The sequence below is a fragment of the Dermacentor variabilis genome, unplaced genomic scaffold (assembly GCF_050947875.1).
Source record: "Dermacentor variabilis isolate Ectoservices unplaced genomic scaffold, ASM5094787v1 scaffold_12, whole genome shotgun sequence".
Lineage (NCBI taxonomy): Eukaryota > Metazoa > Arthropoda > Arachnida > Ixodida > Ixodidae > Dermacentor > Dermacentor variabilis.
The window spans coordinates 60,772,916-61,023,673 of record NW_027460280.1 but is presented as its reverse complement, the minus strand read 5'-3'; the positions used below and the strand labels follow the sequence as shown (position 1 = coordinate 61,023,673).

Below are 250,758 nucleotides of genomic sequence, written 5' to 3'. Positions count from 1 at the left end.
GACGTTGTTAATGTGGACGCAACGCAAGTCGTCACGTGACTTATCTTTAAAAAAAAATACATATTGCGTGTTGCATGTTACCCACACGATTTGAAGCCGAGTTCCAGCCAACTCGGCTTCAAATGTTACCAACACCATTGTGTCTGCACAACCACGTGCGGTCTACTGATGCATCCGATTTCCCACCGAAAGCACCGCCGCAAGAGGACAACTGCGCGGGGCTGCTCAAACTGGACATCTCGTTCTGCGCACGACCCAGACGAATTACGTCATCAGATGGGCATAAAAAGATGGATCGACCGGCTTCACCTTTCAGTGGACTCGGCGGCACCGTACGGCACACGATGCTGAATTTCGTGTTCTGCTTTGTACAGGTTGGTGAGAAACAATTTTGTAGTAGTCCTTTTAGAAGTAACTCTATTGGATTACTGGTGCTGCCGAGTCCCCACTGCTTGTTCCAGTGTTGTGTTGACCTATCTCGTGTTATTTTCGTGTTACTAAAGCTTAGTGGTGACATTGAAGAGAACCCAGGGCCCGACCAAGACAAACTGGATGCGATCTTAAGTACTGTTACCGCAATTAAGACATCACAACATCAGTTGGAGTCAGGTCTACTGAGTGTCCAAGTCAGGCTTACGGAAATAGAGACAAATCTTGCTTCTCTCCAGCTTTATAATGAAAAGGTTCTAAAATGCGAGGAAGCTATTAACACTATGAATCGGGAGATGGCTCGGTTAAGCAATAAATTAGAAGACCTGGAAAACAGAAGTCGCCGGAACAATTTAATCGTATACGGTCTCAAAGAGGGAGACAACGAAAGCCCGGCAATTTTGGAAAAACGCGTGATGCATGACATTTTCAAAGACATTCTTGCAGTTGAAGTTAAATCTATTGAACGGATTCATCGTATCGGCAAGAAACGTACTGCACGTGAACGCCCAGTAATCCTTCGTTTTTTCGATTTCACTGAGAAAATGTCTGTTCTTCGAAACTGTTCCAAGTTGCAAGGTGAACAGATATCAATCTCGGAAGACTTCTCACCAGCAGTACGGGAAATGCGCCGGAAACTATGGCATTCATCCCAAGAAAATCGTACCAGAGGAGACACGGTCAAGCTTATATTTGATAAACTGAGGATAAACAGCGATCTGTATGCCTGGGATAGCACTGAAAATAAGAGGACACTCGTGAAGCGCGAAAGCCGTATGACTTATGAAAACAGTCACTCGAGCTCGTGACAAAATTCACCTCAACTATCGCTATTATGTTTGAATGCAAGAAGCGTTGTCAACAAAACCGAAAAATTAGAAGAAATAGTGCTGGTATACAGCCCCGATATAATTGTCATCACTGAAACCTGGTTACATCCCCACATTGACGATCCAGAGGTGCTTCCCAATTCCTATTCCATCGTTCGTTTCGACCGCGATGGCTATTAAAGAAGGCTTATCATTTAAGAAAGACGAAGGAATACCCAATCACGAGAGTGTGTGGTGCAGTATCACTATCAATGGAATGTCTGTGTTTGTTGGCGGCATATACCGACGACCAAATGCGCCAACTGACTATCTTGCTGAATTGCACGACTTTCTGAGCCGTAAAATTAACGAGCGTACTAAGCTAATCTTAGTCGGAGACTTCAACTTAACTGGGATTGACTGGGGAAATCTGACAATTGGTGGAAACGAGCACAATAGTTGTGAAATGCTTCTGAATATTATGTTTAGTTTTTCTTTAACTCAGCTTGTTAGGGAGCCAACGCGTATACAAGGGCAAGCAAGCTCCATTCTTGATCTTGCTTTCGTTTCCAAGACGCTAAACCCTGATATCAGTATCGAAAATGGAATCTCGGACCACAAAATGCTTTTACTTACTTTTGATAACCTAAGTTTCAGTCCCAACCAAATCACCAGTATATCTCGTATATCTGTCAAGGATTACAGCAGGGCAGACGATGTCAGTGTTATTGATTACATTGAAATAATGCTAGATAATCTTTTACAGTCGGGATTTCAAAACTCGAATGACTTATGGTTAAAGCTGAAACGAATAGTAGCGTACTGTGAAGAAAAATTTATCCCATCAATAAAAAAACGAGTAAACAGGAAGACACCTTGGATTACACGCAGTATTATCCACCTCAAAAGAAAGTTACAAAGAATGCGTAAAAAGAAAACCAACGTCGATGCTATAAATGCTCTTTCGCAAATGCTCAGAGCAGAAATTTCTTCAGCAAGAAGCAATTTCTTCACAAATACGCTGACCAATTTTATGACACACGAGCCAAGAAAGTTCTGGCGTTACCTGGCAAAACCGGGGGCGTCTATCGACCAAATGGAAATAGACGGAGCCATTACGGATAACGCAAACTGTATTGCGAACGCCTTTAATCACTATTTCCAGTCTGTGTTCACCCGTGCTTCTACATCAGAGTAAGCGGAATACCACTCCCGCATGCCTGACCTTGTCATAACAGAATGCGGCATTCTTAACTTACTGCTACAGCTTGATGAAAAGAAATCGCCTGGGCCCGACGGATTGCCCAATGCTTTTCTAAAACGATACGCGCAACAGCTGTCTCCCCTTCTTCAAAAAATTTTTTCCGCATCCATGGCAACAGCAACCGTGCCCACCGACTGGCTTTGTGCGAAAGTGGTCCCAGTGTTCAAAAAAAAATGGGAATAGGCTCTTGGTAAGCACGTACAGGCCTATATCACTAACTAGCTCTTGCTGCAAATTAATGGAGCATGTAATTAACAAAGCAGTCATAACTTACCTGGAAAGCAACAAGCTTTTATATGTAAACCAGCACGGCTTTAGGAAGGGGCTATCAACAGTCACGCAATTACTTGAAATTACACATGACTTCGCGGCTGCTATTAACTCTGGTTTGCAAGTGGATGCAGTGTTCGTAGACTTTGCAAAGGCTTTTGATTCTGTCCCACATTGTAAATTAATAGAGAAGCTTAAAATGATTGGTATTAATTCAAACATAGTTTCCTGGATTGAAGCTTACCTCTCGGGCCGTACTCAATACGTAGAAATAAAAAATGCCAAATCAATTAGCCTAGACGTTTGCTCTGGTGTTCCACAGGGATCAGTATTAGGACCTACACTTTTTTTAATCTATATAAATGACATTTTTTCCTGTGTCACTCCAGATGTTGTACTGAGATTATTTGCAGACGACTGCGTTGTGTACACTACCGTTCGTTCACAAGATGACCAAAATAATCTGCACTTAACACTAACTAACATTTAGCACAATTTTATTTTCTGGCGACTTCTTTCTGCCAGGCAAGGATGATGATTATGATCGGCCTACCCCATGGAATTTGGAGGCAGCACCCCCAATAGGTGTCGCTACAATAAGAACTCAGTAATATTTCAAGGTTTGGTTGACTAAACTTATAATACGAGCACTAGCTGGAGAACACGTCGCGTGATATTTTCGGAAAAGCTGGGACCGACATCACGTTTGTGCACTTGTAATTTCAGGCGTAGTCGAGTTGCTGTATCATATAAAAACTCTTTGCTTGTTCGTGGAATACAAAACATGCGACTTCTCCAACGCCTTCTTGGCTAATGCACATGCTCATTTATGAAGCACCCAGCAATAGCGTACAGTACACATATGCCGTACCTGTTACAGACAGGAAATAACATGTAGCGATCACACCACACTTGCAGTGTCAATGAATTTTCTACGGAAAAGCGTAGGTATTGCGCTCGGCGACTTCTACAATAGGAAGATGCGCCATGAACAGCTTTCGAGATGCTCTAGGACTGGACTACTTGGCCTAGTTGGTTTGACATTATATCTTGCAAAGGGGAGCGTGTTTCCTGTCTAGGTCTCCTTTTTTTCCGCAATACTTCTCCGCTACTTTTTCCAAGATATAATTTCGAGATGCACTTCTGGTCAGTGAACATAGGACTATTGTTTTATGTTGAAGAGAGTTCAGAAACAAGCGCTACGACGTAGCAAAGAGGCAAAAGGCATGAGACGACGATTGGCTGTGAAGGACAGACGGTCGCTTTTACTCCATAAAAGAAACGGCGTTCGTGTAACCCCTGTGGGACTGCTGCCGTGGCTTCTCGGAGTCACGCTGCGGCAGTATGCCACTTTCGGCCCTGGCAGCGGAGCCATGCCTGACTTCAGTCTCGTGCTGCGCCAGCGGCGAGTAGACGACGCTCGGGAACGGGTCACTGGAGCTGCGCTCGTGCACCGGGTGTCGGCCCATGACCCAGGTGGCCACGAGAGCCGTGGCGCAGAGCAGCAGCACGGCCGGCAGGATGAGCACCGAGCCCACGAGCCAGCTGGTGGCGGCCGACACGGCAACGCCCGACGCCATCATGAACACTGTCAGGAACAGCATGAACGTCATGAGCACGTTCAGGTACGATAAGCGGACGGTGCCGCCGTCGTGCCGAAGCTCCAAATGGCTCGTGGAGAACCTGGACATGGCATTGCATCTCGTACGGACATCGCATCGCAGATATAACGCTCACTGCACGCAGCGACGCACAGTGAAGAGCGCATGCATGCCGGTTTCGGACAGTCTTCGTCCGCTTCCGCTGATTTGCCCTCTAAGCGCAGAGACGGCAATCGGTGCGTTAACTAACACGACGCTGGGGTTACATTCTTTGAATGTATTTGCGTGGTTACGACCACTCAGACGGTTCCAACAAAATCCGGCAAAATTAAAAAAAGAAACAATCTAAGTACTATCGGTCTGCTGGTTCGAAGCAGTTACGACTGGCACTGCAGTGCAGATACGGGGACTCGGCAAAGTTCCGCTGTAGCGTAGACAGCCTGTAGCCGCTTACAGTCAATAGGTATTTAGTTCAGACATGCTGTAAACAAGTTGCGCATCGACGAAATTCCAGCCGTTACAGTGTGTTCTTCCAAAACAAACCCAAGTCGTTATCCTCCCCTAGCGTGGATTACGTATACCTGTCTTCCAGTTCCGCATGAGCAGACGCTTGTTGCCTGTTTGCTTTGACCATGTGGAAGGAGCTCGGCGTTTGGACGGGATATCATCAAACACTTGAGTTGACGTCATGCTTTTATTATTCTGCAAGAAAAAAACACCTTTTTGAGACCTCTTGTCTCCAATTAACAATAAAGGAAATATTACTGTCGCTCCATCGTCTGTATAGAGAAGCGAGCTGCGAGCAAAAATTTAGAAGACATCACTTTTGTAGATGATCTCACGCAACGCAATTTCTGCTGTGGGATGAGAAATAATAGAACATGTCTTCGATACGCTACATATTCTCGAGCAGTTAACGTACAGGTCGCCAATGAAGAGAGCAGTAAAACAGTGCAGTGAAAGCCTGCATCAAACATCTGGTATGGTGTGGCCCTCTTCCGGTTGCTGCTGCGTCAATGGGCGGCTAACTGGCTCCATATCTCACCTTTGTGTGAAAATTATGTACCGCAAACAGTGCGAGAGAACCTCTTGCTTACAACGACATTGAGTCCCAGTCAACGCAGATGATTCAGCAGCGCCGGTGAATGCAGGTAGTAGGGAACCATTTTTATCGGGAGCATCTATGTTGATGACGATGGTGGCATCCTTTTTCAAAGAGCGCGCATTCACTGAGGCAAATAAAGAAGCTTTGTGTTGGGGAAAATAAATGAACAAGGCATCTCTAAAATGTAAGTCAGCATACGCGTAAATATTCGCTTAGTTATTTTTTTCTCCTTTTCTTTCTTACGTGTAGTATATAGCCGTAACTAGAGAATAGGGGATGATAACTGCTGACTGTGCCAGAAGAAGATGAGGAGCAAATATGCAGCAGTTTTGCGAGGTGTACTAGTTGGTCGATGTTGTGACCGCTTGTGGTGAGCTGAACGATGAACGCTTCTTTGTGTGCGTGTTAGCGCATACTGCGAGACTCTTTTCTTCTAATCTTTCAGTATCCTTTCCTTCCACTGTGCAGGGTAGCCAACGGGATTCAGCCTGGTTAACCTCCCTAACCTTCCCCTTTCTCTGAAATATTTAGAACGAGCAACAGGTGACATACAGAAAAAAAAGGGAGAGACAGCGAATTCCCTTTTGTAGGAGTCAGTTGTTGCAATATATAAGTTCTTCGAAATAGGATGCGCTTCAAAAACCACAAAGTGTTCTGTCTCTTTTTTTAAAATCTAAGTGATTACTTGTTCTGTGAAAAGGCACCCGTCATCAAAAATGATTTTAACGGCTTGAATGCTGGTATATCGTGCTGGTAAGTCTGTGCATCGAAAAGTTTGCGTGAGCGCCGAAAGATGTAACCCTTTCGCGTCCTATAGTGGATCAAAGTGCTGTGAGAAAATCACCATTGGGTGCTCATGAAAAAAAAACACAAATTCAACACTTTACAGGGAGACATGGGTTGGACGTAATTCCAAGTGTGGGAGGCTCAGTGCCAAATCTGCTTTGTAAAACGACCGAGGAATATGAACGGAAACCGATGGCTGGCTAGGTGATTTAGGTACGTGTACAGAAAAAAAAAATTATAGTGACGTTTCACTTCGCGAACGCGGGTTCCGCGGAAGCGTGTGGGGGCTGTTCCCTTTTTGTGCATTTACCCGGATTGTCGCAAGCCGCCTAGCACGTTCTTCGGGAGTCTCCTGGCCATGCCGAGCCCGCGCCTTTTGCCGGCCTTGTTGAGCTCGTGCCTGACGCTCGCCGACAACTTCGGGGTCCGTCGACTTGCGCTAGGTCTGCCACCGCTTGCGTTGCTACTCCGTCCTTCTCGCTCGGCGCTAGGCCTCTCGATGGCCAAACGAACCCGGTACATCCATAGCGCACACAGAGCCCGTAGCAGCTGCCAGGGGAGGTGAACGGGGTGAACCCAACGCGCCTCCGACTACTCCAATCTTCTACCGGACGACATATACTTTCTAAACTTCAGGTTAACATTCCTGCTAATCATAACTCCCTAAAAACCCTTCCCATGGCAATTCGTCAAACGCTACGCATTCGACCGCTTCCCCGTAACATGCGCCCCGACCAAAACCGTGAGCGACGAAAAGCCAGAGCAGCAGCCCTTCATAAACGATACGGCGATGAACAGAATGCAATATGGGTAGATGCTGCATGTGATCAGCACGGAGCCACAGCGGTTGCTTACACACCGAACACCCCTCCCTTAATACAGGAACTACCCCCGGGAACAGACTCAGAGGAGGCGGAAGAGATCGCTATAGCGCTAGCGCTCGGCAGCTCCAATGCTACCTACATCTTGAGTGATTCTAAAACTGCACTGCTAAATTATGCTAGGGGCAGAGTTCACCCTGCCACCCTCCACATACTGACCCAGAACCCTCCCTTCTCCCGCAGCGCTGAGCTCATCTGGGTGCCCACGCACTCGGGAAACCCTGGCAATGAGGCCGCCGATTCTTTAGCCCGAGGGTCGAGAAACCGGGCACAGGCGGACCTCATGGGGGGTTTCTCGAGGGTGCGTGCGTGCACCTTCGCTGACTTCATCGCGAATGCTCGTGCCGAGAGGCAAATATACCTCCCCCCCCCCCCCCCCACTCTTCCCTCACTACCAGGGAGCAACACCTATGGCGCCGCCTGCAAACGCGCACGCTACCTACTCCATCCCTCCTATCCCATTACCGACCCATCCCCCCTTCTTGCCCTCTGTGCAATGCGCCGAAAGCAAACCTCACCCATATACTCCTGGCCTGCCCGGCTTCTCCTCCCCCCGGCGGGCCGGTACCACACCAAACCTGGGAGGACTAGGAGACCTCACTACGCTCCACAGACCCGGCAAGGCAGAAGATCGCCGCCAACCGGGCTGCCAGCGTCATGGACATGTTAAACATGAACGTTTGAGTGCAGTGGGGTCGTGCGGGGACCCAGGGGGCCTGGGAGGTCCCAAATTCCTTTGCAAAATAAAGTTTTCTCCTCCTCCTCCACTCCTCCGCGACGCCCCGTCTCCGCCGCGCGCTCATCCGTACCTTCCAAGGCGTGTTCCTCGTCCTCCCCACCCCCCGGCGCTCTCTTCCTCCGGTGCTCGCTTCCCTCTCCAAGCTCGGCGGCTTCCGATTTATTCTCGCCGATTTCACACACGGGGCATGTACGTTTGCGCGTAAAAAAGAAAAGCGGTGACTCTGAGTAGTATCGCACCAATCTGGTAGAAAGCGTCAGAGAAAAGGAGAAACCGCTCAATGTACAGGCGACATGTAGAGGAAGCCAGCCATTCAAACATATCGAAGAACGCAGAATGATATTATATGGGAAAAATTTTATGGCAGTTCAAAGGGCAGTGTCGTACTGTTCGAAGCCAGATCAGGGTGTATGAGAACGCCGAAGCTATAAGAGAAAATTTCCAGATCCAGTCCCTTCGTGAATAGCATGCGGAAATAGCCATTGAGCGTGCTCAGTTAGAATCATCACAGCATCTGTCCAGCATTAAATGCGAAGAATCGAAGTATGAAACGAAAGCAAACTTTCTATTTAGAATAATTTTTAGCCTAGTGTATCAAGGTATTTAAATGTGAAGGTATGCCACAAAGGTAAAAGTTGTCAACCACTTTAGCACACGCTAAAGAGGACGAAGGCGAAAGCCTGCGCGCTCACGAGAGATTCATTACATTACTTGACATTTTCATTCGAATGCGTTGTCACTTCCTATTCCTTGTTTTCTCCCACCAAAGATCGTGGGTTCGAGTGTCTTAATCAACTCTACCTTAATTACCGCTGTCTAATATCGCCACTATTAACACAAAAGGTCGTGGGTTCGAGTGTTTTAACTCTATGTTGAAAAACTGTGCCTTAATTACCTTCGCCTAATTAATACCGAAGGTAGTGAGTTCGACTCTCGACCTTCATGATGCCAATTGGAATACGACTTCGAGATGTGGCCGGTTCGCCCATATATCCAAGCATGTACGACTCCTACTAAAAGTCGTGGGTTTGAGTGTCTTAATTAACTATATTTTAATTAACTGTCACTTAATTCACTCCGCCTTAGTGAACAGCAAATGTAATGGGCTCGAATCTCGAACTTCACGATGACAATTCGAATCAAACTTGGACAGGCCGCTTCGCCCATATCTCCATGTTCGTTCATGGCTTCGAGTTCCTTAACTTCGCCTTAATTAACACCAAAAGTCGTGGTTTCGACTCCTACCGATGGTCGAGAGCTCGACTCCCGCCAAAGGCCATGGTTTCAAGTAACTTAATTACCTCTATCTTAATTAACTTTGCCTTAACACCAAAGGTCGTGGGTTCGACTTCTACCAAAGGTCGAGGGTTCGACTCCTAGCAAAGGTATGGGTTCGAGCGCCTCAATTGACTATACCTTAATTGTCTGCGTCTAATTAACGTCGCCTTAAAGGGACACTAAAGGTTACCAGAAAGTCAAGTTAAAGTGGTAGAGCAATGTTCTAGAACGTCTAAGGCGTCAATATAATCGCGAACAGAGCTTTAGTAACCGAGAAATTGAGGTAAATGCATGACACGATTTGAGACCCCCCAGCGACATTCCGGTACTAGCCCGATGACGAAAGCACTCCTCATAATTTGTGTTACTAATACCCAACTACTCGTATTGAAAATATCATTTCATTTGATTATAAGACGGAAGAAAATGCTACTTGTCTACGTCTATTCGATTCTAAGAAAAAAATAACATTTTGACGTTACCCTTCTGTAGTATGGGTGGTCGAAAGGTTCCGTTTCCGCTCGACACTGCGCGCTCGACTCTGCGCCGCGCACGCTTTGGAGTTTCAGTAGTTTCGTTATCGCGTCGTGCTGTGCGGGTTCTGCTGGCTCGCGAAACTTTCATTGCGAACAAGCAGTGAGAATGCCACGTCCTTGTGATGTCGTGGGAAGCCCTCGTTGCTTTACCGCTCCGGAGAGCCGGTGTCGAGGCCGCCGTCGTAGTACGCAACGACGCCGGCAGCGCGAGCCCTCAGCAGCAGGTCGCGCTCGTCAGTGCTCAAATCGCTGAAGTTGAGCCCAGCATCGCGAGCCAATCTGTCGTTGTCAGGGTCCATTGCGACGAGCGTCGAAGTTTGCGTCATAGAATAAAGTACCGGCTTATGGTCGCGTGTTGCTCCATCCGCTAGCCACCATACTCCCGCTTTCGCTCTGCTGTCGGCTCTGTCTTGGCTCTGTTTCTGGCCTCGCGTTTGCGTTTTGCGCAGAAAAGCCGTAGCGCCGTCTGCGGACGCCGTTCTACTCACCGATGGCGCAACGTCACTATGAGACCATGATGTCAGTACTCCTCGATCGGAGGGCGGGCGATTTGAACTGCGCTAGAGGTACGCGGACGCTTCAGAACGAATTTTCTATTAAAACAACTGTCTCCTTGGCACGAAACATGCGATTCGAGGTTTCTGGGATGGTATTTCAACAGTCCACGTTCACTTAATAGTAACCTTTAGTGTCCCTTTAACACCAAAGGCGGCGGGTCGATTCCTCCCGAAGGTCGAGGGTTCCACTCCCATCAAAATGTTGTGGGTTCTAATTAACCTCATCTTAATTAACACCACGAGCCGTGGGTTCGACTCCCACTTAAGGTCGAGGGGTCGGCTCCCTGTGAATTTTGGTGCCATCGGATTTTTCGACCAATGAGTCATCAAGGCTTTCGCCCTAAAAAAGAACGAGCTCGGTGGAATATGTGCTACGAGTCTGTTGCAAAAAGGATGCTCATGATCATCACGGGTAGCACCAAAGCCTACACTTCATGAACTGGCATTTAAACGTACTTTGCATAAGCACCAAGCGTCATTTAGCTGCGTTCGATATCGGTTACCAATAAAGAAGACGAGATGTGTGCTGGCCTGGCACTCTATCCAAATGAGTGCACATACCATCCGTCAAAGGTGCAGCAGCAGCCACAACAACAACGACAATGAACGACGAACATCTGCGCTGCGTCTTTTCTCGTCCCCATTAATTAATTTGTGCCCATATTTTTAGAGCGCAGCTCTTAGGCATCAGTTCCTGCGGCGAGCGTCGGCGGCGTCGGTGGCGTAACCGAGCGAACGATTACAGGGAAAGATGAAAGAGTGAACGCAGAACGGTATATGAAAGACGCGAACCGCGAAGGGCGGAGACCAATAAGAGCGGTCCCTTCAGTGACTTGCGAGCGGGAAATTGGTGTCATGCAGACTCGCCCAATTCGATGCATACTCGTAACTGGTCTCAGCCGGACCGTTAGCTTCGTGCTATCGTCTGCTCGTGTCAGCTTTCGCTCGCGCTTGTTTCGCTTTTAACGCGACAGTGTTAAGGGCCCCATGTCACAGAAAATCCGGTGTCGGCGTAGGCGTCCAGCATCGGACGTCATTCCGGAAAAAATATTTTCTTTAGCACAGGCGCTCCATGTGGCGCAAGAAAGTTGCTGAACTAATTGTATTTCTGAAGCTAAAATACGTAGAAAAATCGTAAAGTACGACTTTCACACAACCTACAGTCATGATAGCTCTCGGATTGTAATTTGAATATATACCAGAAAACATAATTCTGTTACGCGAGAACTCAAAGTGCTTTTCCAGCGTTTCTACCATCCATAGACCGGCGACGGCGTCCGCCATTTGCGCCCGCCCGCTTCCTTGAAACACTTCCAGATGGCGCTTGCCTCCGCCGCATCCGGGCCCATGCAACAGGCCGCGTTTCTACCAGAAAGCACGCCTTCGTGCATAGAGTTCGCCGCGAGCGTTTCCCGGTAAATATTATAGTCACATACACTGCAGTTGCCGGAAAGCGTAAGGAGCACTCAGGGATCTTTGACTGCTATCGCGTTCCACTTTTAAAGACGAAGCTTAAGCGTCCTCCAAATTTTTTGGTTTGGTTTCGTTCGCGCTTGTTTCGATTGTCATGGTTTGAGATTGTTTTGTAATATGTGTGCGCGACGCGAATTGTGTAGTAATTTCCAAAAACCACGCGGCACCAGCAATTACTCTGAAACCTTCGAGGAGTGAAGTATAAAAGCCGACGCGCTTAACTCGCAGATCAGATTATCGACGATCGCCGACTCTGCTACACGTCTCTCTCAAATTCTTTTGCCTCAGTATATCGCGAAATGAAAGCACGTATACAGCTGCGCTTACATTTCGCATTAGGGAGTATCGTAATCGTCGGTGAATTTCTTAGCGTCCAAATATGTGCCAGATCGTCTACAAGGTCACTGCTGCCTTTGAAAAGGCAACAAATGAACTGGCCGGCCACATTTAATTGACAGGAGCGCCGGCAGCAGCCAAGTGTCCAGGACAGCGGCTTCATGCAGGATTTTCAGACTCAGTAGTCACAGTTGTACAGGTAAAATAATATGGAGTTCACACAGTACACTAATTCCCTGGCTTCAGCCATTCGCAGCCAGTGAGTTCTTCGCGTGTTTGGCGCGACCGCAGGGCGCAAGGGTATCACGTTTTGCTCGTACTCTTCACTCGCTGAAGCGTGGCGCCATCGTGTGGCTCTGTCGACACTCATGCTGTTATCAGCGATGAAATCAAGGTTGAGATAACGGTCGCATAGCTAGAGTGGAGTCGTGGGAACTCCGCTGATATCACGTATTTCATTGTAGAGTATTGATTGGTCATTGTAGAGCTATACAGCGTCCGAACAAACCAGTTAAATTTAAATTTTGTCCAACAATGTTGACTTATTGTCATTTGAGAGAAGATTTCAATTGATTGAATAATTTAACGTACCAAAGTGACGCTTGGGCTTGAGAGACTCTATTGTGTGTGTGTGGGGGGGGGGGGGTGCTTCGGAATAATTCTAACCTCCTGGGGTTCTTTAACGTGCATCCAAAGCATCATCGTACAGGAGCATTTTTGCATGCCGCCCCCAGGAGAATGCGAGCGCCGAGGCTGAGAATCGAACCCTCGACTTCGCGCTTCAGCAGTAAATCGGTAAGCTTTAGGTTGGAGCGGGTGTGCTGTAATCGAACGTAACTCACGAAGCGCTACCTTGTCCAAGTACTCAACTAATTCGTCTTGAAATAGCGCCTGAAAGTTGAGCATTATATGGTTGAAAAGCTGTGCAAAAAAAAAAAAAACGGCACGGGAAAGAACAGACAGCACTATATATGTATACCGACAGTTTATTGCGCAACCAGGATATACAGGGTGTTTCAGCTATCCCTCGCCAAGTTTAGAAAGAAAGACAGAAAACTTGGTGTGCGTTACGCAAATTCAACCAATAAAGGACTGCTATGTCACCTGCATGGTATAACACCAGGTGAACGGAATTGCGTCACGAGCACCAACTTCTCCCCGGGTGCTCGGTAGGCCAAGCCCCGGAGAAAAAATACAAACAAAAAATCGAGTAGCTGCAGTGGCAACGGTTTTGTTGATGCGCGAGGGGGGAAACGCCATTCCACTTGTCTGTTATGCGCGACGAACACACGACTTTTTCCGCAGGCGCCAAGGGAAACCAACATCACTTGCATTTTTTTTTTTCAAATTGTTTTCCTCTTTAATATCTTGTTTTCAACACCCTTCGGCTTTCAAATGACTAGTTGTACTCACAACGTGTGTGCAACGCACGTGTTGCCAGCACACTATGGCGCGCGGCTATTTTGTTTCGGCAAAACATAAGTAGGCAGAAAAATTGGATTATTTATTAAGCTTTTATTAGCAATCTATCGCACAGCAAGGCATTCAATACCCAACACAATATTGAGCTGAGTATATCATTATTCAGTACAAATGGGCGCATTCTGTACGCGATCATACATGTATAAGACAGCTTCCTACAATTTCTCATAGACAGAAAATTGCCACAGAGGACATGTTTGTTTGCTGTGCACAACACAACTCTACTGAAGTAATTTTTGTTGCAGCAGTTACTTGTGAATAATAAACGGATTATCAAGAGCAGCTGATCCACATCTCCCGCATACCAGTAAAAACAACTTCCTTTCTTTTTATTCCGTACAACGAGCATACTTGCTAGTCGAAAAAACATGCTATACCTAGTAAATTTTCTGCATAGCTCTCCTTGCGCTAATGCGCCGATAAACATTTAGCAAATTATATTGAAAATGTCTGTAGTTTTTTTTATATTTGGCTTTGTTTCGCGATACAGCAGGTCAGAGCGCTAGAGCCTCATTCAAATCCGTAACACTGCGAACAAGCTAGGTACTATTATGAAATGCCTCACGAGCATATTGCTGATGTTTCTTAAAATTTGTAATGCACTTCGTTTGTTCTATCATCATCTAGACATAACCGGCACATTTCCTAGACAATAACAACAAATAGCACCGTGTTTTCTTTATTTTTCTTTTTGTTGTCGAGAAACAGCGAGTCCAGAAGAAGCATGTGTCGATCAGCGGTTGATCTTCAGTTGAGGTAGGGCAAGTACAGAGTGATGCACAAAGGCATTATTCATTATTGAAAGCGTAACTTCGGGAGATCGAGAAATATTTTTAAAAGTAACTCAAATCGGCTGCGTTCAATGCATCAGGGCAAACTTCTCAGAACAATTCTCTTTTGTATGGTTTTCAAGACCTTCCTCTAATACGCTGAACGTACACCCGGCGACGAAATATTGCGGGGCACGAGATCTGAGAAAAAGCTGAATATATCCGCAACCTCGCAACGCAGTCTGATATTTGCATTTCGGGCCTCGACTAGAATATGCGAACAACATTGTCGTGTACGGTTTTACTGGCTAGTGCTACGGGCCGCTCGAGAATTGAATGTTTTCGGAGATCCCGTAGTCCGTAAAATTTTGTCGCCGGGTGTACATTATGCACGTTCTTTAAGAGAGCGCATAGGGTCAGTTTCGTGCGACCTGTTTGAAGTACAGGTCAAATCTCAGAGGTATGTTACGAGTTTAATCATAGGCTGGAGGTCATCCGTCATGAGAATTTCGATGTCGACACAATAAGGAGGCGAAAGCACTTGAGCTTTTCTAGAACACTCGTTTCTGGCACAGCATGCTTTCTTTATTAAGATTATAGAAACTGACCTTGTAACGTTCAACACCCGAACTCTCTCGAGTGAAGCTTGCCTAGCAAGATTCTTTGAGGAACTATCAGGCATTGTTTGGGATATCATTGACCTTAGTGAGGTTAGGACTGCTGAGGCTTATACAGTGCTGACAAATGGCCCCGTCCTCTGCTATAGAGGTCTCCCAGATAAGGAGCAGTACGGGGTAGAATTCCTAATCCATAAGGACATAGAGGGCAACATTGACGAACTATACAACATTAATGAGAGGGTAGCAGTGGTCGTAATAAAACTGAATAAAATGTATAGATTAAAAGTAGTACAAACCTATGCTCCAACCTCCGGTCACGACGATGAAGAAACAGAACAGTTTTATGAAGATGTTGAATTAGCGACGAGAAAAGTGCGAACTCAGTATACTGTAGTAATGGGCGACTTCAATGCAAATGTGGGGAAAAAGCAGGCTGGTGAACAAGCAATTGGCAACTACGGCGTTGATTCCAGGAACACTCGAGTAGAGATGCTGGTAGAATTCGCGGAAAGGAATAAGCTGCGAACAATGAACACCTTCTTCAGCAAGTGTTGGAACAAAAAGTGGACCTGAAAAAGCCCCTAATGGTGAAACATGAAATTGATTTCATAGTTTCTGCCAATCCCAGCATAGTGCAGAATGTATAAGTGTTAGGTTAGGTAAAGTGCAGTGATCATAGGTTATTGAAAGCTATATGATTCACCTCAATTTGAAAGAGAGAAAGAGTAAAATTGGTCAAGAAGAAACAGGCCAACCTAGACGAAGTAAGGGCAAAAGCAGGCCAATTCAGATCGGCACTTGCAAACAAATATGCAGCTACAGAACAGATAGATGAAGATGAGATAGAGGCAATGAACGAAACCAAACTAGGCTGGCTTAGAAGCAGCAATTGAAGTGTGAAGTGAGGCACCAAGGCAACCAGTAGGTAAGCTCTCTCAAGTAACAAAGGACCTAATATAGAAACGACACAAAATAACAGTGTCCAACTCAAGAGACCAGATAGAATTCGCGGAACAGTCAAACCTTATAAACAAGGAGAAAGTAAGGGATATTCGACATTATAATGTGATAAAGACTGAGGAAGCAGTAAAATATGGGCGCAGCCTGAAATAAGTGAGAAGAAAACTTGGCATCGGACAAACCAAGATGTATGCACTGAAAGATAAGCAGGGTAATATCATCAGCAATCTCGAAGATATAGTAAAAACAACGGAATAATTACATACTGACCTGTACAGTACCTAAACCAGCCACGATACCTATGTTCGAAGTATTAATGAACAGGTTGCAGATGCTCCTTCTTTAACTAGCGATGAAGTTAGAAGGGCCTTGCTAGACATGAAACGGGGAAAAGCGGCAGGAGAATATGGAATACCAGTCGATTTAATCAAAGATGGAGGAGACATAATACTTGGAAAACTGGCGGCCCTTTATACCAACTGCCAACGACTTCAAGGGTCCCAGAGAACTGGAAGAATTCCAACATTATACTAATCCAGAAGAAGCGAGACGTTAAAGAATTGAAAAATTCTAGGCTCATTTGCTTACTTCCAGTATTACATAAAATATTCAGCAAGATAATCTCCAACAGACTAAGGGCAACACTGGACTTTAGTCAACAAAGGGAACAGGCTGGCTTCAGGAAAGGATACTCTACAATGGATCAAATCCATGTCATTAATCAGGTTATCGAGAAATCCGCAGAGCACAATAAGCCTCTCTATGTGGCTTTCATAGATTACGAAAAAAGTATTTGATTCAGTAGAGATACCAGCAGTCATAGAGGCATTGCGTAATCAAGGAGTCAAGGACCGGTTACGTAAATACCCTGGAAAATATCTACAGAGATTCCACAGCCTCCTTAATTCTACACAATAAAAGTAGGAAGTTACCTATAAAGAAGGGGGTCAGACAAGGAGACACAATCTCTCCAATGCTATTCACTGCGTGCTTGGAAGAAGTATTCAAGCTATTAAACTGAGAAGGTTTAGGAGTGGGTATCGACGGCGAATACCTCAGCAACCTTCGGTTTGCCGATGTCATTGTTCTATTCAGCAACACTGCAGACAAGTTACAACAAATGATTGAGGACCTTAACAGGGAGCGTGTAAGAGTGGGATTGAAGATTAACATGCAGAAGACAAAAATAATGATCAATAGCAGGCCAAGGGAACAAGAGTTCAGGATCGCCAGTCAGCCTGTACAGTCTGTGAAGGAGTTCGTTTACCTAGGTCAATTACTCACAGGGGACCCTGATCACGAGAAGGAAATTTACAGAAGAATAAAATTGGGTAGGAGTGCATACGGCAGAGATACTCAGTTACTTAATGGAAGCTTACCATTATCACTAAAAAGAAAGATGTACAATCAATGCATTCTACCGGTGCTGACGTATGGGGCAGAAACTTGGAAATTAACAAAGAAGCTCGAAAACAAGTTAAGGATCGCCGAAAGAGCGATAGAACGAAGAATGTTAGGTGTAACGTTAAGAGACAGGAAGAGAGCGGTGAGGATCAGAGAGCAAACAGAGATAACCGATATTCTAATTGACATTAAGAGAAAGAAATGGAGCTGTGCAGGTAATGTAATGCGCAGGGTAGGTAACCGGTGGACCATCAGATTTACAGAATGGGTGCCAAGAGAAGGGCAGCGCAGTCGAGGATGGTAGAAGAGCAGGTGGGGTGATGACATTAAGAAATTCGCAGGCGCTAGTTGGGATCGGTTGGCGCAGGACAAGAATAATTGGAGTTCGCAGAGAGAGGCCTTCGTCCTGGAGGGGGCAGTGGACATAAAATAGGCTGATGATGATGACGAAGATTATTCGTGGCTTTGCCGAAAGAAGCCCCCCCTCCCCACCTTTTTTCATATTAATGAAACCACTGAAGTCAAAAGAGTCGAGCACGTACTTGTATAACTTTATTGAAGTAAGCTCAAGAAGATTCTAGCATCCCACGATCTGTGTATGGTATAGCCATGTAATAATTTTTAAAGAGGAGGGTGCAAGTGTGGGAGTAATGATTGTCTGCACAAAGAATATGTTGCACAACGTTTATGCAAATCTTAAAATATGCCGAAATATTTTTTTTAAAGAGAGGATAATCAGGAGACCGCCCTAAGAACTATCGGCATTATAAACAGGATGAAATATTAGTAAGAGAAATATTTCCTAATTTTAAAGCTTCAGGAGCTTCCTTTTTGCAGCCGACATTCTTTCACGCTGTTTTTTGAAATCGAGATTGACGTCATTTATGTGCAGCATAAGCCACGCATAGCAGAATAGCTGCAGTAGGTGTACGCGACGCTTATTAGATGAAAAGATTTCTTATAGTACAGTGCTGTTCAGCTTATCTTTCAGTACAGTGGAAACACCGTCCAACTGCGCGACCCCACCAACGTACTCCTGAAAACATTTCTTTATGTCCTTCCCTTCCTCTTGCGATAATGGAGTGCCACCTGGCTCTGCGAGAGTTGGTAGAACTCTGGTCTCACATGATACATCAACCTCTCCAGTGCTTCTCCCGTGGTAATCTTTCGGCAGCTCTAACTTCGCTGACTTGCGGTACCTTTGTGTATCATTTCACACTCGGTTGATGACGTCTGCGGTCTCTGGTGTGCATATTTTCCGCTTTTGGCCTCGTTGCGGTGCATGTGTAGAACCTGTAGAACACCTGCATCATTAGAACATCTTGTTGGCCTAGTTGGCAAACTTTCGCCAAAGTTGCACGTTGTGTGAAGGAACACTACATAAAGACACACATGGCAAGCGCGGCGTCCTGTCTATGTTTGAAGGTCATGTTCCATTGTAAAGCTAATCCCATTGGCGACAAGTACGTACCATAGCACATCGCTTCACATTTATGGAAACACGACATGAAAAGCCCGTTAATTATCAAATTTCTAGTGCAGATGACAAAAAGCAGAACTGTTTTCGTAAAATAGTACTTTCAATTGATGCAGGTCAGTTATGATTAAATTCGGTTGTAGGATTTGAAGTAGAAATATGTCTCCAAAATTTAATAAGTTCCAAGTTTTAGTGAACGTTGCTGTACATGTAACATGTTGAGCATTGCTGGTTTCTCAATAGCTGGCTGAAAATACTATACTCGGGGACAACTTTCCGTGGCTATGAAGCGTAAGCTACGGAGGCAAAGCGCGCACAAGTGAGTGCGCTTTTGAAAAGAGTCCCGCGTATTCATCCACGTTAGTTTAAGCTGGGGAAGCGAAAACATAAACACCTTATTAGCAACAGCCAAATAAGACAAAACACACCACTGAATGTAAAAGTTTACCTATTTTGCGGCTTTTCCCTTCCGCGTCTGGGCAAACGCGAAACCGTCCGACGTGGAAGCTGCGTCGATTGAGCGTCTCTTCCGAACAACCAAAGGCACTGTCAAACGCTCGAGGACTACTTGGCGCGGTAACACACTTGCAGAAGCTGCGCCCGCGTAACTCTTCTCCCTTTTTAGCCACAGTAAATTGTCCGTGAGTATCGGCATCAGTTTTGTAAGGCTAGTTTTTTTGATCAATTATATTTTTGATTTTCCTTTTAAGGATTAGGGGATTGAGCGTTTCATTTACTTTTTTAATTTTTCTGCAAAATACCCATAAGAGGAAAACTAACTTCCATTAGTTTAAAGCTGCTGGACAACGACTACTCTGCTGGCACGAATTTCTACTCTAAAGCGGCAAACCATGCAAACTTGGGGAGAAGACGGCAGCGCGGGGCAAGAACTGGCTTCGCCGTATCGTATGCTGTAGAGCCAAGCGCGGCGCGACCTTTTACGCACTTTAATTCGCTCCTTGTGAGCGAAAACTGTTCGGATTTTTAGTTTAGCCTATAATCGGGAACATCGCGCACGGCAGACGAGCAAGCGATAATAAAGAGAAACTGACAAGCACGCGGTTTCTTGGCACACGCGGAGCAAATTACGCTGCGCAACGTCACGTGGCAACCGGGTGCCGTTGCAAACGAAGTGGACAAAAAGAGCGCTCGCCGTGCTCATAGCACTTGCGCTGTGCCCTGTCGATTGGTTTTTGTACTAAAATACTGAACTACAAAAGCAGAGATTCGAAACCACTATAACTTCGCTTCCTAACCTTCATCGATCAGGGACTGTTCTTACATTCCAACAGTCGGCACAGCCAATTACAAGTCTTGTTTTCGCCGGGTCAGCGTATATAGTCCCTTTATGTACAGGGATCCGAGCAGAGCTAGGTGGTAGCCGTTGCAGTACGTAGTACATCTGCTCCATGTCAGTCGATCCCGCCAGCACTCTAAATTTAGCGTAATTTCGCCATATGTCGCATCTGAAAAATGAGCAAAATACCGCATGGTCATGATTAAAGAACACTTAAAGCGAAACCAAAGTTGAGAGTACAAAGAAGCAACGAAAAAATCCTGTCCTTCTAGGCACAGGTTGAAAAATTAAGTGCACCTCGGCCGTCGTGAAGGTAACTCGAACCTCTTCTTGTAATTCAAAGCACAAACGATGACTGCTTGATGATTAATTTTGTTTGCTTGTTTTTGCGTCTGCAGCGTTCATGAACGTTCAAAGGTGGTCATGTCACAACAATAAACTGGTCACTGTAATGCTCTCCAGTGGAACCAATCTGTGCAGCAAGCATTGAATACCTTCGGTAACTATAAATTACAAGTTTTTTACTCGTCGAAAGAATGAGGAGCAACCACTAACATATCATCATCATCATCATCATCATCATCATCATCAGCCTAGTTACGCCCACTGCAGGGCAAAGGCCTCTCCCATACTTCTCCAACTACCCCGGTCATGTACTAATTGTGGCCATGTTGTCCCTGCAAGCGTCTTAATGTCATCCGCCCACCTAACTTTCTGCCGCCCTCTGCTACGCATCCCTTACCTTGGAATCCAGTCCGTAACCCTTAGTGACCATCGGTTATCTTCCCTCCTCATTACGTGTCCTGTCCATGCCCATTTCCTTTTCTTGATTTCAACTAAGATGTCATTAACTCGCGTTTGTTGCCTCACCCAATCTGCTCTTTTCTTATCCCTTAGCGTCACACCCATCATTCTTCTTTCCATAGCTCGTTGCGTCGTCCTCAATTTCAGCAGAACCCTTTTCGTAAGCCTCCAGGTTTCTGCCCCATATGTGAGTACTGGTAACACACAGCTGTTATACACTTTCCTTTTGAGGGATAGTGGCAACCTGCTGTTCATGATTTGAGAATGCCTGCCAAACGCACCCCAGCCCATTCTTATTCTTCTGGTTATTTTCTGGTTATGTATAACTTGCACTGCTTATGTCGTTTTCTTACTTTTTGTATAATCTATACTTTGATTTCCTTGCATTGTACAGCTGAAATATTGTACTGCCCAACTGCCACGCTCTCAAAGGAGAGCAGCAGTATTGAAAATAAATAAAATAAAAATAAAATTTCAGTCTCATGATCCGGATCCGTGGTCACTACCTGCCCTAAGTAGATGTATTCCCTTACCCCTTCCAGTGCTTCGCTACCTATCGTAAACTGCTGTTCTCTTCCGAGCCTGTTAAACAATACTTTAGTTTTCTGCAGATTAATTTTCAGACCCACCCTTCTGCTTTGCCTCTCCAGGTCAGTGAGCATGCATTGCAATTGGTCTCCTGAGTTACTAAGCAAGGCAATATCATCAGCGAATCGCAAGTTGATAAGGTATTCTCCATCAACTTTTATCCCTAATTCTTCCCACTCCAGGCCTCTGAATACCTCCTGTAAACATGCTGTGAATAGCATTGGAGATATCGTATCTCCCTGTCTGACGCCTTTCTTTATAGGGATTTTGTTGCTTTCTTTGTGGAGGACTACGGTGGCTGTGGAGCCGCTATAGATATCTCCCAGTATCTTTACATATGGCTCATCTACACCCTGATTCCGTAATGCCTCCATGACTGCTGAGGTTTCGACTGAATCAAACGCTTTCTCGTAATCAATGAAAGCTATATATAAGGGTTGGTTATATTCTGCACATTTCTCTATCACTTGATTGATAGTGTGAATATGGTCTATTGTTGAGTAGCCTTTACGGAATCCTGCCTAGTCCTTTGGTTGACAGAAGTCTAAGGTGTTCCTGATTCTATTTGCGATTACCTTGGTAAATACTTTGTAGGCAACGGACAGTAAGCTGATCGGTCTATAATTTATCAAGTCTTTGGCGTCCCCTTTCTTATGGATTAGGATTATGTTAGCGTTCTTCCAAGATTCCGGTACGCTCGAGGTTATGAGGCATTGCGTATACAGGGTGGCCAGTTTCTCTAGAACAATCTGACCACCGTCCTTCAACAAATCTGCTGTTACCTGATCCTCCCCAGCTGCCTTCCCCCTTTGCATAGCTCATAAGGCTTTCTTTACTTCTTCTGGCGTTACCTGTGGGATTTCGAATTGCTCTAGGCTATTCTCTCTTCCACTATCGTCGTGGGTGCCACTGGTACTGTATAAATCTCTATAGAACTCCTCAGCCACTTGAACTATCTCATCCATATTCGTAACGATATTGCCGGCTTTGTCTCTTAACGCACACATCTGATTCTTGCCTATTCCTAGTTTCTTCTTCACTGTTTTTAGGCTTCCTCCGTTCCTGAGAGCCTGTTCAATTCTATCCATATTATAGTTCCTGATGTCCGCTGTCTTACGCTTGTTGATTAACTTAGAAAGTTCTGCCAGTTCTATTCTAGCTGTAGGGTTAGAGGCTTTCATACATTGGCGTTTCTTGATCAGATCTTTCGTCTCCTGCGATAGCTGACTGGTTTCCTGTCTAACGGAGTTACCACCGACTTCTATTGCGCACTCCTTAATGGTGCCCATGAGATAGTCGTTCATTGCTTCAACACTAAGGTCCTCTTCCTGAGTTAAAGCCGAATACCTGTTCTGTAGCTTGATCCGGAATTCCTCTAGTTTCCCTCTTACCGCTAACTCATTGATTGGCTTCTTGTGTACCAGTTTCTTCCGTTCCCTCCTCAAGTCTAGGCTAATTCGAGTTCTTACCATCCTATGGTCACTGCAGCGTACCTTGCCGAGCACGTCTACATCTTGTATGATGCCAGGGTTCGCGCAGAGTATGAAGTCGATTTCATTTCTAGTCTCACCATTCGGGCTCCTCCACGTCCACTTTCGACTAACCCGCTTGCGGAAAAAGGTGTTCATTATCCGCATATTATTCTGTTCTGCAAACTCTACTAATAATTCTCCTCTGCTATTCCTAGAGCCTATGCCATATTCCCCCACTGACTTGTCTCCAGCCTGCTTCTTGCCTACCCTGGCATTGAAGTCGCCCATCAGTATAGTGTATTTTGTTTTGACTTTACCCATCGCCGATTCCACGTCTTCATAAAAGCTTTCGACTTCCTGGTCATCATGACTGCATGTAGGGGCATAGACTTGTACCACCTTCAATTTGTACCTCTTATTAAGTTTCACAACAAGACCTGGCACCCTCTCGTTAATGCTATAGAATTCCTGTATGTTACCAGCTATTTCCTTATTAATCAGGAATCCGACTCCTAGTTCTCGTCTCTCCGCTAAGCCCCGGTAACACAGTACATGCCCGCTTTTTAGCACTGTATATGCTTCTTTTGTCCTCCTAACCTCACTGAGCCCTATTATATCCCATTTACTACCCTCTAATTCCTCCAATAACACTGCTAGACTCGCCTCACTAGATAGCGTTCTAACGTTAAACGTTGCCAGGTTCAGATTCCAATGGCGGCCTGTCCGGAGCCAGGTATTCTTAGCACCCTCTGCAGCGTCACAGATCTGACCGCCGCCGTGGTCAGTTGCTTCGCGGCTGCTGGGGACTGAGGGCCGGGGTTTGATTGTTGTATTCATATAGGAGGTTGTGGCCAAGTACTGCACCAGGGTGGCCAATCCTGCTCTGGTGAGAGAGTGCGTTACCGGTTCTGGTCACTGGGATCAGGCCGCACTCCAGGCCTGTTTGTGCAATTTTCTCAACACACGGTTTTTTTTTGTATTTTCCGGTGGAGAATTGCGCGGCACCGGGATTTGAATCACGGTCCTCTTGCACTGGAGACGGATACTCTACCGTCCCCGCAGGAGTTAAATTAAAAATTGAATTATGGTGTTTTGCGTGACAAAAACCACTTTCTGATTATGCACGCCGTAGTGGAGGACTCCGAAAATTTCGACCACCTGGGGTTCTTTAACGTGCACCTAATTATAAGTACACGGGTGTTTTCGCATTTCGCCCCCATCGAAATGCGGCCGCCGTGGCCGGGGTCCGATCCCGCGACCTCGTGCTCAGCAGTATAACACCATAAGCACTGAGCAACCACGGCGGGTCCCGCAGGAGTTGTACGCCTCATTTAACCTACAGTGGTGCCCTATTTGATCAGTCAAGGTGGACCAATCTGAGCTCGGTTATACCGCATGGATGGCACTCGGCTAGAGAACCTGGTATTTATGACCTGCACATGTGTGGCCACACATAATTGAGGATATATAATTTTTTTTTCTTTAGGAGGGTTTCCGTACAGTGATAAAAGGAAGGAAAATACATTAAAAGAAAGAAAAAAAAGGGGAAAAAAAGGAACATAACATGTGATTTGAACTCACGATCCTTCAATGTTGCCCGGAAAGGTAGCTCAGTCGGTTGGTTCGTCAAGCCAACGGTTACTTTCAAGCGCCAAAGCTCCTGCTCCGAGCCTCATACTTATGTGGAAAGGGACTGATGATGTTCGCGGCAGTCGATTTTTGAGTGGTTGGAAGGCATAATTTCTTTGAAAAATGGCCGCCAGAGGAGCAGCGTGAACTCGAGCGGCTTTATAGACTAGGAAAACTGCCTTAAAAGATTTAGACTTGAGGGGAAGCTTCGTTAACAAACTATAACACGGTGATCAGCACTCGTATACGACGAGAGAAATTACTGAGACGTGGAAAATTCCCTTGAAATAAATCTGGTTTGCGAGACAAATGCTTGTATGTATTGAATCTCTTAAAAGATGAGGGGGGAAATATGCGCTCACCGAGAGGGCATCGTCAGCACGAGACCACCACCAGGCACCTTACTGAGATGTAGAGAGCTTCGCGGCCGGAACGAAGTCTCCCCTCTCCGCCGGCCCAGGGTGGAAAACGCGCTTTCCGATCGCTCAAGGTTGCGCGGACATTGTATAGCTCTAGCTTCTAGGAAAAAGCTTAAACAGGTGCGGGGGCGGCACGCATAGCGTGGGAAGCTAGCCGCCGGAATAGCTATCTCTAGTACTGCTGCTGGCGAGGGCGAAATACCTTCGTGTAATTATAATAACCCTAATAGGACTTCTTTCAAAGAAAAAAAAAGAGAAGAAAAAGAAAAGGGAAACGGCTCAGAAGGCTATACTACGAGAGCTATGATTGATACTTTTCTATATATATGTATTCATCTCATCTATGGGATCGCATGCGCGCGCTGCTGGTTTTAAAGCGCAACCGTGGTAGGGAAACGGAAGGCGATATAAGCATGCGTGTCCATGATACGCACACGACAAACTGCCTTACAGTATTTAGAATTGATATATATATACACACACAAAAGCCAATATAGGCTGCTCGACACTATCTCGCGCGTTTTTATAGCGACGTACATCAGAACTGACTCGTCGTTCCACAACAACCATTTCCTGAGTGATCGCCAGATATATGCCGAATAACTTCCTGTCATTCAATAAGAATGTCTCTCTTTCATGCAGCCTACCAATTCGCGCTGTTTCGGTTTAGACAAAACAATTTATCATTCGAGGCGCACTTGCCAAGTTTGCCTCCAATTAAAACTGCCTGCGATGCCTATAGTGCAGCTCTTATCTCACTCAACATACACAGCTCTATATACGTGCATCCGGTGCAATGCTTTCCGTTGTATCAGCAATTTCAATGTCATGGCCGATCATGTAAGCAAAAGTAGCTGTTTACTATTTACAATATCCAGAATTGATCAAACGTGAAGTTGTCGCCGGCATTCTGAGTGGTTGGAAGGCATAATTTCTTTGAAAAATGGCCGCCAGAGGAGCAGCGTGAACTCGAGCGGCTTTATAGACTAGGAAAACTGCCTTAAAATATTTAGACTTGAGGGGAAGCTTCGTTAACAAACTATAACACGGCGATCAGCACTCGTATACGACGAGAGAAATTATTGAGACGTGGAAAATTCCCTTGAAATAAATCTGGTTTGCGAGACAAATGCTTGTATGTATTGAATCTCTTAAAAGATGAGGGGGGAAATATGCGCTCACCGAGAGGGCATCGTCAGCACGAGACCACCACCAGGCACCTTACTGAGATGTAGAGAGCTTCGCGGCCGGAACGAAGTCTCCCCTCTCCGCTGGCCCAGGGTGGAAAACGCGCTTTCCGATCGCTCAAGGTTGCGCGGACATTGTATAGCTCTAGCGTCTAGGAAAAAGCTTAAACAGGTGCGGGGGCGGCACGCATAGCGTGGGAAGCTAGCCGCCGGAATAGCTATCTCAAGTACTGCTGCTGGCGAGGGCGAAATACCTTCGTGTAATTATAATAACCCTAATAGGACTTCTTTCAAAGAAACAAAAAAAGAGAAGAAAAAGAAAAGGGAAACGGCTCAGAAGGCTATACTACGAGAGCTATGACTGATACTTTTCTATATATATGTATTCATCTCATCTATGGGATCGCATGCATTTCCGTCTGCGCGTCAGCTAGCATCAATCGGCCCATGTACAACTATCAACAAGTAGCTTCAGTTTCTTACAACACCGCAAAACAATGCACCGCGCCAAACCAAAAAAGATATTCACTTGAAAACAACCGCGGAAGATCTTTCGTCTCGTCCTATAGCTGTTTTGATAATGACAGCGCTTGTTTCTTCGTAACGACTGCAGAAAAAGTGTAATTACTTCCTCTCGTCCATTGCGAAAGAGAAAAATTTCGCCCTGCTGTTCCTCCCCGAGTCGCCACACCATACAGCCCCGCAGCAAGCCTTGTGCCCTTTCCTCAGAGTTTTCGAAATTGCCAGAACGTTCTCGGGCATAGAAAGAAAATGTATAACTGCAGAGAATACGAAAAAAAAAGCGTGCACGTGCGTAGAAAGCGGCAGGAGCAGACGAAAAGAATGGCAGCCGAAGCGATAAGAGTGAAAGCGCCGCCCATGGGCGCAACAAATGAAGCGAACAAATAAAGATATAAGAAGTCGAAAAAGAAAATAGCCAAAATCACGTTTTATTTCTACACATAGTCCCATCACTTTATTGCCATGTAGGTTGATAAGATAGAGCCACATATGTAAAAGTGACCGAATTTTCCTTTGGCTACCAGTGGCATGGCGACGCTTCATTGCTAATACCGAAACTAGCCCCACTGTCCACCGACTGCTTAAAGCATATTTTTATTATCCGTAGAAGTAATTAATTAACACAAGTTAATTAACGAGCTTTCAAAGTACTGAGAGAGAATAAACATTTTTATTGGGTGAATGCAGCTTTGGAGAGGCGTCCTCATTCCAGAATGCCTTGAGCTCGGGCCGCGTCCTGGGCCCTAGGAATCAGCCGTTGCTGATTCTCGAGGTCGGAGCTGGCCAAGGCTCTCTCCGAAAGCTCGTTGGTGTGCTAAGGGTTCGGAGGATTTCGTGGAGTCGCTCTGCAACCCCCTACTACGTGTCTGAGGGACCCAGGCTCTGCGCAGAAGCGGCATTACGGAGAGAATCGGGTAGGGGCTATGAGGTGATTCTGGTTGGGTGAGGGAATGTATTAACCTCTAGAGCTCGGAGGGATCGCTCCTGCTCTCTAGGTAGTGACTTGTGTGGGGGTGCTTATGTTCTGCGGTTTAGCTTGTAGTGTTGTGTGATGTCTTGGTACGAGACTAGAGGGTGCATGCGCTCGGGTTCAGATTCCTCGGCGTCGGCTCGGTGGGTCAAATCTCGAGCCACGTGGTTGGCGACCTCGTTGCCAAGATTGCCGTGATGAGCTGGCGCCCAGATGATCCTGACTAATCTCGTTGGCGGCTTTTGATTGATGATCTGGAGCGTAGTGGTATGAATTCTGCCGGTAGCAAAGTTGCGGCACGCCTGTTGGGAGTCGGTCACTATCAGTCTCTGTTTGGGAGAGAGTGAGGGCTATGGACGCTTCCTCGGCTTGGAGGGGATTGTTTCGGGTGAGCGAAATGCTGCTCCGATGTTCTTTGTTGACGACTACGGTGGCTGTTGTGGCTGCGCGTCTGGGGTAAGACCCCGCATCCGTGTAGGCTGCAGAGGGTAAAGCCCCGTATTGCTTGCGTATAGCCAGGACCCGGGCCTCCCTTCGCTGTGCGTGGTGCACTGGGTGCATGTTGCTAGGTAGAGGACGTACAGTGATGTTGCTCCGGATGGCATGGGGTAAGAAAATAGACTTGTACACCGCCTCAGACTTGGTACAAGTCTGAGGCGGCGGATGGCTGAGAGGGGCAGAGAGCCCCAGGCGTAAGAGGATGGACCTCCCCGCTTCCGTAACCGCCAGCCTTGCCCGCTGACTGGATAAATGTGCCTCGATCAGCTCCTCGGCCGTGTTGTGCACACAGTCGTAGTAGGCGTTCTGTGGACGTACTGATCGGCAGGTCGATCTCCTGCTTATAAGCCTTTTTGATCATTGTGTTTATTTTCTTGAGTTGCGTCGCGTTGAGTAGTGCGTACGGAATAGCGTAAGTTATTCTAGATACGACGAAGGCTTGGACTAGCCGAAGCGTGTCCACCTCCCCCATGCCTCTTGTCTTGATTGATATTCGCCGGATCATGTGGGTAACTTGGGCTGTTGTATTCTTAAGCTTGTGAATTAATATTGTGTTGGTGCGATCCGACTGGGAAACCATTCCCAATATTTTTACGCTCTGAGACGGAACGATGGTGTGTCCCTCCAGTTGTATGTTGATAGTGAGCGAGTCGGATAGGTGCTTCTTTTGCGGTAAGACCAGGAGTAGCTCCGACTTTTGGGGGGCGCAGCTGAGGCCGCATGACTTAGCATAGTCGCTTACCACGTCTGCCGCTTCCTGCAAGCAGCTCTACATTGCCCTGATGGACCCTGTGGACGACCAGATAGTAATGTCGTCGGCATATAGGCCATGCCGGGTCCTCAGGATGTTATGGAGGAGCGGCAGAAGGCCTATTAGGGCGATATTGAAAAGGAGAGGGGATAACACTGAGCCCTGTGGTGTGCTGAGCCCGCCCAGTAGAAAGGGGTTTGTGGCTTGGTCCCCGACCTTTAGGATGGCTTTTCTATCTGAAAGGAAATCTCTGATATAGGAATATGTCCTGGCCCCACAGCCTAGCTTGTTTAGCCACTGTAAGATAGCTGTATGCTTGGCGTTATCGAACGCCCCTTTAAGATCTAAGGCGAGGATAGCCGTGGGGGAGTTGCGTGTCGCTGGTACAATCACCTCCTCTTTTAGCTGAAGTAGGATGTCTTGAGTTGAGAGGTGTGGACGGAATCTCATCATCGTTGTTGGAAGTTTCCCCGAGTCCTCTAGGAATGGTTGTAGCCGGTCGAGGACGATGTGCTCTAGGAGCTTTCCTACACACGAAGTGAGGGAGATCGGTCGTAGGTTCTCAATGGCTGGTGGCTTGCCTGGCTTCAGTATCAGACGAACCTCGACCATTTTCCAGTCCTCGGGAAGGTTTCCTTCCCTCCATACTTCGTTAAGATGAGCAGTAAGCTCTAGTAGCGAGGGGCTGTCAAGATTGACAAGTGCCTGATTGGTAATTTGGTCCGTTCCCGGGGCTGTGTGGCGTCTCAAGCCCATTATTGCCGCTGTTACTTCATGTAAATGAATGTCCTCATCTAGGAGCTCGTTTGGGTACCGGTGTAGCGGCAGAGGCTCCGATGGCTGTGGGAGGAAGTATTGGGCTTTGAGAGTCAAAAGGAGGTCCGCCTCGTTTCCTGGAAATTGGTGGATTACTCAGGCCATATTTATTTATTTTTTATTTATTCAGAATATCCCTAAAGGCTCTCTCGCAGGAAGGTATTACATAGGGGGGGGGGGTGCAGTAACGCATACAGATGTAATAAGTTAGTAATAAGTTGAAAAAAAACGGGAACTGATAAACAATAATCACAAAAAATAATAATAATACAAGGCCAATAAGATTATCGTAGTAGCAATAATAATCAGAAGTGTACAAAAAGAGAATACGAATCACAAGCACACAAAAATGGAGGGTAATCTGGGTCATAGAAAGCACTCAGACCATTAATGTATAACAAATCAGAAAACAGTACAACACGTGAATTTAAAAGGAAAAGGCAAAACACCGCAATAAAAATAGGAACAATAACCATAAAAATATGCATGTTACATAGAGGACAAGAACATCTTTTAACATCACTCTTAGCGGACAAAAAAATGGGGGGGGGGGGAGATGACACAAGAAAGGTTTACGCACTTTCATTAATGATTAGAATTTTCTGGAATTCATTTATGTCGATGACGGTTGCGATGTGTGATGGCAAGCTATTCCACTCGGTTGCGCGATATGGCATAAGTTAGTGTGCGACACGTGACGCGTTCGATTTTAAAAGGGTGATCACGGCGGGGAAAGATGGCAGGGGGTGGCCTAAAGAAGTCCTCGCGAAGTGATGCATGATGGTAGAGCTTATGAAGAAGTGATAAGCGAGCGATTTTACGGCGACATAACACATGCAGTTTAGCACGATTTTTCAATTAAGTGACGCTGGTGTGGTGTGAGTAATCCGAAAAAAATAAAACGCACAGCACGGTTCTGCAGGACTTCGATGTTTTTAATAGTGTAGTCTTGATCGGGATCCCAAATGGCTGAGGCATATTCTATTTTAGGACGGATTAAAGCGATATAAGCCAGTTTACGTAAGTGCGATGGGGTGTGTTTCAAGTTACGTTTAAGAAACCCAAGTGAGCGGTTTTCTGAAGCAAGGGTGACGTTAATATGGTTATGCCAGGACAGGTCAGACTGAAAGTTAACTCCAAGATATTTGTACGTGGTCATAAGTTCCACTGAAGTATTATTTAGCAAGTAAGACGTTGGAATGCGATTGTGGTGGGATTCCGTGTTGCTGCTGGCCGGGTTGATTAAGTACCTCAATAACTTCCACGTCTCAGAAGTACTCAGTCTTCCTCTCAAGCTGTCGCAGAGGGATAGCCAATTTCCTCGGCATAGCGTGGTAGCGTATTCCTCAGCCTCTTGTGAGAGTAGTGCGATTCGCCTCTTGAGCTTGCGATTTAATCTTTGCCTTTTCCAACGCTTCAACAGGCTACGCTGGGCTTCCCACATGTAGAGCAAGCGAGCGTCGATGCTCGGAGTGGTGGTGGATGTTTCAAGCACTTTGGTGTGCCACGTCCCTCCGGATCCGCTTTTTATGCCCTTTTCTTCCCTCTTTCCCTCGTTGAGGGAATTCACTGGCCAATCACAAACGCCGAATCCTCCACCACTTCTATCGCCCCTCACTGGTCTCCAACGTGGTGCTTCTGTCTTCTGCGTGCTGCTCGGGTCTCCAACGTGGCACAATAGGAGGCAACCACCTGCTGTCGACGCTCTTCCCTGGGAGTTCTTGACGATGACCCTGTCATCGATCTTTGTGACGAAGCCTTCATCGTAGCCTCTTCGTGACGGTCAGGAGAGGCGACGTTGCTGTCTTCAAGCGAGCTGCCTTGAAGTGAATGATGAGGCGTGAACGTCAACCGTGACAACTGCATGTCGCTGGTGGGGCAGCCCCCGCTCTGAGGGACCGCCAGGCACAACAGCCGCGGGTGTAGCGCACGGCAGAAGAGGCTGCCGTACGCGAACGTAAGCGCGAGTGCTATCGTGCACGTAAGGCCGATCCCCTGTATCGGCAACGGCATGCAGAAGCCATGCGTATCCGTCGACAATCCTATCCGGGCAGGCGCATCAACGGGAGGGAAGCCAGACGTCGTCGCCGCGCTGATCCCGAGGTTCGCAACCGGGAGAACGCGGCCAAACGCCAGCGACTCGACGCGGAACCTCCTGAAGAGACGCAACTCTTCAGGTGGTTCCGCGTCGAGTCGCTCGACAATCAAATCACATATGCATAGCATCGGGTCGCTCAGCATTTCTGGGGTTGGTTGGTTGGTCGTTGGAGTTTGATTCAGTTTGCATTGAGGGAAAGCTTCGTGTTCAAGCATCTTTCTTTAAGAAAGAGGCCTTGATTCTTTAGTCTTGCCACAAGTTAACTGAAACACCTTGCATATTGTTAGATACGGGACCTTTTCCTGAGCCTCCTTCGAGTTCATCAGATCACAGCGAATCGCGCCACAGCTAATTAAGGATCGCAGAAGCACGTATACCACATTCCCGAGGCGCGGCACGTGCTAGCAAGTTGGCGGCCCCCACCTCGTACGCCGCATTTGGAGCTATTCACTGCTTGACTCTTCCCGAAAGTGAAGCGAGAGCCTGGCACTGTTCCAGATAACGTGGGTCCAAGAGGCAAGACGGGTGTAATGCGCCGTGAAGCCCTGACAGCAATCCCCCCCCCCCCCGTCCGCCTTTGTCACGGTAGTTGCAGACCGGGAAGGCAAGACTGCAGAGAGAAGGAAGCACTCGGACAATTGGGGACGAAGGAGCGACCCTCTCCGCCGGGTGTGACACAATCGCACGGGCGCCTACCATTGGCCGAACGTGCCGTGACTTCGAGACACCGAAGGGCTTAAAAGACACAGAGCGGGAGCAGCAAGAGAGCATTCCTTGATTCATCTCTTTCGAGATTCTTGCCACGGGCCGCAGCGTCCGAGTTGCTGCCGGCCCGTAATGATTCTATGATTGTTAATTTCTTGTACTCCCACTGTACATAATGTAAATAAACCTCCAGTTTTCATCCCAAAGTCCTCCTCAACTCTGACAACTGGTTGCAAGCGGTGGGATCGCCTCCAAATGCAACAATATACACCCAGGAAACGGTAAAAAGAAGAGAACAAAGAAAAAATTAACACACCAGCTTTGTTTTTACTTGGGTGGATTGCCAAAAAGCAAGATTTAATTCGAAGTATAATAAAATCACATGGTCAGGAGCACAGAAAAGTTAACAAAAATAATAAAACGTCATTGTTCAGCATCAGGTGCAATTACTACTCCAGAGAGGAATAAGCAAATGAAGTGCAATTGTTCGCTTAATATGCATGACTATGAACATAACTAAGATGTTGAACTGTTTTGTTGTCGAATTCTCAGCATGTAGGAGTTGTTTTATCAGTGGTGTATAATAAACCGGTTTCAATAATGAATAAGGCCAAGCAAACCAGTTGAACATCTGCACTCAGATTTCTTTTAAAGCACCACGCGGCGAAGGCGAAAAACGTATAAGGCATAAAATAGTCCGTGCCATCCCCATGCGACTTTGTGATAGCAAAACAAAAGCAACTCGCGACTCAATAATTCGCACAGAGACGACTTTTACTGTATAAAAGGCGTACAGTACGTGCGGCCTTGTCATGGCTCCAGTCTACCAAATCGTCGACGCTCTGAGACGCTAACGAACCATAACACAGCTCCGCGATTGCTTCTACCAGGGTGGCTTGAACATAATTTCGCTTGCAACGCAGATGATGACAGAACGTCACGCTTTATCCCCGATCGCAATACCTTCTTCTGTTTGTTCCATCGCGGCCAAACAGTTTCTATACGTTGCACTGTGTCTACATATTGGTTCCTTGCTTCTGCCCATTTATGCTATATTCCGCAAGCATACAATATCACGGAACCGCCCTACGTTGTTATTGCTATGCCTGCAGCGCGAGACATTGCAGCGCAGCCGCACCACTATACGGAACCGCCGAAGCTCCTCGCTATCTTCGAGCGTCTGCGCCGCGAGCTATCTTTGTCGTTGCCTATAGCAACCGCGATAAGGCACTGAATCATTTCTGTCAGTTCCGCCGCACCGAGCAACGCCTGCGAACAGACCACAGCTGCAGCAAGCATCCGTTCGACGGTGAGTGGATTCTTCTAGAAATATTTTTCCAACTTGAGTTTGTAGTAGAACGTTTCGCTAGGCAGTTTTTTTTTTGTCGTTCTTAAGCCACCGTTCTGGGCCGTATAGGCAGTATGACGCTTTCTCACCATGAAAGGCGGCATAGTTCCAGAATGCACATGTACTGGATTCAACGATCAGGCACAGGTTGTGTACACTGCTCGTTGGTTGTGTACACTGCTCCTTCTTGTGCCTCAGCGTTGAATCTGCTCTCTTTGTATCTTATACTTCAGCGCTGAATTCACTATGCATTATTAAATAGAGCGCTTACGAGCAATATTTGTTAATCTTGGCATAGTTCCGTTTTACATGCAGTCTCATATTGTGCCGATGTCTAACTGAGCCGAAAGACAAGAGTAGTATGCGTAATATTACCTGTTTAACAGCAACGCATTGCGAAAGGCAACGTGGCAGTATGACGCCCTAAGAAATGCGGAAACGCGCACAAGGCAAAGATAATTGCGAACAGATGCATATTTAAGCAATTAGGAAGCTGAAGCTGCACGTTTGATTCAGACTTGTTGACAGACGGCTCAAGGCAAAGAAAAAAAGAACCTGAGAAATAAGTGCCGCGTAGTATGTGCATTCTTTTTTTTTTCGTTTTGACGTATGCGACATAGCAAGTGACCGCTTTTGCACACGACTCGAATGGAGTGATAGCTGCTGTAGATAAAGAGGCCATGCGCCCTTTGCTTCTTGCAAGCAATAAGGAAAAACAGTGCAATCACTGCTGTACTTTTAATGGCGAGTTTGTTGTAGGCCTTCTTGTGTTTAGCATTTCTTTAAACGCGCAGACAGCTGAACACGATTTTACTTTCAAAGACGTCACATTTCCGCTTTCCCGGCACTTTAGAGGTCTCAAGGGCAAGGCGATGCATTCGGGTAGCAGTTTACACTGAAATTATAGGTAAGGTCCCTCGTTATTTCTTGCTAATGCTTTGAACAAGTTCAGTTGTATTTCCATTTCCCAAGGAAGTAGTTCAGCCCCAATTTTGACATGTCAAACAAGTTGTTGGAGGATTGGTATTAAAATATATATATATCTAAAACTTCTGCGATGTTTCCCATTTTGTTATAACCACGGTTACAGATGCTGCTCTTTATTTCCATACGTGGTAAAGCAATACGATATTGTAGCAAAGATATTTCCCGAAACGGACACGTCACGTGTTTTCGCGGTATCTCTCTCCGGTGAATATTGCGGTGAAGGGTTCACATAGCATGCGCCGGTAGTTCAAATGCTTGTGAATAAGCTCCTAATGGTCCCTGCTCGTGCGACATGTATACAGTGCTTGAGAATACATCTTAACTGTTACATATACATATAACTGAACACATCTTAACAGACGATAAATTCGGTCGCTGAAGTGACATTCACGAGCTCTGCTTGCCAAGTTCTTCTGCAACCTTGCTTTTGTGTTCGGTATAATTGCTTGTTGCACCTGCTTTTGAATACTTACAACAGGTATAATTAAGGGAACTGAGTAATACTTGTTGGGGGGCTAGTTGGTGCATGTTTCCAGAAGAGGGTTGTAGCGCCGAAAAACAGAACACACAGCAAGCGCCTGTCCTGTCTCGCTTGCTGTGTGTTGTTTTTCGGAGCTACAACCCTCTTGAGGAATAATTAAGGGAACTAATACAACTCTTGGCTCTAGTGCAGTTCTTAGTCTTTAACTTTTTTTTTTATTTGCGCGTGTGCTTATGCTTCACAAAATAATGAAACCACGAAATTAAAGAAAATTGAAGGGCAGCGAAATAAGTGTTTTATAGCGCGTTCGTTGACTTTTTTTTTTTTATTAGAGAAGCCACCATGGCGGATTGTCAGAAGCCGGGCTGCCAAGGCAAGCTGCAACCGAAAGGCGTGATGGCATTTTGTCCAAGCTGCCGCTCAGTCAACTGCTTGCAATGCAACGCCATCCACGAGGGAATGGGGTGCAAGGCGTACATGAGGAGCATCTCTGCCGACGTCTCACCAGTTCAAACGTCGGCCAGTCGAGGGGCCCAGAAATTGGTTGGTTGGTTTAGCTGGCGTGATATCTTACGCGGAACTTTACGACATGCACTGTACAACGGCGGAATGCGAACGTTGATCGCAATATGGCGAGGTACTCGGCGTTCGCATCGTCATTAGCTGCTGCGGTGCAAAGCTGGAGGCTTCCATCTTTGCTCTCGCAACTCAGTTCCTTAACAAACAGCGCGCGTGCCCGCTTCGAAAACCGGTCGGTGGCTCCACTCATATTGAGTTGTTGCCAGTTCTATAGTAATTCTGGTAAAAAAAAAATACGCATGTTGCCCAAACGACAGCTAAAAATTGCTACTATCCTCAGCTGCACCTGTGCTCCGTAGTTTTTCGGTGATAACTCGATGGACAGTTCAATTGGGCGTTAAGTTATCAATAAGCTTTCATAGACACACTTGCGCGCGGGAACGAAATCATGCCGTCGTATTGCAACTAACGATTTCAAGAAATTCTGCCGCAGTACAAAATCTTTAAAAATGGCGTTGTGCTCAGAGGCGTAACGATGGAAAAAAGAAGGAACAAATATTTGACGAACGTGTTTTTTATTAATCTAAGTTAAGCTTGTGAATTCGAGGAACAAAATCAAACTCCTGGTTTCCCCCGCAACTCATTCTTAAAGAAGAGTTCGACCTTTGGCTTGGCTTCGTTGAGAGTTAAGGCAAGAGGCTCGTATCTTAGAACGCGAGGTCATTTACCACGAAGAGCAACGCAACCTCTTTTCCGAGAATTCACCTTAAATTGTTTGTAAGGTGAAAAGCACAAATTAGAGCGGTTTGATCGCTGCTTCGAAAATCTAGTCACTCTTGTTCGCTTGGGTAAGTCGGTCTAGGAGCGGCCCGAGGCTATACTGCGTGCGGTGTGACCATGCATGACGCGCGCTGCAAGAAGTTCTAGATAGGCAGGGCACCTGTCTTTCTTTCGGGGAGAGTTGATTCCTCTTTCCGAGTCATGCCGCTGTCGCGCGTTAACAGCGTGAACTATCCAGTTTCTTTCAAACGATGCAGTTCTCAGTCAAATATGGACACTAAAAGCACACTCCCCTTTCTTTCACCTATCGCCAGCAGACCAAGAAGCGCTAACAAGAGCTGATGCTAAGGCCCGATACGTTCGCTAAAATATTACGGCGACAGGTTAGAAAATTAATCCTGACGCGAAAGCGCTGTTCAGCGTCGCGACGTAAGGAGAGAATATGGAAGTTGCGCGGTGCCCGAGAAGTAGGCCGATGATTCTGCAGGTGCGCATATCCTTGACGTGTTCAACCCCAGGCTGAGACTGCCGGTGAATGTTACAACAGCTGGAGTCATCTCGCGCGAACCCCTCTCGACTAACTATTTAAAACTACCGTTAAATAAGCGGCAAAAAGTCGTTGGCTAAATGACCTAGCTAGCATTCAGCAGCCGTGTGGAGGCTTATCTTCATTTGCTTTAGGAGGTCCTTAATACAGCATGGGAGTGCTGTGCAGACTTGATCTCTCAGCACTAATATCCAACACCTATCAGGGGCTCTGGTAGTGCATTTGGAGTGCGGGATCAGGAGCCAGAGCTAATTTCACCTATACAAACGTTTTTTTTTTGTCACATTGAAAGCATGGCTCAGTTGGTTGTAGTAAAGCGGGAGTCGGTCCTGAGGGCCTGCCGGCGGAGTGGGGTAGCAGTGCCCTCTTGCAATGGAACCTGTGCAGGCGCCCTCCCACATGTGCTCTCCCCTGGTTCCGGAGCCCATGACACCTACTGAATGTGGTGACAAAACAGTGCGGAACATGTTATGCTTAGGTTTTGTGCATAATTGTGCTTGCTTTGTCACAGCACACCCCACACTACGCCACACCACGTCCATCAACTCCTGCGGCGACCCCAGGACCATCGCAGAAGAAAGCGGCGACACCTATGGCAGAGCCTGTAAGTTTTACCACCGGCATTGAGTCTCCATAACTATAGTGACTCGCAAACATCAAGCGTAATTGAAATAAAACCTATTTCGCCTCAAAATACTTAGGCTGCCTGACCCATATGTCCTTTCTTCAGTTTTTATAATTTGTTACTTCCTGCATTATATTGTCATGTGGTGGTGACGGTTAAGAATACAGTAGCAAAACTGAATGGCGAAGCGCTCTTTATTGGGTGAACCTGTGCCCAGAAAAATAGGCTGCACTTGCAGCACAACGATAGCGGCGAACACAGCCGGCGATGGTCGAAAATCTGATCTGCCGGTCAAGCGCGTCGGCTTATATACGCGAGTCATCTAAGGTTCCAGCAGGTTCCAGAGTAATCGCTGGGACCCGCGTGCCTTCAGTAAAGTTCTACACCGTTTGCGACGCGTATACATTGAAGTCAGATTACACAAGGTTCGGTGACAACAGACAGCGGATAGAATTAAAGTTTTAGAAAAAGCTCATAAAGGGACTTTAGTTAGAACCATCAATAACATTCCAGAATCTCTCCAACATGCAGGCGTGTGCTGCGCTGTGCGATAACATTTGTTAGTATATAAAACGAGCTCATCTTGGTGGTTTCGCGACTCGACCACCGTCTTTAAGCAGTACTGAAACAAATTTGCTATCCCGCTTTTTTTTTTTTTTTTGCTTTATCAGATAGCTGTCGAACCCGTAACTACAGCGTCGTGCAAGAATTAATTGAATGTGCCAAAAATCGCCAATCGCACCCTCCCTTTAATATGACTGTTTAAAAAGAAAATTACCATTCCACTCTGTGAAGATGGAATGGCAGTGAAAGCTGACGACAGTCAAAGCTCAGTTAAACTGCGTGATCCCCCATCCCCCAATTGTCCCGACCTATACACAGATCACTTGCAAACAACTCCTGCGCCAGGAAATTTGGCGCGCTTTTTGAATTCGCCGCAATGAAATATAGGTCGCTATAGGAATATAGGCGTCATACTGCAATTACGGAGTCGGCGGATGTCTGAGAAAGAAAAGCGACACGAATATTTCATCAGTGCTCCTTTAAAGTATATAGCACACTTTCGCCCTTAGTGATGAGTTTTTCCATTAACTGCTGCTTGTCGCCATCTATCAAAGGAGTCTGTTCTCGGGTGACTTCGTATCGACTGTTGATTACATGCCATTTATGACAGTCTGAATTGATTTCTTACACTGTAAACCGTCTATAAGGTATACTCGCGAGCTGTCTGTGACAATGTAAAGAAAACTGCGGAGACAAAGCGCGCACAAGGAAGATCGTTTCTTAAAGTCCCACATTATCATTCGCGCTATCGCTTTAAGCTGGAGAAAAGAAAACAAACACCTTAGTCGCAAGACAAAATAAACCACTGAGTGATATATTTGACTTATTTTTCTTGTTTATCCCTTAAAGGCTGGGGCAAATGTGAACCCGTCGCACGTAGATATACGCTGATTCATTATCTGTTCCAACAAACCAAAAGTGCTGTTGAACCCGACCGGAATACTTCACGCAGTCACACATCCCTGTAGATTGTCCGCAAGTATACCTGCTATTTTTACTTGTACATTTACTTCATTTTTCGACACAGTAGTGCCTTTTGTGATGCCATTTTCTTTTGTTGTCCCGACCTGTAGTTTAGTTGCGTATAACTTAAAGAGAAGCGCGAAATTTTTATTCACCGTATTTATTATATACTGGATTTTTAGAGCAGTTGAATAAATAGTTAACGCTGACGTACGGGAATGAGAAAAAATGTCAAAATTACATCATCATCATCATCCGCCTGGCTACGCCCACTGCAGGGCAAAGGCCTCTCCCATACTTCTCCAACTTCCCCGGTCATGTACTAATTGTGGCCATGTTGTCCCTGCAAACTTCGTAATATCATCCGTCCACCTAACTTTCTGCCGACCCCTGCTACGCTTCCATTCTCTTGGAATCCAGTCCGTAACCCTTAATGACCACCGGTTATCTTCCCTCCTCATTACATGCCCTGCCCATGCCCATTTCTTTTTCATGATTTCAACTAAGATGTCATTAACTCACGTTTATTCCCTCACCCAATCTATCTTCTTATCCCCTTAACGTTACACCCATCATTCTTCTTTCCATAGCTCGTTGCATCGTCCTCAATTTAAGTAGAACCCTTTTCGTAAGCTTCCAGGTTTCTGCCCCGTAGGTGACAACATGGTAAAACACAGCTGTTATACACTTTTCTCATGAGGGATAATGGCAACCTGCTGTTCAAGATCTGAGAATGCCTGCAAAACGCGCCCCAGCCCATTCTTATTCTTCTGATTATTTCAGTCCCATGATCCGGATCCGCGGTCACTACCTGCCCTAAGATGATGTATTTCCTCACCACTTCCAATGCCTCGCTAAGTTTACGATAAGTATACTTATCGTATACTGCTGTTCTCTTCCGAGACTGTTAAACATTAGTTTTCCGCAGATTAATTTTTAGACCCACCCTTCTGCTTTGCCTGTTCAGGTCAGTGAACATGCTTTGCAATTGGTCCCCTGAGTTACTAAGCAAGGCAATATCATCAGCGAATCGCAAGTTGCTAAGGTATTCTCCATTAACTCTTATCCCCAATTCTTCCCAATCCAGGTCTCTGAATACCTCCTGTAAACACGCTGTGAATAGCATTGGAGAGATCGTAACTCCCTGCCTGACGCCTTTCTTTATTGGGATTTTGTTGCTTTCTTTATGGAGGACTACGGTGGCTGTGGAGCCGCTATATATATCTTTCAGTATTTTTAGATACGGCTCGTCTACACCCTGATACCGCAATGCCTACAAGACTGCTGAGGTTTCGACAGAACCAAACGCTTTCTCGAAATCAATGAAATCTATATACAAGGGGTGGTTATATTCCGTACATACATTTCTCTATCACCTGATTGACAGTGTGAATATGGCCTATTGTTGAGTAGCCTTTACAAAATTCTGCCTGTCTCTTTGGTTGACAGAAGTCTAAGGTGTTCCTGATTCTATTTGCGATTACCTTAGTAAATACTTTGTAAGCAACGGACAGTAAGCAGATCGGTCTATAATTTTCCAAGTCGTTGGCGTCCCCTTTCTTATGGATTAAGATTATGTTGGCGTTCTTCCAAGATTCTGGTACTCTCGAGGTCATGAGGCAATGCGTTTACAGGGTGGCCAGTTTTTCTAGAACAATCTGCCCACCATCCTTTAACAAATCTGCTGTAACCTGATCCTCCCTAGCTGCCTTCCCCCTTTGCATAGCTCCCAAGGCTTTCTTTACTTCCGGCGTTACTTGTGGGATGTCAAATTCATCTAGACTATTCCCTCTTCCATTATCTTCATGGGTGCCACTGGTACTGTATAAATCTCTCTAGAACTCCTCAGCCACTTGAACTATCTCATCCATATTGGTAATGATATATCCGGCTTTGACTCTTAACGCATACATGCGATTCTTGCCTATTCCTAGTTTCTTCTTCACTGCTTTTAGGGTTGCTCCGTTCCTAAGAGCATGTTCAATTCTATCCATATTATACTTCCTTATGTCGGCTATCTTACGCTTGTTCATTAACTTGGAAGGTTTTGCCAGTTCTATTCTAGCTGTAGGGTTAGAGGCTTCCATACATTGGCGTTTCTTAATCAGATCTTACCTCTCCTGCGATAGCTCACCGGTGTCCTGTCTAACGGCGTTACCACCGACTTCTATTGCGCACTCCTTAATGATGCCCATAAGATTGTCGTTCATTGCTTCAACACTAAGGTCCTCTTCCTGAGTTAAAGCCGAATACCTGTTCTGTAGCTTGATCTGGAATTCCTCTATTTTCCCTTTTACCGCTAACTCATTGATCGGCTTGATAAGTGCCAGTTTCTTCCGTTCCCTCCTCAAGTCTAGGCTAACTCGAGATCTTACAATCCTATGGTCACTGCAGCGCACCTTGCCGAGCACGTCCACATCTTGTATGATGCCAGGGTTAGCGCAGAGTATAAAGTCTATTTCATTTCTAGTCTCGCCGTTCGGGCTCCTCCACGTCCACTTTCGGTTATCCCGATTGCGGAACAAGGTATTCATTATCCGCAAATTATTCCGTTCTGCAAACTCTACTAATAACTCTCCCCTGCTATTCCTATAACCTATGCCATATTCCCCCACTGACTTGTCTCCAGCCAGCTTCTTGGCTACCCTGGCATTGAAGTTGCCCATCAGTATAGTGTGTTTTGTTTTGATTTTACCCATCGCCAATTCCTCGTCTTCATAGAAGCTTTCGACTTCCTGGTCATCATGACTGGATGTAGGGGCGTAGACCTGTACGACCTTCAATTTGTACCTCTTATTAGGTTCACAACAAGACCTGCCACCCTCTCTTTAATGCTATGGAGTTCCTGTATGTTACCACCTATAACATTATTAAAAGGAATCTGACTCCTAGTTCTCGTGTCTCCGCTAAGTTCCGGTAACACAGGACGTGCCCGCTTTTTAGCACTGTATATGCTTCATTTCTCCTCCTAACCTCACTGAGCCCTATGATATCCCATTTAATGCCCGCTAATTCCTCCAATAGCACTGCTAATTCTCCTCACTAGATAACGTTCTAGCGTTAAACGTTGCCAGGTTGATTTTAATGGCGGCCTGTCTGGATCCAGAGATTCTTAGCACCCTCTGCCGCTTCACAGGTCTAACCGCCGCCGTGGTCAGTTGCTTCGCAGCTGCTGGGGACTGAGGGCCTGGGTTTGATTGTTATTCATATAGGAGGTTATGGCCAAGTACTGCATCAGGGTTGCCAATCCTGCTCCGGTGAGGGAGTGCGTTACCGGTTCTGGTCACCAGGATGAGGCCGCACTGCAGGCCTGTTTATGCAATTTTATCAACAGGCGGATTTTTGTTAATCCGGTGGAAAATTGCGCTGCACCGGGATTCGAGCCACGGTCCTCTTGCACGCGAGGCGGATGCTCTACCTCTACGCCACCGCTGCAACCTCAATTATACATACTATGCTAATTTTAACCTTTCCGGTTTGAAATCTAGGGCTGGAAAAAAGTTGCGTGTATGCGGTAAAACTTCAACAATCTCTTGTAAGGCACAGGCTACTGTGTACGAATAAATCATGTTATAATTTCTGTGATAAGTGCGTGGTAACTTTACATAGAACGCGTATACATGTCGTTATCGCTAGTTAGTCGGCGGTACGGATGGAAGCCCCACATATTCATGTAATATAAACTCAAGTAACAAGTCTTAGCTTCATTGCGTGGGTAATCTTGATACAGCTTCAGGAAGTGGGGTGTAGGTAAAGCGGTATTTGTTACCTGATCTATATACGATACAACGTTGACAAGACTGATTTCTCGTCAGCGCAGACGAGAACGCGAGAGTGCGTTCTCGTCTGCGGTGGTTCCGGGTTCGATCCCCGCAGCAGGAGGAATTTCTAACTGCGAATCTTGCTTTTTGATGGATGCCAAGTTTTTTCCTCCTCTAATAATGGTGTACACTGAATATGCGCTGCTGATTCCTATACTTGAAGATTCATATACAATTGCAATTCTAAAAACCATACCGATTTTCTTAGTTCACATAAAAGTTAAAAAAAATAAGCATACAACACTTAATGCACATTTTAGCCTTCGTTCTGGCGCCAATCGCCAATTATTTGTTTCCGTACAACTTTCAAACAGCTGGGCGCGCACACGTAAACTCACCATTCCTCTCTCAAGGACCGACGCCGCGAGACAACTTCGCAGTCTAGCTCGCAAGATCTCCTTAGCAGAGTGGAATACCGCACATACAAGGCGCACAAGACTGCACAGACTAAACTCGTCACTTCAACTCAGACCTCCGGCCGGTCTGCACCGACGCGAAGCGTCTCTTCTGTGTTGGTTGTGGCTTGGAGTTGCCTTCACGAATGCCTACTCAGCACTAATTGGTATGGCCGATAGTCCTACATGTGATGTTTGTGGATGCGAGGAGAGCATTGACCACTTATTGTGCCATTGTCGTCAATTTCAAGCACAAAGACAATCTTTGTTCAACACATTGAGGAAATTCGATGATCGACCTCTGAGTGAACAGACAGTACTAGAGCACCGTGCCCACCGATCATCGGCTCAAAGGGCAGTGAAGGCGCTTTTGTGCTTTCTCAGAACGTCGGGTTTGCGAGAGCGGCTATAACTCAAGTACTGTCCGTACTTGAGTTATCTACACCTTCTCTCTCTCTTCCCCTTCTCCCTTCCCCCAGCGTAGGGTAGCCAACCGTGCTCCTGACTGGTTAACATCCCTGCCTTCCTACATTCCTCTCTCTCTCTCTCTCTCTCTCTCTCTCTCTCTCAGTTCACGCGGAAGAGTGCGCGCAGTTATGAAATATACACACGGATAATGAACTACATTGCTGACTCAAGCAAACTTGTCCCAGTGCTCTACAATCAATAAATTCGTCCCCAGTGACTATATTTGTTGCCAAGAACGCTCTGCAAGGAAACCTCCGTTGTGTTGATATCAAGTATTGTCATTCAAATCATCGCCCAAGTATCGCCAGAGAAGCACTCTAGGCTACTGTATTAATGAACAGCCTAGGTGAAGGGCGTTTTTCTTTACGGCAGTAGCATGTGGTCATTGCTTATAGTATTGAAAGCACGAGGTCGCGAGTACGATTACCGGCAATGATGGTCCCATTCTAACAACTATGCGAACGAGCCCACGTAGCGATGTTTCGGTGCACGTTTAAGGAGCGATGTGGCTCTAAAAATGGCCCTTTTCTTATTAAGAATCAGTTCTTTTAATATCTTGTGGGATTCTCAGACCCGTGCTCCTGGGACAAAGGAACGGCAATACAGTAGTGCAAACAATCGCAAGGGCATTTATTGCACCTTTCATAGATCAATGCCCGCTAGCCGAGTTGCTATCCACAAAACATGCCGATGGGCGCGCGACAAATCTAGGAAGTCCGACTCACCGCGACCGGATAGCGAGCGAATATGTTCGCCCCATGCTGGATCCCAACGCCTAGTCGTTTGCGCGTACGGTCACGCGAACGGTGGCGCGTTCGAAGGAGGCCACGCGAGACGGTCTCGCAGAAGCATGGATCGGCGCATGCGCAGGACGTCCGCGGCGCTCGCCGACCAGCAGCCCGAGAGGAAGCGCCTTGTCCTTTCGGCGCCCAAGTAACCCCGCTGTGAGGCGGCGATAGCCGCGCAACACTCGCGCCATCTCTCGTACTGCGCTTCAACCACACCGACCACCGCAGGCCCCAGACCACGCGGCGAAGCCGGATTACAGGAGACGGGAGCTATGCGGGGAAAACAACATATCAGGGGACGCGTGAGAGTCGCGCATCCCCACATCCTTGATTGAAAAATTACGCTTCAACATTGTTTTCATGAGTAAAAAAATTGAGGAGTTTCTCCAATTAGAAGACTACGAAAAATGATCCTAATCGAGGCATGGTAGCTGTAGGGACTTCATTTTTTCATTCGTGCTCTAGTGATGAGGCTCCCTCTCACATGTTTTGCCCAGATAGTCAGCTTCCCTGGTGCGACAACCAGCGAGCGCCGGTTGAGTCGGTACTTGCTCGTTATCCACTTTTCAACAGTCCTCACGCGAAGGCTGTGCTTCCTGCACATGAGAGGCTGGCAAGCGAAAAGCTGTCGTTTCCCTGTATTCACGACAAATCCCAATGTGCGGATGAGCCTCCTAACAGCAAGATTTGGTTGCTGCGCCCCAAAACTTGTTTTATTTCACGCACGGTTGTGGAGCTGACCACTTCTGTGGCCATACCGTTATTAAACAAAGGCTTTGAGGAGCATCTACCGGACTTGGGCATCCTTCCAAATCGAGAGTTGATCGCTCTGACCAACCAGGGAGACCATAGAAGACCAGAGGAGAAAATACGACTGATCTCTGGAACACAGACAGATGAAGCTAAATATCTTAATTGCACTGTAACATTGTAGTGAAATCCCCGCTAGAGGAGGAAGCTCGCAAGCGTTCTGAGGGTGCCATCTACGCAGTATGAGAATCTAAAAAATTTACATTTCTGCAAAGATTACTCTAGATTATGGCAGAATTTCATGCGAACTGGTCATCCGCAATTGCAATAAGAATGTTTATAAACTTCCATCATCGCTTCACTTTTGTTTTTCAATTTTGAGGTGTTTTCACTATTTCTGCACGAATCTTCTTGTACCTAATTAAATTCTATCTCGGCCAAATTTTGCATGAACATGCGCAAGAATTTAAATGTAAGCATCTAGACATTATTGTAACTTGGAGCAATTTTGGTCATGTGAATGTTATGAAACCAATAATCAGCGTTCTCGATAACTATGGTCGAATATTTATTTTCTCCGAGTATCTAAGTTAAATATATTGTCACGTGGTGGTGACGTTAAGAACACAGTAGCAATACTGTGAAAGGCAAAACTAGATTTTATTGGGCGAACCTGTGCCCACAAAACAGGCTACACTTATAGCACAACGAAAGCGGCGAACAGAGTCGGCGATCGTCGAAAATTATGATCAGCGGGTCAAGCGCGTCGGCTTTTATAGAGCAGTCGTCGAATGTTCCAGACTAATCGTTAGGACCCGCGTGCCTTCCACAAAGTTGTACACCATTCGCGTTACGCGATGAAATCAGATAACACAAGGTTCGGCGACAACAGACAGCCGGGTAGAAGCATCGATAACTTTCCAGAAACGTCGGATACATGCAGGCGCGTCCGTCGCTGTGCGATTACAGTTGTTAAGCGGCGAAACGTGGTCGCCCGATAAAGATAAGGACACGTGTCAATATAATTTGACCTTGGCAATTATTGGTGCATAAGGAGCAATGCAGGCTATTTTATAACTTTCTTGGGCATGGTATGAAGCCCTAACCTCGAACAGGATACCCTACTTTCCCTACTTCCAGGGCCAGAGTAAAATATCCAGGTAAGATATTCGAACTGAAATCATGTTCGAAAGTAGAAAAACTAGATATTGTGAATAAATTGTATCCAACTAGCCTTATTAATAACGAAATGGATCTCTGAGGCGTACCTCCCCTTAAGCACCTCAGGTTGTACAAACCAATTCGGAGCCCCATACTACGGTGCTTATCACAATCCCAAGTATGCGTCTTTATCACGGCAATCGTTTTCAATGTGTCAAATTTAACATTTACAGTTAAAACAAATCACCGCCCAAGCACTCCGCAGAGGTGGTTAACCAACGTGCGGCTCCGGTGTTTATCACTGGGTTAATCCCGACCGTTCATTAAACGACAGATTGGAAGGCTGCCGGATCCTCGGTACGCATTTGATGCTTGCGCTCGGCTGCACAAGTCTGTTCTTGTGCCCGGGCTGCAGCATCGGCACGGCGTAGACGAGCTCGTTCCCGGTTCTGCTCACGGCGTTGATCGAAAGCTACCTGCTCCTCAGGAGTACGTATGACGCGTGGCCTATCCATTTCGGAGCCGGAGAGAAACTGCTGCGCACGCTCTCGGCTGCGACGTAGAGAAGCGACTTCACTACTGGCGCAGCTAGTTCAACGCCACCTATATAGATAGCTGAGGGCTTTTTCACTCCGATTCATGACGTCATGTTACCTGGCCCGACTGCCATATAATCTAATGGGGTTGCTCCCGAGTAGGCAACAGTGAGTTTGACGTCACCGCTTTTATCACGCCAGCCTTGTCAATGGAAATTTCGAGCCAGGTAGCGTGATGTCGTAGATCGGAGTAAACAGGCCTTGTGCTACCTGAGTCGCATTGGCTAATCGCGCGTCTCTTTTTCTTTTTTCGCGCATGGGGTTGCGTCAGAAGAGCTTTCGGCGCACAGGCGACCGACAGACGGACGAATCGGCTAGCCATATACAGCTTCGCTGTAAAACCATACTGGTTTCGCAGTGCTTTTGCCGTGTGTGTGTGTGTGTGTGTGTGTGTGTGTGTGTGTGTGTGTGTGTGTGTGTGTGTGTGTGTGTGTGTGTGTGTGTGTGTGTGTGTGTGTGTGTGTGTGTGTGTGTGTGTGTGTGTGTGTGTGTGTGTGTGTGTGTGTGTGTGTGTGTGTGTGTGTGTGTGTGTGTGTGTGTGTGTGTGTGTGTGTGTGTGTGTGTGTGTGTGTGTGTGTGTGTGTAAATTTACTGCCGCAAATTATGAGGAACTGTGGCGCCGGGCACAAGGTTATACTTGTTGTAATCAATATTGTGAAATACCAGCCTGAAATTCCGCATAAGTGGTGTACTATAATAATGAGGGCTGAAAACATATTACTCTCTGCACATAACCGAGAAGTTAGATTTCGCTACTGATGCGTTTACTCAACGTTTTTTTTCTTTTCTCCTCACAGGCTGTTACGACGGAGGACGACAGTTCCGAAATGTATGTTAGCTGCAAGGTCGCAGAGTGTGAAGGCGTTGGTTACGTGGACAAGGACACCACCTTGTTCCGTTGTCCGATTTGCAACCACTACACATGCGTGCAATGCTCGGCAGTCCACGAATCTATGACCTGCGCAGAATACCAGAGGAACAAGGACAACGTGCCAGTGCCCGTATACAAGGCTGCTGCATCGCCCGAGGTCAGAAACAGTATTTTAGCATTCTTTAGCCATCTAAGGGTGTGAAATGTTTATGCGCAGTGGTACTGATAATTTCTTTGCAGTAAAATAGTTGATATGTAGGGGATGGCGTTTAGAGGGTCGAACATATGCTGCCTTCTAATCGATTAACATTTTCAAAGGGACACCAGAAATAAATATTTAGTTAGGCCTTGCGGAATACGAGATAGGCCATAGTCTCATATTGTGAGCGAATAGTACGCAAGCCAGAAAAGACGCAAAGAACGGCGTGCTGGTTGCGATGACACATTAAGTTTCCGCCCTGCAGTCGAATGCTAACACTCCCCTGCGTTCATATTTCTTTGTTGAGCCACAAAGCCACGCTTTCACATAGAGTTCTATCAAACAGGTGAACGCCCACATGCGCTGCAATGCAATGATAAGGTGATGTCTGTCGTTTCTTTTAGCGAGTTAATAGGTTCGCGCAACCTACCATAAACATCTTCCAGTTTGCCCTGCATAGCTTTGTCAACAGGTCAGGGGAATCTCATAAATACGGCAGGTGTCTGGGAGGCAGGAACATCTGCAGCGTGTACTTGCTCCATGCGAGGAGCAAGCATTACCTCGGTTCTATCCAGCTACGTGGCACTTGCATATTTTACAGCGAAGCTGTATATGGCTAGGGTTCCATGCGTTCTTGTTCTCCGTGAACAAAAACCACCATCAGTGGCTCATACCCGCGTAAGCATTCATGCTCCCGTATGCAAGCAAAAAATGCAATCGCGCGTAGCCCCCTAAGGCTGATGCTACAAGCACTCAGCAAAGTGGAGCAAACAGTGCTTAAATTCTTTCTAATCACGCATACAACATACAGAACAGCCTATCGAAAACTGCCATCATCAATGACTCATAGCCCCGTGAGCAATGGCTCATATCCCCGTAAGCAAGCAAAAAATGCAATGATTCATAGTGTCGTAAGGTTCACGGCTACTCACTTTGCGTGAATTAGCTGCGATGACACTACCCCTGTTGTCGGTGATTTCAATGTGGATGTGTCGGTACCGAAAAGGGAGCGGTTTACGCGTTCCGTGTTGCAGACATATCCCTTGCGATGATACACCGATACGGCTCAACCGACCGCCCAGTGGCGTACGTGCATCGATTTCACATTATCAAAGAACGTGATTGCAGTTGCGAGTGAAGTGACCACGGATCAAGACAATAAATGTGTGCGCGTACCAATTTCGTCACGATGACCACCCGTCAAGACAATAAATGACTGCGTTCCTTCGTTCCAAATTATGTGTCACCTCCGTGTCGTGCGCTAAACACCTTCGGTGGTCAACCACCTTCAGAGTGGAATGCCTCATGATTTTTTATTTAAATTTTGGTAGAAGCCACGTGGGACACAAGGTGTATCTCGGCACCTAGCGTCCGTTTGAAGTTTTATGCACATTGTATCTCACCGCGCTCCTTTTTTTAACCATTGTCACCTTTACTTTTGTTTCTGTTTTCTTTTTGGTTATTTACTTGTTTACATGTGTTTGTTATCCTTACCTCTTTCTCTTTCTTTGTTTTTTCTTTTTTGCTTTGTTCACAAGTGTCTTCAGCTTGCCCGCGTGATGCAGTTGCCGGTCGGCAGTATCTCTTGCCTCATTTCATACCCAATAACTCGCAGCATATTTACTTTGACTATATTGCTTGCTTCCTGCCTTTTTTCTGCCCATATTTCTGTTCCTTCGAATAAGCCACCAATTCATAGTCAGCGTCCGTGTTGTCTTCCGTAAGCCCTGTTTGTCTGTGCCGGTCACTATGTCGATTACGCGTATTGTTAAATTCTCAAGCGAACTTGAACTCATGGACCAGAGTGGTTGAGCACTTTTCTGATTGCTGGCACTGCGTGCAAGACTACCACCGACTGTAGCGAACGAAACCATCACCACCATCACCCCCACTCGTTATTCCTGGGCACGTTAAGAAGCCCGAAGGGCTCGAAATCGATCCACCTCTTCCATTAGGACGTCTTTCGTAGCCAGTCGTAGCGAGAGCGTAGTTCACGCGGCCAGAGCATGAATAAGTGGACGAGAAACAAGCGAAGGGCCAGGAACAAGCGTTGTTACATGTCCCCTTGCATGATTTATTTGATGCCCATTTCGTTGCCTTCTGAACGCTGCTCGCTCAGAGCCTTTGCACTGTGCCCCAGGAAGGAGACGAGGATTCCGACGCCCAAGAGGAACAGCCCGAAGCCAACGGGGATGCGGAAGGGATGATCGTGGAGTGTCAACACGGAGGGTGCGCGGGTTACGCATACGTATTCAAGACGGCTACTACGGCTCAGTGCGAGAAATGCAAGCACTGGACTTGCGTGGCATGTAAAGCCTCTCACGAATGGCAGACTTGTGCTCAGTACAAGGGCATCGACGTTCCAACGGAAACCGTCGCACGACAACCACCGGTACGAACTGGTAATTATAGAGTTCGGAGAGAGTTTTGATTTTAAAGACAAAAACTGTGCGAGAAACAGAAGTAAAATAAATGACGCAAGCTTGTCGGTGTTTTATTATGTTGACTGTTCAAGAAATATTTTGTCTTTCCTAAAAATGTGCCTGGGGCCGTATTCCGTATAAATATCCATATTACTGTCCACTATTCTTATATCCGTCGCGCCAAGTGGCCGAGTATGGTGATAACAGTGATCTCCAAGCCAATGACGAAGGTGAAAAGATGAAAAGCACGTATACCTGAAAAAGATCGCTAAGAGATACGGCCTCTGGTTACGGCAGTATGTCTCCGAAGCGTTATGAAGTTCAACGATCTTAAGGACTGTCGCGGCATAGCGGCAAAAATTTCGCCCGAAAGGCGAAGTACTGACAGCGATAGGAAGCTTTAGCGTTGCGCTTGAACTCTTCGGATAGTGTTCCAGCTACACGAGGATGCGAGACGTCGACGCAGCACGCAAGGCAACTCGGTTGCCTTGCGTGCTGCGTCAACGTCTCGCATCCTCGTGTAGCCATGGAACGCGCAGGGCAACTGCCGCTGGGCAGAAGGAACAGCGCACCGGCTGCGGACAGGCGTCTCACAACGCTGGCGCGATAGAGGACGTCGCCAGTTGCGCTGCAAGCCTCGAGTGGGCACGAGATGAGACTGACCATCGGCGTTAGTCGGCGTCCGGTGAAACATTCGTGTTAGCTTGACGCTTACTGTTCGTTTCGCTCAGTGCAGTGCATACACGCAGCAGCTCGGCAGGAACGCGCGTGTGCTTACAGTGCGCGCGGCGCTTGTGCCGGCAGCGGGAGACGGAACGCTGTCCTGGCGGAGCCGCCGCGGTGATTGAGCGTTCGCAGTGCGTCCACGTCGTTTTCGAAGCCAAGCGCATTCCGCGCCTCTGAAGACCCTCTCATACCCTACGCGCGCAAGCCGCGCGTCCGCCGTCGATGGCGGAACAGTGCGACTACTGCGGCGCCGACGGCGATAATGCGCCTCGAGCGTCCGTGCAATAAAACTGCACTTATTTGGTCGATATTTTACGGAATCTCTCAATTGTTGGCAATGTAGTTAGTTCACCTAATTGGAAGCGTAAACGATAAATGTGCGAGTTCCCCGTTTTACCCCGCTTTATGCTTCTCAGCCTGAAGCGGTGTCGCACTGACACACCTTAGCGAAGATTGATATTGTAATGCTTAAATGTGTCAAAACAGTGCTGGATTGCGTAGTCACTGAAACTACGGTAGAAAAAAAAATGTTCGTGTTAATTCATTGCACTTTTAGTTCTCGCATGTTAAGCTTAGAAGTCGTTCCTTTTCTAATTATGAAGCGTTACTTTTCTGTCTCAACCAGTTTCTGGATCAAGCAGAACTCTCTCAATGTATATCTATTTGGAAGAGGACTTTTGAAAACAGCCGAAGGCCTATCTTCGATTAGGTGCAGCAAATACTGGTCTTCGTATTTGTGGGCAACTTTGTATAATCATCTTTCGGAATGTTTCATCGCTCATGGCTGTACACAGGCTTCCGCGCTTTGCGCTGTAGCTGTAGTTTGTTTGTGGTAATCTCAGAAAACGACAAACACGAAGTGACGCCGCGACTGCGAAATGTCATATCAAGCTTAGTATGGAGAGTTTACTATATACGTTGCCTACTTTTACAACGTAGCGTCGGCAATGTTCAGTGAATGAAACTTCAAGAAATTGACTGTATAGATGCACGATATACAATGCTCTGTCAAGACGCTTGGTATTACTGAAAAAAATAATTATGGTGCAATAGAATTAGCAATAATATAACGACAGAGAAAGTGAACAGACGGCAGTACAGAGTGGACCACCATAGTCATATTTTATTTCGTTAGGTTTGAAAAGGTGACACGGGCATGTGCTGCTCTAAAGTGCACCCTCAATGTTGCGAGGCAGGATTTCAAGCGCCCAATACTATCGACAAAGAGGCGCTACCATGTGTGGGAAGTGTAAAACTGCTCTTCATTTTCCAGCCTGCTATATCGATATAAGATTTTCATTTCATTTTTCAAGGTGCCGAGCAGCGCATCCCAGGTACCGGCGAGCCGCAGGACAGGAAAGCATAAGCAAGAAAATGGCGCTGACAACAGTGGCGGTGATTTCGTTTCAGCAGCAACAAGCAAGTGGAAGAGTTTGTCTGCTAGTGTGAGTCCTTACTCCATTTTATGAAAATGTTGCCCAACACTAGCAGATGGATGGGAAAAAGAAACTAACCAGGCACGTATGCTCTATGCGCTGTAATTTCCTTCTTTACATGATCGCGCGTTTCGTTTGCATTTTCCCCAGAACACGTAATGCTTCGATAATGTTCATTTGCTGGCTTTATCGAATGTCTGCACGATGTCTAAATGTCTGTACAATTTACTGGATAATCGGACACCTTACAACTATAGCATTTTATTTAGTAGACTCAAGTTCTTTATTCGCATATCCCCACTATGGTCTTCAGGATCCAACAGATCTCGCTCGCGGACAAACGAGATTTGCCCAGGATCATGTGCACCCAGCCTGGTATGTGGTCTCGTGGACTCGCAAACAAGTATAGAACTGTACGTGACTGACTCATTTAAGCTCATTCACCCGCAGTAGTTTAGAAGCACTAGGACTTTCTCCGAGTAAAAGCTTCGTCTAACTCGACCCACTCTGACTCACGGGAGGCGCTGAGTGAGTCCACGCATGAGTGAGTTCGCCGGCCCACGTGATCTAAAGCTGAAGGGTTCGCGTTGTAGGTGCACACCCATTCGGCATAACGCTCGTGAAGAAGATAAATGAAAGGCAAGCAGGTTAACGGGACAATAAAGAGAAATACCAAGTCAGTTTAGTCCCGTAATGCATTAACTCCCAAGTTTATTTTCGTTTATTTTGCGGTATTTTTGTTCATTACTACAAGAGGAAATGGAAGTCAAAGTTCCATTCGCCCCCCCCCCCCTTTTTTTTCCAGAGCCCCAGAACTGATACGTCAGTGTGACGGCACAGATTTCGAAATATTTTTTTTTTCGTATTTAGACCATTGTGCGACCACTACAAGTTCTCGACTTTTTAAGTTCAGTCTTTGGCTCAACTATAATGCAATAGTGCGCCTTTCCCGGCTTACCGAGCCTCATCTTATGATAAGAACGGCTTTCTTTTTGTGAAAGAGTAATGTACTAATACTGTAGAAATGTTTTTCTTTAGTGACCTTTTAACCAGGACTGAACCCATTTAACTACGCTGCATTTATAACAGGCTAAAAGATTAAGAGAAGAAAAGGGCAAGTTATGTGCACTAGGGTTGCCCATGTAATTAAATTTCTCAGCTATGCATCAAAGGCGGTCGCTCAGTCGGTTGCCTTCAGGAGTCGCAGCAGCACTTTTGCAGTCTCCAGCAGCTGTGATATGCGAGACCACGGTTCCAAGATCTCGTCCATTGAGAAGGGTATTCCGTCTAGTTGACTTAAAGCGGTGAGGTAGGCAAGTCTTTCATTTTCCTAGGACGGTCAATGTCACAGAAGGTGTTCTACAGTTTTTTCCCCACCACAAGGATTGCATTCGGCGCTATCGCCCATACCAATCATTTCTGCACGTTACTGAAAAAAAAGTAACCGATTTCAATCACTTCATTTAAAAATGAACTTGAAGTAACCAATTACTGCTCCACGGACGTAATTGACCAATTACTGAAAACGTAATCGACTACTTTCGCGTTTCTTTCCTCCCAACTTTTACTGAACATTGCACAGGTACAGTGAATAGAACGACCTGACTTGGATCTTTCAGTGCGTATCCTCTGCAGCCATTCACACATTGTTTATCTTCACTAACAATAGCTTTTCAAAATTTTCGTCAGCCAGCTTACTTTGTGTGTGCGAGAAAGAGAGAGATATCTGCGCCCTCCATCTGTGCACGCTGGAGAGAAGGGCGGTGTTCAACGTGCGAACTCCGACCCAGAAAATTAGTGAACAAAAGTTGAAGCGTCTTGGCTTCTTGGTTGCGTCTGCGAGCAGCCCTCGCCAAGAGCAGAAACCAGCAGGAGCCGTTGTGAGAACAAAATGAGTATGTAATACATCAGCTTTTACAACATCACTAACTTCGCGACATTGGACATTAAAAAAAAGTCTTTTGAACGAATTTGGCCAGAACGGCAATTCCCCTCAAGCACTGGACAGTTAACCTTGGCTCCGGAGGGCGTGCGGCACACCCACGCACCACGCTGGCCGAAAGCAGAAAGCCCCCTGATCGTTAGTTCCGTTTACTTGCGTTAGTGCGTCCACACGCAGAGCAGCACGTGGCGTCACCGTCACAGACGTAGTGTCGTGAAGCGGTGGACGCTTATCGAGCCTTGTGGCGAACAGTCATGGGATCTCGGCAACCTCCGCGAGGTCGGGAACTATTCGATGACATTATAGGAAAAGCGAAGTCTAAACTCGTTGAGCATGAGCGTTCTCACGCGGTGGCACTCGTAGAAGCGTGAAGTCATTTCGAGATGCACAATGTGATATTTTGGTATACGAGCCGCGCAACCTGCCTGCGAAACTTACCCGTATGAATATGCGCAGTGACGATGTTGCTGCGTGGCACTCGTTCTTCTGTAATTCCCATCAAATTCAAGCGCTCAGAGCTGTGTCACGCCTGTTGCAGATTGTGTCGTCAATAAAGCAGCTGGTTACATGCAGTTTGTTACTAAAAGTCACTGAAGTAAAGTGAGTGTAGCCGAGTAGAATGTAATTAATCAATTGCAAAACTTCCAAAAATGTAATTGATCACAAGTAATTGCGTATATGTAATTTGTTCCGTACAAGTTTTATGCTTTACCCGCCGTGGTTGCTCAGTGGCTATGGTGTTGGGCTGCTGAGCACGAGGTCGCGGGATCGAATCCCGGCCACGGCGGCCGCATTTCGATGGGGGCGAAATGCGAAAACACCCGTGTGCTTAGATTTAGGTGCACGTTAAAGAACCCCAGGTGGTCAAAATTTCCGGAGTCCTCCACTACGGCGTGCCTCATAATCAGAAAGTGGTTTTGGCACGTAAAACCCCAAATATTAAAAAAAAAAAAAAGTTTTATGCTTTGGTGAATGCAACGCCCAGGTGTAAGCGAAAAAATGAGGGTAATGCTACGGGGAAGACTACGCAACAGGCACAGTTGCCTAGAAGGGTCCAGTGGATGCAAACGATGAGGAGTAATGTGAAGTAGCCCCTGTAGTGTCAAATCATGTACTAACTTGCTTCAGCGCTGGGCTGCGTCAGTTCACGATAAAGGTATAGCAACATCGACATGTGCTTTTCGAGCAGCAGCATCGGCCAGGCCATTGCCGGAGATACCGCGATGTCAGGCAGCCACCAAAACGCAGTTGTCCTTTCGCGATCACATGGTGGTGCGTTTCTCGCATCTCCGGCATGAGTTCACAAGATCCTGGACGTACAGCTGACAAAACAATGTAGGGCTACCTTTGAGTCGCACAACATTGCCCACCGATTAGCACGCTGATTAATGTTGCTAGCTTGCTGGCTTGTATAATCCACGGCTCCTCGGAGGGCAAACAAGCTCCGAATCCGTCAATGTCATGACGTGAGAAGTCCTGTATTTGATGTTGATTGATCTGGAAGGGATAACCACTGCGCTGGTGGAGCTGGTATTACTGAAAGAAGTGTCGGTGCTAATACGGAGTCAAAGCAGGAAGCACGCAAACAATCCAGAGTTGCTTCCTTCAAGGCAAAGGCAGGCAGACCCACCTTCTTTCGTATGCCTGGGTCGCGAAGGCTCATGATTCGCCAAAGACTGCCGTTGATTCCTCTGTTATTAGAAAACCGAAGAAAGGCGCAGCGTGCGTGCCCAACGATCGAATAACGTCGTTTATGTCTGCTGAAAGCCACCGCACGTCGGCGACGAAGCTTTGCTGTTAATCCGAGGTAACATCACTGCAGTTCCGGGAGAGAAGCTTCTCATGCGACAACAGTCACTATAAGCAGTCAAACTCTTATTAGTGGTATCCCTCTGCCCCTTTCCTTCAAAAGGAGAAAATGAGGTTTCTACCACCGCCAGCATATTAGTGGGCTTTTTCGCAGGGAGCTCTGTCACGTTCCCGTTCGGCTCCAGGTTCGCCTAAAGCATGACGTCACTTACGACTTGTGGCCAAGGATGTGCACCATGTCGTACTTTGCCAACAACCGTGTTCAAGGGATGCGTGTTATGATTTAATGTTTCATCGCTCCATATCACCATCAGTGCTTTGCCACCTGCGATATCTGCCGCATTCTGTAACTCGGCGTGCTTTTGACTCTGCAGAAAAGCGCCGACGCACAGAGCGAGCAAGAGGGCGCGGAAGCTGCGGGGGACGATTGTTCCATGGATTACAGAGCTGCGGAATCTCAACTTTACAGAGACCGCAAAAAAGTGCAGGTGAGTCTCAACTTCTCTTTCTGAGCGGTATCATTTTCCTTTTTGAGAATCCTTTGTTTCCTTTTTGAGAATCTAGATGGACAAGTGTTACACCCTTTGGAGTGTATATCTTCCACACAACAATAATCGTCATTTGCCTTGCTTGAGTTTCCTTTCTTGAAAACGCCGCGCCCGCTACTTTCCTGTCAGGAATGCTGTCCATGCTGATAACGCGCATGCCGTTCGTTACTGGGAAGTACCAGGCTCGCCGCGTTAAAGAAAGGAAATGCGGACGAGACAGATGGCGATTATTGTTGTGTGGCAAAAGGGTGTAATTTTGCTTAAGAGTAGAATTTTAAGGATCTTTTAAGACTCTGCAGCCACCTGGTCATTGCGTAAGCTGCGGTCGTCACGCAACACATGCAATCAATGGAAACCCACACCGATAGCTTGTTACTTTCGGGCGTGCCGAGTCGGGCAATGAGCGGAGTTATTTGAAGTCACTTTTGGGACCGCCGATGCAGCAGGGCGGGGGTGCACGATCACGTGGCACTCTTCGTTTTTATCCCGTTTCGAGTAAAGCGCGGAAACAATAATTACGCAATGCATGGTGTTTTGAAAAAGACTGCGGGGATGTCGTTTTAGGACGCAATAATTGCTTGCGATCGGAAGTCGCGCCCTTAAGTTAAAAAAATCATAACTTGTTTAAATCTTTTCTCGTTTTCTGCGTAATTTAAATGATCTCAGTAGCTGAAGGTAACTGATTAGCTGAAACACCCTGCCTAATTGACAAATTTTTCATATGCACTTTGCAGTTTCCTTTTCGTGCACTGAGACGAAGTAGTAACATTTAACGTCATTGTTCTGGCCTATACATGTGTCGCAACTAACATGCACCAAGCATTTCTTTAAAAAAAAGACGGATCATTTCACAATCAAATACTTATTTATAATTGCCGAACTCGTGAAATAAAGTTCTAACTGTCAAGTTCTCAATACCAGCGGAATCATCCCGAAAAGCTCGAAAAAATAGCCGTCTTTGACACTCAAACTGAAAAAAAAAAACTTAATCACACTCCGCCATTACCTCTCGCCAGAAGTGACGCATGACCTTGAAATGACCTTCGAGATAAGGCAGTGAACGCGCCACGCTGAAAAATCTCGCAGACGGCGTGCTAGAAGTTACGCCATTATACGTCATAGCGACGACCACCAGGTGCACGCGTCGTCTGCTTATGGGCTGTTTAAAGTCTGCCAACAAGGAATTATGCAATTACCAGTTCTGCGACGTTGCCAAGATTTCCAGTGTTATATAATACTTATTTATAACAAATGTAGCCATAGCTACACGTCCTTGCAGTTGACATTTAAAGGTTTTTTGTTGACAATTATGTATAAGAAACATCGAAGCGGGATGTTTTCAACTTGTCGCTATTTCCCGGCTAAAACGGACAAGCCGCAAAATTTGCAACAATATAACGCTGACTACGCACCCATCCGCTCCTGAAAGCAGCGTGCTCCAACAGGCTCACTGCGAGGGAGCTGCTTACGATAGCTGCAGAAGGGTGTTCCAACGCGAGAGATAAGTGTGCGCGTAGTGTTCATACTATGCGCGCTCGTTCCAAACCAATTCGAAGGTTACGTACATTGAACTAGTCATCTTATTCCAGGCTACGCACTGTCATGGGTGCGACGCGACAAATAAAGCGGTAGCTCATTCAACCAATTCTCCCCCCCCCCCCCCCTTCGCTTCTTTTTTTCTCGCGAGCAACTCCCAATGAGCCTGTCTGTGGGCGTTGCTTTGTAGTGCGGGTTCCGAGGGAACTTTAGTGCTGGTGGGTGCCTATAGTCGCGTAGTATTTTTCATTTCGCAGGCTTTATTTTTTCTGCCGAAAAAAATCGCGACGTAACAAGCACCTTTATGAAAGCATCCCCGTTATTCTCTAAATGTCTAAGTTCATAATTCACACCTTGATAAATAGAACTGTAATTAACAAGTTAGATAACTGGCCATAATTGATTACTAACAAAAAGAAATGCTGGCGGGAGATCAAATGGCGGATGGACATTATGTACTTGTTTCTGTTCGCGTAAAATTATCCATGTCCACGAAAAGTTCGGTGCATGATAGTTCGAACACTGCGTATACATCCCGATGTTTTCTAGCTCCGTTTAGTATTTACACAGTACGTGGCCGTCTCAATCTGTTTTAAGGGTTTTTTAGACTATAGCTGTAAATGGTGTAATATTGCCGTGAATTATTCATTTACATTGTTAATCTACCTTTTGTAGAGTAGAGGCAAAGATGAACGTATAGGATGAGATTGTACGCGATTCTCGTGGCCAACTATGAGCGCACCATTTATGTCGGTGCACCTTTAATTGTGTAGACCGCATTGCATGTAGATCTGCGCACTGTGCACAGCTCACGTGTCATAGACATGCGCTAAGATTCGGCGTGTCATGGCAAATAAACAAATACTTACAGGCCTACGTGCATACATACACACAATGCCCAGATGATGCAGATTCCGTGATTCAGCGGTGTACCTAATTTATTTGCAGATTGAAATGTTCCCCGATGACTGACGGGACCAGGCCCGGCACGCCTACTGGATGCGGAATTTGCATCATTTGCAATAAAGGCTTCTTAAACAGAGCTTTTGAATGTCTTATTGTACGCACTAAAATCCTCTTGCCTATTTCTATACCATAGGCTAGTGAACGCTCACAATCAACGCGCAATAGCTTTGCCAATTACACACATACACACACAAATATTTCACACACTCGTGCATAAAAGTTAAGGCAACTATTCAAGGACAAGGTTTCAATTATTTCGCAGTTTCTCTAAGGGAATTGCTTGAACAGACGGCGTTTAAGGGGTGAGCTAAAGCTCTCCCTCGACCACGTTGCACGTACACGCTTGCAAGCGCTCAAAATCCACAGGAGTGAGCTTTGCGCAGAGATGTAGGACAGATCCGATTTTGTCATGGCAGCACGAAATAGCTTAAATGCAGTATTCTTAGCGGCCACTTTGTATGAACAGGCACTTGTCTGCATACGGTGACTAATAGAAAAACTAAATCTGAAAATTAAGGAAACTGTCAAAAACCGATAGTGTGTCGGACAAACCTATAAACACGGAAGTGCGAGTCGATATTCTCAAATAGAAACAACTCATCGCAACGCGTAGCAAATGTAATGTACAAATATGAGCACCCGTGTTTGCTAAGTAGTCGCTTTCCAGTCCGATAATTTGCATAATTATTAACAGTGCGCTGTGAACAAAAAGGAGTGAACATTCTTCCGTAACTTCTCCACTATAGGAAAATACTTGCCACGCTTGCAACCGTTCCGAGACTCTTCTTGTTGCTGAAGGATGCGAGCACAATTTATGCAGGTAAGCGCCTCTTGAAAAGTGATAGTCACTGATTTGTATCTACTTTTTGTAAATATATAGAAAGAATGGTCTCTCGGGTGTAATATTAAGCCAGCTGTTGAAAAGAAAGTTGATTGGGCTCGTAAGAATGAAGCTTTCCAACTATTGAATGCAGGCGAACATTTTTTAAGGCTACATGATATGGGCGCGGGGGTGATGGGGTGCATTTGTTGGCGTAGTTTATAGTTCTTTAGAGTCCAGTACCTACTGGAAGACCTACAGCTGCATTCCCGAGAGTTCTGACAACGCCCTTGCCTCACTCTACGGCGCTTGCAACACGTTGGGATGATTCGATTAATTTGAGGCGAGAAAGTTGGGCGTAATACGCTCCGTTCAGCGTTAGTTCTATTAAGCGAAGAAAAATGGGGAACACTACGAGTAAAATATGGAAGTACTCCAGCAGTTACTTAAAACAGTCGATAGCTTTAGAACACCAGCGCTTCACAACGGTATCATGGCAAACCACGAGGGATGGATAGCTGTGGCTATGCATTTACGGCAAGTACTGCGGCATACTGTGCGCGAACAGCACAGAGTCGGCCGAGCAGGCGCAGGAGGTTCCGCGCGCTATATATATATACTGCATGCTGCACACCGATGTGAACTTTGTAATCAGGAGTAGGACGGCAGAGTTGGTAGAGAGCTACTAACGCAATGTTGATGAAAATTGGCTTTTGTACCATGCCCAGCAATCTTTCGTATAGCGAATGTCGGCAAGAAGCTCTGTATTTATTTTATTTATGTTATTGTACCCTCAAGACCGAGGTATTACAGAGGGGAGTGGGTAAAAAAACATACATAAGTAAATAACAAAACGGCGAAAAGTGGTTAGCTAGTGCAGCAAATTTGATTAGTTAATTGTATCCGGGAGCGACGATGTCTGATATGGCCGAACGAGACGTTGAGTGGTCCTTGCTTGCAGCAACTGCGCCGGGAAGGTGGTTCCATTCCTGAGAGATCCTAGGAATAAATGATTCGTGACACGTTCTGGTGTGGCATTGAATTATTCCAACTTTATGGCTGGGGCGAAATGCGAAAACACCCGTGTGCTTAGATTTAGGTGCACGTTAAAGAACCCCAGGTGGTCAAAATTTCCGGAGTCCTCCACTACGGCGTGCCTCATAAACAGAAAGTGGTTTTGGCACGTAAAACCCCAAATATTATTATTATTATTAACTTTATGGCTATGATCAATGCGAGAGGAAATGTAGGTAGGAGATATGAGATTATCGCGCAGGCAGGAATTGTGGAAATATACTTCGTGAAATAAAGCAAGGCGAAAGCACTTGCGTCGGGCTGAGAGCGGAGCAAGTAGCAAGGAGTTTTCCTATGAAAGTTACGCTTGCTGTGCGGCTACAATTGCCATAAATGGAACGCGCGGCATTGTTTCAGATTAGTTTAAGTGATTGAATAAGGGTTTAGAGGTTCGGGTCCCACATGGATGACGTGTACTCCATTTTACTCCTAATAAACGTTTCGTATGAGATTGACTTTGATGATGTTGGAGCAGAAGAACATTTCGGCGAATATATCCTAGCATGCGGTTAGTATTGTTAATTAACTTATCGATGTGTAACGACTAGGAAAGTGTCAAGGTTATGTGGACGCCTAGGTATTTTTAGGAGGTTACGACTTCTGGGGGAGTATCATCGTATATCGGCGGAAGAATATTTCTGCGAGTTACACGCATACATTTGCATTTAGTTACGTTAAGTTGCATTAACCATACCTCACACCAGTTAGAGGTAGCGCTAATATCGTCTTGTAGGAATCTTTATCAGATTTGTCTGAGATTTCACGGAGGGTCACAGTCTTCTGCGAGAAGGTAAATGTTAGAAAAAAACATCCTTGCGTAAATCGTTAGTGTAAATTAGGAAAAGAGGGCCTGTAACTGATCCTTGAGGCACACCAGAGTCTACGAGGTTAAATGGGGACAGACGGTTATTTGACGCAACGTACTGTAACCGATTAAGGAGGAAATGTTCAAGCCATGCAAACGGGTTAGGATGAAGACTAAGTTTACCAAGTTTCAACAGAAGCAATGTATGACGCACTTTGTCGAAGGCCTCGCCGAAATCAAAGAAAACGCAGTCTGCGAATGAACCTTTGTCAAGAATAAAATGAAGTCTGAGTTAAAGAAAGAAGTTGGGGGGGGGGGCGGAGTTACGCAAGACAAGTTTTTTCGGAAACCATATTGTGCTCTTGTGGAAAATTAATTATTGTCAAAGTACTTTGCTAAATGTGAGTACAAAATATGCTCAAGGACTTTGCAAGGAAGGCTGGTGAGGGAAAGAGGGCGGTAGTTGAGGGGTGACTTTCGCTGCCGGACTTGTGAAGTGGGACCACCTTCCCGACCTTCCGATCTGCAGGGAGCTGATCGGTGTCTAAAAATTGCTGAAAAATTCTTGAAAGTAGAACAGATGAATAACTAACAGTATTTTCAGAAATTTCGCGTTAATCAAATCAGTACCAGGACTTGATGACAACTTCAGACCTTTAATTAGATTTTTGACCCCAAGAGGTTCAATGATAACAAAATCTATAGCTGGGTAAATTGCAACATTCAAGAGTTGGAAGCACAGGATCAGTACATACAAGGTTGTTACAGAATGCAGAATTAAGGACATGGGCACATACATCACCGAGTACCGGTGAACCACTGGAATCAATCAGCTTGTTCGAGTTATCTTTGGAGGGATTAATAACACACCAAAACGTTTTAGGGTCATTCGCAAGCATTGTGGGCAAAATTTGTACTTGGAATGCCTTCTGGCAAGTTTTGTACCCTATATGTAGGTATTGTTCGCCTCCTTATAAGCATCGCATTTCGAAGCCCGTGTACTTTTATTCGCTATTCGATAGTCTTTTTTTTTTTCGGTTGGAAAGCCTTTTTAACTGGGAGGTTGAAACAGGGCCTTTTAACATTTCACGATATTACACCTGACGGAATAAACTTATCGGTGAGCTCATGTATTCTATTTTTGAACACGATCCATTTCTCATCAACCGTGCTATCATCAAATTGGCTTAGGAGAGGATCAAAAAGTTAGATAGCTCAATATTAATGTCGTCAAAATTTGCCCTATTATAGTGAGAAATTTTTTTTTCAACAACTGGTTTTAATGCAAGTAACAATATGTTGTACGAAAGACCCAGGTGATCGCTTAAGCCCGGTAAGCTTGAAACATTGGTAACTATGTCAGGATGAGAGCATAAGATTAAGTCAAGGAGGTTAGTAGCACTGTCTGATATGCTAGTTGGTTTCAATACTAATTGTGTTAAGGAAAATGAAGTGCATAGATAAAGAAAGTCGTTACTTTGTGAAGAAAGCGGGTAACAGCGCGTAGGATCGGTAGTCCAGCAGATGTTGGGGAAGTTGAAATCCCCCAATAATATAATGGGGTTTGGAGGATGGCGCAAAGTAAGTGTGTTAAGCGCATCGTGCAGCTAAACGGTGAAAGTTGATGAGTAGGAGGGAGGGCGGTAGCGAACAGCGATCGTAATTTTACGGTGACCGATATGAACGCAAGCGCACCCAATATCCAGGTTACCGTGAACGAGATGTCACTGCAGGGGCGTTGAAATAGCGAGCAGTACGCCTCCGCCTTGTCGAGCAGTGCGATATGGTGCCGACATGTGGTGGAATTGATTACGACGCTTCCTTTTTTTTTGTTTCATTGAAAGGAGCGCGGCGATATCTGATTTTCTTATACTTGTGCACTATTAGCGTCAGTAAGAAACCATTTAATAAGGGATTTTAATTGAACCCCATCCAAAGTGAGGACACTGCGGCGGGCACCCCAACGGAGCACACATTCTACGGGAACGTGGACCCCATCGCTTCCTTCCACCCAACTATAACTCGCCTCACTTTCACCTACCGAGTGGCTGACTCGGACCACATTAACCGAAAATCAGATATCTGGCCGCTTACATTGAATCAGCAATTATGAGAGCGACCACCGCGCAAAAGGGTCGAGAGTTGGGCGAGTTGGTACGGTAACATAATCTTGGATTATAGCGCGGGGTGACACACACACAGTCTAGAAGAAGACAGGACGAGCGCTAACTCCCAACTAAATATTTATTGAAACTATTGACACGTATACTTGCTTATCTTTATCGGGTGACCACGTTTCACCGTCTAACAAATGTTATCGCACAGCGCAGGACGCGCCTGCATGTATCGGAAGTTTCTCGAAAGTTATCGGTGGTTCTATCTAAAATACCTAGATCGGCTTTTGCGAAGTAGCGACAAGTTCCTCCTCTCCTGCCACGTTTTCCCTTGCTGCTCGCGCCGGCCACCATATTCATCCTCCGGCGGCGCGGTTGTACGCTCTGTATGCACATGAAGGAAGGAAGGAAGGAAGGAAGGAAGGAAAAAGTGGAGAAGGAAAGGCAGAGAGGTTAACCAGTTCAGCTTAACCGGTTTGCTACCCTACAAATGAGAGAGAGATGGGGGAGATGAAAGATGGGGAAGAGAAAGAGGGAGAGAGAGCACATAGCACAGCACACACATCGTCCGTTGGAGTCCATCAATCTGGCATGGTACGTGATATCACTCACAGCCGCTTGTCCAATCCCGTCTCTTTCAAAAACCGAAGTAGTCCCTTCGTCGCCTTCACCTGCGATGTCTTCTGTCGGCGGCACGTGAAAATCGTGTCGAGGGACAATGGTCTAGCGTCAAGGTGCGCTAGAACAGATGCCAGGGACTGTCGCTGAACATTATATTCAGGACAGTCGCACAGAATGTGTTCCAGCGTCTCCTCGCAAAGACAGGCATTGCAGAGAGCGTTGTCGGCCATTCCAATGCGGAAGGAGTAAGATTTCGTGAAAGCCATCCCTAGCCATAAGCGATAAAGCAGAGTCGCCTCTCTTCGGCGGAGTCCAGTTGGCATATAGAGATGCATCAAAGAGGGCAGGTGGTATTGACGGTTGCTCTGGTTGTTCTGGCTGTTTAGTGTGCACCATAGAGAGAGCGTGATCTCCTGTGCAAGCACTCGAAGTCTGCTAGCTGCGTCGGATCGTGAAAGCGGTATGGCCTCTTCTTGTGCGTCGTCAAGAGCTGCCCGAGCGGCATTATCGGCGTCTTCGTTTCCAGTGACGTTTCAGTGGCTGCCAAGTCACTGCGGCGTCACGTGGTGTCCTTTCTCCTGTGATGTATGGAGTAGGCATCTAATATCGAATACGAGCTGTTCGAATGGCCCGCGACGCAGAGCTGATAGTACAGATTGTAGGGCTGCCTTTGAGTCGCTGAAGATTGACCATTGTCGAGGTGGCTCCCGATTGAGGAAACGAAGTGCAGCGCGAAGAGCAGCTAGTTCAGCAGATGTCGATGTTGTTGGGTGGTCAGTCCTAAAGCTGATGGTAATAGCTTTTGCTGGGGACAACCACAGCACCGGACGAACACTGGATGTTTATGGAACCATCAGTATAGATGTGTTCACTGTCCGCGTACCTCTGGTGCAGAAGAAGCAGAGACAGTTGTTTCAGCACAGGCGACGACAGTTCAGACTTTTTCCCGATTCCTGGTACACTGAGATGGACTGTGGGGCTGATAAAACACCAAGGGGGTATCGATGGTTTAGATGCAGCGGTGAAGCCCGAGGGAAGTTTGTCGTTGTACTTGATAGTTTTAGAGAATGATGATTGGTACCTGTCTGAAGGTAGTGCTGCAAGGTGGTGATAGGGAGCACGTGCAAAATGTCTGATGTGCGTTCTCAGGGCTTCCACCGTAATGTGAGTTCGCATTGGATGGTCCAGAGCAATCGCAAGAGTTGCCTCTGTTGACGTGCATCTGCGCAAACCAAGGCAGACTCTGAGTGTTTGAGCTTGTGCTGCCTGCAGAACACGAATATGTGTCTTGCAGGTGTTGTTCAGTACAGATACACTATATCTTAGAAAACCAAGAAAGAGAGCTCTTTAGAGCTTAAGCATTGCGTCTACTGACATCCCCCACGTCTTTCCTGTCAAGTATTTAAACAACTGGGAAGTTGCTGTCAGGCGCCGTTTCATGTAGGCCACGTGTGGGCTCCAACAGAGGTCTCGGTCAATAATTACGCCAAGGAATCTGTGCGTTCGGACATAGGAAATGGTCCGCCCATTGATTGAGATGACATAAGGCGTCATCGATTTGCGAGTAAATGCTACTAGTGCGCATTTTTCTGGTGATATGCTGAGACCCTGTTTACACAAGTAGTTCGCTGTCAAAGTGGCCGCTCTTTGAAGTCGCGCACGTATCTGAGGACGTGTGACTGCCGAAGTCCAAACACAGATGTCGTCAGCGTATATTGAAATTTTGATGGTAGTTGGCAAGTATTCAGCAAGTCCAACAAGAGAGAGGTTGAATAGCGTCGGGCTGAGAGCACCGCCTTGAGGAACGCCCCTGTGCTATAGCGTCGCGTCGTTGGGCCATCGTCAGTTAACACAAAGAATGATCTTGCAGATAGGTAACTTGCAATCCACAAAAAAACTCGACCACCTAGGCCAACCGTCGCAAGGGCGTCGAGAATGGCCTCATGTGATACGTTATCGTATGCCCCTTTCACATCTATGAAGCTGCAGATAAACGCTTACGGGACCTTTCGTGCTGGACATATGAAACGAGATCAACTACATTGTCGAAGGAAGAGCGGTCACGTCGGAAACCAGCCACGGAAATCGGATAAATCTTGTAGTATTCAAGGTACCATTCCAGGCGGTCAAGGATCATCCGTTCCATTATCTTTCCTACACAGCTGGCCAGCGCTATTGGGCAGTAAGAGGTGAGTTTTAATGGGGATTTGCCCTGCTTTAAGAGTGGCACCAGGCGGCTTACTTTCCATTCGTCAGGAACATTTCCCTCCTGCCATGAGGAGTTGTAAAGGCTCAACAATTCTATCCGTGCGGATTCTCCGAGATAGCACAAGGCCCGGTATGATATACCATCTGGACCCGGAGATGATGAGCGCCTGCAGAGAGCTAGAGCCGCTTCGAGCTCCTCTATTGTAAAAGGAAGGTCCATGCGGCAATCACGGGAATGGGGGACGTCAGCTCGGGCTGGAGGATCTGGACGAGTCGCTTGGTCTGCGATCCGCGCACAAAAGTCTTCTGCGACATCGATGTCTTGCCGCCCTTGGAAAAGCGCTAGCGCCTTGAATGGAAAACGCCGTTCCGGAAGGCAACGCAGACCTTGCACCGTTTTCCAAATGTGAGACAGTGGCTTGCGGGGGTCGAGTGTCTGGCAAAACGTTGCCCAACGTTCCGGCGCTAATCTATCCATACGACGCTGAATCTTCTTTTGCATCCTCCTGGCTGCCCTAAGGTCATGAATTGATTTTGTACGCCGATATCGACGTTCCGCCCGGCGACGAAGCGCTCGAAGTCCCTCTAATTATATGTCGAAGCCATTTCGCGTGGAAGAGATCGTCATCATGCGAGTGGCGTTTTGCATCGTAATTTTAATCGTTTGCTCTAACCCAGATGGCAGGCCCTCGCGGCAGGCATCTTCCATCTCAGATTTGAAGTTGGCCCATTGAATCGTCCGAATGGTATTCCGTGGGCCTGATGTAGACGACAAGCCTTTGATGTTCAGATAGGTTGGAATGTGGTCACTCCCATGTGTCCCAATGTCTGGAAACCACACATCTGGCGAGAGAGTTGGAGACGAAAGCAAGGTCGAGGCAGCTGCCGTATGTCATGCCTCGAAAAAAGGTGGGGCTACCATCGTTCAGGAGAGTAAGGCTATAGTTGTGGGCGATGCTCGCTGATCTTCGTCCTCTTGCAATTGTCCTTGTACTTCCCCATGCTGGATGGTGTGCATTGAAATCTCCTATGATGACCCATGGGGTGGGACAAACACTCAAGATATCCGCAAATATTTTGGTATCGAAATTGCTGGAAGGCGATATATACACGCCTATGAGAGTAAACAAGAGTTTGTTCTTTTTAACTGTGATGCATATATATTGATTGTCGTCGTGGGGCACACTTGGTTGCAAAACATAGGTGAGTTCACGACGAACAAAAATGGCGATTTTGCTGCATGCGCCATTTGTTGATGACATGATAAATTCGTATCCTGACAGTCTTATTGGTTCCGACAAGTTGGGCTCACAAATGACGATGAGTGGAAACACATTGGTGTACACAAGCTGACGAAAATCTGAAATTAGTGATTTTAGCGCTCTGGCGTTCCACTGGATGACGGACGCTGCCTTGACTTCTTTCCGGAAGGATGGGGTATGGGTAGCCATCTTTCTAGTTGAGGGATGCGAGCACTGGGCTTAAGGCGTCCAACACTTTAAGTGCGTTTTGAGCAGAGGGTGTCCCCATGTCCACTAAAATTGCTCGAATAGCCTCCATGAGAGAACGTAGCACCGAGATGACTTGACGGTCTGTTTTAGGTGAATCATCCATGGCCGGAGAAGGATCAGGTGGGGCCCCGACCTTCTTAGGTTCCTTAGCAAGGGAGCGGCTCGGTATCGTAGGCCATTCCTCTAACGATAGTCTTTTCTGCTTCCTTCGTGGAAGTGGTGGGCCTTTTCGCGGCGCGACTAACTGGCACCGCAGTGGAGTGGGTACTGTCACTTGCACGGTACGCATTTGCAGTCATGGCTTTGCTGTGAGCGGCAGTAAAGAAACGCGGCAAATGAGTTAGGCACTGACAAGAAGGGAAACGTGTCAGTAATGCGTTGCAGCTGTTATTTGCGTGCTGTTTCGTCGTAGACGGTGCGAGCGGTGAAACTGCGTAGCCGTAGTGCGGCTACCGAGTTCGCGAGGGAATAGTGCATGCGCGTATCTTTGTATACGCAGAGTGTTAATGCAGATATTTCGATCAGTCGCTCGTACGTAGTACAATACAGAACTGTGCCTGCAGCTTTGGATATGAAGTGTGTTATTGCCGCAGTTTGTGGGCGCAGCTTGTGTGCACAAAACCTAAGAAAGCAACTGCTGCGGCCGGCAGCGTCTTTTCCTTTCGTTTTGTACTGTAATAAAACCACTACCGAATCTCCGGTATGTTGCTGTTTAAATATTCAGCAATAGCTCAACTAAGTGATTTTAAGTAGGGTGTCGCACTGCGCGGTTACGCGTCATTCACGCTCAGGAGCGAACCCACGATCTCAAAGCCAGATTTGCCGTTCATAGCCGAATCTGGTTAGCGCTAGTCAGACTGATGCTGAGCTTTCGAAACGTGCACTGCGCCGGCAGTTGCGCTGTGGTGACCTATGTACGCCCGTGAGCAAAAGCACACGGACCAGTGATTGCGCGATAAAACTCATTTTCCCCTCTGTACGTGAATGCAACCTGACATGAAAGGCTGCAGTTCAATCTTGGCATTACGAATTTTATAGTGCACTCGTCAGTTTCCGTTTATGCGTGTTAATTACGAAAAAATTCTGTTTTTTCGGCGACCCTATGGTCCGTATACTTTTGCTCACGGGTGTACATAGGTTGTCACATGGTTTACGGAACGTGGCCAGTAGATATGGCGTCAATACGGTTTTCTCGGCCCCCCGCAAATTGTCTATGATGTGACCTATGATAAATAGGAAACTTGAGCGGGGGGGGGGGGGGGCAAAAGAAGAAAGAAATTAATGCGGCGTTAGGCATGTGTCCCCTTTAGTGCCTTGTAACACTGTTACAGTTTATCAGATTCCACTCAAGTGCGGGAAAGCTTACATTGGACAGAGCGGCAGGTGTATCAATATCAGACTAAAAGAACACAATCACTTAACAACCCTAATACTTCACATCTAGCTTGTTTTAATTGCGGTTGTAAACCCTTGTTGGAAGACACAAAAGTCCTTTAAGACACAAATGCAAACCACACGGGAAATAATTGAAGCATTTCGCATTAAAAGATGAGAGACTTGTGTTAGCCACGCGTCAATATCTCTGTTAGAAAGCGAATTTCAATATCTTCTCAGCATGTGCGTCTATCGAAAGTAGTGCCTTTTGTTGTTCTTTTTGGTTCCCCTACCTCTTGATATGTTTAACTGATAGTCTTTATACCTTGTCACGTTCGTATGCTACGATATTTGCGATCACCTATACATATGTTGATAGTTTCATTAAAGATATAGTTGATAGTTAGCGCTCGTTCTGTCTTCTTCTAGTGTGTTTGTCACTTCGCGCTACAATCCAAGAATATGGGACCATCGTGCCTCTGTGCTCAGGGGCTTGTTAACTTGCTAACCAATATTAAACATTGTTTTTGTATTTTTCAAGAAAATGCATCCGGATGGCCGTGGAAAAATGCACAGTCTACGAAATTGTGGCATGTCCTGCAAAAGTGTCGTATCAGCAGCATCAATGTACAGGTGTTCTTAAAGAACACGAATATAAAGATGTAAGTGTCGCACCAGGAAGCGAATTTCTTGCTTTTTGCTTTTGTTCTTCGCATCGAGACTTTGGAAAGGAAGTTTAGATGAGAATAAATTTGTTTCGCGCCTTCATATTTCATAAATATCCGGCTAATATGTTCGATGACAAGCCTTGGCTTTCGGCGATGGCGTCACGTAAAGTAGCATGAGGTTTCACATTTTAGCGCATTCAAATTCACTTCAGTATGAAGCCTTTTAATGGCACGGGCTTATAAACAAATTGTGGCGGCACCTCTGAGCAAAGTGAGTTCACTGTTTATTCCGTTTTTCTCGTCAATATATGGCATCGTTAGTTTGTGGTCTCGGTGTTCGCAAACAAGGCACATACATTTCGAGCTTCTCAATAAATCGAGTTCACTGAGAACTGTGAGCTTAGATCAATAAAGTTTCAACGTCACAAATCAGCACAGCGCTGCCCAGAAACGTCGTAGTGGAGGGTTGCAGAATAATTTTGATCACTTGGTGGTGTCTAAGGCGCCCCCAAAATGCGGGACAAGAAATTTTTTTCGCCCCATTCTGCACCCATCTCTATGCGGTTGTTGATGTCTGGTATCGAACCCGCCATCTCGTGGTCACTAATAGAACGCCATCTCTACTGAAGCTCCACCGCAGGTGAACGCTGGAAAAGCATCGGCAGTGCGTTTTAAATTCGGAACGCGAATGCCAACCACTGTGTCGTACATGTGTAACCAGTCAAAAAATAAGTTATCGCTGCTCCTGCGGTTTTGCGTGGCCTCGCCTTCTTGCTCGCACTATTAACTTGTTGGTACAAATATTATTTCAGACACACGCAGCCTACTAGCCATCACTGCCAACGGTGAACTTCAATATTCTCAAATCCCCGCAGACGTGTTACCGAATTTTTTCTTAACTGGCTCCGAGCGCGCACTTTTTGTGATGCACAGCACTTAATTAACGATGATTCATCTCTAAACGCAGAACACAAGCAGCAGCAAAGTTGCAATATCAAAGACTGCAAGCAACACATTAATTTAAATGCGAAGCATTTTTTTCCTAGTCGAAGCAGAGGTCAGAGCAAGGGCACGTGCAAGGACGCGCCAATTTCGTCTCCCCAAAATGTGGCCGATCCCGGAGACACCGCAGCTCGAAAAGCTACTGGACATAGTGCAAACGAACATCGAATATCGTGTGCGGCCCGATTGGCTAGTATCTGATATAGTGGAAACAAACGCCTTATACGCGTATAGTGTGAATTAAGACGACCCTCAGTGGCAGGTGAGGCGCGTGAGCGTAGGCGTGAGCTCGAACACATACAGGCCGGCGTTGTCATGCTGTCGTCGTCATTCTGTCACCATCATTTCATTGCTTTCGTGACAATGCGGTCATTATTTCGTGGTCATCGGCTGTCTCGGTGGGGACCCTGGACTAGATGAAGTCCGGAGTGACCCACACTGCTCCTAACGGGAAGCCTTTTCAGAGTAATAATAAAGTTTCTCTCTCTCTCTCTCTCATCGTCATCTTTCTGACGTTTTTACTCTGTTGCTGTCAATGCGTTCTCATTCGTTGTCATATCATCGTCGACGTCACGTCGTCGTCCCGAAATCGGCGTCATGCCCTCCGTGGTCGTTGCATCATCGCCATCTTGTCGTAGCGGTTGCACGGTCGTCAACCCATTGTCGTCACACCTATGCCGTCACGCCGTAGTCGTGAATCCACCTTCATCTCTTTGTCGTCATGCCATCGTAGATACGCCGTCGTCGTCATCGCATCGTAACCATTTTAACATTGTCATCCCATCGGTATCGCTCGAGCATCGGCATCACGTTGTCACGCCGTCTTCGTTACACCATCATCGTTGCGGCGCCGTCTTTGTCACTCCAGCGAGGTCATATTAGGGTCGTCAGCTAGTCGTCGTCATACCATCGTCTATACTCTGGCGTCTTCATCCTATGGTGGTCATGTAGAAGTCGTCACACCATCGTCGCCACTCCTTGCACATGTTTATGTCCTCAGTAACATACATAAATGGTTCGAATGACACCATAATCAACGATGGGTTCTGATTAAATCTTTTTTATATCACGGTGACTTTTTAGCGACTTTGCTGTAGCCGACTTCTCATGCTTCAGTCACTCGTGCGTATAAACTTGTTCGGAGTAGGGACGCCTCTTGCGTCCTTTCACTGTCATAAGACCTGCAACAGAATGTTCAGACACCGCCAAGCAAAACTTTCTCAAGAACATAATTTCTTTAACTATTGACACACCATTCGAAAACATAAAACTAGCCCAAATTCGTACACTTTACGAAAAAAACTGGCAGAGTTGGCAGGTATGCTACATACGTGGGGACACGAGCAGTGCTTTGTAACGAAGAATACTCGAAGCTCTTAAACCATGCGCTGCACACGACATGTACTCCGTCAGCCACTGCCATAACGTTCCAGATTTTATGTTGCAGTCCTCTGCACTTAGAAGCGACCAACCATATTTAAGCATGCGTCATTGAGCACTTTTGTTTCAACGCGACCGGCGAAAGCGTTATGGTCAAGACAGTACTTGTGGGAGCACTGTTCCGCATCAGCACACTTCTACTACCGTAATGCTTCTCCCAAAGATAAGCTGCAAATGTGTTCAAATGGAAAACTTGAATGTCTTACTGTACAGACTGTAAAAGCTTCCCATTGTCACAGTTGTACAAAAGATCGTGTCTGTATTTACCCAGGTCCGAGATTGCTTTTATTCCTATCAGCTCTGAATCCAATGCGGAGAAACCGGCGGCACAAAGCAATATTTCTATGTACCTACGTACATAACAGGGCCTGTCCTATTCTGTAATTCTCTTGAAACTAACCATCTTATTGACACCTGTAATTGTAGTGCAATTGTATGGGTTAATGACAAACTGCAAACGTAATTACACGTTACCTGTTGCTTCACTGAAAGGCAGCATCTGACAGTTCTCTTCCTATACGACAGAAGTAACAGGACATTCGATTGTGTGTGTATTTGTTGATTTCAGCACGTTTCCCAAGAAACGCTCCAGAACATGAGAGAGAAGAGTAACTGGTTTCTCGCTGAATGTTTCAACAAGAAATGTTCCACTCAAAGGGAGAAAATTTCTTTTCGTGCAAGGAAAGGAATAGATTTTTACGTCTGTCCATTTTGCGTAAGACGGAACTGCTGGACGTGCCGTGCAGTTCACGACGGCATGACGTGCGAGCAGTACATGAGGAAACTTGTGGACGACATGGACGCTGGGAAGCTCGAAGTAAGTGGTCGTGCAAGCGGCTTGAATTTATCGTCGTGACGCTCCGTATTTATTGCTGGCAAAGTGAAAGAGGCGTTGCTTGGAAAGCATGTGCGTGGTTCTTTTATACCGCGAACAGCACTCATGAGCAAGGCAGTGGACCGATCGTGTTCGTCCGTCCGTCGGTCACACTTTGGCTCAGGCACATTCGTGCTCTCTGCAGTTGTGTCCGTACGAATGCTAAGCCGCCGTACGGAACGCTATCGCGGGCAAGCGTATATTTTAGGGAGAATAAATTTTGCGTACCCAAGCGGCTTTGCGTACGCAAAGAAACCTTTGCGTACTCAAAGCGGCGCTCCCTGTTTGCGTTCTTTTGTACACCTGATTGCATTCTTTGTACTTCCGGCAGTTTGCGCCCCCCAAGCTTTGAGTGCGCAAAATCTAAAACTCCATATTAAGCTCATATTTTTATTTATCCTGGTTTTTTTAGAACTGCTTTTCAGCGGTTCATAATAAAGGCCTTGAGACGTCTCTAACGTAGGCATTCATTTGTAGCGCAAGATACAAGACGAGTCCTTGCTTGGCTAGTTGGTGTTTATATTGTACTAAAAAAGGTTAAGCGTGAAATGAATACGAGGATCGAGGTAGAAGAAGCATGCTGTCCCATCGCAAGACCAAAGCATGAGGCACATAAATTCCCTAGAATGATTTGACCATTGAGTAGCTTAGCAGATTTCTGCAGCATGAAAATAAGGCGTTTGATGTTTACTTGCAGCTTCATATGCGAATCCATGACAACGGCAGCTTCCATGTACGTTTTGATGGTACTTCTGCAGAATGTCTGTAGAAAATAAATCTGCATGTTTTATTGTCTCTGTATGCCTTGCTAAGAGAAAAGATAAAGCTACAATTTCGCACATTTGCGCAGTTTTACCATTATTAAGAAAACAATGCCTCCGCAGCATTGGCATTTCGTGTTTAGACCCTGTATATAATAGTATATATGTGTAGCTGTTACTGAAGTGTCCTCACATAGTGCATTTGCTTCCCTCGTTAGGACCCCCGCGAGAAGGAAAAGCGATTGCTGCAGCACTTCGCTGCTTACGAGCAAGACGTTGTGCCCACATCCCAGGAATTTGAATGTGCCATCTGTCTCGTGGAAGTAGAACCCGGCAAGGGGATTATTCTCAAGAACTGTCACCACAAGGTGTGCGCGTAAGTACATACCGAGTCAAACGGATACAAGGTTTGCACTTGGCGGTACTGTAGAGGATCCTGTCAATTTTGTAAGCGCACATCCTTACCAGCTAGCTTCGGACGCCTGAAATTATCAATGGAAAGGCAAATTAAACATGCACGCATGTTCACTAAGTCACGTTAGACACCAACCATTGACGCTTTATTTTCCGCAACTTCTGAAGCGTCCGTGACCAACAAACGCCATGCTGTCAAACTCCCTGAGGGCATACAACTCTGTACATGTATACAAACGCCATTCATGGTAACACCGGTCAACACGAATCGCAGTTAGGTAAGATATAATATATATAAAGATAAAACGCTTACAATAAAAAACTTCGGGTAACCAATTTTTACGTGGCTGCTATTTTCACGCTATTAGAGTATACCAACAACCGCTAACGCCAAGCCGCATTACCAAGAGGATGAACCTCTCGATCATTTTCGCTCAAGGCTAGGAACACCTGTGGCACTCAAGCCATTTGCTGCCGAAATAGGCGCCAATCGTGCGTGTATTATGCCCAACAGTAACCACATTCTATGTTCAGGTCTGCCTCACCTGCCTCTGTGAAGCATTTACAAGTCTGAATGTGGAGACCAATGGTGTGTTGTAGTGGGCCACTTGGTTCCGATATATGGTGGAACACTGCACTGCGATGCAGAACTGAGGACAGGACGTGATGATCTGTGTCTTGGCGTCTCAATTCATCGCGCCCTGTCCTGAGTCTTGCATCGCAGCACCATGAATACAAGAGCCACAGCGTTTGATTTTGGCCCTATGAAACAAAGTGTGAGGTGCACTTTGCGGCTGTGAGGCAACGATCCTCCACATGCCATATTATTCTTTGCGCTCCTTTGCTGTACGTGCAGTGACGACACATAAGTAAATGACGTCGCGGTGTACTGCAGCTCAAGTGCGAAGCTCACATGTGCGAGCTATGTGTGCGACTACACCTACGAGATCGATATTGCAGCGTATGTGATGTGTCAGAAGGACAGTTAAAAAAAAATGCTGTCAACGGCGATGCAGATAACTTCAGTATGTTGAGGTAGCACAGACGCCACGCATCTGAAAAAAATAGTGAAATTGGCATTGCTTCGACAACCAACACGTGAGAACCGCAACTCGCCGCAAATGAGTTGAAGCAGCACAACTCTATTAAACGTGCATGTCTGATAGCGTCGTTCCAAGCGACTTCGAAGCGTCACCATTGTTTCGCGAGCCTTCATTCGCTCTAACAGCCGTCGGTTTTCCCACTTGTGTACGGTAGCAGAGTGTGAGTGCGCGCGCTAAAGAGCGTGCAGTCGCAGATGAGGCGTGCAACATTCTGTGCACGTTTCTGCAGACCGAATTCCCCCCTTTGTGTAAGTGCCTGATCAGCATGCCCACTATGTGACCGAGAATACATTAAAAAATTAGCACGTTGTAGGTAATTACTCGACTGCGCACGATAAAAAATTGACGTTAGACAAAAGTGAAGATGTCAGCACTGCCACTAGGAGGACTTTCAACTTGATATGGATACGGCCAAGGTATATAAATGGTAAAAAGAGTCTACGCGAGAAAAACAAACTAAAGGCCAGCACACTAGGGCTGTAGTCAAACATTGCGGGCGAGTGCGCAATGGCGCAATAAACAGATTCGCGTAAAATAACGTTCCTTCAAGCGTATACTCGCGTTAAGAATAACTAAGCGTACACGTTGTTCTTTCTCCGGACCATTTATAAATACTCAACCATGCACAGAATTACTTGCCTGTCAACACTTGGTATATTGAGGGCTCTTGTTCTAGCATGCGGTATTTTCAGAGAATGCCTGGCCAACACTGCCAAGAACTCCCCAACAGCAGAAGTTCAATGCCCCTACTTCGATGACCAAGTACCCTGCCAGATGACTGTTTTTGACAGCGACCTCAGGGCGGTAAGGAACATTATGAGATGATTATTGCGCGCGCCAATCTTTTGCTCTAGATTTGGGAAAGGGCACGCCTAACTTAATTTCAAACCCTAATGTAGCTTTCATCATCAGTCAGCCGTTGTCTGCTTGTACATGGTGCAATGCGAGCGAATTGCCGTTGTCGAAAGCGCCAACGGTGACCAGAGCTTCGGTTCTTGTGGGTCACAGGAGTATCGGAGAACGATCCAGCAGCAGCTCTGGTCATAATGCGTGCAGTAGCGCCGGAACTTATAGAGGACTACACGCCATACCTTTGTTGCGCCCGTGTTACTGAAACTGACACATCGAAAACGATGTGTGCATTGCAGTTGTGATCTCTCTGTTGTGCACTATTGCGCACAGACGTGGCGCAGACGCTAATGCCCAATTTCGCAATGCGGAGCACAAGTTCTTCATTTCAAAAAATATTATCGCCATTTCCCAGTGCCTGTCCAAGGACGACTACGACGCACTGCAGGACAGGAGCCTGCGCGAGGCTGAGAACAAAAGCAAAGAGCCGGCGTTCCATTGCAAGACGCCCGACTGCCGGGGCTGGTGTTTGCACGACCGCGACGTCGAGCTCTTCCAGTGCCCCGTGTGCGGCAAGGAGAATTGCCTCCGCTGCGAGGCCATTCACGAGGGCATGAAATGCGCCCAATATCAGGAAGACTTGAAGATCAGGGCCCAGAATGACGCAGCGGCCAAGGCCTCGCTTAACTTTCTCGAGGTGACCCTTTCGCCCTCCTCCATTTTTTTTTATCTCGAACTTTCATACACCGTCGCGTGACGCCACTTTGATTTCGTGTATGGTGCGGACGAGCAAGGTCTCTGCCGTTGTGAGGTCTGCGCAGGCACATTTGACATCACAAACAGGCCACTTTCAGGCATATGCAGGTCGGCAAACTCCCTCATGAGTAGGTTCCCTGAGACTCGGACCAACCCGTGAGTCTGAGTGAGTCCGGCTGAGTAGAATTTTGATGAGTCTGAGTCCCAATGACCCTACGAGGGCGAAATGCAAGAACGCTCGTGTACCGTGCATTGGGTGCACGTTGAAGAGCCCCGGGCGGTCAAAATTAATCCGGAATTTCGCCAACCAACTACGGCGTGCCGCATAATCATATCGTGGTTTTGGCACGTAGAAACCCAGAATTAAATTTTTAGTCCAAGCTTGGCTAAGTAAAATTTCGGTGAGTCTGGGTCCCAGCGAACCCTAAGCAAAAAAGCAAAAAGGTATTTTTGTGAGTGAGCTTGAGTGACTTCCATTTATGTTGCCGAACTATGCTTTCATATGTTACTTCTGTGCGTCGTGACGTTTCGTGTACCACTATAGTCCTTCCGGATGAGACGTCAAGGTTTGTCTTCAGGGGATCTGCATGCACAAAGTCCCAATTACACGCTCTGTTTTGTACTGCTGCAATGTATGGATCAAAAAGGTTTTTTTAATTATTTGGTGGTGAAATTTATTGGGGAACACTGCTCGCAGCCAACTTGACAGGCTGAAACACTCAACAGAGGGCAATCCAGAACAAATCGACATGCAGTTATTATTAAGCATAGGGTTGTAGAAGTAACGGTAACAGAATGTAGAGAGATAAAAGAAATTACATAGAGCGCCAAGGAAACGACAAACGCCTGTCAATAAGATAATGTTAGCTAACTTTAGCATATGAAAGCACAGCTTGTACATTTACTTGATTTGGTGAATACAAGTGTTTGCTTCCTTGCACAAAGGGTCTGAAATGGCGTTTTCTTCAGCGCATTCCTTCATTGCATTTCTTTTCTCCGAGCCTAATCCAGCCATGCGTGTGAGTATGTGTGATTTAAAGCGATTAGTTATCATCATCAACATCAGCCTGGTTACGCCCACTGCAGGGCAAAGGCCTCTCCCATACTTCTCCAACAACCCCGGTCGTGTACTAATTGTGGCCATGCCGTGCCTGCAAACTTCTTAATCTCATCCGCCCACCTAACTTTCTGCCGCCCCCTGCTACGCTTCCCCTCCCTTGGGATCCAGTCCGTAACCCTTAATGACCATCGCTTATCTTCCCTCCTTCTTACATGTCCTGCCCATGCCCATTTCTTTTTCTTGATTTCAACTAAGATGTCATTAACTCGCGTTTGTTCCCTCACCCAATCTCCTCTTTTCTTATCCCTTAACGTTACACCTATCATTCTTCTTTCCCACGGCGGCCGCATTTCGATGGGGGCGAAATGCGAAAACACCCGTGTGCTTAGATTTAGGTGCACGTTAAAGAACCCCAGGTGGTCGAAATTTCCGGAGTCCTCCACTACGGCGTGCCTCATAATCAGAAAGTGGTTTTGGCACGTAAAACCCCAAATATTATTATTATCATTCTTCTTTCCATAGCTCGTTGCGTCGTCCTCAATTTGAGTAGAACCCTTTTCGTAAGCCTCCAGGTTTCTGCCCCGTAGGTGAGTACTGGTAAGACACAGCTGTTATATACTTTTCTCTTGAAGGATAATGGCAACCTGCTGTTCATGATCTGAGAATGCCTGCCAAACGCACCCCAGCCCATTCTTATTCTTCTGATTATTTCCGTCTCATGACCCGGATCCGCCGTCACTACCTGCCCTAAGTAGATGTATTCCCTTACGACTTCCAGTGCCTCGCTGCCTATTGTAAATTGCTGTTCTCTTCCGAAACTGTTAAGCATTACTTTAGTTTTCTGCAGATTAATTTTTAGACCCACTCTTCTGCTTTGCCTCTCCAGGTCAGTGAGCATGCATTGCAATTGGTCCCCTGAGTTACTAAGCAAGGCAATATCATCAGCGAATCGCAAGTTACCAAGGTATTCTCCATTAACTTTTATCCCCAATTCTTCCCAATCCAGGTCTCTGAATACCTCCTGTAAACACGCTGTGAATAGCATCGGAGATATTGTATCTCCCTGCCTGACGCCTTTCTTTATTGGGATTTTGTTGCTTGCTTTATGGAAGACTACGGTGGCTGTGGAGCCACTATATATATCTTTAAGTATTTTTATATACGGCTCGTCTACACCCTGATTCCGTAATGCCTCCATGACTGCTGAGGTTTCGACAGAATCAAACGCTATCTCGTAATCAATGAAAGCTATATATAAGGGTTGGTTATATTCCGCACATTTCTCTATCACCTGATTGATAGTGTGAATATGATCTATTGTTGAGTAGCCTTTACGGAATCCTGCCTGGTCCTTTGCTTGACAGAAGTCTAGGGTGTTCCTGATTCTATTTGCGATTACCTTAGTAAATAGTTTGTAGGCAACGGACAGTAAGCTGATCGGTCTATAATTTTTCAAGTCTTTGGCGTCCCCTTTCTCATGGATTAGGATTATGTTAGCGTTCTTCCAAGATTCCGGTACGCTCGAGGTCATGAGGCATTGCGTATACAGGGTGGCTAGTTTCTCTAGAACAATCTGTCCACCTTCCTTCAACAAATCTGCTGTTACCTGATCCTCCCCAGCTGCCTTCACCCTTTGCATATCTCCCAAGGCTTTCTTTACTTCGTCCGGCGTTACCTTTGGGATTTCGAATTCCTCTAGACTAGTTTCTCTTCCATTATCGTCGTGGGTGCCACTGGTACTGCATAAATCTCTATAGAACTCCTCAGCCACTTGAACTATCTCGTCCATATTAGTAATGATATTGCCGGCTTTGTCTCTTAACGCATACATCTGATTCTTGCCAATTCCTAGTTTCTTCTTCACTGTTTTTAGGCTTCCTCCGTTCCTGAGAGCATGTTCAATGCTATCCATATTATACTTCCTTATGTCAGCTGTCTTACGCTTGTTGATTAACTTCGAAAGTTCTGCCAGTTCTATTCTAGCTGCAGGGTTAGATGCTTTCATACATTGTCGTTTCTTGATCAGATCTTTAGCCTCCTGCGATAGTTTGCTGGTATCCTGCCTAACGGAGTTACCACCGACTTCCATTGCACACTCCTTAATGATGCCCACAAGATTGTCGTTCATTGCTTCAACACTAAGGTCCTCTTCCAGAGTTAAAGTCGAATACCTGTTCTGTACCTTGATCTGGAATTCCTCTATTTTCCCTCTTACCGCTAACTCATTAATCGGCTTCTTATGTACCAGTTTCTTCCGTTCCCTCCTCAGGTCTAGGCTAATTCGAGTTCTTACCATCTTGTGGTCACTGCAGCGCACCTTGCCAAGCACGTCCACATCTTGTATGATGCCAGGGTTAGCGCAGAGTATGAAGTCTATTTCATTTCTAGTCTCGCCGTTCGGGCTCCTCCACGTCCACTTTCGGCTATCCCGCTTGCGGAAGAAGGTATTCATTATCCTCATATTATTCTGTGCCGCAAACTCTACTAATAACTCTCCCCTGCTATTCCTAGTGCCTATGCCATATTCCCCCACTGACTTGTCTCCAGCCTGCTTCTTGCCTACCTTGGCATTAAAGTCGCCCATTAGTATAGTGTATTTAGTTTTCCCTCTACCACCGATTCCGCGTCTTCATAGAAGCTTTCGACTTACTGGTCATCATGACTGGATGCAGGGGCGTAGACCTGTACAATCTTCATTTTGTACCTCTTATTAAGTTTCACAACTACCTGCCAAAGACCTGCCACCTTCTCGTTAATGCTATAGAATTCCTGTATGTTACCAGCTATATTCTTATTAATCAGGAATCCGACTCCTAGTTCACTTCTCTCCGCTAAGCCCCGGTAGCACAGGACGTGCCCACTTTTTAGCACTTTATGTGCTTCTTTTGGCCTCCTAACTTCACTGAGCCCTATTATATCCCATTTGCTGCCCTCTAATTCCTCCAATAGCACTGCTAGACTCGCCTCACTAGATAACGTTCTAGCGTTAAACGTTGCCAGGTTCATATTCCAATGGCGGCCTGTCCGGAGCCAGTGAATTCTTAGCCTCCTCTGCTGCGTCGCAGGTCTGACCGCCGCCGTGGTCAGTTGCTTCGCAGCTGCTGGGGACTGAGGGCCGGGGTTTGATTGTTGTGTTCATATAGGAGGTTGTGGCGAAGTACTGCACCAGGGTGGCCAATCCCGCTCTGGTGAGGGAGTGCCTTACCGGTTCTGGTCACCGGGATCAGGCCACACTCCAGGCCTGTTTGTGCAATTTTATCAACACGCGGATTTTTTTTTAATCCGGTGGAAAATTGCCGGCACCGGGATTCGAACCACGGACCTCTTGCACGCGAGGCGGGTGTTCTACCTCTACGCCACCGCTGCACTTTACGCCACCGCTGCACCTATACTGATTAGTTATACTGGGCGTATAAGGGACGAACTAAGTGCTGTCGGTAAGTAAATGCTTATCAAGGTACGCCTAGTAGGTGAGCTATAGCGGAAGGCCGGGAGTTGAACATTGCTTGAGCTGTCTCAGTTCAGGTGATGAGAAGTAGTGAACAGGGGGAGCTTTTCTTGACGCAGGAAATGCTCAAAACCCAGCAAGCGATGCGATGCCCTCAGTGCCGCGTTGTCATCATCAAACGGTCCGGGTGTGATTTCATGGTGTGCAGCTCATGCAAGACTCAGTTGTGTTGGGCCACCAGAGGAGCTCGATGGGGCCCGAATGTGAGTGCCATGGTCGTTTTTCTTTCTTTATTCCTCCCCTAACCCTTTATCCCTCCCCTAACCACAACCCTTGGCTCAGCGCAGACGGGCCCTGAACTCGAAAGCCACCATCATTTTTTTTTGTTGCTACAGTGCGAGAGTGGGATTGTATCAGGTTGGACGCGCCGCTAAGGGTGACGCGAGGGCTGCTTTCTTTCTGATTCGGAAGGAAACGGCAAGTTTTTTTGCTAGTATGTCCAGTTATTGCAAAGGACGCTTCGATTTCACGATTTCTTGGCACTCATTGCAACTATCGCAAGGAAAAATGTATAACGATACATCGAATGTCACCCACCTTTAGAAAGCTTTAGTAAAGCGAAAGCCTTCTAGGCTCATGGTGAAGTTTGTGTCAGCAGGCCTGACCGCCGGAGTGTCCGCCAGAGCGTCATCACGCCATATGAAGACAGATTAAAGACAGATCAAAGAATGAAAAATGATTGATAGTGACAGTTAGTGAATGACAACATTACAATGGAGATTGGTAGAGGTTAATAATGACTAATAATGACTACTGACGAGTTGTAATGACTTCTGATGACTCCAAATTGACCAATATGTCTAACGACGGCTTGTAATGACTACAACTGATTAGAAATGGTTAGGAATGTCTAGTAATGAGTAGTAATGACTACTAATGACTACGAAATGACCAATATATCTAACGACGGCTTGTAATGACCACAATTGATTACAAATGACTAAAATGCTTACTGTGAGCAGTAATGACTAATAATGACTGAAATGATTTGTAATGACTAGTGATGACTATGAAATGACCAATATGTCTAACGACAACTTGTAACGACTACAATTGATTAGAAATGACTATAAATGCTTAGTAATGACCAGTAATGACTAATAATGACTAAAATGACTTGTAACGACTACTGTTGACTAGGATGTGACCAACATGTCTAACGACGGCTTGTACTGATCACAATTGATTACAAATCGCTATATATGCTTAGTAGTGAGCAGTAATGACTAATAATTACTGAAATCACTACTACTGACTAGGATATGACCAAGATGTCTAACGACGGCTTGTAATGACCACAACTGATTACCAATGACTAAAAATGCTTAGTAGTGAGCAGTAATGACTAAAATAAAGAATAGAGAGAAAAGATGCAAAGAGAAAGAGACGAATAATAAGAGGAGGAAGAGTATGCTTTCGCTGTTCCCCTCCTAAGAGAGATCTTAAGGGGCCCTGTAATTTTGGAGTGCGATTATGGAAAAACAAGTCGCGCTTTGACCTCCAATTATCACTATCTAGCACATACTACTACAGTGGCAGCGATACTATATTATATAGCTTGCAGTGCTACAGCATATTGGCTCACTATATCGCTAATGCGACAAGGTAGATAAAAGATGGACGGTACCTTGCGTATAAAATAGTTCTGTGGTAGAAATCAGCGTGATCACATCCTTAGGCCTGCATTCTTTTTTAAAGTGGACGGTGAGCCGAGACGTAAGCGCACGAGCCAGAAACTTTGCATCCAACACCTACTTCAAATGTTTAAGTTGCGTCATGTAGTCGATGTAGTCGCATGGGTCACAGTCCTGAGCCTCCTCCTGATCCATCGAAATTTGGATCTGTTCGTGAACCGCTCTGATCGCGCAGATGTAGCCATAGACGTCCGAGGACCATGTTCATTGCAGCATCATATAGCTATAAGAATCCAGTTTGGCTCCTCCTTTGCAGGGTGTCGGCGACACAAGCGGTGGTTGCAGATGCGGTGTGGGCGGCGTCAAATGCCACCCGACGTGCACGACTTGCCACTAACTTCAAAAAAAGTCGGCGTAAGTCGCGATCACATGTAGACTTCGCTTTCTCGTTTGTTTTCGTGAGCGTGAAACACAATGCGGCTGTTTCCACAATTGTGTTGACTTGGAAACAATGTTCATTTTTGCTTTTCTACGTGCGCCTGTACTTCTTTCAATATATATACAGGTTGCCCCACATAACTTGAGCCAAAGTTTTAAAAATGAAAGGCACTCCGGACACGAGTTGAACCGAATGCATAATGTTGGCACAAGCCTAGAGTTACACAGGCTATTTTTCATTTTCCCCTTATCTAATGTATTAGATTTAGGTGCACGTTAAAGAACCCCAGGTGGTCAAAAATTTCCGGAGTCCTCCACTACGGCGTGCCTCATAATCAGAAAGTGGTTTTGGCACGTAAAACCCCAAATATTATATATATTATTATCTAATGTATTACTTATGTTTAATTAATCAACTATTTAAGTTGGCTGCAGACCCCAAGTGTGATACTCAAAGTTGTAGAACACCTTGAGAAACCTCTCAATAAATTGTTTTCGACACAATATATCTCACGTGGTCCTTTTATCCGCGTTCCAAAGAAAGCCCGTGAAGTATGAAAAAATACCATGTGGCGGGGCTCTTGCGCACTGTTATTGTGCTGCTCTCACGGGTGCGATGGATGGACAAGGTCGGCTGCCGCAGGACTGGCCCGCGACAGGGCGTTATGCCTAGTGCAGGTATGTGGGCATGCGGCTCTTATCGCATGACGGTGCAAATGCATGCTGCTGGCCGAGCGTTGCAGAAGCGATAAAGCGTCTAAGGCGACGAAATAGAAAAGACGAAAGCAGTACGTCTTGATTCTGCTTGAAAGAAGGAAAGGGCGAAGCGCGTGGGAACGATGGCGGGCGATGACGACTGCTACAATTTTGCCTTTGTATACAAATGACCTTGTAGTAGTTTTCGAATTGAACGATGATTCTACAACTTCAAACCTTAGGGCTCGAATAACAGCGGATAAATCAAACGGGGGCAAAACTAACTAATAGTAAAAGAAACCTTGCCTATATTCAAGGAAGATTACGCATGTCTTCTTCAGACGATGACTCTTTTCGCACTGGCCCCGTCTTACTGTCGTGGTCTACACTTACTGTCTGCCAGACGTTCTTCTTAAGGCGTAAGCCTTTAGTGGCTCATGAGTGTCCGGGCGCAGTCCGTAGTGGACGCAGGAAAGCGGTGATCGCCGGCGAGGGGAGCAAGGAGAGAAGGCGGCATGACAGTAGCGCTGTGCGAGTGGGCACGTGGGAGAGCGCGGACATGCGCGTGGGGGTGCGCGCACATCGGCGACAAACGTTGCAGCCATCGGCTGTGATTGCATCCCATGCTCGCGGCCACGGCAGCGTCCGTTCGCAGAACAGTTCTGACAACAGCAACAGAGGCAGACATAGATAGGCTTTCGCATATCGCAGTTTAGCTCAGCAAAGTGCCCATAGATTTTTGATCTCGCACCCTGCACGTGTGCATCGCTCCGTGGTCGTAGTATCGGGTGGCCGCGTCTGGCTTCACACTTGTGCACCGGCGCGTCAGTTCCTGAGAGAATGCGCCCGCAGGCTGTTCCAGTTTACCGGACGTAGATTATACCTTATGTATGTACCTCGTTTGAACCAATCCCAGCGAACTGCAATATATCCAGTGCTCTTCAGACGCCCGTACCCCTGTGTGTTCTCCAAAGCAACGCTATTTGGCTGTGACCAACGTTGAGCAGCAGATATGGCTCACTCCAATGAGGAAAGAGCGGATATGGTTTTGGCTCTAGGTGCGTCAAGTGGACATAGAAGGCGCGCAGTTGAGCTATTTCAGCGCTGGCATCCAGGTACGCGTCCGAGCTCGATGACGATTGTGCGTGCATATGAAACGCTGAGACAGACTGGGACTTTTACGAAGAAATGACATAAATCTTCAATCCTGGGCGAGGACGTGGAGACAGATATTCTGACAGTCTTCTTCAGACCCGCATGCAAATGTTCGTAGTGTGGGTGCTGAAGTTAGATGGATGGATGGATGCAAAACTTTAATGAAGCTCCTGAGGTACGCGATTCAGCGCTCTGCGGGCCGCTGCCACGTTGGGACAGTCAGGCCATGCCCGACCGCCGCATCGTGGGGCCTCTGGACAGTCCATAGTTGCGCCCTGGCATCAGGGCTCTTGATAGCGGAGAGCCACTTGTCCTCATTGATTTGTTCTGTGCCTCGTAACAAGGGGCAACGCCAGAGCATATGGTATAGGCCAGCGAAGTCATGTTCTGTGCCTCATAACGAGGGGCAACGCCAGAGCATGTGGTATAGGCTAGCGAAGTCATTGCAGTGCCTGCAAGAACTAGTGCCAAAAGTATCGGGATAAAGCTTGTGGAATAAAGCCGGGCTGGGATACGAGCCTGTTTGCAATAATCTGAGGGTTAATGCCTGGGCTCTATTTAACTTCTTGTGAGGAAGGGGTCGGTTGATCTCTGTTCTCCACCACTGCGGGCCGGCGGTGGAGTTCTGCATGGTCGCGGAAAGCGAGGCCTCGCGCCTTGGAGTGGGCCAGCTCGTTGAGGTTTGTGGGGCCTCCCATGATGGATCCCATGTGAGCGGGGAACCACGTGAGAGTGTGGGTGGCGATGCTTTTGCTGTCGAGAATGCTCAAGCTGTAGTGTCAAAGTCTTCAGTGTGGAGAGTACTTAAGAAGAGGCAACTTCATCCATACCACGTGCAGCTGCACCAGATGTTGGAGCCCCGCGATTTCCAAAATCGAGAGGGCTTTGTAAACTGGATTATAATCAAGACGGAAGAGGACCCAGGCTTTGTCAACAAAATACTGTGGACCGATGAAGCTACCGTCTCACGTAATGACCAAGTGAACATCCACAATGCTCACTATTGGAGCGACGAAAACCATCACTGGGTTTTGAAGAGACATCATCAATATCAGTGGTCGGTTAATGTGTGGTGTGCAATTTACGGTGGCACTATCATTGGCCCCGTGTTTTTGGATAACACGCTCACAGGCGAAAGAAAACGCGGGCAGGTACGATATTCCCGTTACTTAATAAACAACGGCCATGCTTGAGCCTCCGTAAAGTGATACGTCGCCCTGTGTGGCCTATACGATGGCCCACGTAACTTGTGCCAAAATTTTAAAAAATACATACATTTGCAAGTGCCATGTAGCTGGACAGAAGAGGTCATGTTGCTTGTCATCACTTGGAGCAAGGCAGACTATTTTGCATTTCCATTAATTACATGATTAGTAATCAGTAGTTAATCAATTCGTTATTATAATATTCATAGCAAAAGCGTCAATGAGAAAATTGTAGATCATCCTGAAAAATTCCATTCCCAGCTTTCTGCTGCTCAATACGTGCTGCATTAAAGTTTTTCCCAAACCTGAAAGAAGCCTGCGAAAAGTGCCGGAAGAAGTTTAAGTTTAAGTTTATTCATATGCAAAACATAGGTACATAAATGTAATATACAGACGAGGGTCCCAAAGTAATGATACTGAAAACGGGACCCTCGGTTAGTAACTACAACAGAATTGTAAAATTGTTGGCAGTATAACAGATAGCATAATATATTAGTTGCAAGAAAAGCAAATGATAACGAAAGAAAAAAGAAAAAAAAACCAAACAAACTATACTCTAATCGATGTAGTGTATTAGAAATAACAACGGAAGTGACAAAAATTATACAACTGTTAAAGGCAAAAAGGAAAAAAAAAATAACGAACAAAGAGCAAAAAAATGGGGCGCAATGTGAACACTGCAAAAAAAAAAAAAAAACGGGTGATACTTATTAGTTAGGTGACTGTGAAAATACAAATATTTATTAGGAAAAATTATCAGACGTTAGCAGAAAATCTTTTAGCGAAGCTTTGAAATGTAGGTAGTATTTTAAGCGAAGCAGAAAAACGATTCCAAAGTGTAATGGTAGCGAATGTAGATGTTTTTTTTACCATATTTAGTGCGAACTGATGGCAACAAAAAAAAAAAATTATAATTAGAAGCAAACCTAGTAGGATTTGTATTTCTAAGGGAGCTGCTTTGAATATATTGAAAGGTCAGCTGGGAATCGAGCAATTTATAAAACATTATTGCTAAATTGTAGTTGAATAATCTTTTTATACATAAAATTTTGTACTGCTCAAGCAGGCCGATAGCATTAGAGCGCGGTGAACTGTGGGTGATTATACGGATTGCTTGATTTTGTATATGCTGGACTGAAGACAAATGGCATAAATATGTATTACCCCAAACGATTAATCCGTAGTTAATGTGTGACTGAATGAACGCAAAGTAGAGTGAAAGCAAAGCAGAAGGAGAAAAATAGTGTCGTGCCTTGATAAGCGCACACCCGCCGTGGTTGCTCAGTGGCTATGGTGTTGGGCTGCTGAGCACGAGGTCGCGGGATCGAATCCCGGCCACGGCGGCCGCATTTCGATGGGGGCGAAATGCGAAAACACCCGTGTGCTTAGATTTAGGTGCACGTTAAAGAACCCCAGGTGGTCGAAATTTCCGGAGTCCTCCACTACGGCGTGCCTCATAATCAGAAAGTGGTTTTGGCACGTAAAACCCCAAATATTATTATTATTATTGATAAGCGCACGGATACCAAAAGCGCACTTCAGCTTGGCATGATTGATGTGCAGGTGCAACTTCAGATGGCTGTCTAGGATAACCCCTAGAAATGAAACGGAGTCGCTAATGGGAATAGAATGATTGCCTAAGGTTAACGAAGGAGGAATAATTAGTGACTTTTGGTGCGAATGGAATACTAAAAATTTCGTTTTAGATGGATTAATGACTAGATCGTTGTCATTGCACCAATTCATTAGGTGGTCAAGAGTCTTATTTAGTTTGATTACTAGAGAAGAGATACACTTATCAGCTATAGATATAGTTGTATCGTCAGCATACAGAACGTAATGACTTAAGTCAGTGACGTCTGGCATATCATTAATGTAGAGAGAAAAAAGCAAAGACCCCAGTATTGAGCCTTGTGGTACCTCTTGGTTAAGTTTTTTAAAACTGGAAAAAGTTTCACACGCATAAACAATAAATTCCCTGTTAGACAAATAACTTTTTAAGAAGGCTAGGGCAGGGCCAATTATTCCATATGCTTCCTGTTTACGAAATAAAATCATGTGATTAATAGTATCAAATGCCTTAGTAAGGTCTAAGAAAACTGAACCAACGAATTCATTATTGTCAAGACTATTCTTAATAAAATCAGTTAAGCAAAGTAGAGCTAAGTTGGTGGAACTTCCAGACCGAAAACCGAACTGGCAGGATTTAATTATATGGAATTTTTCCAAATACTTGCTTAATCTCATCAAAAATAATTTTTTCAGTTATATTACTTAGGGAAGAAAGAATCGAAATTGGACGGTAATTTGAAATTAATTCTTTATTACCTGTTTTTAAAAAACTGGGACAACCTTTGCACGCTTTAGCAATGGCGGAAATACACCAGATTTAAAGATCAGGTTAATTACTACGCTCAGGGGTTCACATATGGCATCAGCGACTAGCTTTAGGTGGCGCACTGCAATACCATCTAATCCTGGACTTGTGTTACGAAGATTACGCATAATAGAAAGCACTTCATGCGGCGTGACAGGGTGAAGAAAAAATGAATGGCTCAGGGGTTCTATTTTAGGCTGAAAAGTTGTTAGTTTGTTTCTCTCAGGTAATGCGAAATGATCAGAAAAAGCGTTTGCTATCTGAGCAGGCTGACAAAAAGTAAGATTGTCGCGTACAATTTTAGAGATAAACTTGGGCGGCTCATTGTTGAAAAAGTCATTCAGCAACTGCCATTGTTTTTTAGTGTTCTTTTTATTATTCAAGAACGCTGTTTCAAAGTAAAGCCTTTTGGCTTCTCTGAGAGTCCTGTTAAGAACGTTGCAGTATATTTTGTACCCCTTTCTCAGAGAACAGTTAAATGGTCGTCTTTTAGTCTTCTTATACAAATTACCTTTTTTGCGCAAACTCTTCAGCAGACCATCTGGCATCCCAGGATTATTGGGGCGTTTAAATCGATTTTTACATCGCACAGTTCGAGAGCAAGTACTAATAGCTTTAGTGAATAAATTGCAGAAGAAATTAAGGGCTTCTATAGGGCCTTCAATAAAATTGAGATCTGACCATTCAGTGGAGCTAATGGTAGAAATTAATTTATCTGTGTCGAGTACTGTAGCGAAGTAAGGGGTCACAATGTTGGCCAAACGTGTTTCGAAGATTGCAAAAATCGGAAAGTGATCAGTGAGGTCAGTGTCGACAACGCCCGCCAAAATGCCCGCGAAACACGAAAAAGTGTCAATCATTTTAAAAGTGGCATGCCATAGTTATTTATACATTTTTTTATTTTTGTCATCATAAATCTGGAAATCAGCGTTTGTAAGGTACAGGCACCATAGTCCCGCCTCATCGCCTCTTGTGGTTCCGGTGAAAATCGGCAATATTATTCTTATCAAAATGGATCGCGTTCCTTGTTATATACTTGATGCCTTCTATCGAACTGTAGCTCGGCTGCTCTGCGCTTTACAAGCAGGTTTACACATTACTGTGCATTAATATGCGACATTTAACGAGTATGGTTGCTCCTGTTATATTTATTCATTTTTCTGACGTTCGAAGCAGATTCCGCACTGCGTGGTAGCCATCGGCACTCAAAGTGGAGAGCTTACGCTTTCCGCCCGGGCCACGACGTATAACCTTCAAATGACCTTATCAGTCTCCGGCTACATTGCGTATAAAGAACAGGGGATAAAGTTACAAAGAACGCCTCTTTTGCTTTACATACCACGTTCTTGGTACTCACTGCAGTAAAATTAGTGTCAATTCGCCGAACTTTCATGCTGTTGTCTTCCCAACTATTCCTGTATCCAACTGAAAACTCAGCGTTGATTCTTGTGTACTTTCTTCTCTTTTTCTCTCTTGTAGGAAGCGGTGCTGCGCAGCAGAAGGTTCGATCCCTCTCGATATCCTGGTTGAAGAGTAACATTAAGAAAACTCGCCAGTAAATGAACACATATACGTTCAGGTGTTTTTACTTCGAAAATCAGTACTTGTGGATAACAACAAAAGCAAACATCTTGTAATAGTTTGCTGGCTACAAATTTTGTATAAGGTGACCGGGAGAAAGAAAGTGTTGTTGAAGTTCGTGAAAGAGACTTCTTTCATTTGGCAGAAACTAATAAATTTCTAGTGTTCACCTAGTGCTATACTTTCATCGTTATGTCTATTTCAGTCATGAAAGGAGACAATTTTTACCCACCAAAATGTAGCATGACGCTACAAAGGTGCGGATTTCTCAGAAAGAAAGCTTCGCAGTTGAGGAAATATTCGGCCTCGTTCGGGATTCGAACCTGGGACTAATGCCTTTCCGAGGCGGTCGCTCTACCATCCCAGCTAACCAGGAGGCTAGCAGAGTGTTGCACGAGGGCGAATTAACCAACAATTTGAAGCACTAGGGACACTAAATATGGAAAATCAGTTTTCACTATTGCTGCACCTTGCGGGCCCGGAAACATGTTTTCCTTATTTCAGTCATGCAAGACCTACATTTCTTCTAATTGCGTTATCCCATTTAAAGTGAACACAAAACTTTACAGTTTCATACTTCCGCCATACCTGGAGCACGTGAACTACGCGGGAGCTGCCTAAGGCGCATCTGATACAAGAAAGTTCGATATTTGTTTCGAAAAAACAAACTGTTGACTGATGGACAAATGTACAAATAAGTTGTACTTATCGTTCGCACATAGCAAAAATGTGGTTTATTAGTGACGATATGTCCACAGAACGTGCGCTAAATCGGACTTGCACTACGAGCAGGAATGCAGCACCACAATTGCCATTTTCGTTTGTTACCATGTTAATCACCTTGGTTCGGTTACTTTATAACAGAGCGGTTCGCTATTCCGATCTTTTCTTTGCCCGGACGCTGCAAATTACCAGTGCGCCTCGAGCGCGAATGTGCAGACGTATGATCACTTCCGAGATATCGTTACTGTGCATGCGGAATAACGCGTCGCCACAACGCTGATATTATGTGGCGGTGTGTCGGAATCGCCACTGAAAGCGTTCCAAGGAACGCAGGCTTTATTATTCCCTAACGTGCATTGGGTGCATGTTAAAGAACCCCAGGTGGCCAAAATTAATCCGGAGTCTCCCCTTACGGCCAGCGCCTCAATCGTATCGTGGTTTTGGCACGTAAAACTCCAGAATTAAGTCTTTAAATGTGTCTCCCATATATAATCTCGGAACACCCATCATTGTAACCAGGGGCATACTTTGTAACGATCGTTTTCCACTCTCCCTACCCTTTGTCATCTTCGCGGACGCCATCGCGCCGCCGTCAGCGGCCATGGACTCGACACAACCGATAAGAAAAATGCAAAAAAACAACAACAACAACAATGTGACATTACGAAATTAGACCCCTGCACCCCAAAGTATGAACAAGACATCCACAAATAAAAATACAGGCAGCCCACTAGCACACCTAACAAAGTCCACAACTATCTTGGCCAGCGGTCGTTGTCGGCGCTTTATTGTTGGACTCAGTTATCGAGGTCTACGGCTTTTGGCCTACATCAAAAAAGTTTTAAAAATTCGTGGGGCCGCAACATTCATATGGGGACGGATTACCAGCAGGCTGCATGCATGGGCTACATACATTATGAAATCACACTTTTTCTTTTTAATACGGCACCACAATACGCAGACACAAGGCGCGCGGCGAGCCTTTCCTCCTCTCTGGCTTGGGCGATCCGGCGCGGCGCTGCTTGAAAGTATTGCTGTCGCGTGCTGCGGAACGATTTCGGAATGTTTTAGATCGTACTTTGTGAAATTTACGCCATCTCCATTCATATAAGGTCGTCAGGGAAGCCTTTCGGTGCATCGGTAACTACAGTAGGCAGAAATATGTCTTGGGGGGCGCAAAAATGTGACGCGCGTAATAAGCCGCGGTGTACGCGCATTGTCAGTGTTGTGCACTATTTTGCCTATATTGGTTTTAATTCAACAAAGAAAGCAGGTGTCTCTGTATTACCAGCATTAAATGGTAAATCAGCTCACTGTCTGATCGCTTGGCGTAGGGAGTAAAACATAAAACATAACAGCGCATGCTCGTGCACGGCCAACCTAAGGCAACCACGAAACATTTCAACCACGCATTTCAAGTCTAGTAGGCTTGAAATTACTATATGTCTACGCTAGCCTTCCTGCATGAAGCCGATGGCGCTGCTCAACACAGCAATCACTGCGGTTGGTGAACCAGCACGATACATATATAAGCTGTGTGCTTCGGCATTGCCTTTTTGGTCTATATACAGCCATAATGTATGAGAGGGATCGCATAAAAAGAATGCGATGGCTATTTTTGGGGACATTTCCGTAATACGTGTGAGCGGGAATGAACACAAGCGAAAAAAAAAAAAATTCGGTTATCCTCTTTTTCGGAAAAGCAAGAGAAAACGGGCTAACTCCGCAATACGACCTCGCATAGTCACGCCGCACAACGTTTATAGATTATAACCGCTGATGCCGTATGCTTGGACCATGCGCTATAGAGAACAAAGATATCTGTAATCCAGCACCTACCGCTACTTAGGACGCTCGCGCAGTTCGTAAACGGTCGCTTTGCTGGACAAGGTTTATTCAGACTGTAAGGTATGCTGCTATTACTAGCCAAAACTATTTTATTCATGGGCGGAAACCTCCTCCATCGAACCAAGTAGTCACGCAATGTAACCTGCAGCGAACAGTTTGAACGCTTGTCAAAGTAAAACAGCACACCTTCGACCGTAGCAGAACGGTACCCACGCTGTTACAATTGTCGCGTATGTTTTATTGTTCCTAAACCGCAGCTTAGAACCAGAGGATAATACTGCAATAAGGGCACACTAGTGAATGGAACATGCAGAAATACACAATTGATCTCTGAGGCTGATTGTAGGCTCAAATACATGCGCGCACACATCGCGCTGCGTGCTCCGTCCGCCTCAATGCCAGCAGAAAGTCCGGCCATAGCGACTTGAACCACTTTAATACGTCTCACAGAACCGTTTAGCGCGTAGAAGATGCATGTCATGCTAAATAGACCGCGCGAGCGCGAGAACAAACGCCAAGAACTATCGCCGAGCGTAAATACCTGCCATGCAAAACGGAGCGTTCGCCCAAGCCAGCATGCCGACTGCCCATAGATGGCGCTACTGCGTAGCAATATGTAGAGTTACTGTATATGCTACCACAGGTAGCAGAGTTGCGCGTAGGTCCGCCATCTTGCCTGGGAAGCAACCAAATCTATGCGGCGAAGCCGCACTCCGTTTTTGCAGGCGGCATGCCTACCGTATCGTCGATCGACCGGTGGTGGTTTTGCATCGCTTTTGGACTGCTTGTCCGCCTAATCGCAAACAAAGCGCATCGAAACAGATGACTGCATAAGATCGTCAAGAAAAAGGCGCCGAGATCGGTCGCCACCGAAGCTTCGGCCTAGCGTATCCGCCGAGTCCGTCTGCACGCTCTCGGCGCGCCTAGGCTCAGGAATCAAGAAGTCTAACACGGATAAATCACTCTATATTTCAGCTTTCGCATCGGTGTTCTTAAATAAACCATTTTTTAATGTTTACAATGCCAGCACAAGTAGCGATGAGCGCCGATGTGACGCGTCATAAACACAGGTATATATGTGCTGTCGCTGAAGGCTCCCGGCACTAGCCTGCGCTTCTCTGAAGAAGATATATGACTAGACAGACGTGTCGACTGAAAGGCATCACTGAACTAAGAAAACGTTGCATATCCTTCGCGTGAAGAACAAGAAACAGCTATCCAAATCAGTAGTAACAGCCCATACAGCGTCTCGGGTCGGCGGTTCATTTAGGACTTTTTTCAAAGGTAAAATGCCAGTCGCAAGTGAAAATAGATATTGTGGCACTTCCGAGCATGCTACTGAATACGGATAGCAAAATTTTCTTTGTGGTACAGGCGTGAGTTTTATATGCAGGGCGATAGCGCATCTACCATGACTGAGCGAGACATCCCAGAAACTAAAACTGCTTCTTGATCCTTGACATGGCATATTATCCACTCATGCTCTCCTCCTGGCGTGCGTGGCGCAGTGGTAAAGTACTGGGATCTGTAGGTCCGACGATCGAATCCTGGTCGGAGCTTGTTTTTTTTCTTTTTTATTGCACCAAATCGCTCTCTGTTGCTTTTTGTATTCCAACAAAATATATACAGTGTCCAGGCACCGCGTATTTAACGCGCTAGAGTTATTTTTCGCACCAGTACTCAGTGCCTCTGAGTACGCCGTGCCTGCCCAGCATCCAGCGCGCGGCACTGGGCCCATAATCCGGCGCTGCACTGAACACTGGATAATGGGTACTCGGTTTTGCATTTGAGATACCTGCTTATGTACCGAAGCTCTCAACGTGTAGGCAGTCTAAAACATTACTGGTGAATCAATGACCAACCATTAGTATTTCGACACGGGTATCCCATTAGACTTGCTGTAGAAACGTACCCACCTACTAGCAGGCACTGGATATCAGTCACACCTGCAAGTACCACTCCATTATGTGCCTTTCACTACAGGGATTCCAAAAGTAACCTTCTGTGGGAGTGTAGTGAAGGTTTTTCTCTCACAGGATTGACATAGCTACATTGACATAGCTATATAGCTAGCTCTCCGCAGCTAGCCTGCACGCGAACAGCGAACGCCAAGGTCGGCCGGATTCGCTTTGAATTTAATTGACTGGCGATAACTTGTGTCAATCCAGTTCGCTGCAGCGGCGGCGTCGGGAAATACAAAAATTGGCCCGAGCATCTGCTTCTCCGCAATGCACGGTTGCCTGACTGCCACGTGATGACGCTCTGCCAATAGAAGCGCTAGCGGTGTGATAAAACAGACGCGCAACTCTGCTACCTGTGGTAGCACATACAGTAACTCTAGCAATATGGTGGCGTCCATGAAAAAACGGTGTACACCTCCCATGCAACTGCCGCAACCGCCGCTGCAGCCGCACCGGCACCTCCGACGCGCGTGACGTCATAACCACAGAAGCGCAGGACACGTGTACAGGCAACACCCTCTATAGAGAACTAGGAGGTGTTGGTACAGGCGCCGTCGCCACACTCTTTCCCCCTTCGTTATTCGTCAAACAGGATTTCAAACAAATATCGCGCATGAAGGCCAACTTGATACACTAAGTGCACTTTCTAATATGCCGGGTGTTTCAGCGAACACTTTCAGAAAAATTTAAATATTGCCTGCGGCAGATAGCACAATTCTAGTCCATGAGCTGGTCTACTCGAAGAGGCGGACATTACTTGCGCAAAAATTGAAATGCATATTCGACAGATTAACAAAAGTTCCCTAATTAAGTTTCTGGCTAATTATCTTATGGTACATATTGCAATTTACAAATTCTAGCCGGGGAGTTCGGAAGGCGGATCCACTTGGAAGGAATTCTCACGATTACATCAGTTTCGAGATATTAATTCTCGAGCTTTGCGGAGAAATGCATTGACGCTCCAGGTACGTTTGTCCTTCAGTGCATAAAACGACGTTTTGTTAAGAAAGTAAGTGGAACGACAGCGCATTTTTACCGCAAGTTTGACGGCGCATATCATGTAAATGGTGTCAGCCACACTATTCTTTTCAAGCGGACAGGCCTTGCAGACTCACCCGATAGAATTTGTAAGTTGCAATATGTGCCATATGATCATTAGGTAAAAATTTAATTAGCGAATTTTTTGTTTAGTCGATAATGCATTTCAATTTTTTTTTTGTTTTTGCAAGTAATGTCTCCTCTTCGAGCAGACCAGCTCATGGACTAGAATTGGGCTATCTGACACAGGCAATTTTTAAAAATGTTTGGAAGTGTATATATGGTGTTTCTCTTACGATGCCAAATTTGTGTGATTCTATTTGGACTCAATATATTCAGCTTATTTTTGGAAGTTGGCGGAGTGCTGTAGGCCTGCTTCACCTCCGCCGCGGGTCGGCCCGGTATTGCACTGTCTCGGGATCGGCCTACGCATTCCTGTCCACGCGCCCTGATACAGTTGTAAGCCGGCCAGGGTACCACACCTGGTAACGCGTGCCCGGTATTGCGCCATATCCGGGACCGGCACGAACAAACCTGTCGCCCATACGGACGTAAGCCGACCAGTGTACCATTCTTTCTACCCCTGGGAACGCATGCGGGGGATGCATGCAGGCCTGGGCTAAGCTATATAAACAGCTTTGCTGTAAAAAAGACGACAGCAGAAACAGTTACATTCTTGCATGCCTGCTTGTTACGATCAGCCTCGGTCAATCAGCAAACACAAGAGCTGGTGCTCGTGTTTCTGATTTGTAGTACATGTAGAAAGTGGATTTGCGGCATTCGCCCTTTATAACATCCTTTTTGCGAAATCTAAATCTTGTATATGTTAACGCTATGAAATTATTACACATGATTTAATAAAAAACATGTCTACAAATTAAAATAGAATTATTAAAATGAAAATTAATAAAATGATTAATAAACATCGGGCCCCTCGGTTAACCCCCTTCCTTCTCGTTTTACATAACGAGGGTCTCGAATCCGGCAACCTTAGGTAGGTAGCACGTGTGGGTTTATTGACAAGTTGCCTTCACCCAGAAAAATCACGTACTCGTGACGCCTGCGGCAGAAATGAATGAATGAAACCACGTTTATTCCACATGAAATGCGTCGAAGACGCTGCGGTGGAAAGAGGAGGGGTGTTGTTGGAAAAGGGGAAGGGTAAGGCTGCCTCCGTTTTATTAATGAACGTCCTGGAGGCAGCTAAGTGGGGGCGGCATGACGCCCTCATGACGCGGATGTTCCACATCCGCCGCCATGGTTTGTTAGTGGTGGCGCTGGCTAACACTCCCAGGGTTAGTTCTAGTAGTGACACATAAATACCCAAGGAAGTGGATGGGGAAACAGCGCCGCGGTATAGTTCACTTAGAGCATCGCACGCGTAATGCGATGACGTGGGATCGTTCCCCCCTGCGGCAAGTTGTTTTTTCATCCACTTTCATTGCCATTAATTTATCCTTTTTTTTATTTCAATTATTAAGTATACAAGTAATTTCCGCTATGCTTTCCTTGGGGCCATTGTTGGCTTCTCATGATATGATTAACAAAAATCGGGCCCTTCGGTTAAACCCCTTTCTTCTCGTTAACACTGTGAAAGTTGTCTTCGCAAATTGTTATATAGCAATGATTAGTATTAATTTGGTTAAGTTCACGGCCTGGAAAGGTAAGGGATACGCGTCGACGTTCGACTCGTGTCTGTGTCCAACTTGTCTATAAAAAGAGGCGGTTACATCAAACATTTATGACATTTGACGTTTTTGGTTCTTCGAAAAGAAACTTAAGCCTCGCGTTGCAGAGAGCCAGCACCAAACGATGATTGCGCTGTAATCGCTGGGAGGGGTAAATGTGGCATGCGCAATACACCAAGAAGTCCATGTTTGGAACTAAAGCGGAGCAATACGGACAGGGTGCGCGTGTCGAATAATTTTTCTAACGCTGGTCCGTGCTAAGCTCGGTCGTGTTGAAAAAAAAAAAACACTTGCGGAACATAAAATAATCGCTTTTCAATGTTTACGCCTAACTTTACGCCTAACAAAATCAGACATAATCAAGAAATTTCCCCGCACTTAGTGGAATAGAGAAAAGAAGGTAAACGAATAGGAAGCAACAGGACAGAAGGAACGCCGGTCTTCTGCTGTCACTCTGTCCTGTTGCCTTTTATACGTTTGCCGTATGTCCTCTTTTAAACTAAAAGTTTCATCAGCCTGGTGGCGTAGTGGCGTTGCGCTGCTAAGGCAGAGGGCGCGGGATCGAATCCCGGCCACAGCGGCCTCATTTTGATGGGGGAGAAGTGTGGAGACACACGTGTGCCGTGCAGTGTGTGCACATTAAAGAATCCGAGGTGGTCACAACTATTCCGGAGTGTCCAACTACGGCGTGCCTCATAATCATATCGTGGTATCGGCACGTATAAAACTCCAGAATTTAGTTTAATTAATGCTAGAAATATCGTAGCAATGTCACGGTTCCAACTAGCCCAACTTTCTGTATTAACTACTGCAACTACCAAATTGCTTTCAAAAGAATGTATGGCTATACGCCAGATAAATGTTGCATAACCAAATACAGAAACGTGTTTTCCTCGAGTCAAATTGTTTAATGAGTAGAATTTAGGCGCGCACTTTGGGAGGGCGTGCTAAGTGTACTGCCGCACAACAGCAATGTCTCCCTGAGAGTAGGACTTCACGTCCGGAGCTGTAACTCGGAATTTTTCGGCCACCTTGTTGGTCGACCTGTGGTCGCCGCGGCTCGTCAGGATTTCTCGTAAGCCTTCCGAGCTCTCTTCGGGCGGCGCCAGTACGCAGTGGTAGTCCACCAAGCTCCTCGGCAAGTTTCCGAGCAGGAACCACTTGTTCACCTTGGTGTCGTACGCCAAGATGTTGTCAAAGTGGAAGTCGGGCCTCTCCGCTTGTCGGCCTCCGATGATGAAGATCACGCCGTCTGAAGAAGCAAGGTCGCGTGTTGGCCAACTACACAGGGGCACACGGTGCACTACTGTTGCAATGCACACTATTAAACGCTTTACGCGTTGTTGAGAAGCGCGGCGAGAACGCGCGTGTTCTTTGCTCATAAAGTGAACAAAGTGCAATGACTTTGTTCACTGCAGCGACCAGAGGCCATGTATTAATTACAAGCGACACTGGACAAAATTTGGCTGTATTCGCAAGACGACGTACGTTGCCGCACAGGCTTTTGGCCGAAAGAAAGACGGCGAAAATACCATGCGAGATTTATAGTGTCAGCATTTAAGTGTAAGAGTGCAACAGAACCGTATCAAGTGTATCGATCGGTGTCTTTTTCCACAGAGTACGCATGATAAATTTTCGGGAGGAATTTCCCGACGTTTTTTTTTTTTGTTCTCTCAATACTTTGAAGTGAGGTAAATTCCAGCAGGGGCAGACGCAAGCGCGGCCAATGTGCCATGAAGCATAAACTCTCAAAGTACGACTTTATCTGCAGAGCACGCATAAAGGGAGCCTTGCAGCACGGTTTAAGCTTGCTAAATAAACCTACTCGTGCAGTAGATAATATACCTTGGCCATGTATCAGCCGCCATAACGTAGTAAATAAGAAATATCGCTCTAACGGTCACCTCTCCTTGCACACCGCTCTTTCAAATCACCGCCATCGTTCTTGCTTCCATGACATCAAGGGTGGGCAGCACGTGTTGGCTGAATTGCTTTGGATTTTCCGATCAGACATGGCCGGATTGCGAATAACAGGTCCCCACGCATGCACCGCGAACCGCGCACGCCAGTCACGGCGGCAATGCATGCTTTCACGTGCAATCGCCCGCGTTCGAACATGTTAGCGGAATACTTAATTGCGTTCGACAGTAGCCTCACAAAAACAGCGCAGCGTCGTTTACGAAGTCGGTATATATAGTACAGCGCTGGTCAGCAGATGAATAAAAAATATTGCCGCAAGGTGGTGGCGGGAGAATATTATTCTCGGGAATTGTCGGGACAAAAAAAAAAAAAGAAAAGCTGTGGAGAGATCGATGGCATCAGGGTCTTTACAGATGTAAGTAACTACAATATACAGATAAAGAGATACCATAAAGATACGCAAAACACTAGGACGTAGCAAAGCATACGCAGCTGACTATTTGTCGCCAGCCCGTTCCAAGTGGATCCCAACAGAAATTGTCTAATCACGAGAAAAGTGCATAGCCGTGCACGACATTATTATGTTTCAGTGAATCAATATCCAGCATCGAAAACATTGCACAGCTTTAGTGACAGTGAGGCGGCGAAGGTCAGCTGCGAAGAGAAAAAAGGAAAACAAGGAAAGTGGAAGCACGGCGCATCTTACAAAGCTTCCTAGGTTACAGAAGGCCAGCATGCATTGAACTGTGACGTCACGCACGACGGCAGGGAGCCCATAGACTTGAATAAGCAACGCGAGCTCCTGCATGTTCAGGGCGCACGGACATTTTATCGTCGTATGAGCTGGCAGCCTTTGTGCTTTTGCTCGCAATAGTCTTTCTACCCTCATCAAACGGCTTATGGTAGTCTCAGTGAATAAACTAGATCGGAAAAACTTACCCGCGAATGCTCCCATAAAATTAAAAAACGAAACACTGTTTTCTCCGACATTTCAAACTCTCAACTACGGGATCCGAGGTATTACGATAGAAATAGTGATCACTGGTAGATTACACACTGTCGAATTGACTACGGACAGACGTATGCTCTGAAATTCTTTTCGTCGACTGTTTAATGAATCTCTCATACCTGAAATCGATATTACAAAAATTAGTTTCACACAGTTATCTAAGTTACTTAATCATTGAAACAACTGACAGGAATGCCATTCTAATATTCTAATGCCCTCCCAAGCATAAACAACATCCTACGAAAATACCACCCAATATTATCAAGTAACGAGCGTCTGAGAAAAGCGTTCCCGGATGTACCAAGGGTTATCTATCGCCGCAACAGAAACCTTAAAGGCGTATTAGCGCACGCAAAAGTCAGCCAATAACATTTCCCCGTAATAAAAGCATGTTGTCGCCCCAGGTGAAAAACCTGCAGGCACCTTCAAAGTGACAATACCGCCCACGGCGGCCGCATTTCGGTGGGGGCGAAATGCGAGAACACCCTTGTACGTAGATTTAGTTGCACGTTAAAGAACCCCAGGTTGTCCAAATTTCTAGAGTCCCCCACTACGGCATGCCTCATAATCACATCGTGTTTTTGGCACGTAAAACCCGGTAATTCAATTTTTTATGTGACATCAAAATTAAATAGCACCGCAAATAGTTATACACACGAAGTGAAAACTAGCTTTACTTGTAAGAGTTCAGATGTGATTTATATGCTTGAATGTTCCTTCTGTAAGAAACAATATATCGGTGAAACGGCACGATCAATGAACGTCAGGTTAAACGGACATCGCGCGGACGCAGCTAAAAAGCTTCCTAAAGCCATCGGCGAGCATTTAAACCAACCAGATCATAGCTTTGGTGACTTTAAACTCTACACCTTGCAGTCAAATTTCCGTTCTGAACGAGAAAGAAAATACAGAGAATCATACCTTATTCATAGATTCAAGACATTACAACCAATAGGCATAAACGTTTCAAATGGAGCTGTAGAACCTATTCGCTATGCTAAATTTCAAGCTATAGGCAACAGCACTTAAGTTATTTTCATTTCATTACATAGTGTTTTTCCCTCCTTTTCTTTATTTATTTATGTATTTATTCCATTTATTTATTCCGCTTTTCTTTTCACGAGCACCCGTTTTCTGTCGCTCCTTTTCTGCCGTTTTCTGCCATTCATATCGTCGCTCTTTCAGAGAGCCGATAGCCCACTGACCTCCAGCGAAGAAGATAATAGAGGGGTGCTGTGCACACGGCCGCTGAAACGCCGACTGACACACACGGCCGTGTCTACGGCCGTGTGTATAGCACCCCTTTATTCTCAATTCTATACCCTCACCGCGAACACACCTTCGGTGGATCGTTGTCTCACCTCCCCCCCCACCGCCTTAACCCCTCACCCCTTTAGAAGAACCTTACCTATATATACTGCACTGAGAAAAGCATATGTCGACTTGAAAAAGACAAGTCCACTTGCAGAAGAAACGTTGGCTCCCGCTTTTACCTTGTTCTCGTTTGGTCATCGCCAGGAATGACATATGTATTATATCGCTCTAACTTTTTATAGTACTTTTTTATGAACTTAATCCAAAATATGGCATTACCTCTCGCCTATAATCTTTCGTTCTGTTTGAACTTGCACCGTGTGTTTGTTTTATAACTCGCATTGTCTCAGTGTGTAACGTATTCTTGAAGAGTGTCTACCTGTTTTGTCCCCTGTGTTGACATTGTTGCTTCATTGCTGTGTGTGCCAAAAACGAGACCAAGGATGCCGTCAAGTAACGGCTCTCTTCCTCTGCCCCTTTGACAACATATGACTGTTGTGAAGAACAAATAAATTGAATGAATGAACGCTTCGGGAGGTCTTCTTTTCTTTGTGTGCCATACGTCAACGTGCGAGGACATGCAGGGAATTGGTCATTAGCTCAACCAGCCGCCTTAAACCACAACTTGCACGTAGAGTCCACTGAAAGGTACAGTTATCGTACGGCTTTGCGGAAGCAGCGTTGGGGTAAGATTCGCGTTGAAATGGCGTCTGCGCGGAAGTGCCCTTGCGCCTATGGGCCTCACCGTGAGCGACGGCGACGGTGCTGTGTCGGGCGTTGGGCATGGGCGCGCTGTTTACCCAGGTGTTGCGCTCGTCCACGAACATGAGCGTGTCCTCGACCGTGGTGAAGATGCGTCTTCTGCCGGACCGGTGGCTGAGAAGGCCGCCCACGGCGTACAAGGTGTCGCCGCACTCCACCAGCGTGAGGCAACTCCGCGGTGACGGCAGGAAGTTCACCGCGAACGACCACCTGCCGGGACGATAAAGTTCCTATCACACGGTCGAAGGAAACCCGCTGCCGTAACATAACAGTTCAGTGGAGCGAGACAAAGAAAAAAAAAGTAAAAGGAATCGCCCAAGCAAGGGACAAAGTATGTCGCTTTTCCCTGACGATGGCTTGACCATTGAGGGAGGCTTGTCCTCTGCCTTTTACCGAGGTCCTCCCAGATTTTGTAACGAGGCGACTCGTAAAAGACGCACGAGTCATTGCGTCGCGTTCATTCCAGTATTGAACATCGTCAAAAACGACGAGACACAAAGCAGACGCTATCGTGCTAGCTTACAATTGATTTCCTCAGTAAACCAGTTGGACTGGAATTAAAGCGTTGGTTGGACGGCAAACTGACAACATGGATTTGGCGCGCCCTGCGAATACGAAAGCACGGTGGAAGGGCACATATCGATCTCCATCGATTTAAGTTATCGAGCCGCTTCGCGACCCCTGGCTGAGCATGCCGCGACCAACTTGGCTGTTGTAATCCATCTCTAAGGAAACACAGTCGTTAGTCAAGGCACGTAAGCATTATCCCTTTGAGAATACTTGTTTACAGTGGCAAATGAAAAAAAAATGGGTATGACCGTGTTTAGCTGGAGCAAAGACCAAATATTGTAATCATCAGAAACGGTCCTGAAAGAACATTTTTCAACTAGAAAACGTGGTTACAGTGAACCGCAAGTTGGCTTTTTTGCAAGGTTAATTTTGATGCAGCAAAGCCGAACCAGACCTTGATTCAGGATCATGTTATGGACTCCGAGATAGAGCACGTACTGCCCCATCTGCGAGTCCATGCCCACGTGCTTCTAGTTATCAAATCTGCCACAACCGGAAGTGTGAGATTGAAGTTCTCCTTTCCTTTTTTTTTTCTACAATCTTTTGCAACCTATTTTCCCCCCACTCCCTTCTGCTTTGAAGGTATTCAAATGAATTCAGATGCATCAACCCACAAAAGAAGCACCGCATGACGAGGTCAATTATACACTCCCACCTCCTCCATTCCATTTTTCTAGCTCCGAAAAAGCTGTTAGCTGCAAGGAAGCTATAACAAGCTTTAAGAACGAGCAAGTCTAAACTTTGAGGATATAAAAGGCAATCTTTACCTTTCTGTTTCAGGATTGTAGACTTCCACGTAAGCAGTGGAACAGGTCCTCCGGCCAATCTGTACGATGCCGCCGGCAACCCAAAGCTGTCGTTTGTGGCTGCAGAACCCCATGGCCATTCTCGGGGAATAAAGCTCGCCACTGAGCATTGTCCACTCATCGCTCTCTTTGTCGTAGCGTTCAAGGCAGCTCAAAAGTCTGAAAACACAATTTAGCGTGCGTACTGCCTACACAGTGCATCACTGGGTCGCATTGATTGACTAAGCCGGTGGTACCATGCACAGTTAATAAATATCCGTAACTTCCTTAAATCTTGAAGAGAGCGATAGAAGGAGAGGAAAAGCTTAATTCCAACTAGCACGCGCCCAAACAAACGGCGCGTCATGAAGAGCTGGACCTGATGCATTAAGATACATGAAGCTGACCAATTAGATGATAAGGATAGACGGAAGAGGTACAAGTGTGATGCTCAAGCAGCTAGTCATCGCTTAGGCTTACGACATAATAAGATTTTGCTATCATATTTGACGAAACAGCGCTACAACAGACGAGAACTAAGGAAGGTACACAGAAGAGCTCGGCGTAGTCTTCGTCTGATTTAGCGCGGTTTTGTCCAATACGAACTTTTACCAATTAGACGACGTTTTCCTGCTACTGAAGTCTTGCGAGTTGGTATTCTGTTAGGAAGAAGAAAGAATAGCACATGAACCAAGTATTGAGAGGTATGCCCAGTTTTTGCCAATTAAGTAACAGTGAAAATGCCGAGGCGAAACTAATGTTGCCATGGAAGACAAATAAACAGGCTACTTTACACCTGCACAGAAGCACGAAGTATTTCTAGTGACAACGTTAAACTTGCTCTTCACAGCTAAAGATTTGCTTAAGAAATGCCATCATTAACACGTAACTGCGGGAAAAAGAAACATCCGCTGTCTTAGGGTGAAAGCTGACAAATGACGTATGCTGCAATGACAAATGCATTTTTTGTTCTTTAATCCAAGATGATCCAGATCTTGCTGACGAACAACCATGTCCCAACAGCACATGCAGCCAATTTGATGGAGGTTGTTGTGGACAAGCAAGAGTTCGTTCCCGGTGTGATTAGTGACGCAATAAAGCAAGTACGATCAGACCACTGTCAACCTCTCGCAGGGAACGACTAGAATGGGCGTGTCAAGGAAGATATGGGTCTTAAGGAAGGAAGCATATTGAGGAAGAGCGAGCGAAACACAGATGTTGCAAGTTTAGTATTTAAGGTTTTAGTGCGTAAGCATCCTAGGGCTACTTTACTCGGAAATCTGTCCGTCCGTCCTTCCGTCTGTCTGCAACGCGTGACACGACGCACTCTACAGGTATACATGGACATGGAGTCCTATGGGGGTATATATGAAAATGCCGTACGACGGCCTATGACTACTGATATTTATGATTATCAATTTATATATATATATATATATATATATATATATATATATATATATATATATATATATATATATATATATATATAGCAATGACAAGGGCAGCATAGGGAAATTATTTGTAGTACTTCGATGTCATTGCTTGTTGACTTAAGGTTTGACTATATATGTACAGGGTGTCCCAGCTAACTTTAGCCAGAGTTTAAAAACATGCGAATGCCACGTAGTTGGACAGCACCAAGGTAATGTTGCTTGCCGTCGCTTGGAGCTACTCAAATAATTTTTTTTTTCATTCCGTTTATTTAGATAATTAGTCTTAAATAATTAATCAACTTCTCAAATATTATAACTCGATGAAAAGTGTCAATGAGAAAGTTGTAGAGTGACACGAAAAACTCCCGATACAGCTTTCGGTTGCTCAATACGTGCTACATGCAAGTGTTTTTCCGAGCGTGAAAGAAGCCCGCGATTACACGTAATGTGCCTCGACAATATTTCGTGCATTTGCGAGCTTCTTTGACGCTCGGAAAAACTCTTACGTAGCACGTATTGATCAACAGGAAGCTGTATCGGGTGTTTTTCCATGTTGCTCAACAATTTTCTCATTGACACTTTTCATCTAATTGCAACATTTGAGAAGTTAATTAATTAATTAATGAAGTGTGTGCGTGTGTGTGTGTGTGAGTGAGTGAGTGAGTGACAGGAAAGATTGCTTACGCACTATATGACAAGTCTCACTAGGTAGTTTCTGCAGGAATTTTTATGCTTTACTAACGTCGTTGCGGTTCTAAGTACGTAGGAGGACTACGTGCTCATTCTGGGATCAAACAATTCAAGCAAGCAGTCTCCAGCATCGAAAACGCTTGCCTCGAAAACGCTTGCAATACTGCATCGAAATCCGATGCAATATTACGAGGTCCAGTGCCTGACCCGGAATCCGCATGAAAAAATGATCGAGGACCTGTGAGAAACCGCGTGTAGCTGGCGAGCCGCTTTGTGGCCACTCCTGGACCAGACACATAATATCTCGCTGTCAGTGCACTTTCACAGGATTATGCTAACCTGTTCGCACTGTCCACTCCACCGACGACGTAAATGTTGTCGTCCAAGATCGCGAGGCCATGGTACGCTCTTGTGTTGTTCAGGGGTGCCATGATTCCCCACCTGCCAGAGCTCACCTCGAACCAAAAGCAAGATCGGCTCGAAGCTTTCTCAAGGTTCATTGGGCTGAAGTTTTCAAAACCACCTGAACAAAGAGGACCTCTTGGTAAGAAAATTTCCGTTGTGATTGAAGTAAATGCTGTTATCGCAATTTAACTTGCCTATGATGTATATGCAGCCATCTAAATAGACAGCTTTGTGCCCATAGCGGTGAATTGGAAGCGTTTTTGTTTGGCTCCAAATGTTCCCTTTGATGTTGTAGCTTAGAATCGGGCACTCTGACGGGCTTTCGTTCGCTTCAATTCCACCAATCAGGAACAATGTGCCCGGCTCACCATCCTGAAATTTTAAGCAAAAAAAAAAGTAATCAAGTTATGGGCCCCACATGCACAACCATATTCAAAAATTTCCACACAGATTTGCAACACATTGCCGCGAACGACGTGTTCAGCAGCCATGAAGTGAATGAGTGATGTTACTTCGAGTTTCCCGATCTACTGTGCTGCCCCGTAGCGCAGCCGGCTTTAGACAATTCGACCATGGCGGAACATACTAAATCGTTTCAAATAATTCAAAGGTCAAAAAACACCATACCGTCACAATTCCCGCCATGTACAGAATTTTTTTACATGAACAATCAGCGACAGCCGCAAGCTGGATAAGAACTTAAACGCCGTTTTTCGATAACGTTCAGTCAGACAAGCAACGAAATAAAATATAGTCAAGAAAATAGTTTCGACACGCCCAGACGCACGTCATGCATGTAGAGGTAGTTTTACAGCGAAAGCTGTATATTTCTGACCTTCCGTAGTTTTTTCGACGTCCGGCAACAGAAACGGACTTAGTGATTTCTAACGAACCCACACGGGTGCAGTGCGGCGGCGCAGATGTCACAATGCGGAATTAATTAGAACGATCGCCGTGAACAATAGCGTGACGTCAAGGTTATCACAATATATAAGCAGGAGAGGTATCGGCGCTAAAAACAGCTGCGTTATCGACGGGGCGGACACCTATGGTTCGCACACCCGTAGCACAACATGCGTACGAGGAGCGCCACACGGAACAGCTACGAGAATGTAAACGGCGCCGGAGCGAGACGACCACCGACGAAGAACGTTCCCGCGATGCTGAAAGAAAACGGCAATCGCGAGCCCGGACACCTCCGAACGAGCAACGACGCCAGGCTCGCAAGGCAAAAAATGACAACCATTCCACTCTGTGAAGATGGAATGGCAGCGAAAGCACTTTGCTTTTCGTTTAAGAGCTTTGACTGTCGTCAGCTTTCGCTGCCATTCCATCTTCACAGAGTGGAATGGTTGTCATTCTTTCCAAACCGAATTTTTTGCCTAAACGGGAGTGAAGGTCGAACTATCGAAATCTTTAGATATTCAGAACATTTTGAGCAGGAATAAACCATTTTGTACTGATGCAAGTTAGAATGGTTGTATGTAGCTCACGGACTCCGCTTTCATTTTTCCCAGACGTAGGGCGCTTACAGATCACAGTCCTGGATCGCGCAGTCAGGAAATTTAGCGCAGAAGTGTAGTTATATTGGGTGCGTTCGATTCGTCGTGCACTTCGCGAAGCGCAGTTCACGCCATTTGGGTACCAGTTCCGCTCTCGTGCTGAATGAGCCCGACAACACCGGGGCGAGGACTTCACTACCCAGCAAGCCGAGCTAACATGCCTGTACAAGCCGTGTGTCAACGAACGATCGACTGTGCCAAACGAATGGTGGCGCGCAGATGCCGCCACAATGCACTGTCATGAATGCGAAGCACAACACGTATTGGCTGAACATGATGTGCATGCAGGCGAATCGAATGGTCTCTTATGCTGTCCACCTCAAGAGCAGCTCGGGCAAGCGGTGGCCGGGCAGTTTTCACTATATAGTGAGAAGGCTGGTCCACCAGCCGAAAACTTTTAGTAAATAAGTCTTCCAAAAAGTTCGTCGTCTCTTTCCTGCATATGTTACGTCGGGTCCTGCGTGCTGAACTTTGAAGAAACCCCATATATATATATATACCACTGATCGCCCTTTGCGAAAACGCGAACGTGAGCTCACTGTATCGCTTTCAACCCCAATTTATTTTCTCGTGACGTCTCCGATTATTCGACCATTTGGTCATGCAGCGATTGGTCATGCGCTCCGGGAAATTATAATATTGAAAGGTTAATTTATAGTGTAAGTGGCAATGCATGTTGCGGAACGAGAATGCTGAATGAAATGGCCGAAATTTCTGTGATCTGCAAATTCAATAACTTCAAACTGCAGTCGACTTCAAAAATTGGCGCTGTAAACGTGATTTCTGAAGTTAGGGATGCCCTCTTTTGCGTTCTTTTAGTGCGTGAGGAACTTTACTGCAACACGATTTTTCACTTCATTTTGAACCATATCAACCGACAAACAAGCGAGTGATATGAGCAGATGCAAAAAGCTGCATGACGGTGAGGCCGTAGTTTAGAAGCGATTATTCCTAGTCCTGTGATTGGCGCAATAATGCGCAAAGAAGCCAATTTATGTGAAGCTGCCTCACAAACAATAGCCGACAATCAAAATACCTGCCTCTAATGTTAGCACAGCTATACATTAGTATTGCTAGCTATAGTTACTGCCAAGATTCGGGTAAGATGATTACATGCTATAGACTACTTTTTTAGGAAGTACGGGGAAAACGAGGAACCAGAATGAATGCATAGCACCAACGTACCTTGCTTGGAGTTTCACTGAGGTTGTCTTCTGTTTGCACAGAAATGGATGCCAAAGGTTCTGTCAAGCACTGGGGTGAATTTGGGCTAACAAGAAAAAAATCAATTTCCGGGTGCTCAGAAAGCAATGACGATTTGCTAGTCAGTGCTTCACGCTGGATGTCTGTTTGGCCGCCAAGCAGAAACCTTGTCTTCAAATTTCCTAGTTCCTTTTTGTGAACTCTGTCACCGTCACTGTGCATCGTTAGGCTCTCAGTATCAACAGACTGAGTGTACAACTTATCTTTCTCATCACTCGTAGAGCAGGAGTCGGCTTGAGAAAAAGAACTTTGTGAGTCTTGCGTCACAGTTTCTACGTTGCTCTCCTGCGTGGTTGGACGTGTCGTCGCCTGAGCATCCAGCGAGGAAGTGTCGTTGAAGCTGGACTCGCACACATTCGTTGCAAGGCTGTCCACGGGGCTATCAGACTCGGATGTTGGGGACTGCACTGATAAGCTCGGAACTCGTTCAGCCTCACGCACGGGCCTGTAGAACTGCCTTGACTCCTGTAGGTGTGCAATCCAAGGCTCCTCCGTGCGCCCTCGAGTTGTTGGCAGCATCCGGGCCTTCGCCGCTTCCAGCGTTACAGAAATTATTGAAGGCTGCTCCGCTCCCCCCGCAGCTTCCGACGATTCCAGTCCTTTATTTCCAGGTACCTATACGTGCGATGAGATGGCAGAATAGAAAAACAGTAGGCGCTGGTGCGGTCCCCTAAAAATCAACTCATCAGGGCACAATGCCCATTGCTTCGTTATAGCGCGGGACATTTAAACTTGCAGTACTAAAAAGATGCCTGAGGAAATGCGCATAAAAGTTCTACCAGTAGTTACACAAACTGCTCGCACGTGTCAATTTCAACAACGTTTCTGCTTAGAGCCACAGCGTGCCTGTGTGTACTTGGCAATGTTCACGCATGGTCCTTCATGCTTTTGTTAAACGCATGTTATTGCAGCTGTGATGTGTCAGTAATTTTGGTGTGATTCACAGAACTATATATAATGTGCATCTCAGCTTTTTCACTGTCTTCTATGCACCAGTGCACCAATACACTGAATTTATATGTCATACATACACTGTATGAAGGCACCATGCGTACTCAGCGTGACAAAATTTAAATTATGAGTACGACTGTAGCGCATATAGACTAAGACGCAAGAAGGGCCACGAAAGGTGCAATACCAATAAAGAATTAGTTTCTTGATTCATAGATTTCATGCGAAAGCATCAAATGGCCCGTTGCTCGAATAAGCCGGCATCTGTAGCAGCGAAAACGGCACATAAATTGCCATTATCTGCGACGCCACTCACGAGCGCGCCTCGATGGAGAGGGTGAGTCGGAACACCTGCTGCCGCCTTAGCGCGCCAGCTTTTGCGTGAGGGGAGAGGGCACTGCCGCAACGCCACGTCACCAGCACGCCTGGACGGAGAAGATACGGCGACGCGACGCCCGGGGCGAGACGGGTTGTAGTCGACGAGCCAGTCGCTTGACGCGCGCGTGCGGCTGCCGCCGTCTCGCTCTCGGGCGCCGTTGCACGGGCCGTGTATCCCTCTCGCCCTCCGCCCTCCCCTGGGCTTAGCTGCTGCGCGCGCCTGCCGGCCTCGGAGTGCACTGCTGCTTCCTCGGTCTCTCGTCGCGCAGGGCGTCGATCGCGTGCCGCGTCCTTGGTTTCTCAGCAATATCGTCCAAATGATTCCGGTCTACAGCCAACATGGTAACGTAGAAAATGTACCGAAAAAAAAATAACCCGCACGAATTTAATAGCAAAACTCGAAAACATTACTCGCAGAGCAAAACTCGAAGGATCACTCAGCGGCATTCGATTGGACATTAATGCGATCGCATGCACAACTTATAAGAGGTGCTTAGGTGTTCTCGGATTTTTTTCTGCTGTGTTCTCAACCATCATTACAACGTGACATCTGAGGTGTGGGGGGGGGGGTATTCTGTAAGCGTCTACCTAGTGGACATGTCCATTTCGTCTGCTGCTGAAGTTGTGATTGGCTTGGCTAGGGTATGCGTCAGAACGAGACAGGTGTCCCCAGCCAGTCAACACTTCAGTAGCAGACGAAATGGACATGCCCACTAGGTGGACACTTACAAAATTCACCGCCCTCCCCCCTCCCCACTGGTGGATGTGACTCGCGAAGGTTTTTAGATGGGCAATGTCTGTATTTCGTGTGCCTTCTTGCGTCCTCGTCGACCTGAGCTACAATAGTACCCCAAGATGGCATATACCAACAAGTCCGCATTGCAGCACTATTTAAAACACACGGTTTCACAATGTAGCAAAACCATGTTATGTCGGGACAGTCTCTAACAAACGCCTCAAACTTGTGGCAAGGGCAGTATATATCTAACCCGCGCTGTCCTTCCCTTGCCCTCGATGCCTCACGGCTGGTCTGGAGTACGCACGCGTACTCCACGCCAGCCGTGGCTGCCTAGACTTTTACGCTTTTGTCATACGTACTAGGAAACGCAAAAAGCATACTAGATGCAGATATCGCAATAGGCAATGGTTGGCAGGTAGCTATTGTTCAAGCGCCTGTTGAGGCCCCCCGATACACATGTTTCATGCATACAGCGCAAGCATAGGTTTGGCTGTGTCACAGCAAATGACGACTTCCGAGACGCTTAGGTACTTGGTAGAACGAAAACTTTATGTACAGCTTAAGCTGCAAGGATGTGAATACACGTGATGTTACAAAAGCAAAATGGATCCCTTAAAATGTACTCTTGTATTGGACCCCAAACTTAAGTTGCCGAGCGCCGACATCCATAAATAAACGATTATTCGAAGAAGTTACCGCCAGCATCTTGGAATCAATTGTAGTTTAGGTTACATCTGACGACTTCGTGAACAGGCGGAGATGGGACCGGATAGCACAAAGTTCTCGTATGATATAAAGGACAACACTTGTTCACTTTCCTGACGAAAGCGAGCTCTCTGGCACGTCAGAATAATAACAACAGCAGAAAAGAATGAGAAAAAATGAAAGAAAAGCAAATGTGCCCCTCGCAAGCCAAACACAATAGAGAGAGCGAGAGAAAGCATAGTGGTCATGACGTGTGCGCATTGATGTCTACAAGTCAATCAACAATTTTTGCGATAAATTAGAGTTACGAAACCTATAATTAACAAAAGCTTGTTAATTTGTTGCCATCGCGATTATGGTACATGTTTATGATGACAACGGTAATATAATCGTATTTGAAGACAACTTCACTCTGTTTGAATATTCTCTTGGAACACTTCTGTTCCGAGAGATTCATCATGGAATTTGGCACTCACTCAGCTAATTTCGCGTTCAGGGGCGTCGATATCGACACAACGTCGGGCCCCCATTGTGACGTAGGCTACTACGTTTGGCATATCGTTTGCAAGCTGGGCGAAGCTGACGACAGCTGCGATCTTGCTATCAGCTGGCGAAAATCGCAATGGCTGACTTTTTCCCTTGCCCTCACGGTGACACTCCCTCTTGGCTTGACGTTGTGTCGAGATTCACGCCCCTGAATGCGAAATTAGCTGAAGCCTGCAACACCTTCAAGCGCATGTAATTCCTTTAATAAAGTGAATTGATTATTTTGTCTCTTTCTCCTGCTCTAATGCGAACACCTTTCTATGGCTCTCTCGCCCGTTTTTTGTACTCGGGGTTCCTCCGCTAAGGGCACGTTCTCTCGCGCAATCGAATTGTGGGGGCGCTTGTGCTGTCACGCGAGAACTTTGTGGCGTCTGAAAGTTTAGATGCCGTGGTCAGAGGTGTCGCTGTGTCGCGTTTTCCCGCCGCATGGTCTGACGGTTGCGGGTCGCATTCGGCGCCGAAGGCCGCTGCGCATCTCTAGTCAAGATGCGCCGTTTCGTCTTGCCGGTTCATCTCAGCTTCGCGTAAACCGACAACCATGCGGTGTGGGGTCTGCACAAGCGAATGGTCGGGGGAGTATCTGGAGTAAACCTATTTGTGACTACTTTCACTGCTCCTATGCCCACTCAGGGACCGCAACTTCTGCGGTTTTCCAGTTTGGTTCAAAAAATCAAATAGTCATTTCTTTTTTTGCTTTTGTGCGGACGTCTTCGCAAGAGAACAGACAGGCACGGGGAGACGCAGGACGACCATACGAAGGTTGTTTTGTTCAACTTCAGACCCCATATGCAGCATACCGAGATGATATATGTCCGCACGGGATGCCACCCATCATCATCATCATCATCATCATCATCATCATCATCATCCTGGTTACGCCCACTGCAGGGCAAAGGCCTCTCCCATACTTCTCCAACAACCCCGGTCGTGTACTAATTGAGGCCATGCCATGCCTGCAAACTTCTTAATCTCATCCGCCCACCTAACTTTCTGCCGCCCCCTGCTACGCTTCCCTTCCCTTGGGATCCAGTCCGTAACCCTTAATGACCATCGGTTATCTTCCCTCCTCATTACATGTCCTGCCCATGCCCATTTCTTTTTCTTGATTTCAACTAAGATGTCATTAACTCGCGTTTGTTCCCTCACCCAATCTGCTCTTTTCTTATCCCTTAACGTTACACCTGCCACCCAAATAAGCATAGTGCCAGTGCGCTTGCTGGCCTAAACTGGAGCATCTCGGTTGCTTATTTCGGTGTAATATATCCCCCGCTGTCATATGCCATCATGGCATGCCGCATGGGGCCAAATTGTTCAAAGCCGGCCTGGCGTTGAACAAAAGAACATTCGTATGGCCTTCCTGTACCTGTCCGTTCCTCCGGCGAAGGCCTTCGCGCAAAAGGAAAAAAAAAACAAATCGTACAGGCATGAAAATGCAGCCTATTTTCTGTGTCACAAGGGACTGGCGATGCCGAGTTTGAAGAGACTGTGAGCGCCGCTGTGCGCACGGATCACTCGTCTTTTTTTCTCTCTCTGCGGTAAAGGAAGCCCATAGACTCTCGTACGGTATGCAATGTTTAATCTTCATGATTGCAGTGGCTGATGGAATCTGCGTTTCATCGAAAATAAACGAGACAGTCTCTTTTTGAAATGTAAGCTGCTTTTTTTGTGTTTCTGCTCATATGTATATTGTTCACGGTATTTGATATTCAACTCAACAAATGACATTGCTTTCTTTGCCACTATTCGATAAGGCGGAGTTCACGAACGTGCAGACAAGAGCTGCACAGGAAAGTATCTAGCATAGCTTACGTACTCTTTCAGAAAATAGCAATACAAAAGAAGAAACACAGAGAAAGAATGCTGGGGCCGTATGACGTAAAACTATTCCACTATATTTTTATTCCAATCTCCTGACGTCAAATTTGCAAAACCGCCGACGCAAGCATCGGGCAGTCACCCGCAGGGTTGTCTGAACAAACCAATCAAATGCTCCCCTCGTTCATAGGAGGTCACTTTTGTTTGCGTGAAAAACGAATAACATTGCCTGCACTGAGCGGCTTGTCTTATCTAATTGGCTCACAAGAGGCGAGGAGCATGCTCAAGTGGAGAGGGATTTGATGGGGCCGAGCCACTGCACTGAATATCGATAACCGGATGAAGAGGGTGGTGCCGGCGTCTGCGATTGGTCCGCTTGCGGTGGCTCGTCGACAATCGCGGCGGCATGCAAACGAAAGCTTAAGAATGACGCTAAAACGGATCCTCAGCAAAGAAGAGTTGGCAGAACGAGGTCGTAAACGTGCCGAAATTTCTCGAAAAAGTTAGACGGCCACGCAAAAAAAGGAGGCCACGCAAAAAAAAAAAAAGGACACGCAAATAAACCCATGCACTCCGGCAGGGGCGAGTAGCCAGTGCCGGAGCGATCGGCGGCAGCCATCTTTTATTCCTTTCGGAACGGGGCAGGCTGCGGCTATTCAGAAAAAAATTCAGTTTTGCTCGGCATATTAATGCATCTTTAACGCGTACGCGTCACTCTGACGCGGTAAATTTTTGCGGTTTTGTGACGTCGCGTGACAGGCAGGTGAAGTGAGTGCAGCCCGAAACCTTTAGACCAATAGCCGAGGGCTAATGGCAAAAAAGCCGTCGAATCAGAAATAACTATTTTTGTTTCGTTCGGTCAAGTTATGCATAAACAGTGTGTACACATCATATCAGATGGCGAGCTATCGCGGTTTTCGTGACGTCGCTTGACAGACAGGTGAAGTGGGGGTGATCCAAAAAAAGTTCTTGAGCAATCGCGGTTGGCTGATTACAGAATTGGAATAGAAAAGTTTGGAATAGTTTTACGTTATAGCGCCCCTGACTGCAAAAGGTTTTGAAGATGACAAATGTGCAGTAGGATGCGCCATCAACGCCACGCAGTACTACAGCCTTCGTTATGAGGTATGCTAATTCCAGAAATTATAAGGATCTTTTTGTCTGCCTAAACTGCACCAAGGAGATCAGCTACAAATTTCAGTTAAAAAACAAAAATATCACTCATTTTCCAACGAGGCATGTTTACTGTTCAGTCAGTAAAACAATGAAATGCCAGTAGATGCAAGCATCAAAGGTACATACCCCAGGAAGTTCACTCATATAGTGGCGAGGCGTGCGAGTTAGGTGCCCAACCTCCGTTTCTTTTCCAGCAGTTCTAGCAACCCAGAAGCTGGATAAGAAAGACATACTCTCAATGCACAGAAAACGAAAATGTAGAGTTAAAATCCAAATCACAAGTCAAGTGTGAAATAACATCCTATTTCAGTACAGCCTTCCATGTTAAAAAACACGGTGCATAAAAGTAACAAATCTGCTCCCTCACCACACAGCACTGAGGATCATGACGCGAACGTTGTGAACATCTTGAAGGCCAGGTGGAATCTTTGCTTCTACACAGTGGCTAAGCTCCATCAAACTCATCAATGGGAATCGCACGCAGTACATCAGCCGCGCTGCCTGATCCATCCGTTCATGTACATTATTGTTTAACCAGCGGCAGGCAGCGTTAAACACGTCGAGTTCTCTGTAAAGAAAGAATGTGCCAAGGAGATTTATTCATACCATGTATACACATTGTAAAACACAGCTAGCTCATTAGCGCAGTGCTCTTGTATAATAAAACAAATGCTGTAAGCACGTCGAATCTCCAGATGTACACTGGTAATTTTATCAGTCATCAACACTAAACTCACAGCTGCACAAGCCCATATACACAAATAAGAAGAAGCGAGAACGCAACCACATTATACAGGTTGACCGAGCTAACTTGGACCAAGTGTTCAAAAATATGGCCCGTTTTACTCAAAGAAAACCTAGTACATATTGTTTCCAGTTGAGTTGAGAGGCCACCAGTAATGTTTTGTTGATGGCATTCAATCTTACAGACGTAGAAATGTAAGCAAATTAATTTAATTTATTTCTTCTTATTTACACAACAGACAACAAATCGAAAACAGAATCTTACCCTTTGCAGCCTATGACATCAGATGATAGCAGTTCACAGACATCACTAGTGTCAAGCTGCAGAAACTCGTCTGACTGTGCAACAAGTTCGAAATTTGAAACAAGGTGGTAGAAAGCAGAGTTCTTCTCACGCACATTATTCATGCGCTTTGCTGTCTTGTATAAAATAATTTGTCTCCCAATTGCGCTTGAGTTTGTTTCCAACTGCGAAGAGAGATATTAGCACTGGTCAAAGAGAATGCAGCTGTTTTGTTATGTATGAGAGCTAGGTCTACATTAAGCAGTTCTTTAACAGTCACAAACAGTAATATTAATAATGAATCGTCTTCGATAAAGATAATCCTTCAATGTTTAGGTGATCCTAGTATATTGCTTTATGATGACAATAATAAGAGTGCACATAGCATCGGATGCGCAGTTCGCACCACGACCTGCATGTGCACAACACACACAGGCTGCTACTTTTTTTTTTCACAAATAGACAGGTAGGCAGGATACATTAATGCCTTAGTTCTTACGTCTGCATCACTTAACATGACTATTACCATAGAAATATTTCATATTTGTACTGATCTTCTGATTGCTGCATATAAGAAAATGAAGCAGATGGTGTAAAAATCAGTTGTGATCACAAAAGAGAATAAAGAAAGAGAAAGAAAGAAAGCATGATAGCTAGCTATTGTAAGAGCTCTGTAACAAGCACATTGATATTTAAGGTACTTAAGAATTCACTAAAGATATTTCTTTGAAGAAAAAAAATGTGTACACACTCATTCAAATGTTCCACTTGTGTATATAGCTATTGCTTGCTAAGAGCAATAAGAAAGGGGATATCAATAAATGTTCATGCAGTGAGAGAACTACCAAAGGAGGCCACGCAGCTTTCTAAGAAAATTAATGGAGAAAAAGTAATTTGGCTCGCATAGTCTCCATCTAGCTTCCCTGCCACAACTGATAAGACAACAGCAAAATACTGTCTCTTAGAAGCTACACACACTTACGTACAGTTAGTACCAAGCTTTAGATCACGACGGCAGCAAACAAGTCAAAAAAGAAAATTACCAAACAACTCAGAGCAATATAATAAGTGCTAATAGCCTAAAAAGTATAGAGGTTCATGTACATGACCAAGCTAAGACCGAATGGCGACGAAGATGAAGGCACAACAGTCTAAGAGACCAGACACACAAGAGATGGAAGGAGAGGACGACTATGTAGACTCAACAGAGTATCGAAGGCGCACTGATTCCGTATATTTTTACATTTGGCGCCGTCGAGTACTGAGCAAGATGAGGACTACTTTCCACATGGTACAGCGAGACGGCCGACCTATCGGTACGATCTACAGACTCGATGACGGAGACATCACGTCTGCACAAAGGAGGCGACATATCCGGTTCTAGAAGCTATAGCTGCCCAAGCTAATGCGATACTGGAAGACATTATGGTTAAAGGTACCGCAAGGATCAATATGGATCTGAAGGAGTTTAGGTTCCTGATTAAGCAAGATCTTTCCACCCCTCCTAGCGTCACTGCAAATCCTTTTTCTTCAAGGCAGATATTGTCAGACGCACTATAGCACCTGTGGAAGTTCAAAGCCAGCAAGCCAAACGCGAACAAGTATTTCGATAGCAATTATATAGACACCCCAGGTACATTTCTGCCTTCGGCGTCGCCGTGATGTTCCCTATAAAGTCCAAGGACGATAACATCGTGGCGGCGCGCCGTATGCTGTACGTGCGAGTGCAAGCGTGCGAGGGTGAGTCGACGATGATGACTCAATCTAGCGCGCGCACTGGAGGAAAGCGGAGAGGAAGCGAGCTGTCTTCCGTTGCACGTAAGGCACCGAGGAGAGGTCAGGAAGGGGGGCATTCTACTCCGGCGGCGGCTGCGTATGGCGCGCCGAGTGCTGATAGTTTCGTGCGCGCTGTGTTCTCGCCGATTAGTTTGCGTTGACGCGAGAGGCAGCATGGATATCAATTCGCTCGCTGCTGTTGCCGCACTTTCTCACTTCAGCGTTTTGACAACGGGTGTGTGCGGTCGAGTGAGATGTGTTCATGTTTGCTTGTGCGCGCGTGACATCATGCTTGTTAATTTAATTAGTAAGCGAATATTTACTAGTTTATACGGGCGATAAAACTACTATCCTTACTTCCTATCCTTACTACTACTAATTTGCTATCGCAATCGATGCTTCACCTATCGGGCGCAACTGCGACTGACGTTTTGAAGTACGCTCGCAGTATATTGTAGGAGCCGATCACAAGCAGCTACAGAAGTATTTGACGGCACCTGAAATGCATGGCTCGACTATTACGACTACGCTTTCAAAAGAAGTATTTGGCGCATGGATAGTGACCGCGTGATTAACATGTCGAAATACCTAAGCGGGAATGCCAGAAAATGGTTTGACCATTGTATCGTTGAGCATAAAGAACAGCCTTGGTACGTGTGGAAAAATAAGTATTCTCTTTGATTTTCAATGAAAGCGCTCGAGGTGTGGGATAAGGCACCTGTTGCAACTTAACGCATTTTCGAAGTGCGCGCACCTTTTATCGCCTCATCTGGCGATCCTTCGGGTTCGGACTATCTCTACTAACACGTGCTCCTTTCTATCTTCCTGCCACTCGGCTACTTATAAATACGCTCTACACCTTTGAATAAACGTTCATTTTGTTCTACTGACTACGCTGAGGCTTCACTGGTCTGGCGTTATTGCGAGCACGCCATGGCTATGCTACAGTGGCGACGAGGATGGACATCGCCCATGCAGTGAAAGTCGACGCTGAACCGGAACCCACGCAGAACCGAGAAACCAAGGTCATCATGGCTCACCAACTTCCCGACTTCGAAGAAGGCAAATATAAGTGGAAGCCGTACCTTATTAAAGTAGAAGCATACTTCAAAGCGAATGCGATTGAAGACTCGACTAAGAAAAGAGCATTGCTTGTTGCTGCGTTAAATACGCATACGATCCAAGTGCTGGCAGGGAAGGTGGCTCCACGCAAGCCAAATGCATTGACGTATGAAGAAGTCGTCGAAGTTTTGAGTGAGCACTACAGTCCCAAAAGACACGAAATCACCGAAAGCTACAAGTTCTTCAGTCGTTGTCAAGCGGAGGGCGAGCCTGTTAATGAATTCCTGGTAGACATTCGCCGAATAGCTGACAATTGCAATTTTGGCAGTGCTTTGGATCGCATGCTTCGAGATCGCATTGTTTGTGGAATACGGTCAGGTGCCCTGCAGAAGCAGCTACTGGCACAGCGAGAATTAACGCTACAAGACGCTGAAGCGATGGCCCTTGCAGCTGAGGCTGCGGATAGTGATGTAAAAGAGATGATCGGACCGGCAACGACACCCGTGTTAAAAGTACAGGCGTATCGGAAAGAAACTCTAGTGGATGAAAGGAGGGCTGCCACACGTCAAGAATGCGCAAGGTGCGGTAGTACAAAACATAATGACGCGTGTTGCTCCTGGTCTAACGCTCGCTGTTACCGCTGTGGACGACGTGGTCACCTTGCAAGGAAATGTCGAAGTCGCGGGGCTAGAGAACAAGGCACGGCAAGGACAGCCCAAACTAACACCCTCTTGGGGACGGAAGCCTCAGCCGACAAGGAATCCGAAGCCACCCACATTTGGACTTTGGTATCCCAACGAAAAAGCTGTCTGGAACCGCCGATCCGCCGAACGTTTGATTGGTGCGGTGTGCAGCTGAGCATGGAAGTTGATACCGGGTCGCCCGTTTGTGTCATCCCGCGTGAACTATATTATAAGCACCGTGAGCAATGGCCGAAACTGAAACCGTCCAGTTTCAATTTATCTTGCTACACAGGACGCCTTCCAGTACTTGGGGAGCTTGCGCTCCAGGTTTGTCATAAAGGGGTGACAGTGGAGTGTGCGCTGACAGTCTTGGACTGTGCGGGACCAAGCCTCTGCGGTCGCGATTTAATCCAGCGGCTGAACAGCGCAGGTGCTCCAGTGGTTAGTTTTGTAGAGAACTCGGCGGCAACAAATGACTCGAGCGAATCCAGCGTGAACAGCATATTCAATGACTACAACGACGTGTTCTCCGAGGAACTGGGGCTAATCAAGGGTCCTCCAGCCATGGCCTGCACATGAAGGAAGGCGCCGTACCCAAGTTCTGCAAGGCCAGACCCATTCCATACGCGCTACGCGAGCGAGTGTCACTCGAGCTAAACCGTTTAGTTTCTGTGGGCGTGCTGTCGCCGGTGGCACACTCTGAATGGGCAACGCCCATAGTCGTAGTGCTTAAGAAAGACGGCGCAGTAAGCATCTGCGGCGATTTCAAGGCCACAGTAAATCCAGCGTGTGCAACTGAGCAATACCCATTGCCAATCATTGAGGATATGTTTGCCCGATTACACGATGGGGACTATTTCAGCACTTTGGATTTACGGGATGCATACAATCAAGTGGCGCTAAACGATAACGCGAAGAAAGTTTGCGTCATTAATACGCCAAAAGGGCTATTTTGCTACAATCGACTTCCTTTCGGTATAGCCTCAGCGCCCGCAATATTCCAAAGGAAAATGGATGAGGTATTGGCTGGCCTTCCAGGAGCACAGGCTTATCTTGACGATGTGCTCATTTCCGAAAAAGCGAGTGACGGCGGCGAAAGGCTGAAAAACGTCTTACAGCGCTTCCGAGAGCGCGGTGTAAAGCTAAGGTTCGATAAATGCAACTTGCGCAGCCCAGCAGTAACTTATCTAGGCCATCGGATCGATCGTGATGGGCTTCATCCGACAGAAAAAAACCTTGACGCTATCATGAAGGCACCGAGCCCCTGTAATGTCAGTGAGCTTCGTTCATTCTTGGGTATGATTACTTTTTACGCGCGGTTTCTGCCGAACATGTCAACCACACTTGGCCCATTGTATCAACTGCTTGAAAAGAACGCACGCTGGCAATGGAAACAGCCGCAAGAGCACGCGTTTGATCTTGCCAAGCAAAGCCTTAAAACAGCCAAGGTTCTAGTTCATTTCGACCCTTCGAAGGAACTTAAACTTGAGTGTGACGCGTCTCCGTACGGTGTGGGAGCTGTCTTGTTTCACACGACCGGTAACGTTCACAGGCCCATTGAGTTCCGCTCGCGAACATTAACGCAGGCGCAGCGCAACTATTCGCAGCTCGAGCGAGAGGCACTGGCACTGGTATTCGGCGTCACGAAATTCCGCGACTACCTTCTAGGTCGGGAATTTAGCTTAGTGACTGACCACCAGCCATTGTTGGGCCTGCTGAAATCGGACAAGCAGACGCCCACAATGGCCGCCGCACGGATACAACGTTGGGCACTCCACCTGGGGGGCCTACCGCTACCGGCTACAGTATGCACCAGGACGACAGATGCTGAACGCTGACGCCCTCAGCCGACTTCCGCAAAGATCTTCGGAATCTGACGATGACGGTGAGCCGCCCGAATATGTGCTGTCGCTAAACCAGCTGAACAATGGCACCATAACAACGCGTGAGCTGAAAGCATTAACGGCTTTTGACCCTGTCCTGGTCGAGGTCAAACGGTACATATTACATGGGTGGCCCAGAAACGCAAACGGAATGGCCCGGGCCGTACTGCCGTTTTTTGACCGCAAGCTCGAATTATCCGTAGCACATGAACTGGTGTACTGGGGTAATAGGGTCATAATACCGACCGAAGCTAGGGAGCGAGTGCTGCATCTTCTACATGAAACGCACCAGGGTTCACCGGCAATGAAATCTGTCGCTCGTTCTTTGTTCTGGTGGCCAGGCCTCGACAAAAATATTGAAGACGTGTCTGCACAATGCCAGTACTGTGTGCAAAATCTGCCGATGCCAACTGCAGCTCCCGTCGTTAACTGGCCTGAAACAGGCGAAAGGTGGTCCCGTATTCACATTGACTACGCGGGTCCGATCTGCGGAAAAATGATACTCGTAGTAGTCGACGCACACACCAAATGGCTCGAAGCAATACCTTTGTCACATGCCTCAACGCAGACTACCGTTGACTGTCTGCGTGGCATTTTCAGCAGGTTTGGAATACCGCGCACGATCGTTTCTGACAACGGGACCCCATTTGCCAGTCAAGACTTCGCGTTGTTCGTGGCAAACAACAACATTGTGCACCTTCGATGCGCTCCATACCATCCCCAGTCTAATGGTGCGGCGGAAAGGGCAGTGCGAACGATAAAAGATGGTCTTCGAAAAATGACGAAAGGAAAACTGGAAGAGAACCTAGTACGGTTGCTATTTAACTACCGGAGGACTCCGCGAAAATCGGGTAAATCCCCAGCAGAGCTCCTTTTGGGCTATCAAATACGCTCACGCTTGGACACATGCTTTCCTCCAGCACTTGCAGGGCCAAAAGAGGACCAAGATGACTGGCTGCCGCTACCTGCAAGTGAAGTGTATACCCGCAATTACGGTGTGGGGAGCAAGTGGACGCCCGGTCATGTGAAGGCGACGTCGGGAGCGAGAATGGTGACCGTGGAAACATCAGACGGAGTCATCCAGCGGCACGTGGACCAGGTCCGCCCTCGACAGGAAGTACCAGGCGTCAAACCGACAGTAGCTACAACCACCACACATCGCAGTGAGCCGGACCAAGCAACACAACTACAGCATCCAGAAACGGTGAATCCGGATGAAGGCATAACCGCTCGGCGCATTCCAAATGGCACCCGTTCTCCAGACTTTGCGGCACCAGATATTCCAGTGGCCCCGTTGCATACAGGTGTCGCCCAACAAACTCTGAGACGCTCAACGAGAGAACGCAAGCCAGTGCAACGCTTTCATTTCTGAGGAGGAAGGAATGTTGCAACTTAACGCATTTTCGAAGTGCGCGCACCTTTTATCGCCTCATCTGGCGATCCTTCGGGTTCGGACTATCTCTACTAACACGTGCTCCTTTCTATCTTCCTGCCACTCGGCTACTTATAAATACGCTCTACACCTTTGAATAAACGTTCATTTTGTTCTACTGACTACGCTGAGGCTTCACTGGTCTGGCGTTATTGCGAGCACGCCATGGCTATGCTACAGCACCCATGTATAAGTAGAAAGGGGAAAAAATCACTTTTCGGATCATTTTGAAAAGTGTCGCCTACTTCAGCTAGCAGAACCAAAGCAATGCTTGGAATGGTGAGCGAATATCATTAAAAGATACAACTCATGTCACCACGTTCTGTGGACCGTCTGTGGACGACCTTCTTAATATGCTAAAGGACGTTGTTGTGACAGATACTTGCAGAGAAGCGAGGGCCACACTCCTGGAAACAGCACAACCTGCAATGGCATGGTGCCAACAGAAAGCACGTGACAAATTTATACGCACTAATCGCCATGACACCACTTCTGGACGAACCCTGCCACGCTTCGAGGATTGTGAAAGATCCTCGAAACTCAAACACAACGTAGTAATGAACACGAGACCGTGCTTCTTATGAAGACAATTGTTTTATGTGTTCCTATGGTTGTGAACATTCAAGAAGTATCAGCACTCGTGGACACTGCAGATCATCAGTCAGCCTGGTAAATGAAAAAAAAAATTATTTCAAAAAGATATTATCGCAGGAAAGTCTATTCTAGTTCATGGCTATGAGGGAACAAGGAGAGATTTTTCAAGTTGGACTGATGCAAAGAATAAGTTCAGAAACCAGGAAACCATTGTCAAAATTTGGTACTGTCCGGATTCAACTTTGATGTTATCCTCTCTCGGCCTGACATTAAACGGTTAAAGATAAATATTTCGTGGAACGATATCATAACTACGAAGGAATGCACTGTGAGGAGGGTATAGTTACATGGAGTACTTTGTTGCGGATTAGTTGGATCATACTGAACGAGTAACCTACTGCGAAAAATACACCAAGAAGGGTGAATAGAGAGACAGGCGCTCTGTCTCGTTTTTCTTCCCGCCCTTCTTGATGAATTTTGCGCCATACGCAGTAGCGTAGCTAGGTCGTCTAGCACCCGGGACCTATAGGTCTGCTGTCACCCCCCCCCCCCCTAGGTGCAGTCAGGAAGACGAGGATATCGAAAATTCCCGGAGAGGGGGGGGGGGTGATTTCAGCACCAGCACAGCCGCCTTGGATACCGCGGCATGCCCCCCGCCCCCTTCCCCCTTCGCTTTCGTTCCCAGAGATCGCGAATTTAGCAGGTATACATGTTGTTGTATTTTCTGCACCAAATAACACAGGGTGCTGCACTGATACCTTGTGATAAGCGCATTTGGTCATCTGCTGTCAGACTGTAAGGCGTGGCAGCCAATACAGATACGGAATCGTGGAAAATATGGCTTACAAGTAACCGAAATATTCTAATAAAGTTTTAATTAGTAATTAAAGAGGTAATATTGCATTTGCAAAATTGAAGCCCGGCCGTCATATGTTGCCCAACAACAACTTCACAAAAATAGTCGCAGGTACTACGGCGTGCAGTATTTTAGCTGCAGGCAGCCCTGAACCCAAACGAAAATTAAATAGCGTGTCAGTGACGCTGATCTCTCCACCATATTCGAAAACGCCACCTGCTTCCCTGCTGCGCGGGCGCCAATGTGATGACAATTACGAGTTCTTTTCATTCTGACCCATAAAGCTGAGGCACCGCCACAAGGTTGGGAACGGAATAGAGCGCGCTGCGTGTCGATTCCTGGCGTCACCATGAAAAAAAAAAGAGAAGGCCGCGATGAATCCCGTGCCAGCGAAACCTTGCACTACTGTTGGTCTGCACTCGCAATGAAGAGGACGGAGAGATCGATGTCATTAGTGCACTAATTCATAGTTATTTCGGTACTGCCATACTGGGTCGCTCGCAGTGCCAAAGTACTGCAGGCTCTAGCGACCAAGACGATTTCTTTTACAGAAGAAGTTTTTGTTGAGAATATGACTTTAGGCCCTCAATTTACGAATTGCAATGTTTCCTTGATAATTGTTAATTAAGCAGTTATTTAAGATATCCTTAATATTTATCTGCCTTATTCTGCACGATACCGAGTTCATAATGGTCACAAAGGCACATAACCTGGTAGAATATGGGGAAATATCCAGACAAAATTCCCCTTTTTTTATAAAACTCCGTGTAGCAAGACACTGTTTCTGACATGAAGTCACACAACAACAAAACGATGAAGAGGCGGTTAGCTAGGACTACGAGACGGTGTTTTTATTGGACACCGCGAAACTGATACAAAACTGATATACTAATAATCATGACGGCGGGTTTCTCTGCGCCTCCTCGGTCGAGCGGGAGAGGGAAAGTGAAAGCTTTAAGCAGGACATCTCTCTCGCAGCGCCCGCGTCTACAGTCTGTCTAATCGTCATACGCCGCCAAACTCTCCGGCCGCACCGAATTCGAAGACGATCGCGAGAATCCCGTTCGCGTCGGTCGACGGCCGCACTTTGAACTTTGCACCATCGCACTCGAGGCACGCTTGGCCGTAAACGCGAGGGCCGGGCACGCTCGTTCAGCGCCCACAAGGGGATCTTCTCTTGCTGCTGTATTTGTTCGCCTTCGCAACGCGAACTGAAGAAGGACCCAAGAGACACGTCGCCAGACTGTATGTTTAGCGATGCCCGCTCTGATTTTTCTTAGCCCGCACAATGCAGCCGACAATTCTGCGGCTCTACACATCTGGTACACCGGGTACATGAAGAAGGGCTGCTCGTTACCGGAACATTCTTTACCATTTACGCCTAGTCAAGCCAGAGGAAAGAGGGGGTCTTCAGACATATGACACCTCCTCCCAACTGGCATCTGGCACCCGGGGCCCAGGGCCCTCCGTCCCCTCCCCCCACCCCCCTGTTACTACGCCACTAGCAGTACGTTACTCCTATAGTTACATATGGCCTGACGACATCGCATCCAAGTTCCCAGAGCTTATCTGCGTTGGTACATACATGCCGCCAACAACGGCACTGGAGGTACCATTTGAGTTGAACAACATAGCCATAGTCCGAAGAAAGTCGTACGCCCTCTGCAGTCACGAAAAAACTTTGGCTATAGCAAGAGCTCTATGCCATGCTTGACTCTGGCATCATCAGGCCATCGACATCCCCATTTGCATCGCCCATTATTATTGTGCCCCAGGAACATTGTTCTCTCCTACTGTGCACAGATTATCCTTTCCCTTTTATTCCCTTTTCCAATGCCCCGAATAGATTAGATCATAGATGAAACTGGCGGATGTTAATGGTTTTCCAGAATTTATTTGTGTAAAGGATAGTGGTTATTGTTACCCTAGGAAGAAACCCATTTACGGCATTAGTTACACTTTTTGATGTCTACGAGTTCAACTGGCCGCCTTTCGGATAAAAGAATTCTGGAGCGTGGCTCTAGAAGCGAATTATTTTGTCAAACTGTGGTATTCATGGGCACAATCTTCAATGGGAAAACCAAAAGTACCAAAGAAGAAAGTTTGCAGAGGGTTTCACGTCTCGTCAAGCCATATCATCTGCACTTCCTCCGAGTTTTCTTACGTCTGGTGGGTCACTTCAGAACATTTATCAAGGACTACCCAACGAAAACTCGGTGCTTAAGAGCCCTGACAGAAAAAGAAGTTCCTTTGGTATAGACTGAAGAGTGCGAACGCTGTTACTTTAACCTCGTTAACATCAATTCCTCTGACCCCGTATTGATATTACCGTATTTTTTACTGCCTTTTGAGTTGTGCACCGATGCTTCCCACTACGAAATAGGAACTGTGCTCTATCAACATGACATACGGAAGCGCAGTGGAAGGCAGCAGGAAGTAATGGAATGTATTCTTACATATTTTCAAAGGCTGAAGTGAACTATACACCACAACTGAAAAAGAGGCACTTGTAGTTGCAACTGCATTAAGCTACTCTAAGAGTTACTTTGAAGGCCTAAATTTCAAGCTTTTTACCGACTACCACGCCCTGACACTCCCTTCAGCTAGCCCAGCCTAAACGAATGGCTGGCTCGGTGGATAAGTCAGATCCAGCAGCTCAGATTTGAACTATCGCAATTCCCGGGACTCAAGCATCGGGACAGTTACGGGCTGTCAAGATTGCACGTGCCGAGAAAGGAAAGCTCCGAGAGCGTAAACACGACAAGGCTCTGGAAAGGCACACAAAATTTGCAAATGAAAATCTATCGGATACACGTACCTGAAACGAGCGTGTCATTAATACTGAAACATTACCACAGCAGCCCAGAATTGGGTGATCACGACGGATTCTGGAGGACGGACCGGAAGCTCACCCATATATTCACGTGAAAAAAAATGAAAACGGACGCCGCCAGGGGGTTCAAAACTTGCCACGAATGCCCAAATATACAAAGCAAACTCAGAGGAAATCATATGGTTACGCCAGCATAATCAAACGTCCCCTTTGAAGTGCTACACCTCGACTTATAATGAGATAAAGAAAGGAAGGGCGAAGGCTTTACAAAAACACAGGCTTTTCTCTTGGCAGTAGATTAGTTTACAAGGTTTGTTGCCGCCAAGACTGGAAGAGAACACACCAACTTCGTTATTCAGCGTCTTGAAAGAGGTATATTCAAGAGCGTAAGGTTGTAATTACTGACAACCGACCTGCATTCTGAGGTGACAAGCTGCGCATATAGCCACAGCAAAGAGGTATAGAGGTTCGTTTCTCTGCTCTATACCACCATGCAGGCCAACTTTCTTGCTGAAAGGCTGATGCGTGACTTGAAGATACTTATAGCATGTTTCCCGGACTTCAAGGACGCTTGGAAATATTCACTCAAAGCGGCCGTTGCCCATAATCGCTCTTATAGTGCTAGACTAGGATGCAGTCTATAATTTGAGGCGTTTGATAAAAGCGAATAATTGGCAGCTGATAAAGAACGGGGCACTGCTGAGAAAGTGTTTCTTCGGGAAACGCCACTATCGGCGGAACAAGGGAGGAGGTACCAGTGCACCATGAACAAAAACTTTGACAAACATCATCACTCAAATGTGCCCAATATCGAACGCCCGGGGACATGGTTCGGGTGCGAAATGGTCTTGACGCGAAGTCCCTGCACTCCGGCCCGTACGTACACTGTGCTTAAAACAGCAAGGAATTCTGAGGACACTGTACTACCGATGATTGAGAGCAAAAACAGAAGAGGCTGCAGTAGGAAATATCCTTCCATACCATTCCAAGAGAGACGAAGGCAGCAGGTTGGGATGATATAAAAATTCACGCATATACGTACGTATATGACCGAGCTAGCGTCGACGAAGATGGCAAGACAGCTTGTCTAGGAGGGCAGAGACAGAAGAGACAAGGGTGAGAGGGTGACTATGTAGCCTCAATAAAGTATCAAAGGCGCACTGTTTTTGTAGATTTCTACGAGATAAATGGAGAGGTTTCTCCATATATACCAAGAAGGGCTCAGAAAAGGTGTCTGGATGTTTTACCCTCCCGCCCTTAATTATCCTCATGCGGTAGCAACATTGTGCGTAAAATTGACTGGGTGTGACATTATTAGTAAAACTGCATGGTAAGACAAGGACAAAGAGTAAGGATCACAGTGCACAAATTACTTTTCCTTGTCTCAAAAATATGTAGTTTAGTTAATCATTTTGCACCAGCGAGACCTGCGGCAACTTTCGGTTGGGTGTGCGATTTCAGTGGATTCTCCTCATGGTTTTAGAGGAAATCTTTCTATTCTGCTGCTCTCCTCGAGGAGAACTTGGTAACTCCATGCACATAAAATGTTTCACGCAAGAGAGCACTTACCTGAATGCACTGATGAATGATATCTCGCATTTGAAGTTTGCAGGCAGCATGAAATATATCTGCTACATTGCCGCAAGACAATTCCAGCTTTCCGGATTTCATATACTCCAGGATATCTTTAAACGTCCGGCCCCTCACTCCAGAGACGACTACCTGCATGAGAGAACGTACACTGGGTGTTTCACGAAATGCGGCCGAAATTTGAGGAAAATAGGAAAGATGAGATAATTAAATTATTTACTCTGGATTGCTTTTATTGCAGGGCGATACATCTGAAAATAACTCTACGTAGTAAATAGACAAGTAGTTATGTAAATCAAACTAATTAACTTTTCCACAAAAAAGCTGTGCGATTGATCCTAATGGAAGACTTGAAGCGCGCTATCCGAGGAGTTTGTAACCGTTTCCAGAAATGCAAGAAATTAACGCTGCTAATTTTCACAGCGTAATGAATTCCAGCGAATTTCACGCAGGAAAGTGAACAGCCGACGAGCGTGACTGTGACGACCATAGTAGACGCCCATGAGTGACGCGACTGCTTGCGTCTCACCGTTTGGCGACCATGAAGCGATCGAGATTGTGGCTTGATTAAGGACGCTCGCTCGATACTCGCCCACTTGTGAGAAGCCGCAATCAATCACGTCGCTCACTGGCGTCTACTATGGGCGTTACCGTTGCGCTCTTTGGCTGTTACGTACGCTTCGCATTTTTGTACGAAATTGGCGGGAATCCATCACGCTGTAAAATTTAACAGCGTCAACTTCTCGCATTTCTCGAACCGGGGATGGTGCGCTTGAAGTCTTCCATTGGGATCAATCGTATCGCTCTGTTAGTTAAAATAATTAATCTAATTTGCCTAATTACTTGTATAGTTACTACATTGAGTAATTTTCTAATGTATGACTCTGTCGTAAAGGCAATCCAGAGGAAATTATTTAAGTCTCTCTACCTCCCTATATTTAAGGAATTTCGAATGCATTTCGTGAAACACCCGGTATAAACTGAATACCTCTTTTCAGTACGAGTCAAGTGAAATGAAGCAACTAAAAAAATGTTGTTTTCAGTTTTTCTGCTACGGTATTGTTGCTTAAAATCGTTGCAAATTAAACATGCAAGTGCTCTAGCACAACTTTAGTCTAAAGGTATACACATTAAAAAAACAAAACATACCCGTTTCTTTTTTAACTTTACGTCCTTGAAGGTATCTTGAAAGAAGGGGCTGGACTGCATTAAAACAGCCTTGCTGAAAGAAACCACTTCATCTTCAAGTATCATTTCGACCAGGTCTCCATCTGCTGGAGATGAGCTTGTGGCCATCGTTGTCATGGTCTGTAAAACAGAGCTGAAAACTGTCACAAACAAGAGCAGATGCGAAGAGGTACCAGATGTCATGACAGTAATTTTCTATTGTACCACTCTTTGGTGCATATATATATATATATATATATATATATATATATATATATATATATATATATATATATATATATATATATATATATATATATATATATATATATATATATATACACTTCCAGTATTGTATAAAATATTCACCAAGATAATTCATTGCGTGCTTGGAAGAATTACTCAAGCTATTAAATTGGGACGGCTTAGGAGTAAGGATAAATGGCGAATATCTCAGCAACGTTCGGTTTGCAGTGTTCCCGTTCAGCAACACTGGGGACGAGTTACTACAAATGATTGAAGGCCTTAACAGAGAGAGTGTAAGAGTGGGGTTGAAGATTAATATGCAGAAAAAAAAAAGATAGCGATCAGTAGCCTGGAAAGGGAACAGGAGTTCAGGTTCGCCAGTGAGCCTCTAGAGTCTGCAAAGGAATACGTTTACCTAGGTCACAGGAGACCCTGATCATGAGAAGGAAATTTACAGAAGAATAAAATTGGGTTGGAGTGCATACGGCAGACATAATCAGATACTTACTGGAAGCTTACCATTATCACTAAAGAGAAAGGTGCATAATCAATGCATTATACTGGTGCTGAGATGTTGGACAGAAACTTGGACACTGACAAAGAAGCTCGAAAACAAGTTAAGGACCGCTCAAAGAGCGATGGAGCGAAGAATGATAGACGTAACGTTAAGAGACAGGAAGAGTGCGGCGTGGATCAGAGAACAAACGGGCATAGCTGATGTTCTAACTGACATTAAGAGAAAGGAATGAAGCTGGGCAGGTCATGTAATGCGCAGGTTAGATAACCGGTGGACCATTAGGGTTGCAGAATGGGTGCCAAGAGAAGGGAAACGCAGTCGAGGACGGCAAAAGACTAGGTGGGATGACTAGGTGGGAAGTTGGAATAGGTTGGCGCAGCACAGGGGTGATCGGTGATCGGAGAGGCCTTCGTCCTGCAGTGGACTTAAAATAGATTTTTTTTTTTTGCTATATGCAGATTCAACATAGAAGTTCATCAGATAGAGAGAGGGGGAAATAAAAAAAATTAAATTATGGGGTTTTACGTGCCAAAACTACTTTCTGATTATGAGGCACGCCCGCAGTGGAGGACTCCGGAAATTTAGACCACCTGGGGTTCTTTAACGTGCAGCTAAATCTAAGCACACGGTTGTTTTCGCATTTCGCCCCCATCGAAATGCGGCCGCCGTGGCCGGGATTCGATCCCGCGACCTCGTGCTCAGCAGCCTAACACCATAGCCACTGAGCAACCACGGCGGGTAGGGGGAAATCAAAGGAAGGAAGAGAGGTTTAATGAGAGGTAAGGCAGATATTTGGCTGGGAAGTGTGGCTGTGCATGGCCTGCTGCTCCACACTGGCGTGAAGACGGGAAGACAGGGGATGAGGGTTGGTGATGAAATAAAACAATGAGCTAAGCATCTGCTGTCCGATGCCAGTCATAGATGCGCTGTATCACCGGCAAGTTCACAGGAACAATACTACACAAGTACAAACTATATAAAAGGGTGTAGATGCACAATATCTCGCACAGACTCAAAAACAGCTTCCAATATATTTAGGCCGCACTCAGAGGCCGGTATAGTTCGTAAACAGTGGTAGAACAAGGAATGTTGCTGAAGTACCGTTCAAGTACCGTTCAAAGTTTACGTGCGCAAAATATGCGCGTGCTACTCCAGTGTTCATTTTTGAATTAAGCTCCATGCAGCTCACACAGTGACACCCAGCCCTTTAGTAATGTTTTTTTTTTTTTAATGATGAAGGTTCGGTCGTTAACTTCACAAAAAAGTAAAGCGATGGAGCGACAACTTAAGGTACAGCCACGCTCACAGAACACTCAGACAAAAAAAGAAAAGAGATGACCAGTTGAACTGGTTTATTCTTCAATTCCCAGTTCGCGCCAGCTCATACTTGATCATGTCTCAAAGTATTAACTAGAAACAACAATGGATAGGACAACATTCAAGTTAAGTGCAATAGAACATTTCGTCGAGAGCGAACAGTGCAAACGCGATCTGCTCTATTTTGCGAAGTTATGAGGCGCAAACCTAACACTAACTTAGCGACTAAGCAAAATGAATCCTGAGCGAGTGAGAGAAACACAACACAGTCAGCCATAATTGCTGCCCAACAGGCGTCAGCAGAAACCGAATATTTGCACTGCGGCACACATTCGCCATCTCAGCCTGATCTACGCCTTCCACACGCATTCGTATTTTCGCATCCCAATCAAAACAGCCTAGGTTGTAAAAGCAGCTTACCGAGAAAAAGCGGTACACGATGAATTGCATGGTTACGTTAGCAATTTAAAATCCGAATCGCTGCAAGGAACCATGCTTACCTTACACGCCTGGAGTGTTCTTGCGAAGTACGCGCACTATTTCCGCGCACAGCTCGCTCGCGCATCTTATGCAAGCCACGCGGATGTCAGGCAAAATAGAAACATGCGAAATCCGAAGCTCATCGAGAAAGAAAAAGAAGCGGATGATCAGCATCGCAGAAAACCTCCACTTGGCAAGCAGCGTTATTTTAAAAATCGCGCTTGGAAAGTCAAGGTGCATAGTGGCCAACATGCCTTACGACAATGTAAACAATAATTTTACTTGACTGAAAGATTACGTACAGGGGTCTGATGCCAAGTTAAAATAAAAAGAAATAAAATAATGTGAAATATAGCTTGGCTCTCCAACAAGAGAGAAAAATTATGTTTTTTATTTGTTATTTTGTCATTTCGTTAGCGGCAGCGCCGGAAATAACTTCCTGGCGGAAACATTCACGCGCCCTCTCGCTGCGGCAAGCCGCCGGACGAAAGCTCAGCGGCACGGCAGCGGATGCTGCTGACCAATGAATCGTTTTGGTATGGAAATGACGCTCCTTGTTTTCTGTTCTGGCGAAGTGTTCCTGCTATGCGATTGCTGCTAAGTGTCATACCACCATGACCAAGTGGACGCCTGTGCCGGATAAAGCAAAATATGGAGTTGGTAAGGCTGCTGGCTTTAAACATCCTCTCTTTCGCCTAAACCGCCCTGACAGTTAGCCTTGGCACTGTCGACGGCGTCTGCAAGTTATTTGATACTTGTGAATGTGTAATTGATACATCCAGCCCGTCGGGCGCGTCCCGTGCTCGCGCGTACATGTAAATTTTGTCCCAAATGAGTCACCGCAATCGAAGCTGTACTTTAATTTGCGCGCGGCAACAGGTAGTTCGGTCTCATACTCAACATAGTTTACCAAGCGAGCACTTTCTTCATCAAATGAAACTCGGCGCTTCTTTCGTAACGCGTGGTTATCTGTATACACGAAATAAAATTTCGGATGATTCAGATGGTGCACACCTTACAGCGTGTTGGGTGTAGCTGAGTCTCCGCGATTTTAAGGATGAGTAAGTGTGTGATGCTAGCCTCAGTAATCACGCGTGTACTTTTTCACTTCCTTGCATACAGCAATCGCCAACTTCACAGAAGAAGGGGTCCATAGGCTTCGGTTAAACGTCGGCGATTCAGTGTACATCTACGAGGAACTTGAAGGTATACACAAACTGGAATTTTTTGTTGACCTCTGTCCCCGTGTACTCTTCAGAGATGTATCGTTTTAAATATACAGCGGTTTAGCGTTTGCATGTGTTGTCAGTCGCTAATTATTTGCTTGTTTCTGAAGGTGTGACGCTGGCTGAATGGGTTGCACCTAGTCTCTCACAATATGATGTGCCTTTTTGCATATATTGCAGCATAAATTCGTTTGTTCTGGCTGCCCATCACTTCATGAAGGAGCTTTACAAGGCATGAAACTTTTGCTTCCTTTTCTTACTTCTCCCATTTAGACTGGTACTATGGCTGCTGCAGCAACAGCAAAACAAAAAAAGGAATATTTCCGAAAGCTTACATTGCCGTCAAGGAGTCCATCATTGACAAGACTGGGTATCTTACTTTCAACCTTTAAGTTTTGCTGTCTTTTTCAGATCTAACGTTCTTAAATTTCCTCCTAGCCCCCATGAAGTGGTCATTCCTAAGGAGCCATCCATCATCAAGGAGATTACGGCTGTTCTTCGTGAATGGGGTCCCATTTGGAAACAGCTGTACCTCGTAGGTTTTTTCTTTGTTGCGATATGTGGGTAGTTTAAAACGAAATTGTCATTGAGTATCATACTTCTACTGAACATGAGTATTGCTGTTACTGTTATTTTCAATAATATATTTTCATAAATGGGCACTATGTGTACTTGATCTTTTTCAGACGAACAGAGCAGAATTTGATTCTGTTCGGAACATGATGTATGAGTTGATGGACTCCAGAAGAAAAATTATGTCTGGAACTCTGCCAGTGGTGTGTGCCTCCTTTTAGTTGTTTTAGCCTTCCTTTGTAACATTTTTTGCTCTGCGATGTTTGTATGTTATTGCAAGCGCCACTTAAATACAACTTAATGCTTAAACATTTGTTGCACCTGTAAATGCTGGAACTATTTTAACATGCCAACATAAATATATATTGCACAGATTGACCAATACTTTGCACATCTATGTCAAATCCACTCATGACCCCACAGCTTGTATGTAATGGTAAGTTCTGCTTACAAGCATTAATAATAGATCAGTCTCCCCATCCAAAGTTTAGCAGTTTAGCATTTATTGTAAATAATAAGGAAGAAAAATGAAGGAAGACACCATGGTATTTGTAACTGTCTTCTTTTTTCACTGTACACCTGAACTGTCCGCTGCCTTGGAAAACGTACAAGATGGCAGACGTAACTGGCACAAGGAACAGGAAAGCTGCAGTGAAATAGCCTTATAGAAAAGAAAATGAGAGCACACAAAGAACCAACACAGGCACGTACTTGGGCAACATTGTGCTCAGCAGGTTGCTTGAAAATTTTTTTATATAGAGGCAAGCATGTACAAATGCATTGACATATTACTGTGTACATGCAACCATAATTTGTTCTGCTGTGCAATAAATATTTAGGCATGGTATTGTTGTTCTTTTGTCATTATTAAGCCTGTCCTATTGAATAACCATTACCTGTCAATGGCCTCATGTAAGCTTATTCTGTGATCATTGGTCTTGTTGCAGCCTCTGTGATAGCTGGTGCCTCCAATGGATAATTTCAAATTCTTATGATAATTGCATTGTGTGTTTGTTGCTAGTTGTGTACATTTCATGCTCATTCTACATGTTATGTGTATCAAATTTTATTTCTGTGTATCACACCATTTAATATACTGCATAATTATTTTTGACGTAACCACCACAGTGGCTCAGTGGACGGTGTTCTGCTGCAAGAGGTCACAAGTTTGATTTTTGACTGTGGCAGCCACATTCCGCTCCAGGTTGAAAACAATAACACTGATGTACTAGGTTTAGGGGCACACTAAAAACCCCATTTTAAAATTAATCTGGAGCTCCCTACTTCTTACAGACTAAAGTGTAGCTTTGGGACTTAAATTCCAACATATTTTATTTTTGGTAGGTGAATGCAACTGCAGCCCTAACAATTGGCAGAAATGTGCTGGAAAGCTGTAATCATAACAAGATTGTTTTTTTGTCTTCAGGATGAGCTGAGAGAATTGAAGCAAAAGGTCACTGCAAAGATTGAAATGGGCAATGCGTAAGTTGGCAAAGGCACCTTGTAATACTTCATAGCAGCTACACATCTGTATTGGCGTTCCTTTACTAATGCTTGCCATGACCACTTGCAGGATCCTTGACCTTGATTTGGTTGTTCGGCATAGCAGCGGCAATATCCTGAACCCAGATGTCACTAGTACCATTGACCTGTATCGTGCACATGTGGACGCCACAAAAAGGATCAAGCAGATGTCCTTGGTAAAGAACGAACTGATATCGTTGGTTTCTTTAAACGCTGAAGGGGCATGCATAATATTGTGCAGTCATTCTTCACCAATTTCTTTGCATTATGGCTTGTTCGTATTCATTTTGGAGCGCCTATTAAATTTTTTTACAGCATAACATCTCTTCTTCTAAAATATGTCTAATTTGCTATTTCACTCCCTTTATGGGCTTCAAGTTGATCGTTAGATTAAAAAATTTTTTTTCTTCAAATATTTTTTGTATTTGTTCAACATGCTTTGGAATAGTGTGTTTTGTTCCTTTGATAAATGGATTATCATTCGACTAATGGGCACAACACAAGACCAACAAGGATAAAGAAATGAATGGCTCACATGGGTGACTGTGTTCATAACTTATTTTGCTGTCCTTTTCTCTTTTACACTATTATCATTACTCCTGTTTGTGTGAAATGCAAAAACATCCGTGTACTTAGATTTAAGTGCACGTTAAAGAACCCCAGGTGGTCGAAATTTCCGGAGTCCTCCACTACGGCGTGCCTCATAATCAGAAAGTGATTTTGGCACGTAAAACCCCATAATTAAAAAAAAGCTCATGTTTGTAGCCAACTAACATGTCTTTTGAGTTGTTAAATGTAATTTATGCAATCATGAACACTGCAAACTATAGTTACATAGAAGTTTGATGTGTAACTCATGGCAGCACCTTGTAGAAAAAGCCTACAAGGTTCTCCCATAAGTTACTTATTATAAATATATTAGCTGTCAGCAACTTGAAGCAGTAGTATCATTTCATAACAACTTTGCTACAAAGTCTCTAGTAGGTCAGCGGAATTAACAGGTTTTTCTTTTCAACAGAATAAATGGCAAACAGCTTGTACTGATGTCATCATTACTACTTGTTGGTGAACCAACAAGTCATAACGTTCAATGAACAAGAATGAGCATTTGTTTCTGTCTTTTGCTTTTTCTCTGCTATTTGCACGTGCTGTCTTCATTTCACTGATCCACAGAGTTGAAGACAACACTGTAATTTTGCTAGTCAGTAAACAAGGGCATTCTCGGTGTTGACCTTGCTGACAGAGCGCCCACTGCTTCCAACGCAGCCTATGTTCAGTTCCTTACATTGCTGATAGCTTGCCTTTCTTTTGGTCTCCAGAACTTTATGTATAGCCTGTTTTTCTTTGTTTTTACATTGGGTGAATGTTTAAAGCAATTGCATGTTGCATACATACTAATTGTGAAAGCCTCCAGCACTGCTGGAAGTTTCACACTGTGAAAACTCTTGTACCATGATGGTGCAGTCCATCCTCAAAGCAAATATTGGCCACGGTGTGGCATTTTCTAGCATGCGATCATTCCAGCAGACATCTCGGCTGTGCTGAAGGAGGCTCGCTGTCTTGCAAGCATTTCTCAAGCAGAGATTTCAGACATGAAGTGGCAGCGGTGGGAAGCCACAGTGTGGAAGATGCATGTGGGAGCGGCGACATGTGCATATGCCTCATGCAGGAAGTAGCCAGGGTTGAACCAAATTTTGGCCACAGTTCGTTCAGCGTGGTGGCTACAGACGGAATCTTCGTTGCTCAAAGAATTTGTAGAAGAAAAAGCTGTTCAGTTCTACAAGTGCAGCTAGATTGCATGGACATGTGTATACAACTTGCAGAGGCCTCTTTCGCTTTTTGACATGGCACCAGTTTTCTCTTACAGGATTTAGGCCATATCGTTATATTCCAAGTTGACATGCATCGTTCACTAAGGCTCTTCTATCTTGTAAAATTCTTGTCACTTGATTGTGTATCAAGGTGTCTGTCATGAAGATTTCACTCTTGCCTGCCTCATTTCACACTATACGCTCAATACATGCCTTGATAGAAATATGCTCTTGGTAATGTGGCAATGCCATGTGTAACACCATATCCCAGCTTCCCAAACCCGATAAGAGCTTCTCAGCTGGCTGAGTGAAAAAAAAAAATGTTGGTTGGTTTTGTGTTAGACAAATTGATTAGACACAACCTCAATGCTTTTAAATGTGTAAATGACAGTTTAGGTAATAATATTAACAGTGGAAATGGCCAAAATGCCTGCCTTTCAAAGTAAAAATTTGGTTAGTCATACCTGATATCAACTCTGACAATTTAAGCATGTACACTAAATTGAGTAATTATTAGTAAACTTTAGTTAATTAGCCAAGTAACCATCACAGTGCATCTTTCAAGTTGTGCATCTGTGCATATAACCCAGCTGTGAAGAGAAAATTGTGCTCTGTCATGAGGTTGTATTTGAGACAAGCATCTGAAGCGCAAAAGGAAGGGACAGCCTGTGTAAGAACTAGGGTTATGTGAATAGTAATTTCTGAAACTGAATTGAAAACAAATTGAATGTAGAATATTTTTTTATTTGTTTTCGAATAATAAGCACTTTTTTCCCATCATTATGAAGCAATGTGAACAACACGGTGTTCACTACATTCCCAAGTTTCTTTCATTGCAGGGCACATTATGAAGCACACTTCATCGTAAGCTTGAATATAGCATTGGGGACAAATAATGAGGTTTCTTTGGAGCATGTGTGGACATTCGTTATGAGAATGAAGTTTAAAAAGGCAGTTTTGTCAACTTATTATCTCTGTGTATACCTTTGAGACTAGAACAAGAATGTGTGTTGACTGCAGCAATGGCAGAGCAAGAAAAACACTTATTCTCTAGTTAGAATTATTGCTGCAGATGGTGCCACTGTCAAATGATGTTGCAATGGAGCTTATTCAGTGTCAATCCCAAGAGAACACACATTTGCAGCATTGATAAATAGCAAACAATAATCGTAGAATGCTATGCCTGAGCGAGATTAAGCAGGAATGATTGCAGTTTAGCTGGGAGTCTGGAGCAACATAGTGTGCTCACACAACTTCCCTTTATTTGTTTACTGTGCCAGGGGTGAAATTTGCTTCATCTTGCTTCAGTTTCACAATTGACCATGCACTGCTGGCAATGTGATTCAAAACCTATTAGAAAAATATTCTAATTTCCTAATAGTGACTGTTCGATTCGAGAACCAAATTGCATAGGGTAATATTCGAATTGTTAATAAAAAGTTTCGAATATTTGCACAACCATGATAATAATGCATAACTTGAGGCAAAGCGAAAAAAAAACATGAAGACAACAAAAGGGAACGAAGACACATCGCTTGTGTTGTCCTCATGTTTTTTTTTTTTGCACTTTGCCTCAAGTTATGCAGTACCAACTAGCCCACCAATCAGTTGTCTTGAATAATAATGCACTTTCCTGTGGTTAGTAGTTTCTGAGTGATGCATCACTTCAGCACTTTTGAAACCTTTTGTAACACAATATTTCAACAGTATCTTGAGTCATATGACTGGTTTACTTTAAAATGAAGTAAGGGTTTAAACCACACCTTGTTTGCTTGTCATGTGTGATTCTGACCAGCCTGGGCAAATGTCTTGTGCTGGCTCACACTTTTTTAAAATTCCTTTTTGTACCAGACGCAGCTAGACATTGGGTCGCCCAAGGCATCAAGCCATTACTGCCACAATCTGTTCGTTGTTGTGAAAAACTTTGTCTGCCGCATTGGAGATGATGCAGATCTTCTCATGACTCTCTATGATGCCAAAGAACAGAAGTTCATCAGGTCTGGTCATCACACTGCCTACTTAACAATTAACGCACTCAGCACTGATTTTTTTTCTTAGATGTCTTCTGGATGTTTTTCTTTCAGTGAGAACTATTATGTACAGTGGGCCAAATGTGGTCTTATTAAAGACTTGGACCAGCTCAACAACTTAAGGGTGCTGTTCACTGTAAGTCTATGATTGCTTATGCTGCTTATTTCTCCATAGGGGGTATGTGCGGGCATATTACCTTTTATTTACATTTTTTCTGTTTTAGGACTTGGGCAGTCGAGATTTGAGTCGAGAACGAGTCAACTTCATCTGTCAAATCATTCGCATTGGTAAGGCACCCCAAGTCGCATACATAATGCGTGATACCCCTTTGCATCATCACCTATTGCACTTGCTGTCATTCAGATACTCTATTAAAAAAAATTTTTTTTTACAAAGGTGCCATGGAGCTAAAGGAAAATGATCACAAAAGGTCAACATTATATTCAAAGAAGGCATGTGAATCTGAAGGCATGCGTCGACCATTTGGCGTTGCCGGTGAGTTGCGTTGTAATAATTCAGGTGTTGCTTAATTTGGTGCACTCATACAAAAGTTTGTATATTTCCATTGTCAAATGGGACAAAAATGCCTGTGCATTGCACCTATATAGCGCATTACTTTGAACACTTTCCTTCACAAGCATGTTTCATGTTTCAGCCATGGACATTACTGACATCATCAGTGGGAAGATTGATAGTGATGAAGAGAAGCAGCATTTTGTCCCCTACATTCAGTAAGTACAGCACATAAGCAAAGTCTATTCCCACATTAAAAAAAAATTGGCAGAGGCTTAGCTTAGCTAAGCCTAGTGGATTGCGAAAGCAATCTTCTGTTCAGGTTGTAGAGTTCCATACTGCTCATCGAACGTGTAGGTGCAGTCTCGTCGCCATTTAAAGCATCCATAAGGCTTGCTGTCAAACGATCAGATGTCGCCAAAGTCGCGTCAGCATTGAGAGCATGCATGATACTTGTAGATGTACCCAGATCAAGAGATGTTGAACGCATTCGCCTGGCTCCATAATATGCACGCCGTTTAGCTAGACGTTTAGCTGGACGTTTTTCCCGCTCTTCATCCGTTTCTTCCGCACGCCGCCCCTTCTTAGCTGCAGCACATCGTTGCAGCTTCACCTTATACACATCATCCGACATAGCGTGGAGTATTCGTTGGGACGACTGCGATGAGCCGAGTTGGGGGGCCGCCTTTCCACAGCTGGCATGACGTCACGTAGAGCGAGCGCCTCCCCCACGGCAGCGGCATGTGGAGGATTCGCTGGGACGATCGCAACGAGCCGAGCTGGGGGGGGGGGGCGCTTTTCCACAGCTGGCATGACGTCACGTACAGCGAGTGCCCCTCGCGGCAGCGGTGCGCAGCTGTAGCATGGAGGATTCGCTGGGACGATCGCTACGAGCCGAGTTGGGGCCCCGCTTTTCCACAGCTGGTATGACGTCACACATAGGTCATGCTAAAGGTCAATGGTGGATTCTCCGGGACGACGGCCAAGAGCGGAAACCTCGAGCAGTATTGCTTTCGCAATAAAATAAGGAAATGCCTTAAATAACATTACAAAAGCATGTCTTCATGGTAGTATACCTTCATGAGAGGGACACATAGCAATATGTTGGCATGAGATGTAATAACCTTGTCTGCAATTACATTGTATTGATCATATTGCCTGGATCACTCATGAGCTACTAAAGTAAGGTTGTCTAAGGGATAATTTTTTTACATCTGATTATTGTTTGTTATTACTTATTCTATTAATATTACTTATTCTTTTGCTTATGCCACCACAAAAGCAGTAGCATCTTCAAAACAATTCTCATGTTAAAGCCATATAAGCAGATTGTGACCTTTGATACCATTTTCAGACTACTAATGTCATACTTTGTAGTAATGCATCTGAAAGTCAATAAATTGCCTGCTCATGAGTAGGGTACAACGTGCATTTTTCTTTGTTGCTCTTGGTTAGAAGTGTAGGTTTTAAAAGCCTAGAGATGTTAGAAGTGTGACATGAGCGTGTTATTAATGACAGTTGTGAGCTCTGTACACTGCTTTTAAAACTCTGCTGCCTATTTCATTGAAGTGTGCACCCCTGAAATATGAGTCAGCTGGACTGAATGGAGCTGCAAGCATGCTTAAAACTTAAAAACAACACACAATTTTGTTGGTAGCACTTAGATCCATACATGTGATGCACTTGGTACAGTGAATTGTAGAGTTTTTAGCAGCCTCGTAACATCATAAAAAACAAGCTTGTTGGGTAAAGACTTGCGGTGCATGCCAAACATGTTCACTTAATGATCTTAATAGCAAGTTTCTTTGGGAAAAAAGCCTTGTATAGAACAGGTTTCTGTGATGCATTTTGTTAGCAGGCATATTTTTTTCTGCTTGCAGTACAGTTTCATTGATGGAGGTCTATTTTGTTGTTTCTCCCTTTGCTGAAGGGAAAGTGGTAATGTGGTAATCAATTATTTTCTTGCGGTTAGGCTGATTTGAGAGCTAGAAATACCTATTATTTAACACAAAGTGGCTCCTCATTCATTTTCATGGTGTGTGCAGACTTTATATTATGTGCCAATGCACATGCGGTATGTTGTGCTGTTCGTAGGACTGTATCATGCTTATTATGTATTGTGTAATATGTATTTAGATCTCTGGCTTACCAGCACCAACTGTCACAACAGAGTATGTGATATGGCTTAAGTGTTGATCACCAGCATCATGAAAGAAGTGTAATGAGGATGTAGTGTTGCCATCAACAGTGAGATGCATAGCTTTAGGCAACAGGACCGTCACTCTCATTGTTCTGAGTGTACAGTTGAGCATGGTTAGTGTAATACTGGCACATTGCAGCAGAAGGAAATATAAAAACAAACTGGTTGCACTTATAGACCATTATTGCCTGTGAATAGTAACAGCTCTGAATGGTGGAAAGAAAGTGCAATAAATTGCTTCAATTTTATGGTGAATAGTATGCATCTTTGGTGCCCAGACATGCAATGCACTGGCACAGGGAGGGATAGGAAGCATTTTTGGCACCTCAAAGCTTGTTGTTTGCATCCAGTTGTTGGGGCTGAGTGATCACCTTTGAGCTTTCTGGGGGGCCCTGGCAGGTGCGGAGAGCGAGACTTCTTGGACACAGCCATCAAAAAGGCCTTGGCAGCCAAAGAGGTGACCCAGAAAGAACATAAAGGCCAGGGTCTTTGGATCTGCCTCAAGTTGCTGCATGGTGACAGCAAGCAAGTGCGTGAAGAGAACCCGCACCTTGTTTCTGGGACCACAGCTGTGGCACGCAAGATGGGCTTCCCGGAAGTCATCCTGCCCGGTGAGGTTCTTGATTCACTATTTTGGTGCCAACATCAACTGTTGACCAATTAATGAGATCTGTGACATAATGAGGGAAGGGGTACATTTAGCAGTGGGTAACTTTTTGCAGTAGAGACCACCTATTTTGAACTGGCATACCTCAAAATGTTGATGTTTAACAGTAGTTATATATCCCCTTACCAAACCAGTATTAAAAATTCAGCATGTCATGCAAATAGTTATGTGCTAGCTTCTGTATTTGTCATTCATAAGGTTCAAAGCTGCACCATCCATAAACATGCAGTATGTTGTAAAAGGAAGTGACACTATGTCATTCTTGACTGGCTTTCATAGGTTCAGTTGATGGTGAATTGCACTCGTTTATTTGAAGCAGCATTTCTTTTTTGTTACACTGTGGATGAATCGTGCACTATTTCTCTGGAGTGAGTCTGCATGTTTCTTATGATCCTTGAAATCAACTTGTGTTGTGCTGGATTGCTCTCTCATGCTTTTGTAGTCTGGGTGCAGGATTAGTTGGAAACTCAAGGGCATGTTTTGTTGCCTTCACTTACTAAGGGGGGGATGAGGGTGTTTAACTTTATTGCATTGTGCAACACTTTTTTTTTCTGCCTCTTGAGGGCTTGACTAGCAAGTTAAGGTCTACTTGTGGCAGAGCGAACCGCAGTGATATTAAATTACTCAGATGCCTTAATAATCTCTCTCTCGATCCGCCAGTGACATGTGGGCACAGAAGAGACGAGAAATGTTCGTGTTTGTTTTCTCTACTGTATTACGATAGCTTTGTTGTTAATGGTTGCTTGTAACTGGAGAATTTTTGTTAGTATTCTTTGTTTACTGTATGGGTTGCATCCAGTGCCTGTATTTAAATTTGTTACATGTTGTACAAACATTTATTTCATTACGAAATTCATACAGAAAGAAAAATGTTCTGAGGCAAAAACCAAATAATAGCAGTGCTTCTGCTCAGAGCACTGGTTTCATTATGGTATTGTTACCTTTTGTACAGCACGGCTGTGTTATCAGTGACTCTTATCAGGCATCAGTGTCATCACATTCTTTGGATAGCCATAGCAGTACAAAGGCTTGGGCATCAAATTGGTGACAGGAAGTGTGAATCAGAGCCATTTATCACATTTTGAATTATCTGCTTGTGTGTCACTGATGATGATGGTCAAATGACTTCACAAATAAGTGAGTTGTTTAGCCAGTTTATGGTTTCTAGAAAGGGCAAAGCATGACAGAGGTCTTCTGACTGATCTACTTACAATATGTACACAGTTGCCAATCAGACTGAAAGCATTGAGGTTAAAGGTAGCTTGTGAGCAACAAGTCAGCATATAATATTGAGAAATTTTTCTCCTTTTGTGCTATACTGAGTCAGCATATGCATGCACTGATACTGTGTGTAAACTTCTTATCAGTTTGACGTAGTAGTAACTCTTGCCTTTGCTTCATGTTGTCGACAAATTCGACTTCGCCCTGCCATCTGCTAGCCGCCTGGTTAGCTCAGATGGTAGAGCAGCTGCCCCGGAAAGGCGGTGGTCCCGGGTTCGAGTCCCGAACCAGGACGAATTTTTCTTCAACTCTGAGGCTTTTCTTTCGAGGAACCCGTATGGGTTTCCTTTGTAGCAATTGCTACGATCGGGTGGATGTCTGATTTTCCCTTTATTCAAACTTCTTATCAGTATTGTGATTAGTCTAAAATGGTCATTTTTCTTGCAGAAAAATGCCTAAGCCCTTTGAGATAGAAAATATTGTCCTGAAGCGGCCATGTCCTATGCAGAAAGCTGGGAATGTGTACAGTGTAATAAGTGAAAATATTTATGATGTAAAAGATTAAAAAGAAAAGTCTAATGGTATATTGGCATGGTGTTGTGTGTTAGTAGCATCTTGAAATGAGACTTATCATGTGACTATAATCTTTGTGTGAAGAGCTCTACCACATTTATAGAGTAGGAGCTTAAGGATACAAGCATCTCAGGGTCATTTTATTCCTTGTATATGACAGCTGCATTGTTGTTTTCTTATTAAGTCCAAGTACTGCTTGTAGAGGGCGTGCTCAAAGTCATTGAGATATGGCTGCCATGGCGATGGATATGGCGATGTCATGCAGCAACGAGCCTGTTGTGTACAAACCGTGAAAGGCACTGAAGTGAACTGTAAATAAGCTGTCGTAATGTGTAGAGAGATTTCCTTTCCAGAAGGTTCTCCGCTGCACATGCCATCTTGTCTTGTGGAGAAAACAGCAATGGTTTTTTGTCTCTGTGGCATTATGCCTTTCACTGAAGCTTGCTTGTGGCATTGTGAATATTTTCTTTGGCCTGTAGAAGAAAAAGTTAATTTTCTTTGCATGGCTTTGTTTCTATAGCTATTGCTTTTATATTATTACAGGTGATGTACGGAATGACCTGTACTTGACACTTGTCCAGGCCGAGTTCTCTAAAGGTACAAAGACCTCAGACAGAAATATTGAGGTCACAGTGAAAGTGTGCAATGACAAAGGATCTGTCATTCCTGTAAGAATAAGTATTGATTCTTTGAACCTTTTGTGTTACAAAAAATCTTTTGTGCTGCATTTATATTAGTGTGTTGTGCCTTGTGTTTTGTTCCATAGCCATTATGGTTTCATTTCTTTTAGTGTTACATGTACAACAGCAAGTAAGTATACAACAGAACACGTTGCTTGCCAGTCTGGCAAACTGGTGTGTTCGTTATCTTGAACACTGTCATAGTTCCATAGATGAGGAACCATAGATGAAGCAATGAGTGAATATCTTGCGATAGAAGTTAGTTACATGCACATTCCTAATAGAGGTACTAGTAATTTTAAGACTCCTATCATTTTGTGGTGTGATCATCGTAGAGTCGTGTTTATTTTGTACAGTGTATGTGAAGTCAGGGTGGTGTCATCCACTCTCTCTCTCTCAGAAAAGAGATATGCTTCAGAACAGTACTTCATAATATGAATATTTATTTGTATGTTTATTCATTAAATATGTATGTTATGTCACCTTTACAACAATTGCATGAATTATGATGAACTCTGTGCTTAACAAGGTTTAGGAGAAGTTGATCTGACAGTGAATGCTTTTTCTACTCAGGGTGTCATAAGTGTTGGATCAGGCTCTGAAAGCCTTGATGAATACCACAGTGTGATTTACTACCATGAAGACAAGCCACGTTGGATGGAAACATTCAAGGTATAAAAATGTTTCTCAGTTTTCTTATTATGTATAGGTGAACCTGAATTGTTTTGTGCATTGTGTTTCTAAAGCAAGCACATCTATAAAGATACAGCTGCCTGCTTTATCATGCTTGCTCTTATCAACATTTGCAAACAAGTTTTGTGCACATGCAAGGTGTCTACCAAACGGGAAAACTGGGAATTCTCAGGGATTTCAGATAGTCTGGAAATACTCAGGGAAAACTCAGGCAATTTCTGCTTCTATCAGGGAATATTCCTTGTCATTTTATTGCAAGGGAATGAAAGTCGCCCTAATGCTGGCTTGAGTAAAAGACAGCAATCGTAACGAATTGTTTGACACCGTGTCGTTGGCTGGAGGAGTTGCCAATGTACAGTCAGTGACCGATTTTCTGGACACCCGATTTTCGGGACATACCCGACAATGCGGACGACTTCACGGCACCACCACGTACTCCATGGACTCGAGTTATAAAAACGTCTGAAATTTCGGACGCAAGAACCCTTCACTGTCTGATTTTTCTGACTTTTAGCCGCGACCGTTGGTCCAAAACGCCATTAATCAAAACCAACACCACCATTCTGATTATCTCGCCGCTTTGAACCAGCGCTCTCGCACGCAGATCCACTGGCAGCCACCGCGGCAAACCGAGGCCTAGCTGCTTTGACGTTCGCGATTAATGTTCTTGCCATTCGGTGCCGTGTTTTTCATTGAAGGAATTCGCCGCTGTCAATAATGGTACCGACTCTGCCTCTGTTGTCTTCGCCATTGGCATCAAAGCTTAGAAAGCATGGCGCGTTGCATAATGCTGGTTCCCAAAAGGCAGCTTCACCTCAGCATAGCAATGTTACGTGGTGAAGCTTAACAAGCGTGGGAAAGGGCAATGGACGGTTTGCAAAATAGTGAGCACCATCTGGCGCACAACAGGCAAAGCTGCAGGTGCTCTGCATGTGAGAGCATATGGTTATAAAGCGAGTTTCGTTTCTCAGCTTCTGCCTGGCCTCTGCCGCGGCAACCACGTGTGTGCACTGTGGCAAAAATATTTGAAGGTACACTTCATTCCAGTTTTCGTACATGACATGGACCTCTGACTTCTCGAAGCATACCATTCAACCTGATTGCGTGTGGCAATATCTGCTTTCTATAACTGCCACTATTCGCCAGGCTCATCGAGGCTCAGCACTGAAGGAAGAAGACCACGTTAAAAATATCGTATATTCGAAGGCTGCCGATGCTAGCACGGGACTGATGTGAGTGACATGCACTCCTTCAACAAAGAGTGGAGTGCACGTCATCAAAACACACTGCCAATGTGTCACAGAGTGTCCACACTTGTTTTCACAGACTGGCCGCGCGCAGCGACCACCGTGCAAGACGGCTCGCCTTATTAGCTCTTTGCTGCCGACAGAATAAAGAGACAACCAACTCTGTTCATGTAACCGCGGCCTAATTGTCCAGACACTAAAATGCTCATGAAAATGAACGCTTTGACTCGCGCCATTTTCATTGTAAGCGCCGTCGGCTGCTGCTTCGACATCCAGGAGCTGTAGTTTTATATACCGGCTCGAGCAATCGGTGGCTGCCAACAAAGGCAGTGGACCGAACATGATGCTCCGCTTAGGAGAGTTTCATCATCATCATCAGCAGCCTGGTTACGCCCACGGCAGGGCAAAGGCCTGTCCCATACTTCTTTTGTGTTCATATAGGAGGTTGTGGACAAGTACTGCACCAGGGTGGCCAATCCTGCTCTGGTGAGGGAGTGCATTTACCGGTTCTGGTCACCGGGATCAGGCCGCACTCCAGGCCTGTTTATGCAATTTTATCAACACTCGGATTTCTTTTCTTCCTTCTTTTTTTTTTTTTAATGGCCCATCTGCAACAAAGCAAAGTTTCACAGAGCTGTTTGTCTTATTACGATGGTCCTTGTTCGTGCACGGTAAATACGGGAAGGTCTCAAACGGCACGCCATCCTCTCGACGGTATATGCACTAACTGCCACCGGTGAAGATGGTAGGCCTTGCTAGCTGGCCGTGGGTGTCGCGGGTTACAAAGAAGCCTCTGCTAGCAATTGAACGCATAGTTTTTGCGAACTCTTTAATGCATGCATGAATATTAAGGGGCTAAATGAAAAATACATTTGGATATCTTTACATCGTCGGCAGAAAAGAGCAGACCAGGCGAGCTCCGTCGCACAGTGGTCACTCCGCGCTGCTCGTCAGCGACACCAACTGCCCTCGGATGGTGTGTTTCGATCACTTCAGGGCGCTGATTGTCATATCAGGCACACTTTCGACATGACATTATAGTATTTGTTATAATTGCATGTCAGCGACAACTGAGTGATGACACTGTGCTTTCGCAAGTGCTGTGCGTCCTCGTCCATGTTGAGCTTTCCACATTCCGGCAAAATGCGGTGGCGTGTAAGAGCGTCTCAAAGCTTGCAGGCCAAAATAACCTCACAGCGCTGGCATATGACGATTCAGTAACCGCAAGTAGCACAATGAGAAGCGGCTCTGCGAGGAGCGAGCAAGTTGTGGGCTGTGATGGCATCTCCGGCTGTCGCTTATCCGTGCTGCTTTCTTCGCCAGATAGCTCTTCTTGGACGGAAACTCAAAATAAACTCGTGCTCCGTTTGTTAGTGAAGCAATTTGTGCACAATACACAACACGACTAGCCGGCCTTTTCACAAAAATACCGCGATAAAAACTACCACAAACTGGTGTCTCAAGGCGTGCTAGGGCTGCTTTGGTTGTCTGTCTGCTTGTCGTACCTAACCATGTAGAGGGCGCTCTTGACAGCCGTGTTCGCGCATGCACAACAGTATTTTTGCAAACCGTCCATTGTCACGGGACACAGTACGTATTCACCAATTATACACGCCTGCACCCGCCATCTCCTGTCACAGTACGAGCACCGATATGCCGAATAATTGCACTGGCAGGCCTTCAGAGCTTCTTCGGACGTGCCTGTGGTGATTTGAGCCCTTAATGGCAGTAAAAGACGCATTCATTTTTTCGCACTGCCCTATTTTTCGGACGTTTTCATGGCCCCTAGGAAGTTCGAAGAATTGGACATTGACTGTACAACTGACCAAGAGGACGCTTAAAATGGTTTGTGGGGCGAACGTGCGGCGGAACAGTACAACTGACCAAAAGGACGCTTAAAATGGTCTGTGGGGCGAACGTGCGGCGGAACGAGGGCGAGAACAGGAGGGACCGTCGCATTGAGGAATGATCAGGAAAGGAACTTTGCCGCCTCTTCTTTGAAGGAGCTTGAGCTCAAAAAGCAAAGTGTTGGCTGACGCCGAGATGCAGGTGGCCTTCATCCAAACCAAAATAAACTCTTTAAAGCAGTGAAACGCAACACTGAGGCATTGTGTGCGGCCTGAGAGTATTTCAGGACAGTTGAGGTTGACTTTCCAGCTGCTGAGAGAATCTCACTTGTGACAAAGTTCGGGCCTAATACCAATGAGCTTGCTATCAGTTAATAGAAATGGCTCGTAATATTTGCTTCTATATGCATCTCTTTTTATTCGTATTTGAAAATGTTTGTTTGATTTAGAATGGGCTTTACCGTTTATTTTTTTCGAACATATATTATTCGCTGTGCATTTTACTAATCTCTCCCTTCAGTTTTCTATTTTGATAAAATAAACACTACTCCTTACTATTCGAACTGGATTAAATAGTTTTTTTGTTTAATTTTTTAACATGCTTGCTCTTTAAAGAGTTACAGCATTAGGCAACGTGGTCTCAGCCTGTCTTGACATAAAAAAAGTTCTGTGTCACTCAGGGAATTTTGCGAGAGCACTCGGGGAAAACCTGGAAAACTCTGAATTTGAAAATGTCATCTTGGTTGACACTTGAGCAGCACAGATTGAGCAGCACAGATGACTAATTCAACTTGTTCATCACATGTGGCCCTTCTAAGTAGCTTTCTACACGTTTGTCTCTTAATGTGAAACCTTACAACAGATAGACATAGTATTCAGAAACTGCTTGTGTCACATCTGCTCTTGCACTATTGCGAAAAGTGTTTATAGCTTGTGGTTTTAGTGTGTATTTCTTAAATCTTTTGCATTTGCTTTTTTCTAACAATGAGTGTTTTGTGTTAACCCACTTTTTCTTTCTTCTTTATTTTTTTCAGATTGCAGTTCCTATTGAACAGTTTTACAATGCTCATCTGTTGTTTACATTCAAGCACAGGTCATCAAATGAAGGTAAGTAATAATATGAGGTTTGGGTGTTATCCTTATATAAAGAGAGGGAAGAAATTGAAAACTTGTCTTTTTTCCTTCACTTTACCAGCAAAAGACAGAGTTGAGAAACCATTTGCTATGTCATTTGTCAAGCTGATGCAAGAAAATGGCACGACACTGAATGACGAAGTGCATGAGCTACTTGTCTACAGGGTGAGGGAGAAGTGTTTCTTTTAGTACCATGTCAACATGAAGTCTGATTTACTGTTTTGTATACATATCAGTGCTCGTGAGCAAAAATGGTATGCTATGGAATCTTAGTGCTGCTGAGTTGATGAAGCTGTGCTTTCTTGTTAGCATTATGTGTATGAGGGAGGTTGAATGAATCGACTTTAATAGGGGCAAAGACACGTTAAAACTTGCTTCCAATAATGCCAACAGCCACGGCTTGTTACGTGCTCTCGGAGGGCACAGGAACCAGAGTTAAACAGTTAAACGAGTCAACACAATCAGCAGCCGGATGGCGGAAGGTGTATGAAGGTGTATGGAGGAGCACTGGCCTCTCCGCCATTGTAGGTAGTTTTCTCACAACAGCTCTTCCATCTCCCTATTTTGATTTATTTCATGCAACCAAGTTAAGGAATTATCGGTTATAACAATGGGATCTTTGTGCACTTAAATATTGTTATAAGTGGGTTCGCCTGTATAGTACTTCATTCATTCTGATAAGCATGCAGTGCTAATATTAGAGCCTATTTGATTTAAGGTTATGATTTTTCTCAACATTCAAGTGTGGTTGTGTATTTCTTGTGTGAAATGTTTGAGCTGCCCTTTAATAAATGTGAACCCATGGCAGTTTGATCACAAGCGGCACACTGAAGTGGACACCGCCTACCTCACGCTGCCAGCAACACGCAGTGACTTCAATGCAATCATGCAAAATTCACCAACACCCAATGCACAGCCCAACAAGGCCCAGCTGGCTTCATTCCAGGCAGGAGGAATCAGTCTTGCCATTAAGGATTCATTTCAAATTTCAACACTGGTGTGCTCAACAAAGCTCACACAGAATGGTGAGGGCCTGCCTGTTTATTATAGGTGCTAATTTTGGCATGTTACAGGTATTTGAATTGATCTCAGACACAATTGAATTTTTTTTACTAGGGACTGAGTGTCTCTTCAAATACAGTATATAGCCTACGCTCGTTACAACGGACCCACGTGCAACAGACTTTCAGATATAACGTACCGTATTTGAGCCTTAGTTTGTTCTACCTATTTTATTAATGCAATGAAGTTCGCTTTTAGTGCTACAAGGGACTACATGTATAGGCTACAGCGGCTGAAATTAGCGGCAATTTTAGTCAAAATCGGGCGTATAAAACGGACTTTTGCTGTGTACGGGCTGGCAACTGACTTGCGAGGGTCCGCCGACGATCGTGGCTCAATATCATGTGTGTGCGCTAGAGGGAGGGAGGGAAGCGGGGCAGAGGCGCACCATATTTCGCACGCGAGGCATGGGGGCGAGGTGAGGGAAAGAGGGGGCTCTTACTCCAGTGGATGCTGTTAATGGCGTGCCCGCGCAGGCGCTGTATCTTTAAAGCGATCTGCGATGTGGACAAAGTGCGCCCAGTGCCGGCAGCTTCTTATGTGCTGTGCTTTCAACGTTTAGTTCGCGTTGAAGCGACAGAGAGCACGAAAGTCAATTCGCTCGCTGCTGCTGCCACACTTGCTTAATTTGCTATTGCAATCGATGCTTCGCCTTTCATGCGAAACTGTGACTTTTTGTTTTTGTTTTTTATTTTGGACGTTTGTCACTCACTTTTTGCAGTGAAGTTGTTAGACACTGTGATGAAAGTTTCGGAAGTGAGGCGTTTAGAATATTACGGACTTCGGATAAAAAGCGCATATTTTGTCAAATTATCAGGGTTTGTTGTAACGAGAGTCTACCGTATTTATTATATTCAGTGTGCATTAAAAGGATCATCTTGTACTTTACTCTTCCTGAGCGTTTGAAGTGTTTTGTTTCTCTTTGTTTCTCAATAGGCAGAAATTTTTTTCGGATAGAAGCAATACATTTCATAACGTGCGTTATTTCTTTGACGTAACGCCTAATTTCGTGTGACCTGGCCGAAATATTTAATGTCATAGGTGACTTCTTTGTGGTAAGCACGATTGTTGGTGATTGGCGTTGATTGCTACAATTATACAGCAGGTCTAAGAGACAAAACACTTTCAAGATTGACCAAAATATGCTCAGCAGACAAAAGGGACAGTGCTAATGGTATGACATCGTAGTAACTGCACTAAGTTGGACCTGAAAAGATGTATGAGCATATATGAATATGACGAGAACAAACATGGGCACATTGTGTTTGTGGGTGTCCCTTCATCATTGTATACAATCTTCAAGTCCTACTTAGTACAGTTATTGCAATGGAAAAATATAAAAGAAGACACTGGTGTGAATTTATGAATGTCATAGCACTGAGGGAGACCTGTGATGTCACCTGTTGCTCCCTGTCTTGCTTACTCAAAAGTATGTTTTGATGTTTTCACTAACTTGTACAATGTACTGGGAGACACTGTCGTTTTATTGAACTATAACACATGGAAACTGCTTTTTCAATTCCATGTAACGGGGCCAAGGCCCCATCAGGTGTTCATATCGCCTTTAGCCTCTGCCCCCTTCTAGACCTACCTAAGGAAAAAGTTAATAAGAATAATAACACTTATATACTACACATTTTCGGCCATTCTTGGTTGATTGAAACTCTTTTTTTGACATGACTTTTTTTTCCTGGCTTAATACCAGTGAACTGTCCCTGAAAAAATGGGAATAACTGAAGTTCATAAATCAGTCCAGCATGTTTAGAATAGTGACAGCATCTCGCTACTGTTTATTGAGACAAAAAAATAAAAATAAAACAAGTTGATGCAAGGATACAGGAAGCAACAAATGTAGTTGTGATTGATTATGGAAGTCTATTATTTTTATATTGATAGGAAAAAGGCTTTCATGTGTTCTGACAAAAGAGCAGAATGTTAATGCAAGCATAAGCAGAGCCATAAAGGCAGTTGCATGCATGAAGCACCAGTGCTAATAGTCAGCCACCTTCAAGTCTCCAGAGTCATCTGAGCCCATCATGCTCAAAGGTTTGCTTTAAAGTTGTTTACAGTATGTCAGTAGTCGGTTTGCTGTGTAGTTCAATCTTCTTGAAGGGCTGCTTGGCAGGACAAAAGATTATACAAGCGTTGAGGTGTCCTTGCGTGCAAGCCTACAGCTATTAATGCAATTAGCATTCTTGGGCTACTTCGCACAGTTTTTGCTTTGCGAACCATCTTGGTATGTAACCATTTTTCCCAACCCCTGCAATAAAGAAGAACGCTTTCAAAATGTAACGTTTACTCAGTGGAATTGAACCCACGTCAGATGGCTTCCTCAAGCACAGCAGCCTGATGCTTTAGTGAGCTGCACCACAAATGCCCTAGATATGTGCTGCTTTTCAATGAACCTCTTTCATGCCAATGCTTGGCCTGGCGTGAGAGCTGTGCCATGAATGCACTGGGTATGTGCTGCTCTTCAATGAACCTCTTTCACACCAACTTGGGTCATTAGGTATATGCCACATACCCAGTAGCCAGTGAGGGAGCAACTTTCAGCATTTGCATGCACCAGCGTGCCACGTGTGTCAGAGGTCATGCGCAGTACTGCTAGATGGTGCAGCATATCTAGAGGGAAGCGCCAGAGAGAAGTCCGGCTGCAGTACATGCCTCATACATGACACATTTCTCAGTATTCGCACCCACTGGCATGCCATGCATTTCAGAGGCCACACGCAAGCTTCATGGCACTTCCACTAGATGGCGCAGCGTGCCCATGGGGAAGTGCGAGAGACTAGTTCAGCTGCAGTACACGGTTCGTATGCACCGGCACGCCACCGGTGCAGTCTCGGAGGTCACGCAGAGGGCTCCTCACAGACTTTGTAGCAGTACCACTGGATGGTGCTGCATGTCTAGAGGAAAGCGCGAGAGAGGAGTTCCACTGCAGTGAAGACCTCCTGGTTGATGCATTTTGGTGGTAGCAATACATTGTCGCTACATTGCTTGAACGCTAACTGCATTACCATCCACAGTCATCGTGAGATGGGTTCTGCTGGAACTTTCTTTTTTTTGTATGTGAACTCCTGCGCAAAGGATCTTTGGCATTCTCATTTATATTTCCTGGTAATAGAACTTTTGAGAGTGATATGATTGCTGTGCCAATTTTGCCAAACTGCATCAACTGGACAGACCTGCTACATCCTGCTACATTTGGGCAAAAATTGTATAATTTGTGCCAAGCCTGTGCCAAGATGTTTTAGCGGTCTATTGAAGAAAAGGAGTACAGCAGGCACTCAAAATCTGTTTGTTTGTTTGTTTATTTATTTATTTATTTATTTATTTGGCATACTTCCAAGGCCTGATTGCATTACAGGAAAAAGAGTGTAAAATACGAACATTGGGCAGGTAAAGAGAGAAAGAAAAAAGCTTAAGAACAATTAGCAAGATTAACAAGCAAAATAAACAAGAAGCCTCTTGGATGGCAGCCTTGAAGCCTTGGTGTCTGTGACGGTGGCGATTGATGCAGGAAGGTAGCTCCATTCAACACTAGTCTTTGGGATGAAAGAATAGTTACAGACATTAGTGCGGCAAGATGGCACACAAACTTTGAAGTTATAATCCAAGTGAGATGATGCATACATTGGAAAAGGAAAAAGAACATCTTTTAGAACTGGATTATAATGATAGATTTTGTGGAACAATGAAAGGCGAGAGCATTTGCGACACAATGAGAGGTTAGGTAAACCGAGTGTGGATTTAATGGATGAAACACTGGCATGATGAAAGTAATTTGATAAAATAAAATGTGCAGCGTGATTAGGGTCCGAGATTGCACATGCATATTCTAATTTAGGACGAACAAGTATTTTATACTGATGTTCCTTTAGCAATGATGGTGATAGGAAAAACTTACGATTCAAGTAACCCGACATGCAGTTGGCGTCGTTAACATAGTCAACATGCAAGTGCCAATAAATATCACTACTGATGTGATTGCCAAGGTATTTGTAAGACATTACAGTGTCTAGTGTCAGGCCATAAAGATTGAATGTACACTTGTTAGTGCAGTTCCAGTGAGTTATTTGCATGTTTTTACACTTCTTGACATTTATTCACACGAGCTATTTTTTACACCATGACGACACATTGTTAAATTCTGCTTGAAGCATCTGAGTATATAAAGTGTTAGTTATTTTCTTATAAATAATGCAGTCATCAGAAAAAAGGCGTATTGATGAGAAAGAAATACAGTCGGCGAATTCATTTACGTAGATAAAGAAGAACAAGGGACCCAGAACAGATCCTTGTGGGATGCTAGATGAAACTGGGGAAAGATTGGACGAACAATCATTAGCAGTGACGTATTGGTTGTGGTTAAAGAGGAAATCTTTAATCCAGTGTAATGCTTTGGTGTCAGTATTAAGTTTGCCAAGTTTAAAAAGAAGCAAGTCATGTGCCGCCCCATCAAAAGCTTTAGCAAAGTTAAGAAAGTTGCAATCAACATCAAAGCCATTGTCAATGTCTAAGAAGAGATCATTAGTGAAAGATAACGGCTCCATTTTGCAAGGAACCGTATTCCCATTTCCATGCTAGCAGTTGGAGAAAAAGGAATTGTCTTCTAGGTATTTCATAAGATGAGAGCATATAACGAGTTCCAAAAGTTTTCGCGGTATGCATGTGAGTGATATGGGTAAGTAGTTATCTGGAAAATGTGCGTTACCTGATTTATGGATAAGAACCACATTCCCTACCTTCCAATAACCGGGAATTGTTGAACACTCTAAAGATTGAACAAAAATATTAGAAAGGGTAACAGAGAAATAGACTTCAGTCATTTTAAATATCTTGGTAGTAATAGAGTCACAGCCAAATGATGAAGAAATCTTAAGGTTACTAATAATGTTACCAATACCGACAGAATCGATGCTAATTGGATCCATGGGAAGGAAGTTGCAGTCATGTAATATCTGCATAGAAACAGAGTTGGTTTTACAGAAAAAGGAAGCGAATGCATCATTCTTTACAGGACAACATTCTTTAGGAGGCACAATGCTGTTATCATCTCCTGTCGGGTAAAGAAGAAGATTATCCGAGCCACCGATAATATTCCAAAAGTTGCGTGGGTTTGTTTGTAGGAAGTTTGGCAATGTAGTGTTAAAAAAATGAATCTTTGGCGCACACTATAGCATTCTTATTCTCATTGTCCATTTCAGAGTAGGCAACCCAATGATTTGAATCATTGGTTCGGTTTGCATGGCGAAAGAAATGTTTATTCTTCTTAGATGGCCGTTTTAACAATGAAGTTGACCATGGCAATCTGGGACTGCAAATTATCTTGCGCAGTGGTATGAATCGCTCAACGAAAGAAAATTTTTATAAAGACACCACTTTTTGTTAACATTATGCTTAGAAAGATTGCTGATTTAATTAAGGAGAAACGATTTCATTTCAACCGTCATTGATGCAACATCTGCTTGGCTATAGTTGCTAATTCGTCTTTTTTGCAACGTGAAATCCATGCATCGACGGTGAAGTAGGTTAAAGATCATTAAGTCAGGAATGTGGTGAATACAAGTTTACGGATATTGGAGGAGGATGCAGTGGATTGTGTTGGTTGTAGAACAAGTTGAGCAAAGTTGAAATCTTTAAAGAGGTTTAGCAGTTGAGCATACTCTTATGAATGGTTTTTAAGAGCAGTAGAATGGTTGTCCCACACCATGCAGGGATAGTTGAAATGACCCAAAAGAAATAAAGGCAAGTTAGGGAAATGAATGTCCACACTGCTGAGAGCATCGTGAAGTTAATTACGAAACAATAATGTTGCAGTGAAAGGCCGATAACACAGGCAAAAAATAAATTCTTGATAATCTGCTACCACACATGCACACACACACACGTGCGCGCACACATTCCAATGAAGACGCAATATGAATAAGCCAAGAAATGAGTGGATCACTTAGGGAATATAATGCACCTACCCAAGAATGAACATCGTGATCATACCTGTAGATGTGTTATATGCTCCCTCACAGTTTACTATTTCGCTGTCTTTTATTTTAGCAGAAAGCCATGTTTTGGTTAGGATAATGATATTTGCAGAACAAGAATCAACAGTGCATGATAAGTCGTCTTGCTTATCAAAGACACTTCTGAGGTTTGTGAATAGGATAGATATGTTATTGCTTTTGCAGTGTGTTGTTAGCTGGGAAGGATTGAGGAGGGGTATGTTTCCCGACGTAATGTTAGCCGGCACATGTGTAGCAGAAATGGGCCAAGATTCACATAATCGGAGTATGTGAATCAACCTCCCATGACTGTAGTGCAATATTTAGTGGTTACTAAGATGTATGCCTCAAGTTATGTCTTGAAAATGGTGATGCCAGCATTGGAGCACATGCTGTGCCTGCAGCTGCATCACTGTTTATTTTGCAGAGTGAAAGCACACATGGAACATTTGTTCATGTACAAATGGCTTGCGGCACGGAAGCACTTGCATAACAGCTTTATGTACTGACATCGATGTGCGCAAATCGTAATTAAAGATAGTCACAAATTTAATGTTATAATGCGACAACCATTGTGTCTGCTGCGCAAGCCCAAGGCCAATGGCATATGTATGTACTGATCAACATGGTATTATTTCATGAAGCAGTTGGTTTGTATTTTACATAAGAGGCATGTGAAACTTGCTGTTTTGTTTAACACGTGCACACGATATGCTCGTGGCCATATTGGATGAATTCAAATGAAACTACTCATGAGGAAAGGTGGCTAGGAAAGAAATGCTTGAAAAATGAACTTATAAAATTTTATTAGGAAAGTGTTTTTTGCATTACTAGGCCTGGGGCTACGGAATTTAATAAACTTAGGGTTATACACAGGAAACTGAAAAGCAATAAATGAATTGAATTCTCTGGGTTATCCTTATAGACAAGCGTAGGTATGCACTGGTGCATATACAGTTTGTCGTTAGCGAACATGGTAATATGCTCTACCTAATATTTACGTGCGAATATGAGTGGCTGGTAACTGATCCAAACGGGTGATTTGCTGCTCCAAAGGGATGTTTTAGTTGCTCCAAAAGGTGTTTTGAAGTGGCTTGAACCAATATCACATCACTGTTTTGATATTGTTTATTGAATTGTAAATGAGGAGTCTTGTAGTAGACCACATATTCAAATAAACATAGGAAAAGCATAAATGTGCTTATAATCACCGTGTAACCATTGTGTGATCACTGAAGTAATTCGAATGCAATTTGTTGTAGTAAAGGGCATGATGGAGAACCATCCAGGCAGGTAAAACTATAACATATCAATTATATATCTTTTCACTGACCATACAATGACAAAACATTTTGGTGCCTGTATAGCTACATTGTTCGAAATGTCAGAACTGCTGCGGACAAGGTGTCCAAATGTGCTCTGAAACGTCAGTTTCGCCGTTTGGTTAGTGACAGGATTTATATTTGGTATATAATAAAATTTGTTGCATTTAAATAAAAAAAATATCATATTCTAGTAACTGTTAGGAGCAGCTTTTTTATCTATGCTCTCAAATTGTTTGACAAAAATTGGAAAGTAAAAAAAAAGTAAGATTGAAGCATATGTTTACAATCTCTCTAACCCTTCAATTAAGACAGATATTGCAATTATGTAAACAGCAACTGACAGTGTTTAGAGTGGAGAAACTAATGATAATAATTTGCAGCTTACACAAAATACTTCACTTGTGGGAGTTTTGCAAGTCTTATTCACAATTTGAGCCTATGTAAAACATATTTCTTCCAAACACTCACTGGAATGTAACATTTTCATTTAAGTAAAGCTAGTGCTGATGTGTGATGTTTTTTCTTTTTCGCTTACAGTTGACCTTCTTGGCCTCTTAAAGTGGTGGACTCTTCCCGATAACTTGGAAAAGAACCTTCACGCACTGATGAAGGTCGATGGTGAAGAAGTTGTGAAGGTACTGTGCATCACAACTGCATTCATACATATTATTGAAGTGTCATTTAGGTTTCTGTTTATGTTGTGAAATAAATTTCCTATATGTTTGCTCATTTTACTTGAATCCATGGTATTTATTGGTTACAAAGTTGGTGCCATGTTGTTTTACGTGTGTTAGTTTGTTACCCTAGCTGTTTGCACTGGACCACATAAACACATTTGGTTGTCAGCAGGTATGGTAATACATGACACATTTTAATTAACGAACTGTGCTCACAAATCCTTTACAAGTGCCTATGTGATGTTATATGCAATGTCGCCTCCAGTACAAAGGTAAATAAACATTTGGCAGATATCTGGCTAGTTGGGGACAACTGAATTAAAGAGTAGAGAAAACTCTAACCAAAATTTATTTTAGAAACCTGACGTGTCGGAGCCCGACCAGCTCCTTCTTCAGGGGTTTTTAAACATCAGGTTTTAAAATAAATCCAGTACAGCATACTTCTTACAACCAGACGGGGTCTTCATTAGGAATAATACATATAGACCAGCACGAAAATGCATGACCCTATTTGCATTGCTCTATAGCTCACACTGTACTCACTTGTGTGTGATACTTTATATTCCAGTTCCTGCAGGACATTTTGGATGCCTTGTTCGACATATTGATGAAGAACTCGGACTCTGAGCTATATGACAATCTTGTTTTTGAAGCCCTGGTAAGATAATTATGTTGCTTTATGGCTTTTATGACCAAAGGGACACTTGTATTATTTTTACTGCCATGCTTTGTGATATACTGCTATGATACAGTGCAAATGTAAGTCTAAAGAAGTTATGGCCATCCATTTTGATGCTTCAAGCAAAAGTTGTAGTATAATGAACATACAAAGAAAACAAATCTTCAAGACTTTTTGTTTATTCATACTCATGGTGATGACGTACTCACCTTGCGAGTCAACACAGTGCCTTGCATACATAATTTATTTTACGTATGAAGCTAGTACCTGTCTTTCCTGATGCATTTACATGTACGTCATTAATACACGTTGATCAAATGCAAAAAAGTGAGGTCACGACTGCCTGCTTCTTATTTGTTGGACGAGTGATATTATTTTCTAGCAGCTGGAGCAAAATGTGTAGCAATTTGGGCCTATATGTTCAGTGCGGTTTGCTTTTTTTATGTGCACAGCATCTTCTGCTCCAAGACAGCACTTATAGGAACAAAAATCTTGTGAAAACCATCAACAATGATTGTTGACGTAAGCGAATAGCCAAAAGCTTTCTTTAATGTTATTCTTTTTACTAAAGCAATGATGTGCTTGATCCCCGCCGTTGTGGCTATAGCATTGTGCTGCTAAGCCCAGGCTAAGCCCAAGGGTGCGGGATCGAATCCCGGCTGCGGCAGCCACATTTCAATGGGGGCGAAATGCAAAAACACCTGTGGTACCATGTACTCGGTGCACGTTAAAGAACCCCAGGTGGTCCAAATTAATCTGGAGTCTCCAACTAGTGTGTCTCATAATCATATCCTGGTTATGGCATGTAAAACCTCAGAATTTCATTTTTAAATGAGTCAATGAGCTTGATAGCATATGTTTGTTACAGTGAGGATATTTGGTAGCACTCATAGTTTCATTAGGTAATTCGGTATTGAACATAGCGGTTTACCATTGCATTTGCAGCGGTAGTCTAGGTGGCTTTACATAAAACTGATTTGTCATGTGTGTTGTTTCTAGCGGCGCGAGCGCCGGGGTGGAAGGCGACTGCCATCCTCGTCTCCCAGCAGAGTTCACTTTTGCATACCCCACAGGGGTAGGGGCTAGCAGGAGGAGAGGAGGGCTGTCCTGCCTGACCTCTCCTTCAAAGCATCTAGAGATTCAGACGCTCTAAAGTTCACACGCAACAGCATGTGCGTCTCAACGAGGTAGTTGGCGTTTGCATGGAACGTGCCCTGCAACTCGGTCACTCAGCTGTGTGAGAGCACACGCCCTTCACATCGTCATTTTTGTATTGGCTGTAAGTCCGGACACTGACCACTAACCACAAAAATAGACGAAAGAGGTAAAGAAAGTGATTTGCTTTAGAAAATGAGCCCAACAAGTGGCAAGTAGTTTATAAGGCAAGGCTGGGATGTGTGAAGGGGCAAAGTTAGTAGAACTTGTAAATGAAGCAGTGGGCATCAGGATGACTGGATGACACTGCCCAGGTGTTTTTTAAATTTCTTACACTAGTTCAAACAATTTCAAAACAGTTTTTGCATCATTACTGCTGTTCACTTTCTAAGCATAAGTGGTACAGAATTTTAAAATGCTCTGCTGTTGTTTGTAACATACAAAAGGCATGCAATACTACTAGCATAACACCGAGCCGAGAACTGTTGAACAGTCTTTGTTTTCTATATCACATTCATGCTTGATACCACAGCTTGGTGTTACTGCCCTCTTTCCCAAGTGTGTCCTTCTATAGTGGATCAAATTAATAAGTATCCTGGATTTGACGCACATTGTTATACAGTAACACCTCGTTAAACCGTACCCGCTTAAACAGTAGTTTCGTTTTAAAAGTAGTAAAGTCAGATCGCCGATTCAGCGGCCATTGAACATAATGTGTTTTGTATCCGCATAAACCGTACCAGCTTATTGCGTACGTGTCGGTTAACACGTAGTGTTTCTACCTTTCGTCGCGTAAACACGGCAGTGCATCGTCTCCATCGAGCGGCCCGGCAGAACAAGCCTCAGAAATCAGCACAACAGCCTCCAAGCGCCCTGTGCGTTTGCGCGTTAAGCCACATCAACATCAATTCGGCGCCATGCCAGAGAGCGTTGTGTTGTCGTGCAAGCGAGAACTCGCGTCATGCCGAAACACGGATAGAAAAGACGCTGGGTGCTTAGCTTAGAAGAAAAATTAGACATCGTTCGTGCTATCGAATCTGACGCGAAAAGTCAGCACGCGACATAGGTCTACTGTTGACTACGGTGTGTGGCATTTGGAATGTAAAGAAGTTGCTCGGCAGCGCTGCTGGGACCGCTAAGAGACATCGGCCACGAGGTTCGACTTTTCGCCATCGTTGCCTCTGTTGTTGCCGAAATGTCACCTACCGACAGTGACTAGGACGACACGGAAAGCGGCAGCACGGGCGATTCAGGCCCGACAGTGGCAGAAGCTGCTTGTTACGTCAGCTTCATAAATACAATCATTGCGGCGAGAGCAGCACCCTGCAATGAAAAGGTGCCCCGCGACTTCTGAAACACTACCGTGCCTGTGTACGGAGAATATGTAACGCCAACGAGGAATCTGCCATGCAAGTGTTTGCCTAGAAGAGGGGGCTGGCTAAAAAGCTGGCTCACAGCTTCAGCAAGTTTGAGGCCCCTGTCGTCACTGCTAGGCCGCCGCGGCACCAAACGAAAATAGCATGTTTGTCGCGCGAAGTAATTAAATACTGCATGTTTTTTCGCCTTTCGTTGCGCTCTTTCTGAGTTCCGTTTTTGACAGGTAAGTGGGCAATCTCATGCTATTTCGGTTAAGCAGTACTACCGTTTAGTACGTACTTTTTCTGAGCTCCGGGCAACTATGGTTTAATGAGGTTTCACTGTATTGCGATAAATTCGCGATTGTGTGTTCTCTCACAGTTGTTGCAGTGTCATCACTATGTGAAACTACTATGTGATAAAAAAAGAAATACACTCGGTGTATGTTGCAGGGTGCTGTCAACTCTGACCTAATCATTCATTCTCTAAGCTGTTCCTCATTTTATGAAGCATAAAATTCTTCTTCCAGGTTTTCATCATCGGCCTCATTTCTGATCGGAAGTACCAGCACTTCAAGCCAGTGTTAGATTTGTACATTGAAGAAACATTCAGTGCTACACTAGCTTACAAGTAAGCAGTATGTGTTTTGATTTAGTTTTTTGTGATGATTTGTATGCAAGGTGGAGTCAAATCTTGCAGTGTTTTCACAAATCTCACAACTGTGTGAAATTATGGAGCTTGTAACTTTATTGTGGTCTCTGTGGATCTTTTATCTACCTTGACATAATTTGTAGTGTAAAAAATACCAGAAAGGAAAGATTAGCAGTGACAGACAGAGCAGAAAAAAAACTGTGCTTCATTGCTCTGTCTGTTGCTGCTAATCAGGTACGTACCCAGGGGGGGTGCCCCCCCCAAAATAATTAAATAAGTAAAGATACCCCCCTTCATTTACATAGGAAAGTTACCCTGGGTTGCCCCCAACCCCCCCCCCCACTACCTCCCCGAAAACAAATCGTGGGCCTGCTGCTAATCTTCCTTTCTGGTATTTTCACACTGCAAAAATACTGTCATTCACAAGCACTAACTTGCCTAAGAAAAAGTTATTGTGTAGTTTATCTACTGTTTAAAGTTATTACCGTAATTTACATTGTTTAGGTCACTCTTCTTTTTTTTTACATGCAAAATGCATTTTATGTAGGTGTAATATATAGTGATGTTTATGTTCCAGAAACATTTTCCTTGTCTTTGGTGTTCACTTACTTTTAAACAAAATGTATGTTAGAGTTATTACCGTAATTTACATTGTTTAGGTTATGTAGGTGTAATATATAGTGATGTTTATGTTCCAGAAACATTTTCCTTGTCTTTGGTGTTCACTTACTTTTAAAAAAATGTATGTATTGTGTTCTGTTGCGTTATCAGGATGTCAAATGGCAGTTGTTATTGGCAGAAAAAAAATTGGCAGACTTGTGCGACCTTGTAAAATCACAACCCAACATCCAATGAAGTTGTTAGTATGAATAACAGCTTGACTAAAAGTGACTAAAAAGCAGCAATTGAGCTCAAATTTCTTGTATGTTTAGGTATTGCACACATTTTATAGCCGTTATTCTTTTACTTGATATTTTACGTACTCTTTGGAATGCATAAATGTCAACAGTTAATTGCGCATTTAATTGTGTTATGGTTGTGTTGACATCATGTCCCAACTATCAAGTGGAAATATTTGAATGCACATAAGTGCCGAAAACTGGTGTTTCTTTTTTTTGTTTCTACGAAGTTGTTTTTACCAGGGAATGTTTTCTGCAAATTTTTTGGTTGAAAGCAGAAAGTTGGATGCCATATTGTAGGCAGGGCTTATAAGTATGCTAGACTTCATTCCTCGCTACATTTCATGTTTTGCTTGCTGCTTTGCCTGCCTTCACAGAAGTTTGGTTTTGTTTATACATTATAATCCATTTGCCTTTCAGCAAACTCATTGTTGTCTTGAAGTATTACATTGACAACATCAATACCAACACACAAGAAACTGAAGGCAGTCTGTTGTTTCGTGCTATGAAGAGCATAGAGTACATCTTCAAGTTCATTGTTCATTCCAGGAAACTGTTTGCTCAGTAAGTAACTACTGCTTTCCACTGAACTAGTTCTGGTTCTGTCTCGTTACAGTATATGATTGGCCTCTTAGTTTGAAAAATGAAAGGTATCTTATGGTAGGGGCTGTTATGGTCTATTTATGAATCTACAATGAACTCTCTTTACGAAGAACTGGGTTAAGCCAAATCCTCGCATATAACAAACAACAAGGGAACATTTGTTTGGTTCTCCATAGACTCAAAGCAAAAAAAAAAAAGAAATTCGCTTAAGACGAACCGCCTCAGTCGTGCTCTTCGGTTAAGACGAACATTCGGAGTGACTGTGACCGCTACCGGTCCTGGAGGCTAGGGTGCCTTAATGCACTGCGCTGGGCGGCGCGTGCATCAAGGCACCCTCCTGGAGGCCTGCGGTGTGCATTGCCTGTGGACAGAGGCAAAAACAAGAGGAGGAAACAAAAAGAGACAGTGATGTTTCACTTCATGAACGTGGGTGACGAACGCGCAAGCGTATAGGTGCTATATGCATACGAAGCTATAGGCCCTTAGTCAGCCTAGATTGTCTGCATCACAGATCGTATTCGAGAAAGTAGCCGCCGGAGTAGAATGCCCCCTTGTAAACATTTGCTGGTGTCAGGCCTGGTGTCGGCGCATATGGTGTCAACGCGCACAGGCAAACATGAACACATCACACTCGATGACCGCGAACGCTCACTGCCAAAACGCTGGCGAGAGGAATTGTGGCAGCAGTAGTGAGCGAAGTGACCTTCGTGCTGTCTACCGCTTCAACGCAAACTGAGCAGCCAGAGCACAGCACACGCAAAACTACGAGCCATCGGCCTACCTAAACTGAGCCTCCAAAGCAGATCGCGTACAACATCCCCCTCCCTCCCCTCCCCGGTGCCATGCACGTGACAGAAGACAGCGCCCCCATTGACCATTGGTGGGAGTGGAATCCACAACCTTTGGTGTTAATTAAGGCAAAGTTAATTAAGGCACCCAAACCCACGACTTTGGTGGGAGTGGTACCCTCTACTTTTGGTGGGAACAAAATTCAATGGCACCAAAATTGACGATGCCCCCATTGATGGTCAAACCCACGATCATGAGTGGGAGTCAAACACATGAATTTTTGTGTTAAGGCAAAGTTAATTACGGCACAGTTAAATAAGATAGAGTTAATTAAGGTACTCAAACCCCCACAACCTTTGGTGGGAGAAAACAAGTAATAGAAAGTAACAAAGCATTTGGGTGAGAGTGTCAAGTAATTTAATGAATGTCTCGTAAGCGTGTAGGCTTTTGCCTTCATCCTCTTTAGCATATGCTAAAGTGGCTGTCAACATTTTTGCTATTACATTGTCCATACCTATTCTTGCATTGTGTGTATGTATTTAATAGAATGATCTCCATAAGTGCTAGATATCAATTATCATAAAACAGATGTAGGGACAGGAGTAATCCGCATTATTTTTGCAGCCTGCCTGGCCTCCATAGAAGTACTGTTGCGGTTACTCCAATATTGTGCACATAAGATACCATTGCATATACTACATCGAACTTATAACTATGCCCGTTTTAACAATATATCGGATATAACAATGAGCATCCACTGTGAACTTTTGTGCGTTCTATGGTAAAACAAACCACTTACTACAATGTTCCCATGCTTCGTTGTCAGTTATAACAATAAAATCTGGCTACTGGATGAGTGCGCCGAAACGCGACATCCTTGAAAAGGGGGGAAAGAAGAGATAGAGAGAGGAAAAAAATGTGCTTCCGCAATGAACGCCTTCGTCACATCACCAGCCTCGTGTGCCTCTCTCCCTTCTTCTTTCCACCCCTCCAACGTCGCCAGTGTCGACTTGTGTTTCAAAGGGGTTGAAGGGAGATGGTACAGAGGCATGCTAGGGTGGCAATATAGTGAATGCGTACTGCCGTGGTGGCATGCACGGCACATAAGAGGGTGCTGCGGTGAGCATTTTTTTTTCTGGTTTTTGAAAATATCATCAGGTGCAATACCCAGAAGCCAGATTTAATTTTTATAGTCGATAATGCAGCACGGTAATATTGTAGTGAGCTGTTCATTTTGCTATAGGATGCACACAGAAGTTCACAGGGCTGCTCATTGTTACATATAATTGTTGTTAATGATTGGTAATGCTATCAGTAGGTTCGACTCTACTTCTTTCTGCATAATTAAAATGTTTTGGATGTTTTTCTGTGTGTTATTTTTCATGCAACCTGGTTGAATATTAAATATTGTTAAAGTGGGTTTGACTATAATTGACACCCACAATAACTAGCCTTGAGAAAGAAAAGGAAATGCTTAGGAACTGGGGATATAGCCATATTACAAAAGGCTTATACTTATTAAGAAAGACTTGCCGTGGTTGCTTAGTGGCTATGGTGTTGGGCTGCTAAGCACGAGGTTGCGGGATCGAATCCGTGCCACGACGGCTGCATTTCTATGGGGGTGAAATGTGAAAACACCTGTGGTACTTCGATTTAGGTGCATGTTAAAGAAGCCCAGATGGTCCAAATTTTCGGAGTCCCCCACTGCGGTGTGCCTCATAATCAGATTGTAGTTCTGGCATGTAAAACCTCAGAATTTAATTTTTTTTTATTAAGAAAGAGAATCGTGGCTTTAGATTGTTTTGCCACAAACCTGTCATAGTAAAATGTTCTTAATATTTACCCATTTCATGTTTTAAAGGGGCCCTGAGCCACTTATCGAAATCGAGAAATGCATTCGAAGTTAAAATAGACTATTTCAAAAATAGTTCGCCATGAAATGTACTCAATGTGTTGAGCAGAAGCGGAATTTTTGGCAATCAAACATGCCCTTAAGCTGCGCTTCTGCTCCTTGTTCAATGACTTACACGGCGAAGGCTGCTGTGCAGTGGGGCGTACCTACAATGCTCCGTCTACTGAACGTCACCGTGAGTTCAAATTTGATTTTGGATCTTTATGTAGATGCCATTATTTCCAATTTTGGCACCTACGAAGCGCCAAACGTGGTTCTTCACCGAGCTGCAGTGCGCTCAGCCAGCAGACTCATCGTGGCACCCAGAGGTGGCCACGACAGTATCTCCGCGACATAGCAGACTGCAGCTACATGTTACTGTAGTGCTTATGCACAACGTTTGCTTTGTGCACAACAGGGCTTGAGTGTGCACTCGCGCTCATAGTTTGACCATGCTACATGGTGTGGACTGGCTTTGTCCTGCACCAGCTTGACTGACGGATAGTAGCCACATCCAACTTGCACATTTTGAAGCGCTATCAATAGCTCAATCCGAAGTAAAGTCTGTCGAGCCATCTAACCAGGAGCAGCCAGGAGTGAGTGTGCAACTGGCAAGTGCGCGTGTGGTCTGAGCTTAAGTTTTGCGTGGTTCGAGGCTAGTTGAGTGTTTAAAACTAGCTGAAATTAGCGAGACCTCATGGCTACAGCACCGATAAGCAAGGTAGCCAAAGTTTAATTCTTACGTGGGCAGCCATGACCGAGCCTGCGCAGACGATAGTCGGCTTCTTCTGTAAGTGCCTAATTATTATCCAAATTCGAAAGCACGTTTTTGCTTACTTCAACCTGTCATTAAATATACACAGTAACTGAAGGAAGGAAGATGTGCACTGATCCAAACACCCTTCTTGATGGATGTCAGCTATTAGCCAAAGCAGCCGCATATGGGAATCTGCTATATTATGAAATAAAGCATCCAGAAAAAAAGTGAGGAACAGGCTTCTGTTAAAAAGAGAACGTTTGAGAAAAAGGTATCTTCGCATTCTGCTTGTGAGCTCCATGCGCCGCTCACGACTGCAAAGTATAGGTGAGATGTTCACACCCGGGTGTGCTTATCCATGGACTGTGTTTTTTCTCCAAGCCTGAGGGGTGGTTCAGGACCTTTTAAGCACCAATATTATTTCTGAGAGCAACCTTTTCTGTATCAACAAGGCTGTTAGTTAAGCTGTATGTCTTGAACATATTTAATAACCTTACTTATTCACCTTTTATGCAGTGAGAACCTACTGACAGTGCACAATTCTACATTTGTTGGCCAGTCCAGGCACACATTATTGCAAGGCCATGCTATGCTACAGGTTTAAATAGTGCTATACTCAGTGTGTCGGAATGTAGCAAAAACAAAAATTAAACAAAACACTATTTTGACCGGAACAAAAACGTAGCTGAAACATTATTTATTATTTTGTTTTGGAGTGAAGCCGAAATATTTTTGATCGGTTTTCAGTTTTAGAGGAAAGTCGGCAATCTGAAACAACCAACATCAGGCAGCGTCATAATTATCACGTATCTCAGGGAGGGATAGTGCGAGCGATAGCCGGTCGAGTGCTCCACTAATTTAAGCCTACCGCTCGGTACACTAGCAAATTGGCATCGTAGCAAAACCCAGGACTTGGGCGCTCAAGAGCTTATCGTCATTTTCTACGGGTACAATGCTTTATTACCGAAGTTTCATCATTCGCTTAAGTTCATTTTATCAGAACAGCTGTCCCATTTCATCGAGCAGACTCAATGACATGCTGCTTCTGAGATCATGCTCAGTGCCTTAACTCAAGGCCTGTAAAACATGCTTAGCCACTGGACGTCAGAGCTTATCAGGAAAGCCAGTCTCTCAGTAGCTAGGGGCACAGGTTTGCGAACAGTGAGGGTGCACTCTCTTGCAGGTTCCACCGCCAATCCTGAGCTTATTGCTTGACAGCATATGTGATGAGTGACAACTGGTGCGAGGAACGTAAATATATTTTTAACCATTTTGGTCGGTGTCTGGATCTCTTCCTTTTAAGTTTCCAAAGCTAACATGAGCCAAATACACAATCTTTTAGTATAACGGCTTACTAGTTTAACTTTTTTACCCTTAACAATGTAATCGCAATATTCCAACGTGTTAAAATAAACCAACTTGATAATAAATGCATATGCATATCATTATTCGATATTCTATTCGACATTCGATGCTAAATATTTGTTTTCAACTTATATTAGAAAAATTTTGATATTTGCACACGCCTACCTTTAATGGCAGGAGTGGTCTGAGTTCATGCACGTCACTGGACATAAAGTGTGAATGGAGGCTGCTGATAAGTAGCCGCATTTGCTCACCTTATTTCGGGCTTATAAAAAAATTGGATCTTACACTTTCATCTGCTTTGCCTTACTGAAAATTTGCAGAAATATCACATTTATTTGGTCGGGTGGTTCATTATAGCACATGGCTCTTTAACTTGTCCAATTTTTAAGAAGAAAATGCAAATTTGCCTTAATCTACGGAGAAGCCAGCTGTTGCCGAGATGGCGCTAGCATGGACCTGTGTCACCGCCTATTGGCAGCTGTTGACAGCAACGCCGTTGTTCCAGCAGGGTTTCCACATGGAAAAGCTGGTTGGTTTGAAGGGGCTTATACCTAAAAGTGATTGGCTACGCTTAGTATGGCAGCGATTCCTATCTGTAGAAAATTGTTGCCGGCAAATTAAGAGTGATGATGAGGATGGCAAGGACATTGCATGGCAAACAACTCGCAACAGCGAATCTCACAGAATTTCAGAACTATGATGTTCACATCAAAGTGTTGTGCGATCAGGTGACCAGCTGTCTTTCCAAACCTTCTGTCCCCTCTCATTGCTTTTTGAAATCTATGCTTGGACTAATCTCCATAAGCAATGCTCCAAATAATTAACCGTCGTGCACTGAAGCAAATGAGGTTTCGTGCCAGGATAACTGGGTCATTGGCTACTTATTACAACAGAAAAGATAAGATCCAAAAATTTTGTGTCAGTGCCTCTTGAAGGCACATTTCTCTTTGATGTGGAAAAAGTAGTTGGCGACTCTTCAACACAGTAGTGTTTTGATCGTGCAAGAGCAAATGTGTTAGTGCACAGTGGTGATGAATATGAAAGGTACCACAGTGATTCAGGGTGCCAGCTACCAACGTGTCGGCATAATATTCCGATATTGCATCTGCTCTCTGTGTGCAGTGCTTTTTTTCGTTTCATGTTTGTTGTGGTTTGTTCGTGCGCTTCCATAGTCTGATAATTGTTTTAGTGTTTGTTTTTGTTAGCTTGTTTTTAAGGGGAGGATAAAATGTTGTGTACTTAATGTACTAATTCTCTGCTGGCTGACCTTATGGGGTGCCACTCGGTATAATATAAAAATGCTGTACCACGGTAAGTAAAGGAGTTTGGACTTGGTGTGCCATTGGTGTGAAAGCAACCCCTTGACCCATGCTTCCTTCAACACTAAAGCTTTATTTCTAAATGTGTCAGTATAACCTGAGATGTTCACTTTGGGTCACCCATTTTGGAGCATGCATGTAACAGTTTTAGCTGTGTAATGGTTGGTATTAGAAATAAAAACTTCCTTTTAATTGGCATCTTGTCCATATGTTTACAAGAAATGTTTTTGTTTGCTTCAGCTTGAATGAAGGCAAAGGGACTCAACAGTTTGAGCTCTCTTTAGAGCAGCTTTTGAAGTCTATCACTGGCATGATGCTGTACAAGGCTGACACTGTGCTGCTCATTCAAGGTGCCTGCCTGAAATACTTTCCTGCCACCATTCCTGACATCCTGCACGTCTTCAGTGCAGAGCAGCTAAGGTGAGTGCGAGCACTGTCTGGCACGTCAGCTTATGGTCTCTATGAGCCAGCTTCATCTGGACCACTTTCTTTCAGCTATATTGTTACAGAGCTGCTCAACAATCTGCCACCTGAAAGGCTCACAAAACAAAAAATGATGTGTGTAAATGACATTGTTCATAGTGAGCTGTTTAAGTTTCCAGGTAAGCTAAATTTTTACCACCTATGAAGTCCTTCCCCATTATTGCTCAGTGCTTCATTTTATACAATGTTGGACTGTAGGTAAAAGAAGTATAGTAGGCTTAGTAGTATTTGGCTACAGATACTGTTGTGTATTTTCATCTAAGCATATTGGCTAAGGCCTGTTAATTAGAGTAGTGTAAGAGCAGATTGTGAAAACTTGACTGGACTGTGCACAAGTTTTGAAGTGCTTCTCTTAGCTGTCCTTTTACTCTAGAGTTGCCTAACCTTTATGCATTATAAGTGGGCATTATGCTTTTCATATTTACTCCTTACTGCTGAATGTAACATGAAAAAGAAAATGCTGGGGAAATACGATTGAAAGCATACATCCAGCAGTGTTTTTTCTGTCACAGGCACTAAGCTTTGAAGAGATTTAAACATACTGTCATTTTTTGACCTACCTCAAGGAAAAAAATTTTTAAATCCCATTATTTAAGAGATGTCTGATATTAGGTAAGTTTGCACTTGAACCATAATGTTGAAAAGGGGCAAGGATGTCACTGACACACTGGTAGTTGCCACGAAGTTTGAAGAAACTTAGCGGCCATACCAGCATGAAGCATTTTAGTGGTATGATTGGCATCCTCTGTAAAGAAAAACTTGCTTCCAGTTTGTTTTCTTTTTTGGATAGTTTTTGTCCAATGCAAAGGTGTATTATATCATTTTGTTGTGCTCACAGGTTACAGAATGTAGCAAACTGATCCTTGCTCATAGCTTGTGTGTCTTGCCCTGTCTGTCAGTCAGCAGGAAGATTTTTTATTTTTTTTTGGCAATAGACACCTCTTTGTATGTTTGGAAGTTAAAGGGACTATAAAAGCAAATATTAAGTCACCGTGGACTGTTAAAATATCATTCCAAAATCCTCGCAAACCTCGTTTCGTGCCAAGAAAGGACTTAGCTATAAGGTAAAATCAAGTCTAAAATGTCTGCATACCTCTCGTGCAATTCAAATCTCTCACCCCTGAGCGGGGAGTTGAGATGTTGCGCACGCCATCACCACCCCTTGCTGCTGACATTGAGTAAAAGAGTGCCTGAGAGCCTGCTCTACGGTTTCTTGCACAAAACGCAGAAGCATGGCCAGAAACCGAGCCTAGACAAAGCTGACAGTGCAAAAGCAGGAGGGAAAATGCGAGCCCAATCGTAAACACGATCTTCAACGCTCGTTGGGATGGACCTCATTCTCTGCTACTTACAGTTCGTGTGAGGATGGCAAGCCAGCAATACCAGCGCTGCACTATGCGAAAATGAAACCTTTCGACTGCCCGCATCATTGTCAAGGCTAACGTCAAAAGCTCTTTTATTAGAGAATCGAATAGAAGTAGACGAGTAGCATTTTCTTGCATCTTATAATGCAATGCAATGATATTATAAATGATTGAGTAATATTGACAGCATATTAATGAGGAGTTCATACTTCATCAGGCTAGTGGAGTCTCAAATCGTGTCCTGCATTTACCTCAATTTTTAAATTACTAAAGCTCTGTTTGGGATAATGTTGGTGCCCTAGAAGTTCTCGAGCATTAATTTGTCACTTTAGCTTGACTTCATATTTGCTTTTAGTGTCCCCTTAATGTTAGATTGTTAACATTTTCTCTTCTGTGCTTAATGAGATAACGCTGTTTTAGCGATGACTGAGCATATTGAGCATGTCTACAACAGTTTCAGAAGCTTTCCATACAAATATGTGGCTGATGCTTTTCTGTCAGTAAATCTTGTGCATGTGCACACTTCATAATTTTAAGAATAGCAGCTGTTACAGTAAATTATTAAAAATAAGTGTACCTTAAAAGGAATATTTTTGTTGCTGGACTGTGCAGCGTAGATCATAGCACTTTATATTGGGACCACCCCTCAGCTGGAAATTTTGTGGCTAGACACAGAAGCTCTGAGTCTTACGGCTGCTTTAAGAGCTATCTATGTTACTTGCACAATGGCATTGAATACGTGCAGCTACACTTGGTAGTACTTGCAACATTTGAATATCCCAATTGCTAAGCCAGAGAATTACACTGTTTACATTCTGCCTCTGTGAAGCATTTGTATTTAGGTGACCTTTAAGGGAAGACGCTCCCCGAAACAACATTTTTTTATTACTTGCACCACAAATTTCAAAATCAGCTAATTATAGAGTTTTTTATGCAGATTTCAAATATGTCATTACTTCTTGTGTAGCTGTTGTAGTGTTTGAGTTATGGGATGCACGATGGCAAAATATAGTCATCTTTGTGGGCACTTTCTTAGGTACTAAATTTTCACGAAAAGCATCTGGAACTATGCAAAAAGATAGAGCATTTCAACTAATTTTTTTCCTCGATTCCCTGAAATGTAACCTTGTACTTTCGTTACTAGTGCTGGAAGATATTGCAATTTCAAGAAGGTATCAGCACTGTACATGTCTTCAAGAGTATGTATGTCACATTTTTTTTAGTACATATATGACGATTCTAAATGTACAAGGTTATTTTCATGTGATTGTGAAAAAAGTTTGTTGAAGTGTCCTATTGTTTTTTTCATAGTTGCAGTAACTGTAGATGCTGTTTGAATAGATATTGGCACTTAGCAGTCTATAAAGAGCTAAATAAGCTGCTGAACAAAGCTTTTTTTGCGAAAGTTTATTGCACAATAAAATGCCCACAAAATCACTCTGTGTTGCCATTGTGTAGGATATAACTCAAGAACTATAGTTGCTACACAGAAACTAATCATATATTTGAAAGCTGCTTGTAATGCTCTCTTGCACTGGAGACGGATACTCTACCGTCCCCGCAGGAGTTAAACTAAAAATTGAATTATGGGGTTTTGCGTGACAAAACCACTTTCTGATTTTGCACGCCGTAGTGGAGGACTCCGAAAATTTCGACCACCTGGGGTTCTTTAACGTGCACCTAATTCTAAGTACACGGGTGTTTTCGCATTTCGCCCCCATCGAAATGCGGCCGCCGTGGCCGGGGTCCGATCCCGAGACCTCGTGCTCAGCAGTCCAACACCATAACCACTGAGCAACCACGGCGGGTCCCGCAGGAGTTGTACGCCTCATTTAACCTACAGTGGTGCCCTATTTGATCAGTCAAGCTGGACCAATCTGAGCTCGGTTATACCGCATGGATGGCACTCGGCTAGAGAACCTGGTATTTATGACCTGCACATGTGTGGCCACACATAATTGAGGATATATAATTTTTTTTTTAGGAGGGTTTCCGTACAGTGATACAATGAAGGAAAATACATTAAAAAAGAAAAAAAAAGGGGGTGAGAAAAAGGGAATATAACATGTGATTTGAACTCGTGATCCTTCAATATTGCCCGGAAAGGTAGCTCAGTCGGTTGGTTCGTCAAGCCAACGGTTATTTTCAAGCGCCATAGCTCCTGCTCCGGGCCTCATACTTATGTGGAAAGTTACTGATATTGTCCGCGACAGTCGATAATTCAGTCGATAGTTGATAAGTCGACAGTCGAGGCATAATTTCTTGGAAAAATGGCCGCCAGAGGAGCAGCGTGAACTCGAGCGGCTTTTGAGACTAGGAAAACTGCCTTAAAATATTTAGACTTGAGGGGAAGCTTCGTTAACAAACTATAACACGGCAATCAGCACTCGAATACGACGAGAGAAATTATTGAGGTGGAAAATTCCCTTGAAATAAATCCGGTTTGCGAGACAAATGCTTGTATGTATTGAATCTCTTAAAAGATGAGGGGGGAAATATGCGCTCACCGAGAGGGAATCGTCAGCACGAGACCACCACCAGGCACCTTACTGAGATGTAGAGAGCTTCGCGGCCGGAACAAAGTCTCCCCTCTCCGCCGGCCAAGAATGGAAAACGTGCTTTCCGATTGCTCAAGGTTGCGCGGACATTGTATAGCTCTAGCGTCTAGGAAAAAGCTTAAACAGGTGCGAGGGCGGCACGCATAGCGTGGGAAGCTAGCTGCCGGAATAGCTATCTCAAGTACTGCTGCTGGCGAGGGCGAAGTACCTTCGTGTAATTATAATAACCCTAATAGGACTTCTTTCAAAGAAAACAAAAGAAAAAAAAGAAGGAAACGGCTCAGAAGGCCATACTACGAGAGCTATGACTGATACTTTTCTATATATATGTATTCATCTCATCTATGGGATCGCATGCGCGCGCTGTTGCTTTTGTCTCTGCGTGTAGTAGTTAAGAGAGCCAGTTTAAGGGCGGAGAAGAAGCAAGGAGAGGAAAGCAATATTGCAGCGCCGTGGTTTTAAAGCGCAACCGTGGTAAATAAACGGAAAGCGATATAAGCATGCGTGTCCATGATACGCACACGACAAACTGCCTTACAATATTTAGACTTGAGGGGAAGCTTCGTTAACAAACTATAACACGGCAATCAGCACTCGAATATAATTATAACCCTAATAATAATTGTAAATATTCATCTCATCTATAGGATCTAAAGCGCGCGCTATTGCTTTGTCTGTGCGTGTAGTAGTTAAGAGAGCCAGTTTAAGGACGGAAAAGAGGGAAGGAAAGGAAAGTCTATGAAGCAAACTTGCAGCGCCGTGGTTTTAAAGCGCAACCGTGGTAGATAAACGGAAAGCGATATAAGCATGCGTGTCCATGATACGCACACGACAAACTGCCTTACAATATTTAGACTTGAGGGGAAGCTTCGTTAACAAACTATAACACGGCAATCAGCACTCGAATATAATTATAACCTTAGTAATAATTGTAAATATTTATCTCATCTATAGGATCTAAAGCGCGCGCTATTGCTTTGTCTGTGCGTGTAGTAGTTAAGAGAGCCAGTTTAAGGACGGAGAAGAGGGAAGGAAAGGAAAGTCTATGAAGCAAACTTGCAGCGCCGTGGTTTTAAAGCGCAACCGTGGTAGATAAACGGAAAGCAATATAAGCATGCGTGTCCATGATACGCACACGACAAACTGCCTTACAATATTTAGACTTGAGGGGAAGCTTCATTAACAAACTATAACACGACAATCAGCACTCGAATACGACGAGAGAAATTATTGAGAGGTGGAAAATTCCCTTGAAATAAATCTGCTTTGCGAGACAAATGCTTGTATGTATTGAATCTCTTAAAAGAAGTCGGTGGTAACGCCGTTAGACAGGAAACCAGTAAGCTATCGCAGGAGACGAAAGATCTGATCAAGAAACGCCAATGTATGAAATCCTCTAACCCTACAGCTAGAATAGAACTGGCAGAACTTTCTAAGTTAATCAACAAGCGTAAGACAGCGGACATCAGGAACTATAATATGGATAGAATTGAACAGGCTCTCAGGAACGGAGGAAGCCTAAAAACAGTGAAGAAGAAACTAGGAATAGGCAAGAATCAGATGTGTGCGTTAAGAGACAAAGCCGGCAATATCGTTACTAATATGGATGAGATAGTTCAAGTGGCTGAGGATTTCTATAGAGATTTATACAGTACCAGTGGCACCCACGACGATAGTGGAAGAGAGAATAGCCTAGAGGAATTCGAAATCCCACAGGTAACGCCAGAAGAAGTAAAGAAAGCCTTAGGAGCTATGCAAAGGGGGAAGGCAGCTGGGGAGGATCAGGTAACAGCAGATTTGTTGAAGGATGGTGGTCAGATTGTTCTAGAGAAACTGGCCACCCTGTATACGCAATGCCTCATAACCTCGAGCGTACCGGAATCTTGGAAGAACGCTAACATAATCCTAATCCATAAGAAAGGGGACGCCAAAGACTTGAAAAATTATAGACCGATCAGCTTACTGTCCGTTGCCTACAAAGTATTTACTAAGGTAATCGCAAATAGAATCAGGAACACCTTAGACTTCTGTCAACCAAAGGACCAGGCAGGATTCCGTAAAGGCTACTCAACAATAGACCATATTCACACTATCAATCAAGTGATAGAGAAATGTGCCGAATATAACCAACCCTTATATATAGCTTTCATTGATTACGAGAAAGCGTTTGATTCAGTCGAAACCTCAGCAGTCATGGAGGCATTACGGAATCAGGGTGTAGATGAGCCATATGTAAAGATACTGGAAGATATCTATAGCGGCTCCACAGCCACCGTAGTCCTCCACAAAGAAAGCAACAAAATCCCTATAAAGAAAGGCGTCAGACAGGGAGATACGATATCTCCAATGCTATTCACAGCATGTTTACAGGAGGTATTCAGAGGCCTGGAGTGGGAAGAATTGGGGATAAAAGTTGATGGAGAATACCTTAGCAACTTGCGATTCGCTGATGATATTGCCTTGCTTAGTAACTCAGGAGACCAATTGCAATGCATGCTCACTGACCTGGAGAGGCAAAGCAGAAGGGTGGGTCTGAAAATTAATCTGCAGAAAACTAAAGTATTGTTTAACAGTCTCGGAAGAGAACAGCAGTTTACGATAGGTAGCGAAGCACTGGAAGTGGTAAGGGAATACATCTACTTAGGGCAGGTAGTGACCACGGATCCGGATCATGAGACTGAAATAACCAGAAGAATAAGAATGGGCTGGGCTGCGTTTGGCAGGCATTCTCAAATCATGAACAGCAGGTTGCCACTATCCCTCAAAAGGAAAGTGTATAACAGCTGTGTGTTACCAGTACTCACATATGGGGCAGAAACCTGGAGGCTTACGAAAAGGGTTCTGCTGAAATTGAGGACGACGCAACGAGCTATGGAAAGAAGAATGATGGGTGTGACGTTAAGGGATAAGAAAAGAGCAGATTGGTTGAGGCAACAAACACGGGTAAACGACATCTTAGTTAAAATCAAGAAAAAGAAATGGGCATGGGCCGGACATGTAATGAGGAGGGAAGATAACCGATGGTCACTAAGGGTTACGGACTGGATTCCAAGGGAAGGGATGCGTAGCAGGGGGCGGCAGAAAGTTAGGTGGGCGGATGACATTAAGACGTTTGCAGGGACAACATGGCCACAATTAGTACATGACCAGGGTAGTTGGAGAAGTATGGGAGAGGCCTTTGCCCTGCAGTGGGCGTAACTAGGCTGATGATGATGATGATGATGATGTAATGCTCTATAAGTGGGTTGCTTTTCAAATCTCTAGTACAAATATTTAAAAAATGTTTTTTCGAGGAGCTGTAGGAGCTGTAGCTGTAGATTCTTGTCTTTGCTTTGGCGACCCTTTCAGAAGAAACTCTATCACCATCTGCAGTGTGTTGTGACAGTATGCTGAGCAAAACATAGAAAAAAGTGAAGAAAGGTGTTGATCTCAAGCCAATTGATATAACATTCTTGAAGATTATTATAGCTTAGAGACACAAGGTGAAAAAAAGAAAATGTGCAAACAGGACTAAGCGCTACTTGAAATCAAGTGAATGGGGAAAACTGGCATGGGCAAGCAGGTGTGCATGTGCTACAGTACAAATGGGTTGATTGACAAGAATATAATCATGTTGCTTGGGTGTCTTCATGTCCTCTCTGTACATGTTCTTTCTTTTTTCCAGTGTCTTTGGGCTGTAATCAGCCTCAAGAATAGAAAAAAGGGTGTTCTATAGCAGCAGTTGAACCCATTTTAATGATCCCAGATATAGCAATTTATCAACTATAATGACCACATTTCACTGCAGTTACGATTTTCCAACCCTGCCTATTGAAACTGCGTCCAGATATAATGAACATTTTCAAAAGTTACAATTGTTACAACAAACACTTCAAGTTTGTTAGTGGTAAAAGGAGGGCGCACGTGAGATTCTGAAGCATGAAAGCGTGATTGAACTGGGCGCACGACAGCAGGCCCCCCACACTAGCCCAACTGTAATGAAGATACGACCACCAAGAAGAGCGAGTGCCATGCACGAATGTCAAAAACTGCGAGGAAAACTCTTTCAACCATGCTAGGGTAACTATGCTTTCAAGGCACGCATCCAGTATGCTTCAGGGGACGTATTCTGAAACGTTCGCCGCCGCGAAAGTTTCGCCGCCGCGAACGTCACATTCGATAAGCCGACCGCCTGCTCACTCGTGACGTCAGCGTGCACTACCAGCGCGCGCTCTCGAACGCTTCACATCGCACGAGAGATCGCGCCCGGCGAGTGTAGAACGGCTCGGGTGTGTTGTAATCGAGTGCAGAGGCCGTCGCTCGGCTCTGGGCACTGGCCACGGTTGGCTCCGGTCGCTTTATGTAAAGGAAATGAGAGAAAAAAAGTGAGAAATGTTATATTTCAATGAATAATCGCCTGGAAACAACACATGCACCACGCCATCAAAAACTCTACTATAAGCTACCACCTAACTACCCTGCTAGACTCCACCAGCAACCGAACGCCAAAAGACGTGTTCGCTTATTCAATATATGTCCGGAGCACCGAATGACACCATGACGTTAAAATGACGTAGACAGGAACTACCAGGTGGCGCAAGTGAATTTCCGGTTTTGTCAAAGCAGCCATTCAGCGCGCGCCGCAACGGCGGAGGCGTGGCCAGGGCGAAACTTTCGCGGCGGCGAACGTTTCAGAATACGTCCCCAGGGTAAGGCAGTACGGCGGCTGTAGGTTTAATGCCGGAAGCCACAGTTCTCTATGAGGCACCTTGGTGGCACCGCATACAATCTTGGAGGCTACGACGGTGGCACCATGTGCACAACGCTATTACTCTGTTTGGACAATCTGGACTAAAGGCCACCCAAACGTTGCCATCGTTATTCCCGCAGCTCAGGTCAGCGTGAACATTGTGAACACAGCACAATGCGCCACTGCCATGCAAAGTTGCAAAGAATCGACGCTTATGGTTCATTAACGCTTTGTTTACACATTGCTGATAATGGTTCTTTTTGGCTGAAGTGACAGAAAATTTTACTTTGCAGCTCTTGGTGCACGTTTAGCCAGCTCTGCAGCTGTAACATCAAGACCTCTGCAAAATGACGGCGTGCCGCAGGAGTTTTAGCTTCCGGCCAACTAGAATGCTTCGCTAGCATATGCAGAATCCATATACCGTGTCCCACTGATTGTATGATATATGACAAACTGTAGGAGAAAAAAATGGCAGCAGATGCACTCCTAGTTTCAAAATGGCAGGTGATCGGAAACAGCCACATGTCGTTTTGAAAGCACTATGATGCTGCATTTCTTTCTTTAGATTACATTTTTAACGAAAACTTACAGCTAGATGCAACAAAGTACCAGGAACAAAAATGGAGGTACTCAAAATCTGATTTTCATGTCTAAGTAGTGTCGAATCATTACTGCCAGTGACAGCTTCAATGTCGTTAATTTTTTCGCATTTTGAAGGGCAAGTCTACACATAATGAACTACTGATGCAACAGCAACTTTTCACTGAACCATTCAGTCCGTTATAAACAAGTTCGACTGTATTTCCTATTTCAGCAAGAATTTGCGTCTGTCAGACTTTTACATCTTTTGGCTTGCAAATCAGGTTGAGAATAAACAAGTGTGTTAGCCATTGCTTTTATGTCATCATTTTAAATGGTAAGATGATCGTGGCTTTTAGCCTAAATTTTTAAACAGGGTTAAAGCACCATTGATTTCATTGTAGGATTTTTCTCATTGCCTACTATGCCAGATTTTTGCCGTGCAGGATCACGTTTGTCATGACAAACGTGATCCTGCATGAGTTGTGCCGCTGAGCTGGAGCGGTGGGGCAGAAAGAGCTCTAGAAGTAACAATGTAGGTTTTTTGTTGTTTTAGAATCCCATCATTGTGCGAGTTTGCAAAGCATCAGCATATTTAATTACTCTGTTCTACCTAGAATGCCGTGCCATTCTGCTGCCTGTGATCAACCAACATGTGCAACTTCTCATGGAGAAAGGGGAAGAGCTAGAGCTCTGTGTCAAGATATTAAGTGACATCATGGTGGTTCTTCATGGCCATGACCGGACACAAACTGTTGAAGACATATCAGTGGTCATGCATTCAGTCCTGAGGACTGTGATCCAGACTGTAATTAGGACCAACCGGTCTTTACCTATTGTGGTATGTTCTTATGAACTAAAAACTTGATGTCAATTGACGTGCATGCTTGTCTTCTGTTATTACATTCCGCCGAGGTGTGTCATGCTAACTTTTCTTTTTTCCTCAAGGGCAACATTGTGGCTCTCATGATTTCAATACTGAGGCAAATGACCAAGTACCACTATCACAGCTACCTAGACCACTTTCAAACACCCACAGATCTTCTTGACTTTCTAATGGAAATTCTACTAGTCTTCAAAGATCTGGTCAGTAAGAATGTTTACCCGAAGGACTGGAATGATATGATAATGCTACAGAACAGGTACTTGCCTTTCCTCTTACCTTTTGCTTTGCACTTCAAAATGCACAAACTGTTCAACTGTATCTTCTGCCTCCTCAACCTCTTCTCTGCTTAGTGTCATGCTGAAGGCTCTGCGTCACTTCTCGTACACCATTCGAGATAGATTTACCAGTCCCTTTGATTACCAGGTTTGTACCTGTTTCCTGTTCTGCTGGTAGTAATTTCATCATTGCTCAGAATGGGCAAACATGACTTAATTTCTTGCAACAGGTGTGGAACAACTACTTCCACTGTGCCATAGCCTTCCTCACTCAAGATGCACTGCAGCTGGAGAACTTCTCACACAACAAGCGAAACAAGATAATTGCCAGGTTTGTTTTGGTTCACTGTCATTTCATTTGGAATGTTTATAGGCTTCGCTAAGCATCAGCTGCTTTTAATTATCTTGGCCAATTTTCTTCCAGGTACAAAGATATGAGGCGGGAAACAGGATTTGAGATACGCAAGATGTGGTTCAACCTCGGTATGGCATTACTTGTCACATTGGCCTCGTGTGGCATTGTTAGTTAAAAAAAAAATTAATTTCACTACTTGCATCTTACAGAGCAAATAAAAGAAATCTCACTTTTTTGCTCTGAAATTTCGCATAGTGACATGATTACAGTGTTCAAATTGAAAAACACCCATACTTGAGGGTAGTGCTAGCTTGGTGTCTGTCACTTAAAAGCACAATGTTTGTTTGCTTATCCTTATTTATTTGTTTGTTTGTTTGTGATGGTTTTAGACTTGAGCACGTTCTTGGATGACTAGGCTGAAGGCAGAAATGTTCTACCTGATGTAAGCTTTGCCAACCATACAGAGCTGAACAGAAATGTGGCATAAGTAAGGACAAGAAAACATACAATATTTAAATCACATGCCCAGTCAGTATTTAAAAAAGAAATGATGCATGTACAGAACTGATGACTTTATACAACGAAATCAGCAGAAGTATTTGGTGAGAAAAAAATTACAGACTGTTTGGCTTCACCAACCACGGAATATCATATGAACGTACATTTTCTTGCACCAAATTAGCCATTTTCTTACACCAAGTTAGGCATTGCTAGGCCGTTGTTTGACCGGTTGCTAATTAAATCCTTCGCAGTTGTGATGTCATTGTTAAACAGTTGTTTTATATCCTTCGCAGTTGTGATGTCATTGTTAAACAGTTGTTTTATTGCACACATGATACTCATTGTCATGCACACTGAGTTGCATAATGCATACAGGGTTACTCGGGGGACACAGGAGGAGGAGAATTGCAGACTTGCACAAAGGCCGTTTTGTGGTTTCACACCGTACTGGCCAGTGTTGTAGTACCCTTTGCACTTGCATGAAGAGTATGCAAGGGGAAATAATGCACTCCTCCATTGCTCACAGAGTACAAAGGCACAGAGTACAAAGGCTGAGGCGAGCGAACACTTACACATTGTACCCACCTTAAATGAAAAGAATTCTTCAACCTTGGGAAAGGTCAAAGCCGAGGTCGTGTACATGGGGGCCGTGATGCAGTCCAAGTCCTTCTAGTGTCACAGTCTGTCATGCACAGAAGACGCAGACCAAAATGTGCTGTCAATGAAGTCCCTCTTGAAGATAGTCCCTCTTGAAGATAGTCCCTCTTGAAGAAGTCCCTCTTGAAAAGTTGCAACCGTTGCCAAAGACAGGCATTCCTCAGCCTTGCAATGCCGGTGTGCAACGTGTGTAGCTAGTCGGGCTCATCGCTGTTAATCTGTTTTGGCAGCGCACTTGACATGCTTGTGCAATCTGTGATTCTCCACCAGCTGCTGTCAATCTTCAGCAGATTCATTGGCATGTTTCAACGCCATGCATTGTTTTCTTTGTTGCTGCAGTCGCAATCACTTGGCCACATCTTCGTCAGCGTCAGTCGACTCCCACTGCCTCTGTTGCCAAGCTCGTTGTTTGCTGCACGTGGTTTGACGAATCCTTTCTTTAAACATTTCTGACGACGATCCTGATTCACTTTTCATATTTATTTCACACGCACGCATGTGAGCATATTTGTGAAAAGAAGAAGAGGCTGTGCATGCAAAATGTACGTGAATAAACGCGCGTATTAAGAGGCTTCACACAGACAGAGGCGAAATCCAGGTTGGTAGGCTAGTAATGCTTTAGTACTAAAACGAACCAGTGAAAGTGTAATGCAAAAAAAAAAATTGGGGACATACTATAATGATAAATCGGTAGCACAATGCCAAGAGAAGTAAAAAAAAAAAAATGGTCAGCACATTATACAAGCTGCTGCTTAACACTTCAGTTTGGTTCAAGTGATGGTAACAGCTGCCTATAGTGATTAAGTGAAAGTGAATACTGTTTGTCACAACGTCTTTGTGTCATAATTTGTAGGGGAATCCTTACTTGTTTGAAACCATCAAGAATTCAGGAAGGATTGCATGTTTTAAGTTGCCACATCGTGTAATATTTATGTGCTTGACTTCAGAGCAAAGGAGCAATGTTATTCAAAAAGAAAATTTTTGTACACCCATAGAAATAGTACAAAAGGAAGACTGTTTTTGTTTATTGTGTTTGATCACACTTGTGTGGATGGTTTAAGATTTTATGATTAATAATTATTTATCACACATTGCGCCATGCAAGGGTGTTGAGAACAGTCAAGGATTAAATGTGCAAGTAATATGAAACACTTCGTTGTTGAAAAAAAGAAAGAAAAAAGCTCCTTCCAAGCAATGTGCATGTACCTGAAAGCACGGCTGTTTTCATGTGAGCCTATTCTCACTGAGAATGCCTGAATTTTTTTGTTGTACAGTTAACTGGCATGGTTCTAGCCATCTTACTTGAAGAGCTGAAGCACACTGCTGTTCTGGTGTATGCGGGGAAACATAACAGTGAAGTCTCACACTACAAAAAAGGCATCTAGCATCGTAGAATTGCATATAATATCAGTTGGACACCCGTCCTGCAATTTATTGGCTGAGATTTGATGAACTGTGTGCACTCAAGCCCTAGTCTATCGAAGAGCTATTTGTGCAAAGATAGTGGATGAGTGTTGAGCATTCTTGTCAATGTATCAGAGGAGAGCCTTTAACTCACAGCTCCTGCAATGCATTCGCAACAGCCATTCTGTGTAGTCCATCACAGGAAATGGCAACGCAAACTGACAGTGTCAAATGTTATCACTGCTTCCCTTTTCCACTTATCTTTAAATATGGAAAAAGAATGAAACAAGGAAATAATGAAGGGAAATTCTTCTGCTGGGGCATCTTGGTTTTTATTCTCTTATCCTAGGCAGTTTGGAATTTCTAATAGAGAAAGAAAAATCATTGATTAGGGTTGCCAAGGTTTCATTCATACGAACAATGTTTGTAGTATTAGAGGCTAAAATGTGCAGTCTCCTGAGGACTTTGTGCATTTTCAGCCTTTTAACTGCATAAGCAGAAAGTTTCCACATTAACAAAGCGTAAACACGTTGGACAAACTTCATCTCCAAGAAAGCTGTCTATAATTCAAGTATTCCATAATAAACAAGGGTCATAATAATGATGCATGAGTGTAATGATAATGACCAAATTGTGAAAAAATATATGATGACAGAGTGGCATTTGTGATAGCTTAATTGTTTCTGTGTTGGTGCAAAATGTGCAGGCCAAAACAAGATCCACTTTGTGCCCGGTATGGTGGGTCCATTTCTTGAGATGACCATGATTCCTGAAGTGGAGCTGCGAAAAGCTACCATTCCCATCTTTTTTGACATGATGCAATGCGAGTTCTACTCCCCACGCAAGTCGGCCTCCATCCACCAAGATGACTGCTATGTGCACAACCTTGAGATCAAGGGAAACTTCCAAGAGGTGGATTCTTTTCCTTGCTACTATGCAACCAATCACTATACTCCTGCTCATTTCTTATTGAGAAAAAAGGAAGTCTCTAAAGATACATTGCATGTATCTGGTGAATCTTAGATATGGCGAATCCATAAGGTGAAACCTATTCTGCAAAACCGCATCCTGTGAAGCTTCACGCTACCTTCAGGCTGGTTAGAATACAGCACTGTCCAGCATATACACATACTGTGCCGTCATCACATCTGCTAGGTGGGGTTCAGCATAAACATAAGAGAGAATCTACATGCAGTAGCTCACATAGATGGCAATTAGTGCCAACGTAGCTGTGGGCTTGCTTTTCTAACGAAAGAGGCATCTAGAAGTGGCTGTAGGTGTTAAATATGTTATACTAGGTGGAAGGTTAGAGGAGAATGTATGTAAAGTGCGCAAGAAATGTGCCTTCAGAAATGCCAAAATTAACTAAATAATGTGGCAGAAATCTCGAAAGTTTGCAGTGAGTGAGTAATATCGCAAGTACAGAAGTGCCACCATGTAGCTCACTGTTGGCGTTGTGGTAGAATCGGTTGTTGCTCTGTGATACCCAGGTTCCATTTGTTTTAGATGCTCTACAGCAGTTTGTCAGACGTGGATAAAACTTTTTTCACCGCTTACACCTGACAATGACAAGATGACAGCAAGCAGCATGTCTCAACTACCACTCAGCAACCACATCTATTGGACCATCGGGTCACTCATTTAAGTACATTTATTGCTCTGTTTGTAGAGTATCTTCATTCTGCCGTTGCACATTCTCCCTAGCACATGTTAATAAACACGTGACATGACAGTCTGGTTGATGTGGCTGTCAAGCTGGTGTTAGGGTGCACTGCTTGCTGTCATCTCGCTCTTGTCAGGTGTAAGTAGCAAAAGTGGGTTTCGCAAGGTCAGGTGAACTATTGCAGAGAGAGAGAGAGAGAGAAAAGAAGAAAAAAGAAAAGAAACAAAAATTGTATTTTGCTGACATCGAGCTCGATTACCCTAGCGTCTCAATAGAAGATTCTACCACAATGCTTAAAACAGGTAACTTCCAATGATTTTTGTGCTCGTAATAATAGCCACTGACTGTAAAATGCTGAAGCATGTGCTGCATGACTTTTGTTGATTTCGGCATTTTCGACTGCCAATTCTTGTGCACTTTACGTATGTTCTACTCTAACATTTTATTTATGGTGCATGGAATGCCTACAGCAACTTCCAAATGTCTAATAAAAAGCATGATGCCCTATTTAACACCAACCCGTTGTGGTGGCATAGTAGCTATGGTGTTGCGCTTTTAAGCCCGAGTGCAGGATCAAAACCCAGGCTTGGCGGCTGCATTTCGATGGGCGTGAAGTGCAGAAACGTCTGTGGTGCCATACATTGGGTGCACGTTACAGAAACCCAGGTGGTCAACATTAACCCAGAGTCCCTCACTACAGTGTGCCTCATAATGAAATTGTGGTTTTGGCACCTAAAACCCCAGAATTTCATTTAATTTAATATTACGCTGTAAGGATTACTCACACCTGTTCGCAAATGACAGCTCAAAGCTACTTGAGCGGTTAGCAGAGCTAACTGTTTGATGAGGAGCTACGCTTTGCTGCTTCAGGTTAGTTAACATTTCTGTTAATTTGTGCATCGCAGTTTTGGCTTCTGCATGTTAGTAATTGCAAAATATGCAATCAACAAGCAAGAGCTGCAACATGGACGCATTTCCACCAATCAATCAAGTGGATAGGTAGCTGAGTGTAATTGCATCCTTGGTCATTTTTGAGAAGCACACAATGTCATAGTGTCGCATCGAGAGGCAGTGAATGGATGGTTTGTTCTGTGAAAGCGAAAAAAAAGGAAGCAGGTGTGGCAGTTGTTGCAGCACTGATGAGTGCGCCAATCTGTCGCACTGCGCTCACTCAGCAGTGCTCCTCTGCAACACAAAGAATAGGAACATTGACACGAGGGAAAAACATATTTAGCTATTCCACATGCTTTTGCTCAACATATCTTAACATGAAACCTGCCGAAATCAACGAGATAAAGTGAACATAAACAAACTGCCAGATCCGTCTAATGTGCCTGTAAAAAAAAAAAAAAAGTTGAAGGCATATGTCGGGTGTACCTTTAGCCACAGCCTCAAGAAAGGGGGGGGGGAATGGGTGAGGGGGCAGAGCTGTCATTTTGGAATTGTTGCTTCTAGGGATCTCACATTTTTGTGCACCCACTATGGTAGCTCAATGACTATGACGTTTTGCATTAAGCATGTTGTGGGTTCAATGCCCAGATGTGTAGTCACATATCAATGGGGGCGAAATTCAAAAAGTTTGTGCGCTTAAATATAGGTGCACATTAAAGTACACCAGGTGCTCAAACTGGAGCCCTCCACTATGCTGTCCCTCATAGCCGTAGTATTGCTTGGGCCGTTAAGCCCCATCAGTCAATCAACCAATCAGTCAGTCAGTCACTTTTTATGTGCATTGATTAGATTAACATTGGGAGGGAACACAACACAGCTTTTTAGTTTCTGCACTTTTCGTCAGCATTATTTTCATATTGTGTCATTGCACAATACATTGGCCAAATGGGTAGTATAAGTCATCCTACTGAAAGGCAAGCATGCAAACAAGGGCTCAAGAAGAAACAAGAAAGACAAGATAAATGGCAATTATCAACTGAAAGGTTGCACAATGGTAGAAAAGAAGTAACACACAAAACTTCTCTGCACATGCTCAAGGGAAGGCAGCGTCAACCCGTCAATCATGGACATGTGTGGGCACTCGCAAAATATAACTGCTTAGACATCACAACTCTTCGTGCAAAATAATCAGCGGCTGATTTACATGTGCATTACCGCTATCAATAATATGCCAAGCCTTGACCATGAGGTGAATTTTCTTGCTGTGATGTCTGCACTAACTGTCTGAAAACTTTGGAGGGCACTTGCAATTGCGACAGTGGAACAAAACGTTGGACAGTGTTCTACTGGTCAACAAACATTTATGCTGAGTTCACCTCCAATTGATATGACTTGTCTGCCCTACATAAAAGTGACTGCAGCTAAAGGGAACTTCATAAACTACACCTATTCAGCATTCTGCGAACTGTTGGTGTGCTTTGCATTACACTTGTCAGGTCTTTTCTTGCAGTTCAACTGGTCTTTCTTTGCATGGTGGTGCATATCTTTCCTAACTTATTATCAGCTGTAAACACAATGTTAACGTCACATCAGCTCCCTAGTAGAAGTGTTCTAATCGCAAGAAGAGGCCTTCATGCAGTGAGGCATTGTGTCCCAAATGCCACATCATGTGAAAGTGACCATTCTGGAATGCAGCATAATGGTTTGAATCATATCTAGTAGGAGTTGAGCTAACATCTGTTTTGGGAAATGTATGTGCTTAATTTACATTGCGTTGAACGTCACAAAATATTTGGATGTTAAGTTTTGTAAGGCAATACTACCTAAATGCTGCCTAACTAGTGCTTCATTTTTTACTTCGTCTTTAGTCTTAGATTAAGGCATTCTGTCAAATGAAAATAAAATGAGGACAATATTGTGTATATATAATGAATTTTGAAATAAGTTTATATATCTATGGAACATTTTTAAGGTTTGTAGTAAAATTGTAATTTTTGACAGTGCAGACCTCTTTGAATAGTGCAGTGTGACAGACTTGCTTTATAGAAATCATATCTTATTTTTTATTATCATTTTCTGCACCAATAATGTAAAGATTTTCTTGCTAGGGTAGTGCCATGATTTATAAAAATAAAAATGTTCCATTTTCCTGTTTGCTTGTTCCTCTCTGCAGTTTGAAAATGAAATGATCACTAAGCTAGACGTTCTAGTCGAAGGTGGGCGAGGAGACCAGCAGTATCAAGAACTTCTTCAGCAAATGTATGTTTGCTCTCTCTGAGCATACCATTTCATAACATTTCTTTCTCAGTGGGCCTTGTGTACATTATTCATGCAATTATTTGGTATGTTTTGCAGTCTGTATGACTTGTGTGAAAACCATGCTGCCCTTCATGATGCTGGAATCAGGTTTATCAAGACGGTGGTGCGACTGATGAAGCGTCTTTTGGAGTACCGCACCATCATCACAGATGAAAACAAAGAGAACCGCATGAGCTGCACTGTGAATTTGCTGGTAGGGACCCCTTTGAAGCTCACACTGTGCAGCATTGCTTTCAGCTGTTTTGACACTTCATGGAACCTAAAAGCTGAGTTGTGCAGTGGCGTAGACGTGCTATTACTGCAAATGATTCATGTTAATTGAAAATCAGTGTAACGAATCTTTGTTGAATTATTGGAAGTTTGAATTCAAAGTCGTAAGTTTGGGTGATACACATATTGATACGTATACGTATACACAAAAGGCATGTTATGTTGACATTTTTGATGGTAGGCCTATTAGTGATGCCCTACTTCATTGTTACACTACTCTTCAAGTCCAAATTAGATCCTAATAATCAAAGTGCCCTCTGTTGCTTTACTAAGTGCAGCCATTCCTGATGTGTGCTAATGCCTTCTGATTTGTTGCTTGAGCCTGAATCCATATCGACTTAAGACAAGCAGCTGCCTCCTTGTGTAGCACACTTAAATGTTCAGTATGAAGAACGGAGTGAAGAGCAAGTGTCACTAAGTAGGGGAGGTTGGCATTACTTACCATAACTTGGTTGGCAGAAAATGCTAGTGATCTTAGCCCTTTGAGGGTCGAATTTTTTTGCAAGAATTTTGTCCCTGTGGTCAGTCTTTTTCTTTTTATCTTAGTTTCCAGTAGTAGGAAATAATTGAAAGCGTATGAATAACCAAAAATTTATTGCAAACAATATTTTGTCTCAAGAAGGCTTTACTTGCACCAACAGTATACATACAGGTATGCAATACAGTAAGAGATTGAGAAAAATGTCTAACAAAATTTATGACTGTCAATTTGTTTTCTCAAAAACACGTTTCATCAGAAGAAGCACGTCAGAAACTAGCCAGGAGAAGAAGCGCTTGCGCAGTCGCAGCGAGAACAGGCACCGTGCATGGCCATACCGATATCAGGACTGTGCACAACCCAGTGTACGGGAATATGCAAACTGCAACTGAAAGGTGAACTGCAGCCGAAGGCCTAGAAAAAGGAAACTTATTAGTATCTCTGAACTATTAGTATCGGAACATGATAGCAGCGACCGTAAAAAACGATAGGATCTCTCCCATGCATGCCTTTGAGGTAGCATAAGACGCATGTGCGACCACGTGAGCAAGCGCTTGGAGGTAAGCAAATTGAGTTGTGCACGCTGGTGAGTGGAAACGCAATTTCACATGACTTTGGGCGGCTCCGTAGATTGCAGAACCTCTCAACAACCAGTAGTGTCGGATACGTGTGAAATGTCAAACATAAGATCGGTGCCATACATGTATGACAAAAACCTTCAAAGGGTTAATAGATGTGGTTGATGACTGCCACCATCTCTTTCAAGAAATGTGTTATTTATTTATTTATTTATTTATTTATTTATTTATTTATTTATTTATTTATTTATTTATTTATTATTTATTTATTTTCGCATTTTTGAAGAGATCTTTATTTGATGCCCCTGAGGAGAAGCAAGATAGGATCAGATACAATGTGTACGTGACTTAGTTTTAAAATGTTGCCAGTCTATTAAAGCAGCAAGTCACAGATACATCACACTTTCTAAAGTCTTTTGTGGCTGAATGTAAAACTGAACTATGATAATTTAGCACCATGTGAATGTCTATTAAAAGCTGCCTTCGGCAGGAGACACCGTATTGCACAAGAGAGGAAGTGCGAATTATTTGAAAGTCACTGTTTTATTTTCTGTGTTTATTAAGAAATTGGTTGAATTTACTGAAAGTTCAGAATATTTGAGTCTTTATTGTCACAAGCTTAGTCTAGGATTTTTAGCTGTCCTTATTATAAAAAAAAAACACTGCAAAAATAAAAAAATAAAGAAAAAGAAATATGTGGAATATGATTTCAAAGTAAACTGTTGTTTCTATTTGCTTGGATATTAATGATTATCGTGTCTAGAGCCACTTTCTGAAAGCCATTTTCAGCTCTGTCTGTCTTGTAAGAACTGTCATATTTAAGGATCCATTGTTTGAAGTTTGTCTTAGTTGTGTGCCTTATTGCAGAAAGTGGTTTTAGGCACTTTATCTTGAAAACATTCAACTTATTTCTTCTAGGAGTTCTACCATGAGATCAACCGGCAAGAAATGTACATACGATATTTGCACAAGCTGTGTGACCTGCACCTGGAGTGCGACAACTACATAGAGGCAGCCTTTACACTGCAACTTCATGCCAAGCTACTGCGCTGGTCGGATGAGAGTTTACCGAGCCTGTTGCGCAGTGCCAAATATCCCCAGTGTGAGACCAACCGTGAGCTCAAGGAGCGCCTTTACCACGATATCCTTGACTACTTTGACAAGGGCAAGCTCTGGGAGGCCGGCATCACGCTGAGCAAGGAGCTGTTGGCACAGTACGAGAATGAGACATTTGACTATGCCCAGCTGAGCTCTCTGCATGCACGCATCGCCACCTTCTATGAGAACATCATGCGCCAACTGCGACCAGAACCCGAGTACTTTCGAGTTGCTTACTATGGTCGCAATTTTCCAGCCTTTCTTCAAAACAAGGTGAGCTGCCTTTCTAGGAGCCGACTTCCATGTTGCTGAGAATTATTTCTCAATAAGAAGCACTTACTTTTTAATAAATCTCGTATAAAGATAGTATTTTATTGATATGTACCATCTATGTACCACTGCTTTCTCAGGCAGCGAGTGTCAAGTAGCTCGATTGTGTGGTAACCTTCCACTTGTTACTACTTGTTAGTCGCCATCAGGTTATTCACTTTTGTAGTACTGTTGAACCTCATTGTAAAGAATTGGCATCTGACACAAAAATACCTTTGTTATATCTAATATTCATTTTAAGCATACATGCTAATGCTAGTATTTCCGGCAAAAAAAGAAAATCGCAATCAAGTCTTTGCAAAAGAAACACAAGCGTGCTGCCTCCATCAGGCCAACAAAGGGCCTCCTGTGTATTTTGATGGCCCATTGGCAGCTTGTTGTGCCGATGCATGGCACAGAAATAACAATAAAATAAATGCACGCACTTTGCGCTGTCAATCATACGCTACCCGGCAATCACTGTGATCGCCAGGGATCGCAACGTTGGCTTGTCAGCTGTGGTCCAACGAAGCCAAGTTGCAGGCCAAGATATGCATGCACATCCAGAATGTGCCATTTCAACATAAGGGCCATGCACTTAAGTTGCACTAGCTAAGTAGTATAGTATGAAAGGTTGGTTGGTGCCTATGCCGTGCTAAACGTAAGCCAAACGTGGCTGTCCTCAGAGAGCCGCAGTGCGCTTAGCCACTGGACTCGTGGCGGCACCTCGCGGCGGCCGCGGTGTAGCCACCGCGTATTGGAGTGTGCTTTATGATGAAATAGAGCACACAGAAGAGAGCGAGGATCATGGGGTTTTTGAAACGAAAGTCCTTGAGAGAAAAGTGACTTCACGCTCCGCTTGCGAGCTCCACGGATCGCGTACGACAGCAGAACTTGGCTGAGATGTTCACAACAGCGTATGCTATTCGCGGACTATGTTATCTCACCAAGGCCGAGGGGTGGTTCAGGGCCCCTTTAAAGGTAGAATACTTCTGTCATTTCGAGAGTACTTGCAAAAATGTCCAGGAGGGCTCCTGCATAGTACCTTTATTTAGCGCCGATAGCCAAACCTATGCGGGGTGCGCAGCGTTATCCCTCAGACTATGCAAGTGAGGCGCTTCTGACAGACAGCGACTCTGTAAGTCCTCGCCCCCAATACCGACATCGTTATAGTGATGGCCCCGTCGCTACAGTGCTGTTGTTAAAGTGACAGGCCCTGTCACTGTAGTGCTGACGTTTAAGTACTGGGCCCCGTCATTGTAGTCACTAGCAAAAATTTTACTTGTGATGCTTATGCATTAGCCCTTCATTTCTCATGAGTATGTCGCGTGAAAACATATATTACGGCCTCTTCTTTAAATTTATGCTTTTTAACAACTTAAGGTGTCATGTACAATGCTATTAAAATTAATTTCCCACCTAGCCTACCATGTCTGTAATACAGTAACAACAGTTGTACAGTGACAGCAACAATTGTTGCCATTGGTGAACAAACCATTAACCGCAGCCCTGAGAACTAAGCTGCAACATTGAGTTTAGGTTGATCAGAAAGATTATTTTTGTTGTGCTTAAATGGAAAGTGTAGCATTGTGTAAAGCACTGCTTCATTTTAATATGTGTGAAGCATCAGCTTCAAACTAAGGGTTGACTGGTGTACAGCTTGCAAGATAATGCTGTCTTCCTCATGCTGACATTGCACAATATCAATCCATGTACAGTATTCAGTGTGCTATTTGCAGGCAGTGTGATTCGCATGAAATCATTATTCCTGTTCATTGAGCTAATGCTTTAGTGTGATGCTGCAAGCACTGGGGGCGGGGGGGGGGGGGCTTTGATTTGCGACGTTTGGGAAGTTCGTTGTCAACCAGATGGCAGCAGGAAAGTTAGGGATAATGTTATAATCACGTGAGCTGGGAACCTGAGGCAGCTCGATCTGTTGAGGGTGTAAGGTAGCCGCTGGTTGGCTTGCAGTTGTGCTCCCTACTCAGAAGCATGCTTCCTCATGCTATCAGCTCTTGGTGATAACATTGCTATTCGCCTTGCTTATTGAGCTCAATTCACCTCATGAGAATGATGACTGAATTGACAGTGAGTGTCATTTCTGCAGCTCTGTTTGAAACTTTGAGCTTATACAATAAATTAATTCTGTTGAGAATGCACCGATGTTCCAGCTGAGAAAGCTGTGTGCATAGCACTTATATTCATTGGCACAGTTGGCTATGTCAGAAGCAGATAATAAAAGAGCCGTACAGTTGCCATGCTCGCAAGACTGCTTGTAGCATCTTATCACTTTTCACTGTTGCAAACAACTGGCTGTCAGAGTAAACAATGCATGTGTTGTTATGAGTGTAGTGCCAAGCAAAATAGATAGTAAGTTCTTGTTCATTTAATGATAAAGGTTTACTTTGAATAAGTAATTGGATGAAGCAGCTGTACTGGTACAATCCAGTAGTAGTAGCTTCAGTAAACTGTGTCCTAGTTTTGCTGCTACATTGTATCTTGTTAGCCCAGTTCAGGTTCATTAGTACAGTTGTGCACTAATTGAAGTGGCACTTCTCCACTGGTACCGACATGCAGCATAAGTACTGAGACAAACCTGTGCACACAAGGCTTGCGCCAGGCATGAAAGGGAAGGTCTGAAGGGGTTCATATATCAAATGTGCAGTGTAAGGTATTTTTTATCTGTATGAGCACTAAAGCTGTGCCTTGAACGCTTGCCGACTAGGTTTTTGTGTACAGAGGAAAAGAGTATGAGCGATTGAGTGACTTCAGCACCAGGCTGCTCAACCAATTTCCCAATGCCATGCTGCTGACCAAGCTGACTATTCCTGGCAAAGATGTCACTGAATCACAGTCCCAGTACCTTCAGATAAACAAGGTGGACCCTGTGATGAACAATCCCCAGCGCTTTCAGAATAAACCTGTCCATGAGCAGATTCTCAAGTACTACAGGGTGAGTGTGTTGTCAACTTCTGTCCTGAATTTGAAAGACTAGCTTATACTCTGTAATCAAAAATTATAATTTTGCAGTGAAGTGCATCTGTTGTAGTGCCATCTTTTGTTGTCAGGATAAAGTACATAGGTTTTTTTGCTGCAACTTAGTCGTATAGATTTAAAAGTGCTTTTTTAAGCATATCTAGTAACTCCAAGTAATTATCTATGTTACTGTCTTAAATGGGATTGTGGAAATTGAAAAAGTGAAAGGTGACGCAATGATGTATATGTATTGAATGGCAGTACAACCTAAGGAAGGTTGCTTTCTATAGCTGCCAAAATAGAACATGCTACTTGAACAGAAACGAAGCTGTATTTCTGTAAGAACTGTGGTTTCTAGAAAAGCAAGCTTGTTTACTTTGCACTCAGTGTATTTCTGAATATTTTTTGTATTTTTAATTTTCTGCATTAGCATGCTCTTTTATTTATTTACTTCTCTGTTGTTCTTATCATGTTCTTTATAAAAAATAATAGTTACTGCCCTTCATACGAAATGCAGATGTGTCTTTGCGTTTCTTATTCAGGTGAATGAGGTGAGCAAGTTCACCTATTCACGTCCCCTGCGGCGAGGCGAGAAAGACTCTGACAGTGACATTGGCAACATTTGGCTTGAGCGGACCACACTAGAAACTGCCTACATGCTTCCTGGTATCCTTCGCTGGTTTTCTGTGATCAAAGTTCAAACTGTTGAAGTCAGCCCACTACAGAATGCCATTGAGACTATGGAAGCCACCAACACCAAGATCAAGGACATAGTGCTGCAACACAGGGCAGACTCAAGCCTTGCCTTAAACCCATTGAGCATGCTGCTGGGAGGCATTGTGGATGCTGCAGTCAATGGAGGCATTGGCAATTATGAGAAGGTAAGAAGTTGGTGCAGTTTTTGTGTTCTGCTGCTGCCTTTTGTTTTTCTGGCTTGCGTCAGATGTACAACGTCCCGTGTATTGTAAAATCGTACTGTAGTAGGGAAGTGCATTCATGGCACTTCTGATTCCATGTGCTTGTTTACTTGGAAAATTTGGAGGTTAACAAAGAAGCTTGAAAATAAGATAAGGACCATGCACTGAGCTATGGAACAAAGAAATGCTAAGCATAATTTTAAGAGACAGGAAAACAGCAGTGTGGATTAGAAAGCAGATGGGGGTAGCCAGTATTCTAGTTGGCATTAAGAAAAAAAATTGGAGCTGGGCAGGTCATGACGCAGATAACTGGTGATCTCTTACGTATTACAAAATGGGGTGTCAAAGGAGAAGGGAAGCACAGTTGAGGACGGCAACGAATCACTTTTAGGTGGTGTGATGAAATTGGAAAATTTGGAGAGATAAGATGGAATCAGCTGGCACAAGACAGGTTTAATTAAAAATCACTGGGAAAGACCTTCATCCTGCATTGGACATAAATAGGCTGCTGCTGCCGCTGATGATGATGATATTGAGTGATCTTGCTTTGGCGATTATAAAACTGTTGCATCCAATGTTGACATATTATGACCGTGCATATTTACATACGACTGTGCAAGTACATTTTTGTGTGCTTGCCTTAGTATTTTGTTTTCATGTTAGCCCTTTATCAAATTAATTTGAGCTGCAGTGTCTTTTCTTTTTCTTATGTGCACCACCATACTGGGCCTTTGGCTCTGGGTGAGTGCTTGTGAAAAGAATGGAATGAATGAACTTGATGCTAGGTTGCTGCATGCTAGTAATAAGTTAATTTTATGTTGATAGGATTACTTTATTATTGTGCAAGTTATATCATGATTTGTTCTACCCAACTTGCTGGAACTGAAACACATATTTCTATAAAATTGTCTAAGAACTTGAAGGCTTTGCCTGTCTATAGCAGCGTGAAATGGCTTAGAAATGTATAATTCGTTTACTTCTTGTGTATATAATAGCATGTTTATAAGATGTAGAAAGCTGTGCTTTCCTTGCCTCTGGTAACGAGAAGAGTATAAAGAGACTATATTGATTTCATTTTCAGGCATTCTTTACTCCAGAGTTTCTTGAAGCAAACAGGTCAAGTATTGATGGAATCAACAGGCTAAAGGAACTTATTGCCTGTCAGGTAAGATAGGAGCAAGGAATATAAAATTATGAATGTGGTGATTGTTATGCTAGTCACAAGTTATGGTGGGGCCACGGAAGTACCACTGCGGAAGCCTTATCGGGGTGTCAGCCAGATTATTATAATGCCAATGTAGTGCTCTTGCCAGTTGAAACAAATTATTAAAGTGAAAGACATCTTTACTCTTTCATTGTACTTGCTTACCAGAGTTCAGACTAAAAAAATTTTTAATGGACATCTGTCACATAGCCGGTGACAAATAACATAATAGCTGAAAAAGCTGCACCTCTGTCAACAATGTACATTTAGTTCTGGTAGTTTTTGTTACTTCAAGCCTCTGTCTTATTGTGAGCTTTTGTCTTGTTTAGTTAGGTACAGAAAAAGTAGCTTAAAGTTGGATGTGAACAACCAGTGTTGTGGCCTCAGTGTTCTAGCCAACTTATTGTGTGCAGTCTTATTCGCATAAATGCTAAAATAAGTGCACATTGTGTGAGTTAGTGTTTGTTTCACCCTGACCATAGTTTTGCAAATAATGTGTATTTCCTACAGATACCACTGCTGGAAGCTGGCATTGAAATCCATCGAGACAAGGCCCCAGAAAGCCTCCAGCCATACCATTCACACATGCAGGAAAAGTTTTTGAAGCTGAAGGCACATATTGAAGAAAACTATGGCAAAGCAGTAAGTATGGTTTGAATAACTCATCTGCTTAGCTGTAAGTAGTAAGCCAGTTTTTGTTAAATACAGTCAAGCCTGGATGTAGCAGATACCTTCGTTGCACAATATGTGTTTGCCATATCAGCAGTTTGTTATATACAGGGTGTCTCAGCTAACTTTAGCCAGAGTTTAAAAATATGTTAACGCCACGTAGCTGGATAAAGCCAAGGAAATGTTGTTCGCAGTCGCTTGGAGATACTCAGGTTACTTTTGTAATTCTACCTAATTGCATAATTAGTCCTAATTAATTACATGACTTTCCAAATATGATTAGATGAAAAGTGTAAATGAGAAAATTGTAGAGCAACATGAAAAACTCCTGCTACAGCTTTCTGTTGCTCAATACGTGCTACATAAAAGTGTTTTTCTGAGCGTGAAAGCAGCCCGTGAATACACACAAAGTGCCTCGAGCAGCCAGTTGTGCAACAATTTTGTGTGCATTTGCGGGCTTCTTTCACACTCAGAAAAACACTTCTATGTAGCGTGTATTGAGCAACAGAAAGCTGTATCGGAAGTTTTTCATGTCGCTGTACAATTTTCTCATTGACACTTTTCTAATTATAATATTTGAGAAGTTGATTAATTAAGACTAATTGTATCTTTAGGTGAAAGGAAAAAAAATTATTTAAGTATCTCCAAGCAACGGCAAACATTACCTTGGTTCTGTCCAGCTACATGATATTTGCATATTTTTAAACTCTGGCTAAAGTTAGCTGGAACACCCTGTATAGTTAAACTTTCCCTAAAAACGAGCGTTAAAGAGCAGAACAAGGCAGAGAATGGCACACCAAAAATGATGCGCACTGCTCTTATACGGCAAAAATATGTGAATAAAGTAACCTCCTCCCCACTTAAAAAAAAAGGAAGAGGAAAATGAAGCATACAGCTTGTCTGATGTCACAATTGCGGCAGCACTTGCATAAGTGAAAATTTTTAAAAATGAAAGAACTAATGAGAAAAAAAAAGGAAGTGCAACACTGAACTGATTAACTCTGTTCGTCTGGCATGCACGGTGGAGGTTTCTTGCTACCTTCTCACCCTCCCCCGGCTCATCAAGATGCCACCATACCACACTTTATTCCATTTATTGTAACCTGGTCATTAAAATATTTGACTCCCTCGTAGACTTGAACCCAAAAGCACTGAAATTTTGGCAAGTTGGTACATATTCATAAGACGCAGACAGAGGAGCAAAGAAATAATGTATTATATTTCATTCTCAAAAAAAGGTTTGTGTAAAATATGATTTATGATCAACCCATGCTATAGCAGCCATATTTCAGTGGGGCTAAGTAACCTGGGAACTGCTAGAGGAACCTGATAACAAGCCTAAAAGGTTTAAATTCTACGTAGCTTCTTTCTTACTCCAGTTGTCTTGCGACATACATCATATTTTATTCATCTTATAGTTATTTGTATTACCAACAGCAATAACAGCGGTGTGCAGGGCTAAGCTAGTGCCCTTGTTTAGTTTCTTGTAGATTGATGCATTGCACTTCTGTTAACTGTTAGAAAGCTATAGAAAGCTAGGAGTCTTTGGCATTTATACCCACTATTTACCAGAGGTTTTCCGAAGTGTATCAAATTCAAGTTCTGTCTAAGAAACACATTAGCAGGCTTTAGATTCAGATAGCATTTATTGGAGCTATGTTGCTGGACCTCTTACAAAGTTTATTTTAGCTAAATAGTTAAACAAACAATAATTAGGCTAATTAATGATTTAGCCTCTGCATTGCTATTATTGTCACCCAAACACACCTTGTAGCCAATATCGAAGTCCTCCAAATCAGAATTTATAAGAAAGTCTTGAATTACTGTGTCATCAAGAAACCGTGCGGGCTTCTTGCGCCGCTCCACCATGTCTGAAAAGAAGAGACATGATCTCGTAGATAGACGTGAAAAATACAGACAGATACAAACTGGATAAGCTTTATTGTGATGCCTGTCTGGTACAAACAAAAGCTGTCATGCAATTTCAGTTTAACCAGAGGGGTTTCACATTCGCAAATTAGGTACCTCGGAAAAGGCAAGAAGTGAGTGGAAATTGTCACGCAACTTTACTAAGGCATGGCTAGAGGTGTGCAGAGGCACCCAGACAAGCTTTCTCTGGCTTGGCACCTTAAGGATCAAGCTGTACAGTTTTCCAAGCTTCCTTGAACTTAATTTTAAAGGGAATCTGCTGTTAATCTCTGTGGTGCCAATACTGCAGACACTGTGCTAGCCTGGTTTTTGATTACTAGTTGCAAACCTGAGCACTGATTTTTTCCGCAGTCACCACCTCCAGAGTTGATTGAGCACCCCATCCTCATCAGGCGGTACAAGGTTGTCCCTGCACCTAATCCATCTTCACGGACAGAACGTACTGACAGCTCTGTTTTTGCGCCAGATAGGTAAGAAATGCTTCACTGCATAAGATATTATTCTTGGTAGTTAATACAGTTGAACATCAATATAACGAAAGCATATATATTGAATTATCACATAAAATGAAGTAAATCTAAAAAAAAATGTTGCCAATATCAGCTGGTAATTAATACATGCTTATAGGAAATATTGGATGTAGCAGTTATTTACTTGTTGTATGTGACTTCATTATAATGAATTTTGACTGTAGTTGTGTCCGTGTTTATTGAGGCTAGTTGTTTTGTTAGTTGCATTCTGGTCACCTCTTCAGTGGACACTCCTGACAGCATATTCCAGGGGCAGTATGTGGAAGTAGCCTAAGCACATGCATTTAATACAATAGATTTTTTTTTGTAGCTTCTTATTATGAACAAATTGTTTTGTGTATGTTACGGGAGTGTAAGCCATTTTGAACTGCCAAAGGGTGCATTCAAGTGCAGTTTCACATTTTTGTAGTTTCACAATATGAGATGATCTCAGAAAGTTTGCATTCTTTACAAATGCAGGGGAATCATGATGTAACAAAGTCATATTGTTCCACTTCAAAACTTCATTGAAGTGATTATTTTCTGAAAGCGAGACTTTACTGTTTAAGTGGTCCGAAGAACTCAACAGCTTCTTAACTTTTAATGCACTTGTGGTCGCTAAAACCTTGTTAATAATTATTGAGGTATTTTTCAGTGTATTAGACAGGAACAAGAAAGTGGACACACACAGCACTGTGTGTCCACTTTCTTGCCCCCAGTTAATAAGCTGAAAAATACCTCATAATGCAGAACCAATTAGCCCTATGATCAACCCTGTTAGTAAGCATTTATGAACCAAATCCTGCAAGAAACCAAGGTGACAACAATTTGATTATCAAGGGAGCCAACCCCACTGTACATTGCTGGCACTTCACAGATTCACTTGGGGGCCTGTGGCCACACTGGAGCTTTTTCCTTTTGCCTTGTAGGTGCAGAGGCACACTTTCTTCTAGTTTGCTGTAAATCGGCATGTCGCTTATAGGCTGCCACCAGCCGAACACACACACACATATGCCCTGGCTGGTAAGTCTGCTGGCAAAGAATTTGTGTGGCAGCAATTTATGACAGCTGGCATGCCAGCTGTCATAAATTTTTTGGCTTCCACTGCTCAAACACAATGTCCCAAAACTATTGCGAGACTTGGCAATGCAAACACCATGTCAGTGACCAAAACTCACCCCCATGGTTTCGTAGTAGTAATACAATCAAGACTGCTTCAATATTAGGCCTAGTGGCAGAATACTGAGGAAGCACCTTGCTACGAAAAGTGTGGCTGCTGTGTCATTTACAGCAGCTGTATTTGCAATTCAGTAAGCTTGTATGGCAATAGAAAAACCAGGACAGCCGAGTACTCCAAACAATCGAGTGACTTGGAAAACTCACCCACGTATTCTAGAACATCCCTCCACTCGGCCCTCTACCTCTACTCAAGAATGAATGGCGGCATCGCCCTTCAAAAAAAGTTCATGATCTTCCATGGCAGTTGTTAAGAAGTGTAGCGTCTCCATCCGTCAAGGGGTGTCACTTTGCTCAACTCGGGGTAGTGGAGAAAGAGCTTCGAGTCTAGAATCACTTGAGAATAGGGGGTCAGTCAGCTAGTGTGAGCATATTCTGCCAGCATAATTAGCAAAATGACAGCAAGCTGCGTCAGTGTATTGTGGTATAGTTACTTGATTTAATGCACACTCTATTTAACACGCACCTGATTTTCGTGATCAGAGGTCAGACAAATGTCATTTCCTCATTTGGTAGTGTACAACCTTTCAGCTGAGTGAGGAATTCTGTTCTGAGGAAATCTGCTTGCATAAGCCGTGCAAAACAATGCCAGGTTGCAGGTTTTTGCATTCAAATTGGTGTTGGTCAGTCAGTTTTCACACAGATGCATGTGTTTTCATCTCAGATTTTAGAATCACAAAAGACAGAAAGAGAACTGCATAATGCTTGTGCTTCAAAACCCACTTTCCTATCCGCTTTTCAAAGCAGCGTGCTAGTCAAGCAACCAATTCAATCTGATGCAAAGTCAAGAAAAAAAAAATAGTTCAGTAGATTTGAAAACGTTTGTAAGGGCATCTCAATAATGTATGGAGCTTACCTTCACCGTACAAAGCTGAGCACTAGCACTGCAGGTTTAATTTTTCAGATTACATGGCCTGATACCATGTATTAATCTCCAGTTTCATAAAAGTAATTTAATTCATGTTTAGTGCGTAATCTTTTCAAGTGTCATGTTGACACTTGCAGGTGCCACATTTGCACTTCGGAATTATAAAGCCCAAAGAAAACTAATCAATCATATTTAAAGTGTGTTGCCTACATTTTAAGACATTTCTGATTAGATCTGCACTGCAAAATCAATAAATAGGAGGTTAATTAGAAAAAACAAGAGAAGATGTAAATCTGAGTAATTTTTGATGGTACCAGTATTGTCATGTAAGCCCTCTCTTCATTGTTTCTTCCAGTAATGCATTACATCAGGCAAATTCCTAAAATTGGTTGGTGTGTTCCAAGTACAGTGCATGCAAAATGGTCAAATTTATCCCATATCTGACATTTATTTCTGGGTTGTGGCACAGCGTCCATATTTGTAGGTACAGTAAAGCAATTGGGAAATTCACTAATTCATCTCTCTACTATTATTGTCTGTCTTTAATGATGCTGAAGCTGGAATAAATGGATAAAGGTTATGTTTAAACAGACAGAATTGGCATCACTGCACATGTGCACAAGCCATGCTCAACTTGGGTTCATTTGTATGCTGAGCGGGTAGCACACACTAATGTTTGGTCTGCTATGTGTAATGAATGTTTTTCTTATGTGAAATACTTACAAATCTGTTTTACCTACGCCCCTGCCATTTCTACAGCTAGGCTACATGGGTAGATGGACATTAGCAAGAAATATTTCAATGCTAATTTGGTTAGTTACTTAAAATGTGCAAATAACTCTTTTCCTTTTTCATTATTCACTTTAATGTGCATGTTGAAATTGCAAAATCGAAGCCAAGCAGTAGTGAAGTTATGTCTGCTAGCAGAAATCTCAAGACTAGCACCACTTTTGAGATATCTATCCTCAATATCTGCTAAAAGAAAATGCATCTGCGTTCCAGTTAAGATGATCCCGAACTGCTAGAGAAATGCTTTTGGGAAACCTAACTGGAATTCTGAGGCATTTTGTAACATGTTTTAAGGACAGGTAGTATCTCGAGAAAGTGGTGCAAGTTTAAAGATTCCTTCTAAGCAGGCATGGCTTCGGTACTGCTCAGCTTCGATTTTACAACTGCAACGTGTGGCCTAAAGGGCATGTTTAAAATTTTTAGGTAATTAGTCAAATCATCATTGAAAGTTCTCTTGCTGTTAACATCTGCCTAGCCTCATCGATTGGCTTTGAAAATGGCAGGGGCCTAGAATAACTGTTTTTGCTTATAAGTGTTTAATGTAAGAAAAGAAACCTAGTATAAAACTGCCTAATGGGCTTGAAATTTGATGGCATAGCGCCTGGTTTGAGCTGACACTACAAATAACCACATAAATATCCATTTTTTTTTCTTTGTCGGTAAACAAGGTGTCCAAAAAGTTGATGGCTATTGTAAATTTCAAGAAAGCTTTCGTATAGCACTTGTTCATTTTTGCAGTAACTCTGGTAGCATGTTCGTAAGGTATCCAATTCATGCCTTCAGTTGACGTATGGTACACTGGTCGATTGGTTAAATAAATTTTTTTGCTTTGTCATGCCCATAACTGTATGGAGTGCCCACGGGAGAGGGTCTAACTGCCCAGCAGTGTACCTATTCCTTGGCACCTTCACTGCCTCACATTAACTCCATACTATCTTGCAGCAGTTTCAGAGTGCCTCAAATGGAGTCATTTTTTGCTGAAATTAAGGCTTAGGAAGCTTGTGCTTAATATATAAGTACAATGCTATTAACCTCGCCAATGCTTATGATATTGTTCTAAATTACCATACTGAAGGTCTTAGGCATAGCACATCCAACATTGGACATAAGAGCGACACAGAACACACACACACATACGCATGAACGAGAAGGAAGGGGATTAACCGAGGGGCCCGATTTTTATTAGTCATATCATAAAAAGCCAACAAACACTGACACCAAGGACAACATAGGGGAAATTACTTGTGCTCAATAAATGAAATAAAGGAACGATAAATTAATGGAAATGAAAGTGGATGAAAAAACAACTTGCCGCAGGTGGGGAACGATCCCACAACCTTTGCATTTCGCGTGCAATGCTCTACCAATTGAGCTACCGCAGCACCGTTTCCCCATCCACTTTCTTGGGTACTTATGTTTCCTAGTAGAACCCTGGGAGTGTTAGCTAGCGCCGCCAGTCACAGACCTTGGCGTAGGATGTGGAACATCCTTTCTGCCTTTGGGGATGATATAGTAATTGAAGGATGTTGCTAGTTTGGTAAAAAAATATTGGTTTGTATTCAACACTTGCACATTTAATTTCCAGTAATAACTGAGCTTCTGACGTGGACAGCTGGTGGTTTAGTTTTATCTGCATTGTTTTATTTATTTTTTTGTCGCTAGGTTGTGCGCCATACGTTAAGCAATCAAAGCAGTTCTCTGTGTGTACGCCGTGGCTCTAATAGGGTTTCGTTTAGCTGTGGCTGAGCTTTTTATGGTGGATGATTGCGATGAGAGTTCCGTCTGCACATCCCACAACTTTGAGAATCTTGCCACATCAAAGAAGCATTCTTGACTGCGGCTTCCTCCTGCAACGGGGAGAAAAATCACATACCCCTTTTTCTTTTCCTTCAACCGTAATGACCCTAGCGACGGCGGTAATGATGTGACTGACTGACGGTTGCGACAACCCAATAGCTTCTACATTCCAGACGCACTGCTGAAAACAAACCATAGCAAAAAAAAAAAAAAGAAATGTAGCACGCACAGCATTTATGTCGCAGTGTCAACACTACTAAATCTTGTAGTCTGCGATATTCTAGCTTGTCACAAATCCATCGCATTGTGTTTTTTGGGCGCCTAAAATACCTTTGGAACTCACCTACGCTCATGTCGAACGCGTCGTGCCGTTGCCTCACATCACGTCGTTGTCTTTGGCCAATGCTCGCCAATAACACAACCAAAGAAGCCACTATCGGTGTCCCTCTCGTTGCGCCGGCCATCGTGAGACTAGCAGATGGCCAGGGTTGCCCTAGCAACCCTCAACATCATGCTCGCGACCGCGCGCGACCCTCGATCGAACCATTTCTCCGTGGTTCCTCTCGTAGCAGATGACGAGTTCCTTTTCAGATGATTGCAGCCTGTGTGGCGACAACAAAATTTGTTGTCTCGCCCACCAGAGATTACGACACTGAAGCGCCCACCAACGGTGTTGGTGAGAGCAAATCGGTTCCTAAGGGAACCGTTACAGAATATGGCCCATGTATTCTGTGCCACTCTCGTGTCCAGCGGTGGGTGCACTAGGCCTAAGACCTTCAGTATGGCATACCAGCAAGCCCAACTTGCAACCTTAGCCAAATTACCACTTGTTCATAGTCGTCTATGAGGCACGGGATGCTCTCTCTCTCTCTCTCTCTCTCTCTCTCTCTCTCTCTCTCTCTCTGCCTTTCTTTTCATTTTACACAATTAATGGTTAATGGTGCAGGTCCTTCAAATGATTATTTTCATGAGCTGATTGAAGGCTGATAGCTATTGCTTGAATGTGACTTGTTAAAGGCTTGTTTGTTATTATATTTTGCATATGATGCTTTTAAAGTGGCTGCATTGTCTTATTCTCGTTTACTAACAAATTTGTTTTTCTTTTTTTCTTTTTTTTTTTTAGCAGTAACAGGAAAACAGCCTCTGTGACCAGGTACTACATATTTTTATCTTATTATTGCTTGCAGCTCTAAAGCTTTTCTATTAGGCTGGTTTGGGCCTCTGAGTGTGTTGTTAGGCATTTGATTTTGGTTTACATATACATATGAATTGGTGAATCATGGGATCTGCAAAAAAAAGAAAAACTTAACGATAGACCTCTCCCTGTTTGCAAACGGCATGATGTCATTGCTAGTGCCACTCCCATTTGCTGCACCTCTGAAGTGGGTGCTGGTTGGCAAAAGACATTCAGCTGGCTGAATCTCTCTGTATGAGAGTGTTGCTTGTATCTAAATTGCTGCATATTGCTATTTTTTGAAGTGACAGCACCTGTGAATTGTGCTTGGGAAGTAACCGTCCTCATTTTACTTGCACAACAAGGCGTTGCTGTCCAGTGCATGGTTCGTTTAAGTCAGCATATGGTGATTTCATAAGAATGCCTCTTCCATAGATCAAAAAGTAACAAAAATTTTCTCTTTTAAAGCTACCACAGAAGATACACATTTTCACTGTGTCGAAACAACACTTCGTTTAAATGGCTGGTCTTTGGGAAAGACGTTTGCATTCCATTAACATGAAGATATTTAAGTTGCGTCCCATTTACACTGCAGTATTAAAGGGTTCATAAGATTAACTTTGTCTGCAATTATCAGCCATACCATGGCGGCTCAGTGGGTCCATACCCTGCAGCGGTGTTTTAATCCTGATGGGTTTGGAATCCTGGTTTAAGTGCATGGTAAGAAACCTCAATGTTAAAATTAATCTGGAGCCCCCCCCCAGATATCCCACATAAGCTACTGTAGAGCTTAGGGCTGTTAAGCACCATAATTTAAATGACTTAACTATTATCCATCGTCATGCGAGTACACAAAACATACATTAATACATCATCCATTGCACCATAACTTCACTGTGCCTAATGCCTCCAACATGTCTGCTGCCTCCCTTTGCTACTTTCAACTTGTGATCACATAGCAGAGTGTGGGTGTAGGCCAGTTGGTAATTCATAATTTTGTGAAGTTGCCGCAAGCAAAACACGAGACTTGAAGGAAGGGACGCAAAGCGGTTGATCACAGTTTAATGCTCCTGCCGTAAAAGTAAGTATAACAATAAAGGAAACAAGAAAGTTCACTGTTTTACTGAAGATCCATGAGAGATTTGCAGTTAAACATGATAATTTCAGTGGGTCTTTTGCATTCCCCGTGGTGAAGCGTATAGTACACACAGCTTTGGCGATCGTAAAAGCATGCTAGCAGTGCACTACATTCCCCGTGGCGAAGCGTACGCTTTTCTAGCAGTGATAAAAACATGCTAGGAGCTCATTCACAGTCCTACTTTTCAGCCGATAAATTATACTGATACGAAATTTTTTTTCTGGGCACAGTGCCGATGGCATCCAGGTATATGCATTCGCAGATCGTTGTATCTCATTCATTCTTACCTACCCACAAATTACAGCCCTTGAAGTTGCGTCAACGTCTGATCACTGTGAATGGCCCTATTACATGGAATGCATGTAAACATTTTCGTAAACGAGACCCATTGCTATTAAATCACACAGTAGTATGCCATGTACACAAAATGTGGTGCATTTCCTTACACAAAGGTGAAGCGATGTCGCCGCTGTTTTTCGCTGCACAGTTTATTACGCCACAACAAACGTGCCGCCTTTCCGCAGAAAAGCCGCTGCCGCTGGTCTTTATCACAGTCAATCACAGACCAACACGTGGTTCACTTCCACGAGTAAAAAAGCCAGCATTGTCAGTTTTGCATTCAGTTTACGTCGCACTGATGTTCTCCAGCACGCAGTGCTGTTAACCTGACTGACAAGATGATTGTGGAAGCTTAGGCAAAAAATATGTATATTTTTTAAAATAAACGCATTTACGCGCTGTGCACCCGCACCAAGCACTGCATCACTAGGGAGCCTTCACCACTCGACATGCCGGCAGCCAGCAGCAGCCGTTTTGCCTACCAGAGCCACTGGGTGTGTTCAGGTGTTCACGTTGTGATGTTGCCGGTGCTGTATGACCTACCCTGGGCGAGGTCTATTCTTCAGCCTGGAATTTAGATTTGCAACCTGCTTAAGTATATGTGACATAGTTTTGCACTTTTTTACTCTCTGTAGACAAAACTGCAGTTGAACCTCAATGTAACAAACACAGATATAACAACGTAAATCTGAAAAGCATGTAATGCATATATACTTATAATGAATATTAGATATTAGCTAGATGGCATTTTTGTGCCCGATGCAACATTGTTATAACGAGGTTCAACTGTATTAACAAAGTTAACGTTTTTGAACTTGCACCTCATAAATTTTAGGTGTTATTTGTAAATTTATATGTTGTTTACAAACTATAGGATTGTATACGTGGTAATCATTTTTAAGTTTTAGACTCTTAAATATCACCTGTGACAGATGGCATAATTCTTGTCCTTGAGCTGGATTGTTCAAAGAGGCAGACATTACTAGCACGAAGAATCGAAACACATATTAAACTAATTAACAAAATTGACTAATTAGCCTTTTCATTAATTGCTTTACGGCACATATTGCAATTTGAAAATTGTAGCCGGTGAGTTTGCAAGAAGTATCCACTTGAAATTAATTTCCAGGATGACACCTGTTGCGAGATGTTATTTCCAAACGTATGGGACGAAATATGTGGGCGTTTCAGTTACTTTTGTGCTTCAATGCATAAAAGAGCATTTCGTTAAGAGTGGAATAGTGCATTTTTACAGTGAGTTTGATGTGCATATCTTCAGACTGGTGCCTTTCTGGGAATTCATTCCAAATGGATACGCCTTGCAGACTGACTGGCTACAGTTCGTGAATTATAATGTGCCGTAAAGTAATTCATTAAGAAGTTAATTAGTGATATTTCTTAATTACAGTTAAACTTCAATATAATGAAGTAGGTAAAATCGGCCATTTGCTTCGTTATACTAAAATTTCGTTTAGTGAAATTCAACCTTTTATGCAAATGAGTACAGTCGCCGATCAATTTTTCTTACACAGAAAGGGGACACAGAATTTTCCTAATTATTGGGCAATCAAAAAATGCGAATTTAAATGAGAAAACAATTAATTTAATGAATTTGGCTGTCGGTGACAAATGATATGATTTCATGCCACGTCGACAATATCTTCACATAGGCTGTATGAATTAAGCGAACCCAGCCACGCTTTCACGCGCAATCCGCCCAAACAGCTGATATCGTCACCCGCACTGGGATGATGCTATCATGAAAAGCACCGGCAGCGTAACGGAGAGTGAATGCTTCATCTGCCTCTTGCTCCAGCGGGTCACCGAAACTCGAGATTGCGCAACCTTCAATACTAAACGCGTAGAAAGACAGCTTACATGATGCCATGCCATTTCGGCAAGCCCACTCTTTCCACCCACTGCAGTTTAGCTCTGAACAGGGCACGTGGCTGCATATGCACTCAGCTAGCTGCACTCACAGCCACACGCAGCCACAGCCAAGACGTGCGCCAACTTACCCCTCACCCCTCGTGCGCGCTTCATTGTGTTACTGCTAGCTCCCCTCCCCCTCTTTCCCTTTGCTCGCGCGGGGAGACTGCACTCGTGCATGAAGCCACCAACTTTCTCTCTCACCCTCACACACTTTCACTCACACCTAGCGCACAAAGTGCACACAGCTCAATAGGATCTTATCACACTTGACTTTATATGGAACATGAGGCAAGCAGCGGCTTATAATTAAATCATTTGACCATCTGCACCTGCGGAAGTTTCCATTTATTGTCTCGGCATTCTTTTGCTGTGCAAGCAAAATTTCGTTATATTGAAATTGCATACAAAACACTTCGTTATATTGAGGTTCTAATTACATGGTGTTGTATGGAGAAGAGGTTATGAAAAGTTAAATACTTCACTGTGTCAAGAATTTTATTATATTGAAATTCGTTATATAGAGGTTTAACTGTAGTTGAATATGTGTTTTGATTTCTCATGCAAATAAGGTCTGCCTCTCTGAACAATCCAGCTCAAGGTCTAGAATTACATTACAAGCAACAGACTATTTTTAAAATTCTGTAAAACAAGAATGATGACCCTATATACATGAACATAGTGCCTATACATTGTGATTCATAATTGGTGATCACTTGGATGGTATTCTAAAAAAACCAAAATTACAATGGATATTTCAATGTCTTTTGCACATACAAAGCTTGCTTTAATCATAAAAACCTTAATTATTAGCGGTGAAACAGCTTTACACCTTATGTGACAATGCTGATGCTGAAATATAGGCCTCAGAAGAATACCTTTGAATGGAGAAAAGCGCCAGCATAATTTTAAAGGCAGATTGTGACAAAAGGGGAAAAAAATGATATTGGCTGTAAGCTTCTCTCACTGTTCATATGGAGGCATAAACATTCAGTGTCAGTGCTATTTTATACATTTTCCTTTAGTGTGGATATGCATAATTAGGAGGGTATCAATAAAACCTTAGAGACAATTACTTTATCCTGACAACAAAATGCTGACTGGACAGCATTAGCGGAGTACAAGGGACTGGGCTTTTGTTTTCTTCTTTCCTTTCTTGGTCATAAAGATTGTGATCATCTGTGCCATGTTTGTGCCATGAGATCCACAATGTGGCTGTAATTGTTCAGTCTAGTAATGCAAGAACTGATGATGTAGTAATTAAGGCTTTATCCATGATGCATAATGTAGGTATTGCAGCAGTGGGAATGTGTATTATCCACCCACTCTTTTTGTTTCTTCTCCTAAGGCATCACTTATGCTCAAATCAGTCTTTTCTGGACCTCAAGAGAGATATTATTTAGGTGTCTATTACAAATTTGTCCTGGCTTTGTGCTTACACAGTCGTAAAGTGGTATCTTGCAGCTATGTTGGTTACCTAAAATATGGTATGGTAAGCTATGCTGGATTAATACTTGTTATTATATAGAGTTAAATTCAGTACAGTGTTATCAGCCTCTGAAGTTTCTTTTCGCTTTGATAAAAAGACCCTTTGCTTTTGTTCTTTTATCACAGCGCCAGCCCCAGCTTTTTCTCTCTCTAAAGCACTGTATGGTGTATTTATTGTGGATTTACCTCATGGATTTATTGTGAAACTCCTTCACATTTCAGACCAGATTGGCTTTTTTTGTTACCAAGTTGCACATCGTTGCGCATTGTCAACAATGCAACTTGCTACTGCTTTTACACTTTACCTGCATCTTGCTCTGCCCTAGCCTGCCAAGTGTACCTGGGAAGCCACAAAGCACACCGATGGCCAGGGCGCTTGTGCCCTCAGTGTTTGCAAAGCAGAACTCGGTGGTGTCACCACACAAATCACATGGAAAGAAGAGCCGTGACAGCACAGGACTTACCCTAAGGCGCAACTCTGCTGCATCGCTGAGCTCCCAGCATGAGGAGAAGTCACAGTCTCAGTGGTACGACCTACCACCGACTACTGATAAAGGATCAGAGGCACCCATCATTGAACTGAATGAACAGGTGAGTTTGCTTTTGGAGCACGTTCAAAATTATTGTCTGCTAATTTATAAATGCCCTTAAAAAATTATTGTATGTGAGGGAAAAAAGAAAAGCAGTATTTCGAAATTTCCTAACTTTTTTTCTGTGTTGGTTGTCACGACACCTAATATATGTTATTTTTATTTTTTTATTTATTTATCAATACTGCAATCCCCACTGGGGATTTTAGCAGGGTGGGAAACAATACATATGTAAAGAACACTATAGCATAGGCGACGAACACGATACAAATCAAGTCACCAGAGCTTGAACATAGCAGTGGCACAGCAAGATGACAAATTTTTACTCAATACTTGAAACAAACACCGAAAGTGATGATTTTGAAACTTGGTCATTGGTTAGATGATTCCATTCAACCACTGTTCGTGGAAAGAAGGAATACTTAAAACAATTATTATGCGTACTAAATGGGGTTATTGTTTGGCTATGCCATTGCCTAGTAGCATAACCAGATGAAAAAGTAATTATTCCCGTGAGGTCTGTCTTATAATGACCGTTCATAAGTTGAAAAAGGAATTTTAGTCGTGATAAATGGTTTGTTTGCATTAATGGTGGCAGTTTTGCTTTTGTTAAGAGGTCTGTCACTGAAGTGCGTCCGAAACTGTTATAAATGAAACGAGCTGCTTTTTTTTCCACCATTTCTATCTTGTTAGTGCCAGTTTTAGTAGAAGGGTCCCAAATTACAGATGCATAGTCTAGCATCGGCACAATTACAGCTTTATATGCGAGTAGGCGTACAGTGGGAGTAGAAAGTTTCAAAGGCCTCCCTACAAAAAAAAATGATGTTATTGTTCTGTTTGGTTATTAACCCCATAATTCGTAGCACCGCCATGTTGACAGCTTGAAATGCCTCTAAGATTTGATGGTGGTAAAAATAAAAACGTGGGCAAGGCACAGAAGCTTTCATGTATATTTTTGAATTTTTTAAAAATTTACATGTAATGTTAATTTGAAATTAAGAATATGTTAAAACATATGTGACCTTAAGGGGCATTAGAAGCATGCAGAAGCATTTGGGTTCACTCAAATTATCTTTTTTATGCTACTACGTATAGACTTGGCAGATGTTCCAGAATAAAATTACTAAGATTGTTCAGCTCATAATTGAAATGTCAAATATTCAGATGTCCCCACTGGTCATGTACAAACACATTCCACACAAGGCTGATAAAAATTGGAAACTTTGCCATAGAGCTGTGAAACTGCTGTTAATTGGTACCGTGAAAGAGAAAATTGTCACCCACCTGACAGAAGTGCGAGGCAACAAGAAAAGCCCATATAGGTTTCTAACAAAAAAAGAAAAAAAGTTCACAGTTGAACAAAACTTTGTTCTGGTTCAGGGATTGAACTCTGAACCAATGCCTTTCAGAGCAGTTGTTCTACCACCTGAGCATACTCAGGAGGCAAGCAGATAGCAAGGCAAGGCTGAGCCAATGAACAGCTCGAAGCATAGAGACACTGAACATGGCATATCAGTTCTGTCAAGATTCACAAAGGATAGCAAGGTTCATGATAGAGAAAGTTGTCATCCGACAGTAGCACAGGACTGTCGTGTGACAATTTTTCCTTTCATGAACCTTCCTTCACTTTGCGGATTTCATGCGGGATCGAATCCCACTGCCACGACTGCATTTCGATGGGGGCAAAGTGCAAAAACGCCTGTGTACCGTGCATTAGGTGCATGCTAAAGAATCCCAGGTGATCAAAATTAACCCGGAATTCCTGCCCCCCAATCCCCCGCGGCACGCCTCATAATCAGATCCTGGTTTGGCATGTAAAACCCCAGAATTTATTAATTTTTTCTTACTTTTTGCAGATTTCAGTAGAACTGATTTGCCATATCAGTACTCTGCCTGGTACATACATGAAAATGTTTTCGTGGCATCTTAGATCTTATGTGGCACCCGAGCATGAACTCATTCTGCCTTTTTTTTTTTTTAATTCCAGCTCACTCCTCATCGTCCCTTAAGATCAGAGGCTGAAAAGAGGCACAGCAGACCTTCCAGTGGCCAGTTCAAGCTCCCTCCTTCAACACCACCTTCTCAAGGTGATTGGACATGGAAATAGTCATTTTTAGCATCCTCAATCGCTTGTTGCATAATTGCATTTGGTTTTACCTTGGTTATACATAAAGCTGGAACTTTTTGCTGGGACTCTGCAGAATTTGAGAAAAATCACCACCCAAGCCTCCAAACAGATAGTTAACAAGCGAAGCTGAGACATGCAGCTCTATGTTTAGCACTGGGTTAATCCCGACAGTTCATTAAACGACTGCTTGACAGGCTGCCGGATTCTCGGTATGCAGTTGCTGCTTGCACTCGGCTGTACAAGCCTCTTCTTGTGCCTGGGCAGCTGCATCAGCACGGCATAGATGAGCTCATTCCTTTTCTGCTCGTGGCGTTGCTGGTCGAAAGCTGCCTGCTCCTCAGGAGTATGTGGCCTGCCCATTTCGGAGCCATAGAGGAATTGTTGTGCGCACGCTCGGCTGCAGTGAAGAGCAACCACATCACTACTGGCGCAGCCAATCGCATGCCTCTTTCTCTCTTTTTTTTTTTTCACATGCGCATTGAGGTTCCGCTGAAGGAGTTTTTGACCAAAGCAGAAAGCTGGGCTAGTTGGTGTGTCATCATTATTCAAAAGACTAGCACAACATAGCAGGGACAAAGACAGATAAGACGACAGGACGAGCGCTAAAAGAAAGAAAGAAAAAAGTTCGCAGTTGAACAAAACTTTGTTCTGGTTCAGGGATTGAACTCTGAAGCAATGCCTTTCAGAGTAGTTGGTCTACCACCTGAGCATACTCAGGAGGCAAGCAGATAGCAAGGCAAGGCTGAGCCAATGAACAGCTCGAAGCATAGGGACACTGAATATGGCATATCAGTTCTGTCAAGATTCACAAAGGATAGCAAGTTTCATGATAGAGAAAGTTGTCATTCAACAGTAGCACAGGACTGTCATGTGACAATTTTTCCTTTCATGAACCTTCCTTCATTTTGTGGATTTCATGCGTGATCGAATCCCCACTGCCACGACTGCCGTCCTGTCGTCCTCGTCCTGTCGTCTTCTCTGTCTTTGTCCCTGCTATTTTGCGCTAGTCTTTTGGATAATGAGTTTTTGACATACAGGCAATTGGCTAGCCATATACAGCTTCACTGTAAAAATTGAATGGTGGTCTACCACTTTCGACTGCAGCAGTGCTCCTCTAAAACACACTATGAATGGTTTAATTCTGCAAATGTAATGGTCAGTCTCACTCATAAATATGATATTCGTGCCACTGTTTTGGTTGGCCTAATGCAGCACATAGACAGCCTGTGCTGTGGTTCGCGATAACTTGACTCTTGGGGGAGGCTCACCACTATCAGGAATTTGGCAGCGACACCAAGATAAATGCCCATCAAATTGATATTAGTAGGCTGGGCATGGAGCATGTATTGTTTGTTTCCAATGTGTGTGAGAGCAGCAGTGCTGTGGTGTGAAAGTGGGAGGCCTGGTTGTCTTTTTTTTTTTTTTTTCAAATACATAATGCATTGAGTTGCACAAGGGTCTCTCTTGTGCAACTTAGTGCTGTCTCACTGCTTCAAAGGCTAACAGCACTAAACGTTCCACATGCTTCTTTGGTACAATGCTCATAAACAACACTTTTCTTGGTTGGCCTTGCAGACACCCCTGAGCTCATTAAAGCATGACTGAGGGCCTGCAGTATGGTAAATGCTATTGTAGAGCGAGCAAGAAGAATTGGGGATCCGAGGGGCTAGGTCTTTAGGAACAACCATATGTAGTGAACATTAAGAATATTAAGTCTTTAGAAAATTTAACCGCTATTGGTAATTCTACATTTTAATATTTAGAAATAGTGTTAATTTCTCCTATGCTTTCTTTCGAAGGTGTATTATTTGCTCCTGAGCTCACATGCTACATCACGTAGCATGTGGTTGAATCAATGTTCCACATCTGCCATCATGGTCATGAATGGCACTGGCTAATGTTCCCAGGGTTAGGTTTAGTTCAATGTATACAAATACCATATATACGCATGTAAGATTTGCACTTCCGTTTTACAATTTTGACAAGATGCAGCTCTTATACAGTGGCAGACTATTTCAGTCCGTGTTTTCCAGTTGTGCGTGATCGCCACGATTTCTCTATAGAAAAAAAGTGAACACTGTTGTTTTCATAAGGAAGTTATTTGTTCCTGTGAGCTCTTCTTTCTGTATGGGCTACCAACGTACGCAGTTTTCGTCAACGCTGAAGTTGTGGCCAGCTTCGCGCTTTCTATCATGCTGACAGGTGTGCACCACAACCTTTAGCTTGAATGCATCACCATCATTGTCAGATACTTACTTCAGGCAGCTTTACACGAAAATGCACCTGGCCGAACTAACTCTTATAGGGGCACCCGCATCTCTTATTCAATGTATTTTTCTTTTCAAATGCTTAAATTTCGGGCTGAGATTTCGGGCTCAACTCAATTCCTGCCGAATTCACCTTCCACCAGCACCAAGTCTTCTTTTCTTCCACATGCCTTTCCTTAATAATTAATTATATAATTAGCTATGATGCTAATTGCTAATTTAAGAGGAAGATTTAGCTCCGTGCAAACTCCAATCCCTCCTACTCAAATACATGTAAAATGCAGAAATACTGGACTTATTTTAATAAAATTTGTTGCAATTGAGAGAGAAGGTTAATGTCTAGCAACTGTAGGAAGCAGAATTTTCATTTAGGGCTTGCATGGTTTTGCAATAATTGCCGAAAATAAGTGAGTTTAGAAAAAAACAGAAGCACAAAGTTTACAAATCTGCACCTATGAACACATTTCTGTTAAGCTGCATCTGTTAGAGCGTCCAGAGCAGACAAATTTAATATATGAATTTACAAGTTACATGAATTGGTCACTATGTTTACAAAAGGTTTTGCAAAAGTCATACTCACAGAGGGGTGTATAATATATCAAATTTGTCTGCTTTATATGTATTATTAGGTACAGTTTAGAGAATTATATTGTTTTTCATTGCCGAGTTTCAGAGTTGTAAACTTGATAGTCTCATATTTTGAAATTTTCATCAATTTTTTTTAAGCATTTATGGCCTTCAGAAATCCGCATCCTACAGTCAATTGACTTTAGCTTTTTTTATGTGATGAATCTCAAATTTGGTTCAGTGGTTGCCGAGAAAGACTATTTCTCCTTTCCCATGTATTTAGATAGGAGCCCCCAAGCTAACGCTTCCTCTTAGACCTCAGTCATAATTTATTCCAAATTTCAATTAAAAAGGCAGGTAATTTCTGCTATGCTTTCCTTAGTTTTAGTTTTTATTACCATAAATGCAAAACACAATACATATATGAGTATGATACACCTTCAGGAGGAGGCCCAAAAGTAAGAACTATGGGAGGGCCTCCTATCAGAATTGTACAAAACAATTTCAGTAAGCACAGGAAAGAATGGACAGACATATAGTAAATGACTAAAAAAAACAAAGAACAACAATAGAGAGAATGCAGAACTGATTAATAGACTAATTAAAGTGACGAAAGCTTTAGAGACTATCCAAAACGGCTCAACGGTGACATTTTTAAATCAGGTTTTAGATTGATCCAATGGAAATTGCACTGAAACAGGCAGTTTACTATAATTTGCAGCAACTTTTGGTAGGAGAAGGTTATTTGACAAAGCAAACCTAGTTGTATCTTTATTAGTGAATCAATGACTTGGAAAAGCATCAACGGAAACTTGACGATTGATGACTTTATACAACAGGACCATCAAACTATAGCTTTATACATAGTAACAACAGGAAGTACATCAAATTTTAGAAATAGGGGCTTAGATGATGAAAGAGGGGATGTAAATCTTATAATTTTCATTGCCCATTTTTGGATACTAATCAAGCGAGACATGCGAGTATAGTAAGTATTTTCCCAAGCAGTAGTACAATATTTAATGTGTGTCTGGATGAAAGTGTGGTAAAGTGAGAGAAGTGTATTGATGCTAAAAGCTGAACAAGTTTTAATTAAGGATCTTACGCTGAAGCCAATTCTCTTTACTAGATCCATATGAGCGTCAGATTTTAGATTGGAATCTACAATGACTCCTAGAAACTTCGCACTACCTATTTGCTTAATTTCAATGTTGCTTACCCATGTGTAAATTAGGTGTCATAGATCTTTGAGGAGAATAGAAACCTATAAACTGAGACTTAGCAGGATTTATCTTAAATAACTTTAATGACACCTCTTCCAGTCGGCGTACAGTGTAGTTTAATTCATCTAAAAGTTGAATGGGGTTTATGGCAGATGTTGCAGTCGTCATATCTTCAGCCTAAAGAAAACACTTGCAACTATGTAAGTAACTGGGTACATCATCAATATATGTCACGTGTAAGAGCGGACCAAGAATGGATCCCTGGGGTACTCTTATGGGGATGAGCCTTTGTTGGGAAAAAGTACCATTAATGAAAACACTTCGATATCTGTTTGAAAGATCATTCTTAAGAAGTACCAAAAGCGAGCCTGTAATGCCACAACTTTCTAATTTAGAAAACAAAATTTGATGGTTAATATTGTCAAAGGCTTTTTTTAAGATCAGTGAAGACTGAACCTGCTATTAATCTCTTGTCCAACCGTGTTCTAATCCATTCAGTAAAGCTAATAACTGCGTGTTCTGTTGAAAGACCCATACTAAACCTGAACTGTGGCAGGGACAGTATATTAAATTTAGCGTAGTAGCCAGAAATGCAAATTTCAATTAATTTTTCAGCTATTTTGCTAAGAAGTGGGCGTACTGAAATCGGTCTACAATTCTTTACAAATGTGGGGTCACCCTTCTTTAGTGTAGGAATTACTTTAGCTATTTTAATTTGTTTGGGAAATATTCCTGTGGTAAAAATTAGGTTGACTATATGCCAGATAGGTTCAGCTATGATATATTTGACTGATTTAATATCTATTGAGTGTATATTGCCTAGGACTGCTCCTGTATTTTTTTAATTGCTTACAGTAGTTAGCACTTCTTCAGCTGTACAAGGCCGTAGGAAGAAAGATTATGGCTGCCTTTCCAGCTATAGCACTGTAGAACACAAGTTGGTTTCTTAAGAGGAAAAAAACTTACAAAACACAGTACTCATCTCTTCCTGGTTTTGTACGACCATGTTTTCGATAGTGATAGCCTTAACGATAGTTGTCTTGTTGTCTCGGTTTAGGTAGTCATTAACCCATCCAATTTCCATTTGTGCATGCAATGATTTTGCGTTTACAATACCTTTTTTTGCTTGATTCAGAGCACTGTCTAACTGTACAGAAACTGTCTCATAATGTGCTTTAAGTCATGTGTTAAACGGTTGCCTTTTCCTTTTTCGATACAGATTACCTTTCTTGCGCAGTGAATCCGAGAGACCTGTAGATACCCATGGGCAACGTGGTGCATCATGCTTTTTGAAAGAAAATTAATCTTTTGTGCAACCTTTAATAACATTTGTAATTGTGAAGGAAACCTTGCGAAACGCTAGTTCCGGATCAGAAAAGGATAGAATGTTAAAAAAGTCAGTGCACTCCATTTTCTCAATGGAATCAGATTGAATTTGGTCCTGTGTAATGATTTTTTGGAAGGACTGTTAGGTAGATCAAAATAAAGAAATATTGGGTAATGATCTGTAACATCTACATATAGAATTCCTGTATGTGGGCGTATATTGAGATTGGAAAGTATGTTATCGATTAAGGATATATAACTTTGCGTTAAACATCGAGTTGGGGCATTAATCAATGCTTCAAATAATAATAATAATAATAATATTTGGGGTTTTACGTGCCAAAACCACTTTCTGATTATGAGGCACACCGTAGTGGAGGACTCCGGAAATTTTGACCACCTGGGGTTCTTTAACGTGCACCTAAATCTAAGCACACGAGTGTTTTCGCATTTCGCCCCCATCGAAATGCGGCCGCCGTGGCCGGGATTCGATCCCGCGACCTCGTGCTCAGCAGTCCAACACCATAGCCACTGAGCAACCACGGCGGGTTGCTTCAAAGCCGAAACCCACAAAGCAGCCAGTGAAGCTTTCAGTGAAGTCTAAAATTTTGTCAAATAAATTAGCGTTAAAATCACCTAAAATAAGCACATTCTTGTTTTATCATGAAAATTTCTCTAACGTTTCTGATATTCCTGCAGAAAATTTTGTAATTGATGAATATGATGAGCAGTAAACTGTGCCAACGATTGTTATTTTCCCTGTAATGTGTGAAGGACGTTTTCTGTTTCGAGCCATATGGATTCACATTTGAAAACATTGATACCTAAATCAGCACGTCTTTTGTAAGATAAAGATGGTGATATGAACATAGCAACACCTCCATGTGGGCTATCAGCGTGGTGACAGTATTCTGACACGTATTGTTGAAAAGAATACAATGTTTCATTCCCAGCCGTAATCCAATCTTAGGTTACGCAAATGAGTTTAAAATGATGATCAGTGCTACGTAGTATCACATTAATACCTAATAATTAATACTTGGCTTCATACTTTGTCTCTAGCTGTTTTTAATGCGGTGCTGTCTTTGCAGCAGCTGGAGGGGCAACTACACCAAGCTTGGCTACCGCAACGAGCTTCCCCCTGTTTCCAGCCAGCTCAAGTGTGCCCACTTGCTCACCAGAACCTCCCCCCGAGGTTGACAGGCCACCGCCTCTCCCTCAGAAGCAGGCATATGCTGATTACACCAACGTGACGGAGGATACACCTGCATTGCCAGCGCGCAAGCCCTCCCTCAGCATTCCTGGCATGACAAAGAATCGAGTGAGTAGAAATTAATTACAGTGAAACCTCGTTAAACTGTAGTCGGCCGGAGCTCCAAAAAAGTATGTACTAAACGGTAGTATTGCTTCACCATAATAGCATGAGATCACTCACTTACCTGTCAAAAACAGAACTCAGAGAGAATGCAATGAAAGGGAAAAAAACATACAGTATTTATTCACTTCGCTGGACAAAAGTGTTATTTTCGTTTGATGCCACGGCAGCCTAGCAGTGACGACAGCGGCCTCAAATTTACTGAAGCTGCGAGCCAGCTTTTCAGCCAGCCCACTCTTCTCGGCAAACACTCGCATGACAGATTCCTCGTTGGCGTTGCGTGTTCTCCATGCATGTGGGCGGTTGCACTGCAGAAGTCGCAGGGGGCCTTTTTTATTGCGGGGTGCTGTTCTCGTCGCGACGATTGCATTCATGAAGCTGACGTAATGCGCAGCTTCTGCCACTGTCGGGCCTGAATCACCCGTGCTGTCACTTTCCATGTCGTTCTCATCGCTGTCACTAGTGGACACTTCGGCAACAGAGGCAACGATGGCGACAAGTCGAACCTCGTAGCCGACGTCTCTTCGTGGTCAGAGCAGTGCTGCCGAGCAACTTCTTCGCATTCCAAATGCCACACACCGTAGTCAAGAGTAGATCCCTGTCTCGTGCCAGCGCCAACTTCTTCATGTCACGTTCGATAGCACGAACGATGTTGAGCACCTGGCGTCTTTTTTATCCAAGCTTCGGCATGATGCGAGTCCTTGTTTGCACGACGCCACAACACTTTCTGGCATGGCGCCGAAATGATGTTGATGTTGATGTGGCTTCACGCGTATGGGCACAGGGCACTTGGAGGCCGTCATTCTTATCTCTGAGGCTTGTTGTTCTGCCGGGCTGCCCGATGGAGACGACGCACGGCCGTGTTTGCGCGACGAAAAGTGGAAACACTACTTGTTAACCGATACATACGCAATAAGCTGGTACGGTTTATGCACATACAAAACACATTATGTTCAATGGCCGCTGAGTCGGGGATTTGACTTTACTACTTTTAAAATGAAACTACTGTTTAAGTGGGTACGGTTTAATGAGGTTTTACTGTATGATGGCAGCAGTAATTTATTATGGCACTGAGCAGCATTGGGCAGGTAGAAAGTTTTATCTGAGTTGCTTTCAGTCCACTCTGCTCACATTTCCCCCACTCTGGCACTGTAAAGAACTGTTGATTTCACATTTTTCATAAGTGCGTCTCACGGAGATGCAAGCAACATGGCGCAAGCATAGCTGCAAAATGACAAAGAAGCCAAGTGAACGCACTGTCACACTTTGCTCAATCAGCTCTGATGCAGAGCAATGGCAGTGTTCTGTCTTCCACTGCTGGCAGGAGCACTGTACACACATGTGCTTAGCATTCCCGCCGTATAACTTTGTGCAAATTGTAAGGATCCACCAACCGGGATGAAGTGCACTGTAAACACCAAGCTAAAATTTTATAAAATTGTTTGTCATCAACTTCAGTTCTGTAGTTAGCGAAATACAGCTGCTAATGAAAATATATTTTCATTTGCAAGCCAGGTGTTATAACCATCGCACTACGGCAGTTCCGTTGAAGTAATGGATTATACAGCTCATTCCTGGAGGAAAGGTTCACAAGAGCAAAGAGTTGCCTGCAGTGCAATTATAAGCTACATCTGCTGAATGACAGCATCAGAATGTGGAAGTGCCCATGTACAATCAAGATTCAGAAACCTTTTTGAACAGAGTCAGGCTCACTTAACAGTGCAGCTGAAGCTCAAGGTTTGTCAGGCAGTTAGATGTCTCATTGTGCAACTTTCATGCTCTCTCTCACTGTGCAACCAAATTTTGCTATATTTTTATAGTCAGATTTCACATTGTCATCATTCAACCACATTTCTTGCTCTCTAGTGCAACTGGAATTTGCGCCCTCACGACTTCTGCCATTATTATACATTGTTTGTGTCTTGTGCACAAACTGTTGCATATTTTATGCTCCTAAATAAATTGTTAATTCCTGAACTAAGCATAGTTTAGGTATCACAAATTTGCATGTGTTTCATTCATACTAAAGGGCATGCAAAGTGCAGAGACATGAGAAGCAATAGAGAACATCAGTACGCCAGCATCCAGGGCGTATTTCTTGTCCTTGCACGTTACTGCATGTCCTTCACTGTGAAGCACTACTCCCCAAGAGCTAAAGTTGGGGCTAATTGGTTGTAAGTGTTGAGCAATTGCAGTACTGTGAAATAAGGCAGACACAAAGAAAGGACGAAGGCAACACCGGACAAGCGTTTGTCATTCAAAATATCCCTCACAACACGAAGTTGCATTGGGTGTTCATGCATGTAAACAATATCTTGTCACACTTGTCTTTATTTCAGCCGCAGCCCCCTCTCCCTGCCAAGGAAGGTAGTAAGGAGGGAACACCAGTATTGCCAAAAAAACCTGAACGGCCACCAACAAACCGAAATTTGAGTTTCCCCCAGGAGGTCGCCAAGAAGATGAGCAGGACTGCATCAGAGGCCACAGAGGGTTGATTTTTCTTTTTCTTTTCGATTTTGAGGGAGGAAGTGCAGGAAGGAATTGAGAAGTGGATGCACTTATGACATGCTTGTTTCAAGGCTGTCATGGCAGACGTATCAAGTGTCATTGTTCATTGAGTATCAAGTGTCATTATTCATTGATGTGCTATGTAAACAAGGTTTTTACATATTTGTTTGCTATGGCAAGACTACATTATCAAGCATTTTAACGAAGTCCAGAGGCTTAATTTTAGGCAACATAGATTCTAGTGCAGAAGCGTCACTAGGAGGATGCAGGGAGGATGCAACCCACTCGAGGTGCTAGACTTTGGCAGGGGCAGGGTGCACAATGATGTGCTGCAAAAAACCAAGTGTTACTACAAATGGCCACACTCCGATCGGCGATGTGCCAAGCTGTCACCTTGCATGCTGCAAATCTTAGTGATGCCTCTGTTTTAGCGACTTACTGTGCTGAATTGTGTTCAAGAAAGCTGCTGCTAAACTACATTTTATATCAAAGATTGCATGGCATAAACGGTGTTTATAAAACCAGCTGTATGAATGAATACTAGCTTTGATCTCTGTATGTGCCAAGCTTGATCAACCTGTGTGTCTTAATACCCTGTGGGTGCTTGGCCACTGCTTTGTGTTATTGTGTCTCCGTGCTGTTTTTGTCATGGTGCCTGCCACAGCTGCATATTTGCTCAAGATCATGCTTTGCTGTCCTATATAAAGTGTAGTCATACTTACTGTGCATACACCATTTTAAGGCATCCTTGACTCTACACTTAATGAAAAAGGACATGTTTTGTTGTTTAACTGTTGAATGGCATTATTGTACCAATAATTTCTGATGAATTCAGATTGTTTTGATGCTACCAGTTGCCGCATCTCATTACAATCTTAAGTGTGGCTCACCTGTATATATTCGTAGGTGCAGAGCTTGCTGGCATGAGTGCAACAGTATGTAAGAACACAATTCAGAACTTAGATGTTGTGAAGGCATGTTTTCTTAAAAGAGTTTTAAATATACACAAGTACCTTATAGTTTACAGTCTTAGTGTGTTTTGCATGTTTATACCTGTGAACTAAAGTGAACCTTATATGGGGTCATATGCCTGTGTACACAAGTAGCTTTGTCTGTAGAAATGAGTAACATTGACCTGTCAGGCTATTGTGCACATTTTTAACTATAACTTTACACATTTGTGCAAGCCCTTAAGAGCTTTATTTGTGCATAGATTTTCTATTGTATCCCAGGCTTGCAATTTGTACAGAAGGAGCCTGCTTGACGTCATTGTCTTGTCATTGTGCATTTCTGTATTATGTGCTCCTTCAAATGCAATACTAGTATTAAATCTATATTGTGAATTGTCTGCTGTTGTGTTTCGTGGCCTGGTGGGATGCCATGAGGAATATACAAACATTCCGTAAAAGCACATGTTGGTAACGATCATTTAAAGGGTCCTGAAGCAATTTTTGTTAAAAAACCTTTGATTGCAGAATTCTCAGGCATTATTCAAGGAATATTTGATTGCAAGGATTCTTTGAAATGGTGCAAGTTCAGAGGGCTACAGCTTTTTGAAGCAATACAGATACAGCAAAGCTGATCAGTTAACCTTCTCTTCTAGGCTTTTCCTGACCGTCTTGACTTCAGATGCATGCACTGAAGTCAAGATACGCAGCTCCACTTTGACATCCTCTCGTGCACGCCAAACAATTTTGATCAATAGGACCCTCGCCACAGTTGCGCATTGCAAGGTGAAAAAATATGAATACAGTTTGGGACAGATTTGATGGAGGAACGTTAAAATATAACTAGGAAATCAAACCAGATTCGTATGAAAGAAAAATGTAGGCTAAAGTTAGTCTTGCACTTCTGAAAAGCTTTTCATACACCTTTACGGGGATTACATTCTTTAGGCTTTGTTTTGTAGGGGCCCTGCAATGTAGATTGAGCTCGTAGTTTTTATTCGCTGTTAGCACAATATCGGAGCAATACCTCGGCTGCCATGCAGCACCCAACAAAATGCAAGAAAGCAATGTGCTGAAGATGGCTTTTCTGAAAAGCAAAGCAAAAGAATGTGTGATCATACTGTGAAGTCCGCATCTATAAAAGCAGACCTTTTGAATTGGAAATGTTTACTTTTAGACTGATGTGCATACATGTCAATATACAAATGAAACATGTTGCAGTCGTTACAGAAGACATTAAATTTCAGCACAAACGAGGTTGTGACATCTATGAATAATTGTATGCTGTTCTGTCCCAATTGAGGCTTTTAGTGAAACAAAGAAAATTGTTGTAAAAAGCTAGAACAAATTAAAACTAGAACAAATTCAGCATTAGTATCCTTATTTTTGTGCTTGACATGTTGTGAACACCAGCAACACGATGTCTGCCTTGTGCTCATCTGCAAAGGGCAACTCCCAGCATTTTTTTAATCATGAGGTGATGATGACTGTATATCTATTTGATATACGACACATGGGAGCCAGAGCATGGGTGAAGAAAGAAAAACAATGCTACCAGACATAAAGAACTGAAATAATGAGAACAATACAATAGCAAACAATTATTACATTGTAACAAGAAAAGTTCAAGCTTATGACAGAAACAACTTTCAAATGCCATTCTTATCGAAAGTGGTGGCAATAGATTCCACTCATGCACCATTCGTAGAAAAACAAAAACAAAAAAACACTTGAAAACATTATTCATGCAACGAAACTTGTGAATGTTTGTTCCTGTCATCTCACAACTGTGACTGAATTGTAAATAATAGATTTTTTAATTCTGTGGCTTTATATGCCAAAACCATGATTTCATTATGGGCACGCTGTAGTGGGGTGCTCTTAATTTTGACTACCAGGGGATCTTTAACATGCCCCCAATGCACAAAACATGGGCGTTTTTGCATTTAGACTCCATCGAAATGTGGCCACCACAGCCGGGATTTGGCCCTGCAACCTTGTGCTTAGTAACGCAACACCATAGCCACTAAGCCACTGCAGCAGGTATGATCAATATTTAGCCCAACCCTACCACGTATTGAGTTATGCATATATGTTATTCATTTTGCTTTGCTCTTAGTTGACAGGTCTTGCAATCATGAATGTTTATACAATCTTGACACAGATTCTCTATTGTAGAAATTGTAAATAAAGTGTAAAGCTTTTCTTTGGATACTCTAAATGATCAACAACTACCTGTGAATTAGAGCGAGTCCCAGGCAATATGCGATACTCAAGTATTGGTCAAATCAACTATTCATAAGCCAAAAGCTTGGCTTCAGGGTTGTAATGGTTGCATAGTTCAATGCAGTGGCCACAGCTTACGAGAGGCTTTTGCTTTAATATTAATGTGCTCCGGTTATAAGCGACTGTGATACCTAGATATCAATGCGTTAGCATTTTTAGGGTGCTTGACGCACATTCCCCGCCTGCCTGGGTCACTGGTAGTCCAATAGTTAGCACATCAAACCGACCATTGGAACAACATGTATCGCTAAGTATGTGGCAATGTACGTACGTGCCACTCTCCAATGAAACTCTTTCCCGCTGACATGGGTCACTCTGGTGCGGGACTAGGTAGGTACCATCTTCGAAGGAACTCTTTGGCCCCGACTTGGAGCACTGGGCACGTGCCACTCGCTCTGTGCGGGTCTTCAATTAACCTCTCTGATGCCAAGTTGGGTGACTAGCTATGTGCCACTGGGAATGCGCCGCTCTACAATGACGAAAAAGATCCCTCAAATTACTCCAATGTTGAACAGAATCGAACCCACATCACAAGGGTTCCTCGAGGACAGCAACGCGACGCATTAGCATGCTGCCCCACAAATGCAGTGGGTATATGCTGCTTTTCAGCGAATGCCTTTCATGTCGACACTTTAGCAAGCTGTGCCATGAATGCACTGGTTATGGCCGCTCTGCAATGAACCTCTTGCCAACTTGGGTCACTGAGTATGTGCCGCTAAGCATGCAGCAAGTGAGGGAACAAATCTCGTAGTTCACGGACAAAGGCACACCACGCTTCTTGTCTCGGAGGCCAAGCACTGGCTTTTCGACAGTGCGGCTAGATGGCGCAGTGTGTTGACAAAGAAGTGCGAGAGAGGAGCCCAGTTGCCTCATGACATGTTTCTCGGCGTTCACATGCACCGGCACGCCATGCATTTCAGAAGTCGCATAGAGGCTTGGAGGCATCGGTACTAGATGGCACCAAGTGTTCTTAAAAACGCGCGAAAGAGTAGTGCCGCTTCAGTACATGCCTCATACATAACTAATTTCAACAGTGGCAATACATTATGTGGCTATATTGATTTAATGCTAAACGCATTACCATCGACAGTCATGATGAGATGGATTCTGCCGCAATTTTATAATTACCGAACTGCTCATAAAGCTGTTGAGTCAATTTATGGTACCATCACATCAACTGAAGGGTGCTCTGTAATTATACTTGATCATCTTTACAACAAATCTCGGCAAGCAGAATGCAATCATTGGCAGAAAATTGGCACTGTGATTTGGGGCTTCTAAGCAAAGACTATTTATGAAAAAAAAAAAAAGAAAAGAAACCCTGCACCTGCACCAAATGTTCCGAATAGGAAGCCCGATGCACAAATATATTTACTACTATTTACATGGGGAAAAGTTACATGGCAAAAAGCTAATCGCGCAGGCCGGTACAAAGGTCGCAGCCCCAGGAGACAGTCTATCACTTCCTCTTCATATTTCTTTTGTGTGCACGGTCTTCTCCAAATGTACCTAACACTATCAACAAGACATTGTGAGTGTACACAATTTCCATGTGGCATTCCACTTTCCCAATCAATATTGGGAAGATTACAATTGCCGGCCGAAATTATTCACATGGACTTTTTTTTACTTCACTTTAACATGCTCCAATAAGGTTTCCAATGTGATAAGACTAGCCTGGGGGACCTGTAAACATCACCATTAAAAACTGTTTGCAAACCACAATGCACGGTTGCACAGGCCATTTTACAATCACAATTACTATGCTCAACAAAATTACACAGAAGGTTATCTTTGAGAAGTAATGCAACCCCTCTTCCTCTGGAACTTCGGTCGCACTTGAACATGTTACAGCTACATGGAAAGACATCAAAATCAGGTATCTCCAGATGCACCATGTTTCCGCTATAGCTTATATGTCCAGATCATATGCAAGCAAAACACTTTTGATTTCAGCCAACTTGTCAAAAACACTAAGTCTGCTAAGTGTAAAGGGGCATTATGCCTACCAGTTAGATTTGACACCCATTTATCTGAGCTGCTTATAGCTTATAAGTCCAGATCATATGCAAGCAAAACACTTTTGATTTCAGCCAACTTGTCAAAAACACTAAGTCTGCTAAGTGTAAAGGGGCATTATGCCTACCAGTTAGATTTGACACCCATTTATCTGAGCTGCTGTTGAGATTACTCCAAAGTTTACCTATGAAAGGTCTGAAAAGGCAACCTTCAGGCCATATGTCGAGACCCCCCCATGCCAGCTTATCAAACTCAACTTCATGAAAGGAGTCGTAGTATCTGGAGGGCAACTTCATGCAATTAAATGTCTTGTTCCCAAATGCACTAAAAGCGCTAAAAGCTCTCGCATGTAGTTGCCAGATGCCCTTGCAAAACCAAAAATGGCCATATTATATTTCTTGTTTAAATTTCTTGCGACTCTCTCCTTTCAGTATGCAAAATCATTTTTCTTCTTTTTTATCTCTCTCTCATAAAATAATTTGTATATACCAACAAGTTGAAACAAAAATCGAAACTATGTTGCATGGTGCCATTCTAGGTGAAGTAGCAATGATGTCTCGGACATTATTGGCAGATCTTTTGCATACATAGATACTTGGAGCTGTTCAGTTGCAGCAGCACTGCTGTCTCGTGCTGCAACAGCAAGGAAGTTAGGTTGGTGCAGAGAGCTAGTGCACAGGTATTCACGTGCAGTGGTGCTACTGTCAACGTTAAATAATGGGGCATTACCCAACTCCCGCACTCCTATCTAGGTGGCTTAGCATAGCAGTGATGCCTCTGCACATGAGGCAGAAGTTGGTGGAGCTCGATGAAGCAGAGGAAGTCCCTTGCATAGGATTACCAATAACCAACACTGAAGAAGCTGATGCATGCTGTGCTGCTGCGACAGTAAGAGCAAATCGAAAGCATCACACAGAACTTGTGTGTCATCAAGCCTTGCCCAACAAGTGCATTAAGTGAGAGTTTGGGATCGATTTGGGTATGGACAAGGTGTGAAGAGGTAGTCCAAAGGGCATGGTTGTTGAGGTACTGCTATGTAGTGCATGGGGGAGAGGAGGCATGGAACTGAAATGTAAGTAGCATGATGTGTTACTTGACTCCGGGCTGTCATGAGTCTGTCACTTTCTTTGCTCGGAGTGCAATAGTGCCACTTTAGACAAAGAGTGAATAGATCAGAAACATGCGTAAGTTCAAAATTGATTTGAAAGAAAATTCTACACAGCATGTAATTGGACACATATGGCGAGGACGTAAAGTAGAGCATGCAGTAAATATTACTATGGCACATATGAACCTAAAAAAATGGTTTCTTGGTTTTAATATGCCTCATCCCTCCTAAAATGGAAATCCCTCCTAAAATTGAAAGGTTGGTCCACATTTATCAGTGCTAAAACATGTCAAAACCCTTGCAGAAGTGCTCTATGCATGTCTGATTAGACTGAGTGCCTCTTAGCATAGCTATGCTTTTGAAACACTGCTTTCAAAATTTACTGTTCCCCCATTTCACATCTCAACACTGCGCTATATGGCACGCACTCCACACAGGTATGGCATGTGTATATTGCACTATGTACGAAGATTAAAACACAACTAACAGTATAATTATGAAAAGAGTGAGTTGCTAGAAATTTCTCAGTTAAGATACTTTCAACTTGACCAAATTTGGGATCCTGAAATGTTAATGTGATAGAGCAGAATACTATACCATTAAAGAATAAAATGATCATGTTGATGTCCAATGCAATCCTGTCAAATGATTTCTTTTGCAACCGCATCTCTACAGTAATTTAGTATTTGTGAGCATTAAGAATATCATAACAAATTACATCACATCATCAATTCAAAAAATAAGATCACAAACATGACGTTTCGTATTTAAGGTAAGGTGCTCTGTGCACCCTGGAGCATTCCAGCTGCAGCATACAAATCTTTTCGGTATGTAACTTTAAACAGTTCATCAGCTCCTGGAACTAGCTTGGGTGCTACTCCACAGTGTTTATGCAAAAGTGCAAGGCACTCTGTGCCGTTGGTGTAATCCTCTTCTGTGCACCTTTGATAAGCTTTTAGCAATAGGTGGTACTGAAATGCCTGCGGAGTCTCACTCGCAACGTATCTGGACCGGTCTAGCGACTCCTCGAGGAATCCTTTGCTGTCAATCTTCAGCACTGTTGACACAAGAGGTACAACAGGCCCTGCACCACCGTGGAGCTTTGCTTCCCGCACAACTTCCTCCAAAACCTGCAGGCAAACCAAACGAAAGCATTTTTAGTATCCATTAATGTGGAGCCTTAGACTAGTCACCGCATTTCAGTAAGCGTAAATGTTCTTACGAGTCTTGGTACGATAGGCCGAACGGCGTCGTGAATAATCACGATATCCGGCGGATCTTGTTCAAGGTGCTTCATGCCGTTCATTATTGACCTATGCCTCGTCGTTCCACCAGGCACAAGTGCAACCTTTTCCAGCACACCAGCGGTCTTTAAAGCGCTGACTAATAATGAATGCTTGTCTGGAGGATAGACGACCACGATATCCGATATCCAACTGTATTGCAGAAATGCGCTTATTGTGTGACAGATCACAGGTTTTCCTTGCACCTCACAGAATTGTTTAGCCACTTTCATCTTCATCCTTTCGCCCGTACCGGCTGCTGGCAAAATTACACTTACAACGCTGTCCATCCTGAGCAACCCCCTCAGCCGACAAGCAATTCACGAAAGTATATACAGTTTGAAAAGACTTAAATTAATAGGACCACCGCATTTAATTGGGTAGCAACTTATAAATTGTGCTTATTCACCCAAGCAAGTTATGTGCACTCAAGACTGCCGGACCTTTCCTAACGGCGCCAGCAGCACCAGCAAAGCGGACAGACCGACTGCGCCAATTAAGTTAGTTGCAGTTGTTCCAAGGTCATTGGGTGTTCTGTCACAGAAATATATATTTCTCTGTGATTCTTTGGCCAACTAGGCTGATGAGAGAAGCCTATGGGCCGCACTGCCTTGTTACTTGCTAGAACCACAGAACACAGAACTTCCGAAACCATGAAATGTCATGAAAACAGCCAGATGACTTTGACTTCGGATGGTTCTGTCTTCGCACGTTTTGCTTACGTTGGAACATAACGGTGGCCAACGCTTTCGAGTAGTTTATTTGTGTGTTGTCCCATAAAATGCTAATAGCAAGTTTTTTTGCTTAAGGAATAATTCACTGAAAGCTATATATTTAAAAGAACTAATTATCAAGGTACTTGAGCCTGTGCTTGAGTTGTGCTTGTTTCGGTTCCCGTCCCTTCCGTTGAAAGATTGTACTAGACAATGGTTGAAAGTTGGTTCTTTATTCTATGAAAAACACTGCGTGCATCCACCAGACCTGTATGTTCCGGTACCACACATATAGACATCCTTCACTGATATGAAGTCCCGCGGGGATAGCGGCAAGGGCAGAATAGGGATGGTACGTCCACCATACGGTCAACGTTTGTCACGGTACCACTTCCACAGGTGTCACTCCTAAAGTTATTATAGTGTTTCCACCCTTATCCCAACGAAATGAATCATCACCACAGAGAAGCTATCGACACATTGTGCAGAATTTACGAAAAGCTTGGGTGCAATCTCAGCTAGAACACTGCACGGCCCGGGCTTACCCGAAACCGGGGTCCGGCCTGCGGGCTGGTGGTGCCGGTCTCGGGCCTATCTTCGGGCTCGGCTCGCGCTCAGGTTTCACTCAAGCTGGCAATAGGCCCGGCAGTGGTTTTTGTAACTTTGCGATACTGTGGACTGTAAAAATTGCCATCCGTATACACAAATGTAGGTCTGCGGCGCCAGGATGTTTTGACTGGGGGAGGGGGCGGGGCACCCACGACAAGTGAGTTCCTTCGGGCGGAGGGGTGCGGTAGGGGGGGGGGGCAGGGAGGCGGGGAACTTATGCGTTGAGTTTTGACTATGTTTAACTGGGCTGAAGGCCTTCTAAACACATCTTGTGAATAAGCTATTCCAGCATCGCAGTAAAATATAAATTAAAATTTAGCATGTCTGCACAGCATTGCTTCTGCTAAGAAAATGAAAATTTATAGACTATACGGTACAGCACATAAAAAAGCAGTAGCAAATAAAGAAAAAAAACAGGTACCCAGCAGGATCAAAATAGCATCAGTGAATTATATAGGTCCAAAAGAGTAATTTCGCAACAGAAGAAAGAAACAACACCATTAAGCAATGTGCATATCAATTCCAACTTTGGTAAAGACGCGTAAGATTACAAAGAAAAAATGGACACCTTTGTGGCGCCGGCTGGTGATTCTAAACGTTTAAAATGGAAATAAGAATAACAAAAAGGTATATGGGAAAAGAATAACAAAAACAAATCGAAAAATCGTCACTCCGAAGATGGAGAGCGCTGACTCCGCAGACTACATCATTATTTTCTGTGAACTGCCTAGTCATCTCCGCAATCAGGCGGTCCAAAACGGGTAGAAAAACTTTGAATGTTTCCTTTGAATATGGAGACTCTTCTTCAACGAGCGATCTTTTGTTCAATACATACTGTTCTAAATGCAGCGGAAGGCGCGTCATTATCTGCTTTTCTCTTTGGTACACCCCGTTCTCCTTATAAATACTGCAGGTTTGCGCCTAGACAATGTCAAATGCGTTCGCAAATTCCTCATTTCGGAGAATTCGTCAATGACTGTGCGCGCCATGAGGCATATGCCTGACTATATTGCAGAAACTAGAAGTTAATTTGCTCTAGCAGACCCCTAGCTTCCGTCGCCCGTCTGCTGTTTGTAGTGATGACTTCGGCGAGATATACAAGTATAGCAGGAAAGCTTTTCATTGCCGCTATGCAAACCGCTATCTGGCAGGCCCATCGTGCACTGCTGAGACACTGCAGCTCTATCACAGGCAAAGACAATTCTTTTCTGCACATCCGTACAGAGAGCGAATTGCAGATGCACTCAGGAAAACATATAGAGGCATTCTAAAAGAGACAAAAAATCTCACCGGTTTTATAACCTTGTAGACATCCACGATGACTAGGATGAGGCAGTGGTTGATGCAGTGGACGTACACTGCCTGCAGCACTTCCTACCTGAACAGCGCCTGGACGAGATACCGCTCATGGCATGCGCACCATCATCATTATGTTTGAGCAATCCACAACTGGAGCATCAATGACGCAGCGATTCAACGTTTCCCTTACGTAACCCAGGACCTTGCATCTAAGTGCTCGGCGTTGCGGAATCAAAGAAACTGCTCAAAGACAGCCCCACTGACCTTACTACAACTGATAACTGTTCCGTCTTGCTTAGGCCTTCGTTTCACCAACAATAAGTGTAAAGAACTTCATCTGTTCTTTTATACTTGATAATGTGATGTGGCTGAGAATTTCTTGCATCGAATGATGAACGCACTTCACGTTCGCTGCTCCACCATCCAGTTTCTTTCGGACAATATCGTCATATTTGCCAGGCAAGTTCAAGAGCTCAACGAAGTTCCCCTTGTTTTCAATTGTGGCACTTCGATCCATGGCCCCTCTGAGCCATTCCCTGAACGGTAGTGAATCGCAAAATATCTGCCACTATTGCTATATAGAGAGGCGGTTTTCCTGCACGTCCCTGGAGTCCGCCTCGCTGAGATGTGTTGCAACTGACTTGCTCTGTCCTCCCGACTTGATCTGCGTGTAGGAAACCCACGATGTCTGGCAAGTCTTATGCGCGAGTGAGTTTTCGGGCTTTCTGAAACCAGCATCTTTTTCAAGGGCTTTTTTCCAGCTGTCACTGTACCCACCGTTGACAAATGCAGATTTCTCATTGGCACCAGTAGAAAACATTCTGTAAGGGTAACAGAAAGCTACATCAGCCTGCGCGCTGAACTCCAACCAAGGAAATAGGCGGTACCAGTCCGAGTGGAAGCTTCTACTCAATTTACCGCACTTCTTAGATGGAAATGGGTTCAGTATTGGCTGTGTGGGTGACTCTGTCTTAAATTTTGAAATCTCCAACTGGCCTGCATGGTTGACATCCACATCCCAGGCGGTGAATTCGGTTGCAGAATCAGGTTCATCCCTTGATGCACACGATGCGGAAAGCTCGTGGGACTCACTGTCCATTTGAACCGACGAGGACGGACAAGCGTCGTCAGAAGTGATGTTGTACATCTATAGTCTCTTCAAGTGGAGTCAAAACGGAGCGCTAAGAAGGATTTTCTTGTACATGGAGCGTCTCCGAATCTCCCATCTCCGAATCCGAATCTCCGCTTTCTTGCTGTCGAAAAAAAGTCGGCAATGGACCTTTTCTGCGACATCCTGAAGCAACCCAAAGGTCCTGTGGCGTCGACCACATGTTGGAGCCTCATCCGGAGGCGAGACGGGCTGGTGTTTCCTTCCGCGACACGAGCACTGCTTGCGAGCGAGCAAACGAACTGGCTGAAATAGTTGGTGCCACCACTACAGTGAACTAGATGGCTAGAAGGGGGTCAGTAGTGAAATGAGCGGAACGGCTGCGCCGCATCGCGAATGGTGCGCCCAGGGGCACTTTGCAGCTCGGCCTCCTCCTTATAGAAGTAGACGAGAGATCAAATACATTAGACATTAATAATAACTGCCTTGCCATTGTCAAAGATGCTGCAAACCAATTCAAGACAAATTAAGTATGTATTTTTTCATAAAGGAATATACTCGTATGTCTCAAAATTGTGCTAGAAATAACTGATATTTATGCTTCCATGTTTTCTGTATATTTAATAAGTGAAGCAAATGTCACACGAACTTTAGAACTATATCAGTTTGAAACCAGCAAAGCAGTGCATGTCGCTGATACGAAAAATCTAAAGGCTATGAAATGTACAAGTTAAGGACAAATTCTTTCTAGAAAATTTGTTAGCCTCCTGGCATTTCTCTCATTTGCATCTCTCTCTCTCACACACACACACATTCTAGAACCTTGTTTAAATTTTTGTACATGTGCAACGACCAGGGAAAAATCACAACGATGCTGTCCTTTGTTAGAATGTATTGCGCAGGAGAAGCTGTCACCGGTCGTGTATTGCGAGTAATTGCTCCGAAATTAGAGTCGCAACAGAGTGAACATATAAAAAGATGGACTTCTGCAAAATATATGAGGGCGAGTCAAATGAAAGTGAGCCAATGCGAATATATCACAAACGGGGTACTTTATTTGAAAGTAATCTCTATGAGCATTTAGACATTTGTCCCACTGACTAACGAATCGCGTAATTTCCGTCTCATAAAAGTCCTTGGGTTGCTGCTTCAAAAATCTGTATTTGACTCTACGTCATCGTCCGACACGAATCTGGTTTCCTTGAGCATCTTCAAATGCTCCCAATTTTGTAAGTCGCAAAGCGACAGGTCTGGGCTGTATGGCGGATGTTGCAGCGTTTCCCGCTTGAACTTTGTCAGTTTTGTATTAACCACATCAGGGACGTGGGGACGGGCATTATCGTGGAGCAGGATGACGCCATTCGTCAATTTTCCGCGCCGTTTGTTCTTGATTGCGACATGCAGCCGATCTGGCGTTTCACAATATCAGAAATGATTGATAGTCTCTCCAGGTTTAGTCAGTTCTATGAATAATGGCCCCTGACGATCGAAAAAAGTCGACAACATCTTTCCGGGAGAAATGACGGCCTTTGCTTTCTTTGCGGCTGCTGAATTCAGATGTTTCCACTGTATGCTTTGCCGTCGTGTTTCAGGCTCGTAGTTGTGGCACCATGATTCGTCCCCGGTCATAATTGCAGACAAAAAGTCGTCACCCTCGTTGTGCTACCAGATTAGATGAGTCAAGGCAGTGCCGAACCTCTCCGTCTTCTGTTGGTGGTTCAAAATCTTCGGCATCCATTGCGCACACAAGAGCCGATAACCGAGATGTTCATGAATTATGGTGCGACCCGAACCGTGACTGATGTTCACACGCCCTGCCAATTCATCGATGCTTATCCTCCGTTCTTGTCCAATCAGCCTTTGTAATTGAGTTATGGGTGATTGCATGGTGGCTTTGGCCTGGCCATGGATCGTCTTTGCAACTTTCACGTCCTTTGAACCGTTTGCTCCAGTGCTTCACAGTGGCCAATGAAATGCAATGTCAAACGCACACGGCGGCTATACGGCGACTAATTTCTTTTTGGGAAACATCTTCATCTGTCAAAAACCTCACCACACCACGCTGTTCAACTTTTGGGGTATCCATTATGTCACGCAACCATGTTCAACCCAATCTATGAGAGCATTAAAGAACATTTATCCTCCCCCTGCATGTCACTTTTGTAAATGAGATGCCTATGTGCTACGCGCATGCCTCGCAAATAATGAACCGAACCATTATTGCGCGGGGTGGGTTGGCTCACTTTAATTTGACTCGCCTTCGTACATTAGAAATGCGATGATAAAATGGAATATACAAATGAAAATACAGCTTGATAAAGGGCAAAAAGTGCCACTGGAAACACAGTTCACTGCGCATATACACAAAACCTCCCAACAAAATATTTATATATACGTATACGTCTCCAATAAATCTATCTATCTGAGAAAAAGTCAGTATATATGATGCGTCAAACAAAGCAAATAAACATGTTGCGCAACCACACATTCACATATCACAGCCCCCCCCCCCCCTCCCTCCACTCCCCAGATGTATCGCGCGCGACGGAAGGCGGCGCGCATCCTCAAAGCTTTTCTCCTTTGCGCACACAATACTGAGCCACCATCATCGGCTCACCCATGCCCCCCCCCCCCTTTCGCTTTCACTTGCACATACAGCATGCGGCGCGCGGTCACGACGTTATCGCCCTTGGACTTTATTTATACGGAACATGAGGGCGACGGTTACGGCAGGGATGCCCCTGGAGTCTCCACATAGCTGCTATCGCAATAATACAATAGGAGTATCCGGCAACTGAAGCGTCCCGTGACCCGCCGTGGTTGCTCAGTGGCTATGGTGTTGGGCTGCTGAGCACGAGGTCGCGGGATCGAATCCCGGCCACGGCGGCCGCATTTCGATGGGGGCGAAATGCGAAAACACCCGTGTGCTTAGATTTAGGTGCACGTTAAAGAACCCCAGGTGGTCAAAATTTCCGGAGTCCTCCGCTACGGCGTGCCTCATAATCAGAAAGTGGTTTTGGCACGTAAAACCCCAAATATTATTATTAAGCGTCCCGTGGCCCATTACTTTCCGCAAAAGCAGTAACAAAATCGAACTTTCACCATGCGACAATTCGCTGCGCCGCAACAATGTCTCTATATTTTGGGGGGGGGGGCGCCGAAATGAAATAACGCAAAGGAAAGCATGTTGGCTACAATCGTATGCCTACTTTGGGCACCTAGTGTGGCTACCAAAGGAATACCGAAAAAAAAACGTGAGACATTTAGTCCACAGAGAACCATACGCATACTGCTCGGTATCCTACCGGCTTGACAAAATTTTGCGGAGAGGTTGCCCTCAAGCGAACGCGTTGCAATCCGTCGAGTCCCTGCAGTGCTGGTGACGAGCGACTATGCATTGTTTCGTTTTCTCGTCTGCCATGCGCGTCTTCTCGACGCGCAGCGAAGTGCGCCGCGCGGTGGTCGATGCAGCACGAGAAAAACGCATGCGCTCTGGCTGGATTGGCAGCCCGCGGGTAGCGAGAACAAAAAATAAATAAATAAAATAAAATAAAGAAAAAAAAGAGAAGCTCAGTGTGCCCTCGCGAAGAAATGTCCAGGTAGAAAAATAAATAAGAACTTAGTTGCCTTTGCTGGCTTTAGTGTCTTGACATGGATGCTTTGGCGCAGGTGAAAAAAAAAAGAAATGTTGATATTCTTTTCTGTGACATGACGGCACAAATGAACCACCACAACGCTTCGTCTTATCGGACCTTGTGGTGTGCTTTGCCAACTTGTCTGATAGTGTGTTGATTTCGCTTGTCTCTGTATATGGTCCGATGTAAGACTTTAGAAAAATCAGCGCACCTTTGGCGTCAAATGTTTACAACAGCATTTAACCCACAAAGATCTGGAATTGAACATATATTGCACGACTTTGGAAATGTCAGTGCACCTTTCGCATCAAAAGATTATGAGAACATTATACCCATAAAGTTTCAGAATTGAAATCCAAGCGCTCCGTAGATTCCGCCGGCTCCGCGAGATGCCGAAATGAGCCCGCTCGCCATTGCGTTACGATATGTGGCTCCCGATGCATATGCGCTGCCGCGAAATCCAGCCCGCGGTTTCGCAATGTTCGCGATAAAATGTCATTTCGAGCGTGAAAAGGACATTCTAGACAAAATCGAGCACGATTTCCGGTGCCGGGAGTTGTTTTGGTCGGCGGCTCATGACAGCACGAAAAAATTTCGAAAAGGGGGGGGGGGGAGGGCTGAAGCCCCTATTAACTTACTTGACACTGATGCTACGTCGTACACAACTTACACTGGTTTTACTGGATTTGGTTTTAAACCACTCATTGACTGTCCAACTAGAGTAGCCTCTCGTGGGAGTGCATGGTACGCTCATTGATCGCGTGTTATGTAATATATCACCAGTGCCTTGCCCCGGGGTTACTGATACTGACATAACCGAGCATTTTCCAATTTTTCTTACATTTAACAATGAAATACACGAGAACAATAATAGCTACTTTACTTCGGTATTTAGTGCAGATACCTTTGTTGAAGCCATCAGTAAAATTGATTGGTCGCCAATTAATTATGTTTGCCCGCCGTGGTTGCTCAGTGGCTATGGTGTTGGGCTGCTGAGCACGAGGTCGCGGGATCGAATCCCGGCCACGGCGGCCGCATTTCGATGGGGGCGAAATGCGAAAACACCCGTGTGCTTAGATTTAGGTGCACGTTAAAGAACCCCAGGTGGTCAAAATTTCCGGAGTCCTCCACTACGGCGTGCCTTATAATCAGAAAGTGGTTTTGGCACGTAAAACCCCAAATATTATTATTAATTATGTTTGATCTCGAAGCAACACTAAACAATTTTTGCTCTTTATTTTTATTGGCCGTCTCGACTAACACATGCACTGCAAAATGTGGGAAAAAATGTAAATATCCGCACAATCCATGGATGACTCATGGCCTTTTAGAAAGCTTAAGGAAGAAGGAAAACATGTACAAGGAAACTAATCGTCAGCACTTTAATACTGGACTGGCTAGACGATATAGTAGGTACTGTAAATTACTGAACGTCTTACTTAAACAGGTGAAAAAAGGTACTACGAAAATAAATTTGAGCAGAATAAGAATAACCCCGAAAAGCAGTGGCAGTTACTGAACTCTTTTCTAGACAAGTCATCTGTTGATGCCTCTATAACCAAAATAAATTACAATGGTCTCACCCTTTCTAAGCCCAACGAAATTGCTAATGCTTTGTTGGAATACTTTTATTCCAACACTAATACACTAATACGCAACACGTTTACACTAATAACGACCTACATGCGCAGTTGTATAATACTTCGACCCGTACGACATAATCATTCTTCTTGTTACCAGCTACACCAAATGAAATGTGTTCCACGAGTGCTAATCTTAAAGATACAGGGCCTAGCTTAGATAAAATTTGTGTCAGGAATTTAAAACTGGTGGCGCATTTAGTTTCCGACACACTATGTAATATTATCAACCTTATGTTTAAACAAAGTGCATTCCCTTCATTTTTAAAAAAAACGCCAAGATTATTCCTGGTTTAAAAAAAGGCGGCAAACAAACAGTTAATAATTACCGACTAATTGCAATTCTTTTCTGCCTCAGTAAACTCATTGAGACATTATTTGTTAAACATCTTAATAACTACTTAACAAAGTTTAAGTTGCTAAAAAACAACCAATCTGGTTTGCGCCCTGGAAGTTCCACTAATCTTGCTGTGCTGTCTCTAACTGATCACATAAAAAAAAATGTATTGATTCGGGAAACTTAGTTGGATCTGTTTTTTTTAAGACTTCAGTAAAGCTTATGACATGGTTAACCATGAAGTCCTGTTAAGTAAACTTGACTCTTATGGTATAACCGGTCCTGCGCCAACATTCTTAAAAAATTACTTACTTGACCGGCCATACACAGCAGTGGCGTAGCCAGAAATGTCGTTCGGGGGGGGGGGGGGGGAAGCTCACGTTGGAGCTCCACCTCCTCACAGAATTTGTCGAGGGATCAAATACGTGAATAATAACTGCATTGCCATTGCCAAAGATGCTGCAAACGAGTTCTTGGACGCTACGCACTGTCAAGACTAGAAAAATATGTATATTTTTTATAAAAGAATATATTCTTGTGTCCCAAAGATTGTGCCAGAAATAATTGATATCAATGCTTCCATGCTTTTGGTCTATTTAATAATAAAGAAAATATCACACGAACTTTAGAACTACATCAGTACGAAACCAGCAAAACAGTTCATGCCGCTGACATGGTAAATGTAAAGGCCGTGAAATGAACAAGTTGAGGACAAATGTTTTAATGAAAATTTGTCATTCAAGAACCTTGTTTACATTTTTGTACATATGCAACTGCCAGGGAAAATTCTCTGTGACGCTGTCTTTCTTTCCAGTGGACTGCGCAGGAGCGGTCAGCGGTCAGCGGTCGTGTATTGTAATTGCACCGAAATCGTAGTCGCAACAGAGATCACATATAAAAAGCAGCAGTTCTACAAAATATACGTTGGAAGTTCTAAGTACAATAACATGCACAAATGCCAAGATAACGCTTGATAAAAACCAAAAACGTGCTCCCTAGAAGCAAAGTTCACTGTATGTATCCACAAAACCTCGCAACAAGATATTTAAATATACGTATAAGTATGCAATAAATCTACCTATCTAAGCAATAGTAACTGTATGCAAGGTGCTTCAGCTAACTTTAGCCAGAGTTTAAAATATGCCGATGCACTCTAAGACGACGCGACCAAGTGCATGTTGCTCACTTTTGTACGTACGTAGTGTGCCACGCAATTTTTTGTATTTTTGCTTAACTAGGTTTTTAGTCAAAATTATTAAACCAACTTCTGAAGTAACGAAGCTAAACAAAGATTCCATTAAGAAAATGGCAGGACGGTTCGCAAAACGTCCGAATAAACAGTTTCTGTCTTTGTATACATAAAAATGAGTATTAGTGTATTTCAGCTTACTGATGATGCCCGCGGAAATAGAAAACACCAAGTGGCATGCCCGTTGCGCGTCGTGATTGCACTGCTCCCCTACGTTCCGCGCACAAACAGCCATAGGTGCGCTGCCTCTTGAAAGACGACAGGGCAACCCCGTAGGCGTTGGCAGTGCCATTTACACCGGTGATGTGCTCCCCTCGCGAAAGCTCGTTATAGCGGTAAGCAGACGCAGCGGTTATCGCTTGTGCTGCTGGAAGCTACAGGTCCGTCATTTCGCGATAACTGTAAGCAAACTGAACATCCCTAAATAAAAAAAAAACAGTTTTCAGATGACTGGAAATGGTAGAATAAGAGTATCCTAAATTACCAGACGCAGTCTTTCACGGAATTTACGTTTATTTTTCATGCACTTTCACAGCAAGCGCTCGAGGAGGTCACCTTCTGCAGCGATACAAGAATGGGATCTTCTGAGAACGCTTGCTGTCATTGCCTTGAGCACCGTCGGTGAAATGCTGTGGCAGACTTCAGTTATATTCTCTTGTAACGCTTCTGGAGTCGTCGTTTCCGTCGTGTATACGGGACCCTTAATATAACCCCACAAGAAGAAGTCAAGAGGGTTGAGGTCGGGTGACCTTGCCGGCCACAGGACAGGCCCATTTTTCCATATCCGTTGCCCTGAGAAGGTAACATCAAGCCATGCTCGTGCTTGACTGCAGCTGTGGGCTGGCGTCCCGTCGCGCTGATACCGCATTGCGTCTAGCAGGGCTAGCTGTACGTTGCAGCAGAAGTCTTCAACCGGCCCTTTGAAGAACTCACATACCTCTTGCCGGTCAGAGTGTTGTTAAAAAACACGGGGCCAATGACTGTGCTGTCATATGTTCCGCACCAAACGTTAAAAGACCACTGATATTGGTGGCGGGCCGACCTCTCCTCCTTTCTCTCCATTAAAATCTACTCCTCCTCCTCCTCCAGCCAGTGGGGATTTTGCGCACTCCAATAGTATGCGTTGTGGATACTTAATTGGCGATTTCGGGCAAAGTTCTCCTCGTCAGTCCGGATACTCTGGTAAGGAAGTGAAAATCTTGTTCCTCCTGAATCAAAATCCAATTCTCAAAATCGAATCTCTTTTGAAGATTCCTTGACTCCAGGCATTGCTGCAATTGCAGGTGATAAGGGTGCAGTCCAGCTGTTTTCACTATCATCCAGGCAGTTCAGTGGGACACACCAAGCTGTGCGCTCACGCTGCGCGTGCTAGCGTGTGGATTAGCTGCCATGAAAGACAAAACGTCGGAGCGAACCTCATTATTTATGACTGAAACTCTCTGCCTTTTTCTTGTGGAGCTGCCGGTTTGCTTCAGCGACTCATAGGTGTTGAATATTGTCATCGTGCTTGGTCGTGTGCCCGGGTACCAGCTTCGAAATATTCTTGCAGCCTACCGTCTCTGTCCACCTACAGCTCCTAAGGCAAGGATCATGTCTGCTTTTTCCTCGTTGGAAAAAGGCATCACGAAATTGCTCGCGCTTTAACAGCCGATGCGCTATAGTCTTATCGCTGTCTGGAACTACCACCTACCCCCACCACCCCGTCCGTCAGTCACTTTACGCAGGGCAGGAGATAACGGTTGCTAGCTTAAATCGAACAGCCAACGCTTGCGTCGCTGCCCTGTCGCTTTTCAAGCGGCAGCACACCTATGGCTGTTTGTGCGCGGAACGCTTGGGAGAAGTGCAATCACGACGCGCAAGCGGGCATGTCACGTTATGTTTTTGTATTTCGCGGGCATCCGCAGTGACCTGAAAAGCACTAATACTTAATAGATAGATAGACAGAAACTGTTTATTCGGACGTTTTGAAAACCGCGCTGCAACTTTCTCATTGGAAATTTTTTCCTAGCTGCGTTGCTTCAGAAGTTAATTAATTTTGACTAATTATTTAATTATCCAATTATCTAAAAAATAGCGTGACAAACTGCATACAAAAGTGAGCAACATGCATTTGGTCGCGTCGTCTTAGAGGGCATCGGCATATTTTTTAACTCCGGTTAAAGTTAGCTAAAACACCCTGTATAATGCGTCAAACAAGGCAAATAAACATGTTACGCAATCACAGATTCACAGATAACAGAAACCTAAGGCACGCCCCCCCCCCTCCCTCCGCTCCCCTGATGCATCGCGCGCGACGGAAGGCGGCGCGCTTACTTCCCGCTTTTCTCCTTTGCGCGCATAAGACTGACCCACCATCGTCGGCTCACCCCTCCCCCTCTACGCTTTCACTCGCACATACAGCATGCGGCGCGCGCTGACGATGTTATCGCACTTAAAGTTCATACGGAAGATGACGGCGACGACAGGAATGCGCCTCGAGTTTCCATATAATTGCTATCGCAATAATATAATAAGAGTATCCGGCAAGTGAAGAGCGCCGTGGCCCATTACTTTTCGCAAAAGTAGTAACAAAATCGAACTTTAAGCATGCGACAATCCACTGCGCCACAACAATGTCTATTTGTGTGTGTGGGGGGGGGGGGGCGGCACCGAAATGAAGAAACGCAAAGGAAAGCATGTTGGCTACAATCGGATGCCTACTTGGGGCACCTAATGTAGCTACCTAAGGAAATCGAAGAAAACATGAGACGCTTGGTCCACAAAGAACCATATGCATGTTGCTCTTTATCATACACTGGCGAGATAAAATACTTTCCGTAGACGTCTGCTAGCCAGAAAGCGTCAAAAATTCTCTGAGGCCAAAATCCACTTGGCCAGACAAAAACGAACGCGCACCGCAGTGCGCCGCGTGGTTGTCAGGGCAACACGTGAAAATCGCATGACCTCTGGCTGACTGGCAGCCCGCGGGTAGCGAGAACAAGAAAATTGAAGAGGCTCAATGTGCTCTCATGAATAAAAATCAAAGTAGAAAAAATAAACAAGAACGCAGTTATCTTTGCTGGCTTTAGTGCCTTGGCATGGATGCGTTGGCGCGCAGGTGAAAAAATTTTGATATTCTTTTCTTTGACATGACGGCACAAATGAACCATCACGACGCTTAGTCTCATCGGACCTCGCTGCGTGCTCTGTCAACTTGTCTGATAGTGTGTTGATTTGACTTGTTTCGTTCTATGGTCCGATGTACGAGTTTAGAAAAGTCGAAGCAGCTTTGGCATCAAATGTTTATAAGAACATTAAACCCACAAAGATCCGGAATTGAAAATGTAAAGCACGACTTTGGAAATATCAATGCACCTTTCGCATCCAAACTTTATGTGATCTTTATGCCCATAAAGTTTCGGAATTGAAATCCATGCGCTCCGTACATTCCGCGGCCTCTGTGAGATGCCGCGACGAGCCCGCTTGCCATCAAAGCTCCCTTGAAACTTTGTGCTCAGATGGGGTTCTTTGCGTCATGTGACTCAAGGTGCATGGGCGTTGCCACGAAATTCAGCCTGAGTTCACAATCTTCTCGCCGAAATGTCTTTTCGAGCTTAAAAAATACATTCTAGAGAAAATCCAAAATGATTTCCGGCGCCGGGGGTTGTTTTGGTCGGTGGTGCATCACAGCACGAAAAAATTTCGGGGGGGGGGAGGGGCTGAAGCCCCGTAAGCCCCCCCCCCCCCTGGCTACGCCCCTGATACACAGTACACGTAGCAAATACTTTCTCTGTAACAAAATGTATTAGCCAGGGCATACCACTTAGATCAATTCTAGCTCCTTTGCTTTTCCTTCTATATATTAATGAGCTTGCGGATTCTCTTAACTCCTCCGACTACGTTCATTGCGTTTTATACGAAGATGACACAACCATATCTTCATCTGATAAATATATTGCTGCTCTTAGTTCAAAGTTAATTATTGCATTCAGTAACATCATTACTTCGTTATTAATCCTCTAAAAACTAAATTTATATTATTCAAAAGTGCTCAGAGGCCCTTAACTTTTATTCCTTAACTATAGCTTGGAATTAATTCAATTCCCGTTTGCAGCGATGTCACTTTTCTTGGCATGCATCTTGACCGTAACCTTACATTTCGCTGACACTTCCAAAATCTCAAGCACAAGACTGCGTTTGGTATACGTGCATTAATCAAAGCTCGCCCTTTTTTTTTTCTCGTGAGGCTCTGCTAGCGTTGTATTATGCGTTCATTCATAGCCACATTAATTACGGCATTGTTTCATGGGGCAACACGTGCGCTTGTCACTTATCAATTCAACATATCCAAAATCAGTCAATACGCATTATCACTTCTAGGTCCATGCAATCCAATGCCTCTGTGTTGCTTTGCTGTGCAATATCTTGTCTGTTAATAATTTGTTCCAGTTTAACATACTCGTCTTATTCCACAACTAGCTTCATAATAACCTTACGTTTCCGTTCATTGCAGTTGGCCTTTTGCAGGATAAAAATGTAACCGGATTTGCGGCTAACAATAATTTCTTGTTACCCGTGGTTCCATACCAATTACGGTAAAAAACATCTGTGTTCGCTGCAATTTCTCTTTGGAATAAATTACCATCAACTATAAAACCCTGTACTTCTCTTGAAATCTTTAAAAATTACCTTAAGCATAATTTCCTCCGATAACTGTACTATGATCTGGCGGTGTACGTATCTTTGACTTCTGTCTCAAATGTCATTTCCTGTGTTTCATCCATGCTTTTTCCCGACTTTCTTTGATAACGTGCCTTTTTGTGTTTTTGATTTTAAATGAAATGTATAATAATGTATTTTATCTGTTGATGTTATTTGATTATAACGCTCATTTGCTGTCTGAGATGTCACCATCAATGTTATTGTTAACCGAGGGTCCTGCTACAGTTCCTTCACTTTGGGACCCTCGCCTGTATATTTGCGATGTTGTAGTCACTTTTTTTAAACCAATAAATTTGAATCTGAATGTGATGTGAACTCAGACGTTTAATATGCTCCTACAGGGAACAGGCTTCCTTACCTGGAACCCGCCGTGGTTGCTCAGTGGCTATGGTGTTGGGCTGCTGAGCACGAGGTCGCGGGATCGAATACCGGCCACGGCGGCTGCATCATGGAGGCGAAGTGCGAAAACACCCGTGTACTTCGATTTATTTAGGTGCACGTTAAGGAAACCCAGGTTGTCGAAATTTCCGGAGTCCTCCACTACGGCGTGCCTCATAATCAGAAAGTGGTTTTGGCACGTAAAACTTCATAATTTAATTTCCTTACCTGGAGCCAGTGTACATAATGTTAAGGCGACACTAAAGGCAAATATTAAGTCACGCTAAAGCGATAGATTAGTGCTCGATAATATCTAAGGCGTCAATATTATCGCCAACAGAGCCTTAATAATCGAGAAATTCAGGTAAATTCAGGACATGATTAGAGACTCCCCTAGCACATTCAAATGCATGCCCGATGACCGAAAGCACTCCTCGGTTAAATTCTGTCACTAGTACTCAACCATTCATTGCAAAAAAGCATCCTTGCATTGTATTCTCAAACGAAATAAAATGCTACTTGTCCAGTTCTATTTCATCTTTAGAAAAAATAAATAATTGAAATTACCCTTCACAACGACGCGAGCGGTCGAAAGGTCAAGAGGCTCCGTGACCCCTCGCAAAAGCATTGCAGAAACTGTAGCGCTTACCTTTCTTCTGATACCTGCCGTGGTTGCTCAGTGGCTATGGCGTTCGGCTACTGAACACGAGGTCGAGGGATCGAATCCCGGCCACGGCGGCCGCCTTTTGATGGGGGCGAAAACATCCGTGTGCTTAGATCTAGGTTCACGTTAAAGAACCCCAGGTGGCCGAAATTTCCGGAGTCCTCCACTACGGTGTGCCTCATAATCAAAGTGGTCTTGGCACGCAAAACCCCAGTTTCTTTTCACATTTCTACTATAACGTGCAAGTCCAGAGTGTAGATATAGATAGAGTGGTAGAGAGGAGGGGGGAGAGGAAGCGAAACAGCCTTGCCACTCTTCGCTCGCAGTTTTCATTCAACGGTATGGGAGGGGGGGGGGGGGATAGGGAAAAGGTGACGTCAGAAGGCAACGAAACAATACTGCTATAGACACGACAGCGGTTGCGTGGAAACGGGATAAATTTAAGTTCGGTGTATGGTACGGTACGTTTCTGCTATTTCTGAAAGATAAACATCATGCAAATATGTCAAGCGGACAACTTACGCAGGGCGTGCAGAAAAAGATCCACATTAATTAAAGCACACCGCAGGGTCTAGGCGACACCATGGAAGCGGTCGCACATCAAATCAAGACTTCTGTGCCCGCTGTGATAGCTTTGCGGCTATGTCATTGCTCGAGGTTGCCGATTTCATCCCGACCGCGGCAGCTGCATTTAGACGGGGGCGAAATAACGCTCGTGCACTTAGATTTAGGGACACGTTAAAGAACACCACAGTGTCAAAATTGATCCAGAGTCCGCCACTACGGCGTGCCTCACCATCGGATTGTTGTTTTCGCACATACAGCCAGTGGCGTAGCAACAGGGGGGGCCGTGGGCCCCGGGTGCAAGGGGCCAGTGGGGGGGGGGAGGTGTCATATACGTCTGAAGACACCCCTCTTTCCGCAGGCTACACCCGGGGGGGGGGGGGGGGTGACAGAAGACCTACGGGGCCCCGGGTGCCAGACGACCTAGCTACGCCACTGCATACAGCCCCCATAATTCAATTAAACTTTAATACTTCTGCCATGATACGATGTGAGGCAATGACAATACTCACCCCTTTCAGAGGTTCAACCACAATGCCTCAACCAAACAACTCTCCCTATGTGTTCTGTGTATTACGCAGACAAACAGCAGGGGTGCACGCAAGGTAACGCTTAACGTCAACCAGCACTCTCGCGTTGGACTGAACGTTCAAGAAATGAAACATTCGGCGCCAACATCACCGCTAATTATCATTAATCAAAGCAAACCCCACAGAAAGCTTCGCTTAATTACATCGATTCCCACAGTCCGTGGGATCTGCATAATTTTTCCTTCTTTTATACTACCGGGAGTACTCGTCGATGGGCTTGGTGGATTCCTGGCCCAAA

The 250,758-nt window shown here is 44.2% G+C and overlaps 4 protein-coding genes and 1 pseudogene across 9 annotated transcripts; 3 read left to right on the top strand and 2 right to left on the bottom strand.

The window, feature by feature from the left end:
- The first annotated feature begins 33,753 nt into the window (after positions 1–33,753).
- LOC142566143 (uncharacterized) lies at positions 33,754–92,015 on the top strand. Of its 4 annotated transcripts, XM_075676964.1 has the most exons (16): positions 33,754–33,842; positions 35,682–35,892; positions 37,707–37,799; positions 48,124–48,354; positions 50,537–50,788; positions 52,859–52,990; positions 57,107–57,220; positions 60,529–60,602; positions 70,851–70,971; positions 73,988–74,236; positions 75,273–75,430; positions 77,264–77,375; positions 77,836–78,117; positions 82,804–82,947; positions 84,695–84,792; positions 91,729–92,011. In XM_075676964.1, exons 2-15 carry the CDS (start codon positions 35,692–35,694, stop codon positions 84,773–84,775), a joined length of 2,244 nt encoding a protein of 747 aa, XP_075533079.1. In that variant the 5' UTR covers positions 33,754–33,842; positions 35,682–35,691; the 3' UTR covers positions 84,776–84,792; positions 91,729–92,011. The 4 variants fall into 4 exon arrangements, with proteins under 4 accessions (XP_075533079.1, XP_075533082.1, XP_075533080.1 ...); XM_075676967.1 differs by lacking the exon at positions 50,537–50,788 and having other exon boundaries at positions 91,729–92,015; XM_075676965.1 differs by lacking the exon at positions 82,804–82,947.
- A 5,672-nt stretch (positions 92,016–97,687) lies between these two features.
- Positions 97,688–97,834, top strand: LOC142566452 (U2 spliceosomal RNA; annotated as a pseudogene).
- A 2,147-nt stretch (positions 97,835–99,981) lies between these two features.
- LOC142565790 (kelch-like protein 26) lies at positions 99,982–134,767 on the bottom strand. The gene is made up of 12 exons (XM_075676323.1): positions 134,598–134,767; positions 132,000–132,158; positions 130,830–130,982; positions 118,124–118,326; positions 117,482–117,682; positions 117,241–117,328; positions 110,727–111,419; positions 108,174–108,351; positions 107,914–108,097; positions 105,431–105,628; positions 104,077–104,303; positions 99,982–100,340 (listed from the first exon to the last, which is right to left on the bottom strand). Exons 2-12 carry the CDS (start codon positions 132,153–132,155, stop codon positions 100,036–100,038), a joined length of 2,586 nt encoding a protein of 861 aa, XP_075532438.1. The 5' UTR covers positions 132,156–132,158; positions 134,598–134,767; the 3' UTR covers positions 99,982–100,035.
- Positions 134,768–135,023: 256 nt separating this feature from the next.
- On the top strand, positions 135,024–226,738 carry mbc (dedicator of cytokinesis protein myoblast city). Of its 3 annotated transcripts, none has more exons than XM_075676394.1 (43): positions 135,024–135,237; positions 135,700–135,783; positions 136,077–136,173; positions 136,242–136,338; positions 136,490–136,579; positions 137,803–137,858; positions 137,950–138,076; positions 141,563–141,708; positions 141,796–141,877; positions 141,966–142,029; positions 142,139–142,237; positions 142,398–142,473; positions 144,855–145,066; positions 147,460–147,584; positions 148,170–148,268; positions 152,418–152,490; positions 152,579–152,682; positions 153,326–153,542; positions 161,441–161,538; positions 162,149–162,238; positions 165,300–165,400; positions 166,741–166,884; positions 173,288–173,467; positions 173,543–173,649; positions 183,378–183,601; positions 183,709–183,902; positions 183,997–184,069; positions 184,152–184,252; positions 184,346–184,404; positions 187,545–187,750; positions 191,566–191,651; positions 191,748–191,904; positions 193,956–194,408; positions 197,170–197,397; positions 197,963–198,301; positions 199,419–199,502; positions 200,052–200,183; positions 202,491–202,609; positions 208,465–208,491; positions 213,733–213,997; positions 215,984–216,083; positions 222,599–222,828; positions 225,222–226,738. In XM_075676394.1, the coding sequence occupies exons 1-43, from the start codon at positions 135,192–135,194 to the stop codon at positions 225,375–225,377; spliced, it is 5,847 nt and encodes a 1,948-aa protein (XP_075532509.1). In that variant the 5' UTR covers positions 135,024–135,191; the 3' UTR covers positions 225,378–226,738. The 3 variants fall into 3 exon arrangements, with proteins under 3 accessions (XP_075532509.1, XP_075532508.1, XP_075532507.1); XM_075676393.1 differs by having other exon boundaries at positions 208,462–208,491; positions 222,602–222,828; XM_075676392.1 differs by having other exon boundaries at positions 135,025–135,237; positions 208,462–208,491.
- Positions 226,739–229,962: 3,224 nt separating this feature from the next.
- Positions 229,963–233,709, bottom strand: LOC142565848 (D-ribitol-5-phosphate cytidylyltransferase-like). Its single transcript, XM_075676395.1, has 2 exons — positions 232,973–233,709; positions 229,963–232,880 (listed from the first exon to the last, which is right to left on the bottom strand). The coding sequence occupies exons 1-2, from the start codon at positions 233,321–233,323 to the stop codon at positions 232,518–232,520; spliced, it is 714 nt and encodes a 237-aa protein (XP_075532510.1). The 5' UTR covers positions 233,324–233,709; the 3' UTR covers positions 229,963–232,517.
- Positions 233,710–250,758: the final 17,049 nt, after the last annotated feature.

Coding starts and splice junctions, on each gene's coding strand:
- LOC142566143 (XM_075676964.1), top strand. CDS start 35,692: ATGGCGGATTGTCAGAAGCCGGGCTGCCAAGGCAAGCTGCAACCGAAA. Junction 77,376..77,835: donor TTGACAGCGACCTCAGGGCG/GTAAGGAACATT, acceptor GCCATTTCCCAG/TGCCTGTCCAAGGACGACTA. Junction 82,948..84,694: donor GAGCTCGATGGGGCCCGAAT/GTGAGTGCCATG, acceptor CCTCCTTTGCAG/GGTGTCGGCGACACAAGCGG.
- LOC142565790 (XM_075676323.1), bottom strand. CDS start 132,155: ATGACAACGATGGCCACAAGCTCATCTCCAGCAGATGGAGACCTGGTC. Junction 117,329..117,481: donor ATGATCCTCAGTGCTGTGTG/GTGAGGGAGCAG, acceptor TTTCTTATCCAG/CTTCTGGGTTGCTAGAACTG. Junction 105,629..107,913: donor GGAGTGGACAGTGCGAACAG/GTTAGCATAATC, acceptor TTGTGTTTTCAG/ACTTTTGAGCTGCCTTGAAC.
- mbc (XM_075676392.1), top strand. CDS start 135,192: ATGACCAAGTGGACGCCTGTGCCGGATAAAGCAAAATATGGAGTTG. Junction 142,474..144,854: donor CATTTTGTCCCCTACATTCA/GTAAGTACAGCA, acceptor GGGCCCTGGCAG/GTGCGGAGAGCGAGACTTCT. Junction 187,751..191,565: donor TCAAGGGAAACTTCCAAGAG/GTGGATTCTTTT, acceptor TCCTCTCTGCAG/TTTGAAAATGAAATGATCAC.
- LOC142565848 (XM_075676395.1), bottom strand. CDS start 233,323: ATGGACAGCGTTGTAAGTGTAATTTTGCCAGCAGCCGGTACGGGCGAA. Junction 232,881..232,972: donor GGCCTATCGTACCAAGACTC/GTAAGAACATTT, acceptor GTTTGCCTGCAG/GTTTTGGAGGAAGTTGTGCG.